The sequence below is a fragment of the Emydura macquarii genome, unplaced genomic scaffold (genome assembly GCF_026122565.2).
Source record: "Emydura macquarii macquarii isolate MOO-44397 ecotype Brisbane River unplaced genomic scaffold, CSIRO-AGI_Emac_v2 contig_3506, whole genome shotgun sequence".
NCBI classification, from domain to species: Eukaryota; Metazoa; Chordata; order Testudines; family Chelidae; genus Emydura; species Emydura macquarii.
In genome coordinates, this window is record NW_027133643.1 from 33,730 (window position 1) to 322,087 (window position 288,358).

Genomic DNA, 288,358 nt, shown 5'->3' on the forward strand with positions numbered 1-288,358 from the left:
TGGCCCACACCTTCACCCAGAAACCTAACACCCTCCCCATCCCTTGACAGGCAATGCTTCTCCTCACAAGCACAGAGTGCGTTGCACAAAACAAAGACAAATTTAATAAGGGGGAAAAGGGGACACAGAATACATTTGGGAAACAAGTGACAATAAATCAACAGCAACTGTATATAACTATTAAATAAGACACCCTCCCTCACCCCCAAGTGTCTTGGCAATGGGTCTTAAATTCAATTATCTGACTGCATGCATGTCCAATAAATACATTTCTCCAGTAGCACCTTTCCCTCTTCCATTGCACCCTACTCACAGTTTGTTGTCCAGGGTTAGCAGAGGTCAGACAGGTCCATCTCCAGCCCCACAGGAAAGTACTGCCTGATCTGCTCCAGGGGCTCTACCGCTTCGTCCAGCTGAACTGATTACCACTCTGATTGCTAGATAGAAGGGACCAAGTTCCACAGCTGAGCTGCCTCAGCAACACCTCTGTGTCCACAAAGCCATCTCTTCTTTATGAAAGCCACATAACCACCAGCTCATCAGAGATGGCTCTATGACATCAGACCTAGACAGGGTCCTTACCGCCAGCCATAGCATTGCCACCATAAGGTCCTTCTCTCAGCACCACTACCCAACCTTCTCTCAGCACCACTACCCAACTTTGCCAGACTTCTGTCCTGGTTAGGGTGACCCCTAACTGCAGGCTTAGTTGGTGCCGTTCTCCTGCCCTCATGTTACTAACAGAGATAGTAGCATTTGATTACCCCGAAATTTAAAATGTAACTGAATTTCGCCCACAGGTCCCCAAACTGTCACAGATGGGAAACGCAAGTGAGGCCTGGCCCATCCAGTCATTTCCCTTGGCTCACCAAGAGATGCTGGGAGAGAGCTCCCGTGCCTACCGAGTGTCTTCTCAGCAGCTGCGGGGTGCTCCTCCCCCTGCTCACCAACAGCGGTCAATGGCGAGCAGCCTAGTCTCTGGGGCATCCGACCGCAGGGTCTACATGGAGATAACAGTAAAAGCTCCCTCCTCTCCCCAACGTCCCCCACAGCCTCGTCAGGGCAGCGGGGCTGGAGCTCGAGGTGCAGGGCTGGCATCTCTCTCTGGGGGCTCGGCCTCTCTTGTGGAGTGGGGGGGCTCTGGGTCAGCCTCAGGCCCTGTGACCAAGAGAGTCAAAATGGCTCCCTCTCCCCCTCAGGATCTCCATTTTCTCCCCTCCCACAGCAGGGCCATGCCTAGGGGGGTGTGGGGCCTGGGGCAAATCACACTGTGTGGGCCCCCCCTTAACCTGGTGGCTTTGCCCCCTCCGCTGAGATCCCCCCCTGCCATGAAGAGGTGCGAGGCATGGGCGGGAGAAGTTGGGGGGAGGCGGTGACTCCACCAGGAGGCAACGCCACTGCTGGGGGCAGTGGGGCAGCTGCAGCCCTGATGCTCCCCCATGTCACCGGGAGGCAAAGAAGCACCGGCCGGCGCTGAGCGTTTCCCCGGACCCTCAGCGCCTCTCCCCCTCCTGTGGCTGCTGCTCCCAGCAATAACTCAGCTGGTGGTGGCCTTGGCTCCCCCGGCCCCGCGCAGAGAGCAGAGGGGGGCAGCTATTTCCCCTCTCCCCAGATTGGTAGGCTGCGCTGCCCAGTGGTGATCCCCTCCTCGCCCCGCACAGCTCCATCGCCTCTCGCTGCCACGTTCAGGAGGGGAGGAGGAGAAGGAGGAGTTTCCTGGGACCCCCAAAATGCCTGGGGATTAAGCCCAGGCAAGCCCCAACTGCTGGGAGGATCGGAGCTGGGCTGCAGGACGGGCTGAAGCCTGGGACAGAGAGCAGTGGTGGAGCAGGTGGCGGGTGAGGGGCAGAGCCACCTCTGCACGGGGCCCCCCAAAGCACAGGGCCCAGGGTGGTCACCCCAATTCGCCGTACCCTAGGGACGGCACTGCCCCCCAGTAACTCAATCTCCCAAGCCTCCTCAGGGGCCTGCGTTGGTCATCCCAGCAATGCTGCCAGTCAGGGTTGTCCACCTGCCACAGGCTGGGTGTCTCCCTCCCTCCAGCACAGCCAAAGCAAGACAGTCTCTGAGGCAGTCCCAGTTTATGCCTCTCCTGCTGTGTGTGAGAGCGGCCCCTCTCAAGCTCCCAGCCTGGCAGGGGCTACCTAGAGGATGGCAGGCTAGATGAGCTGCTGACCTGAGAGTCTCCTAATCTGCCCTGCCTGGCACCTGATTTTTAAAGCTGAACTCACCGAGGCTGGTAATAATTCTGCCATTTAGTAAATCTGCTCCAGTTCATGACAAACTGCCTTTACCAGCTCATTTCATTTTACTGTTCCCAGGGGCCAAAACCCAGCCACGTGCCACAACTTCCTGCCTCCCCCAGCCTGGGGGCAAAATAAAATAAATCTCTTATAATGTGAACATAAGACAGGGGAGAATGGTTTTTACTGGATCATTCAATGCTGGCTCAATCACTTTGATATTCAGGTAATTAAGAACTTCCATTTTTTAATTTAATTGAAGCTGCCACCGAATTTCCTGGTTGAATTTCTCCGGACTGTTTCTGAATCCAGATCTACCTTGCTGCATGGGGTCTTGCTTCTAACAAAGTAAGAGCACCGGTCCAAATTGTCTGCTGGTCTAAATCAGCATAGCTCCAATGGTGGATCTTGGTTATTGGATTTACTACAGAGAAACAGTGGGTGAGGTCATCTCTTTTATTGGACCAACTTCTGTTTGTTTGAGAGGCAGGCTTTGGAGCTTACACAGAGCTCTTCTTCAGGTGTGGGAAATGTACACACGGCTAAATACAAGGTGGAACAGATTGTTTAGCATAAGGAGACAACACTATCTCAAGGGACCATCCAAAGTGAACTGGCCCTTTAATGCCTCTCCATTTATAGGGGGTAAAAACTCTGGGGATTTAGTGGGTTACAGATTATTGTTATAAACTGTAAATCCAGTGTCTTTATTCACTCCATACTCTCTAAGTTTGCTAAACACTAAAAATCCTCAGACCAATACAGCTGCAACAACTTTGCATACGGGATTTACTATGCCTTGCAGAACTGTCTGAGGACAAGGGGAATTTTCTTTCACTTGTAGGTTATCTATTTATGCCCCTCAGGCAGAGAGAAATGATTACTCTTACCCCACCTTCTTACATAAGCAGAGCTTTATTGGTTATACAATTATCCAGCCTCTTCTGTATGAATTAGAGCAGTGGTTCTCAAGAAGGGGTAAGCGTACCATTGGGGGTATGCAGAGGTCTTTCAGGGAATACATCAACTCATCTAGATATTTGCCTAGTTTTACAACAGGCTACATAAAAAGCACTAGCGAAGTCAGTACAAACTAAAATTTCATACAGACAATGACTTATTTATACTGTTCTGTATCCTATCCACTGAAATGTATGTACAATATTTATATTCCAATGGATTTATTTTATAATTATATGGTAAAATTGAGAAAGTAAGCGCTTTTTCAGTGATAGTTTTGTATTTCAGTGTGACCGTTTTGTATTTTTATGTGCAGTTTTGTAAGCAAGTTTTTAAGTGAGGTGAAACTTATGATACATGGGATAAATCAGGCTCCTGAAAGGGGTCAAGTAGCCTGGAAAGGTTGAGAACCACTGAATTAGTGTCAGAGACAGCCTGGCTTCCCAAGACGTGGTCAATGCCTTCTAGAACTTCCTTCAGCAAAATTCACCCCGGTTGTTCCTATTTGGAACGGTGCTTGGAATCCATTTGAAAAGCAGCTGAGAGTCCAATCTTTGCAGTCAGGTATAATAAGAATGTGTTTGACCCTGTGTATAAAGTAAATACAAGTGCAGCAGGAAGTGAAGGGATTGAAGCTTTTTCATACAGTGCCTGTCACTCAGCGAGGGCAGCAGCATGAAATCTGTGCGGGAGACAGTCATGAACCTTTCCTGGACCTGGCGGAACGGAGATGTCTCCCAGGTTTTTCCCCTGGCTGCGGTGGTGGGTCTCACCTGTGTGGTTCTGAAAGCAATCGAGCTGTTCTGGAGGAAGCAGAAGCTGCTCAAAGTCTTTAAACATTTTCCAGGACCTCCCGCCCACTGGCTGTATGGCCACATTAAAATGGTAAAGTAACAATTAGGACTGTATTCTGTGTGGGTGGGTGAGGGGACGGTGTATGTATGGGGCGGGGATGTAAAGGTGGGAATTGGGACCGTACTCCCTCAACCATTAGACCAGTGGCGCTTGGTTTCCTTGTTCACATAAGTAAGACATCGCTTTACTTTCCTCTACCCTCCCACTAGCATGAGTTAGTTGTCACTATGCTCGCAGGCTCTCAATGGTTAAGGCTGTCACTTGTTTTCTCCTATTTAAAGGCCATTTCAGATTCGGCATGCATGCCCTGCCGGCTGCAGAGAGATTTTCACTCTCTTTTGAGATACCAGCACAGGGCTCAGAACCAAAGAGAGGGGTCAGGCAATGTTTCGAAAATTCTCCCAGCTCTTGCTGCCACAAGAACAGCAACAGCTTGTGCTGGGTTGCTTCAGATGAGGTTTATCTGAAAAATCTCCAGGAGTTCTAGAAAAGGCAGGAAAAGGCACATCTGAGAAGTTTCTCACTGGTGCATTGGGAACATCAGAATATCCGATCAAGCTGTTTTGAGAAACAAACAGGAAGGCAAAACAATGACTGTGGATAAGACACCTTCCCGTAAATACTTCTGGGGCAGCTGATAGACAATGCCTGAGCTGGGGATGTCTGTGGAAGTTAAAGCTTCCATCACAGGATGGTGAGCCGTAAGATAGGATAGACATGCACCTAGACAGTTTGTTGTTTTAAAATCCTCGCTATGTTATGTTATTCCTGCTGTTAAAATTAAACTATATGTAAGCAGGATCTGAATGAACCCCCTTCCCAGCCCTGCCACGGTGCCCGGGAGAGGGAAACAGGTAACAGGGCCAGGCTGTATTTGCATGAGCACACCCATCCTGCTTAGGTGCTCAGCATGGTGGTACAGCTTTGCCCATAGGATCCCTTTGGCTGGTGCTGGGTTACAGATCACTCTAGTGTTAAATGCAGGGGTAATGAAATGTTCTCGTTATTGTGTGAATAAAGGGCAGTAGAACTGGGCTTAGAGGGTGGGGACAGGTATTCTTGCTTAGCAGTGCGGGCTGTGCCTAAAAGCCCCCCAGGCATGGTTTAACCTCCCCTGCCCACTGTTCATAAATAGAGCTAATTAAGGCTCCCTTAGGAGTCTTTTTTTTGGTTAAGTGATCACTAGAGCCGAAATCACTTGCCGTGGGACAGAGCTCCTGCCCAGCTTCAGCAGAAGAGTGGCATGTACTTTGGTTTAAGAAGGCTGTCTGGGCACTAGCTCTCGAAGGGAAGAATTGTAGTTGCCAAAACCACGGGGGCCTGCTGGGTTAAGGGTGGTTGATCCACAGGGTGTGGTAACATACAGCCCAGTTTAAGAGTGGGAGAACCATCGGGACAAAGAGTTCTCGGTTTGGAAGGGGGACAGGTAGAAGGAAGGATTCCTTACCAACACGGAACTGTGTGGGGTAGTTCTTATGGTTCCCCCTGGCCTTTTTGTCCATATTCATCCATCTCTACTGGCCTTTCTGATGAATGGGGGGAGTGGGGGAATCTCTGCACTTCGAGTGACTTGATAAGTCTGTGCCATGACAGCTTTACAAAAATGCAGCCATGCACTCCTGCCTAGGATTGTCTCATCTGACTAATCACATCCCCTGCTGTTCCCCATTCTGAGCATGCTGCTAAATATCTGTCTCAGACTATAGCTACCTTTAACTAACAATGGGGCTGCAACAAGAGGAAAACCTAGACCACCCTCACGTGAGTGGTCAGTCACAACTAGGTTTGAGCTTAAATCCCAGGTGCTGGTGTCAATGGACATGGTTCCATTGCCTTCAATAAAGCCAAGTCAATTTCTATCAGCTGAGTATCTGGCCCTGAATGCTCATTTGAACTAGGTTCTAGATATGCTACATGAAGAACTCAGATGGGAAGATCAAAGGCCCAGGGCCGACTCGACCAGGTGTTCTGTGGGGCTGGGGTGAGGAAATGTAATGAGAGGCAGAGTTAAGGGTCCTCAGCTTGGTATCTGACTAATCAACTCCCCTGACTGTTCCCCATTCAGTTAGTGCTGCTGCTAAATATCTGTTGTGAACTACATGTACCTTTCATTTACAACGCAGCTTCGACAAGAGGATGAACTAGACAACACAGTGTCCTGGGCAGAACAATACCCACGCTGTCACCCCTGGTGGTTTGGTGGTTTCTTGGGACTCTTATGCATCAACCACCCTGAATATGCTAAGGCTGTGTTCAGCAGAGGAGGTAAAGACACTGCATCTTGTGATGCCAAGTCCCTCTAAACGTCTGAGCACTCCTGCCTGCCCAGTGCCATGCCTCACTTCCCTGTTAGTTTCAGGTTTTCAGCTAGAAGAATAAAGCAAGCACAGCACACAGCAGTGATTCTAGCAGCTCCCTCTGTGTCTATCTCCTCTGTTGAGTCTAAAAATACAACACATCTTATATCTGGGTGATCACAATATCATTCCATATTACACTGAATGCTATTGTTAGTAAAGCAGACGTCTCAGAAATAGGTATATACTTAGGGGTGAAGTGGAAAACTTGTATTCAAAGAAAATTCCATTGTTTACAGAATGAAATCAGAGTATTTTGTGATGTAGAAGAAAAAGTTCTTTGCTCAACTGGTTTCAGCGCACACACAGAAAATGATTACTCTCCATCTGAAGCACAGTTAATCTGTGATGAAATCTAAGCAGTTAATGTGATTTACCCCAGCTAAGTAGGTTCTGGCTCCTGATATACAAGGCTTGCAATTATTTATGCCTGCAACTTTGTGGGTGGAAAAAAGCAGACCTTCTAAAAAAGTTAGACCAATCTGAATGTCCATTTCAATCTGTATTGCTCACACTCCAGAAACGTTGCCTCACTGCATATCCCTGGAAAACGACAGGTTGTACTCGAGCTGCCGTCACTCCCCCGATGGGCCAACCTCCTCAGCTAAAAGCACACCCACACTCGATTTACGTTTTTTTCAATGCAGGTGGAACTTGAGTTAGTGGCAACACACAAGTTAAAACTCGAGTTAGCTCTACATCGAAGACAAGCCCTGAATTAACAAGTGTATATTACATCTTCCAAAGCTTTCTACACATAATGAGAATCAATGGTTAATGAGTCAATAACCCTAAGAAAAGAACGAGTCTGATCAGGCACAAGCTGGAAAACCCAGCCTAGGAGGTGATGTATTTATTGGAAGTGTCTTTAAACAAAACAAAACCGATTTGGTCATTTCCCAGTGCTCTGATACCATGGTGGTAAGAATGAATCTGGACAGACGGATGAACAAATGAGAAAAGCATGCTCTAAACATAGAGAACTGCAGTCACATTTTTTACTTAGGTTGCATTTATAAATAGTTTATAAACGGTCAATTATTAGAAAGAATTGCTGTTTTAGTAAATGGCCTGTCAATTGTTACAGAGAAGTCCAAGAGGTCAATAGGTTGCTTACAGCCATCTATTGTGTCCTTTTCGGATGTGTCTGTAACCCCCTATAACAACACATATTACTCATCTCCGTTACATGCTTACAATGTCTGTCAATTATTTACTAACATTTTAGAAACTATGAATGGAAGCTTAATATAAAGTGTACCATTTTTTCCTGTATGGAGATTGTCCTTCCCAATACAGATTTTGCTATTAATGAGAGCATGACTAAGGTCCAAAAGTAATTCTAATAATTGTTTGATTAACATAGGACCAGATTTTGATAGCTTTCCTCACCCTGAGTAGCACCTTATTCATTTACTGTATCATTTCGCCCTAATTATATATTTCTCTTTTCCACTGAATTCCACAGATCCTAAGCCTCTTGTGACTCACAGTTTCCTGATTCCCTGGATTGGTTTGTACTATCATATTTCATTCTCATTCACCTCATGTATCAATCTGGCTAGCGATATTCATGAGGGAAGCAGCACCCTTTGCTGTGCTGCATAAATACAGAGCAATAATATTTAATAGTTAACTCACAACGAAGACTGACAGTAACTGGAAAGGTGTGAATGAAATGCAGGAAAGTGGGGAAATCAGAGTTTGCCTTGAGATATGCTGCTTAAGGGATGGAGCTTAATTCATGTCTGCACTGCTACAGACGGGGGATCGACTGGCTAGGCAGCAGGTCGGCAGAAAAGGACCTGGGGAGTTACAGTGGATAAGAAGCTGGATATGAGTCAGCAGTGTGCCCTTATTTCCAAGAAGGCTAACAGCACGTTGGGCTGCATTAATAAGAGCATTGCCAGTAGATTGAGGGAAATGATTATTCCCCTCTATTCGGCACTGGTGAGGCCACATTTGGAGTACTGTGTCCAGTTTTGGAACCCCCACTACAGAAAGGATGTGGACAAATTGGAAAGAGTCCAGCGGAGGACAACAAAAATGATTAGGGGGCTGGGACACATGACTTATGAGGAAAGGCTGAGAGAACTGGGCTTGTTTAGCCTGCAGAAGCGAAGAATGAAGGGGGATTTGATAGCAACCTTTAACTACCTGAAAGGGGGTTCCAGGGAGGATGGAGCTAGGCTGTTCTCAGTGGTGGCAGATGACAGAACTAGGAGCAATGGTCTCAAGTTGCATTGGGGGAGGTTTAGGTTGGATATTAGGAAAAACGTTTTCCCTAGTAGGGGGGTGAAGCACTGGAATGGGTTACCTAGGAAGGTGGTGGAATCGCCATTCTTAGAGGTTTTTAAGGTGCAGCTTGACAAAGCCCTGGCTGGGATGATTTAGTTGGGGTTGGTCCTGCTTTGAGCAGGGGGTTGGACTAGATACCTCCTGAGGTCCCTTCTAACCCTCATCTTCTATGATTCAGTGTCATCATTGTAACTAGATATTTCAGAGGTTTCAGAGCACATTAGATACAATATTTTATACATGAAGCAATGTGGTAAAACATGAGAAATGTAAACAAGTATCAGATCAACTTTCAGCCTTAATTTTGAATTTCCTGACTTGGATTGAAATGAGATCTGGTTACACTTTTTTGTAAAGATTTTCACCTTAAAAAATGGTTTTCTTGAAACTGAAATATGCACGGAAAAATATCAATTCTGACAAAAATTTTCTGTTTTGAGCAGGAAATTTCTCAATGAAAAATGTGTTGTTTTGACTTAAAATGTGATTTTGTTTCAGTTGTTTTAGCTTAAACAGAATAACATTTTAAGTCTAAACAAACTGAAAGTTTCAATTAATTTAAAAAAGGTTTATTCAAAATGAATTTTTTGTTCTGTTTCCAAACTTCCCTCAGAAAAACTGAAAATTGTTGACTAGAAAAATTCAAAACAAATACTTTTCATTTGAAATTTCTCACCAGGGGAAGGGGAGTAGGAGAAATGTTTTTCCTTAAAGCTCTAAGTGTAATCAAGAACTTTTAAAGGTGTCACTCAGCAAAAGAAGTATTTTTTCAGACAACACACAGTCAACCTGTGGAACTCGTTGCCAGGGGATGTTGTGAAGGCCAAAAGTCTAACTGGATTCATAAAAGACTTAGATAAGTTCATGGATCATAGGTCCATCAATGACTATTAGCCAAGATGGTCACGGATGCAACCCCTTGTTCTGGGTGTCCCTTGCCTCTGACTGCCAGAAGGTGGGAGTAGATGATGGGATGGATCACTGAATAATTGCCCTGTTCTGTTCATAGCCTCTGAAGCACTTGGCATTGGCCACTGTTGGAAGACAGGATACTGGGCTACGTGGAGCATTTGTCTGACCCAGTATGAATGTTCTTATGTTCTAAAGAAAAACTCTCATCCTCCTAATGAGTACACTGGAAAGAACTGAGCAGTATTTGTTCATATTACAGCTGGATTGTAATCCTGCTACCTGAAACGAACCGTTGCTTAATAGGAAGTGATCTAACAAGCTCTTTTTCACTGTGCTCCCTCCCTAGGGCAAGGATTGTTGATCTTAAATGGGCCAAAGTGGTTCCAGCATCGAAAGCTGCTGACACCAGGGTTTCACTATGATATTTTGAAATCTTACGTGACCGTGATGGCGGGTACTGTCCGAGTGTTGCTGGTAGGAACTGCCGTTGGTACTCTCATGGGTTCGAGCCTCCTAGTAACTCCTTCCTCGTTTAAGAGCATTTAGCTAGTCATTTAGAATGATTTAAAACCATTCAGAATGTTCTTCCTGGTGCGTGCTGGGTCACAGCTCCCAGAGCCGCAGCAGCATAGGACGGTGAGCAGAAGAGAGCCGTGGCTAACCCACTGCCCAGCTCCACGCAGTGACCTGTGGTGACCTGCCACTCAGTGAGCCCTGCTAAATGTTGTCTCTCAGCCTCCCACGTCGCTGAGGGCTTCACCTCAAACTGTCCGTGAAACTGGCTCGACCGTTAACGATCCCAGGCACCTGCTCACGAGCTCAACATCCCCGAACGTGAAAAGCCATCGATTAGAACTTCAAAATTGCCAAGATGAGGGTCTCGGGGGGGGGGGGGGCCATGAAAAGGTGCCCATCTACACAGAGATAGCGTGCCTGGGGCAGGCTGAAGGGGGTGCAAATGGGCTGTACACAGCCCCAGACCCTCCTGGTGCCCCCCTGGGTAGCATATTCCTGTGGGGCAGCTTCTCCGTCTTGAACAGAGTGCAGCTTACTCCCCTGTCTGCACCATGGCTACATCATCAGCTCTCTTCTCCTCACACCCTTTAAGGCAGCCAGGGGGCCTGAGTCTAGGCCCGCTGAAGTCAAGGGGAGGTTTGCCATTCGTTTTTATGGGCACGGGATCAAAGCGTAGGAGCAAGCCGACCCTGCATTCACCAGTCACATCGTGGCTGATGCCCGTGCAGGCGGACAAGAAGGGGAGAGGGCTCCGGGCCCCTCCCCAGTTTATTTGCCCATGCAGGGCTTGGTCACAGTCTGCCCCACAGTAACTTGCAACACTTTCCCTGAGTGAAAATGGAGTAAGATTTAGTTGGCTCCTCGCAGAGTGGGGGAACCCCAGAAGGGGACTGGCCCATCCCGCAGCTGCTCCCTTATTCAATCTTTGATACAAGCTTAGTGGCTTGAGACAGAAGGTCCATTTATGTACTGCTAGTATTATTATTGCTTAACTCTTGTATTTTGATGACACTTGGAAGACAAGCAGGTTGTGGCCCCATTGTGCCGAGTGCTGAACAAAGATACAGAAAATGATGATTCCGGATGTTACTCTGACTGAGAGCTCGTTTAAATGTGACCTGCCCCATCTACTCCTTTAGCCATGACAAGTAACTCATAGTTTTACCTCCAGAACCTCTTCTAATTTCCTGGGAGAAACCCGACAGCTTCCTTCAATCCCACTGAGGTCAACGGGACATTTTCCATTGTCTGCAGTGGGAGGTGGACCAGGCCCAGCCAAATGGCAGTAACCAGGATTCTGTACTCCTGTGAAGATGTCTCCCTTCTCATCTCTGTCTCCTCCAATAGGATAAATGGGAACAACTGATCACACAGGATAAGTCAGTGGAACTCTTTCAACACATCAGCTTGATGACGCTCGACAGCATCATGAAATGTGCCTTTGGTTATGAGAGCAACTGCCAGATGGACAGGTCAGTACCGAGCGATGTCAAATCCTGATTAAATGTTCCTGTTGGCCTTATATGACTTTAAATTCAGTGCAGTGCAGTTGCGTCTGAATTGGGACCTGGGCAGATGTGATAGAAGTAGCGGGTGCGTTAGCTGATTGATCTTCATGTCCCGAAAGCAGGGGAATATTGAGATCGGGGGGTGTTGGTTAGGGAACCACTTCACCAGCTCTTACAGCCTGCCTCAGGACCTAAAAGTGTGGGTGCCTTTTAAATGCAGACGCTATTAAAGTATTGATGCCATCAACTGATCTTTATGAGCGTTAGGTGTTGTTTGATGGGGGTGATAAAGAAAGTGAGATTTGTTGTTGTTCTTTAGCTGAGACAAAGGGCATCATTTCAAGGCAAACCAAGAAAGCTGTTTTATATATAGTCAACGGCTTTATACAGCTATTTAGATCTAAGAATAGGTACAATCATAATGAGTCTGATATCTTGGTCTGTTGAAGTCAGTGGGAAGGGCGCTATGGAGTTCAATGGAAACAAAACCAGGCCTAATTTTTCATGTGGCTAGTAACTTTTGGTTCCTCAATATCACAGCCCAAAAGCCTGAACCGGGAAGGCACTGGGTGTCTCTCACTCCTCATTCAAATAAATGCAAGCTGAGGGCACTTGACACCTCATTGAACTGGGCACATGGCTTATCAGTTGCTTAGGTTGGGGCTGCATGCTCAAGACATTCAACTACAAACATTCAAGAGATTCCCTGGGAACACTGCTTTGCCTTGTGCAGGCAGGCCGGAAGGTTTTGGAAGGAAAAGTCCATTCTCTCAGCCAGTTTACTGCGTTACCGCCTGTTCACGTTGCTGTAATGCTGGTTGAGCTTGCTCTGGCGCTAACCACGCACTCACCGCTAAAATCAGCATTTCTGAAATCTTTGCAATTTCTCTCCCCATCCACTCCAACTCGCTGCCCGGTCTTTATCCATCTCTCCCTTGACTCTGTCTCTGTAGTGACAGTTCATACATCCAAGCGGTCATGGACCTCAGCTTGATGGTACATCTCAGATTACAGACACCTCTGCATCACAATAATCTCATTTACTGGCTGAGCTCTCGAGGGCGTCGATTCCGCAAGGCCTGCAGATTAGCACATTACGTTACAGGTATTTCCCAGTATCCTCTTCTCACCTCTCTTTAAGGATTTGTGTTAAGGCTCCAGGCTAAGCCCTGGTCTACACTACAAACATATGTTGGTATAACTACATCACTCAAGGGTGTGGAAAATCCTCAGACCCCTGAGTGAGGTAGTTATACTGACCTAACCACCAGTGTAGACAGCACTTTGTCGATGGGAGGGGTTTCTTCTGTTGACATAGCTACCACTTCTTGGGGGGATAGACTACCTACTCCGATGGGAGAAGCTCTTCCATTGGCATATGTAGCATCTTCACTAAGCAATACAACAGCACAGCTGCATCGGTGAAATGCTGTAACTACAGACAAGTCTTAGATCTTATAGATCTTACTCAGTCTTTAAGAAACCCAAAAGTTCACTGAAGTCAACAGGAATTTTGCCTGAGGAGTGCTGGAAATTTCCCTTAATTAACCAAGAAATAAACTTTGAATGCAGGATCTGGAGAACCATCTGTTGTGTTCACTTAGGAGCTCTTACCCAGTGCGGATGGCTGAATAGCTTAGCACACACACAAAAAAACCCTTCTAATTTATGAATATTTTTTTTGTTAAGAACACCATGTTTTCTTCACTATTTAATGACTTCCTATTATTCAAAGTATATGGACAACTATTTGGCACTCATGAAAATATTTGTGAATCTAGAAATGTCCCAAATTTCCAAACATCCAGTAATCTGAGAATTCCTTGGCAAAACTGTCTGTGCTTATGACTAATTAAGATATTCACAGGAATTGTCATCGACAATTCGCTTGCCAGAGAAAGGGCTAAAATTTTAATGAATGTTATGAGAAATAAATAGTTCAGGCAGTTCTGCTTTGGCCCAGATTCTTTAAGTCTCCCAGAAGTCATGCAGAGTGATCCGTCTCATTTCCGAAATTATGGGAAGCAAAGAATTCTTGTTCCAGTGTATTTTGGGATCCCCGGGGTTCTAGGAAATCACAGCACACACATTGCTCCCAATAGGATATAATTATTTTAACGTTTTCCTGCTGCAGATAATGTGATCAGAGAAAGAAAGGAATCTCTCAAAGATGAGCGAGAGCTTGAAAAGGTCCAGAAGAGGCGCCACCTCGACTTTCTGGATATTCTTCTGTATGCTAAAGTGAGAGTTGCCAGAACTGATCAAAGCCAAGGATGCGAATATTTCAAGTAGAAGTAATGAAAGAGACCTGGGCATTGCTGACAGCAGCTTCTGTTCAATATATTTCCTTCAGGGATAAGGTTAAAATTGATTAGCCAGATTCATCAATGTGCAGAAGCATAGTTTTGACATGAGGGATGGATTCTGCCCCAACTCTGTGGCTGCAGAGATTTGCAATATACAAAGTCCTGAATGCGTAGCTAAAGCCACCCAAACGCAGTAGCCTTGTTCATGTGATGTCACAGCTTGGGTATAAACGACACCTGATCCCATTTTCATAAAGTACAGTCAGCTGCAAGCCATAAACCGATTCCTGTAGATGGAAAGCATTTTATAGAAATGATCGTTTTAACTGAGCAATAACTGGGGGCAATGTGATTGTGCAGGTCCGTAGCATGCCATTTAAGCACAGCTTTGTGTTAGGTTGGCGTAGTGTTGTTCCATGCTGGGGAAGCTCCAGCAGGAGATAGAAGTTTCCTTCTGCTGCTGCACTGTGTGTGGGGATAGTGAGTCACATTGCATCCCTTAGAAGGGATGTCACAGTGGTTTCCCTTGGTCCATCACACCATTCCCATGGATTAGGACGGGGGAGGGGAAAAAGTATGTCCCAACTTCCTTTTTACTACTCTCTACCCTTCCCAGAGGCTTTTTGTTCTCCAGTTGTGCAAACAGGAAGCAGTACCTATATTCTAGAAAGAGCAGGGACTGTAGTTATGCCTTGCTGTGTCACAGAGTTCATTGCATGTGCGGGGTTCCTTACGTTGCACAACGATTAATGCTTCAGGGTTTCTTTTCTAACACGTGTCCTACTTAAGTTCTGAGCAGCAGGAAACCTCATGTGTTTCCTGGGAAGACCCATGAAACCCTGATAGAAGCCTTGTGTTGGCAGGATGAGAACGGAGCTGGATTATCTGATAAAGACCTACGTGCTGAGGTGGACACGTTTATGTTTGAGGGTCACGATACTACGGCCAGTGGAATCTCCTGGCTCTTGTACTGCATGGCCCTGCACCCAGAGCACCAGCAAAGATGCAGGGAAGAGATCAAGGAGATTCTGGGAAGCCAGGAAACTATTCAATGGTGAGAACTTATTTTCCTTTCAAGTGACCTCAGAAATAACTTCAAAACCCCTATCAGGTGATCAGTTGCTTAACTCCAGTTGTCTCTCTCCCCGTCCCCACATCACCCAGTTCCCAACTGGGAAAGCTTGTTCTGGCCAGCAGGCAGCCTTTTGTTCTGGGCTGGACCCAGTTGAACGGAGAACCATCAAGGCTGATGGTTCTTGAAGGTTTCCCATTTTGAGCCTCTGTGCTAGGTGTAAGGATTTCTCCCAACATCTCCCAGATGGCCCAGCTGAAGGTGGAGGCCCCAGCGCATGCCAGAGGGCATGTGGAAGTTTACAATCAAAATGTCGCTCCCAAAACAGAATGGAGTTTGCAGCTTGACATGACACACCTGTCCCATCTCTGCATAGAGCATTGGCGAGACAGATGCTGGAATGCTGCATCCAGTTCTGGGGTCCACATTTTTAAAAGGCTGTTGAAAAGAGACACAGATACACTTCAGGGGCGGGAGAAAATGACTTACAATGAGAGACTTAAATAGCTCAATCTGTTTAACTTCTCAAAAAGGAGATTGAAAGATGACTTGATTACAGTGTCTTGAAAACACCAGGTACTAGAGAGGTCGTTAATCTAGAGGGGAAAGACGTAACAAGAGCCAATAGCTGGGAGCACATTTTTAAAAGCGAGGGTGATTGACCATTGAAACAAAGAATGAGAGGAAGTAGTGGAGTCTCCATCTCTTGATGTCTTCACATCAAGGTTGGTCTTTTTCTGCAGAAAAGGACTGGGGGTTACAGTGGACAAGAAGCTGGATATGAGTCAGCAGTGTGCCTTTATTGCCAAGAAGGCTAATGGCAAATTGGGCTGCATATGTAGGAGCATTGCCAGCAGATCGAGGGAAGTGATTATTCCCCTCTATCCGGCACTGGTGAGGCCACATTTGGGATATTGTGTACAGTTTTGGGCCCCCCACTACAGAAAGGATGTGGATAAATTGGAGAAAGTCCAGCAGAAGGCAACAAAAATGATGAGGAGGCTGGAGCACATGACTTATGAGGAGAGGCTGAGGGAACTAGGCTTGTTTAGTCTGCAAAAGAGAAGAATGAAGGGGGATTTGATAGCAGCCTTTAACTACCTGAAAGGAGGTTCCAGGGAGGATGGAGCTAGGCCTGTTCTCAGTGGTAGTAGATGATAGAACTAGGAGCAATGGTCTCCAGTTGCCTGGGGGAGGTGTAGATTGGATATTACAAAAAACTTTTTCCCTAGGAGGTGGTGAAGCACTGGAATGGGTTACCTAGGGAGGTGGCGATATCTCCATCCTTAGAGGTTTTTAATGTGTACCTTGACAAAGCCCTGGCTGGGATGATTTAGTTGGGGCTGGTCCTGCTTTGAGCAGGGGGTTGGACGAGATGACCTCCTGAAGTCCCTTCCAACCCTCATCTTCTATGATTCTATGTGTTTTTGGAAGATATACTCTTGTCAGATCTGAGTTATTGGGCACAACTAGGGTATCTGGGTGAAATTTAATGGTCTGTGATATACAGGAGGTCAGAATATATGATCTAATGTTAACTTCTTGCCTGAAGCCTTATGAACTCTATGTATTATAGATGGAGAGGTAGAGAGGGTTGCCCAAGTGTCCATTCTATTCACCCTTCCCTTTTCAGCTCCTTTTAAATAAAGGAAATTGGAAGGAAGCACAGCTCCCAGAGGGAAACTCTTCCTCCTCGCCTTGGCTCGGGGAAGCAGTGCCTCCCCACAGCTCCCCTTCCTCCTTGGCTATCCCAGTGCACTCCCATCTGCTTTCAGTCTGCTCGACTTACTGGTTATAATGTTCACCTTTAGTTTTCAATTTTCCAGGTCATGGCTCTGCCGGAGGGTGAATCTTGTTAGAAAATATGAGCAATATCTTTTTAAGCCATTGTCAGTTGTCCTCAATCTCCACCTCTGGTTCCTTTCAGGGATGACTTCGGGAAGATGACTTACACCACCATGTGCATCAAAGAGACCCTTCGTCTTTACCCTTCAGTACCTCACGTCTTACGAGAACTCGGTGCACCTGTAAAATTTGTTGATGGACGTACCTTACCAAAAGGTCTGCTTAGTCTATCTCCTCTTTAAAAGCTAATTAGGCTGTTGGGTGCCTGTACATCAATGACAGAGATGCTTATGTCTTTCACTTGTATATTGCCTCTCATTCAAAAAGCATTTTACATACAGAAACTGAAAGAAGGAAGGGGAATTGTTTAGAGAGATACAGGGGTTATTACTAGGAGTAACGGAGTGATATATGATTTAGGTTGAATATCAAGAACATCCACACAAAAAAATTCAACTACCCTCTCCATGTGGACGACCCAGAGATCTACCTCTCTACTCCAGTCGGTCTCTGACATTTCCTTGTGGTTGTCTAGCCATTTTAGCTCAAGCTCAGCTTGGACAAAACAGAGCTCTTCCTCTTTCTCCCCCAAACCATCTTTGCTATCTCCTTTCTTGACCACCTTGTTATCCATCACTGAGGCCCGGAATCTGGGCATCATCTCTGACTCAGCCTGGATGCGAGGACCTAGAGAGAGGTGCATGTCTAAGACCTGTAGATCGTTTCTGCATAAGGGCTCTGAAATATGGCCTAGCTTACCCATCCACACAACTAATATTGTATTCTGTGAACTTCCCTGTCAGTCTGTCTGACTTCACCTGTTGGGGCAGGGACTGCCTTTTTGTTCTGTGTTTGTACAACACCTAGCCCAATGGGGTCCTGGTCCATGGTTGGGGCTCCTTGGCGCTACAGCAATACAATTAAATAGCAAATATTCCTAACAATATGGTCTATAAATTGTTCCACATTCTTCAAAGGTAAAGGGTGGGGGCCCAATCCCGAACTGATGTAAAAGAATATAAAATGAAGAAAACATACCACGAGGAAAAATCCTGAACTGATATGGACACAGAGGACGTCCACCAGGACTCTTGTGCCTCTTCCCCCCCCCACACACACATTTCTCCTTCTCCTGACACTTACCTGCAGTGATTTTTTTTCACCTTCTGTAGAAATTCTTTAGTGAACTGATTTTTTGGGTCAATTTTTGTTTTATTAGCCAATAAAGAATGAGATGGTCCCCTGATGGAAGTCTGTTATTCAGGAAACACATGGGTGGCAGATGAAAATGGGACTTAAAAAGGAGATTTGTAACTAATTCCATGATTGTAGATGGACAGACCTAGAACACCAAAGTCTAGGACACATTTTTTTTTCTCTTATGGTGATTTATTTCTCTCATTCCTAACAGGCTTCCTAGTTTCACTAAATATTTATGGTCTTCACAGAAACCCCACAGTCTGGCACGATCCAGAGGTATTTCTGTTTTGATGCTACTTGAGACTCATAAGGTATTTTAGGATCTGGGATATCTATTCCTTGTGCATACTCATTTGTTGGATCAACAGGAAGTTCCTATGTGCATCACGAAGCAGCAAGCAGGCACTTTCTGCTTGGGTAGATGAGCATTTTTACTAGAAGTATGCAGATGACACAATTTTCATTCTGGCAGGAGAACTCCAGTTAAGTGTAGCTTCTAGGGGAAATCTGAGGACTTTTGGCTAATGAGAGATCCAGACAAAACCAAACTTCGTATAAATGTGAATTTTTAATTAAGGGTGGAGCGAGAGCCAGGTTAACCCAGCCATTGGGCCAAATCCTAAAGCTGACATAATACTTTTCATTTCCCTGACTCTTTCCATATTATCTCAGGCCACACCCACCCATCTTCATTTTGAGAAGTTTGTCGATCTCTCATGGATCTGCATGAGGCCATTTCTCTGCTGTAAGCTGAGAGCCATATACCAATACAAGATGTTAGCTATGGAGGCAGATTTTGATATAAATTGTGTCCATTTTCCCTTCCCAAAGCACTGGTACACATTCACCGATGTCACTAAGATAAAGCCATTTAGCTGACTTTGGTGGGCTTATGCAAGGGTCTGGGCCTTACTAGCTATGTTTGGTGGACAATGTAAGCAACAGTTCCATTACTGAGTGTCTTTACTATTTTTTACAGGTCTTTGACCCTTTGAGATTCTCACCAGAGAACTCTGTGGGACGCCATACTTACGCTTTTCTGCCTTTTTCAGCTGGGCCAAGGTGGAGTATATTTAATACTATAAGTCGCATTAGTTAAATAAAGTCATCTTCCCTGGACACTGATAAATCACTCTCACCTTGGGGTGAAATCCTGGTTCTCTTGCAGTCACTTTGAGTTTTGCCATTGACTTCAAGAGGAATAGAATTTCACCTTTTGCTTTGCCATGTGCTATATCAGAAGTGCCCTCGTTTTATACGTGTTATCAAGATATTCAGCTGTGTGTTCTTAAATAGAAAATTGAGGCTGAACCAAAACTTCAGATCCAAGCATTCCCAGACTTTGGAAACTCTTGGACCTGGATCTAAACATTACAGCTTAGGCTTATGTCTATTTAAATACACAGCATGTCAGAACAATACCTCCATAAACCTTCAACATGGTCCCTGCTGCATGGTTTGACCTTGAACTTATCTGCACTCTCTCCACCATTACATTCCTCTTAAAATCCCACTTTCATAATGCCACCTAGAGACAACTTTGTTTATTGGCATAAAAAATTCTTTTCTTAGTGTCCTGCCCTGGCCTTTGTCTGCTTGTTTGTTTGTCCCTAGATTGTCAACTCTTTGGGGACAGGGACTGTCCTGTGTCGTTTATCTTGCCAAGTGCCTAGCACATTGTGGGCTCTATTAAAAAACAATATTAGTTTATTGAGAGATGGTGTGGTCTGGTGGACTGGGGCACTAGACTGTCAGTCAGGAGACTTGGGATCAATGCCTGGTTTGGTCACTGATGTGCTGTGGGACCTTGGGAAAGTCACTCTACTTTGTTCCCAGTCTGTAAAATGAACCTATTGTGAGGATAAATTCCATTAATGATTGTAAATTGCTCAGCTAATACTACTGGGGACCAAACAGGTAAGAATATATTGCTATATATTAATGTTACTACTTGAGTCGTATTGCCCTAGATTGCTTACTAAACAGATGCAAGCCAACAATACAGTTTTAATATGGCTAAATGTAAATGTGTACATCTGGGAACCAAGACTGTAGGCCATATTTATAGAGTGGTGGACTCTATCTGGGAAGCAGTGACTCTGAAAAATATATGGGGGTTGTGGTTGATAATCAGCCGAATATGAGCTCCCAGTGTGATATTGTGGCCAAAAGAGCTAATGTGATCTAGGGATGGACAAAGAGCAGAATCTTGAGTAGACCTAAAGAGCTTATTTAGGTCAACAAAAATGATGAGGGGGCTGGAGCACATGACTTATGAGGAGAGGCTGAGGGAACTAGGCTTGTTTAGTCTGCAGAAGAGAAGAATGAGGGGGGATTTGATAGCAGCCTTTAACTACCTGAAAGGGGGTTCCAGGGAGGATGGAGCTAGGCTGTTCTCAATGGTGGCAGATGACAGAACAAGGAGCAATGGTCTCAAGTTGCAGTGGGGGAGGTCTAGGTTGGATATTAGGGAAAAAAATTTCACTAGGTGGGTGGTGAAGCACTGGAATGGGTTACCTAGGGAGGTGGTGGAATCTCCATCTTTAGAGGTTTTTAATGTGTACCTTGACAAAGCCCTGGCTGGGATGATTTAGCTGAGATTAATCCTGCTTTGAGCAGGGGGTTGGACTAGATACCTCCTGAATTCCCTTCCAGCTCTAATATTCTATGATTATTTGACCTCGGTATGTGGCACTGATGCAACCGCTGCTCGAAACCTGTGTCCAGTTCTGGTGCCCACAATTCAAGAAGGATGTTGATAAATTGAAGAGAGTTCAGAGAAGAGCTACAAAGAAAACATGCCTTACAGTGAGACCCAAGGACCTCAGTTGCACACATACAAAAATGGGAAATGATTCCCTGGGAAAGAATACTGCAGAAAGGGATCTGGGGGTCATAGTGGATCACAGGCTAAATATGAATCAACAGTGTAACACTGCTGCAAAAAAAGCAAACATCATTCTGGGATGTATTAGCAGGAGTGTTGTAAGCAAGACACAGGAAGTAATTCTTCTGCTCCACTTTGCACTGACTAGGCCTCAGCTGGAGTATTGTGTCCAGTTCTGGGCACCATATTTCAGGAAAGATGTGGACAAACTGAAGAAAGTCCAGAGAAGAGAAACAAAAATGATTAAAAGTCTAGAAAACGTGACCTATGAGGAGAAGATTGAAAAAATTGGATTTGTGTAGTCTGGAAAAGAGAAGACTGAGCAGGGTCATGATATCAATTTTCAAGTACATCAAAGGCCATTACATGAAGGAGGGAGAAAAATTGTTCTCATTAATCTCTGAGGATAGGGCAAAAAGCAATGGGCTTAAATCACAACAAAGGTGGTTTAGGTTGGACATTAGGAAAAACTTCCTAACTGTCAGGGTAGTTAAGCTTTGGAATACATTTCCTAGGGAGGTTGTGGAATCTCCATCACTGGAGATTTTAAAGAGCAGGTTAGACAAACACCTCTCAGGGATGGCCTAGATAATACTTAATCCTGCCTAAAGTGCTGGGGACTGGACTAGATGACCACTCGAGGTCCCTTCCAGTCCTACAATTCTATGACCTCAGTCTACTTACCTTAATAAAGAGAAGGTGAAAGGGTGAATTGACCACCATTTTTAAGTATCTAAATGGGGAAAAATATTTAATCATGGACTTTTCAGTCTAGCAGAGATCGGTATAAAACAGCTGGAAGCTGAAGTTAAACAAATTCAGACTGGAAATAAGATGTAAATTTTGACCCGTGAGAGTAATTATCCATTGGAACAATTTGCCAAAAGTCCTGGTGGATTCTCCATCACTGGCAATTTTTCAATAAAGATTGGATGTTTTTCTGAAAGATCTGCCTTGCAATTATTTTGGGGCAGTTCTATGGCCTACAATTTATGACTCTATGAAACCAAAGGCTTTGTGCTATCCTGCCATCCCATCCAAATGGAGAAAATCCAGCAAGCGAAAACACATCATCCTGCTTGCTCTCAAACCACCACCCAGTTTGTAAGGACAGTGTTCCTGCATTTCAGTGGTGCCTAGCATGGTATCAGCTCATATGCTGTTCTAGAAACGCATCAGCATAACGGATATTGTTAGAAATTCCAGCAGTGTTTCCAAACCCAAAGATTCAAAAAAATCATAAATCAACCATGAGCTTGGCTCAAAAATCATGAGAGCTCCCCCCCAAAATTATATTCAATTTTTGGTCTGTCTTGATGTGTGAACGCTCCCTGCCCACCCTAGTGTGCATGTGACTATTAGCGTTGCCACTGTTCCCAGGTTGATTAAGATAATTTGGGTTTCTGCTGTGGTAGCTTCTACCCTGACATCAGCCCATCCCCTGACAAGCAATCAATTCTGCCCCCTACCTATCCTGCCTCCAAACCAATCCAGCCTCCCTTCTGCTCAACCTGCAGCTTCTGGGGTTCCTTCGCCTCCTCTCCCAGGCTTGGAAGGATTCAACAAGGTCCCCTCTCCCCTTTCGGGGATGGGTGTGGCAGGGAGGGGGAGAGGACAGGAAAAGCCACCCCCATTATTCACAGGAGGGAGAGGGGAGAGCAGCCCTGAGCTGCTGGGTTTTTTATGCTTCTCTTGTGAAAATGACGTTGGCTACTAACGGGAGAGCTTTGCCGGCTTCCTGCAGCAGTTCTGATTGGCTGCTCTTCCTCAAAAAGTGGGGCAGTGGGGAAAGCAGCCAATCAGAGTTATGTTTCTTGGCTGCAGGCATTAGCTGGGGAAGATGTTTAACGCCAGGTGACAGCTGTGTTTACAGCTCCGCTGTAGAAGCAGCGGAAGAGCTGCCATCTCTTTTCTACTTGGTGAAGAATGGGCAGCTGCTAGCCGGCTTCTCGGCTCCACAGTCTACCCAGGGAATCGGGGGCTGGAGGCTGGTCGGCTCCCCAGGCTGTCACATCTCCAGGCTTATTTGGGATGAAAAAAATGACAAAAATGCAAAATTTGCTGTGGGATGGAATTACCATTTTCCAGCCCTCGCTGCTAATTGGTCAAGTGGGCTCAGTCAATAGCAGTGAATCCCATTAACCGTTTCAGTGGCCGTCTCTTGTGCTCTGCTTAGTATATTAAGTGGCTTCAGTAAGTGTAGAGATGAAATAATTGTCTCTTCTCTCTGCTCAGGAACTGCATCGGGCAGCAGTTCGCCATGACTGAGATGAAGGTGGCTCTGGCCCTGACTCTGCTCCGCTTCGAACTTTCACCTGATCCAGACAAACCTCCCATCAAAATACCGCAGCTCGTCCTACGCTCCAAGAATGGGATTCACCTGTATCTGAAGAAACTTCAGTGACATGTAATTACTAGGACAGGAGTGTGCTACATGACAGATCTTAACCTAAATTTGACTGAACTAGAGCTGGCTGGGAACTGGAATTTCCCTTTCACAGGAAATTCCATGATTTCAAAATGTTTTTCTTCCTAAGGGGAATGGAAACAAACAATTTTCAAAATTTCCCCCCAAATGAAATTTTCAAAAAACCCCAAAACATTTAAATAAAATTGTTCTGAGATCATCAAAACTTTTTGTTCCGGGTTTGGCTTTTAAATAAAATAAAAAGAGGTTAAATAAAATAAAATAAAATAAAAATAAGAGGTTTTTAAGCTGAGGCTTGACAAAGCCCTGGCTGGGATGATATAGCTGAGGTTAGTCCTGCTTTGAGCAGGGGGTTGGACTAGACGACGGTCCCTTCCAACTCTAATATTCTATGATTCTATGAAACAAAACGCTATTCTGAAATAAAAAAATCTAAACCTGTAGCGATGTTGAAAAACTTTAATAGATTTTTTTTCCCCCCAAAACAAAATTCTGTCAAAAGCAACGATTCCTGTTGAAGTTTCCTCAGTCAGTTCTAGTCAAAACAAAGGCTGTGTGAAGTAGCTTTGCTAACTCTTCTTTGTGATTTAACTCCAAAAATATTGAGAAGTGGGGAGGGAAAGACCATGGAGACACAGCTGTATATTTCTACTGATCATCACACTATTTTAGCAAGGGTTCAGTGTTGTACAGAAGAGGAGAAGAAGAGGAGAGGCTCTCAGCTCCAGGGCATGCACAGGAGTTTAAATCTGACTCCTTTTGGAAAGCCAAATTTTGTGCCCCTTCCTCCCCTCCAGCCCCCGGGGATCTTGCTCTCCCCCCAGGCTGGAGGAGTTCTGTATCCCCGACGATTATTGGGGGTGGCTTGCGCCCCCCCACCTATGCACTCCACTGCCCAGCTCTTAGAGACTTGCCAACAGGTTAGTTTCTCACACTAGGGGTGAAGGAGGGAGGAGAGAATAAAAAGAGTTTCTCTCCCTCTCCCCTTGTACACTCCGCACACAGGCCTGCCAGATTTCCAGCCCCTGGGCAGGGACCGCTTCCCTCTGAGAGAGCGAGACTGGTGGACAGGGCATAGTACGGGTGTGCTTCAGAAGAGGTGCAGCAGTACATGCACTTCCCCCTGTCCGCCAAGCGACAGGCATGCTCTACAATTCCCACGGGGGTACCGTGCCTCCACTCTGCCCCCCAGGGCGATGCTATGCTTAATAGGAACTGGCCCTACACCGCAGGAATGATAATCATTGCTCATTTACATGAGTGTCAGGGATCGGGACCCAGGCATGCTGTCTGGGCACTGGGCACATCAAAGGCTTCTTGACAGGACATAAATACAATGGCGGGTTCCTTACACAGAAGTTGCCTCTCTCTTTAATCCTCCCCTATCTTCCAGTCAAAGGGCAATGCAAGCAGACTCTGAAAGGCTTATCTGTTGTCATGGTACTGCCTGATTCAGCCCTTCAGATAACTAAATTAAGGAGAGTCCAAGCCCTGGTCTACACTCAAAAGGTTATACAAAAGCCCTAATGTGGATGCATTAACACCATATTAAGGAGCCTTATGCCTGTATAGTTATTCCCTTCCCATACAGGAACAGCTATACTGGTACAGAGCACATTTACACCCCTATAACTGCATTCACACAAGGGAGGGGAGTTGTCCCACTTTATCTGTGCTAACATAGTCCAAGTGGTACAACTTTTTTACAGTACACAAGCCCCAAGCAAATTTGTGTGTGGCAGAACAAGGATCTTAGCTAGCCAGCGAGTAATTTAATCAATGTTTGTAAGGATTACATTCAAGTGTGAAACCTGTTATCAATTTATCTGTATCTAAATTATCTTGTGATTTCACAGCTGTGTCAGGGATGCATATATTAAATAGCGAGCATTAAAAAAAATATCTTAATGTCGTTTTATTAGCACATTCGGCTTCCAAATATAAATGTATCAGGATTCACGCTCTCAGATCCCCCTCCCTTCATCCCATGGCGGCTTGTGGCTTTTGCTGTGCCTTATGCAATGTCCTCATCCCTTTAGTGCTGAGAAGGCTGAAATATTATTTCTTTACAGCAGTGCCTGGAGAACGAAACAGAGATTGAGGCCCCACTGGGCCAGGCACTGTAGAAACACATGGTGAGAGACAATCCCTCTCCTGATGAGTTTGTAATCTAGCTAGACAAGACAGACAAAGATGGGAGAGGGGAGAAACTGAGGGGAAGTGACTTGCCCAAGGTCATGCAGTCTGTCAGTAGCAGAAGTGGAAGGAGAACCCATGTCTCCTGGTTCAGTGCCCTAGCCACTAGACCACAAGGAACTCTGCTGATTGTCAGGTTATGACTCTTTGGGACGTGTGTAAAACTTACGAATTCCGTGTGAGATTCTGAACTCTCTGTGTGTATCTTCAGCAAGCTCCATTTTCAATACGGGGGCTCTACATGCTGCCTTCTCTGTTCCCTCTTTATCTCCAGGTTGGACTGAAATTCCGACAGGGTTGACTACAGAGGGTCATTAACTCGGGATGGTCCTCTAGTCAGATACAAACATACTCAACAATAGCCCAGATAGGAGAGGATGCCAGGCAATGAAGTGGCCTAGGAGAGATTTGTGATCATCTGTTGAGTCTGTTCCAGGAGTCACTTGACCAAGGGTCTGGAAGATTATGAAGGGACTCACAGGGAGATGACTGAGAGTCACAGAGTAGTTTTGGGCAGGAGCAGGGAGGCGGGGGGATGGACCGGCCAAGAGCAGAGGAGGTGAGCAGGGTGGAGAAGGCTCCAGGTTTCAGAACACAAGCCAGGAACTGAGACCAGAAGGACCCCCAAGATAAGGAGAGTGCCTGGACTCTGTTCCTACTGCGGAGGCTAACACGCCATGGGGACGCTGTGGCTGGATCTGCTCAGAGCGGTCTGGTGAGTAGCCAAGAGATGCTGCTTGACTGGAGTTGTTTCAAAGGATGCCCCTTGCAATTTTGCAAGGCAAAAGAACACTAAAAGGAAGCAGAGCGGCCCTATCATCCCAGGAATACACACTTTGCATATAGCCATAAGGTTACACCTGCCTTCCACATACACTTACTATAAATCATTACTGTTTCACAACACAATTCTCTCTCAAAACCAACGTGCCAACCAACTGGACGACCAACTGGAACAGATTTATTCTTTGGGACACTGCAAAGAGCCTTAATTCATCCAAGAAATGTGACTACAGAGGAACAAGTCACATGCCCGTGAGTCTGTGGTTATGTTACAGGGCCGTGATTCTTTAATTATTTAAATTCAGGTTTATGGCATAATCATTTAAGAACACATGGTATAAACTACGAGCTGGTTGGTAAATACAAAATGAGTAACATATCAAATATAAATACCTAGCAAATATTAAGCTCCCAATAAAACTTTCTAGTGCAGATTGGCTGCAGTCTGCGTTATTTCTTTTGTTACTTGAAACAATCATTTAAATCACCCTTGGACTTTAACACAAACCATCTCGATTTGGCTTGGGTTCCACATAAACTATCATTAGTTATACAACAAATGAAGAAGCCAACTGGGTGGAAAGCTGCTATGTTTGGTAAGGGATGGATCAGTTTTCCTGGTCACTCCAAGGCCCTGGGTTTAGTGTGGATTTTTCTATATTCTTTTAAAAATATGAAATCTTCCATTTAGAAGTACCTTTCTGACCCTTCTGGGGGTAAAGAGCTGTAAATGCAGAAAAGTTTTTGTCAGATCTTCAGCTGGTGTGGATTGGCACAGCTCCACTGATTTCACTGGGGCTGCGCCATTTTAAACCAGCCAAATTTTTGGCCCTTCATGTCTGTGAGGCTCTAGAAATACTCATGCTAATAACCTCACAATTTATACTGAAACAAAACAGGGCACAGAGAACCCCTAAATAATTCATTGCTCTTTGCATTATGGGCCCAGGTCAGCCCTGGTGCGAACAGGGTGCTTACAAACTGAATTTGGCTTTGTATGTTTGCAGAATCTCAGTATACCTCCCTGAGGCTTTTATACACAAGGTTAAGGGAAGCAGCAGAATCTGGTAAAATACACTCACTGAGGAACGTGACTGATTTGTGTCAATAAGCCATCAGAGCACTGGGGGTACTACAGGGCAATGTCAGAGATTTTTTTTACTGCATAAACAATCTTATGAAGGTCACCCCTGTCTACCCACAAGACTATCAGACTCAATAGTTCTATGTACATAGCAGGGAAGAATGATTCCCTCCACTGCCGGAATCCCCCGGTAAAATGCTATGGCCTGTGTTGATCAGAGCAAATCATCAGATCCCCTTCTGGCCTTAATATAGATGAATCAAGTGTCTGAGTGCCTCAGTTTACCTATCAGTAAAACAGACAAGCCTCCAATCTGAAACTTGATCAGGGTCCACATTGCACTAATGGATCTTATTTTTATAGTGGGCCAAAACCAAAACCCCTGTTCCAAACACCCCCCAAACCCAGGAGGTGTGAGGGTTCATTAATTTGTGTTAGTGTATGTCTCCACTGCAATGTAAACCCAGGGTTTAAACTCAGACTCATGCTAACTCAGGGCTCAGACTGAGTATGAGGATCCCATGGGGGTGGACACTGGGAGTCCCCCAGAAGTAACTCAGGATCCAACTTTCTTTGTTCTCTGGACAGTCAAGTTTGGTGGCGAGTCAAATTGCACCATGAACAAAGGGCTGGCGCAGCCACATTTTACGCAGTTGCCAGGAAGTCTGGGATGTGGGGGGGTTGGACTCAGGCTCGAATAGTTCAGGGTAGACGCTGCAGCCCCAGTTCAGGACCAAGAGTTCTGCACTTCCTAACCCGAGGTTACAAATGAGTGTAGACGCTCAAACTCTAGGTTAAGAAAGCCAGGGTCTGCTGACTTGAGTTCTACAAAGCCAGGACTTACATGGCAGTATAGACATAACCTTTAAGGGCTGATCACAATGGCACACATAGAAGAGACTCTTAACAGTGGACAAAGGCTAAATACTTTCATAGTCCTCTAGAAGAAACACCTGCTGATTCCCCCCCACCACACTCTTCCAGCCAAGGGGAGCCCGGTGTGTGGGGTGTGGGCAGATGCGATGCTGTGACAAGAAATGGCTGCTCCTCTCCTGTGTAGAGGCAACTGCCGGCCTCGTGCCGGGACAGAGGTGAAGAGCCCACTACACACACAGGAAGAGTAGACACCCGGGAAGTGAGCAGTGAGTGTGTGGAAACGATGGGAGGATGAGAAGGAGGAGGGACCGAGCAGAAGTGACCTCAGCAGGGAGGGTTATTATATGACAGGCTAAAAGTTCTGGCCCCTGGTGCTCCCGGATACTGAGCTGGAGTCAGCTGCATCTTGTTGCCCTTCCTGACTGAAGATGGTGGTTTTACGTCTGGTGAGCATGATTGTGACTCAAAAGACGGTTCCGTGCGTGGCAGTCCTTGTGCACCGGTAGCTGGGGGCTGAGGAAGGGTTTCCAGCCTATGCCTGCTGAGTCCGCTGCTGCTTACGACTCAGCCTTTGTGCCTCAAAATCCATACAGCGGTTCATCCCAAGCTGGGGTCATCCCGTTGTTGACTTCTTCTCGCCAGCAGAGCCTAGCCGTTGCTGACAACTCCCAGCTGCCAGCTTCAAGGTTGCACTGTTTCAAGTTATGCCTCAGTGTGCCCTCGAAATGTTTCTTCTGGCTGCCCCGTATGCGGTTTCCCACTTTCGCTTCACCATATATCAACTGCTTTGGCATTCGGGTGTCATCCCTCCTCAACATATGACCAACCCAGAATACCTGTGATGCAATAAGCCTGGCTCCAATCCCCGTGCAATGACTACTTCCAGAACCTCAGTACTGGTAACTTTATCCTCCCCTTTGATGCAGAATATGGCATGCAGATGTCATAAATGGAACTTATCTAGAAGCTTAATGTGATGCTTATAGCAGGTCTAGGTCTCACACCCATACGACCAGTTGGACAGCACAAGTGCTTTATGGACTTTTAATTTGATTTGAAGCTTAACACCACGTTGCCGCCAGACTCTGTCTGATAGTCTGCCCAGTGATGATCTGGTTTTGTTGATACAACTTAGCTCCTTATCTATAGTAACACCATTGAACAATGTTCTATCAAGATAGCAGAAGTCTGTAACAGCATTCAGTTCTTTGTTGCTGATGGTGACTTTTGGTTTGACACAGAACTTCTGTCCTTTTTCAGATTGATTGTCAGCACGTACCTTTCTGCAGGCTGAGAATCTGTCTGTAATCTATTGTATGTCTTCTAGAGTATGTGCTTCTGAAGCACAGTCATCGGCATACAGCAGCTCATGAACAATCACCTCGAAGACCTTTGTGGAAGATCGCAGCCTGTCCAGAGGATCAGAAATGTATCCTGATGCCAGCATTCTGGTCTCTTGAAGCATCACTGACCATTGCTGCACAGAAGAGATTGACACAGCCCTGCTTGATACCATTAGCAATAGGAAATGGTTTCAGGCAGAACACTATCTACGCAGACTCATCCAAGCATGGATGAGCTAGTTTGGCAAGTGACTGATCTTTAACTACTGGTGGTAGATATGCCAATGACCTGTGAAGGGATGTTAGATAGGGTGATTCTGAGTTATTCCAGAGAATTCTTTTTTGAGTGTCTGGCTGGTGAGTCTTGCCCACATGCTCAGGGTTTAACTGATCACCATATTTGGGGTTGAGAAGAAATTTTCCCCCAGGGTAGATTGGCAAAGGCTCTGGGGGGTTTTCGCCTTCTTCTGTAGCATGGGGCACGGCTCACTTGCTGGTGGATTCTCTGTACCTTAAATTCTTTAAACCATGATTTGAGGACTTTGATAACTCAGTCATAGGTCAGGGGTCTATTACAGGAGTGGATGGGTGAGGTTTCTGTGGCCTGCGTTGTGCAGGAGGTCAGACTAGATGATCATATTGGTCCCTTCTGACCTTAGAGTCTATGAGTCTATCATGAAGCAACCTCAGAATGTCAGTGAATATTTCTGGACAACAAACTTACGTAATAATTGCCACAGCCGAGGTCTACTAAGAGTCTCAAGTACTTTAGCCAGGTCAGTAAAGACAGTGAAAAAGTCCCATTGCTGTTCTCTGCATTGCTCCTGCATCTGACAGGCTACAAATATCATGTCTGCCATTCCTTGTGTTGCCTAAAACCACATTGTGACTCTGGTAGGACACGATTAGTGATGTTACATAGCAGAAGATCAAAGAGTACACTAGTCACAAGCTTTCCAGCCATGGAGAGTAACGAAATACGATGATAGTTACCACAGTCAGACTCAGAGGGGTAGCTGTGTTAGTCTGTATACAGCAAAAACAACGAGAGTCCTGTAGCACCCTAAAGACTAACGAATTTACATCTGACGAAGTGGGTTGCAGCCCACGAAAGCTTGTGCCCACAGAAATTTGTTAGTCTTTCAGATGCTACAGGACTCTTGTTGTTTTCACAGTCAGACTTTTCACCTTTCCTCTTGTATGTGACAATGGTGGTGTCTTTAAAGTCATGTGGTATGTCTTCAGTACTCCATATATGGAGTAAGAACTCATGCAGTCACTTCAGCCGGATCCCACCTCCATACTTCAATATTTCTGCAGGAATGCCATCAGATCACTGATTGAAGTGCTGACTTCATCAAGGGACAGGGCTGTGTCCATGTTGTCATCACATATGGGCTGATCCACTACTCTTATTAGAGCCTTGTCTGTAACTTTGGATGGTGTGTTCCAAAGATCACTGAAATGCTGTCGCCACCTCTGAAAGATTTCTCCTTTGCCCGTGTGGACGTGTCCCTGGAATCGGGGAGCAGCGTCCGGGTCTGGCTCCCTCTCTGGGTCCTCCTCAGAGGGGGACCAGCCCTCCCGGCTACCTCCCACTGGGAGCCGTCTTGCGCCTTTCTCAAGGCAGGCAGTCTATAGCCAGGCCCTCAGGCAGGGCTGGCGAGGCAAACAGTCTATAGCCAGGCCCTCAGGCAGGGCTGGCGAGGCAAACAGTCTATAGCCAGGCCCTCAGGCAGGGCTGGCGAGGCAAACAGTCTATAGCCAGGCCCTCAGGCAGGGCTGGCGAGGCAAACAGTCTATAGCCAGGCCCTCAAGCAGGGCTGGCGAGGCAGCAGTTTATAGCCAGGCCCTCAAGCAGGGCTGGCTGGTGCAAACCGCTCTCTGGAGCGGCACGGCGGGGAAGGCTTCCTCACGGAGGGTAGGGAAGGGGGGAGGGGGACGCAGGCCCGCCCGTCTCCACTGCGTCCCAGCCCAGGGCCCTGATAGCGGCAACAGCGTTTGCCGCTGGGTCGGTGGGGCTCCAGCCGCAACACACCGCCCAGGTTGCCCCTGACTCAGCCACTATCGTGCGGCTATCCCTGGGCTTCTTCCTCCCCGAAACCCCCGGTACCTGTCTCCTCTGGGTCGCTGAGGTAGGGTAGACCGGCTAGGCCCTCATTGTCCACAGGCGGCAGATCAGGTAGCTCCATGGGCTCATCTTCAGGGGGTAGCTCCTCCAGGTCCTGTGGCCCCCAGGCCTCGGGCAGAGCCGGTAGATCCTCGGGGTCCCAGGCTCGGCACTGCTCTGGCAGGTCTGGTTCTGTCTCCCAAGCCCCGGGTGTCTCCGGGGGGTTCTCCTCCGGCTCGTAGTCCGCTGGGAGCCCCGACAGGCCTTCTTCCGGCTCCCAGGCCGAGGGGGTCTCTGGCGGTCCCTCCAACTCCCAGGCCGTAGGGTACCTGGGAGAGGCCTCAGTCGATCCCCAGGCTGGGTTTAAGGCCAGCCACTCCCTCTCAGCCCGGCTCCCCGGCCCAGCCTTGGCTAGGAGCTCCGGAGGAGATGCGTCCTTCCCCTTCGGCCGCCTCCTCTCAACTGAGCTCGCCGGCCGGGCTCTTAAAGGCCTAGCTCCTCCCCCCTGCTTCCGGTCAGGTGGGGCCACTGGGGCCTTTAAAGGCCTAGACCCGCCCCCTTGCTTCCGGTCAGGTGTTTCCCTGGGGCAGGCTTCTGTCAGCCAGGGTGGGTCTGTGTCCCTCTCTGGGTCCTCCTCAGAGGGGGACCAGCCCTCCCGGCTACAGCCAGTGATCAGTGTTAGGCCATCCACGCTCTTCAAAGGTAGTGGTATGTGGTAGTGGTATGTGTAGGATCATACATATCTTTCAAAGCAGAAGAGAAGTCTTCGGTCTCATGATGGTCGGCATAACCCTGGATTTCATCTGCCATAGCATTCCACCACTGATTCTGCATGTGTCTAATTTCAGATTAGATGTTGTTGGAGGCTCAGTATGATTTGAGTTGCTTGACCACTGTCCTACAGACCTAGCATAGCTTCAGTTGCTTGCTTGGCTATTCTGACCCCTCTAGCATGACATCTTCCGGTTGGCAGAGACGAATAGGACTACTGAGTAACTTTGCGGATGTCTCAGTTTCTGCATACCATGGCACATAACAGGACGAAATATACAACTTGTATGCTTGCAGCGGCACGTAGATAACAGTGATGGGAACAACAAGTTATCCTTGAACATCTGGGGGTACACTGTTTCATTGCCAAGGGGCATATTTTTACACCGCCCCTCCTATCACCAGATGTTATTTTGACAACCCCAGTTATCATGGTGAGAATGGAACGTAGTTAAGGGTGAAAACCCAATGCAGGTAATTAGTACATATGATAATGAGTAGAGAGGTAAATAGGTGAAAGCTGTTTATGGAAGGGTATAAGAAGTCACTACTTAGACAAAGGGGCACACTCCATCAACATCTGACTCCACGGGAGGTGCTGTCGGTTGGACCAGAGGCCACTGACTCCCTGGCAGGGCCCCTGAAGAAAGCAGTTCCAGTATAAAGCCTTCTGAGTGACTGCTTAGCTCTCCAGGATTAGTGCGTAAGATATATTGTAGTTAATTTTAGGCTTTGCATTCAACTAGTATATCTCTAGAAAACCTTGCACATTAAACCTTATTTATCTGCAAAGCTGGTGTATTGTGTCTCACTGGTATCCACACTGATCACTAGGTGTCCAACATCAACAGATGTCATGACACAGATTTCTACAGGTATGTGGGACAGGTATATGGTATATTCTATACCTACAGGTATATGGGACAGAAGAATTTGACGCTGCAGCTCATGTTTTTTAGTGAGCAGCTGTTGAATTTCTAGATCATGCTCGTCAAACCAATCTTGATCATATTGTTTTCCTATACTCAATAAGGCAAGAGTAACTTGATATACCATGTTGTGAAACGTTGCTCACTTGCTTAACACTAGTAGTCAAGCCAGCAGGTTCAGACAAAGCTGCTGTAATGTTATTACAGAGTTCTGCTTCATCTTGTAATCACTTTATGTTGAGTCATCTGATTGGCTTAGATGATGACTTGTGATACTCTGGTTGAATTACTAATAACAATTTGGAGCAATCATGTGATGGTCTTTCTAAAAGTTCACCCACGCATGACTGCACTGACTTGTACATCCTGTAGAACTTGCTGCTGGCAATGATGTGGTTGATAAGCTGCCATTATTTGGATCTTGGGTGTATCCAGGAGGTTTTCTTTTTGTTTCACAGGTGGAAAAAGGTATTCATGACTGCTAATTGGCACTTGATGCACTCACACAGTAGCAGAGTTCCATTGCAAGTGTCTTTCCTACTCCCATGCTGTCCAATGGCAGGCTGCCAGTTGCCAACACTTGCGTTAAAATCCCTCAGGATAATCAGTTTATCTGACACCGATGTCGACACGATGAGTTTGTCTAAGTCACCATAGAACTTTTCTTTTTCATCGTCAGCATCTGTCATGGTAGGAGCATAAAAACTGATGATGGTAACATACCGCTTATATTTCAATGGCAACCACATGCCACTTATGCCTTTAAGTAGACTTTTAAGCTTGGAAGCAGTGGAGTTGTTAACGGCAAAGCCAACATCCAGTTGGCCTGGCTCTGGGGAGGGTCAACCTCCCGAGAAGAATGTGTACGCTGCACCCATCTCTGCCAGTTGCTCTTCATCAGCAAATCTGGTTTCACTGATGTGTAGCAATGTCAACTCAATACCTGGCCAGTTCTCTTGCAACAAGAGCTGTGCCTTTCTTAGGTTGGCTGGCGGTAGGGTTGTTGCATAAAGTTCTAACATTCCATGAAGCTATTGTAATAGGTGTTGAGAGACGTCTACATGCAGATCTGCGACTACAATTACCAGCATCATCACGCCTGCCACTTTGTCACTTACCCATCACTGTAAAGCTTTCCTCCATCATCAGAACTCACATATCGAATAGTTTTCGGTGGGAATGACTTTGCCTCACACCATCTGAACGTCTACACGGCAGTTAAATAGCCCTATAGCCTATGCCCCACAAACATGAGTCAGCAGACCCAGGCCAGCTGCATGTGTTTAATTGCACTGGTGACATACCTTAATTGACTAAGTGATAAGGGATAGCTTTATAGTTATAGCACTGGGCTGGACCTCAGCAGACGGGGGTTCAGTTCCCAGTTCCACCACAGACTTCTGTGTGACCTAGGACAAATCACTTCTTCTTGCTGTAACTCAGCTTCCTGGCTGTAAACTGGATATGATAATGCTACTGTTCTCCCACCCTTTGTCTGTCTTGCCTATTTACATCGTAAGCTCTTTAGGGCAGGGGCGGTCTCTTATTACGTACAGTGCCTGGCACAGTGGGGCCTCACTGTCTCTTGGGTGTTTATGTGCCACTGAATTTGAATGATTCTGTAAGGCTTGAGATTGTTTTCAGCTAACAAGTTATAAATCGAAACTCATGTAAATGGCTAACGATCATACCTGATCCTCAAGGACAATGGCTAGTGTCAACATCTGATGGCTCAGGAAGCCAGATGTCCTCTTAGTGATTCTAATTCCAATGAGAACGGCACATTTGCTTTTAGAATTTCTGACTGTCTGCCACCTATCTGTAAGGATCCCCCCCTTCTTCCTCCAACCTACCCCCCACCGAGTGTAACCCTAGCATCCTTGATGTAAGTAAAGTGATTAAAAGTGTCTCTGCATGTATGTAACGACCATTATCACTGTTGTTCTCTCCGGATGGGACACTGTCTGTATTTGTAAGTTAATAGATAAAGAATTTAAAACATACTATGTAATCAATAAAAAAGGGTATATAATTGACCACTGTAACACCATGAAGTTGAAGCTGATTTATCAGACTTCCCGGTATCGTGAATAAACCTCTTCAGTATTATTTGTGCTGCTTGATTCTTGGAGAAAGAATCCTTCGTGCTTTACAATTCCTATTGTTATCACTATTTATTAAAAATAAAATGGCCTGGAAGTGTATATGAGGATTCGAGCCAATTTATTGGTCACTTAAAATGGCAGATCATAGAATATTAGAGTTGGAAGGAACCTCAGGAGGTCATCTAGTCCAACCCCCTTCTCAAAGCAGGATTAACCTCAGCTAAATAATCCCAGCAAGGGTTTTGTCAAGCCGCATCTTAAAAACCTCTAAAGATGGAGATTCCACCACCTCCCTAGGTAACCCATTCCAGTGCTTCACCACCCTCCTATTGAAAAACGTTCTCCTAATGTCCAACCTAGAACTCCCCCACTGCAACTTGAAACCATTGCTCCTTGTTCTGTCATCGGCTACCACTGAGAAGATACTAGCTCCATCCTCCCTAGAACCGCCTTTCAGGTAGTTGGCAACCAGGGCACACTGCTGACTCATATCCAGCTTCCTATCCACTGTAACCCCCAGGTCCTTTTCTGCAGAACTGCTGCCTAGCTTGTCGGTCCCCAGTCTGTAGCTGTGCATCGAATTCTTCCGTCCTAAGTGCAGGACTCTGCACTTGTCCTTGTTGAACCTCATCAGATTTCTTTTGGCCCAATCCTCCAGTTTGTTTAGGTCCTTCTGTATCCTATCCCTACCTTCCAGGGTATCTACCACTCCCGCTAGCTTAGTGTCATCTGCAAACTTGCTGAGGGTGCAATTTACCTCATCCTCCAGATCATTAATGAAGATGTTGAACAAAACCGGCCCCAGGACCAACCCCTGAGGCACTCTGCTTGTGACTGGCTGCCAGCTAGACATGGAGCCATTGATCACTACTCATTGAGCCATATGCTCTAGCCAGTTCTCTATCCATTTTACAGTCCATTCAGCCAACCCATGCTTTTTTAACTTGCTGATAAGAATACTGTGAGAGACCATATCAAAAGCTTTGCTAAAGTCAAGGTATATCACGTCCACCGCTTTCCCCACATCCACAGAGCCAGTCACCTCTTCATAGAAAGCAATCAGGTTGGTCAGGCATGACTTGCCCATGTCCATGTTGACTGTTCCTGATCGCCTTCCTCTCCTCCAAGTACCTTAAAATGGATTCCTTGAGGACCTGTTCCATGATTTTTCCAGGGATTGAGGTGAGGCTGACCGGTCTGTAATTCCCTGGATCCTCTATCTTCCCTTTCTTGAAGATGGGCACTAGATTTGCTTTTTCCCAGTCATCAGGGACTTCTCCCAATTGCCACGAGCTTTCAAAGATAATAGCCAATGGCTCTGAAATCACATCAGCCAACTCCCTCAGAACCCTCGGATGCATTGCACCTGGCCCCATGGACTTGTGTATGTCCAATCCTTCTAAATAGTCTTGGACCTGTTCCTTCAGCACTGCAGGATGTTCACCTCCTTCCATTCAGATGAATGGATTAAAAATATAAATGGTTGTGATGGGGTATACCAGCCCCACCCTGGAGAGCCATGCGTTAAGGAACAACTCTGGGCCCAGGCAGCCCCGCCCAGCCACACTGGAAGCAGAGCTTAAAAAGAGAAGCAAGGCAAAGCAAAGCAGAGCAGGTCATAGAGGGCAGGCAGTGGAAGGGGGCAGACAGCGGCTTTGAGGGGAAAGCATTGCCCAGGAGGTCCTTGCCTGAGGCCTGACTGCACTAGCCAGTGGAAACCTACAGAGGGGCGATAAGTGACTGAGCGTGCAGGCCGAAGACTTGGTTGAAGTGACTCACTCTGTAGAGCTAAAGGGGTAGGAAGTGGTCCCAAGGGGGGCAGTGGCTTTTGACAACCCAAGGTGTCGAGTGCAGCTGCCCGCCATCAGGCCCCGGTCCGGAACTTGGTGGAGAGCGCAGTCCTGGGTTCCCCGGTCCACCCCCAGAGGACATTACACCGTCAGGGCCTTCACCACTGGAATAAGACCTTGACAGGCCAAGAATCAATGTGCTGAAGGGGAGGACGGGTAATCCTGGGAGCAGGGCGCTGAAGGGCCGGGCCATGTTTTCAATGGGGAGGTGACCTGCCGACACCTGCCTAACCCCTAGGCGGTCCTGTGGCCAGTTGTGCACTTTCTACCGTGCACCACAGGCCTGGATGGAATATGGACTGGATCAGGCCAGAGGTCCATTTAGGTCAGCATCCTCGTCCCCGACAATCCTGGCCAGCACCAGCTACTTCAGAGGGAAGGTGAAAGAAATCCTGGAGTGACAGGCTCACCTGCCCGCCTGGGAAGTTTCTTCTTAATCCTCTTTAATTAGAGGTTTCCTGAGAACACAGCTAAGCCCTGACACAGTGGGAAAGGGGCAGATGAGCTCACATGGATGCTGGGTCCTCTGCCAAGTGAAGTCTGGCTAATTGCTGGTGAGAAATTGGGAACTCTCTCCCTGCTAAACGCTGCCAATAAGTTACAATTCCGCACAAGCCTGGACACATGACGGAAAGGGGAGGGGATTATATTACTTAACCTACAGGCTAAAACCAGAGCAAAAGGAAGGTGAGCGCACTGAGGGGGGGATTCAGAGCCTGTCACTGCCACGGAAACTGAAGGACCATGGCATCTGTGCTGGAGAAAATAGCAAACCCTTCGCCTCTGCTTTTGTACCTGGCTGCTGGGTTTTGCCTCATCTACGTGCTGCTGAAAGCGATCCAGCTGTATCGCAAGAGACAACAGCTCCTCAAAGCTTTTGAGAATTTCCCAGGTCCCCCCAGCCACTGGCTGTATGGCCACAACTATCAGGTAAGGAAAGATGTGGGGTTATGCAGCTAAATACACCCCCCAGATTAGTTTCAGCAGAGAATAGGCAGTGGGAATGTAAACAGAGTGAGTGGGGTATGTGAAATCTGTTTGTTAGGAAAGGCTCCTGACGGCTTTCCTGTCTTACCCTTTAACAGACACTGCAATTATGTTAGTGTCATATTTGTGTGGGACAAATTAAAATGCAGCCACAATAAGAGTTGTTCCCGTTTCCAGCCCCAGTCCTTTAAGGACGCAGATAGTCCCATTGATTTGACACAGGTTACTCACCTGCTTATAGTTTAACATGTTTTCCAACTTTCCAAGATCAGGACTTTGGTTATCAAATTTAAATAGGATCCCCATAAAAAGTTTCCTGCCACCACTTAAAAGGCATTGTCTCTGTAGGAAGTAGATTTGAGTTTGTTTACACAGTTACTAAGCTCTGCTGTACGTGAGAATGTGGGGAATTTTTATTTCAAACAGTTTGTTTGTTTCATGATGCAGACTTTTGAGGTTTTATGCATTTTTGCACCTGGAAACAGCTGTCAAACACCGCCAACATTTGCAGGTTTGGGTTTCAGTGTTTCATTAAAAAAATTCAGAGGAAAATTTTGACAAAAAAAATTAATTTTTGAAATTTCACTGAAAAAGAAACACGTTGTAACATTTCTCCAGTGCAAGGGGAGTATTGAGCGTTACCGTTGTGATTTGCACAGGACACAAGGTTGCAACGCAGCTCCCTCTGCAGCTGCGTAGCCCCTATGTGTGGATTTTGGTCCTCTCTACTCCAGCCAGTTTAGGGCCAGCATGGAGTGTCCCCCTTCATCTGGAGGTGCAGAGCTCCTCTTTGCAAGTCCACGCCATCTGTTCCCCATCTCCCACGGAGAGGGCTCAAGTGGCCCAGAGAGCCCGGTGCACACTTTCCATGCTGAAATGAATTTCACCCCTTTCTCATTGCAGACCTCTCAAGATGACGAATTAAACAGGATGCTGTCTTGGGCAAAAAAGTACCCCTATGCCCACCCCAGATGGTTTGGGAGTTTCTTTGCTTCCTTAGTAATCAATCACCCTGATTATGTCAGAGCTGTGTTTGGACATGGAGGTAAGGTCATTGGATCTTATTTCAGAAAGATCTGTGCTTGATCCCTCCCCCGCCCCAAACTACAAAAGCCAAGTGTTATTTCAACAGAGAACCATTCAGATTCTTCTTCCTGCTTGTCTCTTCTGTTACCTATTGCAGCTCCCTCCTCTATACCCTTCCCAAATGCCTAGCTCTGCACAGTTAAATTGGGGCACTTTATAGCCTCACCCACAAATGGGAACTAAACACCTGCACCCTCAGAAATGTCAGTTTTAGGGTTTCCTAGAGCACCCACCACCATGGTCTCTAAATTATTCCCAGGAAATGCAGCACAGAAAGTCTCCCAGTTGACATCCCAGAGTCTTCAGTTGCTCTCCCTTTCGGTTGTAGGAAGCGCTAATTATTATTATGAGGAAGCTCTAAGGACTAGACGCTATACAAACAGCAAATGACAGAGTCTTGTCCTGAAGATTATTGTCTAGAGGTATATTTCGATATTGTTCCAGTTACGATGGGAAAGCTTTTTCAAAGAGGAGGTTTTTGCTGCATATCCTAAATGTGGTCAGAGGTTGGATGAGCCTATTCTCTCAGATTTGATTCAACAGCTGTAGGCCCTCAGAAGAGCACAGAAGTCCTGGTGGATCATTGATGTCGATGTGATCACTGATGTAGCTGGGACCTGGCACCAATGCTTTTGAAAATCAGGCCCAAGGCCTTGGTCTGGCTATAGTATCTCCACTGACTTTCTTGTTCCTTCAGCACAAAATGTCCTTCCTCACTTTTAAAAGCTTCCATGGCCTTCCCTTCTCTTTCCTCACCCACATCTTTTATCTCATTTTCCTGTCATCCCTCCCAGGCGCTGGTGCATCTAATCCGTGAGAGATGTGTAGAGGACTCTCTTTAAAAAACACTAATAGTGTGAAAAGAAACATTCTTTACATATTTAATATACTAACTGACACTAAGAGATTTAGCTATCTAATTTCTATGCTATTTATCTCCTAGTTAATTGAACTCCTTTACCATGACTAGAAGAGTGAATTCATACCAGAAATTTTCATTTCCACGGTGTGTCAACCTCTAAAACTGTATTTATCTTCTCTGTTGAATTTTACAGATCCCAAGTCTATGACAACCTACAGATTTTTTATTCCCTGGATAGGTATGTACAATCATGCTTCATTCATCCTCTGGAAAGCTACTAGGGATGACATGACACACACAGGAGATACTGTGTTAGGCTAGACCATTTCTCTTTTTAATCCACAATCCTGCTCCACAATGGCTAGTATCTGACATTTCAGATGCTGGTGATTACCTTCCATCATAACTAATGCACAATAATGATTGTGCAGGTCAAATGATGCCCTCAGTTACACATGTTCAGCTTCATGGGGCCTGATGGGGCCTAATCAATGGATCAGAGTGGGCTGCAACCCCACTGAAGTCTAATGGGGTAGACAGGTGTCACTGAGACCATTATTTGGATGCTCGAGAAGAAAAAAACCCAAGCTTGGCTCTCAGAACCGAGGTTACGTGTAAAGAGCTGGCATCTTTTTCTTTGTAAACTGAGCAAAATATATGTGGACTCAGCAAGGCACATAAGCACTGAATTCCGTAACGCTGCTTTTACTGAGTAGAACCACATTTCATGCATCAGGATAATTCTGGACACCACTGCTATTCTTCCCCACTGCTGATGCCCATTGCACCATGTCATTCCATGGCACAGGGTATTAACGTGGCTAATACCGATGTCCTTTGTAGAGCTGGTCACAAGGTTATTCTCTCCCCCTGCAAAACATTTCTGCTGCTTTTAGTGACAAAAACTGAGAGGGGGGGAAACAGAAAACTAAAATTTTGGTTATCACCCCAAAGAAAAATGGTTGCCATCAAACAAAACCCGTAAAGTGTTCATTGTAAAACCAAAGTTCTCCGTTTTGAAAACCAAAATATTTTCGGTTTTCAGTTTTTTGACCCTTTTCATTCAAAATTGTTGTTGACCAGCTCTAGTTGGTGTGACAGAGATTTCAGTCTTGCTGTGGCATAACTAATTTCAGCTGCAGTAATGGCCCCGCGTAGCTGTTTATCAAAATACTGATAAGGTGCTACATCAAATATCAATCCCCTTCCACATTTCCCCCTGCCTTTCTTCAGGCCACCTCTCAAATGGTATCTTCTTTCTAAACCCTCATCAAGTCCTTGACACTCTCTCTCCTTCCTCATGGGACCATCTCTCATAACACAATCCACTTAGGACTTACCTAGCTCAGGAATTGAGTATTCATGTTTTAAATATTGCCTCTCTTCAAAACGCTAAGAATACTGTGGATGCTATAAAAATAGTAATAGTAATTCCTAGTACTGTGAAGTGATCTGACTGGCTCTTTGCTTTTATATTCCCCCAGGCAAGGGATTACTGATCTTACATGGGCCAAAGTGGTTCCAGCATCGAAAGTTGCTGACCCCAGGATTTCATTATGATGTGTTGAAACCTTATGTCTCATTGATGGCAGATTCTGTCAAAGTGATGCTGGTAGGAATCACCACCTTGTGTTAATCTCAGCTGCAGAGCTGAGAAAAGAACTAGATCTGATGTTAAGCAATTAGAAGAGATGGGAGTGAGATGTTCTATAGAGCTTGCTTCCCACAATCGCTCTACAATGGTTTTTGTAAAGGGGCTGGATACTCAGCTGGGGTAATTCAGTGTACATCAGCTCAGAATCCGGCCCAAGATATTTTCCTGTCCCCTGGTTTCCAATAAAGTGAACAGTAATACAGTAACTTTTCTCAGCCTGGTGATGGTGAACATAGAAGATAAGTAAGGAGAATAGACTGACTGCCAAATAAGAAACTAGACTTGGGCTAGTCTAGTATAAGGTACAGGGACCGAACCAAAAGCAAACACAGAGACTGTGAGAGAAGAGGAGATGAAGGGGAGGGCAGGGAGGAATCTAATGAAGTGCATCCACAAGGTACCCTCTTCTATTAAACCAGCTTTTTGGAAGGATCCTTTTATCTCTTAATACTCTCTTTAGCTCGAAACTGAATTCACAAGGATTGTATGACCCTAATAATAATTAAAATCTCTGAGCCAAATTTCTCTCTTGGGTAACTCCACTGACTATAGTGGAGTTACACCAAGAGATGAACTTAGCCCAAAATATCTTCAGCTTTTCAAACACCACCTGAGGTGTGCTCTAACCACCTAGAAATTACCATTATGTCTCGCCTTTTAATAAGTTCCTAAACGTACGTTAATTTGTTTCCAATGCTGGCAAATAACAGGGTTGGCTAGAGACAGTCACTCAGTTGCAGAGATCAAAGCAATTTTAGATACATCCTTTAACTCAGATGGATTGGAATCAGAACTGTCATGCCAGCAGGATTTGCTTAGATGGCAATTTATGTGGAGAGGCTGGCTGCTGAGTCATAAAGATTATGAAATCGGTAAAAACAAAGACAAGTCCTAACATACCTTGATTTCCGGTTATATCTGCTGTGCATTAGGTATGCCAGTGTTGACTGATGCTACAGAAAATAGATTAGATCAACAATACACCAGAGTATTTCAATTCTCCCTAACCCCTTCAGATTTGGATCTGGTTAATGCCAAAAAATTACGGGCCAAAATCCTACTACACAGATCAGTTTCTTTTCATTTTGCTGAAAATAATCTCTTGATATCACAAAACAACTCATAAGGAGAGATGGCTCTGAGCCACTCCTGGTCTGGCTCCAAACTTGTTTTAGGGGAGTTTGGAGTTTGGTTTCTGGCTCTCGCCCAAAACGATGAAGTCCAGAGACAGATCCAGATCTCACCTGCTCCAAGGTTTGGGAAAGAAGAATTTCAGACCTAGTTTTTCAATTCAGCCTCATCTCCATCCATCAATAAGGAACCCTGCAATCTGATTCCAAAAGGTAACGCCTTTCCCAGCTAACACTGAACCTTTTAGATCAGTCTTTGCTTACAGACCAGAGTCTAAAAAGCAGCATGGGTTTGGCAGGATGCAGAAATGGAAGGCAACAAAAATAACTAAAGGGCACTGAATGGGATCTCTGTACTCAGCAAAAACCTTTTCTGGAACCCTGTCCCTCCTTATCTCTGTCTCCTCCATTAGGATAAATGGGAACAGTTGATCACACTGGATAAGTCAGTGGAGCTCTTTGAACACGTCAGCTTGATGACCCTAGACAGCATCATGAAATGTGCCTTCAGTTATGAGAGCAACTGCCAGACAGACAGGTCAGTACCAGGTGCTTTCCAATCCTAACAAGATGTTCTCATCAGGCAGACCCACCGTAGATCTACTTCATTTAACTATCCTTTTCCTCCAGTGACTCAGACTACTACATCAAAGCAGTTTATGACCTGACCTACCTGCTGTACCATAGAGTCCGCTTTTTCCCATTTCATAATGATTTCATCTATCGATTCAGTGCTCAAGGACGTCGCTTTCGGGAGGCCTGCAGACTAGCACATCTCCATACAGGTATTTCCTGGTGCCCTCCTTTTCTTCTCCTTATTGACTGTAGGGTGTTGCCTAGTGTTGTAGGATTCACCTACTGTTCGCTGGTCTGTCACAAGAGAGAATCTATGAACAGAAACACTGGAGATTCTCTGGGGAAGAAGGAGGGATTTAAAATTGAGGCACGAGGCTGGTAGTCAGTAGATGTAGGGCCAAATCCAATTCTGATGGGATTCATTAACTGTGGGCAACTTACTTCATCTCTCCACGGGCCAGTCTGATCACCTGCCAGACAGAGATCATCATTTCACTGTTTGTCACATTCTGCGAGATCTTTCAATGGAAATGACAATACTTTAAAAGTACAAAATCTTCTTAACATCTGGTTCTAAGAGACTTGATCTCCTGCTTTAGCCTACTATATGTCCTCCGGGTGAAACACACCATTTCAGCATTCGTGTTAACCAACTCTCATCCTTTGATTATTCAATAGCATGACCTTTCCAGAAGGACAGGTCACCGTGATGTCAATGTGTAGCTAATATATTTACCACTCTCGTATACAGATAACGTAATACAAGAGAGAAAGAAGTCTCTCCAAGATCAGCAAGAACTTGAAAAGATCCAGAAGAAGAAGTACTTGGATTTTCTGGACATTCTTCTGAGTGCCAAGGTGAGTGTGTGAAATAATCATGCCCACAATTTTTGTCATGTTTTTCATGTCAATCATTGCTGACGATAGCTTTCCCATAGAATACATCCTCATATCTAATTCTGTCAGTCTATAATGGGGTGGAAGTGAAGGGACGAAAGGTCAAGGGACAGTGTGCAAAGGTCAGTGTTTGGTGAATGAATAACTACAAGTAGTAACAGTGCTATTAAGGTAAAATTAACTCTTTCTTCTCTGTGAGTTGATTTTCACTCAGCACGTTAATATGTACGGGAACAGAAGCACTGCAGCATGTAAGTGTGAATGAGACCTTTGGCATATCTGAGGGAGGAGGTGTTGTCTATAGGGTGTATAACTAGGGTTTTGGTTTCTTATGTACTTCATCTTTAAATTTCTAAGTGCTTGCTGGTCTGTTAGAGGCAGCTGCCATTTGGAGTTCAGTTCAATGCAGACTCTTACAGGAGAGAGACATCTAGGCTGTGCTCTCGCTCTCCCCCCCTTTCTCCCCCCCCCCCCCGACTTTACTTTTGTTCTTTCTTGTTTTGTTTGTTGTTTGCCTTGTAATCTTTAAAAAAACACAATTCCTGGCTGAAAGTACAGAACTGCTCTTTGTGTATAGAAAAAATAAAACACGACAGGAATTCTTGTGGTGAGAATGGGCAGCACGTGAAAGTTAGCACAGAAGCCTAGAAATGCAGGGCTGGAGGGAACCTCAGAGGTGCCAACCTTTCCAGAGACGCAGGTGGCATTGTGTGGCATCTGGGCAGGCCACGTACCTAAAGAAAATGGTGCCCGACACGTGGCATGACCTCACGCACCATACCTGATGAGCCATGCTGAAGGGCGGGGGGTCAGGAGAGGGCTCCGTCTGGCAGCGGAAATGGAGGGGGCTCTGTGCAGATGGTCTGGGCTGCCGAGATCAAGCTCTATGCCCAGCTCGTTCCCCCTCAGCTGCAATTGTAGCAGTTACCCTCATGTGCTGGGGAAGCTGATGGGGAGCAGGAGACGGAAAGATGCGCCCCAGGAGTACAGACCCTCCCCCCGCCAGACAGAGTCCCCTCCTGACCTCAGCCATTCAGCACAGCCCCAGGGGACACAGCCCCATCCACTTCCCCAGACGGAGAGAACCTGCATCCGGCAGGAGGGCCAGCACTCACGGGGCATAGACGTCTGCTCCTCTCCTGACTCCGGCCCTTCCGCACGGCCCGGTTTCTGTCCCTGACAGACTGCCTGACCGCGGCAGGGCACTGAAGGCTTCCTCAACTGTTAGGTGGTGCAGACCCTGGCTGGCCCCCCCCCCGTGAGTACCAGGCACCCCACCCCCCACAGAAACACACCTTCTTAGAAAGCGGGGGTGCTCATATGAGACATGAATCTCCGAAGGGGGGGGGCGCTCAGCAAATAAAAGTCGGGAACCTCTGACCTAGCCCATCCCTAAGACGTTTGTCCAACCCCACTCTGAAAAACCGCCCACGATGGGGACTCCACAGCCTTCCTTGGAAGCCTTTTCCAGAGTTTACCTGCCCTTCGGGTTAGAATGGATTTCCTCATATCCTCGTTACAACAGCCCTGAACATGCCGGAAGATTGTTACCAGGTCCCCTCTCAGTCTTTTTCTCAAGACGAAACATGCCCTGGTTTTTTGAACCTTTCCACATAGGTCAGGTTATCTAATCCTTTTTGTTGCTCTCCTGTGGCATCCCTCCAATTTGTCCCTATCTTTCCTGAAGCATGTGGCCAAGAATTGGACACAGGACTCTAGCTGAGGCTTGACCAATGCTAGGCAGAGTGGAACAATGACCTCCCATGTCTTACATACCACACTCCTGTTAACGCGCCTCAGAATGGTTTTAGCCTTTTTTGCAACTGCTTCGCATTGTTGATTCACGTTCAATTTGTCAGCACGTTCCTCTGAAGGCAGGTACCTGACACTCTTTTGATGTATAACAGGATCATAGCCTATCTCTGCAGCCTTGCTTATCCTAGAAGGGGAACGCTTCCTTGCTTATCCTTGCTTATCCTATCTATCTATTATCCTATCCTTATGCTATCCTTGCTTATCCTAGAAGGGGAACGCCTGCCTTGGTACCCCATAGATCTGACTCTGATCTCACTTAACACCAGGTATATACTCGTGTAATTCCATTGCTTTCAGTGAAGTGACACCTGATTTCCAATGGTGAGCCTGGGATCTTCACCAGTAATCAAGATTTATTTTTTTTCACTCTAAAAGAGTGTGTATGAAATTAACACTTGTTTGGGGGTTATTTATGCTTCCCTTCCTCCGTTTTGCTAGGATGAAAACGGAGCTGGATTATCCGATGAAGACCTACGTGCTGAGGTGGACACATTTATGTTTGAGGGTCACGATACCATGGCCAGCGGGATCTCCTGGCTTTTGTACTGCATGGCGCTCCACCCAGAGCACCAGCAGAGATGCAGGGAAGAGATCAAGGAGATTCTGGGAAACCGGGACACTATTGAATGGTGAGATGTTACTTCACTGGTTTAATATTATTTGGCTTTACATTATTTTCTTAGGTATTTAATTTGAGAGATTAAAAATGGATCTATTTCACAAACTCTGCCCTGAAAGATCAACATTTAATATAGCAATGCTACAAGGGACAAATTCCAAGCCAAACTTTGCTTGTGTTAAGGGCTGTTCACTTCCCGGTCTTTGGTTTAGATCACTTGCCAAATTAATAAAATGCAGCAATTTGATCAGGATAGGAACTTTACACTATTGAACTTGAGGGAGCTACCCGCAGTTATGCTAGGACTGCATTGGTCCTTGCAGTTTGAAACTGATTTACAGAATAAAACCAATCTGATGTGTTTTCTTGCTAAATTTAATCCCAAATATTAAGAGTTTGCACTTCTATAAACTATTGCATCCAAGGATCTCAAAGTACCACGTAATTACTATATTACACCTTACAACAATCCTGTGAAGCAGATAGTTATTTCATGGCCCAGGGCCCCATTGCGCTAGGCGCTGTACAAACATGGAACAAAAAGACAGCCCCTGCCCCAAAGAATTTACAGATGGGGAAACTGAAGCTTCGACAGAGTAAGTGACTTGCTCGATGTCTTGCAGGAGATTTGTGGTAGAGGTGGGAATAGAACCTAGGTCACCTCTATGCTGTATCCACAAGATCAATTTCCTGTCTTTAAACAGAAGTCAGTGTGTGGTGTGTTTCTTTCATGTGCAGATGTGGATGCTGCTGGCTGGCACTTGCCAGTGGTAGGCGTTGTTACTCATTCATAGTCTCCACCTTCCATTCCTTTCAGGACTGACCTCGGCAAAATGACTTACAGCACCATGTGCATTAAGGAGAGCCTGCGCCTATACCCACCAGCCCCAGTGGTGTCCCGACAGCTCATCAAACCCATCACGTTTTTTGACGGACGTACCTTACCAGAAGGTCTGTGCAGTCTTTTCTTTCTTAAGGGCCCTATTGCAAACATATCTAAGGCAGACAGATGCATATAATAGGAGACAGTCACTGCCCAGAAGAGTTGACAATCCAATGGAAACCTTTACTTACTAATAATCAATCAATGGAGAGAAGGTGGAGAAAGAGAGAGAGCATCTAAAATGTGCAACGAATATTATTTGCATTGAACTATTCTGTGAGCTCTGTTAGCTTGTGGGATTGGACAAGATCACACCACACAACTGCTTGGCTGTAGACTGTAGGGCTGAGCCAGAGTCGCTCAGCTCATGGTCTCGTTGACTCAATCAAGGCAGAAAACTTTATGGGAACAACAGTTACAGAGCTGGATTCAAAGCCCTTCAAAGCCAAGGGAAAGACTCCCACTGACTCAGCACCAATGGATAAGCCAATGAGACTGACAAACTGAGTACCCCGGTCCTCACAGTCTTCTGTTATGTTGGGAATGATGGAGGGCTATAGGTGCTGTATTTCCTAATAAAGTGGGCCATTTAGGACATCGTGATAAATTTCACCCTGTACTTCCTGGCATTGTGTTCTGCCCGGCTTGTTTATATCTTACCACATTTTCCAACTACCTTTCCTCTCTTCGCTCAGCTGTTTGGTCACTTTAATTCTGTGCCACTTGCATCTATTGATTTGCAGGGTTTAAAATGGTTTCAGAGAAGGTGCCGTGTCTGCCAGTGTCCGATGATGCAATTTCATTAGATTATAGCTAAACTTGGGTTGGTTTAAAGGCTGTTGCTTCCTCTGCCTGTGAGGCTGGGAGATGTTTGTTACATACCATAGCTGGCAGGACCAATGTGACTGCCAAGGTGAGCTGGGTCTGATTCTGCCAATTGAATAATGCTATGTTAATGGAAACCAAAGAATTCAACCATCAGAAAGCAAACAAACAAAAGCGTGGCATTTAATGCCCACGGCCAGTGTGCGCTGTCTTGTCCCATGGGTGTGCATTCCAGCACCAGTTCTAGTGGCACCTACAAAAGAGCAGGGAATCTGCAGAAAAATACGTTGCAGGCGCGGATGGTTGGCTTTAGGCTCCCCACTTGCCAGTTGGGTAGCATTACTTCAGGGACTGCTGCACTAGTGGGGAGCGGGAGAAACGGGGCCCAACCCTGCATCCCCCAGACCCAGACCTGTGCAAGGGAACTCCACCCTTCCTGCCCGCTCCATGGGCACTAGAATCCAGGCAGTATCTCCTTTTCCCCCATCACGACCTTGGGGGAGAACGGCAGAGCAGCCAGCCAGAGACTCAAGGCAGCAGGAGAATGGACCTTTGGACATTCCACTCAAAACTCTCTGCATTGGGGTGATCAACTGTTTGCTCCAGTCCGCCCACCCCTTCCTCCTCCTGGCCTCCTCACACCACATCTGCCCCTCCTACCTATTTCTCTTCTGCTTTGCCCTCTCACCTTCTTCCTTCTATTTAACTGAGCCCCTCCTAACCAACCCCTCCCTGCAAATCAATCCATGAGATCATGGAACTAATGTGTTTGTTTGCTGCCATCACACTGTTTCCTCTCCTTGTGTGTTCTCTCTCTTCCCCCACCTTGGCTCTGTCTCGTCTCTTTCTTTGGTTGGTGGGTATGGGGTGATGTAAACATAATACTGTGGCGTTCCAAGTTTTCTCTCAATGAATGCTGTCTTCCTTCTTATCACAGTCATTAAATGATTAGGTTAACTTTTTCAGCTGGCTTTGAAGATGAATATATTAAACGCTGCTTATGATTGCCATTCCGTCATTGCTAATAATAAAGGTTCTTCACTCAGAACTCACCCGACAGTCACATATTCCAAGGCCAGAAGGGACCATTGTGATCATCTAGTCTAACCTCCTGTATAACACAGGCCAGAGAACTTCCTCAAAATAACTCCTAGAGCTTATCTTTTAGAAGAACACCTAATCTTGATTTCAAAATTATAAGTGATGGAAAATCCACCATGACTCTTGGTAAATTGCTATTGTTAAAAAGTGACACCTTATCTCCAGTCTGAATTTGACTAGCTTCAGCTTCTAGCTACTGGATTGTGTTTTACCTTTCTCTGCTAAACCGAAAAGCCCATTACTAAGGGCTTGTCTTCACTTACCTCCGAGATTTGGTGGCAGTCGACCAGAGTTACGCAAGCCACACAAGAAACTTGCGTAACTCCCGTCGACTTCTCTGCTTCTCTTCTGCGCGCCGTCTTCACAGAGTTCCCGTCGACGCAGCACTACTCTACTTGTGGAGGTGGTCTTAATATGTCGATTTTTGGATTGACTGAGCAGGTCTTCACTGACTGCTTAGTCGATCCAGAGAAGTCGATATGACGGTGGCGAATTTGCTGCTGTCAGTGAAGACAGAGCCTAAATATTTGTTTCTCGTGCCACCGCTTAACCTGTTCACGGTTAAGCTAAATAGACTGAGATCTTTGAGTTTATCACTGTAAGGCAGGTTTTCCAATCCTTTAATCATTCTTCCCTGAACCTTCTCCAATGTATCAAACTCCTTCTTGAATTGTGGACACCAGAAATGGAAACAGTATTCCACCAGTGCCAAATACAGAGGTAAAATAACCTCTCCGCTCCTACTCAAGATTCCCCCTGTTTATGCATCCAAGAACTGCATTAGCTCTTTTGGCCACAGGGTCACACTGGGCTGTTCAGCTGATTATCTACAACAGCCCGCAAAATCTTTCTCCGAGTCCCTGCTTCCCAGAATACAGTACCCCATCCTGTGAGTACAGCCCACAGTCTTTGTACTCTCATGTATGCTTTTACATTTAGCTGTATTAGAAAGCAGATTGTTTGCTTGTGTCCAGATTACCGAGCGATCCAGATGGATCTGAATCAGTGACCTGTCCTCTTCGTTATTTGCCGCTCCCCCCATCTTTGTGGCATCTGCAAACTTTATCAGTGATGATTTTATCTTTTTTTCCAGATCTCTGATACTAGTTCAGAGCCAGGACCCAGTCCCTGCGGGACCCCACTAGAAACCCACAGGTTGATGATGATTTCCCCATTTACAATTACATTTTGAGACCTATCACTTTTGCTGAAGATGCATGAACCAGAACAGAACCCAGCTCATTCTTTCACAGCTCAACGTTGCCTCTGCAGGGCTAAAGGGAGTAAAAACCTGTATGTAGAAATGACTCAAGACCTTTCTCAGACAGCAGGTGTGCTGGTTAAGAAGATTAAGAGCCATTAACAGGATATCATGTTGCACTAAATAGATGTTTGCCCTGTGAGGTCACCAGTGTTTTTTCTTTTTTTCTTACAGGTTCTGTGGTTGCAGTGAATATTTATGCTCTTCATAGGAACCCAAGCTTTTGGCAAGATCCAGAGGTACTTTTAACTTTGTAGAAAGAAGAGGTGGTCACGTAGTTAAGACAAAGGACTGGGTAGAAAGAAAGAAGGGTGTTGCCCCTGGCTTTGCCACATACTTCCTTGAGCAAGGCATTTCTTACTTCTCTGTTCCTCCATTTCCCCATCTGCAAACCAGCCACAATATTGATCTCACCAGGACGTTTTGCATCTTACTCAAATAGTGTCAGCCCAGGCGAAAGGTGCAGTAGAGCGGCAAAACGGGAGATTGCCCTAAAGATTCTGAGTATTGTAAGCGACAGAAAGAGGTGCAAAGTGGTCTGTTTTTGCACATAGTCACGTACGTCCAGTGGAATAATGACTCATAGCGTGTTGGGGCAAATGGGCCAGATGAAGTTCTCGGTTGTACCAGCAGCTGCTCCCAATTAAATGGCAGCTGTGGGTGAGGTTTTCAAGAACCCTTACAGCTGAATGGGAGGGGGAAGTAGTACTCTCGAACCAGCACAAGGGCACATTCTTTCCATAGGGGGCTGCACAGGGGATGTGTTAAGACCGCACCTCCCCAGCTTACAGGGTGACTGCATTTCCCTGGTCAGCACAGCTCACATTTTGGGCAGTGCTGGCCCCTTACGGGGGGGAAGACCACAGTCCCCTTGCCCTGCTGCTATCCTAGAAGATTTTCCACTTCAGCACCTCCTCCTGGGTGTTGGGTCTACAGCAAGAGAAGCCCACTGAACTCTGGGCTGAAACTGACCTCGCCTCCGACTCTGAAATTGCATCCTGTGCTTGAGGTGGGTGGGGTGATGTGAAATGCACCTTGTCTAAAGCTGCTAGGTTTCTTGCTGGAGTCAAGCCAAGCAACGCTGTGGTTTCAGAACTAAAAACTTTTGCAACTGACCTTTGAATTCTCTTTCTGCAGGTGTTTGATCCCATGAGATTTTCGCCAGAGAACTCATCCAAGAGGCATTCCCATGCCTTCCTGCCTTTTGCAGCTGGAGCACGGTGGGGATATTTCATTCACGCTGTTGGTGGCATCAGCTGAAAACAAAGCAATGCTTTCTGTCGGGATGTTGCTATTACATATTTAGCACTAACATGCTGGCCGCATACTATTGGGCCTTCAGCCAGGAATGCACCAAACCGGTTTAAGCAGAGTTTCCTTCTTAGTGATTGAACTCTCTCGCCCCTTATATGTCACAGTGCCCAAGTAATATGTCTCCAAAGAACCGTGATTGACATGCCACGATCATTTGGTAGCGGCACAGTGTCATGGCAGGCTAGCTGTACCTCTGTTCCCTTTGTGGTCTCTGAGTGCGAACCCTGAAGTACGAGGCTACAGGACACTCCCAGGGTGGAGTTCCGTGATTCTCCCACTCTCAGGCCAGGCCCTGGGCTACAGAGCCCTGTGGGTCAACTGCTTTTACCCAACAGGTCTGACCGAGTTCAGATACCTGTGGTCCTTCCCTTTGGGAGTCTGTGACCAGTGGTAGACAGCCAGACTTCTTACAGCCAAAGTATTAGTCATTTAACAATAGGAAGGAAGCAGTGAGAGAGATAAGATTTCAAACCAACAAATGGTCTACACGCACGTCTACCTTCCCACCCCTGATGGTGACCTCAGGTATGTCTACACTGACGGTGGCAACGTCGCCGCCGTTAGATCGACCCTTCTGGATCGACTGAGAGGTCAGTAAAGACCCGCTCGATCGATCCAGAAGTCGACGCTGTAAAACCACCCCCTCAAGTGGCGCAGTGCAGTGAAGACGCCACGCAGAAGGGAAGCACAGCAGTCGACGGGAGTTATGCAAGTTACTCTGCGTAGCTCGTGTAATTCCCATCGGCTGCCGTTGAATCGCCAGGTCAGTGTAGACCAGGGCTAACCTAGGCAGGCCTCACTTTTTCTCTGCCTCGTGCGTGCCTGTGTCTCAGCCTGGCTCCCCTGAACAATTACCCCCCACTCTCAAAAGCATGTGCCTTTTTAAACATACTACAGTTCTTTTGATCTCCTCTGGTCACAGGCCTTTTCTTCTCCTGGCATTGTCTCTCAGCAACACTAAAGCATTGGTGGAGAAGTGACTTATCTTGAGCCATCCTTTTTCCTTTCTGCTTCATCTTCCCAACAACCCCTATTAAACTTAACCCAAGATATCTGCACAGTAAACAACCCAATAATCAGATCAGCCTGCAGTAGCCATACATTATTACAGAGCAGCTCCAGATCCATCACTGGTGGGACGGAATTCTTGATCACTTGTAGGGGGAGATATTCCATGAATGTGTGGCAGGTAAACACTTTGAAAGCCTATGAGAGTTAGGTGCCAAACTGCCATTTGCGTCAGGGAAAAATCTCCCCTGTAGTCAGCAAAGATCTCCTGGAACTTTTCACTACAGTGGGTGAGTAACTATAAATTTCCTTGCAGTTTCCATCAGAAAGAGCATTTTCACATCCTCTTCCAAAACTGGCTTGTGGTGCACACAATGTTAAACAGCTGCCATCTTTTCACCCAGTAGTGTCAGCACTACAGCGTTAAGTGAAAGGATTTGTCTATGCTATGTGACCGTAGCATCCGAAATCCCCAATTGAGATGAGGATCCCATTGTGCCAGGTGCTGTACGTACACATAAGGGATGGTCTCTGACCCAAAGAGCTGAGTTGGTCCATTCAGTGAGCACAGTACTTTGGGATATATTTGTGAATGAAAGCAAGAGCATGTATCCTTATGGGCTTTTCCTCCCTCTTCCAGGAACTGCATCGGGCAGCAGTTTGCCATGAACGAGTTGAAAGTGGCTCTTGCCCTGACTCTGCTCCGCTTTGAACTTTCTCCTGATCCAGCCAAACCTTCCAAGCCACTCCCTCAACTTACCCTCAAGTCCAGCAATGGGATCCACCTGCTCTTAAATAAACTTCACTGACGCCATGGAAACCATGGAGCTCCACGCCGGGAGTTAGTAGGATCGGCTCGTTTCCAAGGGGACGCAATCAATGTGTAGCACCGGATATCCCTACATCAGCCGGCCCATTCCGCAGCCTTTCTGGAATTCTCGGCACCAGCTGGTTTCTCTGTGGCCTTCTCCACCCCCAGAGCTGGGGTGAGCAGTCTTGGGAGGAGACCACACAGATCCTGGTTGGGGAAGTAAAGCATCACAAGCGCCTCACCCCTGGCTAAGATGTGCTCTTGCCTGTCAGTGCCATGTTCTGGGACCCTAGCGAGCAAGTCCTTAGGTTCCAGCCCATGCAGGGATGAGTGCAGTACTTTCCCTCTTTCCACAGTGCCTCATACGGTGTATTGAGGGCACTAGCAGAGCTCTGAGTGCAGTTTCACAGCTGTTCCCTAATGCAAACTGAAATGGAGCTAGCTCTCCTTCCTCCACAGGAGTCCTAAGCGTCCCCTCAGTTCCCATCACATGAGAGCCAGTGATCTAACGTGGGTTTAAGGCCTCCTCACACTGGGATTTTAGCCAACAGTGCAGCTGCACCAGTGCAAACCCCTAGTGTAGACTCAGTTTACACTAGTGCACTGCAATTAACACTAGGACCTAACCAAGTGTAGACTAGGCCCAACACTTAGCCCCACATGGTAACACACTGGTCTACATTGCACCGATCACTCCTCCACCCAGCCTTGCAGACAGCTGGCTTCAGCCAACATCAACGACAAAGGCATGAATTCCACCTCCCAGGCCACTCTCATCCCCAATGAGCGATTAACATCAACGCTTGGCGGGGAAGATTTAAACATGAGCTGGGCCCAAGACTCCCAGCTAAGGGGCAGGTGAACACTGCTACACGCTGAGAAGCTCTGGCCTTTTGGTTTGGCCCATTACATAAAGAGGCCAGTGAGAATTTTTGCTCCAAATCTCGGCTCAGCACCATCTGCAATTTAAATGCTGACACGGTGCAACGAGGACCATCAAAGACCCATGTGTGCAGCCTTCATCTGCACACACAGCTCTCATTGGCCCTAAAAACTCACATAGCTGCAGCCAAAAACTCACCTGCCCTCTCTAAACCTAATGTAGGATGAACCCTACATGGTCCCCAGATTAGAGCTTCCTTATCACATTGTTCATGCTAGACAGATACTGGGGCTTCTCCCAGCCCATTCATCCTTGGAATTTGCCTCACCAATGTAGCAATTGCATCCCGATACCCCCCTTCCTTCCCAGAGATAAGGGCAACAATTCCCTCCTCACTTGGAAGCTGATCCCAAGTCTTCCAATGATGTCAACAGGCTTTGGGTCCTGCACTTGGAGAATGTGACAACAAACTCAGCCTGTGATTGGCGATGTTTTCTACGTCCTTCTGCACATACGCTTTCTTATGCTGTGCCTTTGAATGTAAAAATCTGTAGTGACCCAGAGCCGGAAAGACCAGCCAGGTTGCGACTCAGACACGCCCCGACCCGACGAGACACCAATTTGCATTCAGAAAGAAGGGACCGGGGATGTCTACCCAGACCTCAGCAGGAAGAGGAGGAGTTAGCTGGTCAGATGACCCTGAATGCAGCCAGGCCATGGAGAATGCAGCGGAAAGATTGGATTGGTAGAAAGGTCTTTAAATGTTTTTGTTGGGCTGTGAGCTGTACACCGAGAAAACCCTAATATGCAATATCCACAGCGACCCATCTGCGACCTTGGTTACTCCCCTTTCTGAGATTGTACTGGCATGAGATTTTCACAGTCTGGTCCTAGAGGAAAGCCAGCTCAAAGACCTGCTTTTGTTTTTAAGTGTTTCTTCTCTCTAGTGCTAGAACAGGCAGGATGCTCAACTCCACTCTGGTTTGGATGTGGCTATTAATGCAGGGACATAGGTGTTGCCTGAATGTCCCAGGATATGAAAGAATCTCATAGACTCCTAGATTTAAGATCAGAAGAGGTGCTTTGAGGGCAAACAACTGAGGCTTTTGCAAGAAGTCAGAGAGAAAATTGCTAGAAGACGACAGCAATAGAACAGGGAGTTCACTGTAACAGAGCTAAACCCAGCCACTAGGACTAGGCTGTATGGAGCTGACAAAGCAGACTCGGGGTGATGGCCCAGGCTGAAAGTTTAATGTTCCTATCAGACCTTGTTCAGCGGAAACCAAGGACTGACAACTCAATAGTAAAAGGCAGAATCACCCCCTACATCAAAGAAAGGCATCTCCATGCCTTCGGAAGTGTATGCAGGCCATTAGCTACAGCTGAGATCAGGGACCAAAACCAGCTGGGGGAAGCTGCATGTTTCGTGCCTGGGACCGATCTGCAGGAAAAGCATTGTGTCAAGCCAGACTTAAGAAGTGGAGAATTAATTCCCGCTCTGTGGCTCCAGCCAAGTATCTCACTTGGGACCTCACCTGGACAGAGACCACGTATTGTTCCATACTCCTTAAGTATTAGAAGCCTAGTTTAAGGGATAGCTAAGAAGTCCGCCCATGCTACCCAGCTAAGAACCCTGTAATTTACCCAGATTCTAAAGCTGTAATCTGAAAGTGCCCTGAAAGGGAATGAGCGACATTTCATGATTTAATCCTGATATTGACAATAATGATTTCTAGAACAACTGGCCTTTTAGCATCCTGCTTAAGCAATGCACTAAGCATCCTGCTTAAGCAATGCACTAGCCACATCCAAACCAGAGTGGAGTTGAACATCCTGCCTGTTCTAGCACTAGACAGAAGAAACACCTAGTGCATTGGCCTGTGATTTCCATAACTGACTGTGGATGCTGCTATGGGAATAAAGTGGGAAATGCTCCAAAATCTGCATTTTGCTTGAGTTTGCAGGTCAATGTGTAAACTACAGGAGTGCATTGCGCTGTGTCAGGACCTGCTTTGTTTCTAATTGGTGCCAATAAAAGATGAATTTAATTTATTTCAGGGGCTGGATCTGAGCCCTCTGTCTTGGACTAATTCATTTACGGGGAAGATTTTCATAGGCATAAGAGACACTTAAGCATAAAGTGCTTATCGCTCTTTGAAAATCAATGGGAAATCTATCCCCATGGCTTCTTCTGTCCCAAAATCAGATCCTTGGCATAACTTCCCAATGTTATTGCTGTTTAAGTTGGGTCCTAAATAACTAACTGAGCCCCGACAAGGAACATTTGATGTGTCTTTAGCCTTCATGAAGCTGAACTGAGAGAAGTAGGTACATCACGAGTCCAGTAGTTTACAGACACTAAGTACAAAAGTCACTCAACTCCTGTGCAATATTTTACTGCTACACTAACTGGGGTTCCCACACGTATTTTATATAGCACCATGAAAGGCATTTTATAAACATATGCTTGTGCCCCAGGAAACTTACGGCCTCATTTGGAGAAGGGGTAGCCAAAAAAATAACGGGCAGGCATAAAAGAAGGAGTCCAAAGGCTCCAAGAGGAGAGTGGAGTGGGACAGCTAAGTGAATGACAAAGCCCTGGCTGGGATGATTTAGTTGGGGTTGGTCCTGCTTTGAGCAGGAGTTGGACTAGACGAGCTCCCTTCCAACCCTCATCTTCTATGATTCTATGAATGCAGCAGGGCTCTTAAGCAGAGTTCTACGTCAGATGTGAATTTTGGATGCAGGCTAGCTTCCAAATCTGAGCTTCTCCAGAAGAGGGGTGGAGGGGTATTCCTGATTATTCACTTTGGCCCATGATACCGACATAGAGAGAGAGAAGCCACAGCCATGAAAGCCAGCCCCAGGCCTGGATCCAGATCAGAAGCTCTCCAGAGCTCAAGGCTGGGGCCTCAATCTGCTGTCCTGGTTCAAGCTGAGGGGGTCTAGAGCAGAAGAGTTGCTTGGTACAGAAGAATAGAGAGGAAGGATAGTCTAGTGGATAAGGCACCAAGGCTCAATTCCTGGCACTGCCACTCATATCGTGTGTGACTTTGGGCAAATAACTTCAGCTGCCCCGTGCCTCAGTTTCCCCTCTGTAAAATGGGAATGATACTTCCCTACTTCACAGGGGTGCTACAGATTGTGAGGTGCTCATATGTGCAGTGATGAGAGCTATATACCCACCCAGATAGGGAGGCCAATAACGCACAAGGTACAGCATGAATATACACAAAGCCCAGTCTAGTCAATACGATACAACTTGTGTGCAGACAAGCCCCTGGAGCTGAATTCTGCCTTGACCCACATTTCACTCACGCTTCATTGAAACGAAGGGCGTACACCAGCATGGAGTGTGACACCTTTATAACAGCCTAACAGAAAAGCAACCAAACACTCTGTGATGTCATGGGTATCCATGGAAATATTAGTGATTTTTCTAAAACCAAAAGGCAAAATTCTGAAATCTGAAACCTTGCTGAAATATGCCCCTGGACATTTTTCATTATCTTCAATAATTCTGCAGATGCTTTCAACTAGTCACAAGCCAGCACCCAGCGTCCAGATGAAGAAAAAGCTAACAGCCAGATTTGAATTTCATGGTTACAGGCTGTTGGCGGGCCGCCCCAATCCGGCCCTGTCGCTGTGGCCCTTCCTTGGGTCCTGTCTCCCGGGGAGGCCACAGCGCCGTAAAACAAAGGGGAATAGTTCGCTCTCAAGCAGTCTATCGCCCCAGCCTCAGCTAGGCGGGCGAGCGAGCTGTCTATCGCCCCGGCTTCGGCAGGGCGAGCGAGTAAAGAGTTAAGGGCTCCGGCCCTTCGGCAGGGCGAGCAAGTAAAGAGTCTATCGCCCGGCCCTCAGCAGGACAGGCGAAAAGTGGTTCCGCTCTTCGGAGCGGTGTGGAGGGTGAGGCTCTCCCAGGGGCTAGGGAAAAGGGGGAGGGGGACGCAGGCCCACCCGTCTCCACTGCATCCCAGCCCAGGGCCCTAGTAGTGGCAAATGCGTTTCCCACTAGGTCGGCGGGGCTCCTGCCGAAACACGCCGACAGGGGGTTGCCCCGTATGCAGCCACTGCCTATGGCCGTCCCTGGGCTACTTCCTCCCTGTACCTCCAGGTACCTGAGTCTCCGTGGTCGCCAGGGTGCTCTGTCCGGGTTAGGCCCGCCAGTCCCCCCTCGTCCACCGGTGGTAAGGCGGGTAGCTCCTCGGCGAGGGGCAGCTCCTCCAAGTTACGGGGTTCCGGAAAGGGTGCAGCCTCCAGCAGCTTGTCCAGGTCTGGTCCTGATTCCGGGGGCTCGGCGGCCGGTAGTTCCTCCAGATCCCGTCCGGCCTCAGGGGGCGTTACCCACCCGGGTTGGGTTGGGGCCTCGGTCCAGTCCCGGGGTTCAGGGGTGCTGGTCCAGTCCCGTGGTTCAGGTCCCGGGGTCCAGTCCCTCTGGTCGGGTTGTATGGTCCAGCTACGGGATGGCCCTACCCAATCTCTAGGGCCGACTTGGCCCGGTGTTGGCTGGAGTCTCGGCCGGCGGGGCAGCACGTCTGCCTCCGGCGGCTGTCTGCCCGTTACTGAGCTCCTGGGCCTGTCTCTTATACTGTGGGTTGCTTGGGAGGCTCCGCCGTGCCTTGGCTGATTGGGCCGCTCCGGCAGCCCTTTCATGGCCCGGCTCCTGGGTTGCCGGGTAGATTGGCCTTCTGCAGGGTCCTCTCCTGTCCAACCCTGTCGCTGCGGCCCTTCCTCGGGTCCTGTCTCCGGGGGAGGCCACAGCGCCTTCCTAGACAGGCCCATCCTGGGATGCATAAACAGAGGAATCTCAAGTAGGCATAAAGAGATTATTTGACCTCTGTGTGGTACTGGTGTGACCGCTGCTGGAATACTGCGTCCTGTTCTGGTGCACACAATTTAAGAAGGATGGTGATAAATTGAAGAGGGTTCAGAGAAGAGCGTGAGAATGATTAAAGGATTAGAAAACTTGCTTTATAGTGATGAAGTTAAAGAGTTCAATCTATTTAGCTTAACAAAGAGAAGATTCTGGGGTGACGATTACAGTCTACAGATAGCTATATGTGGAATAAATATTTAATAATAAACTCTTCAATCTAGCAGAGAAAGGTATAACATGACCAACGGCTGGACGTTGAAGCCAGACAAATTCAGACTGGAAATAAGATGTATATTTTTAACAGTGAGAGTAATTAACCATTGGAACAACTTACCAAGGGTTGGGCTGGATTTTCCATCACAGACAATTTTTAAATCAATATTGGATGTTTTTCTAAAAGATCTGCTCTGGGAATTAATTGGGGGAAGTCCTATGACCTGGGTAATGCAGGAGGTCGAACTGTGTGATGAGGAAAAGCTCTTAAGGAAGAAGTTTCTGAGTCCGAGCTAAGGAAGCTTTACCCTTCCCCACTCCCTGTGCTGCCCCTGTCCTGTGGCTGATCTGAGAGCATCAGTTTCCAGGACTCATTGTTCCAAAATAGCTGAATTCACCTAGAAAATTGGCTTTTGAAAATAATCCAACAGGATCCAGAGATTTTTGTGGCAATTGAACATTTGATCAATCAGGTCAGGTCTTGAGAGGAAGCAAGTCAATAGATGAGACGAGCAAATGATTTGTAATGAATAATTTATCCCATGAATTTCACCTTTTGTTCTCTTCCCAGAGGGTGAAATTTACCTCTGTGCAGCAGGCTTATGTGGGGTGTAAGTGTCTACTGAAATCATCGCTTATCAAGCTAATAAATATGGTCTCATTTTTTCCTTGTGCTCCCCCATTTGTCTGTCTCCATCTGTTCTCTCTTGTCTGATACTTAGATTGTAAGATGTCTGGGGCAGGGGCTGTCTTATAAATCTGTGTTTGTACAGCCCCTAGCACGATGGGGTCCTGATCCAGGCCTGGGGCTCTTAGGTTCCACTAAAATGCAAATAGTAAAGGAGTTAAATAAGGCTTTGGCTCCTCATCACACAGGAATGAATGTTGCTCTTAATCTCCACACACAGATCACAAATATTTATCAGATTGATTCACAATTCAAAATGATGCCACTTTTCCCACAATACTTTTATTACATGTATTTGAGCTGTCTTCTACCGTAGTCCCGGATCGGTGCATAAACTGCATGTTTCTCTCCCCTGACTGGACACGGGTTAGCTCCTTAATGGGGTTTTTTTATATATGACTGTTGAGAAGGAAAGGGTGAGTTTTAAATTCATCTTCCCTGAGCGTTGGAAGAGATGAAAGTTGAAAATTTGATTTGCATGAGGATTTACGCTGTTGAAATGCAATCACACCAATGCGCCGACAACATAAGCAAGCACAAGAAGGGCATGAAGATGGCCACAATGAATTAAGTTAAAAATTCAAGTGAATAAGTATAGAACTGTGCTTGCAGTATTAGCCCCGTCAATTTGCGATATGAACTCTGACGAGTAAATAGGCCTCTTCCTCAGGCTATCTGAATCTCTCTGCTGCCACCTAGTGTTATGTTTTAGTTAGCAATACAAAACACTGGAATATTTTCAGAGAAGGCAAATGTATTTAAATCTCAGGTTGGTGGTAGATTGGGTATTTTTCCTCCTTCTCTCTGAGGCAGTGATGAACTACTACCCCAGAAATGTCAGAGACTCTGTACTCAATAATTTGCTGAGACAAAAAGATCCTGACCAATTTGTCCATTAACCCCTTTTATGGCATTTTTCTTGTGATTTTGGGGATTAATCTGAGTGTCTTTGATAAATTCCAGTGTGGCAGATCACATCTGCTTATTTAAAATTTCCTCTGCATGTTATGGTGAGACACATATTAATTCACATCTTTATGCATTGTTGCTGTGTGCAGTTAAACCACCGATGTGCTCAACCCCAGATACGTCAGGTCATTGCTGGGTGAAGTGATTCTACCGTGGCTCTTTTTATAATGACTATCCTGACTCGTATTGTAATTTTATTAGCAGATCAAACAATATAACAACCTAAATCAATAAGAACCAAATATAAGTCAGACATCTAGGAATACAAAATGTAGGCCTTACAGGGGCTTTATCCTGAAAAAGACTTGGGAGTCATGGTGAACCATCAGCTGAACATGAGTTGCCAATGCGATGCTGTGGCCGAAAGGCTAATGTGATCCTGGAGTGCATAAACAGATGTTTAGGAGGTGTTGAGAGGTTCTGCTACCTCTGTATTTGGCTCTGGTGTGACCACTTCTGCAAGACTGTGTTGAATTCTGGATCCACGCTTCAGGAAGGAGGTTTGAAAGAGTGGAGAGTGTTCAGAGAAAAGCCACAAGAATGATTAGGGAATTGGAAAAGAGACCTTTTGATGAAAGACTCAAGTAGCTCAATCTATTTAGCAAAGAGAAGGTTAAGGGGTGACTTGATTAGTCTGCAAGTATCTACGTGGAGAACAGAAATGTAACCCAGCAGATAAAGGTACAACAACAATCAATGGCTGGATGTTGAAACTAGACAAATTCAGACTAGAAATAAGATGTACATTTCTGAAAGTGAAGGTGATCATCATTTTCCTAGCCCATTACTTTGAGCGTGTCATTCCTCCATTAACTCCCCTTTCTCTATCACATCAGAAACATGAGCTATTTGCCTTCACATTCAAGGCCCTTCTGGGTTTACCTCCACCCAACATTTCATTCCTGAGTCAAAATCCAGAGGACATCTCCCACCTCCAATCAGTACAGGATGCCAGCCTCCATTGCCCACTTGTTACATTTTCAAACATGTACTTTTCTGTTTTCTCACACGCTGCCCCTTGTCCACACACAAAACCTTCCTCACTTAGTGCAAGGGGGCCAACACGAGTTAGCCGGGACAGCCAATGGCACAGGATACCCCTCAGTTGGCCTCACCTCATCAGCTTCCAACATAACTTCTCTGTAGCGTGGACACAGGCTAGTGCCGTGACCCAGCAATCGAAGGCTGCCAGTCCTCCCACAATTCCTCTGGGGCCTCTGGCCCCAGTTTCGTCTCCCTATCTACACCTCTCCCCTGCTTCCAGACCAGAAATCACCTCCCACCGCATATAGACTTGTTTCACCTGCAAACCCTACGTTCATATGCAACCTTCGTTACCCGCCTTTTCAGTCTTCTGCCACCGGGGCAGAGCTCTGTCATTGGAGGATACGGGGGGAATTCGGTCTCTAGGCTGTTCTTGTTCTCTCTGCCGAGACTGGTAAGAGGAGGGCCAGACGAGGGATAGGTTTTGATGGCATGGGGAGCTGTCCATTAGGAAATCAAAGGAGACCATTAACTTATTGGTTATATGCCATCAGGCAGCCATGAGGTTTGTTACTCCCAATGTGTGGCAGCTAATTCAATCTGGAGATCAGAGGTCCTGTATCTCTCTCGCCAGTTCCCTGATCCAGCCATCTCCCTGCCATCTCGATAACTAAATGCATCTAACAAACATGGCCTATTTTACAAACTCCCCAGTCCCCATCTTGCCAGGGCCTACAGAAAGTGTCTACTCCTGCATGCTAATACGGGGCATACAAGACAGCCAACTATCACGATGGCTGATGGTTTTCCTAGAAGCCCCAGCTCCTGGAGTCAGATGATTAACTGAGAACCTCAGCTAAACTTCTAGCAGCCTTCATGGTTGTAGAGAAAGGCTTGAAAACATAACTCCAAAAAACTCGGAAAACAGAAGGGAACAAAAGGGAACCTGTGAAGGAGTATTTTTGAAAAAAACTCATGAATTTTAAGGCACTCATAATTTTTGAATGTGTAGGGTTGGAATACTAGGATACTGAGCTGATTGAGTTCAATAGTAAAATTCCCATCTACTGTCCACTCTAGCAAGAATCTCAGTGTGCTTGGCAATGACTGATTCATTAAGCCTCAGGGTATCGCAAGGAGAGAGAGGTACTGGAAGTGTAAGACATCCAGGGAAACTGAGGCACAGAGAGGTTATGACTTGACGTGGGCGCACAGCTAGTGCTGAAGAAGGAGAGCTGGGAAGGAAACCCAAAAGGCCATATTTCCAATCCTTTGTTCTGACAATACTACTTCTTAGCACTTACACAGCACTAGACATGTTCAAATCACTGCCAGGCCTTTGTCACCTTCACTACACTCTGGTGAGATAGGTAAAATATTATTTGTTATCTTTGTCGTAAAGACGGGGGGAAACTGAGGCACAGAGCTGGGCAATGACTTGCTCATAGCCACACCTTGCAAAACTGGGATTACCACTCAGGAGTACCTGACTCTCAGCCCACTACTCCTTCCACTCGGTCACGAGGCCTTTCCTCTGACTAATAAATCATTCTTATTCCAAGAATAAAGTTCTAACAGCAAAAGAATGACACTCCCTTTCAGTCTATTTAGCATTTCTATCTATTTAGAGTAATTTGGCCATTTCTGAGTTACCTATTTCTTAGAATCTAAGTGGCACGTGCAATCTTTTTTTTTTTTTTTTTTTGCAAAGGGATGCAGGACAGAATTAACTTTTATAAGTACAGTTTCTGATCTCTGACTCCAGTGTAAATCTGGAATAGCCCCCTTCAAGTCCATGAGGGCATGCTGGACTCCCAGATTGGGCTCCCTCTGCATCTCTAACAGTCAAGCCTACAAACCAAAGGAAGGTATTTTCATGAGACTTGTCACAGTTTACTACCTATTTGTCTCCTTTGGTTTGAGATATTTTTCTGTCTCCTCCGCCCCTTTGCACCACCCAAGAGTCCGCCTCAAAGTGAGTCAGCTGTGCTGATAACGGGCAAACGGTTTTCCTGATGGGCTGCAAGACTCCATCTCAGTGGTTACCAGTGGACCCTCGCTCTCCTCCTGGTTTCTTTTAATTTTACCCAACTCTCACAGCAGGGTGGATGGAATTAGATAAGGAGGGGTAGATTTTCAAAGGACTAAAGGATGAGAGGCAGGAGCAGTCGAACCAATTACTGGAAGCCTTTGAAAATGCATTGCTGGGTAGCTGCTTTGAGAATATTCTACCCTAAGGCGTCTGGTCTGCTGTCCCTTATGGGACATGCAGCTCGGGCTGTTGGGTAATTGGCATGAAGCACATTTTCTTCATGCAATAAATGGCAGAGCCGCTTGGATCCTGCAGAAACAACATTGCGTCAAGATTCGGCTATTTCATTTAACCATTTCTACGCTTGTGCTGCTTTGCTCTTTGTGAACGGTCACACACATGGGTTTTGATCGCATGACTTCTTGCGGTCTTCACCTAAACATCTACATTCGCCCCAAAACAAGGGGAAAGGGAATTCACAAAGGGAATTCACCCTTCCGCATTCCTTGTTCTCATGGATAAGGAGTTCCGGTCACCCAATCAGGGAGCAGAAATAATACCATATGACTCAGATGACCCGTCACATGTCTCGAACAGCAAACGGTCAAAGTTATCAGCTTAAGTGCAGCTTACTGGATGGAAAAGATTGGTCCAAATTGTTCAGTGAAAGGTCAGGAAGAAGAAACATTTACCCAGGTCAGGCTCGGTTTGTGACTGATTCGCGAAGGGCATGAATGACACCTTTCACATCCAGAGCTAGGAATCCAGGCGTGCAATTGTCTGGCCTGGTTTCTGCAGAAGGTCAGAGTCAATGATCTAAGGGTTCCCTCTGGCCTTAAACTCTCTGAATCTGGATCTGAGTTCCTCAATGATAACTCAATCCAACTCCGATGCCTACAAAACACACCTCTAAGAGGACTCGCTGTAACAGCTTTCTACCTAATAGTGAGGGTCTACCTTTCCACACCACTGTGGTCCCCTGGGATGCTTTTAATGGCAAGAATCAGGAAAAGCCTCCATCTTGTATCCTCACCTAGAGGCAACAGGTTAGGAATACAGTGTCCCCTAAATTTGGGCTCAGTACAAGAGGCAAGAGCACTGCCTGCACTGCGTCACCAGCATCACCCTGGGATTCTCCTAGAGGCTGCCCAGTCAAATACTGACCCAGCCTCAGCCTGCTTGTGTGTTTATATCTCACAGCGACTCAGTGGCATATCATCATTTGCTGTGTGTTTCATCAGAAAGGGCCCAGGCTGAGGGATCTCTGGAGACAGGACGGACACCTGGACTAACAGGAAAGGGCTCGGGCGCACGGCAGGCTAAAGAAATTGTCAGTGATCCTTGTCTGGAAAAGAAGTGAAATACAAATACACAGCTCGGCTTAGGGTGCGCAGGGTGGGGGGGCTAGACTCCAGTCAGTGGTTAGCAGAGAGGGGGCTACCGTAATAACTAATAAAGATGCCTGCCCTCACTTACAGAGATTGCCAGGCATGTTCATCTGGGATGAATGACATGCAAGATCCTTAGCTGAAAATCTGGCTCCATAAAAGAACTCTGTGGTTTGGGCTGATCTGGGTCCCAGCCTTACCCACAGATATGGGGAAATGCTTGCCGTGAAAGGCCCTTCTACCATCATTTATTTAGGGTTGCTTTCCCTTCTCTCAGCCATCAGCTTCCAACCCAGCCAGCTCCTTTAAAATTCAGGCGCATAAGTTGGTCTAAAGTTTGCAAACTAAGATTAAAGGAGCGAACTAAGAACTTCCTCGCGGTTCTTTCAATGTGGGTAAAGATGTGCAGGAAGGGCACTGCTGTTTGGGGCTTTGAGTCAGGATTCCTGTGTGAACGTGGGTTCTTCTTGGTGGGTCAGTATTATCTGGAAACCAGCCAGCACTTTGCTACCTCACAAGCAATGGTATGGGGCTGCGTTGATGTCTGGTTGTAAAGCACTTGGAGATCCTCGGTTGAAATGTACTGTGCACCAGGATCGCCATGTTCATTTTTGTGGGTGATTGTTATTTTTAATGCTGCTGTTGCGGCTTTCTGTCATTCTCACCCAGAGCTTGGGGCAAAGGCATGATATATAGAAATAACAGGTAATAAGCACAGTTGGTCAGAAAACATTTTGTTGCAGAACAATTTCCATTTTTTATCAACATCCCGAAACATCCAGCCAACTCATGTAATCAGTGCCTGGCTTTGTCATCACTGCTGAAGAAGCAAGAGTTGAATACAGTTTTAAAAGCTGATTTACAGCCTTTTCCTGCAGCCAGCATGGACAAAAAGCTTTCCTTGACTTGCAGGAGATTTGCCTGCATCAAGACCAATGATTCTGGCACGACATCGAAAAATGATAATGTATGGTACAGAAATGGGTTCAATGGAGGGGCAACGGGATGAAATTCTATGGCCTGTGCCATACAGAAGGTCCGATTAGATGGCCCAGTGGTCCCTTCTAGCCTTAAACGGTGAGTGTCTGGATGCCTGCAAGTTAACATGTCATTAAACAGCTCACCATCTCTTTCTGAAACCAACGTTAGGCAACTTCTAAAGGAAAAGAAAACCGGCATGAGAAGCGGTCAACGTGGAGCGATAAAGATCTAATCGCTCAAGTGTTCACCCCAAATGACTCCCTCTAATACGATGACATTTCTGTACTTTCCCAGCACTCTCTCTGCATTGCCATGGCTACGATGACTGCACAATCAAACGGCAATTTATTAAGGGGGGGGGAAATCACATGATGCCATAAATCCAGTTAAACACCCTGATAGAGCCGGCTCCGTTGGCATTAATGAGGTTGTAGCGCAGCATTTAGGGAAACCGGGCCGTGTGTTTAGCACCAAATATTTCCCTCTTTTTTTTTTCCTTTCTTTTTTTTTGTTTTGTTTTGTTTTTGAACCTCAAACAATAGAGCTAAAAGGTTAGGTATCAGCCCAATAATCGTGAATGACGTGTCATTATTACATGCCACACATTTACTATCTCCTGCTCCAGCCGTGTCACAGGCGGCTGGAGCAGGGCAGATAACTGGTTCCTCCATGCAGATGGTTTATTATCAGCATGCTCCAGGAGGAGGTTTAAGACAGTTAGTGATGCTGTTTGCCAGTTAAAGATTAGAGACCCCAGAGAATAATTAACAATCCCAAAACCCAGTTTTCTGCAGGATTCTTATAGTTTCTCTCCCCTCCCCCCACCCCCTTTAATCTATTCATTCTAGCAGGTGTAATAAAGTGATAAGGAAAGGCTCAGGGGATGTTTGTTTGACGGCTCTGGGTATACAAACCCACAATAGATGGGGTTTTACTGCTGGTGTTTCATTGTCCTGAGCTGAGCCCAAAAACTTTTCGAGCCACTTTGCCCCACACACTCCTCCGTTGGCCTGTGCTTGCCCCAGATACCATCGGGCCCCGGAGGACATGCCCACGCCCAGGGCGTGGGGAACATATACCTCTTCCAAACAAGCGGCAGAGCTCACATCAGATTGCTCCAGCCATTTGCCGGAATTGCAGCTGCACATGGAACCCAGGGCCAGTTCGTGGGTTAAAAAACATTTGGACCCATTTCCGCTCCCTCCCACTCTTGGTTCGAATCTTGTGAGCTTTTTTTCGCCCGGGGGAGGGGGGGAATTTTTGCATGCAGATTGCTATTACAAAACGAAGCGTTCCCCCCCTGTTTGTGTACATTTGACTCCCAAATAGCCTCTTGAGATACAAACCTCATTTCCACCACAGCCTGTGTCTACTGCAACCCCCCGCATTGCAGGGGAAAGAGACATGCTGAATTTCACCCCAGAGGTGGCTGCATTTCTGTGGTGCGTAGCAGTGGTTCCAGTACATCTTCCGGGAAGCAGTTTTCGCATCCTTCTGATGACAGGAGCCAAACACATGTAGAACATCACGATCGTTCAGCTATTTTGAATAAAAACGGTGACGGCGGTTATCCCAGAGGAGGAGATGTCACGGCCACATCGGTTGTGTTGAAGGATCTGTCATTGCCAAGTTGCTCCTAATCTCTCTTCAGATCAGTTTGCCCATCCGGAAGGTGGCAATAACAGCTCACATCCACGTCCTGGGGGTGTGTGGAGAGTTTCTAGTTGTTTAACGGATAGAAAGTGCTTTGGGATCCTCCTACAAGCATCACTATAAACTATAAACTATCAGTTCTGTGCAGAGTCATTCATTACAGCCACTGCTGCTCCAGGTAAACGTCTAACCTGTAGGGGGCAGCACTGACACCGCTTAAGGGAGTAGGCACAATATATATATAGCACAGTAGTTCATTGTTTGCAATGTAGATTTAGCTATGCTGGTCCCAGGATATTAGACAGCCAAGGGGGGTGAAGTAATCTCTCTTATTGGATCAGCTTCTCTTGGTGAGAGAGACGAGCTTTCGGGCTTACACAGAGCTCTTCTGGTTAGTGACTATCTCCTTCCCCGTCCAGCCTGTCGTCTTTAAATAAGTATGTGTGAGTTTTTAAATGATTGCTTGGGAAACGGTCTCTGAAACCCGTCTCTCATCATTACTGCCCTGGGTAAGTCACCTCTCTCCCCTAGCACCCACAGTTCTCCGTGCTCTTCCCAGGGGGAACATTTCACTGAACCGATGGATCAAATCGTAGCCTGGGTGAAACAGTTCTGACTCCTTCACCCCTTATGCGTTGGTTCCCTGCTGCTTCTAAAGCGCAGCCCTGGCGAAGACATTAAGAGTCTGATACCCCACCGTGTTATGCCAGTGTCACCCCGTTGAGTTCAATGGGGCTATACTGGTATAGAACTGGAGTGACGCAATGCTGAATCAGGTCCCACCTCAGCTCTTCTCCAGCATAATGGAACCAGGCTTTTGATTTTCCTCTTAGGAGGGAATTAGCTGACCAGATGATGGTTGAAGATGTGCTCTGATACTGCGGTGACAGGCACCTTACAATTGTGTGCAGTGATAACAACAGCCAACAACGTTGCTCCCTGACATCGTTACCCTAAGGACAATCAGGAATGACAAGATTTCGACTAGTTCTGTTAATCTCCCCTTCTTGCGGGTCCTGATCCTGTCGTGTGTTGGACCCAGACTGGCAGCAAGCAGAAGGGCAGATGTCATGTAGTACGATAGACAAAGGCCGGGTTGGTCAGGCCAATGTAGCTGGGGTGGTGGTTGCCCAGAGGCCGCACCTCCATGTTAAAAGGAAGATGAGAGCCGGTTACTTTGTAGAACCTCTGTGGGCCATGTTATCCCACCCCTTGGCTCACACACAAGGATCCCCAGGCCTGTCTGGAGCAGAGATATCAACCCATCCACTCCCGGTCCGTCGCCAGACGTGCCTCTCAACTTACCCGGCGCTGATTTCCATCGGGCCCTGTTTCAGCGAGCACGGGACGTGGCTCATGGTTCATTTCCGGGGATATTGACGTGGCCTTCGCTAACTCGGCTCTAGAACCAGAAGGCTAGAGAGAGTGTTACAGGCCCAGCTCAGCATTGTATGTGCGGGGGGGGCGGGGAGTGGGGCATGTTTTTTTGGACCACCTGGCAGCAGAAGCCCTAGCAGGGAGTGGGCGAGAATTCCTCCTGCCTGGGTCTGGCTGAGCCTGCAGAGAGCACTTCTATGGTCACCTTCCATGGGCAATCTCCCCTCAGCCTGTACGGTCATTCCAACATGGCCAGCCTTGGCCTACGCTACAAGGAGAAGCCAGCTCCCCACTTTGCGTGGCCAGATTGTATCGATGCTGCCAATTCATTGCCTCAGAATGGACCTGGGGACCTTCACAGAGCCTGCTTATCACCCACTGTCAGAGCCAGGGGTCCCCTCAGCGTTATCAGGAGCCTGCGGTGTGCTCCCACTCGATGGGTGCTCGGCTTTGGGTGGCGTTGGTGCCTGGGTGCAGTGAGAAGTTGCCTTCCCAATCACGCTCGTCCTGTCAGGATGATGCAGTGATGCAGCGTTATCAGCGGGGCGTTTAAACGGCTTGCCGGCCCTATCAGCCAGAGATGAGATATCCTAATTACAGCAAAACAGCTGAGAACCCATTTCCTATCAGCCGGCACAGCAAGGTAAACAAGAAATAAAACAATGAGCCCTTAACACTCATTAGCTGTGTCAGATAATACCTCACTTTTCTCCCTTTGGGGCTTAAAATCTAATTAAGATTTTTCCAGCAATAAATTTCCTTTGTTCTCTGTCGGATTGCGCTAAGAAATGTTCCCGGGACAGCTGATCAGTTGCTAATGTGGATGGCTAACTTTCTGCCTCTCTCTGAATTACCGCAGCACCTCGGTGGAGATCAGCGCCCACCGCCCCCAACTGTGCTGGGTGCTGTACAGACGTATGGAAGACTTTACAGTCTGAATAGACAAAGGGAAAAACAGACACAGAGAGGTGAAGTGACTTGCCCAGGGTCATACAGCAATTCAGTGGCAGAGCCAGGATTAAAACCTAGGCCTCCTGCTACCCCCCCTCTGGTGCCCTATCCATTGGGCCACATTGCATCCAAAGCAAGCAGCTAGAAAGCTCCTTCACTAGCATTTATTCAGGCCATTGACACTGCACCACAGCAACACGTGACTGGGGAAGGTAAAGTTTCATGAAGGAGAGAAGCCCTGAGTAAGATTATCTGTGTTCTCCAAGGGAAATGTGTTCCAGGATTAATATCCTACATAACCGATCTGAAAGAAATTTCACACTCTTCTGCTGTGCCAGGGTCACTCCCCTTTTGTGTGCTGTGGGCTCTCATAATTCATTCCAAATTACACCTGTTTCTGCTTCATTCTGCATCAAACCCATATAACGACGAATGGAACAATTACTATTCCACGTGCCCATAAAAGCCCAGCATTTGAAGAGCTCTGTGTAAACTCAAAAGAAGCTTTCACACCAACAGAAGTGGGTCCAATAACAGCTATGACCTCACCCATCTTGCCCTCCCACTATCCTAGGACCAACACAGCTACAACACGGTAAACAGCGTGTGATAGGTGATCAGCCCATGTGTGCGAAGATGAACACGTGTTACGGTTACTCATTACAGGTACAGTGTTTATAAGTTATTTGCAACCAAGGGGTAAAATGAAAAGGACCCCTCATTCACCGCAACCTGCTCCCTGCAGCCCTTTCATGTGCGCTAAAATGCTTATGTTGCGTAAACGCTGCATGACTAATCTGAGTTACATTATGTTGCGCAAATAATTGCCAATAAACTCCAGGGATCGTTTCTGAAGTCTGTGTAGTGGGTCAGTGCTTAACCTGCACTTTGAGGAAGGCTGAGAATGCTTGGGACGGCAGCGAGGCCTAGAGGTTAGAGCAGTCCTACCGCAAACTCATTTTGTGACTTTAGGCACGTCGCTTAATTTCTGTGCATCATTTGAGTCACCTGTAAAGTGGGAAGAATATTTATCTGCCTCACTGCCATGCTGGGAGCCCTGATTAGTGTTTGTAAAATGAAACGGAGGAATTGCCAGCGAGACTAGAGTAAGGTGGGGGCAAGCTGCGCCTCTCTGTTTTAGGGAGCAGCCTGTATTCTCTCTCTCTGTTTTTGGGTTCTTGTGTGTTATGGTTCTGATTGCTAAGAAATGAAGTGCAACTTTTCAGCAATCGGATTTTTATATTGTTAACTTCTATCTGTATGCCATGAACATAACATTCAGATAAAGGGCACTTTATAGAGTGAAGTATTATCAGAAGTAGTACTGTTGTCTTGACAGTAGCTATGCCATGTGTTTATACTTTGTTTGGGGCCCTAGATTTCCTGGCCAATTCTTACTGAAGACATCAGTAGCATCAGATTGATGAAAACATTTCCTAATTCCAACAACATTTGGTTCTGGCTGGTTATGATGTAGGGAGACGATATACAGGGAGAGAAAGCAGAAATAGATGTCAAAGTTTCCTACTATCATAGGCCACAGAGATAATACACATTAAAGATTTCCCTAATGTATTCTGTACTCCTCATGCTCCTTCACCCATCGTGGCATCAGAGATGCTGTTAACATGGGGAAAAACCTGGTCCCGTTCCACTGCTGGACTATGCATATCCTCTAGAATCAGCTAAGATCATTACAAAGATCCTTGGTATCTCTAGAGCTCTATTTACCCCTACATTTCAAGGCACTTTACAAACATTCAGTGGAGTCACCCTGGATTTATAACAGTGTAAATGGGAAGAGTGCCTGTCCCTTAGCAATTCATTCGAACACCCCCATAAGCCAGGCATCATCCCTGTTTTAGAGATGGACAAACCAAACCACAGAGATGTAAAGTGACAAGGCCAAGACAGCATCAGAACCTGGACCAGAAACCATTTATACAGCCAGCCTTGTCCATTGCGCTAGCCAAAAAGACTAAGCGGTCTAGAAAAGGGAGGTGTAATCTAGAAATAACAAGCTTTGTTCCTTTTCTGACTGAGGCTGCAGGTGGATTGAATCTGCTGCTCACAGACCAAAAATTTCAATTCACGCTTGAAATATTGCCTGGGCTCACATAGCTGCTTTTGTGCTTCCGAGAGCGGCTCTAACTCAGTTGGCCAAAATGTCAGAATCAAAGAGCCCTAGATTGCAGAGCAATTTGGATCAGGCTCCCAATGCCATAGACCTAGCTCCTCTCCACTTACATAGACATAGCCAAAAGAAAACAGGATTTTGTACATCCCTCTAGCTTCCTTCCACCCCCTTCTTGTAGCTACATCTGCATTAGGCCTTATACATTGGATATTTGATCCGCTACAAAACGTTTCAAAGCTCGCTTTGCAAATCAGTGCCGGCAGCCCAGCACCCACGTTAGGCAAAGTTCTTCAAGGGAAGCCCTGCCTTTTCACATGGGCAGGTGCAGCTCCAAAGGCCACGATCCTGCCTGAAGCCTTCAGGAACATCTGACTGGTTCAACAAGAGAGGGAGCCAGCCATTTGGTGAGGAAGTCAGCTTGATTTGCAAGCACAGTCCGGTGGTTTCTCCTCTTAAACAGGAGCAAGGAATATAAGGAATGGTCTGAGATGCCAAAGAAATATTTTGGTGGTGACAGGAGAGACCACAGAAGCAGAGTTCAAAAAGCTTCTCCTAACCTAAGTTCAGTGCATTAGGGGAAAGGATTTCAGGAAGCTTGAGCTGAACGAGTAGAAACTAAAGGAGGTGAGGCTAATCTGTCTGTAGCCAGCTGTCATCTCTTGTTTTGTAGCTAGATTATAAGAAGCTTGGGATAGAGACTTTTCTTCTGTTTGTGCAGCACCATGAGTTCTGGCTAGGTACTAGTATTGCTAAATAGAAATAGGCTGCTCCAAACCAAACACCCTTTTCCTCCCCCTCCCAGAGCTATTCAAACCTATCTTGCCTCCAAAACCCCTCTCTTATACTCCATCCTTGATGGCGTAATTCCCTTCAGCTGAGTCCAGCCCCATTCCCCACCTGAATTGAAAGCAAGCACCCGTGTGAGCCATTCTGCTCCAGCAGAGAGCAATAACCTTCTCTGTACCAGGCAGTGGATGGAAGCAATGAAGACTTGGTCACTAAAGGACTAAAGTGCTAAGAGCCCAGTCCTGCAAGCACTTTGATTCCACAGAGCGGGATTCCTGGGCTCGGTGTCATGTGCGGAGGCAGATTACTTGTGAAATGAAACGCCAAGCATGGGCAGAAGCAGAGCAGCTGGCACGTGTATTACCCAAGAATGTGAGGTGAGGGAGTAGCTGATGAGTAACTGAAGAGTATCCTAGTTTCAGCAAAAGAACACACTGTCTCTCACGTAGGAATGAGAGGCGTTCTGGTTAATTAACAGCCCAGGAGGAAGGAGCTCTTCTAACCTGGCAACTAGCAAAGAAAATGCCAGCACCTATCATCGTCAGGGACCTGAACCAACTCCTCGTGAAGTGAAGTCTGTGGGAATCTTTCCAGTCACCTAGAGGGGGGGCTGGATCCAGCCTTAGGAATATTCACATTTAGCAACAAGAGAAACTACTTTAGTGTGAATCAGGGGTGGAGCATTGGATTGGGGTTCAGGAGCCCCCATGGCTCTGCCACTGGCTGGCTGGGTGGCCTGGACCAAGCCATTTGAGCTCCATGCCTCAGTTTCCCCATTTGTAAAATTAGGGTAATGATGCTTAAGTCTTTTTGTAAAGCACTTTCAGATCTATGGATGAAAAAGCTAAGTACCATCATTCAATAAAAACCCATCTCCCTTCCCCTTCCCCACCGCAGAACCTTCTCTCAGCCAGGTTTCCAACCAAACAGGTCCCGATGTCTGTTGAGTTTTAAAAAGTTTAGTTACCTTACCTGATTATTATCTCTGCGCAAGCTATTTGTGGCCTGTTCTAGAGTGCAGAGAGAATCAGAACAGAAATGACAGTGAGGTCCATTGGCCTTAAATGCTGGAAAAATCACCGAACTGATATGCATCAATATATTATTTAATATTTTCCCTGGGGAGGGTGGGTCAGGCTGATGGAACATTGAACACCTCCCAGTTTGGTTCTTGCTTTAAACCGCAATCCAGGAGACCTCATCGGGCAGCTGAAATCCTTCGGAAAAGGCTGTGACATGGGATTCCCTTTGCAACCCACTATTATCAATAGTATACCGATGGCTCTTAGACCTCTGCTCCAACAGAGATCAGGGCCACGTTATGCTAGGCACTGTACACACACATAGTAAGAAACAGTCCCTGCCCCACAGGGCTTATAGCCAGAATAGACAAGACAGACAAAGAATAGATAGTTATCCCCATTTTACAGATGGGGAACAGAGGCCCAGATCCACACAGGTATTTTGGCTCCTAACTCCCACTGGAAGTTAGGCACCTCAATACCTTTGAGGATCTGGGCCTAGTGACTTGACCAAGGTCACATGAGGATTCTGGGGCAGAGCCAGGGATTGCACCTAGATTTCCTGAGTTTCCATCCAGTGCCTTAGCCACAAAACACATCCTTCTCTCTCTCTTTCATCAACGCTCTGCCCAGCCCAGCATTCCTCGCTTGCTCAAAACTCCTGCCGAGGCTGGGTTGGGCCTGGAGCCTAGCCAGGAGTGTGGGGGAGCTGATCGTAGCCCTTCTTGTGGCAAGCCCAGGCTGTGCCCGCCTTCTGCATGTTGCTGGGAATGTCATTTTTTTCACCTGGCCTGAGGTTCTTTCCTGTTTGCAAAATTCTTTTGGGTCTCTCTGAAGACAGTCCATGCCTTGTAACTCATCGGAGGCTACCACGATTTTTAAGAATAATTCTCTTTATTGCTACAAGGAGACTATGTTCACAGTAGGAGATTTCTGAGCCTGCAAATGCATCCAGTTGGCTTCTTTGTTCATAAATAGACATGAAAAGGGGAAAGGTGATACCATTACCCACAAAAGGATGCCCCGCTTTGGCAATCAATAAATAACTAGGTCTTGGGGGAACGTGCGTGTAGGGAAAGAATACTTGAGCTCCTTCGGCTATAAAGAAAGATTATTACACTGTACGGCTTATTAATACAAATGCTGTTACACATGGCAAGGACTAAGAAGAAGAGATGTCAGAGGTGACATTATTTTAGGCGAAGAGAAGGTGGGGGCTTCTGTATACACAGGGCTGCATTGCAATCTTTCAGTCCAGCCCAGAACAGACTGTGATTCTACAGGCAGAGGCTGGTCTCTGCTTCCCTCTTCCTTCTGTTGGAGGGCAGGCAGAAATAAATCTGGGCCAGACCTTTATTTCCCCTTCTGCATCGGTTCTGGTGCAGTCATTGGGTCAAAGGGCCTCTCCCACTCCCTCCCCACCTACAGGGAACGGGGAGGAGGAGGCAGCAGTGATTTTTATCCCTCCTACCCCGGCCCAGGCTTGGGTGATGCTGGAAACGCATGACAGTGGGGCCAATTAGCAGGGACTGCAAGAACAGCCCGGCCACTTTTCAGTCGTGCTCCGGTAATCAATCGGTACGGCTGCCGCCAGAGTGGTTTGAAGCGTCGCTCCGGCTGCATGGTCACAAAACCACTCCAATTTGACCCGACCCCCCCTCCCCTGTACAGATGGAGGGGCAGCCTGGCCCAGTTTCAGCGAGGGGCCTTGTCACCTGGTGCCCGGGGGTCACCACGCCACTTGAATCTGATGGAGGGGCGGCCAGGCCAGATGGTGCCGTGCCGTGACGCGCGGGGAGTCTGTCCCTGTACGGCGGAATGCAGGGGAGTCCACCAAAAACTTGATGTCTGATGGCACCGGCTCATGCACTGTATGTGTAAGAGACAGCAGGTGGGTTCCTGGGGGTCGGGGGGGGATGAGCAGGGACTGAACCAGGGTCCCTGCCGTGGGGTGAGCAGAGACAGAATTCCTGCCCCCCCCCCTAAAAATATCTGAACTGGTGCCATTGGACTACGCAGGGGCTTATTTCCCTGCGCTGGCACGCAGCAGGGCTCACGGCTGAGCCCACAAGAGGTTGTTTCAGTCAGCAAAAATTACGCTCCAGGCAAATGCAAATTCAAATTCGTTCCCAGAAGCAATCTTTGTCTGTGGGGGCGTGCATGCATCCAGGTACGATGGCTTCCCTCTAAAGAGCTGACCATAGTCCGGGAATACAAAGTTAGAATTGGAGAGGGGTGAAAAAGGATGACAAGACACGGGTGATCCTTGAAAGTGGCTCCTACATTGGAGTAGTGATGACTTTCCCCTCGTCCTCAATGATGTTTTCATAGGCGTGCTCAGTTCCTTTGGACCTGAAATGATACAGGTAAGCCATCGGTTGCTGTTAAGTTCACAGTATACGCACAGAGAAGTAAATAAAAACATAAATGCTCTTGCTGGAAGGTTGCAGTGTAACTGACTTCACTGCTTAGAATTCAGAACTAAAACACACAAGAACCCAAAACTGACCAGGGCAAATTCATAGCAGAATTTATTGATCTAGTGGAATAAATTTATTGACCTAGTATGCAGCGAGAATTCTGCTGGCGGGCAATTCAAATGTGGCCGGCTGGTGTAATTCAGTTTTACACCCCTTATAAAGATCCTGAGTGCACACCCTAATGGAAATTCCCTGGGTGCACACCCAAATTAAATGTGCTGTGCACGCCTATGCTAATATCTATGCTGCTCTGCCCTCAGTTACACCTTATCACTGGTGGGAATTGCCAAATGGCGTGTGTACTGAAGGCCCCGATCCAGCAAAGACTTATGCACCTGCTTAACTTTATGCTTCCTTGGGACTCCTCATAATGCATAAAGTTATGCAGGTTCATAAGTGCTGCGGGATTGGGGATCATTGGCATTATCTTTGCTCACGTAAGCCAGTCCCAGAAAGCCTGGACTGGCCAGAAACAAAAGTGAAACTGGCCAGTTTCATTGTCCAAGTGGTCTGAAGAACAAATAAAGGAGCCAGGCAGCACAATGGGTGCACAAACCAGTTTGATTTCAAAAATCCTTTGTGTTTTCATAATCTAAACTGTCATTAAGGACGAAGGTCCAGAGTATTCACTCTGCCCTTTTAACGTTTGTCACCTGATGGGCTCCCTGGCTTTACAGGGCAAATTTGGGCCCCTACACACACAGAGAGAGGATGAAAATGACCAAAGGAAAAATTCTTCCAGTGCAGGTATACAGGAGAGCCAGGGCTGACAAGAGTGGAGGAGAAAAGGGGGGACAATTGTACTGGGGTCCTGGGCTCAGGGGGCCCCCAAATCATTTGTAACAGGGCTGAAATAGGGGTGGGGCCCCAGAAAACATGATGTACCAGGACCTAAATTTATCTCAACAGGCCTGAGTAGAGCCACCATAAGTAGCTCAACGGTTCTTTCCCCTTCCCCCCCCCCATCCAATGCTCAGCACAGGGGGTGTCTTGGGGGCACAGGGCAGGACTAGGGGCAGGTCCAGCGGTGAGAGGCGGGGCTGCTTGAATTTACACTGGAGATTATTTTGATCATCAGAGCTCAGAAGCTGAATGGCTTAACAGTGACATAAAACCTTTCCGCCCTTCTCCCTGCATAGCACAGAATGATGAATCCCTTGGGATAAACTCAAAAGCTCTTGAATGCCTGGCTCACCTAAAATCAGCAGCCGTGGTTGAATACCTCCCCTCTGTCCCGTTGGATACGACAGCCTCTTCCTTCTTGTTTCCTATGGTCAGCACCGACTCTACATTTTCCCTAACAAAAGAAGTACATTGGAAAGAATTTAGACAGCACCATGGAAGGACCGTTGGCTGGATTGTATCTGTGCTTCTTTGGCTAACATGCAAGTGAGTAGCAGTTTCAGGTCAAATGATTTCACACACCGGCTGGGCATCATTTGAACAATAATCCCAAATTTATACATTACTTATCAAGCCATTGAGAGAGCGAGAGAGAGACAAGGTGGGTCCATTAATAGCTTTTATTGGCCCCGTTTCTGTTGATGGAAAGGACAACCTTGCTAGATTCCCAGAGCTCTTCCTCAGGTCTGGAGAAGGTAACCAGAGCATCCAGGCTAAATACAAGGTGGATCAGATTGTTAAGCATAAGGGGATCACAGGTTGTAGGAGACCATGCATGGCGAACGGTCACAATATCATAGAATCACAGAAGATGAGGGATGGACCGGACCTCAGGAGGTCATCTAGTTCAACCCCCTGCTCAAAGCAGGACCAGATACGTGCCCTTCTGGGCTTACACTCTGTGAATGAAATCTACTAATAAGGTGAGCAGTGGAGTTCTTGGTCTCATAGAGCATCCCTTGAGTTTTGTCTCAGTGTGTCCTCCTGTAATGGAGTTCCACCCAGTTGGTTTTTGATTTTCACTAGTGAACCTGATTAATTCTTTCTTGCTCCCCTAACAAGCGAACCTCGGAAGGACCCGAGATCTGGTTCACTTAACACACACACCAAACTATAAATGCTCATCCAAGCTCCTAATAATAGTTATCACAGCATTTGTAGAGGTCTTTTCACCCACACATCTCAAAGCACTTGATGAAGGAGGTCAGCATCATTATCTCTGTTCTACACAGGGGGCCAGCTGAGACAGACAGAGGGAAAGTGCCAGGACAAGAACCTGTATCTCCTGAGTCCCAAGCCAGTGCTGTAACCACTGCACCACACTGCCTCCTTGCGGTAGCATGGCCCGAGGGACAGGGATCTGGACTGGGAGTCAGACACATCAGCTGGTGTAAACTGTCATAGCCTCATTGAAGTGCTTCCCCTTGGTCTCTTTTCCCAACCCTCAAAGCACTTTACAAACAGTTAATCAAATTGAACTTCCGAGCACCCCCGGACCACCCTTCTTTTCCAGATGGGGAAACTGAGGCACGGAGCATAATTAAGGTCCAGAGCCTCAAAAGTATTTGAACGTCTAACTCACTGATCTCAGCCTGAGTAATTCACCCAAGAGCACAGAGAGAGTCTGTGGTGCTGGTACAGCCAGGAACCAGTCAGCTAAACTGGACCGAAGATTTCAGGAAAAGAGGCTCTCTCACAAGTTTTTTTAGTACTTTTTCTTTCTCATCAGGCAGGGAAAACACCACCAGGATAGCCGCCCAGGGTATTTCAGTTCTTCCTCTGCCAGCTGCAACCCAGCATTGCAAAGACGCAGGAGAATAAATTGGTTTGATTTGGGAGAGGTGATTCCAGATGGGTGCTGGGGGATCTCAAAAGGGGTAAGCAGACAATTCTTTCTCCAGGCTTCAAAACTACTCCACAACAGCTACTCTAGCTACCCTGTATGACCCTCTAATCCTTCCTAGGACTAGGTGGTCCTCCACCAGACCCTCCTCATGCCCCAGTCCCATCGGCAACAACCCATGCTGTGTCCAGCTCAGCTCCTTGGATCTTACTCAGCTCTCCATTGCAGATCAAAGTACTCACCACTGGCTGGCTGGCATAGTTCCTCCCGGAAATGCTGCAGCCACTGCAATCACGGAGCATTATGGGACAAGTGACCTTATACTTCAGGGCACCAGGTTGCTTGCTGCAGAGAGGGAGGTGGGAAAGTTGGAGCAAAATGCTCCTCCTAGCGAAGGAGAAGAGGGGGTTCAGGAGGTGGTTTCATGGCCTATCTTTACAATGGGAACAAGGAGGACCCAGGGAATTACAGACCAGTCAGCCTAACTTCAATATCTGGTTAATAAGCACCTGGAGTAGAACAGGGTTATAAGGAATAATCAACATGGATTTGTCAAGAACAAATCATGCCAAACCAACTTAATTTCCTTCTTTGACAGGGTTACTGATTTAGTGGATGGGGGAAAGCAGTAGATGTGATGTACCTTGATATTAGTGAGACTTTTGACACAGTTCCGCATGTCATTCTCATAAGCAAACTAGGGAAAAGTGGCCTAGACTAAATTACTATAAGGTGCGTGCACAACTGGTTGAAAGACCATACCCGGAGAGTAGTCATCAGTGGTTTGCCACCAGATTGGGAGAGCAGGCCTCTGTACTGGGTCCAGTACTGTTCAATATTTTCATTAATGACTTGGATAATAGAGTGAAGGTTGTGCTTATAAAATTTGTAGCTGACACCAAGCTGGAAGGGGTAGCAAGCACTTTGGAGGACAGGTTTAAAATTAAAAATGGCCATGACAAATCGGAGAATTGGTCTGACTTCACCATGATGAAATTCAATAAAGACAAGTGCAAAGTACTTCACTTAGGAAGGAAAAAATCGAATGCCCGAGTACGAAATGGGGAATAGGTGGTAGTGCTGTGGGTCTGGGGGAGGGGGTTATAGTGGATCCTAACTTGAATTTGAGCCAACAATGTGATGCAACTTCAAAAAAGGCGAATATGATTCTGGGATGTATTAACAAGTGTCATATGTAAGACACAGAAGGTCATTGTCCTGCTCTACTTGGGATCGGTGAGGCCTCAGATGGAGTACTAGATCCGGTACTGGGCTCCACATTCTAGGAAAGATGTGGACAAACTGGAGAGAGTCCAGAGAGGGGCAACAAAAAGGATCAAAACCTGACCTCTGAGGAAAGGTTAAAAAAACTGGGCATGTTTTGGCTTGAGAAAAGATGCAGGGCGAGGGAGGAGAATCCGATAACAGTCTTCCGATATGTTAAGGGCTGTTATAAAGGGGATGGTGATCGATTGCTCTCTGTGTCCATTGAAGGCAGGACAAGAAGTAATGGGCCTCATCTGCAGCAAGGGACATTTAGGTTAGAGATTAGGAAAAACTTTCGAACTCTCAGGGTAGTTAAGATCTGGAACAGGCTTCCCAGGGGGGTCGTGGAATCTCCATTACTGGAAGTTTTTAAAAAACAAGCTGGACAAACGCCCGTCAGGGATGGTCTAGGTTTACTTGGTCCTGCCACACCGCAGGGGGCTGGACTTGAGGACTTCTCGAGGACCCTTGTAGCCCTGCATTTCTGTGATTCCATGGCTGATATAGCAGCAATTGAACCAAGACTCCAGAGCTTAATCCACGTACTCCTACGGCTTGACCTAAACCTCCCTTACCAGAGCGGTAACAGACCCATAGCCTCTGCCAGCTGGGCATAGAGGAGGGTGTGTAACATACACTTACCAGCAGGTTACACACTGACTGAACTGGTCACCTGCTTTGTCTATTTCTGCAGCCAGAATGTTAATAGCTACGGCCCAAAAAGTCCCTACTCAGGGATTTTGCCTGAATATATTCACTAAAGATTTTGCTCTGTGGGATTTCTGGTGAGTTGGTCATTCTTTAACTGCTCCTTCTGCCTAGGTAGCAAAGCCAATATCCCCCGCAGCTGCACAGTGACTTTAGTGCCAGGTTTTCACCGTACGTTGCGACTAATTTGTCAGACCTTTGAATTGTTTTCTGCTGCTAACTGGTTTTTCCAGTCTGTCCCGGAATGGACTCTTGCAAAATACTTTGAAATGGTTTTTTTTTTTTTTTATTTCAACAGCAGAAGAGACGCTGCCTCAGATGGTGTCTTGGAGTCTGCGTCTGAGAAGGGGCGGGCAGGTGGGTATGTCTGTGTCTCTCAGTCTGTCTTTCTCTCTCTCTCTCTCCCAGGCCAAGTGGTTTGCATTTGGATTCAAATCTGAAGCTCACAACGTCTGACGGCGGCAATTGGACGGGCTGTTCGGAGTCAACCTATCGCACGGCTTGACGTGAGCCGAGAAGTTCAGACCTGGAGCCAAATCCAGCACTGCGCCTCCCGCGAAGCTCAGGGAGGCTTGGATCTAACTGTGCTGGTTCCAGTATGTGCATGTCTCCGATTCCTTCGGCGTTTGCTGGAGGATGATGTCGGGGACTTGCACAAGAAACGCAAAGGCATAAACAGGCAGGGATTAAGCTGATAACTGCTGTCAAAGTGACAGAACCAGGCATGGAATGCTGCCAGTTTGCTAAGCCTCCACCACGTCTTTTCTGATGAGAGGCCAAACTCAATTAAAATGGGTTTCTAGCCTTCCCCACCGTCCTCCCGGCCCTAGCACCCGGCTTCTAACACCATGAGGAGCAATGTTTCAGCCAGAGATACCACGGCGCTCCTAGGATGAGGTGGTCAAATGTGACATGAACAGTGCCGGCGAATCCTCGCCCCACCCTCAAACAGCCGCTCAGTCAGGCCACGTTCCTACCTCTTGCTGGACATTGGGAGAGAGCACCGGGATGCAACGTAACAATCAAAGCCTGTGTTTTAGCTCAAAGGCAGCCCCTGCACTAGGCGTCTGCTATGTGTAGGTCTGCCCTACCCCAGGGTATGGGGTGAATCAGGGATGTGGCCAGCTGTGCTACAGCTACTTTCTGCTTCTCCGGGCCCATGGGGGAACAGGAAAGCAGAGTCGAAGTTAGAGCAGCCCGGAGGCAGCTCTAGCTTACACTGGAGCTAGACTGACCCCTGAAGGATCCCAAAGGAGGTTTAAAGACAGACACCTTAATCCCCCTCTCTCATAAACTCAGATTTTAAGGCCAGAAGTGACCATCGTGATCACCTAGTCTGAGCTCCTGCACATCGCAGGCCACAGAACCTCGCCCACCCACGCCTGCAATAGCCCCATAACCTCTGGCTGAGTTCCTGATGTCCTCAAATCATGATGTAAAGATCACAAGTGACAGAGAATCCACCATTTATTCTAGTTCAAATCAACAAGTGACCCTGCCCCACCCTGCAGAGGGCAGCGAAACCTGCACAGGGACTCTTTCAACTCTGCCCCGAATGCAGAAACAGAGCAACTGAGGACCAGGCCCTTATTATCTACTGTATTTATTGCTTATTAGACTTTTTCTCCTTCTTTCTCTCTGCCCCTTTTCTACCCCTCTCCGTTGAGTTTTCACTCAGCCGGCTCCCCATTTCACTCCAGGTTTTCATCAGAATTTTTCTCTCTGCTTCATTCCCCTTCCCGCCTCATGAGTTCAGGATGGTCCTGGCTTGAGTCAAACTTTCAACCCGAGGATGTGTGGGTTTGACATGAGGCCAAGCAAGTTAACCCATCTCGAGGGTGGTGACCTTAGCTGCATTGCACAACCCGTCTATCCGGGGTCTGTGTTTAACAAGTTACATGTTAATATATTAAACCATCCATCAGAAGTACTTACATGGCCTCCATCTGAGCCGCTACCAGTCTTTAATGCCTTCATCCTCACAACGCCCCTGGGAGGTGGAGAAGAGCAAGTCTCCCTATTGCACTGATGGGTTCATGCCCAGCTGGGATGCGAATCTAACCTGGGCTAGCCTGCCACGCTCTAACTGTCTTTGTGGACTCTGCTGACACCATTAACAGTCCATTAATGTGCTTCGAGCTTGTCCTCTTTGAAACCAGACTAGATCAAAGTGCACTAAGGACCTATTAGTGGGCGTTAGCAATGTCCATGCAGACACAGCTGGCTAGTGTAGGGTAAATTCACACCCCAGCTTGCTGCAACGTTAACATTCAGTAGACAAGCCCTTACACCCAGATCTCAGAGGTAGCTGGGTATTTAACTCCCACTGAAATCAATGGGAGTTAGGCATGTAAATACTTTGAGGATCTGGGTCTAAATGATTTGCCCAAGGCCACACAGGAAGTCTGCAGCAGAGCAGGGACTTCAACCCAGATCTCCCACGTCTTAGGCTACTCCTGACCGTCCTTCCTCTCTGGGTGTTGCACATTTTAAAAGGGAAACGTGAGTGGGAAATACAGCATGCACATAACGGATGATGTTACTAGGCCCACATCCCCAGCTAATGCCAGGGGAGATAGTACCAGTGACATCCATAGACCAGATTTTCAGCGGCTATCAATTTTGGTACCACCGTTTGAGTCAGTGAAACATGACCTGCTGAGACGTCTTGTTAGCCAGTCGTCCTTTAACTGCCCTGTATCCTTTGGTGGCACTATGTAAGTGGCAAAACATGCGTCATTTTGGCTGGCCCTCCCGGAGACCGAGTCACAGCTGTGCCAAGTCTGCAGCGTCTGTTCTAAACGTCACCCTACTGAAGGGACTGAAGCGCGGAACATTTAAATTGGTTCAGGAGCTGGCACATCTGTCCTTTCACGTCCTGAGTCTGGAGCTTTTCCCTTGGCCACTTTAGCAGCTCAGTAACAGGAGTTTAAGTGGCATTTCCAGATTCTGGCCAGGAGAGGAAGTGAAAGCGCCCCACAAGGCTATGGAGTCACATGTTCCTGCCATCCTCTTGTGCTGTGTGGCCCACTCTTCCTGTAAACCAGTAACACGAAGGGGATAAGAAACGGGTTCCCCTTTTTTTACCCGCTTTGTACAGTGATCACACTGAGCCTGCCGCAGATACGACTGGAAATGACAAAACGATGAACGACCTGCAATTGGCGTCGCTGTGACGATAAAGAAGCCGAAATCAAGTGGAACGAGGAAAACCGGCACTTACTCTTTTTCCTGACACCAATACTTATTGACTGCAAAAGCAATCGCCACCAGGACTAAGAAAACAGCCACTGCAATGAGTCCTTGCATCCACGGCTGGAGTTTTCCCAGGGCTGCAGAGAAAGGGGAGGGGGACACACGTTAGAGATATTTTTTAGCTTCCCCTGTTCTGTTTAGGTTCCTAAACTGACTCCATTAATATAGGACTTATGGGCTCAGTCCTGCCAGGTGAAGCTGGCCAGGTGCAAGCCAGATGCTTGATTTTAAGCGCCTAAGAAATCCCACTGGAGTCCATATATAAAGCTAAGCACAGGTTTAAGGACCTGGCAGGACTGAGTCCTAAATCCTTATGAGGCTGAGTCAGCAAAGCTTCACAGTATCCCTCAGACTATCACCCCTCTTTGTGACTGACAGCATGCGTAGAGCTGGGCAATGGAACCCAAAGCTCTTGAGACATAAGCTGGCCCTTGACTTCAAGGCCATCCTGCTTTGGAAAGGACACTGGTTGATCCGTGCTCCCACCTCGCAATGAGCCGTGCAGACGCAAACAGGGAAAGAAGCCAGACTGGCATTAAAAATCCCCTCCCCCCCAAACAGGCCATCCATCCCCCATCACCATTTCAATACCATCCCACACCTAATGCAGACTACCGGGGACAGGATGGTCTTTAGCCTTGCGCAGTGGGATGGACTTTGGCACAGACCTCAGGGCAAAGCGTTTCAAAGTCACAGACTCTGACTTTGTCCTTGACAGTTGGACCAGGGACCCATCGGCTGAGCCACCCCTTTCCTCTCCCCCTTTCACTCCTTTCTATTACAGAGGGGCCTGAACCAAAGCCTTGACTCCAAATGCCCCCCCTCCCACCTCCCCAGTGTTGGCTGGTTAAAAAATCTGGGTCTAAATTTTGCATCTCAGACCCATCCCTAATGTAATATCTCCACACGTACAAATAAAATAAGCCCCATGCATTTGGGAAAAGGGCAGTCTTTACATTATACATTTGTACAGCACCAAACGCAGAGGTCCCGTGCCCAGGTTGGGCATGCATTTAGGCATAACCACAGTACAAATAAGTAATAGGAGCCACTACAGTTCTCATTCTAAATACCATTTGTTTCAGAGAGAGGAAAACAAGAAAAAACAAATATAAAGTCTCCCTGAGAGACAGAGAGAGAGCACAGTGTGGCTAACTCGGTAACATTCTGCATCTGATGGGAAAAACAAATTGGTAGCTGCCTCACAGCTACTCCCTGCCTCAATGGTTGAAGATGCAGCACCCAGAAAACATAACAGCTCCTTTCAGTTACACAGCAATATACACCACATCTTGTTTCCTTCACATTGTCCCATTACTGCAGATGCAATATCCACTGTAGGTCACATTGTCTATTCTGTTTCTACTTCCCGTACTTCTGTGCCCCCCCCCACCACTACCACATACCAGAGTACTTGAGCACCATCCTCACCCTCTTGAGAGGAAGGCAGACCTAGTGGCTAGGTGCTAATCTATGACTTGTAAGACGTTCAAGTCCTTGTTCTGCTGTTGACTTCCTATGTAACCTTGGGGAACTCCCTTAGAACTGGGTTTTTAAAGATGCCTAAATACCTTTAAAAATCTGTCCCTTATTGTCTCAGTGCCTGAATTCCCCATCTGTAAAATGGGGATAACATCACTTCCCTGCCTCAGAGGGGTGCAGTGTGAATAAATACATGAAAGAGTGCGAGGTGCTCAGATCTGTAGTAATGGGAGCCATCTAAGTACCTTCGATAGATGGCTTACCTGACAGAGGCTACAGTGATCTCCATTTTACAGATGGAGACCACAGTCATAGAAAGTCTAAGTGACTTGAACCAAGACCACAGAAGAAGTCGGTACTAGATGTATACACAGAACCTATGTCTCCAGAGTAGCACCTTAACTACTGAACCAGTCCTGCTCTCTGCTATTACGATCAGAGCAGTCACACAGAAAAATTGAACAAAAACATAACTACTCTTGCTGAAAGGCTGCAACATAACACAACCTTATTTCTTCGCATTCAAGCTAACACACAAGAACCCAAAACCAGAGAGAGAAAAAACAGGCTGCTCCTTAGGCAGCAAGGCACAGCTTGCCCTATCTTACTTTACGATGGCTTTTTCCAGACTGATTCTGAGCACACACTTCCCTGTTGAGCCCTTTAGCCTGCAAGCATGAGCAGAACTCCCCACACACACACCTTAAAGTGATCGCTTGCAAATTCAACACAGCCTCAATACACCACATCTACGGGGAGTTTTCAGAATCTCTGTGTAGTCAGCAGTATGGTGTCTCTGGCTTTTGTGTGGATGTGCAGGGAAGAGAGTGCAGAGAACACCCTATGGAGGGACTAGGGACAAGCCACGTCCCTGGATTTGGGGGAACGCAGGGACTGCTCCCTCCGTTTGCTCCTGAGGATGCCTATCACCCCAATAGGACGGTGCAGTCCGTGCACCATTCCTATGCTCTGGGGTGTTCCTGGATGGCCAATCCCTCGCTGAGCTGCCCTTGGGGGAAATGTGTCTCCACATTGCCCCCAAGACAGGACTGTGGCTACACACCCCACCCCAGATCTGTACCTACACCGTTATCTTCGCAAGCACACGGTGCTTCACCCAACCCCGCTTTCCCGAAAGCCTCCAAGCACCGGCTCACACCGAAGAGTTGCCATGTTTGTCTGACTCTGTAATCCGTCACTAATGATTATGATGTTGCAAAGCGGATTACGGTGGGCCCATTAGCATAACAAACCTGGAAAAGGAGGTGCCAGCATGTTCAGCATGATACTCTGCCGGTTGGAGGCGGCTCGTTTGGAGTGTGATCACCTTCCAAGTTTTGGGGGAGGGACGGGGCTGGAGGGGAGCCAGCCGGCAGCAGAGGGAACCAGCTGCAAGCCGGGCGGTGCATTTAGGAGGAGGCAGGGAAGCAACGGCCACAACAACAACTCGACGAGTCAAACCAAAAGCGGATGTGGGACTAATTGGCCCTGGCTCCTTTGCCAAGCCACACAGAGTTTTTCCGCCTGTGCTAAATGGCAGAGTGACCCACAAGCTGGCTCAATGGTGGGGAGCAGGGGTCACTAAAGGCGGCCATGTTAATAGCAAGGATGGATTGGGGGGTAAATCTTGGGACTCAGGAGATCTGGCGTTAGTTCCTAGCTCTGCAACGGACTCCCTGTGTGACCCTAGGAAAGTCACTGACGTCCACATGCTCGAAGTATTCAGGTGCCTAATTCCATAGAAATCAATGGGAGTTCGGTAGCTAAAACCCCTTTGCAGATCTGGGCTTCGGCTCCCCAGCTGCACAAGGGGGACGATAAATCCTTCCTTTGTCTGGATGGCCTATTTAGATTGCAAACGCTTTAGGGCAGGGACGGAGCCTTGCGATACAGACGTAAAGTGCCCTCAAATCCACAGACACCCGCTTTATGTCCCGGGATGCGGATATCCGCGGACCATTTGTTGAGGATCGTGGATCAGATGATCGTGGAGGTTGGGACCGCCGTGATTTCTGGGGCAGGGCTGGAGCAGCTGCCACCGAGGGGCGCAGCCAGAACAGCTGATCAACTGTTAGGCGGGCAGACGGGGCTCCTCAACTGTTTGGGGTGGCAGAGGCAGAGTTTTTCTGGAACTGGGCTGGCTGGTAAAATGTTTCCTCTAGATTAGCAGCACAGCCTACGACTCAACACCGGCCCCGCTCCCCATTCCGTAATGGTCTCTCTTGGACAATGGTCTCTCTGTTTGTTTTCGGAGTACTTGTCCAGCTCAATAAGCAGCACCTTGGTCGTGACACGGTAAAGCTGAGTCAGCACTCCCGTGAATAACTCCTGTTGACAAGTATTTGATCGAGGAGGCTGGAAACATCTCCTCAGGGGTGAGTTCTGCTGCTAACCAAGATCCCAGAGGATCAGGACTTTGTCTTTCAACAGGAAATTGAAAGGCAAGCTGGTTAGAACAACACCCACCTGGCCTATAGGCAACGGGCCAAATTCAGGAGCGAGGTGAATGGTGGTGGTGAGTTACACATCAGGGTGCTTGTATCAAGCTGGCCTCCAGTAGTGCATATAACAAACGTAACCGATACCAAATAGATATTCTACAGGGGTTGGCAGGGCTGTTGTAGCTGTGTCGGTCCCAGGAGAGGAGAGAGAAAAGGTGGGTGAGGTCCCGGCTTTTATTGGTATAATCAGGTTGCAACCCACAGGAACGTCAGGGTGAGCTGTGCCAATTAATGCCAGGTGCTGGGATTTCTGCAGATGATGTGCAGAATACGGGCCCAGTTCCGCCTTCAGTTACATGAGTGCAACGCCCATTGACATCTGAGACTGAGCTGTGAGGAGCTACGTTATCTTACGCCCCCCTATTGCTTATATTTCCCACCGCATCCTCCTTCCCAAGAAGCCTGTGGAAGTCACTGCCTGATGAGATCACTGAGCCCAACCCTCTCGCTAGGTTTTACTGAAGGGTTGGAGAATTTCATGACCACCTATAACACTTGTAGCTATGGCAGCTACGGCCCTGATGAGGGAAGCCAAGTTTCACACACAAGGGAATTATTATTCCTCCCCTGCACGGTATTCACAGTTGTCTAGGGGTTGCCTCAGAGGGGAGTGGTCTGCCCCCGACGCACAAGGGAACTGGCCACTGTCAGCGTTGGGGTTCGGAGGAGGTGCCAGAGGTCTGACGTGGCAGGCAATGGGTTGCTGGAGGTTAGCTGGGCCGGAGGAGGGAGCAGCAGAGCAAACCTAGCCCAGCCGATTGGACAGTTACACAAGGGCTACTAAAAATACACGGCCGTTTCTGAGCTCCAGCAGGGGAGACGGGACCAAAAGGTGGAACCCGGGGTAGCTAAAGGGACAGTTGTGGAGTGGTAGTGCTCAGCTCATGCCCTAGGTCAGCAATGGTCCCCGCTGCAAAGCTCCAAATCCTACACTGGCTGGGGTTTGGACTCAGGGGGTTGGTTAGGTATCTCTTAGCTATTTACCTCCTCCCCCCCCCATTACCACAGTATCTGGGCATGTCAGAGTCTGCAGGGTCCACATCCTCACTGTGCCCCCTGGGTGGTAGGGCACTGCTGTTATCCCCATTGAACAGAGGGAAACTGAGGCACAGCGACACTCAGTGACACAGGGATTCTGTGGCAGAGCAGGGACCGGAACCCAGGTGTCCCCAATCCCCATCCATCCTCCCTCCCCAGCTCTGGGCCCGGATCTCTTTGCAGTTTGATCCTGGCTCGTGTACCTCCTCCCAGAAATGATCCTGTTTGCGGGACCCAGCTCGGCGTTTTCTGTGTCTGGTTTTGTCATTTTGGCGCCCGTCTTTACAGGCTTTGGTCACGTGAGAGGGTTGCTGCTCAGAGGGACACGCTGGCTGCTTGATGGCGCACTTCTGCACGTCAGGCTCCTCCGTCCCGGGCCGACTGCCTGTTCCCTCCCTGCTCAGTCTCTCCCATCCCATGAGCCTGGCCTGCGAGCCCACTGCCCCTCCCCAAACTAAAAGTCTCCTTCACACACCCCCTGATGTCCCACCAAAGTCGCCCCTCTGACCTCAGACCCTGCTCCCGCCGTCTTGTTTTTTCCACTTTGAAAACCTAGTGGAAATGCTTCCAGGGGCTTCATCTCCAGTTCCCAGCAACTGACTTGGCTGGAAGCACAGCCCGTCTCTGTCCAACAGACAGCTTTCCCTCCTGAAGTCTGTGACAGGCACAGCTCTGCCGAGAAACAAGGCGGCGCAACCTGGGGGCGTCCAGATCAAGATGGGATGCACTCCAGCGTGACTGGAGGGAACGTGCCGACATGAGCACGCTGTACAGTGGTGCGATAAGGGCAAAACCGCAAAGATATCGCCAGCAGAAATCCACCGACACCACGCATGTATCACTCCTGAGCATTCGGTTGCTGCTGTTTCATGCAGCGTCTGATGCGAGTGCTTTAGGGGGCCTGCTTTCTAATGCAGCTTCTAAATTTGCCCCGTGAGCCTCCAGCTTGAGTCCTTAGTGGGGTTGGAACCCAGCACCTTTAACTCAGACCACGACTGCGTGGAGTAACACTGTTAGCTTGCAGCATTAATAGAGGCGTTGGGCCAAATCATTGACTACTGTAAATCACATAGCTCCAGGACCTGGCTTGTTATCCTTATGCAGCTCAGCCTCTGTGGGATGAGACGCACACTGTGGGAGCATGTTCTGTTTGCACCCAGAATTTGGGAACGTGTCAGAGTCACCCGCTGTTGCTTGTTGAAGCCCTGCAATTACACATCTAATCAGCGCGCACACACACAGCTGCAATGTGCACATGCAAAAGCAAGGGTTTGCCGGGGCAAAACTGCAGGCACAAATGTAGAGGCTGGCTTGAAAATTTTTGGCTCCTTGAATCTACATTTGAACTTAGCCTTAACTACCAGCACGGCAGAGTTACAAACTCCTTGTGAGCTATTTACTTCAAGGCTGATCTCCATGACAGAAAAAATAAATAAAGGCATGTCTCAAGCAGAGCCCAACAGCCGTTCCGGTTGTTTGAAAGGGCTTTTCCATGAAGAAATAAGATCAGGACGGAACTCCAGCCCTGAAACTCTGGGGAAGTTTGGAAATCTGGATCCGCCTTTCACAACTCAGCCTGTAAATGGGGCAAATGAGCAATGCCTGCCCGTCAGCTGCTGTGATTCATGGTTTGCCATCTGCCTGTTGTTCTTCAGAGGCAATGTGCTCAGGTGTGAATTTCCCTCCTTAGCAGATGGGACACAGGGTCATTAGTGATACTGCCTAAGCACAAATGGATTTCTCAGGTTACAAGAGCCTTGATCCTTAAGGCTTTTAATAGCGCACATGAGTGGCTGGGTTGGGACACTGCATGCCTCCTAATCCGAAACACCCGTGTCCCTGTGGATTTACCGTAAAACAGGGAGATGAAGGTTTCGGCAGTTCCCCCGGCTGGCAGCGGTTCTGGTGAGCCTGCTCAAAGAAAGAGCTGCAAACAAAACACAGAGACCCAGATCCTCACCTGGTGTAACTCATCTGAAGTCGATGGAGCCACACATACATACACGAGCTCAGGATCTGGTCCAGGAAGCGTGGGCAAAGATGTCACGATCCAGATCTTCAGCTGGTGTAAATATATGTAACTCCCTGGACTTCAGTAGGACTCTGCCCATTTACACCAGTCAAGCCTCTGGCCCACATAATGACAGAACAAATGGCTCTTTATTAGCAGCTGTAAATGTGTATTGCATACGCTCAGATTTATAAAGCAGAGTCATAGACAATCGGCTGCCAACTAGACTTGGTGTTGTCAACTCTCTTGATCGTACTGGGAGTCTTGCCATATTTGGTGTTTTCTTTAAGCCCCAGCTCCTGGAATCCTGTGATTATATGAGACTTTCCATTCTTATGTAAAAAAATAAATAGTAACTTTCTAGTCCTTGTGCTTGTGGAGAAAATATGAAGCGAGTACAATCCTAAATGCTCAGTAAACAGAAGGCAAATATAAAGACCGCAAAATGTATAATTCTTTTTCAAAATCTCACGGTTTTTTTAGCCAAGCTCGTGATTATGGGTGGATCGGATTTAGGATTTTTGAATGCACAGGTTTGGCCGTACTGTAAACTTCACAACCAAACAGAACAATCCCGGCAGTACGCGAGGCAATCACTTCCAGCCCTGATTTAGCACAAGACATAGGTTGAGGACAGTCTGTTCTGCATGCTTAAAGATCGATGGCCAAAATCATCTCTGAGAAACGTTAACACTTGCCTAACTTTCAACAGGAGACTAGTCCCAGTGACGCAGTGGGATTACTCATGTGTTTAAAGATTTGCTGAAGCAGGGATCCAGGAACACAAGTGCAGCCTTCACAGGGGCGGCGTCTGTGTAAAGGCATCTGTTGGCATTTCCTTATACGTCATAAACAAGAGGGCTTCTCTCCTTGCACTCAGTCCCACCCATGGGGCTGTGCAGGTAGAGCTGTGGGGAGGGATTAACCCTAGGACTGTGCCATCATCCCAATTAATCCCGAATCCAGGACTGGGGGGAGGTGGGGCGGTAAAATCTGAACCAAACATTCATAACGGCTTGGGTTCAGGGAGCCAGTTTGGACCTATTTCCAAGTGCTTCATTTTTTAAAAGAGCAAACCAAACAAAACAGAAAGAGCCAAAAGAACCTACTCTAACCCATGTGTGAGCCCTTGACATACACCAGATACTCCTGCAAGATGCACACATTGACAGGTATAGGAGCCATATCCTGGATAGACACAAGTCAGCAAAACTATACGCAAACCCAGCTCGCTACAAAAGCGGGGTTAGCCCGACCCGCCTTGATTCCTCCCCGCCCCAGGCGGAGGTTGGATGAGACGTGCCCCTTATCCTATCCAAATTCACACACTATTCCTCTCTCCCTACAAGCGCAGCATGTCCCCTTTCTTGTCAATGATTGTCAGAAGGATTTCCATATTTCTGCTTTGGCTTCTGTCATGGGCACTTTTCGTTTCCCTGAATGTCTCCAGCGTCCTGTGCATCAAAGGAGATTGTCCAAGGTCAGCACAGGGCAAGGAAAGTCCCGGCAGCACTTGGACAGGGCAGGGACCAGAGAGCAAGTGGAGACAGGAAGGAAGGGGAAGATCAGCTGGATACTAGCTGGTTGGTGAGCGAGCACCCTAATGCCACGCCTTAGCTCCATCACCCTGGATTATACCTGTTGCAAGATGGGTGCAAAAGAGAACATGCATAATTACCCTCAAAGTTGGAATTGAATAAGTAGCAATTACACTTGGGAAGCCGAGGTTCCTGAAGTTTCAAAACACCCTCCTTGCTCTGGCTCAACTCCACTGACGCTGATTTTCTTTTGTGACCGTCTGATCTTTAATTATTAGTCTTCGGACATTCATGGCAGCCTTCTGATTACAGGCCCAAACACTCTGAGCTGGAGGCAACCACTGTGCCCACAAAAATGCGCACACACAGAGTTGCATGTGCAAATCGGGAGAGGGAGGGGGAATGCCAAAACAAAGAGCCCGTGCATATGCTATTACCTGACTGGCGCATATCAATGCCCATATCATAGAATCATAGAAGATGAGGGTTGGAAGGGACCTCAGGAGATCATCTAGTCCAACCCCTTGCTCAAAGCAGGCCCTACCCAGGGCCCAAGCACAATTTTTTCAGGCCTAGTACAAACTTGTAACACGGACCCCCTCCCACACACATACCACAATCCCTCATCCCAGACATACAATCTCACGAGCCATGAAAAAAGTGTGATTCTGAGATTACTGTTACATGTTCTACATTTCTGAAAAATGCCCCCTCCCCCTTTGCTATTTTTGTTTCTATAAATATCCTCAGGCATGATCTACAATTTAGCCTCAATTTTTTCCTCATTGCAATGGGGGTTGCAGCCTGGGCCGGGCCCCCCAGGGTCTCCAGGCCCTGGTAAAGTGTACCCTTTTCCCCGCCATGTGGGGGCCCTGGACCTACCCCAACTATGACAGAACTAGGAGCAATGGTCTCAAGTTGCAGTGGGGGAGATCTAGATCAGATATTAAGAACAACTTTTTCCCTAGGATGGTGGTGAAGCACTGGAATGGGTTACCTAGGGAGGTGGTGGAATCTCCATCCTTAGAGGTTTTTAAGATGCAGCTTGACAAAGCCCTGGCTGGGATGATGTAGTTGGGGTTGGTCCTGCTTTGAGCAGGGGGTTGGACCAGGCCAGTGTTTCTCAGCACTCTGGGGCACCGTCAGACCTGAGCAGGTGTGCCAGGGAATTTTTTGAAAAACTACTTGAAGAGTTCTGGATTGACTCATGAATATTCATGAGTTCATTTGGCGACTATAAGGTGGCGTGCCTCAAAATCATTAAAGGTATCAAGGCGTGGCCACGGCAGAGAAAAGGTTGGGAACCATTGGACTAGATGACCTCCTGAGGTCCCTTCCAACCCTAACCTTCCATGATTCTCTGAGCACATACACACTGGATGCTGAGGAAAGGGTGCATCTTTCTGAGGGGTTTTGAAAATGTGGCTGTTTGTGAGCTTTTGCCGTATCTGAAAAGTCATGTAGGTCCCTAAATGCAGAAGAACGTTAAAAAGATCTAGTCCTGCTTCTCTTTAAGTCAATGGCAAAACTCTCTTGGATTTAGTGGTGCAGGATTGGACCCTAATTCAGTAGGATACTTGGGAGATCCATTGCCGTTAAATTCTGAGATTAAGCAAGTAAGCAAACAAATGAGTTCGAAACAGTAAAGGATGGAGTGGAGGTGTACGTGTGTGTTTGTGTGTGTGCAGGGCAGGGGGGATGGTGTTTCAAGGACATTGAAGAGATAAGATTAACTTTAATTATTCATTAGAACACTTGACAATATTTAGTCATATGAAATGTCCTGTCATATTTAATAAAAACAAATGACGTCACAGTAGCAGGAGGCCTCCCAGCCATTAAGTCTTTGCTGAAAAGTGGGTGAACCCCTGGATTTTGGGGAGGTCTTTCTGGCAAGCGTGATAATTGCAGATTCACAACGTGAGAATTAGGGAGATCTCACTGCATAGATCCTAGAGTAACCAGAAAGACAAAGGTCTAAAGAATGTCTTCATTGCAAAAGAGAGTGTGTCTTTGATATCAAATTAGCTATCTCTATGTAAAATCCTAGTGGAGTTATAATAGCGTCAGTGAGCTACCTCGAGGTAAAAACTACCTGTCTTTCGTCTCTCTCCACTAGATTTCACAGCAAGACAGCTAACATACCTTTTTTTGCAGCAAAAGCGATGTTTAAAATTAAATGAACCCCAGGCTGTTTTGTTTTCAAACTCTCAGCAATTCATTTGGGACACAGACAGAATATCTGGTAAAGCGCATTGAAGTCTATCTCGTTTACCTGGTTAAAAACAAAGTTCCTGCAGTTGCTTGTCAAACAAAGACTCATTCTTTCATAGATCAGCTATTTCACTCATTATCAGAAACTTAGAAGACTCACCCACCCGAGTTCAGCCCCACAAAGTAGCAAATCACACTTACATTGCTGGCAATTCACTGGCTCCAAAGCAATTAAAATGCATAGGGCAGCAACGTGGAGAGTACGCATGGCTGCAGAGAAGTTGTTTTCTTGTTCAGTGCTGAGGGTTCTTTGCTCTGTGTGAGGAACAATGAGCCCTGTTCCTTCTCAGAAGCTTTGGAGAAAGCCGAATGTGAAATCTGATGACCCAGAGTACACTTAAGCACGCCTGCCTCCCATGGAAATGAGCCTGGGTAAATTATCAGTGACAATAATAAGTGGCTATTTAAATCAAGTTGCTCGGATTTATCAGAACAAGGAGGTGTAGATGGAATTTGCATACCTGCTTCCTCTTTGGCCGAGGTGAATAAGTAACAGCCAAGATTGTTTGGGAGTTTGCAGAAATGTGGTTTAAGTAATTGGCAGTTACTGTAGGGCTTGAAGAGATTCCAGAGGAGACAATGAATCATGTTTATTTGCTTGGGGTGGGGATTGTGGGGAACTGATACCATACTCAACAAATTCTTTCTGGAAAAGAGCACCCTGCCATGTAGACTATTTGCCTGACACCAGAAAATGCAACAGCACCAAAACAGAAAACCAAATCAAATGAAATGTAGCATTTGTAAAACTAAGCCTTCAAGCTCTCACCAGAAATAGCTCCATGGAAAATAGACTCTGCTGGCTAGTGGGTATGTCATTGCCCTAGGGAGGATGAAACCAGCATGGCATAATGAGCCCTAAGGGTGACTCTTTTTTAGCTCAAATGGTAGGATCTTGTGTTAATGTAGGATGTGATTTCTGTCTCAATTCCAAGTGACCATGATGTGCAACATAGTGATAATCATGGCATCCCAGAAAGCCTTAGAACTTCAGAAATATATACACACACTGAAGTTCCAATGAATCCAACAAATAAATTTTCTCCTAAGGTACCTGTGATCCAGACATTTCAGCACTGTTCTGCTGGATAAATTGCAAGCTCTTCAGGGCAGGGACTATCTTATAGGCCTGTAGCACATTCTGGGTGCTACTGGAATACAAATAATATGTAATGACAAGGTGAAACTGATGATAAACAAAATTGAAATTGACCTGTCTGGTGTCATTGTCTAGGCTGAGAAAAAAGGAAAATACCAAACCCAAAGTAAACAAGCAGCATAAAGCAAATGAGATTGTTTCATTTTCAGTTATATAAGGTGCTATTAATAACATAGAAAAGGAAATTTGTGGTTTTAAAATGCTTGTCTATTAGCCAGATGCATTACTGACAATCCGAATCATTCAAAATTCACAAGTCAGCGCCTCCCCCCCAAAATGTGTCAGGTTTGCAGATCATTTCTAACTCAGTAGTTTCTCTTGAAGATGTGCAGGGCAGGGCAGGAGAGAAACTGCTGAGTTAGAAATGATCTGCAAACTTGACACATTCAAACTGGGTTTAAACAGAGACTTGGAGTGGCTGTCTCACTACCGAAGGTAAATTACTTTGCCCATCCATTCTCACCTCCTACTCAATGGTCGTCATTAGGTCACAAGTACTGGACTCCACCTCCCCCTTTGTTCTCAATGCACTTGGATTCCTATATGATACCAACTCTGTGTTACCTATTTTTGTATTACTGCATCTGAAGAAGAGAGCTAGCCTCTTGAAAGCTTATGTCTGCAAATATTAAATCTGTTAGTCTTTAAAGTGCCACAGAACTCTCGTTGTTTTCACTATTTATTCACTAGTCTGCCTGTAACAAGGCTAATTCCAAAGTCTAACTCACTGGATTTTAACTCCAAGATCTTAAGCAGCATTTTTCTTACCTTGTTTCTCTGTAAATTTTGATTATTGTCGGTGGAAATATTTTGACATCGGTTTGCCTGTATTTGGTGAAATCGACGTTTACCAGCATTTACCAATAAAATGTAATCCTTCCACGCCTAGTTATTTTCCACTTTTACACACCAGTTCACTCCTAAATGGAGTAATAAATGTGCAAAGTGGAGGCATTTATCATAAGATTAAAGGCACTGAAGGAACCAGCAGTCAGATACCCCATTCTACTGGCTACATTTAGAGGCTTGTATCTCTGAGGTGGCTAGCGGCCGCTTAAGCCACAAACTACCAAAATATGGATTTGTGAATGTTTAATCTCAGTGCTCATGAAAAAGATCCGACTATTCCCAAGCGATTTTATGCACTTGCATTGGAAAATGGAAAGTGCCAGGCTGGATCAGACCCAAAATCCTTCTAGTTCAGAATTCTGTTTCCACAAGTTGCTAGTACCAGATCCTTCAGAAGATGCCAGAGATCCTGCAGCAAGCAGCTGTGGGATCGTCTCCTCCCGTGACCATCTCATCCTAACCCCTCATATTTAGAGATTGGCTTCAACCTGGGTGCACGAGGTGCTATGTTCCTACAAAATGTTTGTGAGCTTTAGCTATTATAACTGCAATGTTATAATAATTGCACAACATCAGCTACTGTTGCTGTGACGATGATTTACAAATATTCCTCTCCACATTCCTCTCCAGTCATTCAGGCTTGTAACTTTCGCTTCATCTTTGACTCCTCTCCTCATTTACCTCCCCACCCTTCTGAGCTGCTGCATCTTCCTGCCCTGCACATGGAAAATCTGACCCTTCTTTGCTGTCCCAAAATGTCTGTTCACACATCCTATGACCTTCTCCTCTGCCACCTCTCCGATTCCCACCTAAATGATCTCCAGTCCATTTAATCTGGCAGACGAAGGTAGACCACAATCCAGCGGCTGGAAATTGAAGTTAGAAAAATGCAAAGAGGAAACAGAATACAAATGTTTAGCAGTGAGGGTAAATAACCATCGAAGCCACTTAGGGATGTGGTCAATTTCCATCTTTTTGAGTCTTTAAATCAAGACTGGATTGCTTTGTAAAGGTGATGATCTAGTAATAGCGTTCAACGCCAAGACACTGGGTGAAATTCTATGGTCTATGTTATAGAGGAGGTCAGACTACGTCCGTGGTTCTCTACATTTTCCATACTAGGTCCCCCTTTCCCACAGTAGGGTCCCATTAGGGCCAGCACCCCTGACCCGCCCATTTAGCAATGTGGGAAAGACAGATGGTCACAATCCCATGATTCCACCTGTGCACGACCGTCAGAATGAGAACCTATTGGCTGATGGTAATGGCCTCAAATTCTATGGGCCTATGAAGCTGGCACGGCTTATCTCTTACAGCCCTAAAGAAAAAACGACTTGCGATGGGATGAAAACACAGAGAGGTGTTAATGATTTAAATGCACCCACCGAACTATGACCTGCCTTCCAAAATTACACTTGGTTTCTTAGTAATCAGGGGGCTTTTTGTTTTGCAGGATCTGTGTGTGTGGAGGGTGTTAGCTCTGGGGGGACCATGTGGTAAAACAATTCTATTTGCTTCTTAAGATCAAACAGCACTTTATCACCACTGGGTCCTCCATTTACAAGTGGTTTAGGTAAACATGTGTATGCTTTCTTTGCTTCAGAGTCTACAGAACAATTTATCTGCTTATCTCAAAGGCCCCTCTATGTTTTAATGCAGCTGCTTTATTCTCTGATAGCCATTGGAAACGTTTTAGCTATTGCTGCGCTTTGGATACGTCAGATTTCTCATTTTTACCGTGCTCTTTGTTTCTTTAGCATTGCCTTTCCAATGATTTGCAATTGCACTTTTGTCTGACAACAGATGCATTTTATAGTTCTAGCTTCCTCTAGTCTGTAAAAGAACTTCATATACCACTGGATTTTTTATCCCTGTGTTTTGTGGCATTTTGAATATTTTGCTGGAAAAGAAGCGTACACAACTCAGGGGACAGGTGATCAAATATGCATCATTTTGCCGTAAGGTTACTGGCGCTGATCCAGCCCAGGGCTCAAACCCCTACGGGCAGACGCCTGTATCACACGGAGCTGCACTCAGGATTCCTGAACTTCAGGCTCTGCCCATGAGGATCAGAGGGCAGGCCAGAGGCCCAGATTGGTACTAGCGACCCAGAGCTGTTCCCACATCCCAGGCCTCTTTGGTGGCATGCGTGAAATGGATTGAGGGGCTCGGTCGGTCTCCTGTGAACAAGGATCCATGTTACAGAGATATCCACTGATGCGGATATTAACTGGCCTCCTTGCTGATCATTCCACCAAGGAGGCTAAGGGATGAATAGCGATATAGACTGAACTCCCCTCAAGAGGGTGTCTCTCCAGGTCAGGACTGAGACTCATTGGCAGGACATGCCCCGCTGCCCCAACCAGTAGCAGTTCAGCAGATAAAGGGCTTGTTCCAAAGCCCTGGACTTCAGTGAGCTTTGGACCAGACCCAGAGAGAGGATTTTCAGTCTCCGTGGCCATCAGTCTGGCCTCTTTCCCAAACACCAAGTGTACTTTGAAAATAATTATAGAGCACTGTACACATGTCCCTGTAGATGATTTCCTAGCAACAGAGTGTCAGCATGCTGCGATCGGGAGGGGGGTGGGAACAAGCTGACAACCATTTAAGTCAGTAGAAAGATTCCCATTGAGTTCAGCAGGAGCTGGATCAAGCCCATCTTCTCAGCAATCCTCTGCCTGTCTTAGATATTTACTTGGCTGTCAGTGTAGTATCTAAGCACGTGCCAATTGTTAATGTATTCATCCTCGCAACACCCCGGTAAGGAAGGGCATTGCAGTTACCCCTGTTGTCGAGATGAGAAATTGAGGTTCAGCGAAACAAAGTGACTTGCCCAAGGTCACACGGGAAGTCGGTAGCAGAGCAGGGAATTGAATCCAGTTTCCCAAGTCCTTTACTATGCCCTCCCCACTGGGCCAGCCTTTCTCCTCAGCTTTTAGCGGGAGACTTAAGGAAAAGCTGGGTAGTCTCTGTACAGTTAATGTTATATTGGACATTTTTAAAACCATTTTGTTTTGTAGCTGTACAAAGGCAACTTGTGATTGTGCGGCATCTGAGCAGTGTCGCAGATAAGGCTGAGCTCCCTGTCAAGTCAACCATTGCAACAGCTTCCCACGGGATGTTGTAAATCCTCCATTGCTCAGAGTCTGTAAATTAAGACAGGCCTTGCGTTCTAAAAGACACACGGTAGTTCAACCACAAGCTAATGGACTCGGTGCAAGAATTGCTGGGTGAAATTCTATGGCCTGCCCCTGCATTTGCATGGGTAATGAAAACAACCAGTTACAATAGTTCTGGAAGGGGTATAAAGCCTCCTGCTTCAGGGCATAAGCTTGTGCTATGAGGAAGCTCCATCACTGCCCACTGCACCTACCTCTGAAGCAGCCAATGCTGGCCATTGTCAGAGACAGGATCCTGGACGAGGTGGACCCCCTGGTTTAATCCAGTCTGGCAGCACTTAGGTTCTGGTGTAGCACCTCACACCAGCTGCTCATGAAAGTTCCTTCAGGCTTTACAACCTGTACGGATGCGAGAGGCATAACTGAAGTACAGCATGCGTTTGTTCAATCAGATCATCCGCGGACAGGAAGTGGCAAATGGCTAAAATAGCACAGCAAACGTATCAGAGAAGAGGTAATAAATGTCAATAGATTAAATTTTGCTTTGCAGTTTGCTTTGTGATTTCATAATTCCACGGCCGCACGTGGTTTCTGATCCAGCAGATAAGCGAAATTGCAAGCTTTCACTGGATAGAGTTCAGAGGTTTGGGGAAATCTTATTTTCTCTGTCATCGTTACAGTCATAAATATATGAAACGTCATAACTTCTGAGAGTGAAGTTTTGGTATGTCCACTGGGAAACTGAGGCACCGATAGGGGAGGCGACTTACCCAAAGGCACACAGTGAGTCAGTGGTCGTTTGGGACCAGAACCCAGATTGTTCAGGTCAGAAACCAGAGCATCCCAATCCATTTTGCTACCGCCCAGTGAATTTAGATTATTCATTCTCCGTCTGTCAAGTGTGGTGCACAATCGGCTGCTGGAATTTCAGAATTTCCACTGATCTGCCTGGACATTTTTCACCCAACGTTCTTCGATGAAAAAACGGCTTTTTGACCAAAATGTAAAATGTTCACAAAAAACTTTCATTTTGATTAAAAAAAATAAAATCCACGCCCCATTTGCAATTAAAACATTCAAAAGGAAAACGTTGGCTTCTTTTTTTTGAAAAAATCTTTTCATTTTGGGGGGTGTTTTTAAGGTTTTCATTCTAGGGGTTCCCCCACCCCTTGCTCTCCCATTTTTACTTTTTCCTCCCTGGAAGAGAGGGAGGAGAGGGTTGAAACTAAAAGGGATGGAAGGGGGGGAGACACACAAAATCTTTAAACTGTGAGGGTTTTCCTAAAAGAAATGTACATTTTATTTCGTTCCAAATTTTGTTGTTGATAAAAGTTACTGAAAATTTGCAAACAAAACAAAACTGGTTCATTTATTTTGCAGCTTTTCATTAAATTAACGATTCCGGCCCCAGCTCTACCACCTAGAATTTCTTGACCTCATTCTCTACAGCAACTGACTCTCAAGTGTTTCAAAAACTCATGGTTCCTCTTCAGAGACAGCCTAGAACTGTATCCTTGATTAGACAAAGACTGTCTGTTTAATGCAGCGCGTCCATGTGGGTAGAGCACTAGTGAGACTTGGGGTTTATTCCCAGCTCTGCCACTGGCCCAGGATAACCCAGTAGTTACGTCCTCTTTTTGTGACTCAGTTTCCCCCTCTGTAAAATGGGGATAATGATACTGACATCCTTTGTAAAAGGCTTTGAGAGCCACTGAGGAAAACTGCTATGTAAGCGCAAGATATTATTATTGTAGTACTGCCTGCATCGGACAGGGTCTCCGATTTTCAGGGTATTCAGTTTGCATAGGAAATAAACAAAGAAAAGAAAATTCTGTTTCTGCCCAGCTGAAATTCTGCCTCCTGGTGCAGTTAGACCAGCAGGATCTAGCTGGGAGATTCGCTCTAGCTGAGATCACTTCCCTGCAGCACAAACAAAGACAGCAAAGAAAGAGACTAGTCTGGTATTTTGCTCTGCACTTCGTGAGTCCCTTGAGAGCTGGTGCTAATTAGACACATTGCTATACAAGAGGCCTTTCTTTTGGAGCAAGCCTTGAGTAATCCAAACAGAGGAAAGCTTTGAAAAGAAGGGAGGGCTACAGATTGCCTGGATAAACAGTGGCTGGTGGGGGGTGAAGACTATTTGGCAACACAGGCTCCCGCACAATAGATGTCAGGTCAGGGCAAGTGTTTATGTTTCCTCTGAGTGTTTGTTCATCCCCCCCGTGCAGTTGGATTCCTGCAAATACCTCCTCTGGGCTACTCAGAAATTGACCCGGCCAGTTCTACATGTGACCAATGGCCTGTGGGGGTCCAGGCCCTGCAGATCACTGTCTCCAGCATAGCGCTTTCCAGGAAACCTACTGGACAGACAATGCCCAGAGGATAATAATATCCAGGCGTGCCAGGCCTCTGAAGGGCAGGAAGCAGAGCAAGTGTTGAGATTTATAAAGCGCCTGGCTGAAGGGGTGCCCCACCGACAACACAGCAGGCATGTACAGCGGGACTGGGCGGTCCCTGGGCAGAGCTGCCGGGCTGAAATTCCCTGTGCTTCTCCTTGGGAAAAGGGCCAGCTAATTCGGCCTTCTTCGTCCTTCTAACCACGACACAGTGCTTTCGTCTCTGCCCCACCTGCGCTCCTCCCGTCCCAGCCACAGTGGGACTGGCTGAGAAAAGCAGGATGGCAGGAGAAGGGGAAGTATCAGTGGGAGAAGAACCTGATGCATTCCACATCCACCCCCCTTCTTGTGCCACCACAGACCCTTAGGAACTGGCCTGCCCTAAACGATTAAAGTCTGCGTAAGGGGAGGGCGGAGAGCAGCAGCTCCTGTTGCTCGCCTCACAGCACAGCCCAGGTGGGGAAGGTGACCTGGTTACAGGGAGCCCTGGCGTTGCTTCTCGCTCCCCCCGTCACAGCCCCCTGGGGGGCACGGAGGACCATTGGGGTATCCGTGTGTCACTGCTAACCCCCCTCCCCTGTGGAAGCAGGGAGAAATCTGGGTGTCGTCCCCCCCACGAGTCACCTGTGCGAGTTTGCCGCACTCCCCTGACCATGGCGCCCTGGGCAGTTGCCTGGGCGGCCCACTCCTAGGGCCGGCCCTGTTCCCATACAGAGTGAAATTCGAAATATTAGGCCAGATCCCCAGCTGGTGTGAAACAGCACCGCTCCACTGATTGATTTACACGAGCTGGTGGATCTGGACTATTCATTGCTGTGCCTGTCGCCCTAATATCTCATTCATCCGCCTGGGATAACCAGCGCCTCGCGCGTTGGCTAATTTGTAGCTAAAACACTGATGATATTATTGCAGTCCCTTTCCTTCCAAGGGAACCCAGCGCACTTTGCAAAGTCAGAACCAAAGCCTACAGTTCTTACTCCGTTTTCACTCAGTCCTTAGCAGGCAAAACTCCGACCTCTTTCAGTGTGCTGGGCCTGAGTGAAGACTGAGTTAAAAGGATTCAACACAAGAGCCACAGACACAGACTTAGCGATGGATTATACAGTCCTGGAAGAGCACTTGCAAGAATTCTCCCATCAGCGTCAATGAGACGACGCACAAGACGAGTAATTGCTATACAGACAATCAGGGTGGGTGGGGGAATATCTTTGATTGGACTAATTTGTGTCAAGAGACAAGCTTTCGAGCTAAGACGGAAGCCCTCCACAGACCAGAACGCACCTTCTCAAGAGCCAGACCAGGCCCTGCCAGCACAACAGATGCAAAACCTGGGGCCATATCTCCACAGCTACAGTCAACAGCAGTGGTCAACTCCACACATATAGTCAACAAACCTCACACACACACACACACACACCCCACAACTTTCAAGATCCCTGGATCTGACACAGGCCTGTGACGATATGGGGTCTACCTCACCCAGGGCATGACCCGCCCCAATACCAAGTGTGTGGGTGAAACAAGACCATCGCGACGCTTTGGAATGAACTCACACAGGCCACTGATCCAAGCCAAAAACACTCTGATCACCTGTGGGGGAACGCTCATCACAAGGCAATCGCTCTGTCGCTGACCTATCAGGCCTCGTCCGCCTAGGGAACCTGCACAAGGCTTTCAAAAATAAGTTAAATTCGTAACTCCGCTAGGCACTCAAAATCATGGACCAAACAGAGACCCTGGATTTATGGCTTATTACAACAATCCGTAACTCACGACCCCCCTTCCCCTTTCTGCCCTATGACTGCAGAGGGGCTAACAGGCCTGAATGGTCCCTTAGAATATGTGCTAAACCAGGGGTTCCCAACCTTCTCGGCTCGATATCATTTTTACAACCCTGACGGGCCACCTGTCTCCCCCAGCAGCCCCCCCCCCCCCCCCCATCCCCCGCGTCCACTGCAGCCAGATGGAAGGAGTTCAACGAGGAGGCAGCAAGGATCCTGCACTCGTCTTTTAGCCCTGCGGAAACACACCCCGCTTAGGTCCTTAGACAGCAGCTCTCTTCTGCAGCCAGCGGGAGGGAAGCCGCGGGCCACTTTGAAAGCCCCCCCCCCGGGCCACTTTTGGCCCCTGGGCCAGAGGTTGGGAACCACTGTGCTAAACAATCTGGTCGACCTTGTCTTTAGCTGTGGCACTGGTAGTACCTTTTCCCAGACCTGAAGAGGAGCTCTGTATAGCCTGAAATCTTGTCTCTCTCAGCAACGCAAGCTGGGCCGCTAAAAGATATTACCTCGCCCACGTTGTCTCTCTGATGATCTGGGACCAACCCAGCTACAGCAATGCTGCAAACAGACAGACAAACTCATCCATCAGAAATGCACCTAGTTCTTGAGTGGGGGAACCTGCAATCACTTCTTGAATAAAGCTGAGGAAGTCACCCCCCTGCTGGCTGATTGTTCCCAAGCAGTAAGAGAGTGCCGCATTTAATTGATTACGTTACGCAAGGCAAATGATGTGTTCTGCTCCACTCCTGAGATGAATGCGGTAGTGGCCTGGAAGCACACAGCAACTCTGCCCAGCAGTTTGGGAGTGAAAGAAAAGAACCCAGAGTCCAACAGAAGCTGCAGAGGGCGTTTCAGCCAGGCAAAATCTGATATGGCAACTTGGCCCTTCATCTCTCACAAAAAAAGCAACCTGTCCTGTTCTGTCCCATCCTGGGTGAAATTCTCTAGCCGGTGTTATGCAGGTGCTCAGACTACTTTATGCCAATGGTCCCTTCTGGCCTTAATCTATGAAACTGAATCGTTCCAGGCATGCTGGCCAGGCAACTCCAATCCTGACCTTTCGCTCATTATTTTTCTTCTGCTATCTGTTCAGTGCACAGAAGTTTGTTACATGACTAATAATTCAAGGACAAGTGTTACTGTAATACTGTGGTGGAAGATAGTGAGTATTCCAGTATGTGATGCTTAGAAAGAGGGGAAAGATTAATTTCATCTAGATATTCCCGATTGACCAGCAGTGTCACATGGAATGAATAATTTACTATCCGATCATCTCTAATCTTCACCCCATAAAATCAGCAGCAAGCTGGGCGGATGTTTGAAGCCTCCGGCTGCATTCACTGATAAGATAGGAAGCTAGAAGGACTGGCAACCCCATAAAAATGATAATCTCAGCTGACAGCATCGGTGGTGGAAGAGTTTTCTCCCTTCTTTTCATTAGGCACGGCCCTAAATGGATTGCATGATCATCCCGAAATAATAACTGGTCCTCGTCATGGGGAATCTCCAGTCGTGAAAACTGACGGCATAGTCGCCAAGAAGCAGCCGACCCAATTGAGCAGAGAAAGCGGGTGGATTACAGGTTGGTCCAAGGACCGAGCCTCGTTGGAAGTATGATAATCAGCTTTGGCCTTCGTTGTGTGGTTTGAAGTTGGCAGATTTGAGGGTAAGTGCGATCCAAATTGCCTGATCTGCAATTAAGCACTAGTCTTCTGTGAGGCCTGGTGTTGAATGTGACCCTGTTTCGCTGCTCTCGCCATCTTTCCCCCTGTTGTTTTTCTCCATTCATCCCCCTGTAAATAAATATTTCCCTTTCCTATAGTCACTGCACTATCCCGGTGTGTGTGAGTTCACGCCGGGGGATTTGGAACAGGCGCCTCTGGGGTAGAAGGGACTTTCCCTGCTGCGTTCCTGCAGGCGCCTTTTCCTGGCCAGAGCTGCTTGCAGAGCAGACTCCATCTTGGCCGCAAGGGCGCTAAGGTTACACTATTATTACGAATCACTTTTAATTATTACTATTTGAGTGTTACAGTAGCACCTAATGGCCTGAGATCAGTGCGCTAAGTGTTGTATCGCCATATAATAAGAGCCAGTGCCTGCCGCAATGATCTTATCATCTGCAAGGAAGGAAGTATTGTCGTCAGCCCCATATTGCAGATGAGGAACAGAGAAATGAAGTGACTTCCATGAGGTCACCCAGGGAGTCTCTGGAAGATCCAGGAATTGAACCTAGGCCCATGTCCAGTGCCTTAAGCATAAAAGCAGCTTCCCGTAGAACAAATAAATAAGAATAAAGCAACTACTTCATAGATCAGTGCCCCGTTATTAACAACAGCATCACAGTCAGTATCACCTGCACAAGCTACGGATCAGGCCCAGAGAAGATACAGTTGGAGAGGAACATCTATACTTTCCTTCCTAAATTTTGCAGTTATTATTATCACCTGGGAGAAAAATGGGACGAATGAAAACACCCCATCTCATCAATCAATATAATGTGGACTTTAATAGATCTGGGAGGTAGTGGCGGTGAAGAGAAACGGCCTATGAAAATAATTATCCAAGATGCCTGAATAGAAGAAAATTAAAAGCATAAACTATAATCAGATGTTAAGTTGCTTTTCTTCTACTAATTAAAATAATGTTCCCCACCCCATGCACACATTCTATCCCTTTCAGATGCTAATCCCTATCAAACATGGACTTACAATTACAAATTCATAGACATCTTTCCCAGGAGCAGAAATGATTTTGCCCCGTAACCTCTAAGATGAGGTCTTAATAGAAATTCACTAGCAGTAGCTGGTAAAGCTTCATTAACCAGGGAGAATAGACAAGGGCAAGCTGCAATGGTCCCCAACCACTCTAGGGAAAAATTAATTTAAATTACTTTGTTAAGTGACAAGGCCAGATAATGTGTTTCCTTCTTGGATGATTGTTTTCCCACATCCTAATGCGCTTGTAGATTAGGTTGCTTTGCCTATCTCGGTTGTGGTCCATATTGACATGGCTGTGATTTATTAACAACAGCATCCTCCTGGAAAAATCCCTATCCCACGAATTGGGAGGAGGTGAGCTGGATGTGTTTGCTTGCATATTTATTATTATTGTTGGTTTTGGAGCATCTGCACTGCTCTGCTCTAGACACTGCTAGACACTGCTCTGCACACCTCTGGTGTTATGAAGGGAAGCATTCAGACTGAGACAGTAGCAAACCTCTTGGGGGAAACGCCATCTTCAACAGAGCCCAGCAGAAGGGACATTCTCAGCTACGGCCTCCAGTCCAGAAAAGCATTTAAATGTTTTCCTGAACCAGAATGTATAGGCCTGACCCAACGCTGACTGAAGTCCATAGATAGAATCCCTTTGACTTCAGTCAGCCAGAGATCAGGTTTCTTGAGGGCCAAATCCTGAGCCATCCCAACCCATGTTGACTTTGCTGAAGTGCCTGGCTTGGACTTGCTCCCAGGGACACCATTGGGAACTCTTCACGTTCCTGTGCGTTGTCTGTGGATAAACCACCTTCTTCTTAAAAAAATGGAAAATGCAGCGACTAAGATCTACAAACGAAACCACTGAGGGAAGATGGAGCCATAGGAGGTTTGGCAAAGGGGAATTGACAGTTACAATTATTTACAGCGCTTTGCTCTTTCAGGGTTTTTTTTTTTTGTTTGGTTGGGTTTTTTTTAAAAAAAGCTCTCAGCTGTAGCCAGCATCGCACATTATTAACCTGAGAACTGTTGTGCAGACGAGGCTGGCTGGTTAAATCATCAACGGCAACGCGCGGATAATTCAATAAAGAGACAAAGGTTTCAAAGGGTCTTTCTACAACTTGGGAGCAACGAGCGGGACTGATCGGATGGGCTGATTAAATAAGTTTGCTACTGACTCTGGAGTCCTAGGAGACCATGCTGAAGCCTGGAAGATATATGAGGTGTTACCTGAATTGGAGAAGGAATACATTTATTTATCTGATCCTTTTATTGGCAGAATTGCTTAAATTGCTGACGTGATTGTTCTGCTTTTGAGTTACAAAGAGGATCATGATTGTTGGATGGATGGATGGATAGATAGATAGGTGGGTGAGTGGGTGAGAGAGAGAGAGAGATAGATACTGTCTGACAGTTACCAGGACTAGATGCCTCAGAGGAAGATCTAATAACCCCACAGCAGCCAATGGTGTCTCACACACATCTGGGGTGACTTAGATCTGGCGTTCAGGCTCAGATTGGGGTGAGTGCCTTTCACTGCTCGGTAGCAACACTGTGCAGACGAGTGACGGGAAAAGCATGGATGAAAATAACACCCCCACCTGGCATAAGTGAACGCAACTCCACTGCGGCTGAGTGATGAACGTTGACCATGCCTCATTGTTCTTCTTCTGGGCATTTTACAAAACATATCAGTTAATCCTTTCCACCCCCCAAGACTCCCAGAGACGTGGGCAGGCAATTAAGTATTCTGCTCCGCACTGCACAGCTGGGGGAATGAGACACACAAGGGTTAAGTGACTTGCTGAAGTCCACAGAAGGTGTGGGTGTCACTGCCAGGGTTAGATCTCAGACGCCCCTTGCTCCCACTCAGGGCCCGAGCATAATTTTTTTCGGGCCCAGTACAAACTTGTAACACGGGCCCCCTCCCACACACGTACCCATGGGGGTCGCAGCCTGGGCCAAGCCCCCCCAGGGCCTCTGGGCCCTAGTAAAGTGTACCTTCCCCCCCCCCCCATGTGGGAATCCTGCTCCCGCTAGGCCAGAGCTTCGTCTTCTGGGCTGAGAGAGGAGTCCCAGCCTGTACCCTTCATTCAGAAGGTGACCAAACAAAACGGTTTGCCTGAATCCCCTTGCTCTGAGTCTCTGGTATTCTTATTTGCCCCATAGCCTGGGGCTGTTCAGGGCCTGCTTGGCCACGGGCATCAGTTAGAGCAGCTTCTTTGTGTGGTCCCCACTGAGCCCTGGGAAGCAGAGAATAGCTATAGTGCAACGGGATCTGCCCACGCTGCCTCCCCAACCCTGGCCTGCCCGCTATGTCCCACTCTCTGCCCCCCAACATGGCTGCATAGGGAGGACCGGGAGCTCCAGTTGGATGCTGGCTGGGGATGGCTGCCTTCTATTCCAGGGATATCTGCGGGGGCTAGTTCTGCTCACTTTAAGGCCCTGTGATGCTGCGAGAGCCTGAGAATCAGGCCCTTGAATTGGAAGCACTCATTCACTTCGGCGGGGCTTTGAAATCCATCCCCACCCCATCACAATGTCACAACCCCCCTCCCTATTTGTAACAGCTTGGACCAAACTCCAGATCCAAACAGCTCTGGATTTCCAGGGCTCTGTGAACTGGGATTCAGATTTGGGAGCCCGGCTCCCTGGCAGGGAACCCACCCCTACTTCCGACCTGCGTCCTCAGTAATATTAAAAACTGCCTTGCTTTCCTCAACCACCCGAGGCCTTTCCTGAAATGCAAACTCCCCACCGTTAGCCAGGAGCGTTATCCCCGCCGCTCGCTACGTGCCAGGCACTTCCAAAAGCAGCGGGGAAAACAAAACCAAAAGCCGCCCCCCCCTCCCGCAAACCAGACCTCTCAGAAACAAGTGAAACGCATCTAATAACCGGCACTTCCATCCAACGAGCTCCAGTTGTTTCTTTACAAGTGTACTGCAACCCTGGCAAGTGCCGCACAAAAGCGTTACTCTCCTCCTCTGTGTCTGTTAAATGGTCTGATCATTTACCAGCCTTCATCTGCTTAGTGGCAACAGCAACCGTGATTATCATAACAGAGGCACAGGATTTGGCCTAGCTGCTTAGTTATAACTTTGCAACAGGAGGACGGGGTTGCTTGGTTTAAAAAAAAAAAAAATCTAACAAAAACACAAGATCTTATTAAGTCACTTTTTTGGCCATAGACCAAACAAGCAGATGCAGGTACTAAAGAGGGAGAAAAATCTAAGCACATACATCTCTGCTTTACATAATCACTAGGGACCTCCCATTGTAATAAGGAAGAAGCCAGAAATGCTGAATGGATTTCATATTAACCCAGGGGGGGTGTGATTTTTAAAGGTATGATCATATAAGGGAGCCATTATAAGGAAGCCGCGTGCATCTGAAATGTCAAAGGTTCCTCATCGCTGAGTGGGATTGTCACCCATACTGAGCCGTGAGAGTGTTGTAGGGCAGTGGGGGCTAACAGCCGGTCGCCCCATGGGAGGGCAGAAGAGAAAGAGCTGAATAAAGCAGAGAAATGTCATTGTGTTGCGTGGTCTCTGGGAACAGCCATGCCCTTTAAACTGGCAGTGTGAATAGATTTCAAGGACAGAAGTCTGAGACCCCTGAGAGATGCTTTTGCCTGGGATTGAAGAGAAGAGTAAGTCTCCAGGATGGAGAGATCTATTAATTAAAAAATACAAAACAAAAACACTACCAAAGCACTGCCCTATTCTTCCCAGCTGGAAAATAGCAAGTTCTCATACTGGGATTCCCAAATTATGCAGTACAGTTGAAATCTCTCTGACAATTGACAAACGAGTCTCCAAGGCCATGTGGAAGAGTCAACAATTTCAGGCTCTCACAGAGAAATGGTACAGAATAAAACGAAATATCGGTGACACAATGTGCTCTGCTTCTTACCGGCACAATGTCCATCAGGAAGAACCCCATTGCTACCTATAGCTCCTAATTATAAAGAAATATCAGGGTTCACATGATTTCTTTTGCTTGATTTTTATATTAAGATCAACATGTGATTGATAATAAAGGGCTGAAATCCAGATGTTCCTAAGACATGCATTTCTGGGCAAGTCCGGCATAAACCATAAGTTATAAGTAGAGCTGATGGAAAAATTATCATCAAAACATTTTTTCCAGTGGAAAATAGTTTTTCGACCCACACAATTTTTGCAGAAAGCAGTCATAAAAATTTTTCAAACAAAGCTAAAACTGAAAAATTGTCTGTGATAACCAAAAAAAAATGGGTTTTGCTTTGTGTTTTGTGGGTTATTTTTCACCCTTTTTTTCTCTGTTAATTTTTTCCTCTTGGGGAAAAACGGAAAAAGAGGGGGAGAAAGGGAAGTAAGGGGGAAAAAAACAAAAAATTCATTTCATTTTATTGAAAAAAACAAAAATGAAAATGAAAAATGTCAAACAAAATGAAAATGTTTTCTTTCTTTTCAATTTTTTTGCAAAAAATACTTGCTGTTTTTTGACCAACCCCAGCTATGAGGCATGAGAACAAACAACATATGGCTTGAAAATGCAATTATCTCCTAAAGAAGAAATACATGGAGTGGCGGCTAAATAGCTGCTGATTACAGAAATAATGCCCACCACCAAATCTGTGCACTGGGCTAATTATTGTAAAGCACTGTCTAGTGTTTGTGCACCACTGCCCTCTACTGGAAAGGCACAGAACTGCGTAGCTGTTTGTCATAAGCCCTATTAACGCTAACAGCAATTCTCCTTTAATTGACGTGGTCGGGCTTATGCTTTCAAGCAATGAGGCCTCAATAATTTCTCCCTGGGAGACTATTCCACAGCCTAGTGCATTTCACAGACAGGACATTTTTCTGGATCTTCGACCTTAATTTTCCCTTTCTTAATTTCATCCCTATACTGGACATAGGTGTTACACAGTCACTGGTTGATTGATCTAACAGTTCAATGTAAAAGAAGTGTTCTCTAAAACCTAAAAAAAAGGGCCTGTTTTTCAGAATTTAATGTTAAGTCAGTGTTGAAAGACTGCTGTGCTGTAAAATCAAAAGCTGTAGCATTCTGTATGAGACAGACTTGGATCATTTCATTGGCAAAGGGGAGTGACATGCAAAAAGTAAACAAACAAACAAACGCACAGCTAGACTGAAGGGCCAATTATTAAATAATTGTTCCGGCTGGCTAGGTACATAAAGACGGTGACTTGATTGCAGTCTGTAAATACCTACATGGGAAACAAATATTTGATAGCGGGCTCTTCAATCTAGCAGAGAAAGGTCTAACATGATCCAACGGCTGGAGGTTGCGATGCCTTTACTCACACTGAACGGCCCTTCATTCCACACTAATCCCATGGCCATCAGTGGGATTAGATGCAATTCAAAGTCACGGATTCTAAAACCAGACGGGACTATTGGGATCATCTAATCTGGCTTTCTGTGTGACACAATCTAAGGGTATTACCATCCAGCCCATTACAAGTTAGGGTTGCAGGCTTGGGCCCTGAACCTGGGGGTAAATGTATCAAAGAAAAGTTTTCAAAGCACTGTGCCTGTGTGGCACCTGAATGGCTTTGATGGTCGACTTTCCACAGTGAATCGCAGGATCAGGGCTTAGATTGTAAACTTTTTGGGGCAGGGAAGGTGTTCTCCTCTGTCTATTACATACAAACTGTGTTAAAAGAACATTCAGATTGCAAAAAGTATTCAAAAGTTTGGAACACATGCATTATGACACGCTTTAATCACCTGTTCTTTGTTCCACAGGCGCCCTACCTCATTCAGTGCACGGGATGGACCTGCTCTGTGACTGAATCCAGGCTGTACAATGAATGAGGCTGTTCTTGGCAGGAAACAGGGCCTCATTTATCGCAGAAGCTGGAAGGGGTGTAGAGAATGAGGCAGAGGGGCTGCAGGAACACCAAGGACAGCCTCATAGTTAAGGCGGTTGAATGCTGCCCTGGAGAACTGGATTCTAGCCCTGCCTCTGCCAAAGAGTTCCTGTGTGATTCTTGGACAGTCCCAAAGTTTTCGAAGGTTGCCACTAATTGTGTGTTTCTCATTTCCTGGGAGCCCAGCTTGAGACCGCTAGGGCCAAATCTGCAGAAGAGCCGAGTATTCACAGCTGCAGAGTCAAGTGGACATGTGCATGGAACATTTAAAGTGCTACACAAATGCTGAATGCCCCCTCTCTCTGCACACCAGCAAGGAGAACACGGAGCGCACAGGTGAGACAAGCTCCCCGCCCTCAGTTCCTGGGCCCAGCGCCACCCCATCCCCTGGCCTGCAGAGGATCAATTGCAAGGAAAGATCTGCTCAGTCTTTGAAGCTTTGGGATGGAGCATGCTCAGTGGCTCTGTGGGGATGGCGTGGGTGCAGTGGATCAGCCCGTGGGGTGGGGTGGGGGGGGCTGTGCGAGGATGGAGCATGCTCAGTGCAGACAGAATCTTCAGAGAATTTAGCTGCTGAACTCGAACAAACCTTTCCTGAGCATGTGCAAATTGAGATTTTCCCCAGCAGCTGATAAACTGGCCACGTTTGGGTCGTCTGCCTGTGCTTGGAGCTCCGATGGCATCTCTGCTGCGCGGTCAGCAGACCTCGATGTTCTCCACCAGGGAGACCACCGGCTCGGTGCGGTGGCGAAGGCGCTCGGCCAGGTTTGTTGTCGACAAAGCCCGGTGCTTGCGCCACCTAGGAGCTACTAGCGCACTAACACAAGTGAGCCTGCGACAATGGTACCAGCTCAGTCAACGCACCAGGACATTGCCTCTTAGGCCGGCCAAAGATGCCCTGCCTATGACTTCTTCTTTTATACGCTGAGTCACACCAGCTCCATGCGACACTCCTGACGTGATTCATTACCAGCCCTACACCTTGTACCTGCGAATTCTAACACAACAGCCTCATCCATTATCCTGCCATCCCATCTTTATCTTACTGGGGTCAGTGTGTTCCGATACCATCTCTTAGGACTGTGTTTGCACAGTTATTTGGGAACACTGGGTGTTTTTTGTACCATCCTCTCCACTCAGGCATGTGCTTACGTGGTTAGCCACGACCTAGTGTGTTGTTGTTTTGCCAAGGCCAGGCCTATTGTGGTTCACACTGTGCGTTATGCCTAGGGTTGCAGCAAGACCTACACCTCTTCCTCCCCCTCACACCTGCCCCAAGTTATGTTCCTGCTCTCAAGCATGAAGGTGCTAGAGTTTCTCAATAAAATGGTTGTAAGAATTTTTGAAGATGGGCACAACGACCTATATTTTGCCCTAATCTCATTCTCAGTAATGGCAGAACCATTCTAGTGGGAACAAACAAACAAACAAGTCAGCCTGCGGCAGACACCACGCATTGAACTTGCGCCCGACCAGGTAACGCTTGGTGAAGTTACAAGCTACTGGAAACTACGTCTCCCAATGGGAAGTGTCAGGCAGCCCTAGGCCGTGCTGTTATATTTCGGGTGCTGCTATAACATAGTCAGACACTGAAAACAATAGTAGCTCATGTGCAAATTGCCACTTCCCAGGGCTGTTCCTATTACAGCAGTCAGAATCCGACTGAAAACAGCACAGCAATAATTCTCGGTTCATATCCCCAATAGTTTGACACAGCCTGACCTATAAAGACAATAACAGCTCAGACGTCTTAGGGCATGAAGATCAAGAGCAGAGAATGAGCATTTTCCTATATATATACACACACAAAACCAAGAGTGAAACTGCCGGCTGGGATCATTTATATTTGGTAAAACAATAGACCAGGCTCCGTGCCAGTATCCCAGAACTGCTATTTCTGTGCATGTTCATTTTGTTTTACTAAAACCTCAGTAGTTGTTCCAAGTTCCCTTGAGTTTATTTAGTGTGAGAGACATGTGATGTTGGCAGTTTGTTTTTTAAGGGTTGGAAAGCTTTAACGTTGTGACTCTCAATGCTTACTGTCATTAAATAATTATTGTCTGACACCCCCCCCCCCCCATCATTTCACACAACTGTGCAAATTTAAATCAATTAAAAAAAATCTAAAAATAAACATCGATATTATCCACTGGAATTATCTTTTTAAAAAATCAAAATCTGCCAGCCTCCTCCCGTTGTATTATGCACCTCACATAATATTTGCAGCACAGATCTAGCTAATCTTCTCTCTCTCTCAGAAAGGCTGTGTTGTCTAGTGGCTAGGACAGTACATCGTGTTTCTGCTCCTGGCTGTGTGGTAATGAACTGAACTGGGGTAATCATTTTCCTTCCCTGTGTATTTCTCCTTTGTCTGGCTTTTCTATTATACGCTTTTCAGGGCAGGGGCTGTTTCTAACCCTGTGTTTGTACAGTGCCTAGCACAAGAGAGCCCTGATCTCTGTTGGAGTCTCTAAGTGCTAGCAAAATAATGTCGTTAACAATAGGTACTTATGTGGGTCCCCTCCCTATAATACCTCAGTGTTAGTGAAAGCATGATGCCCTGTAACACAAGAGCAATGGAGTTAATGGAGGGAAGCTGTATTTCTCTCTGCTCAAGCCTGTGTTTTCGGTTTGGAGAGCAGAGATGAAATCGGAAATGCAGACAGCTGATTTGCAAACCAGATGTTCACCAAATGTGACTAATTTCAGGTCTCCCTGTGCGTTTCGTGATCCCAGACAGGACTCTCCCATCCCTGCCAGAACATCTGCAATAGCAAGTCACTAACAAGATACAACATGACCCTAGAGAAAACTTCATACAATTTTTTTCCATATTTCCAGATCCCCTTTCACTCTTCCCAGAAGCAAATGCAGATTTGGCGCTCTGAAGAGAATTGACACTACGTCATGTGCTGGTTGCTGTAACTGCCGTTGGGGGGTGGTAATATTTTTCATTTCTGCTCCAGGGCAGTGCATTTGCATGTGTTTCTAGAAGCATGAAATACCTATGCTCCAAGATTGTCAGACTGACTCTCAAAGACTCCCCCTGAGGGAGCAGCAGCCCCAAGTTTACTCCGGCAGGAGTGGAGGAGCAGCCCCCTCCAGCCCCACACTGGCTTGGCACCTGGCTGGGCCTACCTCCGTTACCCTCCGTCCATGAGGGACGGAAAGAGGTGGGGCCACACGGGGCGTGCAGTGGCGGCTGCGCCAGGGAAGGCTTCGCTTCTTACTCAGGTAAGTCATTTATTAATTATTATTATTATTAATAATGTTATTTAGTGGTGTTATTATTATATGTGTTTATAGGGGTTGTATGTGCTTATGGCTGGTGAGAGGGGAGAGGGGGCCCGCATGTTTTACCTAGTGTTAACTAGTGGGGCTTTCACTCCAAAAGGTTGGGAATGGCTGATACGAGGAGGCAGGACAGCATGTGAAAAGTGGCTTCTTCCGACGCCCACTTGAAGCCAATGGAAATCTTTCCACTGATTTCAATACGCTTCGGAGGAGTCCCAAAGTCCGCCCCGTGTTATAGCAGATAAACGCAGGCCTGGGTTAGATTGTGGGTCATGACTGAGGCTGAAAGGTGCACAGGAGCTGCAGAGATCAGGCCTGGATCTGCTCTCGTTTGCACGACTGATTTAATCCCAATGACTTTACTTGAGTTGTACCCGATTGACGCCTCACGCGTTTCACAGAGGGTGCGCAGGCTGTCTAGTGTTTGAAGAGCCGGCTTACGGGAGGTGAGAGCAGGAGAGGGGGTATAAGATTGACTGGCAAGATCTGAATTCTAACTAACTAATGGCAGTGGAGGTGCTTACCTGCAACCTTCCAGCGGCAGGATATTAGAAGGGGTAGGGTATCTAACCAGTCAGCTGGTGCACTGGTTGAAAGCAGGAAGAACCATTCTGGGCCCAGGATTAGAATATCAGGAGCAAGGTGCCTGGGCAGAGCTGGGGGGCTGAGCCAAGAACTGAAGTGCAGAGGCAGAGCATCATGCATCGCTAGAGCTGTAGAAGATGTAGCAGATTTGTAGCGCCGGCATAGTAAAGTTGTAAGTCAGGTCTGAGGTGGATTGGCAGAGATATAGGACAGGGAGGGGCTAACTATGCAGAAAACCTTCTTGCTTCATGCCAGCTGTACCTAGGGACTTTAGTGTTTATACACTGCAGAGCTCTAAGCTCAGAAACTAAAATAAGACATGATGTTAGAAAGGCAAAGGCAGCCGCTGTACAATGTAACTTCCGTGGGCACATGTTGTTCCTTTGCATGTCAGTGAGGAAGGACGCCTGGGTTCTATTCCCAGAGCGGCCACGGTGTGGCTTTGGGCGTGTAACTTCGCTGTGACCCCCGCGTACGATCACTCACAACACTAAAAGGTGGCCGCACGGTACGACGTGTGGCCACGCTGAAGTACAGCAGTATCAGCCTTCCAGGCCGCGCCGAGAGGCGTCTTGAGAAGGGGAGTTCAGGAGCAACTAACTAAAAGCTGGTTAGAGAAGCTGTTTTAAAGAGAAAAATTAGCCCTGTGGATAAAGTACTGGACTGAGACTAAAGGCATGTGGGTCTAATTCCTGGCTGTACCACAGATATCCTTTATCACCTTGGGCAAGTCACTTAATCTATCAATGCCTCATTTTCTCCATCTGTCAGTGGCGTACCGAGGTGGCGGGGAAGGAAGGGGCCAGGCCCCCAGGCGCTGGGCTGCAGGGGGCACTAGACCGGCACACCCCCCAAGACCAGGGGTGGGAGGGCTGAGGCCACCCCAGCCAGGCTGGAGCAGCAGGTAAGTGCAAGGAGGGGCGCACTGCGCCGGGCTGGCCCTTCATGATGGGTGGGAGGCAGGGGACGCAGGAGGTGCTGGGGGATGCCCCACAGCGCTCTCCCTGTGCATTGTGAAAGGCCGACCCCCCCCCCCCCAGGCTGGGAGGAGAGGCTGCCCCATCTGAACCAGCGCCAGGCTGGAGGGCTGCAGTGAGAGGGGTGGGCAACGTGTTCTGGGTACGTTTGCAGGAGCGGGAGCGGAGCCAAGCCTACATTTGCATCCCCACCCAAGCCTCTGGCCCCCCCGCTGAAGGTACAAACCACCCTCCCCGGGGCAGCTGGGGGGCAGCACCAGGACCCCTCCTGCCCTGCACAGGGGACGTGAGGCCTGGGGAAGGAGGGGCGCAAATGTAGGCTAGGCCCCCCAGGCACCGGAGACCCTCGGTACGCCACTGCCATCTGTAAAATGGGGATAATAATACCGCCTTTGTCTTGTCGCTAGATTGTAAGCTCTTTAAGGCAGACACCATGTCGGACTATGTGCCTGGCCCCTCGGTGTAGCTGTAAAACACAAATAATAACAAAGCATCGTCAGTAGATGGGGCCTGTGACAACTTTAATGACGTGAGGAGTGTCATTGTTTTCCATGGGACGAGGCGTGCGCACGCCCTACCCGTGGGAGTGAGGGTTTGCAGGACACGCCCGTCGTGTGCTGGTAGTGACAATGCCTTGCAGGAGGAATCAGCAGATCTCGTGACAGCATCCTCCTAACAGCCCAGCATTCACACAGGCCCCCCTCCCCAAACAGATCAAAGTGCCCAGAGTCTTCTAGCAGAACTGCGGCCCCGTCCCTCCTGTTAACTGCTAGAATCCCGAGGGATTCCCTTTCCCCGTGTCAGCAAAACAGGGTGTAAAAATAGAGGCCGGTCTGCACGAAAACAATGGGAAATTGTTCCCCAGAAAGGTCACTGCGGCTTCTCAGAACAACTCTCCGTAACTAACTTTGCAAGACGAAGGCGGGGGAGGGAGAAACAGCGACAGACTTGACAATGACTATACCAAGGCATCCAGATCTAGATTTCCCTCCCCTAACTCAAAGGGAGTATTGTGAACCTTTGGTTACGTTTTATAATAAAGCTTCATGTCTAAACGGTTTACAGGAGTGCGTAGCATGTCTGGTCCTCTGTGCCTAGCACGCTGGGGCCACGACCTGGGCTGGTCGCTAGGCTCCACCGTAATAAACATGATGCAATGGATTCAATGTCATAAATGGATATACGCGGATCCGTACGAGGCGCTAAGGCTTTATAATCTGCAGCTATAAGCAACCCACTGACCTGTCGGACTATCTGTTGTAACTGTGGACCCATTTATTGTTATGTATCCCAGGGGGAAAGGAAGGAAATGAGGAGAAAGAAGAAGCAAAGCAGTGAGGACCAATGAAGACCTAGGAAGATGGCACAATCCTGCGTTCCAAACACAATTGGGGGCGGGGGTTGAGGAAAGTAAAACATTGGGACCTAAATCAAGACAACAGCCCAGTCCTGCACCCCTAATTCACCCACTGAGGTCAGTGGGACACTTGTGGCAGCCGGAACAAATCAGGTGAGAAAGAGGTGTAGGATTGCACCCGTGTGTTGCACAGCCTCTGTTAGCATTTTGCAGTAATGTCTGCATTAGATCACGGGCGTGGTTCTCAGTTAGGGGACGTCTACACTGCAAAGGAAAGGAGCTACTGTAGCACCGGTAGGTATACCAGTGCCAGCTTTAATCTAGCTAGCACCCATAACAATAGTGGTGAAGACATGGCAACAGGGGCTAGCAACTCCAGCATATACCCAGGCTCCCCAGGAAAGCCATTCTGCCACATCTTTGCTGCTATTGTCACCCATGGTCGCTAGATTCAAGCTGGCACATTTGGATCTGCCCGTACCACAATCACACCTTCACTTGCAGGGCAGACAAGCCCTCAAATACACTCGCTTTAGGGCCCCTTTACATAGGCATTTTATACCCACGTTAAGGCCTTAGTTTAACTGAGACTCAATGAGAAAAGGATCAGAACATCTTTTTTTTTTTAAACTCACATTTCCCCACTGCCACCACCTTTAGCAGACATGTTACAGTTCTTGAATGAGAGCTGTTAGGATACTGATCTCCACTTACTCCGGGCTCATCTAGTAAATACATCTGATATCACCTCCTTTGCTCCCCTGGGTCCAGTTAGTTTGTTGCAGCTTTTGTCCTGCAGTGGGAACATTGAGGCAAAGCAGATAACTAACCGAACTCTGTCAAGCATGTGGGAAAAGGGACATATTGAGTAGTTTCAGAGAGCAATAAATTACTCGTTCCCATTGCTGATTCTGCATAATAATGAGGTAAAGCTTTCCCATCACTCTCTAGTCTGGGAACGTTTGAATCCTGTATTTCAGCATATTTTAATTTATGAATGCGGGAATCCCATTAACAATACAGGTACATGAAAAAAAAGCACTGAATATCAGTTTAGACTGTATTGCAACATGGTCATTCCAGAAAGACTGTCTTTTTTTCCTAATTATATGCAGATAATCAAGCTTAATGATGAAATCTTCAAAAATCAGGGTGACCTTTTTGTGCTTCTGGTTTTCGTTTGTCTGAAATAAGTATATTTACCAGCTTCTCCTTTGTATTTAATTTTCTTTTTATCTAACTCCCACCCTAGTTTCTATTATGGTTACAAGCACTAAAGAAGACTATGGTGTTGGGGATTGAACTGACAAAAACAACAGATTGTGAGGAAGAATAGGACTGTATCTTGTTTGTTACACTGTGTATTCTGGTTCAATCTTTCTAAAAACACCCAGCTTGAGTTGTTTCGCTGAGCTTTTAGGGCACTGCATGTTAGAAATTTGACTGAACAAACAAAATCAGAATGCATTTTGCTTCCCTTTGACTTTTTGGGCTTAGAGTTTAAGAAACAAAAAGAGAACCACTGTTCACCAAGATATTTCCCACAGTGAAAGCCTGCCAGAATGCTGTTCACCTTTGGAAAAGATGCACATGGCTAATAAAATTATCCTGACACTGATATTTGTGGAGGATCATTCTGCAGTCTCTTCAGAGAGGTCCTTCCCTCCCCATTGGAAACATTTGAAGTAAACTCTGCTACAAGTTGAAACTCAATATGTTTCCACTCTGCTATGTGGCTTATTCTCCTGCAGGAGAGAATGATGCCCTAAAAGAGTCTATCTACAGGTCTCTAACCTGTTTTACATAAGAAAGCATCTAAAAGAACAGTGATGCTTATTGCCCCTGTGAATATGTTTCAATTCTCCGAGCTTTATAGTTCAAAAACCAAACTAATACAGCTGGTCAAAAGCTGAATTATTTTCCATGGGAAATTTTGTAGTATTTGGAGGGGTTTTTCTTCCATAATTCCCTGTGAAAATATTTTGTCAAATAAACAAAAAACCAAACAACACAACAAGCCTGAATACTTTTTAGTTTTCTGAAAACTAAAAAAAAAATGTGGTTAAAAAAAATTACTGAAAAAACTGGGGTTTTGTTTTTCACCAAAATGCAGAAACTTTTGGCCACTATGAATGTTTTCCATTAAAGTTTTCAGTTAGTTGTTTTGAGTGAAGAAAGTCATAGCTCTACAACACTGGACAAAGATTTGTCAATACCCAATGGCTGGAAGTTGAAGGTAAATAAATTCAGGCGGGAAATAAGGCATGAATTTTTAGCAGTGAGGATAATTAAACCAAGCAGTTTACCAAGGGTTGTGGTGGACTCCCTATCACTGGCAATTTTTAAATCAAGATTAGATGTTTTTTTCTAAAAGATCTGCTACATTTCAAACAGGCATTATGGCAGGGAAGTTTGACAGCCTGTGTTATACAGGAAGTTAGACTATATGATTTCAGTGGTCCTTTTTGGCCTTTGAATCTATGAAAGGTAGTCTTTGTCGTGGGCAGGTGCTGTCTACACTAAGACACTCTAAGGCAATCAGGTGCATTGAAAAAGCAAGGCTGGCCAAAATGGATTTCATGGGCCAAACACACATCCTAGGGGCCACACCGCTCAAGACTGCAAGGACCTGCAGTCATCACAAGCGCCACCTCTATATTAAAGATGTGGACCACTGCAATCTGGTCTGCTTTGTGCAAATAATGGGACTGAGTCCACATTCTCTGTGCACCCAAATGTCATATGGATTCCCACTGGGAGATCTGGGTGGGTAAGGAATGTAAAAAGGGAGTCTTTAGAGCTGTTCGTAAGAGGACAATAAAGCCTTCCAAAAGGGCCTGATCCAAAGTTAATAGAAAGCCCCTACAGAAATCAAGGGGAGTCTTTCTCATTTTCCACTTGGGTTATTTCCAGCAGACGGGGCTCTTAAAGCATTAGAGAATGTGACACAATCAGCAAAGGCCCAGTAAAGTACGCCTGCCCCAGAGCAGACCTTGCCATCCACACTGGCGCTACACATGGGTTCTATAAGGCAGAACTCTCCCACTGCTGAGTAAATAGCCACCACGTCTGCTGGTAGATGTTTTGTGCTACCTCTGTGTTGCAGATGATTGGACTAAAGAAAAATCTGAGTGATTTCCCAGTGTCCTCTGTGTAAACATTCAGCAATTCCACTCCGGGCAACAGCTAGGAACCCGTCACAAATGAGAACATATTTGATTGTTTTTATACCATGTCGCTTGTTTACAGGGAAGATGGATCAAACAGAGATGAGCTTGAACCAGAACGCAGGGTTGAAAAATACCTTTGGGGAAATTCAGATACAAGCATGGAGCTGAATTTTGCTTCTCTGCCTTTCTCTAGATTTGGGGGTAGGAGTGGGGTTGGACTGACCCATTAAAAACATCACCAAACTTCTGGATCTGAATTTTGCAACTGGCAGCAGTAGATCTAGAGCCAGATCATGTTATATCCTGACTTGGATCCTGTTATTCTAGATTCATAGATTTTAAGACCAGAAGGAAGCACTAGACTCCTGTAGTGTCTATACCTAGTGTCCTTCATAGCACATGCTACAGAATTTCCCTCAATTCTAAAGTGCAGGAAATTATTTTCTCCTAGTAGCTCTTCATTTCTATTCACATTCCAATTATGGGTTGTCAGTGGGTCAAAGTCTTCTCCTGGATGCATTCAGGATTAAATTCTGCAGAGGGCCATCACAGAGTCTATGCAAATACTGCCTAAGCAGACAGGCTCTCATTTAAAGTTCATGAGAGCCTCATATGCATATAAGGCCAGGTTTTCATCCCATATGTTTATATGACTTCTATATACACTCATTGTATGCAGCTATCCTGTCACTCTTATTTTCACGTGTTCATCTGAGGCGGATACTCCTTACCTTTAATGCAGTTGTGAGCTGGATGTACATGAATTAAGATCTACTAAACTGGCATTTTGTAGACTTAATGTCAATCCTTTTTAAGGTCCCAATCCAGCAAAGCCGTTAGGCACACACTTCACTTGGAGCAGGTGAGCAGCAGTTTTGAAAGATACGAAACGACACAGGTGCTTAAAGTTAAACATATGTTTAGGGGCTTTTCTGGTCTGGCCTGGTCTCACTATCCCAGAGCACCCTCTCATGGCATGACACAGCATTTCACATGGCCAATCATACCCAGGGATCAACACATCTATGTCCGTTGGCCTTCTAATGACATTCACTGTTAGTCAATCACACACCACAGGAGCACCATGTGAATGTGGTGTTGTCCCCAGGTCTGAAATCTCACAAGCCTTTTGGGCGCTGGACTACAACTCTGAAAGCGTTCTCATGAAATTCTGACTTCCCCCGGGAAGAATTCTGGGATGACACTAATGCCCCAAACAAACCCCTGATTGCCGACCCCACAGAAGAACTTACAGGCTCCACCCTTCCCTGGAAACAACAGGACACACGGAGCCATTTTCAAACCTTGCACGGCAGATGCTGTCACCTCTCTTACACCTCTGGGAGATGAGAGACAACACACAGTGTGACCGTGGACGCCAGTCACAAATTATGCACCACATTGTCACTCAGCGCCGGCTTCAGTCATTTGCCATCAGAGTTCCATCAAGCCGTCCCCAGAAACCACCCGCCGACTCCCTGACCTGGACGTGGTCATTTGAACATTGCAAAGCACCTCTCTTGCCCTACCAAAGAACAGTGCTTCAGAGCCTCTGCCTTCTTCTCCTCCTCAGGACTTCAGGGGGCTGGAGTGGTGGTGACTCGGCCCTCCAGCCAGGTCACCCTTTAGTTCCATCCCCTCCAGGGTATTGATGTCCCAAACCAATTATGGTCCACAAAATAACAGCAAAAAAAACCACACCTTCATCCCCTCCTGGGCTCTTTCCAGCCTCACTCTCCTTTCAGAGCAGCAGCTCACCGGGCTGGAGTCCCTCAGAAAATCTCAAAAAACAGCCACAAATATAAGCTACGCAACTTCCGCTTACCTTGGGCTTGAACTTTGAGACCATCATAGGTTCTCCCCCCACCCGGCTTCTGTCAAGGCCTGCCCATAGAGCAAGAACTCCAGACCATCTCACCCCTAGATCTCTTTCCTTTTCACTCCTTCCTCACCCTGCAGGTGTAGCCAGGTGGGGCTAATTAGGGCCCTAATTTATCCCTTCTTGGTTGGTGTGGGATTTATACACCTCCCCATGGCCTGTTAGGCTCAGATCCTCAAAGGTATCCAAGGGAGTTGGGCCCCTAAATATCTCTGAGGATGTGGACCTCGGTCTGTTCATGGACTAATTTGTTTGTTTTGAACTTACACTACTTTGCTATGGGCCTGATCCCGAGCCCCAGAAGTCAGTGGGCTTTGGGTCAGGCCCTTTGTCCCAATGTTACGACGATGTTTTGCTGGTGACTTAATTCCTCATTCTGAGTATTTGCAAAACCCACAGACCGGTCTCGAGCCCACACAGGACAGAAGGATTGAACAAAGGAGACGGGCGCAGGAAGGCAGTTCAGTTTAAAAGAAATAATCGGGGCGGGGGAAGTTTTCCTGGGGATGAAGAGGGAGGGGTGAGGCGTCAGGGCGAGATAAGGTCCATGCAAACTATCAGCTCTTTCCCCAGGCTGGTGTCAGATGACAGCAGTATGAAAGGGCAGGGTGAAAAGCAGCTGTGAGGCAGCGATCAACCATGCTACAGATAAACACCCAACGGGTGTTTGCGCTCCAGCTGTAGCCGATTGCTGCGCACAGGCCAATGTCTCTCCCCAAAAAACCAGCTTGGACAACTGTTTAAAGCGAAGCGCAGCCCATGAACAAGGAATGCACGGCCTAGCTCGTCAGCGTGCTGCCAGCCAATCTTAAAACGTGAAGTTCAGCATACACAGCGCGCCGTGCTCTGCTTCAGCCCCATTGATGCCCTGTTTTGGAGGCTTAACTGGGGCATAGACCTCTTGCTGCTAAGCGGTGAATTTCACCTAGAGAAACTAAAATCAGGTTTTGGTTTTTTAAATGAGCTGTGTAGGGAAGCCCTTTACAAATTAAGGAAGCGTTTTTAAATAATTTGCTGCAAATGGTTAAGAGAAAAGTGCTGTTTTTAATCTGAACACATTATTATAGGATCATAGAAATTAGAGGCAGAAAAGACTTAGTATGTTAATTAGGCCAGTATGTAATGCTAGCCATTATAAAATGAGCTGTGCTGTAAATGCAACAAAAATGATTAGGGGGTATGGCGTGGCTTCACTCTGAGGTCAGACTGTTCATCTTAGCAAAGAGACAATAAGGGGAATATGATATAGGGCTACAAAATCACGACTGGTGTGGACAAAGTGCGTAGGGAAGTGTTATGGACCCTTTCATTCAACACAAGAACTAAAGGATCATCCCATGAAATAAATAGGCAGCTGGCTTAAAGCAATCAAAAGGAAGTACTTCTTCACACAACACGCAGTCATCCTGTGGAACTTGTTGCCATGGGATGGTGTGAAGGCCAGAAGAATTAGATAAGTTCATGGCGGATGGGTCCACCAATGGCTATGCCAATATGGTCAAGGACATAACCCCATGCTCCAGGTGTTCTTAAACCTCCAATTGCCGAAAGCAGACTGGATGACAGGGGTGGATCTATTCTAAATTGCCCTGTTTTGTTCATTCCTTCTGCGGCATCTGGCATTGGCCACTGTTAAAAGACAGGATATTGGCCTAGATGAACCATTGGTCTGACCCAGTATGGTTGTTTTTATACACACAGACCCACACACTTCCCATAATTGTAGGTATCTTAGTTTGCAAGTTTATATCAAAGGCTGTCGACTCACCCATTCGAGAAGTATTTCTTTCTTCACATCTCGTGATAATGCTATATTTTAAAAAGCAATTTCCCGCCTCATTTATGAAAGCATTTCTAAAGGTTGACTTTGTTTACATGGACGCTTAGCTCTCGCCTCTAAGCACCCATCTCAGAGACAAGATGGCAACCCCATTTTCCATTGTTACAATAATGCCAGTTTGTTTCATAAATAAGAGGTGAGGACAGATGTGAAGGGGGAAGTCTTTTCCCCCCATGTTTAGCCGTCAAGCAATGCAGATCATTTGCTGTAGATAACAATGGACATGTTTGAAATGAGCACGTTAAACGGGGGGTTGGGGTGCATTAACACCTCCCCCTTTTTTGGTATCCTTATTTCTTTCCTTTTTCATGTAATTCTTATCTATTTGCAGGATTTCTCCCCATCTCTGTTCATGCTAAGAAACACTAAACATTTATCATCGGAGTTGGATTAATCAAATAACAATAACAACCTCTTACAGAGAACTTTTCATCTTGAGATCTCAAAGCACTGTACAACAAAAGGCAGCATTGTTATTCCCAGATGGGGAAACTGAGGCAGCACTGGGATTTGAACCCAGGTCTCCTCAATCCCAGGCCAGTGTCCTAGCCACCAGTGCCTCTCTGACCTTAGTAACATAGGAATTGCCACACTGCATAAGGCCAAGGGACCAACTACTCCAGTGTCTTGTTGCACACAGCGGCCAGTAGCAGCTGCGTCAAAGGAAGGGGCAAGAAACCCAACGCAGGCCCACAGTTATGAAGTAACCCGCCCACAGGTGAAGGAAGAGCTCGGTTTAGGCCCTCCAGCATTTAGGTGACTGGGAGGATGAAGGGCCTGTAAAAGATGGCAATCCTTATTGGAAAGGAGGGGGGGTGTCCTGCCAGCCAGATGCATTTTCTGGAAGGTAGAGGGTAGGAACAGAGAGGTAGGAAAAGATACAGCCTTCCTACACAACACCAAGGTTAGAATGCAAATTATCCCCAGGCCTGGGTTAGCCAGACAGCACGGGCCATGTTACAGCTCATGGAGTAGCAGTGTGATCTGGTGGATAAGGCGTTCACCGAGGAATCAAGCTACCGTCATTCTACTCTTGCCTGGCCACTCCTGGGCAGCTCTCTGGCCCTTAGGGAGGAGGAATAACTGTTTTTTTCTAAACCACCTGTCACCATACTGTCTAAGTACTGCCCTTCCCCTTGTTTCATTCCTCTGATCATTCCACACACACGCGCGACTCCAGTTAAACATGGCTGGGAGTTCTGAGTGTGGCAGGATTCCAGGACTGGGCCTTGTGTGCTCGTGATCAACAGGAGTTCAAATCCCAGCACAAGTCACCGTTCCCACCAGAGTATTGCACAGAAGTGTAGATCTATGACCACCAGAGCTAAAAAGCAGGAGTTTCCATGTTACCAACTCTGGTGTATCTCACAATGGTTGGCGTGTTTCTTAAATCCCCAGTTCTTGGAATCAAGTGGCAGCAAGAGAATCTTAGCTTTTCTTTTTGAAAAAAAGTGAAATTTCTAGCCCTTGTGGTTGCAGAGAAAAGCTTGAAAAGGCAAAGAAAAGGAACATGATTTTATTGCTAAAAAAAAAATATCATGATTTTAAGTCAATCTTGCAATTTTTTTATTTTATTTTATTTTTTTTAAAGCCACACTCATGCTTGAGGTTGGCAGTACTGGAATCTCAACAGCTTGAGCTAAAGAGACTTCAGTCTACTCCAATCATCTGGTATAACACTCCCTGAGAGCAGGTTGCAGTAACTACTCATGAAAATGAAGTAAAAACATATTGAATTACAAGCATATTTAAAAGAAAAAAGAGCAGAGGCTGAGTTGTAAAACTTTATTTAGAAATATTCTCGATATATTCATTTTATATATATATATATTTATATATACACACACATTACAACAAATGTGTTTTCTAAATAGCACATCCACAGTGGGTTGCCTAATCGGCTTTACAAAGATAATAAGGGTACCAGGTCTGGTTACTTAACTTCTGCAGAAAAATGCAGAAACCAAAAGAAAAGAAAAGGAAAGAAAATAGAAGAAAAGAAAAGAATTAACCACAGAGTATGACATTGACTGAAAGTGCGGATTCAAAACATAAATGGGATGATGTTATATACACCAAAACATAGAGCAGGCAGAAGAAGAAATGGAGAAATAGGAGCTGTACCATTCAAATCACAATTAAAGTACAACTATACATACCCCAGATATACCTAAGTTGTATTCTGCCAAGAGGCTACAAATATATGTGTTTTGTAAAAGGGTTAAAGTTTGTACCATTTTGTCTTCCTTTCAGATTAAAAAAAAAAAAAAAGTGTGTGTGTGTGTGTGTGGAGGGGAGGGATTTCTAACATTTTAAATGACTTGTTTTGGTATAACTGTCCAGAAAGGGGTAAAAATACCATTATTATTTAAATCCCTTAAAAATGAATAACACTTTATCTTTGTAACAAAGATACACCCCGGAAACTATGGGTCCTCTCATCTTGCAAAGGGATGAGCACCCCCTAGGAGTTAGGAATGCTCAGAACCTCTGAGGTACCCCACTATAGATTACCCATCACAGAAAGCATCCCGCGCCAGTGTCTCCGTTTTGGGGCCTAACCCTTACTTCCAATGCAGTCAGTGACAACTCCCTTTGGAGCAAGATGTGGCCTTTAGATAACACCAAAGGGTGAAACTGACCCAGATGAATGCCCTACGTAACATAATTCTCACTTGAGCCCCGTTTGCAGACTTAACTGGTGTATGTGCCATGTACTGGTCCTCTGCACAGGGGTGAATTCTGAGACCATTTACTGGATTGTGATCCACCCTTAAATATCAACAGGGAATTCATTGCAAGGTGATACATCCTCTTAAATATACCCACACACAACACTGAGAAAAACCAGCCTCGCCCACATCGGTTCCAAGATGGTATCAATCCACTTTCATAAAACATCATTAAAAAAAGAAGTGACTGTACCCTAAAATAAAAATAGGGTCAACCTGGCTTTCACATAGGTTAAACTAATGGCTCTAAATACTCATACACGGAAGTATCTGCATTGCCTTGTACCTCAACACCTATAATAAATAAGAGAAAGGAGTGTATAAAGTGTACTTAATTATTTTGCCTTACATAGAATGGAGCTTTCTATCATAGTGTGGATTTTTCTAATTTCTGTCGAGCAAATGAATGGATGGGATAGTTTGACCTGGCATGATTGCTCCATCAATCATTAGCAAGTGGAAACAGAAAGAGTCCTATTTAGGTTCTGCTGCCCATGGGATGTACTTCTCAGCCAGTGTAAACTGGCATAGTATGGGAGTCAATGGAATGACCCTGATTTACACTAGTTGAAAATCTGGCCCACATTTTTAAATTATTCTGCTTTTTTTTAAAAGTGTCCTTCCATGGACATCTGCAATTGAGAGATTATTTCTGTTTTAAAGTGAACTGGTTGTATGTGGCCACCAACTTAAAATACATTTGCACACCTGGGAATTGTTGTATGTGTCGCTAATAGTGCTGAATCTCAGAGTAAATCTACACAGCAAAAACAAACCCGTGGCAGCGAGTCTCAGAGCCCGGGTCAACTGCTTTGCTACTGAAAACTCTAGAGACCACCACATCCTTATGGAGACAAAACTCCGGTTGAAGACTTATGTAGACAAAGAGGCAAGATCAAACCGTGGGGCTAATGAACAGAGTTGGTGATAAGTGAAATAACCATCATTTCCTGATGGGTAAAACCAAACAATTCAAAGCACATAATAAATCTCTTTTATAACCCTTATACACACACACAATTTGTTATTCCACCACTGTATTTGTTCTTAACTAAAAAAATCAGTATGACAATTACAAGGAAAATTCCCGCTCACCCACACTGAAATGCGTAATCCTTGGATAACATCATGTCCCCACTGAAGCCAACGGCAAGATTTTCATAGGCTTCAGCAGGACCAGGATTTCAGCCATTGCACAGTAGTGGGGGTGGGGAAGAAGTGGGGAAGAGAGAAGAAAACATCTATGTACCTTTTCATTCAGTGGATACTGCATGACGGTATTAAACAGAAGTAATTCCACATCATAAATACAACACTTCAAACAATCCAAAGTTAGGCTAAGTTTTGTTTTGTTTTTTAAATTCCTTGTAATAGTTCTTTAGCAGGAGGCATTTTTCTCCTCTTTAAACAGTCAAAAGCTCTTGGACAACAAAAACGTATTGCCTTAGCTTCCACACAGACAAGTTGCATATACTTTTTCATAATGGTTTGGAGAGATGCTGCAAAACTTAGAGATTTTGATAGTTTCCGGTGCCACATGCAAACGGAAGGGAAGTGTAGCTTCCATTGGCAGTGAAAGAGGAAGTTGTTTCACTATTCCGAAGTGTAACTAGTCTGTTTAAAGAGAGATGATCATCAAATCATTTGAACATGGAAGAGGTGTCGGCCATCTTTCTTCCTCCCCCTTCCCCAGCATTACATCATGAACAAATATGTACAACAAGATGACTTCCAATGCTTTTCGTCTCTGTCCGATCAAGTACCTAAATGTTGAATGTCCAGTTGTGTTGGTCTTGTTATCCATCAACTCACTATCCCTTTAATTCAGGGATTGTGACCTTTAGAAATAGTGGAGTGAGAACTTAAGCGGCTCAAGTTCCTGTTTTCTTTTGGGAGATGCAGAGTTGGGAAAATAGGGTGTTATTCCAAGACCCTGGGTTTTAGGAAGGATTTGTAAGGTCATCATCGTTGTGCATTGCCTTCTACAGGAAGAATGGAGTGATGGAGACTCCTTGTATGCTTTGAATCTAATGTTTCATGCTCTTCCGTGAAGCTGTCTGGGCTCCCTGCTCCATCTAAAGAACTTCCACAGCTAGAGTTTGGAGACAACATGTCCTGCAGGAGATCCTCTTGGACTATCCCAGTGTCTTTGTTCAGTTTGCCCCTTTGGTTTCCTTCTTCTTCCTGGTCATTGAGCAGTTTGGCTAGGAAGTTGATGTATTTCATAGCAAGACGTAAAATTTCATTCTTGCTCAGTTTTTTGTCAGGGGGGTGGGTAGGAATGAGTTTACGAAGCTCTGCAAAAGCACCGTTGACATTCTGCTGTCTCCACCTTTCCCGGCTATTGGTAAAAATGCGGCGGACCACTTTTGTATGGGGACCTAAAATTACAATAGCGCATGATTAGGAGCAGCATTAAATAGATTATTTATCATTTTACTTAAAGGTCAAAATTTCCCAAGGTGACTGACTAACTTTAGGTACCTGCTTCTCTAGCTAGGCATCTCAACAGAAGAGGTCTGATTTTTAGAGTTGCCACAACTACCATTTAAAGCCAATGGGAGTGGAAAATCAGGCCATTTCTATTTAGGTGCCTAATTAGGGATTTAGGTGTCTAACTTTAGTCAGCTAAATTTGAAGGCTTAGGCCATATATGTCATTAGCAGTGCTAAAGGACTTGTAAATGGTTAGCTCATGCACCTGCCTTATATTTTTCACTTTACTAACTTCTCTTAACAGTGGCAAAAATAGATAGGACAAGAGAAAACATGAGAGACCAGAAGTTCTGTTAGTTCTACAGTCAGGATGCAGATATGTGTCTAAATCGTTTAGGCGATAGGAACCCAAACCTGGTAGGGAGCTTAAAGTCATTACATATCCATTTGATGGCCTATGTGAAATGAGTTGCTAGGACTCAACCCAATTCCTTGGGAACAGGTAGCCACATTACAAAACCAGCCCCTCAAAAAACACCAAAAGCAAAGCCAACCAAACAAAAACGAGTGCCGTTGTTGGAATTCTGAGCAGAGACCAGGAATCAAATGGTCATGGAACTTCCCTATCAGTTTTAGAAGTTGTCTCTTCGGGTCAGCATTGTGGAACATTGGCAGAGCAGTTGGAGAATCTTACAGTGACCCTGACCATGCTTTTCCTGTCCTGTAGATACCATCAACCTGATTCTATTTTGATTTACTTTTGTGGGAGGGGAAACTATAACAAAATACTGATGTGAATTTAGCGTGGCAAGCCATGAACTCCATTTAAAATGGCTAGAGTTTTACACCATGGCAATTTTAGAATGAACGTGTTCATGCCAAACAGATAACATTCAGGAAGACCAGACAGATAGCAACATGGACTGTGTAATCTCCTTTCCATGTGTGATCGTAACTCCTACTGCCGTTGGCGGTGGATTGTATGCAGGGAGGGGAAAAAATTTATCCCCAGCTGCTGCCATGCGTAAGATCCAGGATTGAGAGCAATCTCAGCATCCCATTTCCCTGGACCAGTGGGAACTCATTTCAACTATTGGACAATACAATATCTATCCAAATAGTCTTCCAATAGTATATTATTATTACTACACATTTTGCTTCTGGCAATCAGGGCTAACGGTCCCATAAATTGTTATTGAAGGGGCCTAGCAAGAGACCCCATGGCCTCATGAGTCTATGGAAGGGTTGCCATGGCAAAAACAATTATAAAGATGTGAGACATTGTGCATGATCAAATGCCTGGAAAAGCACAACACCAAGGACAAATATAAGATTAATATCTATGGGCATGACATTGAATGACAGATCACATGACCCTGTACAGCACATGACCACACACTGTGGATTTTGAAACCTTGTCTGATTACTGCATCATGCCGGGAATAAGTCACTAACCACTAAGCACCTGCCTGTGGTCATTTGTTTAGACAGCCCAGTGTTCCACCACCCAATGCTTGGGCCTACTAGTGGGATGCTTTGGCTCTAGCTGTGTGCCCACTGCACCGTAAGTTTTCATGTTTTGGTTGTTAAAATACACTTGGATTCCTTGGGTGGGGACTTCAGCTATCATAAATGGATAATAGACCACATGCTCTGAAACTCATTTAGAATCTTAGATTCATAGAAGATTAGTGTTGGAAGGGACCTCAGGAGGTCATCTAGTCCAACCCCTGCTCAAAGCAGGACCAACCCCAACTAAATCATCCCAGCCAGGGCTTTGTCAAGCTGGGCCTCAAAAATCTCTAAGGATGGAGATTCCACCACCTCCCTAGGTAACCCATTCCAGTGCTTCACCACCTGCCTAGGGAAAAAGCTTTTTCTAATATCCAACCTAGACCTCCCCCACTGCAACTTGAGACCGTTGCTCCTAGTTTTGTCATCTGCCACCACCGAGAACAGCCTAGCTCCATCCTCCCTGGAACCCCCTTTTCAGGTAGTTAAAGGCTGCTATCAAATCCCCCCTCATTCTTCTCTTCTGCAGGCTGAACAAGCCTAGTTCCTTCAGCCTCTCCTCATAAGTCTTGTGCTCCAGCCCCCTCATCATTTTTGTTGCCCTCCGCTGGACTCTTTCCAATCTGTCTACATCCTTTCTGTAGTGGGGGGGCCCAAAACTGGACACAATACTCCAAATGTGGCCTCACCAGTGCCAAATAGAGGGGAATAATCACTTTCCTCGACCTGCTGGCAATGCTCCTATTTATGCAGGCCAATATGCAGTTAGCCTTCTTGGCAACAAGGGCACACTGCTGACTCATATCCAGCTTCTTGTCCACTGTAACCCCCCAGGTCCTTTTCTGCCGAACTGCTGCCTAACCCGTCGGTCCCCAGTCTGTAGCAGTGCCTGCGATTCTTCAATCCTACGTGCAGGACTCTGCACTTGTCCTTGTTGAACCTCATCAGTTTTGTTTTTGGCCCAATCCTCCAATTTGTCTAGGTCACTCTGCAATTACAATATTGTTGCAACATACTAGTAAGTGGGACTGCCTCCTGATCAATCCACCCTAAAGATCAGAGAAGATAGATATACTAAATGCTAGGAAATGAAATGCTGGCTTGGGAAAAGAAAACACTGACACATGATGTGTTGTGGGAAAAACCCATTCCATTGTCTTTGCAACTGGAAACACAACCATACTAATTGCTGCAATAGGTTCCAGCTGCTGGCCCCGCCAAACCAAATCAGCCATGTATAAACAAACATGGTGTTCAGACACACCTCAGTCACATTGCCAGGAGCTGTGTAATTCAAATGCACAGTAAAGCGCTTTCCCCTCCGCATCATTAAAAATAAATCCACCCAAAACAACAAGAAGAACAACAGAAAGAAACAGAAAAATGGGAAGGACTGAGGTCCACCACTGCTCACCCCAGATTCCCCCCTCCCCTGAAATCGCAGGAAATTGATCGTGTGGGATATGCCCACCTGATCCTAACAGATGATCCCTGCTCAAGGCTCCAGAGGAAGGCGAAAAAGCCAAGGTGTCTGTCAATGTGCCATGGGGGGAAAATGTTCTTCCCGACCCCCAGCTCTGGTGATCAGTTCAACCCTGCGCATGAGAGCAAGAATCACCATGACTAAGTAAAAATTTTAATTCTGCAACTTTCCATTTCCTTCCCTTGGGGGATCTAGCTGCTCAGGCCCTTATCTGGCTCCTGTCCCAGGAGCATTTAGCGCTTCACAAGCATGAATGAATTTACCCTCATGACAGCCCTGGGAGGTAAGAAGCACTCTCACCCCCATTTCACAGGTGGGAACAACAGGCTCAGAGAGATCAAAGTGATGTTCCCAAGGTCACAACAGGAATTGGTGGCAGAGCCATAAATTGAACCCCCGTCTTCACAATCCCAGTCTAGTGCCTTAACCTTGAGGTCATCATCCTTCCACTCCCAAAGAGCGCCAGAACTGAGCATCTACACGCATTTGTAAGATCTTAAGGCCAGGGACTGTTTCTCACTCTGGATTTGTACAGCACCCTGAAAAAAGGGCCCCCAGTGCTAGGTGGGGCACCCAGGCAATTCCACGACCCAAACAACAATAGCAGAGCTATTTGCACTGCTGTAGTATAGTTAAAGGTCTCTCTGGGTATGTCTACACTGCACGTTAAGTCTGGGCTCTGACTCAGTTTTGAGCCCAAGCCTCCCTTCTCCCCACACACAAATCAGTCTGACTCGGGTCAGCAAGCACTCAGGAGCCAGGTCCTAGGACCCTGCTAGGGGGGTGGGTCAGAGCCTAATTTCCTACTGTGACTCAGGTCCAATCCCCGTCATTTTGCAGCGCAGACATAGTTCAAGCTGCAGACTCTGCAGAAGATATGCACTAGCACAGCTGTCAGACCCAGGATTAGCGACTGTAAACCCAGGTTTACAATGCTGTGTGTGGATGCTCAAGTGTGGGCTTGGAAACACCAAGTCCGTAACCACAAGTCCCACAGACCTGGGTTTGCAATGCAATGTAAACATCCCCTCAGTGCTCCTGTTATAAAGGATAATTCTAAGACTCAAACATGCTCTTCTGAGCTTAAAAAAAAAAAAAAAAAAAAAAAAATCAAGAAACATGGAAATCAGATTCTAATGCAGAGAGGGATTTTTTTTAATTTTACAAAATCTTTTCTGAGGCTTTTGAATTTGAGTGGGAAAATATTAGAGATCACTAGCCTAAAAAAAATTTAAATACTAAGGTTTCAATCTTGCATGCACAAAATACCCATTGATTTCACTGGGGGTGGGGGGAGAAGCTGGTGCTCCTAAATAATTCATTCAAAGATTTTTAGAAGAACTGTGATCATCTAAGATAACATCAGGTGCAATGCAGGCTGAAGAATTTCATCCCCTGATTCCTGCATCGAACCCAGTAACTATGGTAGAACTGAAGCGTATCTTTTCAAAAGACATCCTCTCTTGATTTAAAGATTTGAAGTGATGGATAACACAGGATGCTTTGTGGATAAATTGTGAGAAACAAATGTATTCTTCTAAATGAAAGTTGACAGGTAGGGTTTTCTACATAATTTGTTAAATATAATAAAAATCAAAAGGAGAACTGGTAGAAAAATTTCAAAATCCCAAGAAAATTTTTTGCAAACATTTTTCAAAAGTTCATGTGAACTTTATTTATTTCTGTATTATGCCGTGTCTATCTGACATAGCAAATGGTCAAAAATTTCCAACCCTTCGACAAAACATTTTCATGAAAAAGGGTTTTGACTGGAGTTACTTTTGGGGCTTCACGATTTTTCCTCTGTGAAGCAGTTCAGTTTGTGCATTTAGGGGCTGAGCCCCTGCATCTCTAGGCTTGACAGTTCATAGCCCCAGCACTTCTGGGCTTATCATAGAATCATAGAATATTAGAGTTGGAAGGGACCTCAGGAGGTCATCTAGTCCAACCCCCTGCTCAAAGCAGGTCTAACCTCAGCTAAATCATCCCAGCCAGGGCTTTGTCAAGCCTCAGCTTAAAAACCTCTAAAGATGGAGATTCCACCACCTCCCTAGGTAACCCATTCCAGTGCTTCACCACCCTCCTAGTGAAAAACTTTTTCCTAATGTTCAACCTAGACCTCCCCAACTGCAACTTGAGACCATTGCTCCTTGTTCTGTCATCTGCCACCACCGAGAACAGCCTAGCCCCATCCTCCCTAGAGCCCCCTTTCAGGTAGTTAAAGGCTGCTATTAAATCCCCCCCTCCCCCCCCCATTCTTCTCTTTTGCTGCATCAATTATGAATGTAAAAAGATTGTTTGAACCCTGGCACCATTTTCAGTACAAATTAAACACTGACCAAGTTGTGCAGAAGTGGACATGAGGGTTGGGAGAAAGCCACCAAACCAGGTAGTTTGTTACTCATGATCCAATAAGCTGAGAGGAGCAGGCACTGCCGGCTGGGGTGCCAGTGAAGAGTTTGCTGGATGACATCAGGAGCTACTGGGACGCTGATTGCAATATATATTGTTTTCTCAGAGCCCTCAGACACATTTCTGAGTCAGTGGCTGGCTCTTCCGCTGTCAGTGAAGGTTTTAAACATGCTAGATTAAGCCACTACTCCTGGTTGGCAGAGAGAGAAACAGAAAGGCCTTAAAATGGCCACTGTACTCATCCTTTCTGTATCTCACTTATGCACTGTCCAGTCCCCTGCCCCTGTGAATGCCAATTCTCCACCTGTTCACAGATGCTCATTCTCTCAGATCAAGAAAAGAAATCTGTCACATTTGCATACCTAGACTGCCCCTATTTAGAAGGAACAGTCCAGGCCTATTCTGCCATTCTATCTCCCAAAGAGCTCTCCTAGTCCATATTAGTAAAACCCCAATAACGATCCAAATATATTGCACACAGAAACTATTAACGTCCGCAGCAGTTGCCTGTCCGTGTCTAGGGGCACAATTTTACCGTCTATTTACTTAACTTGCTAAATATGAGTTTGATCCAAAACCCCTTGGAATCTTTCCACTGGTTGCAGTAGTATTTGGATCAGGCCCTCTGGGCCTGCAAATACTCACCCATGTAACTTTAAAGTTATTCACATGCATAAGTGTTTGCAGGCTCAGGGTCCCAGGCTGCTCCCTGAGATACATCCCCCAAAACAATCCTAGTTCAAAGGCCTGATCCCGCAAATGCTTAGTCAAACCATTTGGGGTCTGCAGAATCAGGCCCAATGAATATACCTGATATGTTACCTGGTAAAGACATAGTCAGATTTCTTTCAAATACATTTTATATCTGTACTGCTTACCTAAACAGTTATTGTGTATATAAAGTATATATTATAGATGTAAAACTTAACATCCAAGTTAAAAACAAGTAAACTCAGAAGTAAGGTTAAAACTCTTGCTCAGGCTCTATGACATTGATACGTACTTGTGTTTTTTATTTTTCAGCTTTACCTATTATTTATATTATGGTAGCACCAAGAGGTCCCAACCAAGATAAGGACCTCCCTGCGCTAGGAGCGATACGTACACATGGTGAGAGACAGTCTTTGCCCCAAACAGCTTACAATATAAATGGACAGACAGAGGATGGAGGGAAAGGGGATAACATAAATGAAGTGAGACCAGAGCAGTGTTTTGCAAACATTATGTTAGTGTCACAATTTTCTTTTTAAATGCTGAGGATTGGGATTTTATTCTGGTAGATTAGATAGAGAGGTGAGGATTAGCTAAAAAGAAAGACAAATAAAGGTAACTGAATTTTCTGCTTTTTGTGGATTTATGGGTGTGTTTACATTCACAGCAGCACTGTGGGTGCTGCTGGATTGATGTTGCAGGATCGACTGAGCGGCAGTGGAGACCCGCTCAATCGATCCGGAAGTCAGTAGATCTGATTGGGAAGATCCGATCCAGAATTCAGTAAATCCACTCCTGCAAAAACGATGAATGCTGTCTCAATGGGAGGGCATTTCCCGTCAGCGCAGCGTAGTGGGGAAGCCGCGTTAATTAGACTTTAGGAAGTTGACGGTAAGTAAGTAAGTAAGTAAGACTCTATGTAGCTTGCGCATCTCCTGTCAACTGCTGCTGAATTTCGCCAACAGCATAGACCAGGCCTAAATGTTTCTCGTTTAAAATGTATTCTCTTTTTATCATTTAATTGCATTTACACCTGTCACTATATATACGTGGACAGCTTTAGGCTTTGATTTAAAAACTAAGGACCTTTGACTGAAAAAAAAAGCCACTCACATGTCATGTTCACTCACTTGGGCGTTCCCACAGAAACCAACGGGACTGCTCCGGGATAGGTAGTGAGAGAATGTCCTGGGCTTTTTAATTCCTTCCTTACTTTGAAACATTTAAAAATATATATTCAAATATATATATTCAAAGGGAAATTCTGCTTGAGAGTTTATGGCACAAGGCAACCCTCTGTGTGATGACTTGCTGACGTGTCTTTGCAGTTACTGCTTATCAAAAGAATGGTCCCAATTCAGCAAAGCACTTAAGCATATATATAAGTTTCTCTCACTACAGTGGGAGTTAGGCCTGGCCTACACTTAAAACTTATACCGGCATAGCTATGTCAGTTAGGAGGGTGAAACAAACCATGCTTCTTAGCCAATATAGCTACCTCGACAAAACACCCAGTGCAGATGCAACTAGGCAGAGAAACTCCTTCTGTCGTGTACGCTGTCCCTACACTAGGGAGCTATGCCAGCACGGGATCTATGGTGTAGACATAGCCTTAAACGAGTGCTAAGTGGCTTGCAGAATAGGGACTGAATTAAACACTTGTTAAAGTGCATTGCTGAACTGGGGCAATATTATTACATCATTCATCATTGGACTGGTAGATGGAGCGGGAGATAGTGGCGCCATTATCCAGGAGTCAAGATCAAGGCAGGAGCAAGCTATCAGACAGTAGGAGTGATGTCATCCTTTTATTGCTGTGCATTTTACCCCAACACATGTTGGTCTAAACAACCTTCCCATGGAGCGGAACGCCTCTCCCCCCCCCAAAAAAAAAACAAAACAAAACCCCCTTTGTACTTTATATACACCATCGGGGAAGATAAAAAGATTCTCACCATCACTGATCTCCACTTCATAAGGAGACGATCTTCTTTTCACTCTGTTGTTGTTGTTGTTGTACATTGAGAAGGAGTCTGGCTCTCCAAAAAACCCACTGCAAACAGGTGCAAAGGGAAGGTCAGAAAAAACAAGGAGGAAAAGACACATACACGCTTCACGAAGGGTACTTGCGTGTTGCCGGAGTTCTTCAAGATGGACTCAGCACATTCCCACGCGTGCGCTGCACCATGGACCCACGTGCAATGACCACTTAAAGAAGTATTAGATATTATAGGCCAGATCTTCAGCTGCTGTAAATCCGCATAGTTCCACTGATATCAAAGGGATTTTGAAATCAATTGAGCTATGCTCAGTTTTCACCATTTTAGGGTATATGTATGCATGTGTGTGAGTGTGTATATATATAACACACACACACACATTATACATACATTTACATATTTATCATAACAGACATCTTTCTTAAGGGACCAGATAAAAATTTGCAATGGTCTTCCAATCAATGTGACAGAATTCTAATACATTTACTGGGGTTTTTTCCAGCAAGTCTTTTAAGACAGGAGGCTACCTAATAAAGAGAATCTCTGGTACAGGTTTCTCTAAATGATATATAACACACATACACTGAACTAGGATTAATTTGTATTGAATCCTACTTATGAGAGAAAACTGAATTGAATTGCAGGATATGATTGCTTTGTAGGGTGTGTGCACACTTATTTACACACACTACATACAAGTATATTCGGAAACAATTTCTTCCCACTGTCGTGATTATTTGTACGGTCACATCTCACCCAGGGCATAGAACTAAGAGATTTCTTCCAAAATTGCCCGCGACATAAATATTCCATTTGCAACATTTACACTTTTGCATGTAAAAACTGGCATTTTCATATGATTTTAATGTATGCAATATTTTATATATATATATATATAGTCCTTGTGTCAAGCGCCACAACAGACGTTTCGCTTTGCAAAATGACATGCATACATACAAACTCTCCCACGATATAATTATCCACCTACAAGTATTCCCATCCCCGGACAGAGAAAGGTTCCTTTTCCAGACCACCTCCTGTCCTTATGAAACGGCGGCAGCCGGGGACTCTTTTTTTTTATTATTATAATAGAAGCCCTTCGACATATAAAGATATAGATATAACAAGGGCAGGACGGGCAGGCAGAGAAGGGGAGGGGGGCGGTCTGGGAGAGAGACAAGCTGAGAAACACGCCTGCAGTTTTCTGCAGACACGGTCCGAAGGAATTGGTCTCGGGATAGGACACCGCGGGGGGGGGATGCTACTGTAGGAACACGGGGAGAGGGAGAAGGAAAGGAACTGACAGACAGACAGAGTGAGTGGAGAGACGGACGGACGGACGGAGGGCGGGCAGGGCAGGGCACGGACCTGTTGATGGTGGCCAGCGGCTGGCCCAGGTTGTAGAGCATGGCTCTGCCGGCCGCCGGCAGGGGAAGCGCCGGGGAGCTCAGCTGCACCATGCGGGCGTCGCAGGCGGCGTCGGCGGGGGCTCTGCACGGCTCGGCGCCCGGCGCTCTCTGCATCGCCTCGCCGGGCGCCTCGCGGCCTTTTATGTCCCGGCGCACCAGCTCGATGACCGGCACGGCGGCGGCGGCGGGGGGCCCGGGGGAGGGCCGGCCGGTCTCCTTGGAAACCCCATTGAGCAGCAGCTGGGGCTCTCCCGGGACCTCCATCCCCCCGCGGCTGCTGTCCGGCTGGCTCGTGCCGTCCGCTCCCGAGTCGTGCAGCTGGGGGGGCCGGGCATCCCGCGGGTCACTGGGGGGCAGCTCGGCCGGCAGCCTCTCCATCGTCCTGGGGGAGAGAGGAGAGGCGGTGAGGGGGTGCGGGGCAGACCGGGGCACCCCTGCCCGAGGGGGCTGGCTGCCCGGCTGGGGGTGGGGGGACGGGAGGGGGGGGAGAGAAAAGAGAAAGAAAGGGAGTGTGTGTGGGGTGGGGAGAAACGGAGAGAAAGGAAGAAAGAAGAAACAGCAGCAACGTGGGAGGGAGGGAAAGAAAGAAAGAAAGAAAGAAAGAAAGAAAGAAAGAAAGAAAGAAAGAAAGAAAGAAAGAAAGAAAGGATGGATGGATGGATGGATGGATAAAGAAGGAAGAGAGAGAGAAGGAGAGAAATGCAAAAGAAAAGAGAAGTGAAGTGAAGTAAGTGAAGTGAAGTGAAGTGAAGTGACACCGACAGAAGTGTTGCAGTTTGACCGCAGCGTGCAGGCACACACCCGCTGCACCGCAGGAGCGCAGCCCATTGCCCCGGCCCGGGGTGCAGAAGCCCGCTGCCAGGCTGGGTTTAGTGGCAGGAGAATTAGCCCAGCCACGCTCCGTGCCAGGCGAGGGACACGTTTAGCCAGCGGCAGGGAGAGGCGAGGGCACAACCCCGCCCTGGCGGCTCGCCCGCGGCAGGAAGACAGGTGAAATCGTGGCCCCATTGAAACGGCAAAACTCCCCTGGACTTCGGTGGGGCCAGGATTTCACCCAGGCGGTACAAAGACGAGGGCTCGCCGGAGACGGAGGTGGCCAAGAGCTGGGCTTGGTGCAAGCCTCCAACGCCCAGGGCTCACTCACTAGTGCTTGCACCAGCACCGCTCGCCTTAGGTTCATCTCCCCGTTGCCTAGGTAAGCCTCACGTTTCATCTTTCCCTTGCGCCGACACGGCTTGTTCCACTGGCCCGTTATTTATGTAGCCCCCGCTGGGATCGGTTTCTGCCCCAGCCGGGGTTTCGTTTGATTTTTGTTTTGCAGTCCAGACAGAGAAAGAGAATGAACGTCCGCCTTGTGAGACGGGGCCGGAATTGTGTTCACAAAACAGACGTTTTCACTGCGGGGTGAATCCAGAGCTTCGGCTTTCCCGTTCATTCCAGCTGATGTGGGCGAAAGGAAAGGACGAAAAACGGCGATCCCCGCTTCGCTGCTGGCGAGGGTTACATTTCTGAACTCAGCCTTCACCTCCCTGGAAACCCTGGATTTCCAGAGGAGTGTATAACGTGTAGCAGCTCCAAATACGGGGCCTATCTGTTAACATGCTAACTGGAGACCTGCTTACACTGCTATTAGATTTCTATGTGGACACGGACACACCCTGTACACACACATATACACACGCACGCACTAGAAAACACAAGGCCACGGTGGTGATTCTATCGAATTAAAAGAATTGTACATAGTGCTTTGCTGTAAATATGGTATTACATTGTCTTACTTTAATAATGGACCGTTACATTATAGTAGAGATGCACGGGATGTGTGTATTTCTGAGCAAAGCCATTGTGCCAATTATGTCGTTATATGGAGACATACAGCTGAAGTATTCCATTCTACTCAGACAACATCGGCATCACAATGGCTTTGCTCAGAAATATATATATGGGGTGTATGTATTTTTATAAACACGCACACACATTTTATAAACAGTATATGTATTTTACACACACACACATTTTACATATATACACACACGAGGTATGTGTATTTTTACACACACACACACACACACACTATCTAATCTACCTATCTATCTATCTATCTATGGCCAAAGCCATTGTGCTGATTATGTTGCGTGAGCAGAATGGAATACTTCATCTACCTCTCTATATAAAACAATTATCACAATGATTTTTATGAGAAATGAAGGGAAAAGAAATAAAGAGGCTGTAATATTTCAGTATTAACCCAGTAGAATATAATACTTTAAATGGAATATATATTAAATGATGATGAAAATAGGTGGGTGGGTGGGAAGGTAGGTAGGTAGATAGACAGACAGATAGACAGACAGATAGATCTTCCTACTCATTTCAGACAACTAGCTTTGTCTGTTATCAAGGTGCAGAGTCTGATCAAATGTGAATATCAACGGGAAATAGTTACATTGCTCCAAAACAAAAGTCTAGTCCGGGGCCTATTCTTGAATCCGGAGGGCAGCACCGGGTTAATTTGATGTTTCCTATGTAGGGGACAGATTCTACTGTGGAGTTTCGTTTGAAGCAGAATAGCCCGGGTTTCCGGCCGAAAGACCCAACTTCTGCAGCAGTACGGTGCTGGCAGTTAGAGGAAGACCTAAGCGCATCCGAAATGTATTAGGTACATTTGACGCCACTTGTTTAAACCCCCCCCCCAATCTATATCTGCCTTCTCTATCCATTAGCCAAGGCAGGCAGGATAAAGGAGCCATCAGCTGGGAAAGGAGTTGATTAGTGTCTCATCTGCCAGCAGACATAAACCCATGGACTTAGCTTTACAGAAAAGGCATTTAACGCTGAAAAATAATGATTTCCATTTTGCTTCCTCCTGAAATTCGGGTTGCTCCCTTCACGCCTGGTGTAAACACAGGAGGCCCCAGTGCTCTGCGAAAAGCCAAAGTCTGATCGGATCCCAGACTCAGCCTTCCTAACCTTAATTTCCTTTGCTTCTGCGGGGCTCAGTGCACCGGACCGGTCAAAGGGTGGTTTGTAGAGAAGACCTGGAAAATCCCAGAGCGCAGGCCCTGTCCCAGCCACCTCTCCAGAAAGGAACCGAATTGTCTAGTCGGATATTGCATGGTGAGCGGTTATTCCCATCCGGCATATTTAAGTGGGAACACCTCGAGTGTCCCTGTTCCAACAAAAGATCTCTCCGGCTCTGGGCTGCCTTCTCTCCTCCCACCTCAAGGATACTTACGAATCTACAAGGAGAAAGGAGACCCACATCGGAATAATGCAGCTAATTCCTGGAGGAGGGTGGGGGGGGAAGGGGAGATCTCTTGTCCCGGTTCCTTTAGATCAACGGCACATTAAAACCCTGGAGCCGGAGCGATGGAAATCAAGATAGCAAAGGTTGATAGAGAGGTGTGTGGCTAGGGATGCCCGCCATATACCCCGCCTAGCCAATCAGAGGGACCTGACTGGGTGACTCGCCCCAAATATAATCTACCCTGATGCATAAATTAGCCTGGGAATTTGGATATCACATTGAAAAAAGCTGTATTATTAGGTTGCAATTTATACAGGGATATTTCTATTATGAATAGGGTGTAGACACACACAAAGACAGACAGACACCCTGTCTATCGACCTACACACCCTTTAATTAACAGAGCCTCAATACACTATTCAACTATCCACAATAAACTATTAAAACAAGTTTATAATATATGGAAACCTCTTCTTCGTAGTCATATATTTCTATTAATAAAGGGGTTTAACGTGTGGGTAAACCTCTTCCTAATATAAATATATAAGATGTAAACATTTCTCTCTCTATATATATATCTCCCATCACACATATATATCGAAATAAACCAAATCATTGATTCGTATGATCGGACTACGGCTGAACACCGGATTTTTGTTTTCAGCTGGCATGTCTCAGATCTATGCCTGCAGATTTGCAGAGCTACTATTAAAAGCGCAGGGCCTAAAATGTAAACCTACAAGCCAGCTGGAGACGAATAGGCAGGCGGACGCTTTTATACGGCACATTCTTTGCCAGAATTTCTGATAGAAAGTTGAAACTGGAATCCAAACCTGGATATCCGTTACTTTCCTTCCCACCCAGCCGGCAGAAACATGTCCCTCGCACACAATTCTTCAGCATAAAATTCATTATTAATCCGTAGGATTTTTAAAAAAAGGAAACCCAGCATCCGTTGATTGTTTAAGTGATGGAATCCTAAAGATCCACAGTATAAACTACCTGTGTTGGTATCTATCTAGTCCACATCTCTCTCTATACAATTTGGGAGCGGAAACCTTTCACTGTGGATCTCCTTCGGTGAGTTAATCCCTAAGCAAATAAAACAAGAAGGAATCGGCATTTTAAAGGCGTCGGTTCTTTTCCCCGCACAAATAGACAAGGCGAAACAACAGCTAAAACGCGGAGCAGTAAACCGAAGCACTTTCTTTTTCTGAGCATTTCAGAGCGCATTCCCCCTCCTTTCCCGAGCCTGTTGAACTGTAACAGCAGAAAAGAATAATCGTTTCATCTTCCCGAGGAAGATAAATATACCAACCGATTTCCCTCTTGCCTTCATAATAGTTCACACTTTTTAAAACCGCAGCAGAGAATCCGGATTTTATTTGCTTCTTTCGACTGGCATTTTCTTATACGAATGACATGGGGCGGGGGCCAAGGAAAAGAATTGTGACTCCTTGAATTGTAAGGTCTGAATTTCCCCCTTCTCCGCAGTTTGTGCTGGTCGCATGCCCTGTCCTCGTTTCTTTTGTTTAAGAGCTGTGGACTTGACGGGAAATTTGCACCCATTAATCCAAGCATTGGTTCATTTCCCTTCCAGGAAGAACAGCGACAACAACCACAAAAATAGCATGAAATCGGACATTATTTTGGCGCGGCTTCTCGGCAGCTAGATTCAACCAGGGCCTTTCCGATGCACCGGCTTCCCAGCAAAAGCAGATCCGAATTAAAAGGATTAAAACCCACACCTACCCCGACGGACACACCCGTCTTGATACTTCGCTTCTGCATCGGCCCCGGAGAAAGGCTTGCTAAGCCTGCCTCTGTCGCACCGAAAACACCCGCCTGCCCTGGGATCTATTTGCTCAACGAAATTTCCAAGAAGGAAAAAGATCCTTCCCCCCCTTCCAATTTTTTTTGTTTTTGCGCAATTTTTGCAGATTGCGCGACCAAGGCGACAATGCGCGCTCGCCCTCTCCAAAAGGGACGCCCTGAAAAACAAGGCGCAAAATACAGCGCGTCCCCCCTGGATATACACAATAGATCTCTGTACTCACCATTTTCTCTTCATTGGGAAAAGTGAGCGAAGCCATTTTGTGGCCTAGTCATTACTGCTCTATATTTTTTCCCCCTCTCTCTCTCTTACGGTAGCGCTGCTGGGTGGCTTCATTGGAGCAGGATCTAATCCCACATCACGTCCAGTTTCCTATTTAGTATGGAGAGCGGAACACTAGAGCAATGTGGCCAACAGAGATAAAGCCCCAGCAATGGCCCGCCTGCCCTGATAAGCTTCTAAACCCATTATTTATGAAATGATTCATTATTATTTGGCAATTTTATCGAAGGAAAGCGGAAAATTATTGCAGGGATATGCATAGGAATAACTTTGGAATGCATGCCTTATAGCTTTTTATGTGTGTGCGCTTAGATGCTGTTAAAAGGGCCCCGTAGAAAAGAGTAATAAAAAATGCACCATGACTGCCCACATTTGAATAGCAATTCTTTATTTTAGTCCTCTTGGAGGTTATTATGCCCCTGCATTTTTTTGATTAAATATGGAACACCTACTCAGTTCTTAATTAAATTTAATGAGCCAAAATAAATTGCTGGAGATATTGAGAGAGGAAGGGGGGGGGGTGTCTGGGACAATAGGGTAAATAAAGCAAATTGACGGGGAACATTTAAGCAAGATTTCCCCTCCCCCTCCAATATTTCTTCACTGCAGGCGTAAATTGGGTAGAACTCCCGTTTCAATGTAAAATGATCAGATTTCGGAGGGGGTGGCTGTTGTGTGGGGTAAATATCTCTGCAGCCCACGGGGGGGCTCGGGGATTTTAAGTAGAAAGCTTCTGGGGAGGAGGGTGTGACTGAGAAATAAAAGCAAAATCTTGGGAAATAATCAGCTTTACATTGGGAAAACACGAAAGCATCTCGGGTCGTGCTCAGTAACTGCAGCTGGGCTGGGGAAAGTGTGGTGGAGGGGACTGGGGGAGGAAGACAATCTTCTTTAAAACAACAAAACACGACTGAAATAGAATGATCTGCCAAGATAGCAAGCGAGTGTAATTTACAAAACAGAAGATCAGGTGAAAAATGGATTTCTGTCCTTTAAAGCTGTGGTGAAGCATGGAGTTGGGTGGCGATTTCCCCCTCTCCTTGGGAAATACGTTTGCTTTTTAAACCAGGCATGATGCACTGTTTTAACACAGGGTAAAGAATAAATCTGGATCAGTCGTGTGGGGAACTGTCCACACTCGCTTCTACAAACGTGCCAGCTAGCTCGATTGAACTATGAACTTGAAGTATTAAAGTCTAGCGAAGACAAGCCCACAGGCACAGGTCCCACATAAATGCTAAAATAACCCATACCAATAAAATAACAACCATTCCGATACTGAGCGAGACACGCAAACACACCGAACTCCTCCGAAATCAAACAACATAGCGAATGGAACCAGCTTTGCTCATGATTATATCCTGGTCGGGGGCACATGGAGCAATCTTAGGACATTACAAATGTCATCAGGAAAATGATTTGCGAAACAAACTGTGTATTGTCGGGGGACTAAGATCCCAAGGCTGATTTATTCCCCCCCCCCCCCCTTAAAACAATGTGATGGCCGCGTGTTTCTCAGTGATTTTCTGTTTGATCCGCAAAGACACAGCTACGGCTGAGTGGCTGACTGTGGTGCTCAGGTCTCTGTGGTGGATTACCACGCCTGGGTTTTAGATCTCTCTCCCCCTGCCTACCTGCCTTCGGCTTCCCAATCCCGGGCGGCCCAGGAGTGGGAAGCTGATTCTTTGCAAGGGATCCCATGATCCCGGGCAACCTGGGCGGCAAGACATTCCTCTCTCCTGAAACAGAGCCGGAGGGACACAAGGTTTCCTAAAAGGCAGCCAGCCTGGTCAATTCGGGGTGTCCGAGGAGGCCCGTGGGCTGCCAACGCCGGGATGGTAACGCGACCAGTGTAGAATGAACAAAAGCGTCGAAGGCCGTGGGAGCGTTTACACCCACCCCAGCCAGGCCCATTAAACACCCGCAGTCACGCCAGGACCGCGGACGAGCCAAGATCAGGTGTGGGGAGGTGTGGGGGGGGGGGGGTTTCCACAGGCACCTTTCTGTCCCATTCTCCTCCCCCCAGAGGCCGATGGCTCAAACCAGGCCGAGTTTTTGTACCCTTCGGGTCATTTCTGGCTCCGGCAGCAGGCAAGGCAAGCCGGGCAGAGGGGGAACCACAGGCCGCGCCGCCGAGCAGAAGCTGGCCCCCCGCAGGAGTGACCAGCAGTCCTTAATTCATGCACCTGATTAGAGCAGGAAGGGCGGGGGCGGGGGGAGAACCTGGCCATGTGGAACCGAGCAGGACAACCTTTTAGGCAGCAGGTTCCCCTGGCATCTTGTGTGCTTTTAACGGCATTGAATTGCTTTTCTGATTTCGGAGACGGGCGGGCCCAGGCTCCCCAGAGGGAGTTTTTGGCTTCGGTTCTACACGCACAGATCCGACCCGCTCCGTCTAGACGGGCCGCTGCCCTTCGGCTGCAGCAGGCTTTGTGCTCCCGGCTTGCAAGACAAAAGCACCCCGCGGCCAGGCAGCCCCGCAGCTGGAGGGGGGGGGGGCAGCGGGTATTAAACACCCCTGGAGCTAAAGGAAGGGGCTGGGTATTGTCTGCTCGGCCGCCTGGCTCTGCGCACAGCCCGCTCGCTCGCTATGCCTTGGAAGGATGCTCAGAAATGATGCATCCACCGCCTCCCCCTTCCTTGCATGGCCAAGTTTTCTTTGCAGGGGTCTCCGCCCCGCTCAGCCCGTCTCGTCTTCAGTCCCCTGCAGCTGGGGGCTGCTAGGAACGCGCCCGCCTGGCCAAACTGCCGGGAGGGGGAAGAAAAGTGCCCCTGCTCTGCTGCCGTCTAAACCCGCCCCACACCGGCTTCGGAGGCTCCCCGGAGAGAGAGCGGGCGGAGCCGTGTGCGCGGGATGGATTTCCTGCCCCTCGTTTGATGTGGCGCTGAGGAATGCGGGCGCTGTCACGACCCGCTCCCTATGCGCCGTGCCGTGGGTCGAGCCCCCTCCAGGAAACACGCTCAGTTTCTGCTCGGCTCCTCTCAGCAACAGGAAGCGTTAAAGATAGACCAGAGCTGGCTGGAGGGGGGAGATTAGGAAGTCGAGCCTCTTCTGGACCCCGAGATACATGGAGCCACACACAGGGACAGGGCCACGCACCGGCAGTAGTTTCTGTGTCAGGCACTGTCTAAATCCAGAGGGGTAAAGCATCGCCTCCCTCCCCCTTCACCAGCCCCCTGCAGTGCGAAGGCGGTTTGAGGAGGAGAGTTTCATACTAACGCCCGCTTTAGTTATAGTTAATGGAGTTTCTAGGGATGGACACAGACGGGGAAAGCAATGCGCGGTCTAATACGTAAGGTAACAGACCGGGCCAGAACAGAGCTGGGCTGTATTTTCTACTGTGGCCCTGATCCAAAGCCTACGGCCGTCAAGGGCTGTTTTTCCACTGACTTATAATTGTTCATGTCCTGCAACCCATGTTGTATCTGTAAGTACCTTCTCCCCCTTTTAATCCATGGTGCCTATTTAAAAAGTAAGTGAAGTAGGCTGGGACTGTCTCTCATTGTGTTTGTATAGCTAACTTAACAACACAAGAGGCTACTTCATCACAAATAAAATATTAACACCTCCCCCCTCCACACTCCTACACCGTGTGGAGCTAGAGCATGGATGGATCTTATATGACTCAGATAAAGTAACTGAGGACTCAATCTCTTCTTTACACTTTCACCATCACAGGTACAGCTCACCCTACATCTATACAATCTCATTGAATGATGAGCGATAGGTAACAGCTATACAGAGGCACCTACACACTGCTCTAACCGTCAGCAAATCATTTGAACTGCCCCCACCAGCTGGAAAAAAAAATAAAAGCCAAGGTTGCAAACATTTCCCCTTTACTATGACTAAAAAGTGAAAGTTAGAAGCAACAGGAAACTTTATGCAACTTTAGCTATAGCTACCACTCTAAGTGCAGCAAAAGTCCTTCCAAAACCTCACAACTTATCTGCTCAGTTGAGTTTGGTGCCATTGACTTGAGTGCAGGCCCTTGACACAACCTTCTGTTCAAATTCAATCCTAAAACTAATCTAATCTAATTCCAACCCTCCTTCCCCCATCCTGGAGCTATTTTTATTAAGTCTACACCAACATTGTCACTGTCACTGAAAATTCTAGCAAAATAAGAAACACAAGAATTGCCCAATAGCCACACAAGATTGGGATAGAGAAATGGCCTGTTTCCAAACTTCCAACTGGAAACAAAACTTCCTCAAATTACACACTGTTGTACTCTGGAAGTATGAATGGTTTTAATGGGCTTATTTCCTCTATACTTATTGTTCCATTTATTCAGGGTCCTGTCTACCCCATGATTCTATGGCTTGTGGAATTTTCCATACAGTCCAACCCCTGCTCCAAGACTGTGCTCTAGCAGTTGATCTTTTGTCTTAAAATATTACCTTTCCAGGTATGGAAAAAGTCTTCAGAATGTTGAAACCAAGTCCAGACCAATGCAGTTGGTGTCTTCCTGAGTTTCCAATGGGAAATACTGAACAAAAAACAAACAGTGAAAAAATAGCTCAGAGATATGAATTGCCTCATCACTGTTATTGGGTTGTTAACTCTGAAACCTAGCAATGACAGTTTAAGAAAATTTATCAGTTCATTATTTGAGCAGAAACATCCAGATAGCTAGTGGGCTTAGACCTGAATACTAAAGGTTTGGAGCTTCAAAAAGGTTCTGAAAGAGCTTCAGAATATGTAGGCAATGGGGGAAAAGGGTCCTAAGAGAAAATAAAAAATATTCTTGTTGATCATTAAACAACCCACTTTGACATGATCCAACTGGTCATACCATGGACGGAAATATGTACACCAAGACCACTGGAGTCTAGCTGATGCCATTGAATTTTTTGCTTTAAATAGCTCGTATGTAATGGATATACTCTTAATCTTCCAGTTAGCCCCACTGGGTGGAGTATGATGAAAGACAAGGCTGTAGCTTTATTATAACACATTCACAACAAAATAATATTGGTTGCTCTAAAAAATAATATGCAACTACATCCAGCAGGGCCAAAGGTCATGAGATAGATGCTTACCTCTAGAGGATGGTGAGGCAGAAGGCTACAGCACAAACTGTCCCTTCAGATGGAAAGTGTGGATAATCTCATTTGCACAGAAGCAGAAATTGAGACAGGAGACCCATGAGACCATCTATTCATTGCCCTAGGGCATAATGAAGGACTTCTTACAGCACAGTCTCCATACTTTCTCCTGTTCTAATCATCACAGGTAATGAGCTTCCACCACTGCCCTTTTGAGACTAATCTAGGTGAGATTATTGGGAAAATATGCTTGTTGTTTGATTTTACTGTACAGTGAAAGTAAAAAAGGTCTTCCAGTTTTAAACCCAAGTTTGTTTGGAGTTCAGCTGAGAAAATAAGCCACTCAAATCTTCAGAATGTCCTATTTGGAAGCCAGTACAATGTGAAGGCTGAAAACGTCCAGGAACAATTGTCAGTTTTTAACATCTCACTAACTGGTCACTTCAACCCAAACTCCAATCCAGCAGATTCATGAAACAGGAAGGTGGGGGTGCTTAGCTCCTGAAGCAAGGTGAAATTGGGTTAAACAGTTTATACACAGCCTGTCATTGATCCATCTTGCACTGAAACAAGTTGTAACCAAAGTGTTGATTTAGCATAATCAGCATATTTATCAGAGACACTAGATGGCTCTAGTTCCATTAGGACCGTGGCTCTCAACCTTTCCAGACTACTGTACCCTTTTTAGGAGTCTGATTTGTTTTGCGTACCCCCCAAGGTACACCTCACGCAAAAACTACTTGCTTACAAAATCAGACATAAAAATACAGAAAACCATCATAGCGCACACTGAAAAATAGCTTTTCTCATTTTTACCATACAATTATACAATAAATAAAATGGAATATAAATATTGTACTTATATTTTAGTGCATACTACATACAGCAGTATAAAGAAGTCATTGTATGAAATTTTCGTTTGTATTGACTTCACAGGTGCTTTTTATGTAGCCTGTTGTGAAATTAGGCTACTATCTAGTTGAGCTGCTTTACCCCCTGGAAGACTTCTGTGTACTCTCAGGGATACACATACCCCTGGTTGAGAACCACTGCATTAGGACATTCACTTTACTAGGGAGGAGTTTGTTTTCCCATTTATGACTCACTCCAACTTTCCCTGAATTAAGTGGAAAAACTTGGCACTGGACTTCAGAAGGAGCTGGATCAGGTTCTTGGTCCCGACTGAAAACAATTGGTAGCTTCTCTTCAGGACTCCAAGAACAGCAATGCTGCAGGTCAGAATTAAGGTGCACCAAGAGAGCTCGGGAAGCATTGTTTTTATGTAGTTGGACAGCATTTGTCAAAAGTAGATCGAGTGGTTACCATTAAAGTCAGTACCATGAAATGCCATTTTTTGTTATACTTAAGATTGTAAATATCTCAGCAAATGACGCTAATGACAACTACTACACCCCAAAATCTTGACCAAAAAAATCTAAACCCTCATTACAGATATGGAACATTTAAAGTAAGAATGAATAATTTATTACAGATTCATGAACTCAGCGAATGTATAAATCTTATAGGATTATAAAGAAAGACTATTTCACTAATGCACTCCAGAGCTTTGATGACAGGTTAATTTACATATTAACACAGAAGAACAAAGCGAACCAATTAGTTTGCCAGTCTTTATTGAACTCTGAGTTGTTAAAAAGTTTGAAACCATGTGAAACAGCACACTTGCAAATTTTACTTACTGTTAGTCACTCATTTTACAGTTAACTGTGATTGCGATATTGTAAGTGTTTTAACAAGCATTAAACACCACATCAAACAAATATGCAACAGATATCAATACTTGAGTTTTATATTTTACGGATTACTTGGCCATTTATGATTAACATGTCCTTTTCAAATAAATAGAAGACAGTAGAAAAAAACCACAAAGGTATAAACATTAAGTGCTAATTTTACTGACTTCCTTGTTAGGTTTTCATGATACATTTAATGTCTATTGCATGTGCAATCTTGGCTGAATTTTAAATAATTTTATACCAATTAAAATCAGGGTTATGCTTTTCCACATACAGTAACCCATATGCTTGGGTGGACTTTAAAGTCAGTGCTTTCATTCTATTTGAGTTGAAACCCTCCACCCACACACTATAACCCTATAGCTCAAAATTGGCACAACTATATAAAAATGTCAACGATGCTTAAAAAAATGCAACTGAAAGGTTAAGAAACAGGCATCATTAAAAATATATTGGAGCACAGCTTATGTCAGGATTATTCTGAACTGATTGACCTTTTGGATATTAAAGATATATCCAAACTGTAAACAAAAGTACATATATACTTTAAAATCTGACAGCCTTCTCATCTGAGCATCTGGTGGCCCAGCACTATATCACATGCTCAGTTTTGTTAGCCATTTGTTACCAAGAAAGCTAAATTACTTATAAAAGCAACATAACCATTGGCTTCCTCTAATCTTGTTCAACCTTGAGAAGACTTCAAATGCAAGAAATGCTGGTTGCCAGTGTTTTGTTTTGTTTTAAAAAAGGTTCAAAACAACTTTGGTAACTGTCTGAGGTGTTTTACATCGAGAAAGGTACCAACTGAACTCATGCTGTCTGCCTGATTTAATGTCTCTGGGGCGGGAGTTTGTAGATTATCAGGGAAGATACGAACATTTTCTAGGTTCTCCGTTTCAGGTTGTTGAGTGAACTGAATTTTCCCAGCTACAAGTCTGGTTTTTGGCTTTAAATCCTTCAGAATCTGATGCGAATTTTCATTTGGTTGATGTATTATTTTTGGAAGAAAGATCTCATTTGTAATATTTCTCAATACAGGACCAGCAGTTTGTTGCAAAGAATAACTTCCAGTTGACTCCTTGTAAGGTTTCAGGTTAATGGATAATCTTTCACCAACTCCTTCAGAAGATTCTTTCCAGAAGTTAAAGCCCTCCAACACAGGCTTACGGTTAGTCTCTAACACATCTTCACTCCTGCTAACACAAGAGCTGCTGCTGTTCTCTGTTTGCAGCTCTTCTTCATCTTCACTGTTGTCACTGGTTTGTATGAGCCCATATCTTTTCATGTACTTCTTGGTTGCAAAAGACATATTGTTTGGTGAAACCAAGCTAAGACCCACGACACTCTTGTCCACACTGGTATGTAAAAGATTTTGGAAAGATGACTCTTCAGGATTTTTTTCACTTGTGTGACTGAGAGAAAGCTGCGACAGCTGACTTTCACTTAGATACTTGAGTGCTATTGCATTTGCCTCCATACTCAGATCAACTCCAGTAGGAGCTAAACCACTCATGCCGACATTAACAAATGACATGTAGTTCAGTCCAGGGATTACAGCTTCAGGATTTATGCAGGCCAAAATGCTAAAATCACAAAGCAACAAAAATTAAGTTAATTTAACTTTATACTCTGTGCATGTTCCAATGTGATTTCAGAATACCAACACAGTGAAGTGTGTTTCCCTTCCTCCTTCATCCCCAAAATATCTGGCTTTTTAAGCCAGCTATTTGTTCACATAATTAATACACACCTCATATAGTAAGGGTCTGTGCCCTACCTAATGGGATCTATATTATACATAAAGATCCACTGGAGGATTGAGAATAGTCATCCCTCATCCAATGCTGATCACAGCTCTGACAGCGCCACATCGTGCTTGATGCTTCTTGTCACCCTTTAGGGCTTTGTAAGTTAAAACCAACATCTCAACAATGCCACTCAAACTAGTAATCACTAGTTATTTGATCCCTACCCAGAGTGGTTCTTTTCCCAGTTTGATCACTGACTTGCTGGGTGACATTGGACAAGTCATATAACTTCTGTGTTTCAGTTTCCCTACCTGTAAAGTGGGATTATATTGCAGCCTATTTATGTCCTCTCCATGGATTCAGGTCTGTACCTCTTCTCATTGCCTTCAGCTCCCCACTGCTCTAATCTCTCCATGTCACTTAGTTGACTGGTTCTGTCCTCATCTCATGCGTTTGCTGTCCCTCCAATTTTGGTTTCATGCACAAGTTTGATGACAACTAACTTTACACTAGTGAATTGTCAGACAAAGAAGCAGCCACACAGCATACAGAGGTGCTTGATTTTACTTTAAAGTTTAGTTGGTTAAGAAAGCCTCTAGCAATTCTCAGTTTTGTACTGGGATATATCTAGCAGCAAACATTGCTCCTTAAAGAACAATGTGTTTTTTTTCCTGTGACAGCAGAAACACTGTGGGCCAGGTAGACGCAATCCCCAACACCTGTTTGAGAACTGCTAATTTAAGAAAAATTAAAGGGGCTATCCTGTATCTGGTGCCTGTTTTAGTAACTGGGAGTCCAGCCTTTCCCACTGTTCTAACTTTAGTAGTACTATCTCAGTAGTGCCTGGCATGAACTAGATTGAAAAGTCGGTCTAAGCTTGTGTTCCCTGTGCAAAATAGAGTCCTGGAAGTAATGCATTTCACCCTCTCTGTATCACTTCTTGCTCACTGGGGCCTCTTGGTTCCCATGTGTCTTTCTATCTAAAGAGAACAAGCAGTGAAGGCTAACACTTTACCTGGCATTCTCTACTTTGTGTGCATTTTTCTTCATTTTGTCAGGAGATTCAATTTTCACTCCAAGGTTCCTTAATTGCTTAAGGGTTGCACTGATCACACTATCTTGATCTGTCAGGCCTGGGTCAGATACTGAATTCCTTTCCTTTGGGTCATTACTATTCCGACATGTGGTATTATCATTGCTGACCATTCCTTGTTTTGTAGATGGATGATCACTTTCTTCAGAGGAGGACTTTAAGAAGTGGTTTACTTGACCCTACACGGGAAAAAAAAGCAAAAGTACCATGTGGATCAACTAGCTAAAGGCACAGGAAAATTAAAAGAAGTTAATGCAAAACAGGATTTTGTAGTAATCTTATGGCATACTTACTCTACATCAAACTACAATACAGTTAGATCCACAAATAACTTGTTCTGACAAACAAGCCAAATTAAATTACTTGTATATAGACATGAACAGAATCTTAAGTACCTTAATACAAACTTAAGGCACTCATTAGCTCAACAATGGTACTGTGTGCAAAAGTGTACATTTAACATCTTGGATAAACTCCTTTTTAATTTGAAGTCTTGTGTAATTATAGTCAACTGTTATTTTTAAAACAAAACATCAAGTCTATTTTGACCTTAGAAGGAAGTCTAGGTTTTTTTGGGTAACAGCAGTCAGAGGCCATTTTTTAATTAGCAGGTACAATTTTTGATAACATTGCCCAATACAACTGAGAAAGTCAGCAGGGTGACATTTCCCAAGTTTATCTCAACAGCAAAACTACTGCTATCACTAAACATTGCTCATTACATGGTATGCAAAATAAAATATACCAGTTATGTATAGAAGGGAGTGAAGGGCAGAATGAGTATCTAAACCTTCAAGAAAAGCAAGTCACAAGCTTGCCTCTCTTTTGCACTGCAGAACACATGGATAGCAGAGATGGATGTGACAACTGTACACCGTTTCAGCCATGTGAAAGCCAAATCAGTTTATTGCATAGGGCCTATTCTAGTTATGAGAACACATTATGAAAGACAAGTGGCAAATAATTATAAGATACGAAAGACTGCCAGATATTAAAGGGTTTGTGTTAAAATACTTTTACCAATATATCCCGGTAAAACTTTTGATCATCGGATGGGTGGCTAGGCAGTGTTTGAGCATGCTGTACCGTTTTTGCTTCATTTGGTGTCACCACAGGGTTGTTAGCTCCCTCTGTAGGTCCTGTCTGTAAACACATGCTAACGCTTTCTTCCAACAGTGAATTTGGAGCACAGGCTGAGGAAAGTGGCTCATTTCTGAAGTAGACAGAACAATGAGTTAATACATCATTGATTTTTTTACCTTTTGTTTGAAAGTAATTTATGAATCTCTTATCTTTTCATAGACAGTAAGAGAGGATGCTTTTTTTTTTTTTTTTTAAATCTTGGAAAATTCTCTCTCAATTTCTCTTAATATTCTCCAACTTGTTGAAAGACTGGAGAGGGTGCAGCAAGGAGCTACAAAAATGATTCAAGGGCTGGAAAAAGTGCCTAACAGAGACGCTCTGTTTAGTTCATCAAAAAGAAGATCAAGAGGTGACTTGATTATAGTATATAAATACCTTCATGGGGAGGATATACTGAGTACTAATCCACCAAAATGAAGGGCACAACAAGAATCAACAGTTAGAAAGTAAAGCAGGACAACTACAAATTGGAAATAAAACAATTTCTTTAAACAGTGAAGATGATTAGCCATTGGAACAAGACACCCAGGGAAGGGGTGGGCTCGTTGTTTCTTGAAGTCTTCATAGCAAGACTGGATGCCTGTCTGATAGATATGCATTCATCACGATGATATTGTGTTGCCTGTGTTACACAGGAAATCAGACTAGATGATCTAATGGTCTCCCTTCTGGCCTTACTCTGTTTCATCTGCTGCATCAGTTTTCAAATGTTAGCATTTTATTGCTGCTTCCAAGCCTTTAGGACTGTTTTTTGTTTGTTTTGCTTTTTAGACAAAAGCAAATCATCTTAACACAAATATTAGTAACAAGTATTGTTACTATGTTTCACTGTAAACACATACTGGTATTTTCACATAATTTTAAAGAAATATTCACCTGGCTACAAGGAATGTATGGACACAGTGCTATGCACTCAACTGGTTTCTACAATAAGCTAAGTGAAGTCTAGACTGAAAAATTTCACTGTTAGTGACATGAATGGGAGTTTCAGGGAAGAATCTGATTCCAAGTCTCCACACATCAGAAAGACAGATATGCCACGGTGAACTATCACAGGGCATGGTGAAACCACTGTATCTGGGTGTTATCTACAAATGTGTAACAGTTGAGGCCAGAAGGAATGATAATGCTGGGGTCCTAGATAGATCTCTGGGTGACCCCCAGAAACAAACATGAGCGATAGCGGAAATATTGGAACTCAAACCAATCAAGAGTGCATGTTGAAAGAGATAAGATTTAAATCATGTGTTGTGCCAGATAGTCAATGCAGGTTATCAATTACTGCTAGGAGAAGCAATTCATTATCCCCAGCAAAAACAAAACAGGTAAAACCCAATGCTACTGTGCATTTCTTCTCTGAAGAATTCATCAAAACATTTCACATGTATAAAAAGCCAAGTTAGAAAACCGTGCTCGAGAGTGTTCTCCCTGAAACCAGCCATGTTAGAGAAGGACTGATTGAATCAATGCTCACATTAACTAAAACTACATGTGGATACTGCTTCTCTAATTCTAATTCAGAGCCGCAAGTTAGTTTTAAACTATGGATTTCTTTATGTTTACCAGGTTAATGACTAACCTTTTTCCAGTATAACTATTTTTAGAGATCTAATTTAATCAGACCTTTGCTTGGCTTTCTACACCTGTGAAATAAACTGGATCAGAATTTTATATTCATGTAAATATCTGAAAATGAAAAAACTTGATTATTTATCAAGGGAACGGCTTGAGAATATCTATTCATGGAAAACTAATCTCATTCTAATACAGGAAGTGCTTTGAGTTATATTTTCTTAACATCATTGTAAAATTGTGAATGGAGGTTTAAAAATAATCAACATGGCTTATTTTGGAGCCAGATGAATAGATTATATATTTTGATTTAGTACAGTGAGAACACAAGGGAAAAGACAGTGATTGTGTGTGAAATATAGTAGAATCCAGTGAGATAACTAAGTCACATGACCTTCAAGCCTTTAGTCCTGGGGATAAATTCAGCCCCTGAGAGCCTGAGAATTGTAAGGAATTTTAACGCTGGCAGTGGAGATCTCATGTAGGAAAATGAGCAGCAAGTATAGTAGTGTTTCCCCTGATGATTTAAGAGGTGGGTGAAAATATTGCTTGGAAGATCCCTGCACTTTTTTTTTTTTTTTTTTTTTTTAAATAAAGTTACCTAGAGGACTTTTTCTGCCACCAGCTATTGCTGACGGCTGCTGGTTGGTTACCAAAGGTGCCCGACTGCTAAAGGCAACTATATCTGGTACATCTGCACAAGTAATTTTGGAGACAGGGGATAAAGGCATAGGGGAAGGTGTTATTCAGAGCATTTAGTTAAGTCAGATGCCAACTCACATAATTCTGTAAGAAAGTCAGTTGCTTCTACATGACATTACATAAACAGCGAGTGAACTAACAGTGAACAAGTACTATCAATGCAAAACCAAGATTTTTCAAATTAAATATTTACCTGAGTCCAGCCTTAGTTCCTTCTTCTGGAACATGGCTACTTTCTACAAAGCTTGGTATGTCAACAGCCTTTAATGAGGAGGCAATACTTGTATTACTTGTATCTTGCTCAGTGTTAATAGAAATGCTTATATCTTCCTTAGACATTTCATTGTCATCTTGTTTAACTGGACACACACAGTCTTCTTGCTTTTCACATGGTGTGTTCCAAAATAAGCTAGCACCTAGGAGAGGAAAATTAATGCAGTTCATGATTTTAACAGCTTTAGAAAGGTCATTTTGGCTTCCAAATACATTAATTCTCTAAAGATATGCAAAAATTAAAGCCATTGCTGGGTTTGGTTTTATTTTCACTGGGTTTTTTTTTTTTAATGACAAGTTCTAAAACACAATTTGGAAAAAAAATCTGAGAAAGTTGCCTTTAGTTAGTGAAAACTGCCAAAATTATTGTTTAACTTAAGTGTTTAACTTATGTGCAACAACAAACAAATGCTGTATTTAATCTAACAAAAAATGAGTAGACAGGAATACAATTAGTCTTGTATAACTCTAAATTCGCTTTTGAACTTGAAGAAAGGGATATGGCCCATCTGTAAGACTGTGGAGTTATCTCCGTTTCCAAACCAACCACAACTTTGCAATAAAGTGTGAATCAAACCAGATAGTTCATGGCCTACTGGCTGCAGTTGGGTGACTCACTGACATTAAAGGGAGTCAGTTTCCCCCTGAAAACAGGCATGACATCAATATCTAGCATCTAGTACTGGGTGGGAAAATGGAGAATCTTGATAGAACATCATGCAGGATTGGAACTATTCTAAACAAGAGCGTGCACATCTATGTGCATATAGAGAAAGTCCAAAATTATCGTGACTGGGTCATGGGTTGAATACAAGACTTCACTGAAGATGTTAGGAATGTTTCATTTCCAGTGACATCAGGCATAGCCTTCATCTCCTTGTCAAAAGGTCTCCTGTCTGACCTTGCATGACAATTCCCCAAAAGACAAGCCTGATTTTCTGAGGTGCTTCGCCCCTAACAACTGACTGACTATGATTAGAGGGGTGGGCGCTCAGCACAATTCTGAAAATCAGGCACAAAGAGAAGAAAAGAGAAAAGTCGAAGCAACGTTTAGAACAGGTTTATATCACTGTCATTCTGAAAAGGAATTTAAAAAAGTGTTACCTGTGCTTACGGCAATGCTCACACTTTTTCTCATGTGTAAGCCTTGGGAGGACTGTGTTTCCATGGCAACAAATTCCAACTGCTTCTCAGACTGCAGGGCATTGTTACCTGTGGTCGTTTTAGTGGAACAAGGTGGAAGAGTTTGTGCTTCCAACAAACGCTGGATCTGTAACAGTGATCAGAAGAGTATCACTTGCACTGCAAGTATAATAAACTCAGGACACTAGGTGACAGAGAGGTACCATACTAGACTTATTTCTAAAGTTTTGGATTCAAATTCTGATTATGTTACAATTCAAGACAAGTTTGATGGTAATTTCAGTTACCATCAGAGAGTTTGGCATATTTACAGGGTCTATTTTAAGCTTGGAATAACAGACAAATGAAGGTCATGCTGGAAGAACTACATCAAAAAACTTTCATGTACCTATTTGCATTATGCCTACACAAAGCTACTATAATTAGCCTCTTTTATATAGTTGAAGTCCCCCATATCAATTGATCCCCCCACCCCCGAATCCAACACATTAAAAAAATCATTTAGGTTGCAAAACTAAGTACATGAATGTTTGGAAAGGCCAGATTTTACCCCCTTGTGCATCCATCCTGTTTAGTGAAGAAGGCAGGATCCTGTGGAAAAAATAGTACATTTTCATGTAATTAATTACTGTGTCATAACACATGCATGAGGGGGCAGACTTAAGGTGTCACGGGCAACCAAAAATCTAGGCATCAACCTTGGAGTGCTTGACTTTGCCACCTAAATAATATTCTTTCAAGGTCATTTCCTAGTTTTTTCCCCCTTTTTCTTTCTTAAAAAAAGGTAAAAAAAATTCTGTTATGTATAACAATCCTTCCATTCCCCTCTTATATCATCCACAAGCTTTGAACCTTGAACCTTCAGCACTGACTTGACACTTGAACTACATTAGCTGGCAGAAGGGGAAGGCTGTTATCCTGGCGGCCGGACTGAGGGAGAGAATAGGCCACTAGTACCACAAGCTGAGTCCATGGGGGGAAGGAGTATAATCAAGAGGTGGGGGAAGAAGGGAACCCTGACTTGACTCCACCCATTGCTGCCCCGGCTGCTCTGGAAGCAGCTTGTTCAGCTACTATTTTGGCAGGCTGATAATTTTCCAGAGGAATGCAAGTGACAGAAGAGAAATGGCAACTTAAATTTAAGATGAATGGAATTCCATTGGACAAGTGAAAGAAAGGCAAACCTCCAATCCCAGTGCTTTGTCAGTGCTATAATTTCTACAGCATGTTGCAAACAATGGAGGTATTTGTGTTCCTCCAAAAAAAAGTCAAAAGTCTTTTATAACATATTAAGTTGCAAATTTAGTTATGGGGAAAGAAAACACATTAGAATGCATCATGCTTTCACAGTACATTTATATTAATTTCAGACTAGTTCATGGCTCAGTAAACTATGCAGTGAGCTGTCTCTACCCATTCAAAAAGCACATCTACTAGCAATACAAAACAGTCTGCTGAAAGCAGAGCAAATATTTACCTGTGTTACTTGATTGTAAATCCAATATAATCTAATTACAAAAATCAAATCACTTTCAATTTGCTTTAACAGACACCAATTATCAGTGGCGCTGCCTACAAAGAGATTTGGGTCCCAATTTGACAGGATCCCTTCTCCCAACCAAAAAAGAAAGCTATAGCGAAGTTTTTTTCATTAGCGTTATTTTTAGAAAATATTTCCCAGAGTGTATTTATGGGTACGAGGGCAGAGGAGAAAACCTTCCAAACAAACCTGAGCATGAAGCAATTTCAGTTGCCTGTCTTGTTCTGTGAGAATCCTGTAAGCCTCTGGAGATAATCCCATCATTCCATTATCTGATCCCATTTTGGGGGTAGGTGCAGGTGTGCATGCTGAATGTGCTGCACAAGATTGTGGATCGCAAGGGCTTGCATGTGAAGAAAGTCTCGGTCCAGGCAATAAGCTGCTGCTAAGGGGAGAACAATTCCCCATTTTCCCATTGTACCCAGGAGTTACAGGGCTACTTGGGGTATGTAGTGGACTACCGCAAATATTTGGACAAGTGACATTTTGATGGAAAACTGAGTATGTGCTCTCTTGAGGAACATCAGATTGGTTTTCTGCGTGACTGGGGCCCATCTTAACCAGTTCTTGCCAAGCATTTGTTGGACTGTATTGGATATGTCCATGAAGCTGACAACAACTACATACACTGGCTGGATAACAAGATGGCACTTGAGGAACTGGCATCTGCAGTTCTGTAGGTTTTCTTGAGTTCTGTGGTGAAAAAGCAAAGTTGTACTGGGGAGGCTGAGCGGCACCAGCAGGCTGCTTAAAATTAGATGTTGTGGGTCTCCTTAATAGAGGTTCCCCTTTTCTGTGTGTGGTTCCATCAGAATTTGATACAAGTCTTTCAGATAGCATCCTGGGTTGATGCACAGATGTATCAGGAGAGGGCCCACTGCGAGGTGTTGAAGGAGAAGGGGATGATGAAGAGGAAGAAGATTCAGAATTTTTTCTTGTTTGAAGGCCAACTCTCCTACAGTTAAGCTGTTGCTGTAGTGGTGGCTGCTTTCCTCTGCAAGGTTTCAAAGTTGGAATTATCTGGTTTAACTGGCTTGGTAGCCTTCTCAATGAAGAATGTCTAGCCTGGGTGTTGAAGCTTTTTTTATCACTATCAAAGCATTGATTTTGGTGGTATAACGGTCCTGTTGAACAGGTCTTTTTATTAGGCTGATGTACCAGCAGCGGTTGATTTTTGTTATTCATGGTCTCCACTGGCTGAGACATTGGTTTCGGTTCTATGAAACTGCCATCAAAGATGAGGGAGAGCTCAGGAACTGAAGGATGGATCCTAGTAACCTAGATAGGAGACAGTTACAAGAGTGAATTCAAGCTTGCTTAGGAACCATCATGTCACCCTATCTAAGTTACATGTTTCTTAAAGCACAGCTTCTCTGCCACTTCTAGTTGAAATAAATATGGGGTAGATAAAATGTTGCTTCTGGTCAATAGGACTTCTTCCCCACCTGCTCAAAGGGTTAACATAGGCAGGAGCCTTCCTAACACTCTGGGAACCAAGTGTGGGAAGACAGGAATCATGTAAAAACCATTCTGAGGCAAAATTCCTCCCACAAAGGAGGCCTGGATGTTGTGCCCTACAGAGTCAATGTGTTATGCTGGTGGTGGTGGGGGAGTGTTTGGGGAGAAACTGCTGGAAGACTGCTGGGGAGTAGTGTGGGACTTTCCTTTCAGGATGGAATGTGCCCTTCACTCCCAGCCCAGGCAGCTAAAAAATCCCTAGACCGGTTTTAAGATAGAGTACTCAAGTCTAGAATGACTAGGTAGTTACTAATTTCAGGGTATATCTTTACGTTTATAAAATGTACCTATTCAAAAGCTTTAGGAACACAGAATACAACTTAGAGGGGAAAAAACCAGGTGTTCCTGTTAAACAGGGGATGGACCAAGGGGACGTTTATATGTTCCCACCCAGAACTGTACTGTTCCATCAGTTTGCCATCTGTTGCCTCTTCCCTTGCCAAAGGGAGAAAGTACTGCTGCTCCCTAACAACACTAGAGCAAGTATGGTTCAGCTGGCTTTTCCCTGAAGGTTATAAGATTGCAGGCTCAAGTCCAGCAACAGAGTTCCTAGCTTCTATTCACAAGCGGTAATGCATTTTAGAGCTGTTCATCAGAAGAACCTATATTACTGGCAATAAAAGATTAAACTGAAGGAGAAGTCAAGAGTCTTGGGTCCTCCATCCAGGTCTGCTACCAAGTAAATAACAGCTTGGGAAAGTCATGTCTACCTCCCAAAGGTGCAGTGAAGGTTGGTGTTTGGCAAAGCACTTTGAGATCACAGATTCCAAGGCCAGAACATACCACTGTGATCATCTAGTCTGGCCTTCTGTATAACAGAGGCTATAGAACTACCTCCAAAGTAATTCCTAGAGCACATCTGTTTACCCTTTTTAAAGATTGGTACATTAGCTTTCCTCCACAACTTCTCCAGTGCTGTAAGACTTATTGAAAATCAACATTAATGGTTCAGGGAGCTCCACAACTTGCCCCTACGAGTTTTAAAAGAGCTGGTTATCTCGACTTGCTGATTTAAAAATGTCTAACTTTAGTAGTTCCCTTTTAGCATCCTCCAGAGATACTAGTAGAATGGAAAAAGTGCCATTTCCACATGATGACACTATACCATGTTTTTTCCCTCAAATAGAGAACAGAAACATTTACTGAACTATGCCTTTTTTGCATTATTATTGATAATTCTACCATTTCCATTTAGTAACAGACCAATACCATTGTCAAGATTCTTTTTGTTCCTGATATATTTTTAAAAACCTCCTTCCTAATGTCCTTAACTCAGCTGGCCATAGATTTCTTCTTGTGTCTCTTTGCTTCCCTTATTTTCTACTATTCGTAACTATCAACTTCCCCTTTCTTCCATTTTTTAAAATTATTTTTTACAGCTACCTTTATTTTCCCTCAGGCTGGTTTTTTAACCCGCATGGTCTTCTTCCTCATTTGTGGGATTGTGGCTTTGTGGGCATTTTTTAAGGTGTTCTTGACTTAGATGATTCCCAATTATTATTCACATTTTTCTGAGTAAGTTCTTCCTTCCAATTGATTTGGCTCATAATTGTTTTCAGCTTTGTGAAACTGTCCCTATTAAAGTACCAAGTTTTTATAACTGGTGTGGACTTTATTCTGCTTGCACGTTAGAAATATGATCAAGTCATGATCACCTGAACTCAAGATACCATTAATTTTTAGTTCTGTGATAATTTCTTCTTTATTTGTTAGCAGTACAATATAATACCTGTCTAGAATAGAATTCCCATGTTGCCTGCCACAATTTTGGAGCTAGAAAATACTAGTCTATAATGTTTAGAAATTCCCAGGATCCCTGGATATGAGGCAGTATAGAAAAATTAAGTTACCTGTTGACTCACTGGATGAGGACTTGGAATTGGTCTTGGAGATAAATCTTCATCTTCCACACCTGAATCATGATCACTCACTGACAATTTGCTGGGGGAGGAGCCTTGAGGACTAAAAGATAAGATACCTTTGCATATCATTTTAAACTATAAAAGTTATGTTTGACAGCCAGAGTGCATGAATCCTGACATTATCTATTTCTCACTTGTGGTCCATACCAGAAGATCTACAGGGAAGGACTGTTACCAGTTTGGAAAAACTACTTCATAAACATCTCTCTCCTGGCTGACTAGGAAGTGTCAGATGGCAAAAAGAGTTCCAAGGATCACAACAACAACAAAAATGTGGAAAAAATATATACCCCTTTCTGGATTATCATCCAGTTTTTAGTCAAATAATCTTTGACAGATACAAGTCTTTCAGATGACATTCTAAGCTGAGGCACTGGTTAATCAGGCCCACTGTAAGACACCAATAGGGAAGGAAGAGTTGGAAAAAATGCATAATATGGCTTTAGCAGAATAAAGGCCTTTGTTAATAAAGGCTATTGTTAGATACAAGCTTTAATGGCAAGATAGATTTATAAAATCTAAGCTTCCTGCTATGCATGTCTTACAGTTCTGACAAATAAGAAAGAAAGAGGCATTTTACTAATACAAGCAGTGTTCTGTTAAGAGATTTCCTCCATGGACAACTAGAACTCACCAACAGCGTCATATAGCACACTAGACCAGATACATATTTTAGGAAACCTCCATTTAAGAGTATAAAAGCCTTTAATGCCAATAACATATCTAGTATAGGTACATGAAGGAGTTTCTCTAGAAACATATGGTCAACTTGTAGACCTTACTACCTTAAAAAAAATTAAGTTAGGGAAGGTGCAACTGATCCATAATTAATAGACTTTAGAGGCAGATAGGATCATTTTATTGGAAACAGAAGGTGTGTGTGTAAATATGACATTTGAGAGAGAGATTCTTCACCTTCTAATGGAAAGATTCTTGGAAACTTTGCGGAAGAATTCTGTTTCCTCATTTTGTTTTTCTGCACTCAGCTCAAATTGAATTGGGTGCTTGTCTGAAGGTTCAACATTCTGAAATTAAATAATGAGTTGCATTAACAAAATTTGAAGCAAGCCAGTGGCATCTAGCCTGCTGCCCTGATGTTCTATATTATGGCTATCAGAAACATAAAAATGTTTGTATTTGGTTACCAATTGAAAGGTACGTTCCCTGTACAATGCCCTGCAAATCTGCAACACAAGTGTATTAGCTCATCACTACAGGGAGTAAAAGTAGGGGTGCTCCCCCCGTCTCCCATTGCTTCCCCTGCAGCCCTAGAAGCAGATCTAATGTGAACCATGAATACTGAGCAGCTGCTGTCCCTTCTTTGTTATAGCTGCTCAGCAATTCCCCTCCTGGCAACCTTCAGCATCGCAGGAGATAGTAACTCCGGCTTTCCTCTACCTGCTTCCCTGCCAGGATGTAGGACCCCTACTATGAGCAGGCCAGGTGCTCGACTAGCTCTGCCTGAGCCAAGGGAAGAGTTAAGGTATTGATTGTGAGCCCTTAACCTTTCTTGACCTCATGCTGAAAAGGTTGGATACTACTGATGTAAAACTTTCAAAGAAATATAAATTGCAATGAAGATGTACTTATATTGGCGTATGCAGTGTTGTTGTAGCCATGTCAATCCCAGGAGATTAGGTGGGTGAGGTAGTATTTTATTGGACTAGCTTCTGAACCAAGCTCAAAAGCTTGTCTCTCTCACCAACAGAAGTTGATCCAATAAAAGATATTACCTCACTTACCTTATCTCCCTAATATACTTATATAGCAGTTGTAATCTTAAAACCGTAAGAGATCCACAAACCAGCCATTATTGCTGACATTTTCCCCTTTGTGCTCAGTTCCTTGAAAATGGAAAGGGATGGGACAACACTATTTACTACTCCTCCCAGAACTAGCATAACACCACCCAGGATTGTTCTTCCACCTACCCAACGTGCATGGAACACAAAACAATCTAGTGCCATAACATTGCTCATATTTCTTCTAAACCTGTTATGTCCCAGAGTTTTGTTGACCATAAATAATGAGGAGCAGTGCCATGACAAAAGTTTAGCTTCTTGGTGTTTGTTCATAGCAGCTGCTAAAAAGCATTCTGCATGTGATAAGAGAGTTACAAACAATTGCTGACTTTGGAAGACATCTTGGGTTTTAGATCTCTCAGAATTTAGGAAATTAGAGTAATTACTGTAATAAACCTATATTTAGAACTACATTATTCCCTAACCCTATATTTGTGCAAGTCACATTAATACACTCTATCTTTATGTTACAATGCAGCTGTCAATTATCAATCTACTATGACATAACCTGGAACATGTATTAGTCAACCAAAGCACTTACTTTGAAGAGATGCAATGTTTCTTTACTTGTTAGTAGCTGAAACCCTAGTTCAGTCTGCCCACTGCAAGGAAGGCACTCATAAAATTCTGGTTCCTTGTGGGTCAGTGAATAGAGAACAATAAGGAAACTTCCAGACTCTGAAAGAGCCCTAGATAAAAGAAATAAACATTCATTTTTAAAAATTTAAGTATTTTAGAAAAGAGGAAAAATCCACTCGTCCAACTAACCTGCCTGTATGGTACACTGGCAAATGAGGAACACCCAGCTAATCAAGAGCATACATGTCAATACTCATTTTTAGCTGAGTAAGCTTTCTGTAGGGAACTGCCTAAAAAAAACTTAGCCCTTTCACTGACACTGTATATGGAGGGGAGAACAATAAGGAGACTCTGGGCTTTTTAAAAATACCAACTATTTTAGATCACTTAGCATCCTAAATGGAGGAACTCATTCACAGAACAGATGTCAAGACAGAACTGCTCTGCTCTGAGGTTCAAAATCATAGCATCTTAATTCACTAAATCACTTCTATAATTCAAGCAGCGAACCTCAATTTTAAAGACTTAAAGTATTTCAATTGTTTCTACATACTCCATAGTGCACTTATATTAAAAAAAGGCAAGTGACTGTTTGGGGAGGAGGATAATTTAAACCTATATTGTACTAACATTTTCTACAGCTGAAGAACACTGGATGTGCAAGGCCAATTCATTTGAAACAAATAAACCCATGGTCAAGAACAATGAAAAATGTAGATTTTGGGGGTAAAGATCAATTTACTCAAGTTATTTTTCAGATATCACGAAAATAATTTCATATGCAAGTTGGCTATTTCTTTATCTCTGTGAGATGTGAACACAAGACAATCGAAAGAAAGTCAAAAAGCGGCTAATATAAGAATTCCATTAAGTGATAGAGCACCCTTTAATCAGTAATCATGATTTTTTTTTTTAAATCACAAAAGAATTAAGACATTCATTATTTATTTAGACATTCAATGGGGGAGCAAAAACTCTTGTTTGGTTAGCCAGTTTACCTCCTGGCTAACTTGACTATACAGAGAAAGAGTGTACTATATGAAGTGCAGTCAAATACAGAAAGTAAGCAAAATGGATAACAAAATGTTCCTCTAAATTTTCAGTGTAAAGTAATTATAGATGTTACTGTTACAAGTAACATTTGTCACAAATCTGAACTGTCTGAAATTTTGTACCTATTTGAAAGTTGACTGTGTCCCTTTAGGAGCAGAGAATGGGAAACTGTTTTTCAAGTTTAACTTCAGGGCCAATAACAAATTCTACATGCTCACAGAACTACATTCTTGGCATTCAGTTCTGAAGTGCCCCACATTATTTAACCCACTGGAACACAGTGGCACTCTGACTCATAAGGATTGTGAAATCACACTACCAGTGACAAACAACTAACAGGTATGTATTTCTAGTGTTAAGACTCAAATGCAAGCATTGACTTCTAGAGCTCAAAGTGCTTGGAAAAATATGGGAACAGGAAAGGATAACATGATTAAACAACGACAGATACAACAGGGGAAGATAAACCAAAAATTGGTGGACAAGAAAAATGTATTCCAACAGAAACAGCATCTTGTCACGCAAACAAATACTGCCTCCCAGAAAGTCAGTTTGAGCACTAGGAACTGTTAAAATTGTGTTTGTTTTGGGGTGGAGGAAGGGAGTGAAAAGGAGAAGAGATCAGCTGCTGGAAAAGTGAGAAAAAATTGGGAGGCTTAGTCCTTTGTTTTAAAAACTAACACCTACTCTTCTCCCTCCCAAAAGTCAATAGAGGGATACTGACCCAATTTGCCAATTTCCTGAAATTAATATTCAGGAACATTAGTCGTTTACTTTTTATATTAATAGATTTTAAGGCCAAAAGGGACCATTACCTCATCTAGTCTGATTTCCTAACTAACACAGGCCACAGAACTTCACCCAGTTAGCCTTATAGAGAGCCAACATTGCATCAAGGGGGGGGACACATGATCAAACCAAAAGCAAGTTCTCCATAGCATCTCATGTTCTGTATCTCACAGAAGACTTTTATCAAATAAAATTTAAGTCATTTACCTCTCTTGAATTGAAGAACTGAATAAATAGCGCAGGCAGCAGGCCCAGACCTGTGGACTGTACACGTGAGTGATGCCACTCAACCAACTAAAGGGAAGGGGAAAAAAACCTGCCATTAGAAATGGATTAGTTATACTCTTCACCAAACACTGACCCAAATACACGACAAAACAATACTAGTATTAGGAAGAGACATCATATAAAACTAGCCAGATACTTACATGCCAACCAATGGCAAAGCATAAGCCTTGGGATCAGATTCCAGCACCAGAAGTAGTTTTCGGGTTTGGTCCATTGTAAGGTATCTGGAACACAACAGGCTAAGTGTTTGTTCTAGGACTGAGGAAGTCCCACAACATTTAAGGTAAGAATAAAATCCTGTGCTGGAAGTTTGTTTTCAGAAGATGCCGTGTGAAGGCTGTGGTGGCAGAAGTACCCATGTCTTGGAAAGAATGAATATTCTTAAGCTTATTCCCTAGCTAACAGCAACCTACCAAGCTGCTACTGAAGCCATTTCAGTTATCTTAATATACTGGGGGCTCTAACGAAGCCAGAAAAGTAGTAAGATGTGTCAAATTTTAAGTTATAAAGAAGGAGGTTAGGGGTGGCAGGGGGAAAGTCTATATTTTGACCAGTCAAGGATCCAAGACAAAAATTCTGTCAGCATTGAAGCTCATACTACTTTATTTTCTGATGTAGGTCACAAATGAATTTCCCAGTGCATCCTATTAACAATATAGCAATCAGATAGAATGAAGATTCCCTAATGTTATCTTATTAGGAATTCTTACAAATGCTTTTTAAATAAGGCCATTTCCATACAACCTCACCTGATTTTTCACTTCCAGGTCTAGCACTGATGTAATTTATATGATAATCTAAAAGACTGCAGACTGTTTTTTTTAATGATAAAAAAAAAACTATCTATAATTATGTTTTTCTTTTTCCTCCTGTAGACTGATCTTTCCCTAAAAGCAAGAGCTCCAGTTGAATATAATGGTACACAATGTCCCCTGATTCCTGTTCCAGGAGGACTAGCTTCCTGTGCTCATTGTGTAAAGTCTTTCTAATTGAAGATACTGAAAACTAAATCAGAAATAATATTCTTTATATTTCAGCTGCCTTTATTAGGAAGCAGGAAAACTGAGTCACAAATACTAATGGGAGAGAATTTCCCTTCACCATCTAACTGATCATATGGACTAGCACTTCAACGTCAAAAATTTTAACGTTGAACTTACCCACATTTATAAGTCCCCTGAATTTGTGCGATATTCATATGGCTGCTCAAGTTTCTTGCCAGGGCTGTAGGAATAATTGGAACAGACTTCACAGGTGTGTATTCTAGAGTATTTGTTATAGTAACAGCTGCCCAGTGAAAATCAAAGTTTATACTGTCCATGTTATCTGTTGAAGTGATGTGAACTCTTATGGTGAGCAGTTTGGAAAGATCCAAAGAGTCTCTACTGCACAAACTGTGTTGAAGTCCCTGGAGAGGCCAAAAAAAATAAATTAAAAAAAGATGTTGAGACTAGTCTTTATATACATACTTTATATATGATAAAGTGTATATTACAGTAGCGCCTAGGGGCCTCAGTCATAAATCAGGGCCAACATTGTGCCAGGCATTGTAAAAACACAAATATCAGCTCCTGCTTCAAACAGCTTATGACTATGCTGAACATATTGAATAGTGATCAGAAGAGCCACCCCACAAGTACATTCACAGGGCACAAGTAGCAGGAAAATAATGTTTAGACACCCCAGGTTCTCTGCTTCCTTGAACAGCAGTTAAACTTGCTGAAGCATCCCTTTGGGGGGAAATCCTCTCTCCCCCAGAAGACTTTGGCAAGGAAGAGTTTTAAAATAGATACTTAAAGATATAGAACTCCCATTTATACAGTCTGTGGAAAAGGAAATTAGCCCAGCTGTAAAGCCCACTAGATTAACTTTTGTTTACATGAGTGATGTCCTCTTCACACACACACACACACTTGATAGTTCACCACAGTACTTCACAAGTTATCCATGTAACTTAATTTTTTTGTTTACGTACCATACCTGTAGTTACTGGTACATTGAGTCTACACACTAACATTTAATGTTTTGTAACAGCCTAGATAACTCTCTCAATATTTTGTGTATTAAGGGCTGCACAAACAATACAAGGTGCAACTTGTCCTACCAAAGCATTCCCAACATCATTTTTGTTTTAAATTAACTGGGTCCTAAACCAATCATACAAACTTGTCTTGGGGCCTAATTTACAAAGACTTAGACTAATCCTGTGTTTGAAGTTGAACATGTGTTTAATTGAGTCTCTCTTTAAAGATGAACTGTGGAGAAACTTTTATTGCTTGTGCCTATTATTCTGCCTTTTGATGCAAAAAAGAATGAGGAATTTTTCTGTTTTATTTCTTAACTGAAAAACATTTATCAACAACACCAGGGCTTGCCTTACCCATTTTGCCTGGAGGACCAACTGGGGAACTAGAGAGGGATAAAATAATCCTAACAGACTGATACCCAAGATTAGCTCTCAGACTTCAGTTGAAATCAGAGTTTGAAACAGAACTTTCGAACAGCAAAACAATCAGTGTAACTAGATGTACCCTCTCCTCTTAACTGAAAGTTTGGAAAGCTGCAGCTTATTTTGCAGTCTCTTGTATAGTAATTATTTCACAGCTTCAACAACAAAGGATATGTTTACACTGCAATGAAAAACCCACAGCTGGTCTGTACCAGCAGACTCAGCCTCCTGGGGCTTGTACTGTGGGGCTGTTTCACTACAGTGTAGACTTCTGGGCTTGGGCTGGAGCCCAGGCTATAGGACCCTGCAAAGGTAGGAGGGTCCAAGAGCCCAGGTTCCAGCCCAAGCCCAGAAGTCTACACTGCAGTGAAACAGCCGCACAGCCCAAGTTAGCTGGCATGGGTCAACCACAGATATCTAGTTGCTGTGTAGACATATTCAGAGATGGTTCTTTAATCCTGCCCCCAAAAAGCCAAAGGGAAGCAAAGAACTGATATTCCTTATATACAACAAAAAATACACCCAAATCATGCATTACTTTCTTAATACACTATAAATCAACCAATAAAGGGGGTGCAGGATTTGCGGGGGGGGGGGAAGAGAGGAAGGGTAAAGTGGTTGGGGTTTTTTTTGCACTTTGTAGATATTTTGAAGAGAATTTAGTGTTGAATATTGCCTTGCAAACTGAAATAGTTATCCACAAGAATGATTCGGCACCAACAGCAAAGCAAGCTTTCCCTGCATTATCCCACCATTTTGGGAGAGAGGTTCACCTAGTAGTGAAAAGGAGTTTTGTCTTCATGCTGATCTGGTCTTTGGAATTTCTGCTGAGACTGCCAATAAAGGAGCTTATTAGAGAAAATCATGATGTGGACTGAATATCCACTTCCACTAAATGGTGACCTTCTGGCCTTTGCTCTTCTGGTTTGGATTTAGATGATGGCTTTCAGTATCTTTCATCTCCCGACCATTCTAGTTTCCTCTCTGTGTCCACTGTTTTAAGAGATAAGAAAGTTGCTAGGAGTGGCTTACCTTAAAAGCTAAGCTGAAGTCTTCAGAATTGTGCACTATAACATCTCCTGAGGAAGATCCCGAAGCGTTAATTGAACATGGAATCACAAAGTCTCCAGGAAGAGGTGCTGTGGGGACTTTCCCTAGACCATCAGTTACTTCTCGACCAGGATCAAATCTGTCTATCATCAGTGATACACCTTCACAATCTGGGGGGGAGGGGAAAAACATGGCAAAAAAGATTGGCTGTGGAGAAGCATACTGTATCTCACATACCAAAATCATCAAGTTCAGCTCACTGACTGAGGCTTGCTCAGTCACCAGAAATGCAGAAAGAAGCAAGTCAGAGAAAAACTATTTAATAAAACATTCATGTAGATTTTAAAAGTCACCTTCATCCATTGCAAGAGTCCCAAGCAAAAAACAGGAAAAGAACTTTCTTTCACTCTGCTTAGCATGGCGATAGGCAAGACGAAGAGCCTTCTCCATCATTAGTATTTTAGGGTTTCTGGGGGAAAAAAAAGAATGAACGGCTTTAACACCTACATTATTAACAATTTCTATGTATATTACATGAATAAGAATATTTTAGGTTTAGTTAGAGAATTATATATCTTTTGTCCTAAATAAACTACTTCAAAGACTAAACCAATCTACAACGAAACTAAAAGATTGTAAAACAACGCTCCCATACCCAAAACAGGAAGAGATTTGTATATTATAGAAACAGGAAGAATAGTGAAATGTAGGTGCAATAAGCCACTTTAGCTTGCAGTTGCAAATTTAATTTTGACTTTGTGACCTGTCTGTGAATAATAGAAGAGTGAGAGATGATTGTAGACAGATGCTGTCTGGGTGAATGCTATAATGCATGTTCCAAATCCTTCCTGGACATGGTTAGGAAAGAGTTGCATTTTAAGTCTTTAACATACATTTTTAACCAATGAGTGAACTACCCTGCAAAAGAGTTTAGGAATACTGTGAGAAAAATCCATAAAGGGTAGAGGTGTAACAGAAGTACAGACTGGTCAACTGAAAAGCATATCTATGAACACTGTATGCCCTCTGTACACTATGCCTCATTTTTGTACAAAATCTTCTGTAAAGTTGATTAAACACTGAACAATCTGATTAATGCTCCATTAAAAGCATGTTCTTTTAACTGTCATTGACAGACAGTTATCTAGATTTAGACTTTTTGGTGAAGCTCACATAGCATCTCTAAGCTGCCAAAAGGCTGACATGTTGTCTTCAACTTGTACTGACTCTTGGGTGGTAAAAGGGGATTCTATCTGCTGTTGCCCTGTTGAAGTTGCAAGATTTTTCCTCCCCTAATGTTAATGGGCTTTGAATAATCAAACTTTTGACACCTTCTTATATCATGAAGGTTGCCGCTTCTATTCTCAAGGACACGTCAGTGCAAACAGGCACAGCCTCTGTCCCACCCGCCGCTAATCACAGGTCTGACACATGCTGCCCTAGGAACTGAGGATTTGCCTTCTGATTTATTTTAGAGGGAATATTGTTAACATGTTAACATTGTTAACCTGACATGTTAACAGGACTGTAAACATTTTACTTCTAATTAGGATTTCCAGGTTGAGTTTTAACTTAGTTCAGTTGTTCTGCATTGTCTTCATCAGGATCACTCTTTCCTCCAGACATGTAGCAGCAGAGGACAACTAGATCAGGGAAACAAAAGGTTTGCCATCATCTTTGTACCTTGGTTTACTTCTACCTTCTCCCTTGAGTGGCAGATATTTTTGACAGGGGCCTCTCAATCCTGTTGATTGTGACGATCCACAGGGAAGAGACTCCCCAGTCCAACAGAGGGAAGAAACCCTCTAGCTAGATATTTATACTATGCTCACTGGGATTTCCTTCCCATTGTTTCTCTGCCTCCCTGGGAGGACAGTTCCTACTAAAAACATGGAAGTGATGCAGCTATTGGAAAGTTATTGCAGAGCTAAGCAAACCCCTTGTCTTCCCAGGAGCACAGTCAGAGAAGACAAGTGCTTACTGCTTCTGACAAAACTAACAAACATGGATATTTGCCACTGAAGGAAGAGATGCTGTGGACAGCCCCTCCTCACAGTCCCACCCCCAGATGCTGTAGAGATCCAGCACAAAGCTGCTTTTGCAGGGGTGGGGAGGGAGAAATCAGGATCTCCTCTGTTTGTGGAAGTGTAAAGGAGACCAGATCCCTACACAGGTTAATTTTCATCAGCACAATACAATTCAATAAAGGTTTACAGACCACAAGTGATGAGCTGATACTGGAATATCTTTAACAGGGTTGGGAGAGTAATACACCATACCCAGGACATAACTTGTAGAATAATGTTCTGTACATACTCATAGGAGTTCCTTCTTATTTAATTTTCTGTATCTTGAAGAGGAGCAAGTCTTTCTTATACCTGTAATAACTGATGTGTGCGCCAATAACATCTCCCACAGGTGTTGGATCCCAAAGTGCACACTTTGATAGAGGAAAACTGAACGGTACCATCCTGCCTGAAGCAATTCTGCAAAAGAAAAAATAATCAGAAATATACTAAGCCTAATTTTTTTTAGCTGCACTTTATTCGGTTAAGGTTGGGGCCATAAGATGAACTACCTCCCTTTCCCCCCCTCAAAAAAAATCTCTTAAGAAGGTCAAAATGGCTGAAGCAGAAACTTGCGCTATGCAATGGATAAGGAAGATAATGAGATTTTCATTTACTTTGCCATTTTTAAGGGCTAACTGCTACAGTTCTTTCATATGTTCTTAGGTGTGAATGCCAAGACACTAAATTTTTTTAGATAAAGCTTGGGAAATGAAGCTGTTCTAGATAAAACGTTGGAAAGAATAAGACATACTAGGAAATAAGTGATTAGAAGCCCTTTCTGCTCACTATCAATTTCAGATTAAGAAAAACCTTGTCAAAAGATCATTCTCCAGTTTCCTTGATAGTCTGAATCTCTATGTAAAACTATCTAAAGTTAGGATTTGCTCCATTAAAAAGAAGCATGTTTTGAAGAATATTTAAACAAACATAATTGTATCTGAAGTCAAACAGCATATTAAACAACACACAGAAACTCAGGACTTCTTCCTTAAAATATTTTACATTAATCAAAAATATACATGTAAATTGCCCTCACACTTCACCACCTAAACTCTGTCAAGTTTTCCATTTATACTAAACACTTTTTATTCTGAACTTTTAGCTGTCATGGGAAAGAGCCCTCTCTATTCTGCTGTCCTACCCCAATTAATTCCCTTGTCTCTCTCATGTTGGCTATGATGGAGGATTGGTTCTTGTCAGGTCAATTTAAGTCCATATTTTAGATTCTTTTAAAAAAAATGTACAAAGCCCAACATATATTATATATATAAGCTAACAGAAATTTTTGTTAAACAAAAAAAGAAGTCATGATGAAAGTAAGGATTAATATTTCCATGTATTGTTTACAACCGCACACACAGCACTTCAGAAAGTAAATCAGACACAAAAGCACCCAGTAATTACAGCATTGCAGGCCACAAAAATACTGAGTTAGGTAAAACTGAAATTGATCAGTCCATTGTTTACATTTTGCATTTTACTTGACAGGACAAAGAGCATAAATGGTAAAGAGCAGATTAATATTTTTTCAGTGTTAAAAATAAGCTATTAGTAAGTCAGATAAGGGAATGTTAGTTTAAAAAAATTAACCTGTTAATATTCCTTTAAAAACTAAGGTCCCAGTACTACAAATACCTATAAAAATGCTTAATTTCAAACATGTGAGCAGTTAGTTGGGCTCAGTGGAACTACTCATGACAGGATGAACTGATTTAAATCAAAGAAGATTTTAAACATTTAAATTAGCAAGCAGAAAACCCTGATTTAAATCATCAATTGTAATAGTGTTTTACATTTGTACTCTTTAGTTATTTTCCCTAAAGAAAAACTGAGTCTTATTGGTTGGTAATCATTAAAACATGTTGATTTGCAACAAAATATAATCTTTACACTAAATTTAGTGCTTCTTTTTGCTAATCAGAATACATTATATCTACACACATTTATTTAAATAATTATACAGCTCAACTTATATTTATTAAGATTCTTAATTTGTTTATTTTTTATTACGTTGGAAAATTGTGAGGGATGCATTTCTTATTTGCTATGTGATAAACTTGTGATTATGTGATAAATTTGTGATGTCATCTAATTGGATGGAAATTCAAAATAAAAAAATGCATAAAAACAATATTTTAAATGTTTTGATTAAATAAAACTACCTTAAGTGTGCTGTACAAATGAAAAAAGTTTGTCAACATGCTTTGCATTGAAAACTGGTTTATTAAACAAAGAAATAATTACCTGTGGTTAGTGAATTGAACTGATCTGGTCCCCATGTCCTTCAAGTTTTTAAGAGTTAGTGGATCTCACCCTCTCACACCTAGTTTTTATTCCTAGACTGGAAGAGGAAAACAAGCTTCCCTGCTTTTTCCAACTTCCAAATGGTTTTTTACTTTTGAATGAACCAGTCATTGAACAGAGCAAACTAAAATGAAGAAACATTCTCTTCGCACCTGCAGAAGGGCCTACTGCTGTCAGAAGCTGGTGATGCACATCAGCAAACTTCAGTTCCAGGAGCTTAGCTAGTAACTTCCAACTGTTAAGAGGTTTGACTGTCTTTACAACTCGGCAGCAAACATGTACTGCTTAATATTTTGTGTATTAAATGTAAATTATTTCAATAGGTAAGTTTAAGCTTTAACATAAGTTGTCAATTTCAAGATTAATTTTAATAGGTATTTTAAAAAACTACAACCTGTATTTAAATAAAAAGACCCATTTTAAAAGGTCATCAATTTTTATCCACCCCGAATCACGAGCTTAAAGTAAAGCCCACACATATCTTTGCAGAAGTGGGGCTCAACTCTGGAATTCAGACAGCGTTTTTGATTTAGGGTTTTGTGATTTTTGGCGACTAGTGAGCCAGACAGAAGTTGCCGCCACAATTACATTTACTTTAAACATAAAATATATTTAGCATTGTACAAAACACAAAATTCCGACATTTCCTATCCCAAAGAGTTATATAAATGTAGGACGCACTGGGAAGCCCAAAAGAATGAATAACAGATTTTTAATTATCATACATTTTTGTTAGTTTATAGGCACTGTAGACATTAATTTCTTCCCTAAATCTGGAACAACATGATGGTGGTTTGTTCAACCAATACAGGGAGAACATTCCATACATAGCAAGAAGTGAAAAAAAAAAGACACAGGAATAGGACAGTGGTCATGCTGGTGAAAGGCAATGACTTCAGAACCCTGGAGACTGAGGTTTTATGTTCACCAAAAAGGAAGAACACTTTTCATAGATTTACTCAGCCCTAGAAAGCTGAGACACAAATTAAGCCCTGGATTGGGAGGTGGGTAGGGAGGTGGCTGGGGCCACGGGCAATGGGGAGGTGGGTGAGGGGCCAATGGAGGCAGCAGGGACTAGCAGCAATGGAGGGAGGTTGTGGGCCCAGGGCCAGAGCCCAAAACCCCACAGCCAAAGCCCAGGGACGATGCCTGCTGCTGTGCGGGCCACAGGCAAGAGGGGAATGGTGAGCCCAGGGCTGGGCGAAAGAGACAGAAACCTGACACCCACCACCTCAGGGCTGAGGCCAGAAGCCTGAGCCCCATGACTCCTAAGAACTCCATGACTCATACTGGCTGCCTGTTCCTCTGGCATTTCTGGCTCCAGAGGGGGACAAAGCCCAACCTGCTGGCAGTCCTGGGGAAGGTTCTGCAGCTTCCTCTCCTTGCCCCGCCAATCACCACCTAGCAGGCTGTGGCTGGAAGGAAAGCCCCTGGTGATCAGATTTGAGAAACACTGAATTAAGACCTGATCATGAAAGCTGACCTGTAAGGATTAGGCTCTGTGGAGGCACAGGATCCACCTGCATGGATCAGACTGCAGAACAGGACTTTAAACTGTAACGTCTTCAGAAAAGAGCTGCTATTTAAAGTCTATTTCTGCAGCACCCTCTGATTAGGGTCTCTGGGCATTACTGTAATACAAATAAATAAATAATGCATGATGGCATATCCTTCATTGCAGTGATAATAAAATTGTTTTATTTGTAGACCCAAGGATCAAGAGAGATGTGCTTTCTTTGAACTCCTTGTAAGGAAAAATATTACAATCAAAAGCTTTTCATAGAAGTAATTTCTCTACAGAGGAGCAAATACCTAGGATCTGTTTGGCGATCTGAAACCGCGTAAATAGCCTCCATGACTGCGGCGTTCAATCCCCTGCAAGGAAAACAGAAGAAAGAAAATTAAAGAATGGGGCTCTGGCCCATGACAAGGACTCCTAGGCGCGCCAGTAACACAAATAATAAACCGAACACAGGAAACAACAGTAACATATCACATCTTCTCAAGTAACTGATTTACATCAGAGCGGATACCCAGCCAAAGCATGTTGCCAGGGAATTGATACGGTTACAAGGGCTGACATAGCCGCAGGAGCCTGGGCATGATGATCCCCACGCCCCAATAAAACCAGATCAACTTGTACACCCCACACCCTGCGCGTGGGCCCGCATGCAAGGCCAGCCAGGATCGTGGCCAACTCCCAACACCCGTGACGAGGACAGCGCCTCCTCGCAGCTCAAGCCAGACCCCGTGTGCCTGGACCCCTGCTCCTCGCACCCACCAGCTAAGGGAGCGGGGGGGAAGGCACCTGGGACCGGAGAGCCCCAGGGCAAGGGGGCCTCACGACGCCCCAACTCCTGGCACCCACATCGCAGCCGCTGATGATCGGCCCCGGGCACCCCTTGTCCTAGGGGCTGGGGGGTACCTCACCCTCCGCTCCAGCCCGCTCCCCCTGGGACGAGGAGCCAGGTCGAGGGAAGGGATCCCGGGTGGGAGGGGGAGGTTTGGCCCCCCCTCATCCTAGCCCAACGGGGGTCCAGCGGCCCCGCAGGCCGAGACCCAGGCGGGGTGAATCCCCAGCGCCTATGGGGCGGAGCCCGCACGGTCCCCGGTGCCCCAGCCTCACCCCCGAGCGGGGCCCTCTCGCCGCCGCCGCGTCCTCACCCAGCGGGGGAGCCGCCGGCCCGCCGCAAGCAGCAGAAGTGTCGCGGCTCAAGGTGGGGGAGGGGGGGAGGCTCGGTAACGACTCACCTAGGCCAGCCCCTGCCCCTCCCGAGTTCCAACCCTGCACTTCCGGCGGCGCCAACCAAAGGCGGCACACTCGCAGAGCCTCCCGCCTCCCCCACGCCCTCCAGCCAATGAGCGCTCCGCCCCCCGCCAGACCCTCTAGGCCAATCAGGCGACAAAGCATTCACTCCGCCCACTTCTTTTTCCCTCTGCCCAATCCGCACGTCGTTTTGACTCTCCCTCTCAACCAATCCGGTGGCACCCCGGGCAACCAACCGCCCGGCGCGCGCAAGCGAAGGGGGATTTAAAAACACAACAGCATTAAACGGTCACCCAGAGAGCGCTACAGCGCAGGCGCACTGGTTGGCGAAGGGAAGGGAGGCGTGGTTTGGCTGCCATAGCAACAGGCATGTTGTCAGATATTTAAAGAGGCACCCCCTCCTAATTATTTGCTAAGAAACCCAAACTCTCCTTTAGGATTTAGACCTGAATGTGGGGACATTGAGTAGGGTTAGGGCCCTGCATAATGGATTGGAGGAGGTAGGTGGCACCATGTTGGAACCATACTGGACAGAGGGGTTGGTTTGCTTATTGGGGGGGAAAGCCACATTTTGGTCATGGGGGTTTCATTTGCACAATTTTCCCCAGCGTGTTTTTGGCTGGATGTTGTTAAATCAATATTGTGGCACAACTGGAAACATAATTTCTTGCTGCAACAACCTAGGGGCTAACTCAGGGCTGAATATTTTCACACACTGTTGTGATGTTTGAAACACTGATTATTGACAGGTCAGCTGGTAAACCAGAGAAAACCAGAGAAAAGAGTAGGTTGTTTGTTTGTTTTTCTTCTTTACAAAACTGATAATCTCATCCTACTCTAAAAGAAATGCCAGAAGATAATATTGCAATTATTTATTGTTATCCTCCTACTGGTCTCTTTGGCCTGTTAAGAGAAAGGGAGAGAGAAGACCTTTTTTTTCCCAGCACAAATGGAAGGCAGAGGAAAAGCACATAGTTTGGTCTTTTTCCTCTCTACTTGATATTACCAATTTGCAGTGAAGGCCACAGGCAACTCAGCTATGAGGCCACAAATTAGGGTGACCAGATAGCAAATGTGAAAAATTAGGGCTGGGGGGTAGAGGTTAATGGATGATTATGTAAGAAAAAGCCATGAATAGCGGGACTGTACCTACAAAATCAGGACTATGTTCACCCTACCCCAAATCCTGCACCATGTTCTGTGTGGAGTTCAGCATAGGCATGCACTCACCTGAAACACACTGCAAGACTGGGGCCTCAGATTGCACTAATCTGCCTCAGAAAAGGAAAGTACGAGATATATACCGTGTGCAGTGTTTTGCCACTTTACTGTATTAAATGGTCATATAAAAAGGAGTTGACAATTAATAGCCTCTCTATACCAAAACCTAAGAAGTTGAATCTACTACACTTCCAGCACTTATTTAAACAATTTCTACAAAATTGGATTATTTACACAGTTAAAATTATTTCTCCCTCTCCCCACCCCTGAAAAAGTAGATTTGTTATATTCAAAGAAAGTTAGGTATAGTATGCAAGTCATATCTATAGAGTGTAACAGTAAAATAAAATAGTTCTTCCAACATCCAAAACAATATCCACACCCTAACATTTTGCAAACTATAAAGAGCCGTCTGCCACCAATGCTAAAACCTAAAAAAGGGACACTTAATTATGAATTATTTTAAAAATAGAACATTTAACTTACAGGTGGAACCTTATAGGATTCAAGCTAAAAAAAATAAGATTATTTTTCCATTACTTATACTCTATTTTTTGCATTTCTCTCAGGGGCAATGAAAACAAACAAGTCAGTTTCAATTTTCTTTGTAATCAGCATTAATCAATTTCATGTTCTCATGCAGGACCACAATGCTTGGATTAGAAGCATTGTAGGGAGATAGATATCTTAATTATTTACACTGGACTTCTTTAAAAAAGTTAGGGAAATATTTATATTGGCATTAAGGAGTTATAAGAAAACAACAACAAAAACCCAGAAGCTCTTACCAAATCTAAGGTATAAGTCAAAGTTTAACACTAGATAATTGCTCTACTGCTACTGGGCCTGATCCTGCCAACACTAATGTGTGTTTAACTTTGATGACATGAACTGTCCCATCAAAGCTTCCAGCTAAACTGACATTAGCCACTCTTAAACCAATTTAAGAGAGTCTCCACACAAGGGAACCAATTTAGTTCAACAAATGGAACGTGTGTGCAAGAGCTGGTCTATACACACATGCTTTACTATACACATGCATTGTGTAGAATGGACCAAAGCGCCAGACAGGGCTTTTTATAACAGTTTCCAAACATTAACTAGTCCTTAAAATACCTTTATGAAATAGGTGTTACTACTTTTACTTTACATTGAGGAAAATTTATTGAGGAAAATAGAAAGGAGCATAAACTCTGGCAAGTGAAGTGTAAAAATATAATCAGGAAAGCCAAAAAAGAATTTGAAGAACAACTAGCCAAAGACTCAAAACATAAGAGCAAGATTTTTTTTAAGTACATCAGAAGTAGGAAAATAAGCAGTGGGGCTACTGGATGATAGAAATGCTAACGGAGCACTCAGGGAAGATAAGAGCATTGTGGAGAAACTAAATTAATTCTTTGCATTGGTCTTTATGGCTGAGGATGTGAGGGCAATTCCCAAGCCTGAGTCATTCTTTTTAGATGACAAATCTGAGGAACAGTCCCAGACTGAGGTGTCATTAGAGGAGGTTTTGGAACAAATTGATAATTTAAACAGTAATAAGTCACCAGGACCAAATGGTATCCACCCAAGAGTTCTGAAAGAACTCAAATGTGAAATTGCAGAACTACTAACTATGGTATGTAACCTATCATTTAAATCAGCTTACATACCAGATGACTGGAGGATAGCTAATGTGATGCCAATTTTTTAAAAGAGTTCCAGAGGTGATCCGGAAATTACAGGCTGGTAGCCTAACTTCAGTACCAGGCATCTTGGTTGAAACTGTAGCAAACAACAGAATTATCAGACACATAGATGAACATGATTTGTTGGGGAACAGTCAACATGGTTTCTGTAAAGGGAAATCATGCCTCATCAATCTACTAGAATTATCTGAGGGGGTCAACAAGCATGTGGACAAGGGTGATACAGAGGATATAGTGTACTTAGGTTTTTAGAAAGCCTTTGATAAGGTCTCTCACAAAAGGCTCTTAAGCAAAGTAAGCAGTCATGGGAGAAGAGGGAAGGTCCTCTCCTGGATCAGTAACTGGTTAAAAGATAGGAAACAAAGAATAGGAATAAATGGTCAGTTTTCAGCATGAAGAGAGATGAACAGTAGTGTCCCCCAGGGGTCTGTACTGGGACCTGTACTGTTCAACATATTCATAAATGATCTGGAAAAAGGGGTAAACAGTGAGGTGGCAAAATTTGCAGGTGACAAAACTACTCAAGATAATTAAGTCCAAAGCAGACTGCAAAGAGTAACAAAGGGATCTCACAAGACGGAGTTATTGGGCAACAAAATGGCAGATGAAATTCAATGTTGATAAATGCAAAGCAATGCACATTGGAAAACATAATCCCAACTGTACATATAAAATAATGCAGTCTAAATTAGCTGTTACCACTCAAGAAACAGATCTTGGAGACATGGTGGATAGTTCTCTGAAAACATCCACTCATTGTGCAGTGGCAGTCAAAAAAGCTAACAATGTTAGAAACCATTAGGAAAGGGATAGATAATAAGATAGAAAATATCATATCGCTATCTAAATCCACGATACACCCCACATCTTGAATACTATGTGTGGTTCTGGTTGCCCCATCTCATAAAAGATATATTTGAATTGGAAAAGGTACAGAGAAAGGCAGCAAAAATGATTAAGGGTATGGAACAGCATCTGTATGAGGAGAGATTAAAAAGACTGGGACTGTTCAGCTTGGTAAAGAGGTGACTAAGGGGGAATATGCTAGAGGCTATAACATCATGAATTGTGTGGAGAAAGTGAATAAGGAAGTGTTATTTACTCCTTCACATCACACAAGAAGCAAAGGTCAATCAATGAAGTTTATTGCAGGTTAAAACAAACATAAGGAAGTATTTCTTCACACAGTGCACAATCAACCTGTGGAACATGTTGGCAGGGGATGTTGTGAAGACCAAAAGTATAACTGGGTTAAAAAAAGAATCAGCTAAGTTCCTGGAGGATAGTTCCATCAATGGCTATTAACCAAGATGGTCAGGGATGCAATTCCATGCTCTAGGTATCCTTAAACCTCCAACTGCCAGAAGCTAGGACTGGACAAGATCTTTCTTATGTTCTTACATATGGAAAAACTGAAACAGAGAGATTAAGGTCCAGATCCTACAGATATTTAACATATGTGCTTAACTTCACAAATGTAAACATCCCTATCAATTTCAGTGGAACTATTCATGTTCAGGAAGTTAAGTGACCTACTCAACCCATGTAGCAAGGTACGGACAAAGCCAGGTTTAAAACTGAGTATCTCTTAGCTCCCAACTCTGGGCTTCAACCATCAGACCATATTTGTTCTCTGTGGGATATCAAATGCCATCTAAATTGAGTATGTAAACCTGATTACAAATAATTCTTATCACAAAAACTAAATGCTAGAAATCAACTAATACATAGTCACCTCACATGTAGAAAATACTGATGATTTTGTTATGCTGGTGATTAAGAATCAAACCGAATCAATATTCACAACCAATCCAGTGAGAGTAGGCTAATACATAGATCATAATGAAAACTTCAAAAGTTAAAATATAACATTTTAATAAAAAAAAACTCAACAGCATAATCATGTAGTCTATCTTACATTTTAGGTGTATCTTTGAACCTAACTACAAATATATTCAACTACACAGCTGTTGTCCCAAAAGACCATATGATTCACCTGAATATTGATAGAAAATGGTTACCTTTTACATAGAACCAGTAGCTTTCTGGATTATTTGCTATATAATACGATGAATATTGCTCTACTCTGACTTTTGCCCTCTCCAGACAGCCGCCTATTACCGCATATATGTTCAAATCAGTGAATTATTTCCAAATAACTGCAGACTTGTTTCTTTGCCAGGGGATTTTGTTTTAATTAGGGAGAACCATACCTTTATTGGCTACAGGTTCTGGAGATGGGGAGTTAGCACAGGTGGACCTTGGGTGCAAATGATAGAAAGATCTGCATTAAGACAAGCCTGAAATTGGACGCATAGAACAGAAACTTGGGTGTTTCCGAAGCAAAACTTGCATGCCTACTGCATAAGCATCTTCTGCCCGAGTACCCAGTTTTACGTCCTTTAACCAGAAAAATGACACGACAGACAGCCAAAGGCCGCAAAGTCAAGCCCTGAACCTGCCGTTATCATATCACCCCTCCTGAAGGTTCCCTTGACTCTCCCCTTGCAGACTCAACGCAGATCGCTGGTCTCCACTGCAACGCGTCGCGTTCGTGCAAGGCCGCGCCGGCTGGGAATTGCTGTCGGCTGGGCGCGGTGCTCACGAGCAGGTGCTCGCTGGTTGGGCGTTGCCACCCCTGGTGCAAAAAAAAGCAAGGACCTCCGGAGCGGCTCCCGAGGCTGGGGACGGTTGGTCCCGGCGGATGGCCCGGGGGGGGGGGGGGTCTCAGCCCCTGAAACTGACCCGCTGGCCGTGCCCACTGCGCCCCCCCACAGGTTTCCTGCCCAGCATCTGCCCCGCCCCGCGATCCTGCACGAACACCCCCGTGGAGTGGCCTTGCGCCCCATAGCTACGCTGGGCAGGGCCCTACCCCGGGGTGCCGCCAGGTGTCACGTGACCACCACCCCCGCCCCGCCTGGGCTCGAGCCCGGTCCCGGAAGCACTTTCCCTCCCACGTCAGCAGCCGGTGTGTGACGGCGACGGCCGGTGGCGGTTCGGCGGCCTGCCTGGGCCTCTCTCTCTCCCCCCCGCCCCCAGCCACTCCTTCCCCCGCCCCCGCCGTGCATGGTCTGTCGTTGCCTGTTGGCCGCAGCGGCTCTCCTCAGCGCTCGCGCTCGCTGCCTCTGCCTCGCCGCCGCCGCCGCTCCTCCTCGCTGCCGCCCTTTCCTCCTCCTCATGAAGCCGCTGGTTGTGTTCGTCCTGGGCGGGCCCGGGGCTGGCAAGGGGACCCAGTGCGCCCGCATCGTGGAGGTGAGACGTCCAGCGGGGAAGGTCTACCATCTCCCCGGGGCTCCCCCACACCCCCGTCCCCGCCGCCTCAGAGAGCGGACGGACTACAACTCCCAACATGCAACGCGCACAGGAGGTCTCGGCATCTTCCCTGCGAGGCGGCGCGGGGCACGCCGGGACTTGTAGTCTGGTGGCTCAGCCTGCGTGGGGGTCCTGCCCTGCCAGGTTTGAGCGGGTGCTTCACATGGGGGCCCCTCAGGGAGAGGGGGTGGGCGGCCCCGGCCCGGGCCCGTTAGAGTTGGGCTCTCTGGGGGATCGCTTTCAATTCAGTGAGGGCAGGTCTAGCTCTCAGTCCTGGTTAGAGGGGTAAAAAAGTGGCGATTTCTGGTGTACTTTAAAGGGAACCCAGGTGCATCGCCAAGTGCCCATTGAAAACCCCTTCTGGGCACCCTGACTGAGCTGCCAGCCTCTAGGGCCCCTTCAGTGCGAAGCTGGGGAGATGGGCATCTCTGCAGTGTGTGGGGTAGATGCGCAGACACGCATACACTAGCGTGTCACACTCTGTGCTGCGTGTGTAGGCCGAGTTCTCTTTGTGTGTTATCCACACTACCATGGGCAGAGTTAAGGTTGCGGGGTGGGCGTGTACTAGGAGATGTTCACGTTCATGGCTGCCGTCAATCACAGATCTTGTAAGAGCTGAGGGGCGTGCTTGCTAGATACCAGGGGCTCTGTGTGTCCCATTTCCCCTTTCCTTTTTTTCCAGGGCCTCTCTGCGTACGTCTACATTGCAATAAAAAACCTGTGGTACTGAGTTTCAGAGCCCGGGTCAATTGAGGCCTGGTCTACACTAGGAAATTAGGCTGGTATAAATATGTGGCTCAAGGGTGCGAACAATCCACACCCCTGATGATGCCATTAAACCAACCTAACCCCTGGCATAGACAGTGCTAGGTCGATGAGAGAATTGTCCTCTTGACCTAGCTACTGCCTCTTGGGGAACCCCTCCCATTGGCATAGATAGTGTCTTTACTGAAGCACTACAGCAGTGAAGCTGCACTGGAGGTGCAGCTTTTACAGTGTGGAGAAGCACTGACTTGAGCTGCAGGGCTAAAAATTGCAGTGTAGACATTTGGGCCCAGGCTCTGAGACCACCCCTCTCATGGGGTTTCAGAGTTTGGGCGCTAGCCCAACCCTGAATGTCTATGCTGCAATTTCTAGTCCCACAAGCCTGAGTCAGCTAACCCGGGCTGGCCATGGCCATGCTGCAAGTTTTTTATTGCAATGTAGGTGTACTTTCTTTGTCCCCTATTTCTTCTCCCAAGATATCATTTGTATTTTGTACAGCACCTAACACAACTCCATGGTCTACTCAGTGACTTGCCTTAATTATCCCTCACTGTTTGTAGTTTCTGGAAGAGCTGTTGGCAACCCTCCCTCGTGGAATGGAACACAATCATACATAACACATTAATAAATTTAAGAGAATGGCCCCCCAGTATACTGAAGGGGGTTGCAGTGTCAGTAATAGGGGGTTTATTGGTCCAGAGGGGTATAGTGCTTTATAGTAGTTTAGATATACAATTTGACAACCAAAGATCCAGACCCATGTTCTGAACATACAAAACCAGCACAGGACACGTTACAGCCAGGGAGCTGATGATTCCAAGGGCAGATAATTTCCTCTGTTCCTCTATAAAAGTAAAATTATACTAAAAACAAAAGTAAAGGTGAAATTTTGCTCAGCAGCTGAATGTGATGAAGGTCACAAGTTGTGCAGGGTAAGTCTCTGGCTATGTCCCTGTGTTAAATTAAACCTTGTCTTTTCTGCCATCAAATTTTTAAAACTGGCAATAAGAGATTACATGATTTAATTTTAGAATTTCACACAACTTAATATTGTAAATATTTAGAATTCTTTTTAGTTTAACAGTACTTTTTGATGGAAGAGACATTTAGAAGAGAAGGGGAGAATAGCTGATAATTAATAGTTGACAATTCTTTACATAAAGAAGCGCACACCTCATTAAAAATCAAGATGACAAAATTCTGTTCTGTTGGATAGTTATGGATAAATAGTCAAGGCTAAATGCCTCCAAATAGAACCTTTTAAAATGGAGTAGATGTGGATGTTTTATACATGAGAGCCATGAATTATGAGGGTTTGTCCACACCCGCCCTGAAAGCAATGACTAAGAACCATAACAACGCCCATATTTCTTAAACTACAGAAGGAAAAACCTCAAATCCTGGCACTAGCAATTTTTTTTTCTGTTTTCTAGTGATGCCGGGTAGAGTGCTGTTACCGTTTCTCCACAGTGCCATTATACTCTGTCTAGTTCTTCATCCTCTATAACTTGGTTATAAAAATTTGGTCCAGACTGAAAACACATTTAAGATTTTATGTGGTGGTATTGTAGCCTTGTTGGTCCCAGGATATATATATGAGAGAGAGAATGAGAAGGATATTGTCTCTCTAATTTAAGATTTTAGCCACAAAAGTGTTTTCACCATAAATTAGGAACTCTTAACTCAAATAGGCTTTTTTAAAAAAAAAAATGAGTTGTGGGATATAAGGCTTGTAACTTTCAAAAAGCCTTTTTTTTTTTTTTTTTTGTTACTTTGAGTCAAATCCTGTCTTTGATACACAACAAATGAATAAGCTTCAACCATAAGGAAATTTAGTAGAACTGGAAAGGACATAATTACAAGCCATTAATGCAGCCTCAAAGCTGTAGTAGCTTCTGTGGCTGCTGCCCCATACTTAGAAATGTAAATCATTTTGGTTTGGTGGAGTCAAGTGGTTACATGTGAACTTTGCTAGTACTAAACCTAGAAAGGGAAAATCCTTAGGAGTAAGAGACATAATTAATATAATTAACTTTTATTTACCTTCTTTCCTAATCATTGTATCTTAAAAAGCTATACTGTGTTATGTGTTAAATGCAGACAGCACAGTGAATCTTTAGGCAAATTAAGCAGCCATTGTGCGGTCAGCATTTGCTCTCTCACTGCTTTGGAACTTATTTCAAGATAATATTGCTCGGACACTGGAGTTTTCTCTTACATTTTTTGTTTTGGAAACATGCCATAACAATGAAAGAAGAAAAGAATGAGGGTGGGCACAAATAAAGTCTTCTCTATTGTACATCCAGTGATTTATATGAATCTATACCGGGGATGAATTTGGCCCAATATCCCTTTGTAAATTTTACCCAGTCTATAAACTGGGTATCAGAAGAAGTCAATGTGAGCTATAAATAACCTCAATGGCTACTTTTATTGGGATTTTGAGATGGGTCATGTCAAATTTGAAAAATCTCTCCATACTCATCCAATAAAGGAACTGCTGTGACTTAAAACAGATATTACTGTAAACAATGTGTGGAATAATGGCAATATTGTTTACATCTGGTAACAATGGCAACAAACTTATTTGGAGAGGTAATTTAAAATATTTTCACCAAATAAATGGTAAGCCTCAAGTAACTAGAGCTGGTTACAAACACAACATCTTAGGGAAAATATTTGATTAGTAAATATGAAACTAAATCAGCATCAACTTGAGAACTTCTGCATATAGTTGTAACTTGTTTTAGCATATTTACTGTGCAAAAGGATGTGATCACATCAAACTTGGCTCAAAATTGAGATGTGATTTGAGGGAAGAGTATATAAATATCAAGAGGAAATTTATAATGACAGCATATACATACAGCTGAAAATATAGCCCTGATCAACTTAAAGTCAGAGATAAAGTTGGAAAAGACGCTTTTTCTAGCCTGATTCCAGAGTTAAGCAGGAAAGACTTTGCAGTGTGCAGTCCATAAATTCATGAAATCATCACTGAAATCTGAATTTGTCATAAGTGCTTTTCTGTACTAACTGTTCCTTCCTGTTTAGAAAGGTGTCAAATTACTAGATTCTTTACCTTTCCCAGTCCAGCTCTCACTTGTAAACAACAAAGGTAGAGCCTGGCATAGTCATTTGGGTTGGGTGTGTTATGTGGAATTTGACGTGTCTTATCACAAATGTATCCTATAGGCATGTAAGGTCATTGCTAATTTTAAATGCATGCAGGGCAAAATCTACAATTATTTTACTCGTAGTGTCCAATGCAGCTATTTTTTATCTTTCTCGATGTGTCTTAAATATTTTTCTAGAGAAATTATTTTCTCCCCATCACTGTACAAAATGTGGTTTCACTAGGTTAAATTTTGATTGCCTTAAACTTTTTTCTTCAATGATTATGAAGTTTCTTTATCATTTTGTTCTTTTGAGTATGATGATCTTAATTTTTAAATGTAATTATCATCACTTAGCCCAGTATTATAGCTGGTATTTTGCCAATGCATTGTAAAGTGACATTGTAAAGTTTTGGTCATATGAGACATCCCTCTCTCTATATATCCCTGAACAGAATTGACTTTTTTCATCATAGCATCATACTATAAATTTGAATTCAGTTCTAAATTTATTAATTGAGTAGGATTCCATACATGTTCCTCCAGATAAGAACATGTAGGTCAACAGTGTAATGAAAAGGACATTAACTGTAACTTCCCAGAGTAAAGAAATTATGCAAAGAAATATTTTCATTGAATTAAAAGCAGTGGACTTTAACTTAAAGGTAGCAGTGGAATTATTGTTACTACCACTTGTTTTCTATCTTCTTGATGCAAACTGGGGGAGACTGGTTTAATTTTTCTTAAAATAAAAACATGGCTTTTTAACTCTGTCATTTATTAAATCTCAAACTATTAAGAATGGCAAGTATTAACAGTATAGATTGCCTCTTTTATAGTCTAATGGTAGTTCATAAGAATATAGTATGGGGACATATTTCAGAACCTTGAAGCAATTTTGAAATGTACTAAGGGTACATTTGCAAAAGCACCTAATAGATTTAGGAGTCTAAGTCCCACTGACTTTCAATGAGACAGTATGGCTACACTGGAATAAAAGACCCTCGACACGGCTATGACTGGCCTGTAGGGCTAAAAATTGCAGAGTAGATGTTTTGGCTTGGGCTGGAGCCTGGGCTCTGGGATCCTCACCCATCGGGTACCAGAGCTTGGGCTCCAGCCTGAGCCTGAATGCAGCTATGTAGCAATTTTACAACCCCGCAGCTGAGCCCCACAAACCCGAGTTAGCTGATCCGGGCCAGCCCGCAGGAGTTTAATTGCTGTGTAGGCATATCCTTAGACCCCTGAGTAATTTAGGTGCTTCTGGAAATGTTACCCTGTGTAATGCAAATTCCCTCAGCTTAAATTTGGAAGTGTGGTGCATGGAGACCAGTCTTAATTTGTGCCAGAGCTGAGCCTCGGCACCTCTAGGCTTGTCAGATAGCCCCAGCACCTCTGGGGTTGCCTAATCAGTTATGAATGTTAAAAAATTGCTTGAGTCCCAGCACTTCTTTGATTACAAATAAAGCACTGATGGAGACTATAAATCCCGATCGGCAGTGCTTTATCTTGATCGTAGCAGAGGCTTTGCCCTGTAACTTCATCAGACACCACGCCTTTGCATTAAAGAATAAGCATGCTACAATCTGTTCTATTTTATGGAGTATTATGAGTAGTATTAAATAACAATCCCCACCTCACAGGAGTGTTGGAAACTTCATTGTTTTCAAAATACCTTGAGGGCCTCAGAAGATACTATAAAAGCACAAAGTATTTCACAAATTGTGTAATCCTCTTGTCTTGCTCTTGGCCATTTGTTGTCTCTTGGGGTTCTTGGATCAAATTTTTTTCCATTTATAATACTCAGATCAGATAATTAAATCATGAGAATCAAATCAATCCTAATTTATCCAGAAAGAATTTAAGAAATCTCAGTATGGTACTAGCCTTCATTAAAGATATGTTTATAGGATTATTTTTGACTCCTGACTTTTTCTGAAAGGATTTAAAATAACTATTTGGAAATGAGAACTAAAAAGCAAAATAGGCTAATCTTTAAAACTCAAGTATTTTTATTTCTACATAAGTTTCCATCTCCCACTCCTAGCCTGAAAACTGTATAGTGATGCTGATGGGCTGTGAGAGACACCTAAACTCTCCTTCCAAGATTCACAGAAGAGTGGAAGGAAGAGAAGAATGAAGTTTGTGGTCAGACTGAAGGGAATGGCTCCTTTTATGTTTTCATAAATAATCAATTTCTTTACCTAATGGAGTAAAGGTATACAGCCAGGCAGAGTGCTTAAAAATAAGAGGAGCAATTCAATTACAACTTGAAAGAAATCTGGTCTTTTAAAAACAAAAGCAAAAAAAATAAAAGATCATTCTGGTTTCCAGTAATCTAGGTTTAGTGTAAATAATTCCATGACTAATAAAGACTTAAAATGTAAAGAAAACAAAAAAAAATTCCTCTATTCTTTGTGTTTAAATTCAGGCATCTTGGGCTAGTTTTTTAAAGGTATTTAGGTGCCTATCTGGAGTTAAAAAGCATTTAGGAGCCTAAGTCCCATTGATTTAAATGGAAATTAGATGCCAAGTGAGCTATCTGCATATTTAGGTGCCTAAATACCTTTAAAACTCTGGTCCATACTGTTTTGATATTCTTCCTTTCAGCAGCCAGTTAGCATTCTGCATTTAAAGAGGGTTGTGCTCACCGTTCAAGAGCTGGATAGCCGCTCTTACATCAAATGGAGGGCCCAATCCTGTTCCCATTCTGTTATTGACTTAAAAGGATAGGACCTTAATTTTGGTCAGTTCCATTACAGTGGCCACATTAGGATGCACTCAGCATCTTCATGGACTGTGTCCACATTGTGATACAACTACCAATGAAATGTCAAACTGTATTGTAATTACAGTCTCTTTCCTCTTCTTCCCTACATCCCCTTTCCTGACTATTGAGAGAGAAAAGGGATCTCATCAGCTCCAGTTCATTTTCTAAATACTTGCCTTGCATGAGACAAGAGGGAGCACTCCTCTGAGAGCCATAAGCAGGGTCCAAAGAGATGGCTTCATGAAGACAGGCAGTAGCAGATTGAATATGACTTCTCAGCAGTCTTCTATTTAAAGATTTGTAATCAAGACTCTTTGCCACATTTATATGTAAGGTTTAAAACTAAGTGTTTCCTTTGGATCTTTTTCTCATCAAAGTCAACAAATGGACGTTTTGCCATGGAGTTACTATGGTCATTTATTATTTGCATTACCGTAGCACCTCGGTGCCTCAATCATGGATCAATACCCTATGGATGTGCTAGGTGCTGCACAAACAGAACAAAAAGATGGTCCCTACCCCAAAGAGATTACAATCTAAGTCTATGTCTACACTACCACTTATGTCGGTATAATTTATGTCACTCACGGGTGTGAAAAACACCCCCGAGGCAACATAAATTACACCGACATAAGTGCCGGTGTGGACAGTGCTATATTGGCAGGAGGCTTCTCCCCCCCAGTGTAACTACTGCTGCCCATTGGGAGTGATTTAATTATGTCGATGGGAGAGTTCTCTCCCATCAGCACAGAGTGGCGACACAAGAGATCTTACAGTGGTGCAGCTGCATTGGTACAGCTGTGCCACTGTAAGTCCTCTACTGTAGACATGGCTTAAGTATAAGACAAGAGACAACAGATGGAAACACACAGATAGGGAAGTACAGGGAAATAACGAGACAATATTGGCCAGCATGATAGGCAGTGGTGTCTGCAGACTAACAAGTTTTCCATAGACATTACAGTGAAGGAGAGTTTGAAGGAGGATAATAAGGTAGTTTTGTGGATGTTTATGGGGAGCGCCTTCAAAGAGTGAGAGGCAGCATGGGAGAAAGCTGGAAGAGATTTGTTTGAAATCTTAAATTCTGGAGGAGCAGGCTGTCTGTTATGTAGCCCAACTAATCTATTCTGAAAAGCATTCCAAAGTTGAATTTAATGTAATTATAAACATCCCTATTTAACAAGCGTACTTCAAAATACTTCTGTCTTGCTGTTTCCTGTTCAGCTGTTTAAAACTATTTTAGTTTGCTGTTGTAAAGTAAAGAGAATTCCAAAGGTTGTCTAAGTCAATATTTCTTCTTCTTGCATGAAAAGAAAAATGCTGAGGAAAATTAAATGGTGCTGTAATCCCCTGAAACCAAGGGGATTATTTTTTCTTCCTCTTTTCTCCTTTGTAGAAACTTAATGTTAAAAATATCATCATTCTTTAATTATAACAAGAAGAACTACATGTTAATTTTGGTTCTGGAGAGTAAAGCTTCCTGCTTCTAAAAAGCTTTACTCTGGTTTATGGCTTCCGCAGTTCATAGTTAATATGTAGATTTACAATTAAATAGGCATATCTAAATGCAATGCCTATTTGAACAAAAATATTGTAAGGTAATGGAGAATGTAGATAGTTTCTCTTCATGGTTATTTAAGGCAGAATCATGCATGCTTTCTTTTTTCTCCAGCTGTCTGCAGTTTTTGGGGGATTAGGTAATTATATCGTTTCTTAAATTGTGATTATAGCAAAACCATCTTTCCAGGCTTCTGTGGGTAGAGTTGGAAAGCAACTAGATGTTTTTAAGCTCGCTTGGTGAGTTGTGTAATATGTCCACTGCATTTATTTAGTGGCCAAATTTTTAAATCCCAAGATCACAGCCATACAAGAGAATTATGCACATTATTATTCTGCCCAGGCTCCTTTTTTTGAAATTTGCTGTGGCTATCACTGCAGCCAAATGGATAATCCTAAAGTCTATTTTTTTGTTCTGTACAAAACTTAGAGTAAAGATATACTATTTTATATTCTTAGATTTGTAATTTTCTTTTGGTAAGGTCCTAGGTTATGTCTCTAATATCCATTTTATAGAACTATATATTTGCTGTGTGTAATCTTGTTAAAAATTTTTTTAATGTTAAAAACTTACTTTTAAAAAAGACCTTATGAACTTGATACATGGACAGTAGTACAACTATCAAAATTCTCCTTTTCTAATTTTTTCCTGCTGGGATTTATCATTCAGAAGTCTGAAATCCATTCTTTGTACAGTGTGATCACATATGTATTTTACATTGTGTGTCTGTTTTATTTATGGTGCCTAGATGCTGTGGTAATGGGTGCCTCCGAAAAGCATAGGTCTATTAAATGCTTTTTATTGAGATTTTGTATTGGAACATTTTAACGTTTTTAAAATGTCTTAATTGACCACAAATACAAAGGTGATAGATGTTTACACAAAACATTGCTAGCTATAGGATACATTTGCACATGGACTCCCTGCTGTATTTCTTTCTATACAGCATATTGAGAGATTTCTAATAGCATCAGTCTAGCTGCTTAGCCTGGACTGCCACATCAGCACTAGGGGAAGACAGTAGCGTCTCTCATGGATTACTCTAGTCACATCCTGACATTCTCCCTCTCCCTGGAGACTGCCATCTAGCTCAATATATGTGCTAAGTTTCCTGGTTTCAATGTATATGTATAACAGAAATGCATACAAAATAGGAATTTTAAAAAAAGCATAAAGAAACTAGGACAGCTTCATCAAAACTACCCAAGATACAAATAGTTCCTACCACTTACTTTACATCCCCAAAGCATTGGCAAAAATTAACTCATTCTCACAGTGCTGTTCTGCATTTGGTTAATAATGTTATCCCCATTTGGCAAATAGGGAAATGTAGAGTACAGCTGGGTGAAATATGCAGATTCGATCACACTAAAACATTTTGTGAATTCATGTCGATTTTGCCAAATTGTTTTTGTCAAAAAAACAAAACCGCAAAAAAAAAAAAAGAAAATCAGAAAAAATCATAGCATTTTGTTTTGACATTTTCTAAATGAAATGTTTCCAATTTTTTATTTGACGTCTTTTCATTTTGAAATTTTCTTTAATTTTATTTTAAAAAGAACTAAAATGTTTCATTCCATTTGAGCATTTTAAACATTTTGTTTGGCTCACAACTATTTTTTCAGTTTCTTGGAATTGCCAGTAAACCAGAGAATCCATTATTCACGCAACTTTTACAGAGGAGTCTAAGTGACTTGTCCAAGGCCACAGAAGGAGTCAGTGTTAGAGTCAGAAGTAGGAAAGCAGGTGTTTTTCAGCATGATCTTGGAGCATGCTGCCTATTTAATTAAAGAACTTTAATCAAAATGTACAGTAGTCCCATAACTGCAGTAAAGGTAGGTAGTTATTTTAAAATGCCTTTAACCTTACCAAGTAAAGCAACTGTCTGACTCTTTTTCACTTGCTAAATTAAAATTTGACCCCCTGGCTAAAATTACTAGTGAATTTCTAAATAGCCATGTATTTTGGATGGGACTGCAACATGTATCTTTTAGTCAGTGTGTAAGACTACTTAAATGTCTAACTCATTACAAGGAGTAAAATTTTCAAAGGTATCTAAGTGATGAAGGGCTTGTCTACACTTAAAATACTACAGCAGCATAGCTGTGCTGTTGTAGCACTACAGTGTAGACAGTACCTACACCGTGAGGAGGGGTTTTCCCATTGGCAAAGGTAATCCACCTCCCTATGAAGTAGTAGCTTCAAGCTAGCGTAGTCTACAAAGGGACTTAGGTCCTTTTAACTGTGCCACTTGGGGGTATGGATTTTTCATACCCCTGCCTAATGTTAAACTGGTCTAAGTCTTTAGTGTAGACCAGGCCTAAGGAGCCTGTGTCTGATATTCAAAAGTCATTTAGCCATTTTTGAAAATTTGTATCTAAGGTGCCAGAGTCTGCCAGGCTTCCTGCACATATTGGGTATACTGTGAAATCATGACAAAGGCTGATAATACAATGCTTTTTATCCAAACTGATGGTTATTGCCTCTAAGTTTGTCCTTTTATTAATAGGATAATCATAGAATCATAGAAGATAAGGGTTGGAAGGGACCTCAGGAGGTCATCTAGTCCAACCCGCTGCTTAAAACAGGACCAACCCCAGCTAAATCATCCCAGCCAGGGTTTTGTCAAGCCGGGCCTTAAAAACCTCTAAGGATGGAGATTTCACCGCCTCCCTAGGTAACCCATTCCAGTGCTTCACCACCCTCCTAGTGAAAATGTTTTTCCTGATATCCAACCTAGACCTCCCCCACTGCAACTTGAGACCATTGCTCCTTGTTCTGTCATCTGCCACCACTGAGAACAGCCTAGGTCCACCCTATTTGTAAACCCTCTTCAGATAGTGGAAGGCTGCTATCAAATCCCCCCTCGCTCTTCACTTCTGCAGACTAAATAAGCCTAGTTCCCTCAGCCTCTCCTCATAAGTCATGTGCCCCAGACCCCTAATCATTTTTGTTGCTTTCTGCTGGACTCTCTCCAGGTTGTCCACATCCTTTCCGAAGTGGGGGCCCCAAAACTGGACACAATACTCCAAATGTGGCCTCACAAGTGCTGAATAGAGGGGAATAATCACGTCCCTCAATCTGCTGGCAGTGCTCCTACTAATGCAGTCCAATATGCCGTTAGCCTTTTTGGAAACAAGGGCACACTGTTGACTCATATCCAGCTTCTTGTACACTGTAACCCGCAGGTCCTTTTTTGCAGAACTGCTGCTTAGCCAGTCAGTCCCTAGTCTGTAGCAGTGCATGGGATTCTTCCGTCCCAAGTGCAGAACTCTGCACTTGTACTTGTTGAACATCCTCAGATTTCTTTTGGCTCAGTCCTCCAATTTGTGTAAGTCACTCTGTATCCTGTCCCTACCATCCAGCGTATCTACCACTGCCCCCATCTTAGTGTCATCCGCTAACTTGCTGAGTGTGCAATCCACTCTGTCATCCAGATCATTAATGAATATGTTGAACAAAACCGACCCCAGGGGCACTCCACTTGATACCGGCTGCCAGCTAGACATCAAGCTGTTGATCACTACTCGTTGAGCCTGATGATCTAGCCAGCTTTCTATCCACCTTATAGTCCATTCATCCAACCCATGTTATTCAAATAACAAATGTCACAGGATCTTTCTCAGGGGATAAGGCAACAAGCCACGTTTATTATGAATACAGAAATTTGGTAAATAGTATCAATAGAAAGAAAAGTATCAACACTGTACTAACATTAATATTGTTCTTTACTTTAGTGAAATAGTATCAATAATGTAAACACTAGGAAAACAGTATTAACATTGTACCAATACTACAATTACAGATTCCTGTTAATAAAATATACTTTGTTGACACATGTTTCAATTGGTACTTTCATTCACACTCATACAAACAGACAGGCATACACAGACAGGGAGACAGACAAACACACATGGGGTCTCACAGATATTATAGTTATCAGCCTCTTGGTGCTCATGGTAGTCACTGGCCAGGTAACTGTAGCACGAGGATGAGGAGCAAGGTTCTGCCGATGCGCACCGGTACTCCTGGCTGGTGTGATGATGTAGACCCGAACCTCCAGCCTTCATTTTTCTGTCCCATTTTATAGGGAAAAGACCCCGTGTAGGTCTATGGGCTTTTGCTTTGTCATGCTGCAGCTGCATTTGGTGTGATCCTTAATCACCCACATTGTTGCAAGTCTGATCAGATTTTGTTCTTTGAAGTGGACTGGCTCCAAAGTTATCAGGGTGGACTTCTCTTTGGCAATTTGAATGGTAAAAGTTATCTTCGCTCCTTTCTTCTTCCCTCAAACATTTTAGGTGAGGCTTGTGTTTTCTTGTCTGTTTTGACATTCCTTACTCAGACCAATTGTTCGATCACTCTCCCTGTCTACACCCATCTCAATTGCTCAGCCATTCACATGTCAATCACTCAGTGCCAACTCCTAGCTGAAGAATTCACATATTATTTTTAAAGCAAACATTATTTCATTTTTGCCAGTGTCTTTCACAATTAGATAGGTATATTATATTTTACAGTGTGGCTTTTTATACTTAAAGTAGGGTTTTTACAAATATATTGAAAGTGGGTAAAATTAACAGATAAAATGGTCAGCGGAGTGGTTTTACAAACAATCTTAAAACAAAGAATTATAGAAAATAAAGACAGACTTGAATGTTATGCAGTAAATGCATATTTTAAAAAGGCTGAAGTGAACATTTAAAAGGGTAGAACAATAAGAGTCAGTTGAGGTTTTAGCTTTTGATTAAAGGTACAGTGTATCAGACTGAAGTGCCTCTCAGTAAGAAGGGGGGGGCGGGTTGTGGTTCAGTTTTCTCATGTATTTCATGAAAACAGGATTGGGCTAACACCCAAACTTCTTTAACTTGCTGGCAAGAATACTGTGGGAGACCGTATCAAACTCTTTGTAAAGTCAAAGTATATCACGTCCACCACTTTCCCCACATCCACAGAGCCAATCATCTCATCATAGAAGAATTAATATAATTAATTTTACCAGCTAAGTTAATTTAGTATATGTACTTACTCAAAGGAGTATTCATCTTCTTAACACTATTGTTATATATATTTCAGAAATATGGGTACACCCACCTTTCTGCAGGTGACCTCCTTCGAGATGAACGAAAAAGACCAGGCTCTCAATATGGAGAACTAATTGAAAAATATATTAAAGACGGAGCAATCGTGCCAGTTGAGATTACTATCAGCTTGTTGAAGAGGGTAAGAAAAATTAATATTGTTTTGGATATGTCTATATTACCACTTTTGTTGGTATAACCTAAGTTGCTCAGGGTGTGGAAAAAAAACACCTCCCTGAGCAACATAAGTTATACTGGCGGAAGTGCTAGTGTGGACAGCTTTGTGTCAGCAGGCGAGCTTCTCCCGCTGATGTAGCTATCACTGCTCATCGGAGTTGATTTAATTATGTCGAAGGGAGAGCTCTCCTCCATCGGCATAAAGCAGCTACATGAGAGATCTTGCAGTGCAACTGCATCCGTGCAGCTGTGCCCCTGTAAGCTCTCTAGTGTAAAGTTCCAGAGGGGTAGCCGTGTTAGTCTGTATACAGCAAAAACAACAAGAATCCTGTAGCACCTTAAAGACTAACAGATTTCTGCGGGCATAAGCTTTCATGGGCAGCAACCCACTTGGTCAGATGCATGAAATGGAAATCACAGATAGGAGGTATATATATACATCGAAGGGTAAGAAACGACAATGGGGAGGGCAAGTGCTAACAAAGTTCATTCAGTTAGAGTAGATGAGGCCTATTCACAACCTCTTAGACGTTAAGAATGTGTGAACAGTGACAATTACTTCTTGTAATGAGATAACCTTATGCAAACTTGATACAAGCAGACTGGGTCTGAATAGGGACTTGGAATGGTTCTCTCATTACAAGAAGTAATTGTCACTGTTCACACATTCTCACCTTCTAATCAGCAATTGTGAATAGGCCTCATCTACCCTAACTGAACTGACTTTGTGAGCACTTGCCCCACCATTGTTATGTTTCTTACCCTTGGATGTATATATACCTTCTATCTGTGGTTTCCATTTCATGCATCTGACGAAGTGGGTTGCAGCCCACTAAAGCTTATGCCTGCAGAAATTTGTTAGTCTTTTAAGGTGCTACAGGATTCTCGTTGTTTTTTCTCTCTAGTATAGATAGACATGATGGTTCACCTTTCCAAGCAAACAAAGTAGAGCGTGTAATCTGAGAACACATTTCCTTCTCTTTGAAGTGAACAAGAGAAAAATGCTAGGAAAATGGGAGCATATTGTATACCTTGTCTCATTAAAATCACATATGGCTATGTTATGGTCCTTACAGGCAAGAAGTAATGTCTTTCATTACATAAAGCACAAAGAGGGCACTTAATACATTTTATTACTTTTATAATGTTTTTTCTGAAGTTTTTAATTGAAACTAGCTCAAAACCAAGAACATTCAGTGCACATTTTATTTTGTAAAAGTACATTCCAGCATCTTGTAAAATATAAAAATAACTTCCCAAACCAGATTTGTGCATAGCATGAGATTGCTGAGATCTTGCTTGACAAGTTGGAACCCAAAATAAACTCTTACGAGCTTTGTAAAACAATGAATAATGAAGTTTATAAGAATAATATTACTGCAACAGCTGTGCAGCTGTAAAATAATGAGAATGGCTTTAAGACAGTGGAGGAGTACGTTCTGTAGATCCATGAATGACCAATTGGTCCAATAAAAGATTGTTTCTCAAGTTAAAAATTTGTAAGTAATGTCAACATCTGACCATAATTTAGTAGGCAGATATATTATTTTATGTGTAAGAAGTTCTTGAACTGAACTCTGCTATCCATTTAGGCTATGGATCAGACAATGGCAGCCAATTTCCAAAAGTACAAATTCTTGATTGATGGATTCCCCAGAAATGAAGACAATCTTCAAGGCTGGAATAAGACCATGGATGGAAAAGCAGACGTGTCTTTTGTTCTGTTTTTCGACTGTGACAATGAGGTATTGAAATATAATTGCTGCATACCATTATCACGTGTTGTATGATGAGAGGCAGACAGTGAGAACAGTAAAACAGTGTTAAAGTACTGAATTTTCCAATATGCACATGCATTAGCAACATGAGAAAGAAGTCCTGGACTATGACCTCCAAGGATTTTTGACAGTTCACCTGGCAGCTATAAAACTGCTTATGTAAAATGGGGTTAATAATCTGACCTCCTTTCTAAAGTGTTTAGATATAGGTATTGCTTTTATTGTGTTCTCCAAAATATCAAAAGTTTTGTTGTGCAAAGAAATTATATTGAACAACAAATCTGAACAAATTTAGTTTTTCCTTTAGAACCCTCTGTAATCAAAAGAATTTTGTCACATAAGAATACACAAGATGTTTCTGTGAAGTTAGGAAAACTTTCCACCCACTGTGTATATAGCCTGATGCCATTGTTCAGACTAGAATCAATTTGTTAGCATCTTCCTTTGATCACTTCGAAGGTGCTGGCAGAGTGATTTGAAATTTTTCATAGTTGGTGCACTTTCTTAGGATGCTGAGTAATCAGTGGCTTTTCTAAATGAGTAACTAGATTACAACAGTATTCTGACAATGTTACATTAAATTACAATAACAAATGTCATGATGTACTCTGTTTCAAAACATTAGACAGATTGACATTCTGTGGAACTTTTTTATTAGATTTTTTTTTTCATTTTAAAAATTTACTTTTCAAAAACATTTTTTTTCAATTTCAAAATAGCATATTTTAAATTTTGAAAAAAAATCCCACAGTTAAACTGATCAGTCAATCTTGGGAATTCGAAAGATGATAAACTGAAAAAACATGTCAAAGAACAAGCAACAGGTTAAATTTTTCCATCAGAAATTTCCATCAATTAGATAAATTAAAAAAAAACCTGAATGAAAACTTTATTTTTTTTAAAAAAAAGATCTTATCTTGGCTCTCCTGTCGCCCCAAAAATTCTTGTTCAAAATTTTTGACCAGCTCTAGTGATCTACAATAATATTTGAATGGCCTTGTGCTTTATTTAAGTTAAATCAGGGATGTATTCCATGTGAAAAAATGTTTTAAAACTTCCTTCTCTTCCATCTTGACATAGATAGATAGTCAGGATTATTCATTTAACGTTTGAGTGTGAGCATAACTTTATATGTATTCAGTAACTATTAACCATAGTTATACTTTATTCACAATATATATTACATATCAGAATAATTTAATAAATACAGTGTTATTGACTAAACAAAAATTAAGACACTTGTCATTCATACCTAGTAAGTTAATATGTAGGATGTGTATCTTAAATATTAGACTTGCATTTTCAAAAGAGACTAGTGATTTTTTTGATGTATCCATTTTTAGGCCTTGTCAAAAAATAAGTCGACATAATATACATTTACTGCAGTGGCTGTCACCCACACTACCCTCCTTGGGTCAGTGGAGTGTGTCCTCACCAGGAGCACTTCCACCAACCTAAGGCAGTGTGGGGAACTGAGAGATGGGTCACAGGCTGATTCCTGGCAGGCTGCCCCCCCTCCTTCCCCACCAGGAGCCAGTCCCAGGCTTCTCCCATCCCCCATTCCCCACTGGGAGCTGGGGGAAGCTGCCAGGGGCTTCCCTCCTCCCCGTTCCCAGGGGGAAGCAGTCTGGCACTTCTCACCCCTGAGGAGTGGGGTCCAGCTGTCCTGGCTTCTTGCCCCCTCTCTTCCCGCCTTCTCCCCCCAGGAGCCGGCAGCCTTCTCAATTGACAAGGCTGGCTGGGTCCAGGCGGGGAGTGGGCATAGAAGCCGCCCATGGCTTCTCCTCTCCCTGCTTGCAGCTGGGAGTTGGGATCCAGCTGCCTGGGCTTGCAGCAGTCTGGGCTTGGGCTTTCTTGTCAGTGAAGCCGTGAAATTGATGAGATGACAGCCCACCACTGATGTAAGGGGATGCAGTGTCTACAACGACACTGCGTTGCCCTAACTAAGCTGACAAAAGCCATACAACTCTCTTCTAAGTGGTTTTATTTTTTCGAAAAAACAGCAGTTGTATTGGTGGGGAGGTGATTGCAGTGTGTACACCAGCACTGTTTTGACGACAAAAGTCAGCTTTTGTCGACAAAATTCTCTAGTGTAGCGCAGCCCTTAGAGGCCAAACTTGATACTGAAAGGGGCAGATTTTCAAGAAAATTAGATATTCTTAGTGTCTCAAATTGGGCACCCAAAATCATTCGTCACTCTTGAAACTGTAAGCCATCACCTTTTTTCCCTTCATTTCCCACATGGCAATTAAAAAGGCAGGTGAATCAAAAACTAATTCATATTACAATCTGAATCAAGCTAATCTTTTGCCAAGTATATACACTGAAACGTGTGCTCACGCTCGCTCACTCTCAAATTTGTTTTGCACGTTAATGAGCTAGGCCTACTGAACAAAGGACAAAAGTTTGTTTATTGAGTCTGTCTTCAGATATGGAAAGATAACCGCCACATGCTTTTAATAGTCATTCCATGTCTGTTGATAGATATGCATTGGCCGCTGTCTTGAAAGAGGAAAAAGCAGTGGTAGGAGTGATGACAACCGAGAGAGTCTAGAAAAGAGGTACGTACCCAGAACTTTTCATAGTTATGTTCTTGTTTTCTTTGTATGATGTGATGTGATTTTTTTTTTTCTGTCTTCTAGACTTCACACATACCTGCAGTCAACTAAGCCAATAATAGACCAATATGAGAAAATGGGAAAAGTCAGGAAAGTGGATGCCTCTAAATCTGTTGATGAAGTAAGTTTCAAGGACAGATACATTTTTGGGCTTACAATAACATGGTATATATTTTTGGCTGCCTCTTCTGAGATGTAGTGTTAACAGTATCCCGTCTCTCCATCCCTTACACACAGTCTTCCTCTTTTTTGGTCTTTCTATGAAATGTCAAATACAATAACTTTTTTTTTTTTTTTTACTGGTGGGGTTCTTACAACAGCTTCCCATTTTGTCACCTTTAATCACCTCCTTTATCTGCTCCTCAAAAGCGGCCTTCTTTCTTCCTATGAAGAGGGTTAGGGAGGGCTCCATGCAGAGTAAGTCAACTGGGGTTAAGACATACTTCCTGTTCGCTCTGGGGCTGAATGCATCACATCACAGTGCTGTTAGCCTTTGTGTGTTCAGGACCAAGGCACCAAGCTCTAGTTCTTAACACTGAGACCCAGTGAAACAAGGTATTGTGCTATCCCAGACCAGTCACCTGATCATAATATAGATTTTTCCATAGTCCAAATGTTTAGAGAGAATCCTGAAGAGCAAGGATGGATCTGGATTAACTTACCTAAAGCTCAAGGATGGGTTGAAAGCTGGGTGTTTGGATACATCTCTAATTGAAATGGACTCTGTCTGGTCAAGTTTGGCCCAGAATTTAGAATTTGTAAAAATACATTTTTATGAAACCTAAAATCAAATGAAATGTCTTAAGAACTCATATAAAGAGCAGCTAGAGGAAGACATTTGCAGTGCACAGACAAAAAGTTTTATAGCTTCATGTTCATGAGCTCTATCTACTGCCACCTTAACTACTAACTAATTATTTACATATATACAGATGTTTCCATAAACTGAATTTTTTTTCCTCCTCAACTGGGAACCAGTTTTGTTTCAAACAAATATTCCTCTACAATCCAAACACTACACCTTTTATACCAGTGCATGGAAACATGAAAACGAAGTAAACTAGAAACTACAATGAAATCTATTGGCCTATTTTCATGATTGAAACTGAATGAAATGCAAAAACTAAACATAAGTAGAAAAAACTTTGGTTTTACTATATCATAGTTGTTACCATCATTTCATAAAGGTTGGGAAATTGGGCATCCATCCTGCAATTAGTTCAATACATACAGACCCCTTTTAGTCAGGCCACAAGGGTTCACTCTCCTGGATCTGCTTGTGAGAGGGGCCTATTTTTTTTAACTGTTTTTCTTGATTAGATTTATAATATTTTCTTAGTTACTATTCCATTTGAAGAGTTTTCTGCTGTAGATAACCTGTGTTGATAACCTAAAAAAAAAATAGATGGAGATGAGGAGAGACTAAATAGGATTTGGTGCCAGATCTCCTCCCTTGTATTCTGATACGTGCATATCTTTAAAAAATATCAGCTACTTATTGTACATTTTTTAATATTGATTTACCATACATAACTGTGTGGGGTGATCTAACTTAAAATCACTGAATATTTAACACTCCATAATGTTAATTTAATTTTCTCTCTTTCAGGTTTTTGATAAAGTTGTGAAAATTTTTGACACAGAAGGCTAGTTCCCTACTTGAAAGTTCCCTTGAAATTATGCTTTAATAGCTGCTACTAAATTCAACATTTTTGTAATAGTTTTAAAGCTTTTTTTTAAAATGTTTCTTGTATTCACAGATAGTTGGAAAAGCAATTAATTGAAAATTGAATTGTTTTTAAATAGGAATGGATTCATTTATTGTGGCTATAGTAGACAAATTTCAGGATTCTTTTTTAACTTAGTTCCGTTACTCACAAATAAAGATAATAGTCAAAATTGATCTGGAGAGACTATCAATCCTTTTACAGTTTTGTGCCGTTCATGGGCAACCCTTATTCCTTAATGCCATAAAGAGTCCAATAAATATTAATGTTAAGCGGTGGGGTCTACATCTTTTTTTTTTTTTTTTTTTTTTTTTAATTTCAACCTATTTTTGGACCAAACTTAGGAAATTTTTTCCAAGTAAAATTTTATGCGGTTGATAGTCCTTGTATCTCATAGCTGAATTATGTAAACAAAACTGTAAAATTAGCATGTGCATCTGTTGTAGATCTTCTTGCCTAACTAATTTAATATGGTGTTAAACTGTTAAGCAATAGCTATACAAAGTACTTTGGTAAAGTGGTGCTCTCTTATAACTGTGGGTGCATACCATCTGTTGGAAGTTATTGAGTACTTAGAGAAAATGTAGCCTTGGTTTTGCATAATCCTTATGTGCAAGGGGTTAAGAATAGAATAGCAGAGTCAGTTTAGTGTCTATGCACTTATTTGTGATGGTAAAATTATGCTTGTACAGTGAAGTCATTAGACAGTGACACACCTCCAAGCAGATGTGTAGTAAAACTATTCTTTTAACAGCTCTGTTTTTGTAACAAATGAAAGGGCATTTCTGTATTATTGAATATTGTATTGTTGAAGGTTTGTTATAGAGGGAAAGATATTTTTATGGTTAAACTTGTAGTTTCCCTAAAATTGTATAATTTTAACAGTTATTTGTTTTTAAAAGTTTTTTTAATTATTGCACTTTGTTTGACCAGTTTGAAATTTTTAAAAATATATTTCATTCCCTTAAACACGTTAGTTCGTACTTTATTGCATTATCTTGAATTAGTGCAGTGCAGTTGGCAGCAATAATAGTTGAAATAAACAAGTGGCTGATTGAAACAAACCATCATGTATTTAAGTGTTGCACAGTTGTTATATAGTTATGCCTTTCTTCTGTTAAATACAATTTCTTTCGATAACAAGTTTGAATGTTCATAGACATATATGGGTCCAATCCTGCATTCCTTACACACCCAAAACTTTCATTAAAGGACATGCAGAAACCTGAGGATGAGTATTTTAACTTTTAATTTTAGTGTTATCCATTATGGTTATTTTTGCTACATCAACTGCCACTGTAATTGGATGTGATATGCTTACAGATGTTATGATGCATAAGGAAAAACAGTTTTGAATTGTTGGGCTTCAGCTCATCTTTAAAATCCTACTTGGGGAAAGTCACAAGTGAGTTAATGTTAGTTTTGATTTTAATTACAAATACTTTGGTCCTGATCCTGCACTTGGATCTGCTCAGGCCAACTCTTGCACTTGCATGAAGCTCCATTTACTTTACTGAGGCTCATAAGATTGCGAGTTCAGAGTTTTTAATATGTAATGGAACATAAAAGAGATTTTTTCCCAAACATTGGATGTTTAAATTCAGATTCTTGAGCACAAATAGTATAAAGCTTAATAACACGGAAAATATGGACCACGTCTTGTTCCTGACAATTTGGAAGTTTTTCACAGAATCTTTTAAATGCTTTCACCTGATTAATCCCCCTCTCCCCCCTTTTCAAAATAACTGAACTCTGTTTTCAGTGTCTAAATGTACTGACCCAAGACAGAGTGAAACAGAACTATAGTTCTGATATAAAAGCTAAAATCAAGACTCAAAAACAGTTTTGTAGGCAGATTGAAGAAATCTCCCTGGAGATGTAAATATTTATTTTGCTGTTATTTTAATAATAATCGCTTTTAAGAGTTCTGCTAAGAATAGATACTCTATTTCCTCTCATCATATACATTATTATGTATTTAAGAGCTGAAGCCAAAAAAGTAGCTGTTACTTAGAAATAAGTTTTAAAAAAAAAACTGTTTTAGAAACAAAAAATGTTGGCAATATTGAATTTGGAGTAAATTGTGTTGTGTCCGTGCAATTTGAGTAATTTTGTCCTTCTGTTTACTGAAGATGCCATTAATGTGGCACTTGTTTTATTCAAGATGAGACATAGTTGAAATTAAATTAAATTAAAAAATAGAAGTAATATACCAGTGTGTCGTTTCCCTATAGCAGTGAACTGTATAAAGAATTTGAGGAATTTCACCAATAAATTTTGCTCTGTGGCTTCATCCAATTGCCTGGCTTACATTTATGATCTGTCTTATGGATATATTCCTATACTTAAACAAACAGATTCGAAGGTCAGAAAATGTGGCCCCGGGTTAAGATCGGAGAGCATATTTGAAAATATGGCTTTGCCTCCTTTCTCACAAGTATATAATCTTATCTAATCATTCGGTGATAAATCATGTGGCCCATTTGTAAAAGAAAAAGGACCCATCGGTGTTGGGACATGGATCAGGAAAGCTATTCCTGATCTACAACTGCTATCAAAGGGACCATACTTCTTTTTTCCTCCTATGAGCTTTATTCAACCTTCAGTTGCTCACTTGGGTGCTATTCTGCCAAGGCATTGCAAGCTCCTGTGCTCTGGTGCCATGGAGCAAGCTCTCAAGGGAACTTTTCACCTTTGAGCAGGTATGGATGTCCTTTTGTTGTCCGAGTCCTCCCTAACTCTTTTCAATGGCACTTGGTCTTCTTGGAGTGCATTGATCCTGTGCGCAGCCAGTTGAGTCTTAGATGCCCCATAAATCTGGTTTTAAAGTACCAGATATAAGACCTCAATAGGACCCCATTATTGGCTGTAGAGGAGACATTTTTGATTGATTTATTCACTTGTTCTTAAGAGTTGTATTTTTCTCCTTGTATCTTTAAAGGCACTATTCCAGGTGCATCAAGGCTGAACTTGCTTTTAGATTTAGGCCCTCATCCTGCTTCAGTGGACATTAGTGGAAAAAGCTCATTGATGTCAGTAGGAGCAGGATTGGTTTCTTGGGCCCCCAATTTTTTTCCCCCTCAAATGGGATCTGTTTAGAGTCTTAATTCTTGATGTCAGGAGCTGCCATAGCTCTGCTTTAGGTACTCGATTGTTGAAACCTCTTCTTGAGTTGAGAGTCAATGCTAAAAGTTGCCAACTTAAAGTGAAAAAATATTATATTCGAGGATAATGTAAAGGGATAGTTAGTTAGTTAGTGGTTACTTTAACATATATTCCCAACAATGGCATTTGTCATGAACTTAAAAAGAGAGTTCAGGAGTGTAACACTGAGTTACTGTGCAAAGTGCTCTGACTTATGCTACTGTGTAGACTTGTTCACAGCTACCCGAGAAGAACTGAGCTGAGTGAGGAGAGTTAATTATTTGCATGGAAACCCTTAGTTCAAACTGCAGCAGTCAGCCATTGATTATTTTATTCAGCTGGAAAACTGACATTTTAGGAGACTAGATTTCTAATTCTAACTTGGCTTGAAGTCCTTGCTGAAATGAATGTATCCGTTCTGTCTCTATAGCAATACCAGTTGGTTCAAAAGCACTGCCTGTAATTCTACAGAGTTGGCAGTCTGTGCTCAGAGGAAGTCAGTACCTGGTCCCTCACCTAGAGCAGGTCATTTCTCCAGAACACAGCTTTATAGTTCTGTAGCACTTAGGGTCCAACCAGGTGAAGCCATTTTGTGCTAGGTACTGTACAAACACACAATAAGTGCCCCTAAGAGTTTATAACATAAACCGCAAGACGTAACAAGTGGATATTATAAACAAGCAAGAGTGAAAGGTACAGGAGACAGAGCAACAAAAATAGAATGCATGCAATTTCTTAGCCAATAAGACCTGGTCTGTACTTACCAGGAAATTCGGCAGCAGTCGATGGGGGTTACGCAAGCTATTCTATCCAGCTATTCGACGTCGCTTGCGTAACTTAAGTCAACTTCCTGAAGTCCGTTCTGTGCACCGTCTCCACTACGCTGCGCCGAGGGGAAATGCGTACCCGTCGATGCAGTGCTGTGGCTTTTGTGGAGGTGGTTTTACTAAATCGACTTCCGGATCAATTGAGCCGGTCTTCACTTCCGCTCAACTGATAAGGATAAATCGATCGGATGGTGGCGAATTTGCCGCCATCAGTGAAGACATACCCTCAGTGACTGTAGAGAGCACTAGCCAAGCAGCTCTGGGGATTCACTGAGTTTCCCTGCAGAATTTTGTCTATCAATTTTAGCAGGGCTCAGGACTTCACTTGCCTGATGTCCTCCCTCAGCCTTCACAATGTACAACTCTTTGGTGGTGGGAAGGAAATAAATGGAGGAGGACAGGACTACTTGAATACATTCTAGTACTGTTGATCAGTCTCTTCAGAGCACACTCCCTTTCACTGACACAAGTGAGAGAGCTCCACTGTCCCATATCAAGCTGTTGTAAAGGTTGTTATATTAGTATTTAGTTGCTACTTTCAATTATATAATATAAAGTCTCCATTTATAAATGAGTTACTCTGTGTTTCTGCCAATGCAAATGAGATCAGAAATGCTGCTGTGAACCTATTGCAGCTTCAAATTGGCACACTGCAGAAGTTGCGTAGGTGTACGTCCATGTTCCGTTTGTTTAACGACCAGCAATCTATTGTGCTTGAACTGAAGTGAAGGAGAGTGAGAGAATTAAAAAGTAGTTTAAGATCTGAGCATTACAATTGAAAGTCTCATAGAGCCCATAAATCCTATATCATAAATAGGATTTAAGCTTTCCTGGAAGTTTAGCTTTCAGATGTTTACCTGTTAGACACAGTCTATTTGCATTTAACCTATCACATCTTTTCCACATATGCACTGTGCCATAGAACTTCTATGTGTAAGAATAAAGTACCAGAAGGCATACCACTCACCAGGTGTCTTCACTCATCATCCCAATAATTAAGAATTCCAACAAGCTGCCATGGCAGGAATTTGACTTTGGGCTGAGGCTGTAGTAGCCGGACTGAATGAGATGAAGACAAACGGATGCACTCTTGAAGGAATAGCCAACGTGGATTTACTAATCGAGTAGGAATTCCAGACTATTTTGTAATCGAGGCTTCTTATTGTAGTCACTGGCAATAGCAGAATTTTTCTCTTCCCCCTTTGGCACATGGCAGAAAGAGGAATGTTCTGAAAAGTTTGCTTTTGTCTGAAATGTTCCTTAAATACTGTTAACCATTTTAACCCTACAGTAGCTGATTTGGGCTGCTTCTAATTTACAAACAGCAGTGTGGCGGGGAGGGGCGGAGTTTGTTTTTGTCTTTTGTAATAACTGAAGGAAGGCAGCTCTTGGAAAATGTGGTGGAGCCAGCGCAAATGATATGTGCCTTTATCTTGATTTGCTATTTTGAAGAATGAAAGTGTTTGCTCTTTTCAGAAAATGGCAAAGACAGGTGGGTTGCTCTGCAAAAAGCAAAGGAAATACGACACATTCATACTCAGGGAGTAAGCTGACTCCATTGAATCATTCAGTGGGAGATTGTTTTGACACACCATTTGAAAGTATACAGTTGAGTCACTTGTGCTCAAAGCAGACAACCTTTGTTAGACTCCATAAGTGGTGGCTTCCGCCGTCTCCTTGTGCTAGAACCATGTCAGATCTCAGATATGATGCTGTATCTGTCTAAGGCCTTGACTATACTAAAAGGATTTTCCATTATAGTTACACTGACAAAGCCTTCCTTCAGTAGATGCAGTTTATATTGACAAAAAATCTTTTTGCTGGTATAGCTTAGGTCTGTTCCCCAAGCAAAATAAGCTGTATTGGCAAAAGGACTTTTTGCCAGTATAAATGAAGTCTACACATTAGCCATGTTGGCAAATAATTACATCCATAACAGCCATAAAGATGCTGGCAAACCTGAGTGTACAAGTAGACCTCTAAGCGGTCCTCTGGGAACACTTGGGTGCTGCAGAAAAGGGATGGCGGTGGTCTTTTAGGTGGTGATTTTCTTGTCTGATTCAATGCAGAATCAATACCTCAGATTGGTAGTAGGGATGCTGCAGTTGCTGTCTTCTGGAGGTACAGGTGCCAACGCTGAGGCCCATACTAAATTCCAACATAGGTAACTACATTCTTCCTACCCAAACTTCCTCTGCAATTTCATTTAGATATGATTGTATTCTTCAATGTATTGACACCATACATAGCTGAAAAGATGTAGTCTTCCTCACTCTATATAACGAGACTCCTTATTATGGGGTTAATAATTATTTTCATCACAAAATGTAAGTAGTAAGTGCCTGGAAAGTGATTTGGAAGTTAAAGAAATACATGGCACATTCTACTAGCCTTTCACTTAGATTGTAGGCTGCTTGGGGTAAGATTGTCTGTCTGCGGCGTGCAACTCTGAGCACAGCTATTGCTGCTTAAATAATGGTAACAAAAAGTCTCAAGGTCCAAACTTTGTGTGCTCCTCTGCTCTAAATCTGGAATAACTGTTGAATTCAGTCGTCAGTGTTCAGTTGAAGGTGAAATTCACCTCTGTGCAGAGGACCAAGTAAAGCCCCATCTATTAGGTAGGACTCCAAAATAGGGTTTAATCAGTGTCTAGGTTAAGTCAAAGCTGCCTGTGAAGAGTTACAAAGGGATCTCACAAAACTGGATGACAAAATGGCAGATGAAATACATTGTTGACAAGTGCAAAGCAAAGAACATTGGAAAACATAATCCCAGCTCTACATACAAAATATTGAGGGTCTAAAAGAGCTTTTATCACTCAAGAAAGAGATCTTGGAGTCACTGGAGATAGTTCTCTGAAAACATCTGCTCATTATGCGGTGGCAGTCAAAAAAGCTAACTCCCTGAGGAACCATTAGGAAATGGATAGATAATAAGATAAAAAATATCATACCACTATCTAAATGCATGATACGCCCAAACTTTGAATACTGGGTGAAGTTCTGGTTGCCCCATCTCAAAAAAGGTATATTAGATTTGGAAAAGATATGGAAAAGGGCAACAAAAATGCTTCTTGTTCTCTACACTATGCTCAGATGGCACCTTTCAATGACAGGTGCTCATAAAGCATCGCTCAGTTAAGAATGCATTAGTCTGAAGGTTTAAAGGGCTCCAGCTCAATCCTGGGCTTTGGTAGCACCTACATCTCCTTTTAGGTCACATTAGATTATCTTGTGTCTCTTCTGGCGTTAAATTCTATGACAAAGATGGAATAAATGGAAGCCTCAAGTGTGTTATACTGGTCTAAGAGCAGAACTTGTATTTTGTTGTATTCTTCATACAGCACTTTTCCTGCGTTGTTTGTTTTTTCCTCATCTCTGATTCCTCCACTCCATGTTTTCCACTGGTGGGTAAGTCCCCTTTGTTTAAGCAAAACGAGCAACTTTTGAAGAAGCTAGGCCAAAATTTACAACCTGGGATTCTTGAAGTTAGGCACCCAAAGCAAGGAGCCTGGTTTTCAGAAGTGTTGAGCATCTACAAGTCCCTGGATGTCCACTGGATCTGTGAATGCTGGGGAATCCCTGAGAATCGGACCATTCAATTTGTAGGTGCTTAAATTTACTTTGTAAACTGCTGCCCTCATGCTTTACATTCAGCCACTTTTCTACAGGACATCTTTCCCACTCCACGTACTGCTGTAGCACGTCCTTATTTTTTTATTAGGAGGACAGATTGTGGCCCTTCTTTAGCCATAGTGGTTGGCACTCAATGGATCACATGGTTAGGTTTACCAGGTTACCACTTGGCCAATGTCCTTCTCAAAGACTTCTTTAGGATGTCTACACTTTTCTAATAAGGGCATTAGAATCCCATGAACTCCTACCTGTTCTCTAACCATGTTTCTAGTTTGCTTTCCTTATACTAGATTGAAATTTTCCATTGAAATGGTGCCTTTGCAACCGAAAACTGGGTTTTCAGTTCAATGGAAAATTTGGATTTTTAAAAAAAATTGAAATCAGCTGAATGCCCCACATTGAACAATTTGTTTGGAAATGCTGCCACGGTGCATCATGAGAGATGTAATGCCAGTGCCTCATGCTCCCCAGGCTCCTCAGAGAACAGGCTCCATGGCTGGACTACACCTTCTGTGGTACACCATGTACCGCCACCTGTCCAAAGGGGACAAAGTGTCCAAACCAAGGAGGCCAGACCATAGGGGGAGATGAGACCATGAAGCATTGTGCATTTTCAAATAAAAACTTCTTGGATTTTGGCTGAAATGTTTTGATATTGGAATTTCTGTTGAAGAACCCATCAGTTTCCGCACAAGATGTAGACAAACTCTCTTTCCTCCTCCCCTCTTCCACCCCACCCCCCATTTTCATTGAAATTTTCCGTGGAAAGAGAGGTTTTGACCAGCTCCCTATAATGCCGATGATTGGGCTTCAAGTGTTATTCAGAACACGTCTTGCTTATAGCATATGATTTCTTGTAAAGGGTCCACGAATCTGGAATGCTGCTTTTGCCCAGGATAGGAGGCAGCTCCCAGCAATAAACATCCCACAAAATTACGTATGTTCTTTAAGAAAAGTACCGGGAATTTCTGCTAATTGCAAAAATACATAATGGATGCCTGCAACATCTGTTATATATTCTGGAACAAGATTTAATCCATAAGTAAACTCTGAATGAACAATAAGATTATGTGGTTTGAAGTATTCCAATGTGTCTGTCAGTCATGCACCCTACAGTTTAATTTTGTTTAAAAAAACCACTATATTTGTCTTGCAGTGAGGGAGAGCGTTGCTTATAGCTCTACCTTGTGCAGATCCACAACTCGGAAAAGTCTTGACCTGAAAACTCTGCTAGATTTTTAGCGTTTGCTCTTCTGGGAGCAAGCCCATATGGTCTCTGAAAATTGACTTTTCTTATTGCAATTGTTTGAATTTACCAGCAGGGGGGGGTGCTGGTTTCATAAAGAAGGAACACGAGGTAATAATGGTGTAGTTCATACAGTGTACACTGTTATAGAGCAAAAACGTTTCCTATGTGCTGGTATATAAGAAGTGAATCGTTCAGACATACATGAAAATATTTGTACTCAATAAATAGAAACGTTTACTGGTGTGTTTTCAATGCGGAGAGAAATCTGCTGTATTTACAAAATGCCAATAGTTACTATTTGAAAGTATTGTATGCACTTTTGTCAGTGTGTTACTTTTAATAGCAGCAATTACCCAATGCCAGTTTCATTCTGGTGCCACTACCATCACGATGGACGTGTAGCTTGCGTTGTGACTCTGCTAGGCACCTTACCTAGATTAATAAGTGAGGTGAAAACTGTCCCGTGGTGAAGGACACTCCACCTGCATTGTACAAGTGCCATGAGGAGGCAGCATGGTCCAAAGGGATCAATGAATCCTGTCCGGTCTGGGAGGTGAGCTGTGTCGGATGTGAAGAGGTTGCAAAAGAGGAGAGTACTAGGACTAGGAGACTATCTGGCACAGCTGATCGGAAAATGGTGGGGTTCTTCCCCATGAAAAATGTTGAGAAAAATGAAATTGAAAAATAAAAAACTGGGTGGTTTGGGGTTTTCTGGGGGCCTTTCCACTATTGAAAATTGATTTTTTTTTCACAATCCCATTTCCCCTTATCTCCAAAATGGGCAGTTTCCATTTTGATGGAAAATTTACAAATATTTCTGCTTTAGAATCGTGCCTACCTAGATCCAGTGACTGGGGATCTCCACGAGTGGCCCCCTCATGCCAGCTGGAGTAGTGGCTCTGCTGCAACCCTCCTGTCTCATTCGGAGTCTGCAGCCTTGTATAGGGCACTGCTATGAAGCCTCGTTTATTTCCCCAAATGCCTCCCCTAGCTACAAGCCCATCCCATTCTAGAAATGAACAGAACCTCTTTATTTTTTTTAAAGGCCAAAATGCCTTTACTGATTGTAGCACCAACCTGTCTGCCAGGTAGTTAGTATACCCCCATTTTAGAGATTGGGAAATGGAGACAGAGAAGTGAAGTGACTTGCCCACAGTCGTGTTTACTGCTGTTTCACCCATTGCAGAGTCTCTGCAGATGTACAGTGAGACACTGCACAGAGATAGCCCCTTGTATGGCCTCTTTACAGCTGGGCCAAGACAACTGCCCTGGCTGTCTCCCTCTCTAAGCGGTGCTCCTGCTCAGCCAGGTGCCAGTATTCACTGGGTGAAACAATTCAGTTATTCCTTTACTCAGACACCTGCTGCAAATCCAGAACTCCGCCTTCCACAATGGAAAATGACCTTTGATCTCTGCAGCTTTTCTCCACAACCAGGAAGAAGCTTACTTTTTAAAAAGGAAAGCTGAGAGTCTCTGGTAATCACCTGACTCCAGTAGCTGAGGATTTCAGCAACACACCAAATATCACAAGTCTCACAGTAAAATTGCGGAAGTTGGAAAGACTGCAACAAGCTTCACTGGTTGGACAAAACCCAGGAATTATGCTATATCTTGAATGCCAGCTTCTGGCACCTTGTCTATTAGCTAACTATGTACATCTACATAGCTAGAGCTCTCTTGCAGTGCATCCCACCTCCTTAAAGAACGACAGCTGTTCCATGCAATATCTATCCTCAAATCTCCAAGTTCAAACTTTCCACATGTATCCTCACCATTTGCCAGAAACTGAGCCACCTGAAGCTGAAATCAGAGATATGAATTTGAAAATAACCAAATCTAAAAATAGACACGGTCATAGCTTAGGGCTTTATCACAAGTATTTTACTGAATACAGGAATTAGCAGCTGCCTCAATCCACCTTCTCAAAACCCCTATGCCTTTTAATTTGCTCAGCATTGTTCAGCATTTCAATGCAACTCCTGCAGAGCTGTGTATGTTGATATTTATCCCCTCTGTGGAAGAATATTAAACATAAGGTAAAAGGCTGGGGCTACCATCTGATTTGAGGATACTGCCTAGTTCATAGTGGGTGAGGGGAATTTGAAGCATAAAATCCAGACAGAAATGCAGGGTAAGAATTGGAGCTGGCTGGAAAATGGAAATCCCATCCTTCAAAAGCTTTTGCATTTTTGGGAAAAAAAACCAAAACAAAATATCCTCACTCGGGAGGAAAAGTAAAAAACATGCCAGAAAAAAAAATCCATTTTGGAAAACCTGAAATTGAATTTTTCAACTTCCCAGATACCAGCTTGGAAGGCTCTTGTCAATTTCTCTTTCTCCCTGTAGGCAGAAAGTATAATTGACAAGGGCCTTCCCCACTTCTCCCCTGCTGGCTAAAATTGACAAAAGTTTTTCCAGGCAGGGAGCCTTCATTACATTTTTCCTGAGGGAAAATCTTTTTTTTTTTTTTTGCATAATTAAAATTTTCCCACAGAAAACTTTGATTTTCATTAAAGGGCATTTTTCACTGAAAAATCATCCTGATGGAAAATTCCCAACCAGCTCTAATACGAATAATATTCTGCACTTACATAGCCCCTTTCATTCAATTATTTATTATTGTGGCAACACCCAGCCAGGAATCCCCATTTTACTGTGCAGTGTACAAACAAATAACACAAAAATAGTTAGTCCCTGGCCCAGAGAGCTCCCAACCTAGGATTTAGACAACATGCAACAGGTGAATAAACTCACAACTGTGATGGTGGGGGAGGAAAGTAACAGTAGCGACAAATGTGTTAGCCTAAATCCAAGCAATGTAGAGTGCTTAATCAAGGTATGTGGTATTATCCCCCATTACAGGTGCGGAAACTGAGGCACAGAGTAATTCAGAAACTTGCCCTGGGTCACAGCCTGAGTCAGTGGCGAAGAAAGAAATAGGTCTAGTCTACACACACAAACTGCATTGATTTCACTGACCCAGTTTCCAAATTGATGTAGGTAAACATGTGAAGCTCTCTTAAACATACTTAAATCATCCTAAGAGAGCCTTATCTTGTTGTAGCTTAATTCATTCCAAATGGGTTAAGAGTTACGGCAGTTTAACAACAGCGATGCCAGAAACAGATATTGGTAAATTGGTGCAATTTCTGTGTAAACAAAACTATGGATTAGATTAGATTAGCAAAATGTGATTTGCTAATCAAAGGTTTGTGCTGAATAAACATCCAGAAGCTCTGAATTTTGTCCAAAGTGCCTGGTGGAGAAATTTAGTTGGGAATCTTACCAAAGCAGATTCTCTGGTGAGATTGCCTCTATCAGGAAAGACATACCCTGAGAACAGATTGATGGGCATTACATTCATAGACTGAGAACTGAAATGAGAACCCCAAACTCTTCACATCTTCTCCTCGCCTTGCCCCGACAAAACGTTCATCCCGCCTGAGGAATGAAAGACTAGATAATTACACGTCAGATGACATATATTTCAGAAGTTAGTAAGGACGTCATTTAATTAAAGTGATAAAGCCCAAATGACCTTAATAAAAACTAGGGAGATAACCTCAGTCTTCAAAATTAGGTAAAAAGTGACTTAGTTAGGGCTGCAGCTGACCTTCTGATAGCTATTATTACAGACGATAGTGAATGCATGCAGTTTGGGACAGTAGGTTGATTGCTGCCACAGAAATTATGTGTAGGGGGTCGCCATTGCTGTTAACAGTAGTAGACAGAAGGCATATTAAGACACACAGTTAACTTGGTTGTCATTCTTCCATCAAGAGCAATTAATTAACTAGTGTCTTATCTTTCCTGCAGTTCTCTTCTAGACTGGCCAGCTCCGCAATAAGGTGGGATATGGAAAAAAAAATGCCTAGGTGGGGTGGGGATGGCATTCTGTCAAGGAACTTGATCCTGACATCCTTATGTAACCCACCAGTGCCTGTATTACATGTCCCTCTCTGTGCTGGATCCATAGAGGATGTGAGTTGGTACAGGAGCTGCTGAGCAAACTTTGGTCTTGAGCTCAAGTTGTAGCAATTTATGCTTTCAGCTTTGAAGGGCCCTGGAGCAGTCCCTGATGTGTTAGCCAAGATGATGACCATGCAAGCAAGCCTATTTGTTAATGAACTAAACATAGGGGGCTAGATTCACAAAAGGACTTAGGTGCCTAACTGCCACTGTAAATCCCAGAATCAGGCCCCAATGGAATTCACAAAACCTCCACTCAGCTGCCTCAAACCCTTACTCAGGGCCTAAATTTTTGCAGTAAAGATTCCCTTGGTACCTGTGTGTCTGCCTCTGAATATGTGCACTGTATCCCCAGCCCAGGCGTCCGGATGCTTAAGCCCTCGTGCAATGCACGGACTGGGTGGAAGATAGGTTTTCCTCCACCTAACTCGCCTGTGGGACCTGTTCTGGTAAGTGTGCTCAGACCTGGCCTACTGGATCAAGTCCCTAGTGGGGGTTGTGGGGAGAAGGACCTACTGTATTAATGCAGATGGAATATATGGGCACAATATGACTCTGAAACTGTCCAGCATTAAACAAGGTTCAGAGTACGGTGTTCAGAGACCTCAGCCTGCAAACTAGGGTAAAGACACTGTTAAAAATTGAAAGAAGAAAACACAGCTGATCCATTTGAAATGTAAAGTACTAAGAAAGGCTTTACATCCCTTGTTTCCTCTCCCTTTCTCTGAAGAGTGTTTTTAGAAGGATCGCCTCTCACTGGTGTTTGCCAGTCTGCTAGAGGGCATAAAGATGGTAATAACTGTCCTTTTGGGGGAAAAGAGAAATTAGCTGAGTTGGGCTGGAGCTGTCGTCATTAAAGTCCGATCCCATTTCCTGAAAGACAAAGTCAGACAAACAGGGAGAGAAAAGAACTGCTAAGAGAAAATGCAGCTGCTGTCTCTGGTGTTGAGTTTTACTTGCAACCTCAGTGCTGGGAAAACACAGGCCCAGCACACAGTCTTTCTTACCCACTCTAAAACCTGGCAACCAGATTCTTATTAGCCAGAAGGTACAAGGAGAGAGATAGAAATAAGGACAAGGACACTTTTGGAGGGAGAGGGGTGACAAAGTCTGATATCTCAGGATATGTTCAGGATTTAGCTGGAGCTGGTGGAGGTGGAGATGTCATCTGTGTCCTTCTCGCCACTTCCCCATCTCTCGTTTTTCAGTCAGTTGGTGTCAGGGTAGCCAGCCTTTCCCCTCTGCTAATTACCACCCGCCAAAATCTGTTGTCCTTTAAAGACCCACAAGAGAGTTTTGGACAGAATAGCCTTTCCCTTCATTATTTTATTCACCTAGTAGGTCTAATTTCCAACACACCAATTTTGGTTAATTGATTTCCAGTCCTCTACTCCTCCTTATCACTCATAATTTTAACACAGTCCTTGAATGGGTTCAGTAAATCCCTTTCTGTTTTAATTAGTTCATTCTTTCTGTCTCCTTCTGACACCTTTATATAGCAGGTCATTGTGACACGCTATGAACTTTCACTCACTTCTTACTGTTGAATTTACTTAAGGCAAATTTGTAGGCCCAATTACTACAGCAGACCTCCCTCACCACCTTTAGCCCAGTGATTAGGATACTCAGCTGGAATGTGAGGAACCCCAAGTTCAAATCTGCCCTCTGCCTGCAGGAAGAAGGGATTTGAACTGAGATCTACTACATCTCTGATGAATACCCATGTCTCAACTATGGGACAGTCTGATGGGGGACTCCCCCAGTCTTTCCTGTTGAAGCTGTTCTACTATGCATCATTAAATTTAAAAAACTATGGCAGCAGAGGGACTAAATTCTGGATCTCTCACTTCCTAGGGGAGTGCCCTAACCACGAGACTACAGAGTCATTCACAAGTGGGTTCTCTCTCTCGTGGGCCTATTGATTCTTTCATGATTTATTCCCAGTGGAACAGCTTCAGCAGGAGAGATGGAGGGAGCCCAACATCAGAATATGACTAAACAGCAGAGTAATGGAGGCCGTTGGAGGCAAAAAGGCATCCTTTAAAATTTGGAAGTCAAATCCTAGAGAGGGTAATTGGAAGGTGCACAAACTCTGGCCAGTTAAGTGTAAAAGTATAATAAGGCCTGCCAAGAAAGAATTTGAGAAGCAACTTGCTAAAGATGCAAAAACTAATTGTAAGAATTTTTTTAAGTACCTTAAAAGCAGGAAGTCTACCAAACATTAGCCAACCCAGGTCTAAAAGGAGTGTTCAAGGAAGATGAAGCTCCTGCAGAGAAGCTAAATGAATTCTTTGCATCAGTCTTCACAGCAGAGGACGTGAGGGAGATCCCCACATCAGAGCTATCCCTTTAGGGCAACAAAGGTATTGAAGTATTGTCCCACATTGATGAGTCAGTAGAATAGTTTTTAGAACAAATTGATAAACTAAACAGTACTGAGTCACCAGGAACAGGTGGGATTCATCCAAGAGTTCTGAAGGAACTGTGGAACTCTTAACTATGGTATATAACCTATCACTTAAATCACCCTCTGTAGCAGATGACTGAAAGATATCTAATGTAACACCAATTTTTAAAAAGGGCTAAAGAGGTGATCATGGCAAGTGTAGGCCAGTGAGCCTAACTTCAGTACTGGGCAAATTGGTGGAAACTATCATAAAGAACAGAATTATCCGACAAATAGATAAACATGATTTGTTGGTGAAAAATCAACACAGCTTTTGTAAAGGGAAATCATGCCTCACCAATCTTTTAGAATTATTTGAGAGTGTCATTAAGTAGGTGGAAAAGGATGATCCAGTTGGTATAGTGTACTTAGATATTCAGAAAAACTCTGATAACATCACTCAGCAAAGCCTATTGGAGAAACAAAGCAGTCATGGGATAAGAGAGAAGGTCCTCTCCTGGATCAGTAACTGGTTAAAAGATAGGGAACAAAGGGTAGGAATAAATGGTGAGTTTGCATAGTGGAAAGAGGTAAATAGCAGGATCCCACAAAAATCTGTACCCGGAACTATGCTGTTCAACATGTGCATTAATGATCTGGAAAAAGGAGTGAACAGTGAAGTGGCAAAATTATTCAGGATAGTTAAGTCCAAAGCTGACTGTAAAGAGTTACAAAGGGATTTCAAAAAACTGAGAGACAGACACAACAAAATGGCAGATGAAATTTGACACTGATAAAAACACATTGGAAAATATAATCCCAACTACACATATAGAATGATGGGTTCTAAATTAGCTATTACCACACAAGAAACAGATCTTGGAGTCACTGTGGATAGTTCTCTGCAAACTTCTGCTCAGTGTACAGCAGCTGTCAAAAAGGCAAACAGAATGTTAGGAATTATTAAGAATAGGATAGAAAATAAGACAAAAAATATTATAATGCCACTTTATAAATCCCTGGTGCCCCAACACCTTGAATACTGTGTCCAGTACTGTCACCCCATCTCAAAAAGGATATAGTGGAACTGGAAAAGATTCAGAGAAGGGCAACAAAGACAATCAAGAACCTGGAACAGATACCTTTTGAGGAGAGAATAGAAAGATTAGGGCTGTTCATCTTAGAAAAGGGATGACCTGGGGGAGGGGGAGAAATATGATAAAGATCTATAAAATCATGAATGGTGTGGAAAAAGTGAATAGAGAAGAGTTATGTACTCATTCCCACAATACAAAAACCAGGGGTCACCCATGAAATTAACAGATAGCAGGTTTAATACAAACAAGAGGAAATTCATTTTCACACAACATACAATTAACATGTAACTCATTGCCATGGGATGTTGTGATGACCAAAAGTACCTCATAACTTCACGGAGGAGATATCTATCAGTGGCTATTAGCCAAGATGTCAGGGATGCAATCCCATGCTCGGGGCAAGCCTAACCCTCTGACTACCAGAAGCTGGGAGGGAAAGACAGAGATGGATCACTCCATAATAGCCCTGTTGTGTATAACCCCTGAAGCTCTGGTACAGGCCACTGTCGGAGACAGTATTCTGGGCTAGATGAACTATGGTCTGACCTAGTATGGCAGCTCTTATGTTCAAACATATGAACAGTCCTAATGAAGTCAGCATGACTACCTACCTGCTTAAAATTCAGAATATGTGAACGAGTTTGCAGGATTGGGACCTAAACAGTCAAGACAAAGAAAATATTATCCCTGCTCTACAGGCGTGGGAGGGATAGCAATATAGACGTTCTGTGTAAACATGGTATATTCCCTGAAATGAGACCCAAGTGACATCTCTGGGAGTGGAAGATGCCACCAGTAAACAGTGGAAATAACTTTTTTTTTGAAGACTAATAAAGTCAAAAGCTTTTTATTATTTTAAGGGAGCCTCTCCAGGCCTCTGACATTTAAGTACATATTGAAGACTAGTTGCCATGAAGATTTAGTCTGGATCCAAATCCCATCACCTCTTGCCTTTCTTCCGTAGAATGGGAGCTGTCATCACACTGCCGAATCTTTTAAGTCAGCCTGAATGCTGGTTGTCTCTCTTGCTTAATAAAAAAAAGACCAGAGACGGTGCATGAGGTCATCGTTTTATTTTAAGGTGACTTTTCATATTTACCTTATCTCCACCTCCTTGCTATTCAGGTGAACAAAAGTTCCTGATGAAAGGCTCATTTGACTGAAAGGAAAAAGCAAGGCTTATATCTCCCTCAATAGAGCTGTTGTTGCTCATACCAAGGCCTCCCGAAGCGAATGTTGCTTGGGTGAGAAAGGCGGAGAATGGCTTGTTGTAAATTCTTTGGCTTGTCTGTGATGAGCCCACTTAGTCCGTGTCTGGCTTTAGAAGGAACCACTGACCAATGCCTGCCTCGCAAAGGAATAGATTTCAGAGCAGCAGCGAGTAGCAAATGCTTTCCCTCTCCTCTGCAATTGAGACGGGCCCTGCAGTCGACGGTGCACCAGCCAGAAATCCTTCATTCGCAGCTCCGTGATGAAAAACATTCCTATGGGACTGTTAGAAAATATTATTTAACACATCCTCGATAATAAAAAGCAGTCACCAGTGAATAAGAAACTCTCGATGACAAAGCAGCTGATGATTTGGTCTTGATCTCTTCATCACCAGACACTACCAGGAGAGCAACTGGTCTGGCTTGAGCTATAACAGGATGTGAAACATGTAGCCCCTGGCTAAGGCAACAGCTATCTCAGCATGCACATCTGGTAATAATTCCACTGCTCCAGCCACCTTTCTCTTTCGACAGCCAGTATCTGAAGCTATCCATTGAATGGACATGCAGGAATTAAGGCACTGGGCTGGCACTTGGGTTAACTGGCTTCAAATCCTAGCTCTGCCATGAGCCCTGTATGACCTTGGGCAAGTCACTTATTCGCGCTGAGCTTCATTTGCCCTACTGCAAAAAAAAAAAAAAAAAAAAAAAGGTGATAATATCTGCCTTGTCTGTTTACACTGCAAGCTCTCTGGGGCAGGGACTTTCGCTTACTAAGCATATGTGCAGTGCCCAGTGCAATGGGGTCCTGACCTCGCCTGGGGCCTGTAGGCCCTCCTCAGATACAATTAACGAGCAACAATATTATTCCTGAATTCAAGAAAAACCCATTCAATAAATGACCACTCTGCACTTCTGAGCCTCAAAGCACTTTGTATACATGTTAATTAATTTATCATGGGAGGAGGGAAAGTTCCCTTCTTTACAAATGGGAAACTGAGGCACAGAACAGAATTATTTTTATCCATTATCACCTGTGGTAGAGTCAGGCATAGAACTCAGACCTCTTGATTCCTATTCCTGATTCTTAGTCACAAGACCGTTTACTTAGACTGTAAGCCTCTTGGGGCAGGGAACTATCTTTTTGTTCTATGTTTGTACAGCACCTAGCACAATGGCAACCTGGTAAAGGCTCCTAGGTGCTATGGTAATACAAATAATGAATCATAATAATCCTTCTCTTTCAGGTACCTCTGACTGTTGCATATCTACGTGAACATTTTAGGTATGGCAATGCCAGGTATATAATCCTTTATGAAATTAGTGATGCCTGATCAGCCAATGCTATTGGTGAGGGTGGATTTCTGATCAACTGGCATCAGATTGAAATTACTAATCCATTTCATATAGGCCATTAAACCCAGGATTACAGATTCATTCTGTAACCTTGGGCAAACCACTTCCCCTCCCTGTGACTCTAATCTCCCTATTAGCCTTCTCTCTTTAGTCCTTTCCCCACAAAACTCATGATCTCTCAATGTGTTTGTACATTGCCTAGCGTGTTGGGGGCTCTGTAATATCAATAAATACATGGAGCTCTATAACAGGAAGACCTAAGCCATAGGATCTAAGCACCCGTGAAATTTGCGGGGAGAAACAGGTCTACATTTGGGGGAAAGGGGTTTCCATCTGGATCAGGACTGAGTTTTGGCAAGATCTCTATCATAAACCCAACTTTAGACTTCTGTTTCTTCAAAATCTTTTAACAAATCTACAGGATGACAATACAAATAATGAAACAGCAATGACAAACAGGAAACATTAACAGTAGGCTAAGTTTGCAAGTGTTCTTACGCTGAGAGAGTAAGAAATAGGTGGCCAGAGAGTCCATTAAATGAATGGACTGAGCAGTGAAATAAGGATTGCTTAACTGAAAATGAAAATAAAAGGTCATCTGAGCTCTGAACAGCACCTGGCAGTTTGGACAAAAGGACAGATCTTGCTGCATTTGGTGTGTCAGGCTAATGGGAGGTGATCTCGCCAGGTCATTCAGAAAATCTGGTCTGCTGTACAGGAAGAACATAATGACATTGAACTGATGTTATCGTGGTGTCTGTGTGTGCAGTGGAGGAGGTAACTTATCAAGAGAGAAATCAGATGCTAGATTCTAGGGATTTGGGGCCTGTCCTGAAATGCCATGAAACTGCATCCTTCAGTCACTCTTTCAGGAGTCGGGAAGTGCTGTTGTGCAATTTGGGTTGAACCCCATTTGGAGCTAATTGGGCGTTAACTGACAATGGAGGGAGTCCAGAGAAAAGCCACAGAGTGGAGCAGAAGGCAGGAGGGATTGGCAAATGAGGAAAGATGAAAAGGGGGGTAGAGAGGAAGGGCTGAGGAGACAAAACGCCAGATCTGTGCCTTGCATAAGTGTCTTGCTGGACTCATGCCAGCATGCTCAGTGCCATGTAGGATTGAACCCCATGAGAAAGGAAGAGCAGTGATGATCCCCAACACTGCAGAAAATATTTAGATAGATACACATCTTGTTTTCATGTACCTATGAATAATAGAGCATCTATTACTGTTAGGTTTTGTAACCCATCAGCCCCACTTTTAAAAGAAGAGCTAATATTTTGGCGTGAAGTATTGTATAATGAGCTTGATCCATAGGCCAGAGAAGTCAGTGGGAGTTTTCTATTGCCTTCTGTGGACTTAGATCAAGCCCAGCGTCCCTTTAAAGTTTTAAACCATAGGGGCCTGATTCTACAGAAACATGCTGAGATTTAACCAGGTCTGAGGGAATCAGGAGTAACTACCCTGAACTATTTTAGGTAGTTACTTGGCTTGCATTACTGTAATACCTGAGCACCTCACACTCTTCAGTGTATTTACTAGAGCTGTGCAGAGACAGGAAATTCCATTTTAAGGAAGATTTCAAGATTTTTGACAGTTGTTTTCATTCTAATCAGGAATGAAACCCCAACATTTTGAAATCTCATTGAAATAAAATTCTGGAAAAGGGTCATTTCATTTTGGGTCAATCCAAATGTTTTGTTTAAACAAAACTGAAACGGTTCACTTCAGTGTTTACTTTTGGTAATGTGTCATATAAAACCCCAAAGGGAAAAAGTTTGCAAACAAAAAGTGATTTTGAAAGGACCAATTGAAACTTTTCATTATTGTAAGACCTCTTTTTTCCCCCTCCAAAACAAAATTTCAGCAACGCTGATATGAGATTTCAACAAAACTGACTGTGAAAGATTTTTTCAGCCAGCATTTACCTTCATAACACTTTTGTGAGGAAGGGAAGTGCTGTTCATGTCATTTTACAGGTGGGGAACTGAGAGACAGAGCCAAAATGATTTGCCCAAGTTTTCATAGGTACCCTGTTCTAGAGCAAGGAATTGTATGTAGGTCTACCCAAATTCCAGCTAGTACCATAACCATTGGCTCATCCTCACACTTGTGTAGATCAGAAGACAAGAAAACATGACCCACTAAGTATGAATGAAGGAAAAATTGATAATCAATATGTGTCTGTGCTGGATTTAATACTTCAAATGACATGTTTCCATACCAGGAACTATAACTTATCGGTTTATTATTAAATGATATACTCATATTTTTTTTAAAAGGAAGCAGTTACATGAGTAGAATGAACATTCTGAACATGCTTGCCTTTTGTTAAGAGGTTGTTTTGTTATGTTTGCAGAAATGTTACTGGTGTACAGCGAAGTGCATCGTACGAAGTGAAAAAAAATCCCTGAACAATAAAAAGCAGCATGATTAATATGCTGCCTTCTTATAAAGTAATCTGGAAATAAAATATGCTTTGCTTTCTGTTTAGTTTAATTATTTTACATTAATTTGCTCTCTGTTTCTGTGCATCCCCATAAGTTTCACATGTTTTCACTTCACTTCTTGCCAATAAAACTGTTTGAGTCATCAACTAGATAAATAATTGGCATCCTAAAAGAGTAGACCTCCTAAATCTTTATAAGATACAGTTGCTGGTAGTCCTGGCACAGCTTGGCTGTGGATGGCTGTTTATAAATTGTAATTCTTAAATGCTAGTAGTTTTCACTCACCTCGTGGGACAAAAAAAGGTTAGACTGTGTCTCATTCTGGGTTGTCTTGACTCATCTCATAGAAGAATTAAACACACTGCTCTGGAATACAACATTAGTATTTATCTACCAGGCTTTATAGTATCTTAGCATTTCACATATATTTAGCTTCACAGCATGCCATTGCAGTTGGGAAGTACAACCATTCCCATTGTACAGATGGGAAACAGAGGCACAGAAATGCTAAGTGACTTGCCCAGGTCACACAGGAAGTTTGTAGTGGAATAGGCTGATTAAACCCAGGCTAATGTTCTAATCACTGGAGCATCTTTCTTCCCTTAAATTTACATTATTATATTGCCTAGCAGCCTACGCTAAGGCTATGTCTACACTACAAGAGCGACAGCAGCACAGCTGTAGTGCTGTAGTGTAGACGCTACCTATGCCACTGGTGCAGGTAATTCACCTCCCTGAGAGGCGGTAGTTAGGTTGTTGGAAGAATTCTTCCATCAGTCTGGTGCTGTCTACACTGGGGGTTAGATTGGCATAGCAACAGCTCTCAGGGGTGTGGATTTCCCCCGAGAGACATAGCTATGCTGATGTACATCCCCAGTGTAGACCAGCCTAAATCTACCACCTCAAGAAGCGGTAGCTAGGTCGACAGAAGAATTCTTTCATTGACCTTGCAGCGTCCATGCCATGGCTTGGGTTGCGTTAACTATGCCTTTCAGGTGTATTAGGTTGACCTAAGTTTTAGGTGTAGATTAGGCCTTAGTAAGAGACAGTCCCTGCCCCACAATGCTCACAGTATAAATAGAAGAGACAGACAAAGGAAGACTCCTTATCTCTCTGAGTCACTGAGAGGTTAAGCATCTTGCCACACAAAAAGTCTACAGCAGATCAAGGCTTTGACCCTAGATTTCATGAGGCCCAGTCCACATTTCTTGACCCACAAGACATGCTGTCCCCCCATGGAAATGGCTTGTAAACATGGATCATAGACACTATGGAAAATCTTGAGTCAGACAGGTAAATTAAATTAAAGTGGGAAATAAATTCAACCATATTTTGCAAACCTCCAAAAGTGGTGGTTCAAGCAACAGCTGTGGGGTGGGAGACTTTATTTTATCCAGCTAGCTTACCCCTCACTTCTCACCTTCCCGAATCTTCAGTCACATTGTGTCCTCTTCACCACCATGTTCCAGTACTGCTTATTCTATTAAGGTTCTTCTACCTCCGTCATCACCACAGTATCTGAGTGCCTTCCAGTTGTGCACTAAGCAATGTGACTAACAGCTGTCCTGTGTGATTTGTGTTTTCTCTCATCGTCCCCCCAAGGGGACAATTTTGTGTGCAGGGGAGTGTTCTGGTTTAGTAGGGTGTTTATATATATATTTCACGTTATATCTTTCTCCAAAGTCTAGATGGCCATTTTCATCCCCTATAAACATGTGCTCTCTTGCCAGCCTCCTGACTCCTGCTTGTGATCAGCCTGTGAAAAGATGAATGGAATTCATGGAAATGGAATTACTAGATGCAAGTGGTGGTAGGAAGAGTGAGGCGTTAAAGCTCCGTTTTGTGTATTCAGGTATTAGGGGGATTCGGTGGAATTGAAGGCATTCCCAAGAGCTTTTCAGTCTGTCTTTGCAAGGGGAATCCAAGCGGCAAGCCTCCCCGGCTGACTGATGGGGTGGAGGGGACCACCCACATTGGTGGGGGTAGAAAGTCAGTCCTATGTTTAACTCCAGCAGGGCTCCATAGGCTTTAGAGTGTAGAAACGCTGAGCCTGGCACATAATCTGGCCCTTTAATATTGCTTGACTGAGGACTCAGGACAGTTGCAGAGTCTTTCTCTGCCAATGTCTTTGCATCAAAGGATGATGTTAGGAATGCATCAGTAAAGAGTAAGTCAAGCGCTTCAGCAAGTGGCCCAAAACATATATCCAGATCTTGAACTCTCTCCACCCCTGGCTCTGGGTCAGCCTATTTATAGAGACAAGCCCTCATCACACAGGGCATTGAACTATAGCCCTCACTGACCCAGGGGGAGTTCTAGCACACTGAGGCAGAACACCTCCTGAAGCACCCTGGGATACAGCAGCTTCCTGCACAGCTGGCCAACTACACGGGCCAGTGCACTAAGGGAGACAGAGCAGAGCCCTGGCTGGTCCTGCTGCCCACCCTTCCCCTTTTGGGTGAGAGGCTCCTTTACTTCCTCTTGCTGTGATGTGTGGCGCAACAGAGCCTGACATGTTGATCTGGCTTTGGGTCTGGATTTTGAAAGCTGCCATGAAATTTGCAGATGCCTGGATCAGGAGTTCCAGTTTGGTACCAACTCTGCCTAACTCTCTTGTATTCCTAAATTTCAAGGCCAGAAGGGGCCACTGTGGTCCCCTTATCTGTTCTCCTGCATAACACAGAGCATACAACTCCATTCAGATACTGTTACTATTAAAAAGAGTTTTTTGGAGAAGACTGAGGGCATGTTCCCAGAGATGATGGCTAGAAAGGTGCTTTTTGGTAACTGATTCAGCTGGCTGGTTGAGTTAATTTGTTCCTATTTGACTGTTTGTTTATAATGTTTCTGGGTGTATTGTGCTGTTTTAAGATTGTCTCAGGGTTTCGAAGAGCTTTGTATAACAGTCTCTCTGTTTACTATTACTTAAGTCTAAGTAAATACAATATAAAGATCATTTATTCATGCTTTCCTTTTAATTTAAAGTGAAACAAGCATTTGAAACCATCCTTATTCTTCTGGAAGCAACATCTGTAAAACCTTAAAATTTGGGAGCACAGTGGAGAGATCTATAAACCTCGCTGATATGTTGAAACAGTTTTATTTCTCAGCAACGTAGCTTTGCTTGAAACATTTTTGTTCCCTATTTAAATCACTCCACTAACATTTTCACTGACATGTTTAAAAGTTTTTGGCCATCTCTGAATGCAGGAGAGAAAGATGTTTTCTTAAGAATAAACACACTTTGTGTTGCATGCCTTCTTTTTGGCAAATCTAGACTAAACCATTTGTGGCTGGTAGTAAACAAATCCATGGGCTGAGCCTAGGAGAGTCCTTCAAAGCAGTGCAGGCTGCGCACACGGAAATATCATGTACAAGAGATAGATCTTGCAGACCTCGGGCAAGGCTGCTGTTTGACACCCATGTAAATCAGGAGTAACTTCATTGCCTTCAGTGAAGAATAGATCTTTATGCCGGGGAGACATCTAAACAAAGATTTAAGAGCTAAATATACATAGCTTAGCTAAGGAATGCCTAAGGGAGGGTGTTGTGTGGAGGACACATATAGCAGCTTTCACATAATTGAAGGATAGAAACCCCCAGGAGAGAATGGAATTACTTAGGGTAGTAAAAATGTGGTATGACTAGAAGTAATGGGATGACATTATGAAACAGGTGTAGGCTGAATATTAGGAGCTACTCCCTAACCTGTGGAATAATCTCCCAGGGGATGTGGTGAAAGTCCCATTCCTGGGCCCACTTGAAATTAGGCTGGAAATGGCACTAGTACATGGACTGCAGGGAACAGGCCTGCACTGGCAGCTGGAAGAAGTGTCAGGGACCCACAGCTGAACCCAGTCCCAGCTTATTGCCCTCAGCTTACTCAGATAGCAAAACCAGCCTCCTGATTGGCCGAAGACTCCAGAAGGCCTCAAGGGGCTGGTCAATTGTGCTCCATGTCCACAGCTCTGATTCTAGTCCTGATTCCTGTTCCTGCTGTCTGCTCCTTTCTTGAGCCTGGTTTCACTCCTGGTTCCTGCTCTCTGCTGGCTCCTGCCCCTGCTTCCACTGGTCCTCTGCCTTCTGATTCCCGGCTTGCGCTGGCTCCCTACACTTGGTATTTGTCTTCTGACCACCGCTCTGACCCTTGGCTCCTGATCTCTGGCTCTCAGCTCCATCTCAATCCCCACTTGATAATTCAGCTCCTGACTTGGCCACTAGCCCTGGCTACCTCTGTTCCAACCATTAAGCCAGCCTCCCCCATGTTGCCCACGGCCCAGTCATTACAAGAAGCCCCTTCCACTTCTCGATTCCATGACTGGGGAACACTCCCAATACCCCAACGATAACGAGGGTTTTCTGACCCCTCAGAATGACAATCTGATGGATACAGATGTTTTGGTCGAACCATCCGGTACAAGGTAAAAGGTGGTATCTTACCACGTCAGAGTGTGGCAACGGCGCGTGTCAGAGGGGCAATACGCAATTTGTTTGTATCAGTGTATAAAAGAGGGTCCCAGAGGGAGTGTCTTAGTCCAGCCAAGAGGCAATCGGAAACTCTTGCTGTTTATTGAGCTGATCCACTGTAACAAGCATACATGTGATAGTAGTCCTGTAGAGTCTGCAGGATGCTAGGACCGTGCTTTGTCTACAATAAACCTGGCCTAATACCTTGGTTACTTAACTGGATTTCTGGTTTTACTGGATAATCCAATTGTGGTTTGGTGTCTCGGTTATCTGCGTAGAGCTGGGACTGCACACACACTGGGAGAACACACGTGCAGCCAACAACTGACAACAGATGGCATTTCAGGAACATTTCTGAGAAGAAGAAGGCAGAGGGATTCTGAGAGTCTTCGTAGCTTATTTTCCATGTTTGGAGTGGAGTGCTATCCCTTGTGCAAGATAACTGGCACAGCATGGTGGGGCCACAACATCCTGCAGAACTGGGATGATCAGCAGTGGCTCCAGAACTTCCACACAAGGAAACAGACCTTCCTGGAACTGTATAAGGAGCTTGCCCTGACTCTCCAGTGCCACAACACTTAATTGAGGGAGGCCAGACCAGCACATAAACTGGTTTCAATTGCCCCCTGGAAGCTGGCTACCCCAGACCGCTCCGGGTCCATGGCTAACCACTTTGGTGTGGGCAAGTCAACTGTGATGGTTGTGGTGGTGGAAGTTTGGCAGGCGACTGTCACTGTGACATACCCACACGTTACTGGCTTTTAGAAATGTGCTAGAAAAAATAGCTGGGTTTCAAAGAAGGGGCTCCCCAACTGCGCTGGAGCTGCTGATGGCCCATAATTTTCCTGCTACAAGGAGGAAGCGAATGTGTTACCCACAAAGGGTATTGCTCTATCATTCTCCAGGCCTTGGTGGACCATGGAGGCAAGTTCAGAAACACCAGCATGGGTAACACTAGGAAGATGCATGATGTGAGAGTTTTCAAGAGATCTGGACTGTACCTGTCTGGAGAACACAGGGCCTTATTTCCTCCTAATAATATTGTCATCAAGAGCGGGGGTTTGGTTCCAACTATTATTTTGGGGGACCCCATATGCCTGCTCCTACCGTGGCTGATGAGACCATGCCGACAGCAGAGCACCTTGGTTCGAGCTGCACCTTGGTGGAGCTGGTTCGGTTACGCGCTCAGCAGTTACAGGATGGCTGCAGAGTGTGCCTTGGGCAGACTGAAGGTGAGCTGAGGCCGCTTCCCAGAACCATTTGGATGCCACTGTGACCAACGCTGTCCAGCCCATTGTGGCCTGCTCCACGCTCCACAACAACTGTGATGCTAAATGTGATGTTTTCCATGTGAAGTGCACAGAAGATCCTCCCAGTCTGCAGGCCAGATACGCTCAACCAGAAAAGGCACTTGTCTCTGGCTCTGCTTCCTCACATGGAAGTGAAGTGATGGATGTCCTCGGAGCCCATGTTTTTTGCACACCAGGGAGAAGTTAATGAAATCTGATGATGTCCTGTTGCCTCAACACTGTGTGGATGGCTAACAAATGTTACTTCCATTGACAGTTTTCAAATGCCAGTTACCACTCTGTGCATTGCTTGGTGGGTGGGTGGGTGCGGGGAGGGGAGAGGACACCATAAAGCTAGGGACCATTATTGCCTCAGACCCCAGCATGCACCATGGCCTACGTGTGTTTGGGGCCCTGGACGGTAAATTGCTGTAATCTGTGCTCCCATTGTTCCCCCCGTCAGTTATTAACCTCTGCATGGGTGCTGGTGGGGATGACAACACCATGGTACTGGAGTCCGTTCCCCCCACCCGCACAGACCATGGGTTCCCCTTGCAGGGTGACTGAATCCCAATGTGCAACCTCTTGGTTGGGAGTGGACGGATGGGTCCTCCACCTAGAAAGTAAGCGGCAATGGATGGAGGCATCGCAAAAAGGTTGTATAGGTGTCAGGAACTGGGGCCTTGCAGGGGCAGGGAGTATTCTACACACTCCTCGATGTGTGTGAGAGGGCTTCCAGTACAGAGGGGAGGGGCAAAAATCCACAGCTTGATACCTGTAAAGCCAGAAGTGTAGACATACCCGTTCTGTGGATATAACCTTAGGGTAGCAGCAAGGCTTCCTCCACGCTGCCCTGGAGAATCCAAGTTGGGAGCAGTATTGCAGTCTTTATTCTGTCTTTGGTATCTCTGCTGAGACTACTTACAATTTGTGCAACTGGATACTTATTCTCTAGGCACTGGATTGATTTTGCCAAATTCATTCCCATAGGCCACCAACTCGTGCTCACTTTTGCTCATTAGTGATTGGGCTGCATTTCAACCAATCAACCAGAGTGAACAGTCTCTGCTAAATCCCTGAACTATCCCGTCTCTCAGAAGTAACCAGAGGTGAGTTACAGAGATTCTTTTCAATCCCCTCTTAGACTTCCAGGTGTACTTTAACAAGAACAACTTTGTGACACTGCTAGTTCAATAGATCCACTCTTAGGATGGAAATCCCAAATGGTGACCGTGTTCTGCACCTTGTATTGACAAAGTATCCAAGACCACACCACTGAGGATGAAGATGCTTCAGTGCTTAGAGCCGTATTCCTCTCTTTGGAAATGGTTCACTGCAGCTTGCTAGGAGCTCTGTTGCAGAAGGGGAAAAATCACCATGTTATATAAAGCAGGCAAAGTGAGAGGGTGAAATATGCTGCTGTTACTCAGCATCCTCATTTCACCAGAGCCATTCCTGGTACAAGTCTCTTCAGATCATCTGCTTTTTGTATGGGAGTTTGATGATTCCTTCTTCGGGAGGCCAGTTTAGCTTTGTCTTTTTCACTTGGCTGGGGTACCTCTCTGATTGTCCAAGGCTTATAAAGACCTCATACTAGATTCAGATTCTCTTAGGATCTTAAGTGCATTCCTTGTAGTTTTCCTTCTCTGATCACTTTGGGTGATATTTGCTCAGAAAGATTCCTGCTTCAGAGGAGAGAGGGGAAATAGACAAATGCAGGCGGAAGTGATGAATTTTTTATATGGATTAAACAAGCCAAATATCATCCAGTGTAAAATGAAATGTCTGCCACTCATGTTGCTGGGTTTTTGCAATATGGACACTTGTCTATTAAGAGTTGAATTTGAGACCATTCATTTCACACAGGCATCTGATGGGACCAACTTTTGGTCACTACAGACCCGGGATGACTTTGAAGTGGTGATTTAGCGCCAATGGGATTATTTTAAAAGATGTTTTATCTGGATAAAAAGTTAAGCAGATTTATTATTCCTCATGATTTGTTCAGCTCTGAAAGTGGGCCAGGTGCTCTCCAAACAAACATGGAGACATAGGGTCTGATTCCAATGTCTCTTCCAGAGGTTTTAAACCACTGTAACACCATTGACTGCAATGGTTTTGTTTCTGATTTACTGGAGTCCTTATCCCAAAGACCGTAACATCCGAAAAGAAGACTGGTCTTGTGCTAAAGGCATTGGATTCAGGAGATCTGTAACACAATGATACACCAGTGCATCAGCAAAACTCGTGTATCCCTCAGAATCAACACCTGCTAATGGATGCAATGTTTCAGGGAAATGTTGCCAGCAGTAATACAGAGGTATAGATTTAAATGGGGTGCAGTAGCCAGAGAACTGGAATGGTTGTGTCATTAGTGACTGATTCTGTTCTGTTCTAACTAGTTTACTATGCTGCACCTCTCCCCATGATACCCAAACACCTACGTGATATCATAGGTCCTCTCCCTGGTCTTTCTGTAAGGTCAGTCTATGTACGTTTCCTTTTATGCACAGAACAGTTCCCATCATGCACCACTCCATTATTTATCATTTATCACTTACATTACAATAGCACTTAGCGGCCCCAGCCAAGACTTGGGGCCTTACTCTGTTCTGTATAGGGTCTTAAACCACTTTTGTCACTGTTATATCTAATTGTCTTCCGGTCATGCATTAAGTGACGTCGCTAATATCTGTCACACATAGGTTGTTCTTTCTCTCATTCTCATTCCAGTGGCATAATTGCATGTGCAGTGTAGTACTTTTTTTAAATACGTACATGCAATTTGATTATTCTAGATTCTGTACAAACACATAGGAAGAGACAGTCCCTGCCCCAAAGAAGTTACAATCTAAATAAACAAAACAAAGGGTGGGAGGGGAAACAGCGGTATGGAAAGGGGAAATGACTTGCCTGCAGTCACACAGTGGGTTGGTGGCCAAACCAAAAGTAGGACCAAGTCTTCTGCATCCCAGTCTATTGCCTTATCCCAAAGGTCGTGCTGCTTTTTAATGCAACTTAATCAATGTGACTTAGTCTTGACCTGGAGAAATCACCTCCAAGTCTCCATTGGCCAGTCAACCTTTGCTGTCTCTTCTGAAGTTGCCCACATGGCTGCCATTCAGTGCCAGCTGAACCAATGGTGCTTGGTGATGTGCACAGTGAGGGTGACTACCATCCTTTTTTTTTTACCCCCCTCCTCATACGCCACCAGAGAGTCATCCACTGCTAACAACTTTTGGTCACTGTTAACCCAGGACAGTTTCAAACCAGCAATCTAGGGGCAAAGGACAACCTGTTCCCCCGGTATTAGACATTCTCCTGGGTGTCTTCCCTCACTATCTGCTCGCAATCCAGAAGTAAACGTTTTGACTAAAAGATGTTGCTAAATGCCTCCAGGTTCTTTTGTGCTGGGAAATGCGACACAGGGTGTGGGAAGGTCAGGTTTGAAAATGCTGTTTTGTTTGCAACTGTCAGCTGCACTAGGCGCTTGGTATTAGACGAGGCATTACATAATCCTATGCACTGGGAGGATTTTTGTGTGTTTATTATTATTATTATTATTATTTTAAGAATAATATTATGGTAGCTGACAGCTAATCCAAAATTGTGGATACCTGACATTGAAAGGCGAAAACAAACCTTACAGCACTTAGAATGAATGACATGCTAAGCTCAGCATCGAAAGCCTTCAGAACTCATTTGACCTTGTAACCAGACCTCCTAGACTGACTGACAGCCTTTTATGGCCAAATTAGAGCTTAACTGACCTTGTTTATCCTGGGATCCACTCAAGAGACGGCAGACCTGCCCAAGTATATTAAGTCTCAAGCTGAAAATGTTTGCTCAGGTATTACAGACAAAGTTAATTTAGATCTCATATCCCCTGTGTGGCACCAGTTACTGTTCTAAGGAACAATGCTTGGATGGGCTAATGTCAGTTGTTTTGGACACTCTTTAGAAATTGGTGTCATTTAAAAGGCGAGTTGGACAAAGTTTGGATTCAGATCTGAACTCGTTCAGAGTTCAGTGGTTGTGTGGGTCCATGGCTTTTGTTAGCGATGGCTCAGCACTAGAGTGAACAACAACTAGAGTGAACTGAACAAGCTGGCCCCTGCACTCCTTCTGTCATTAAAGCAAAGGGAGTGGGTATTCAAGAGTTACGAGTCTTTTATTCTTGCTCACACACAAGCTAGATCCTGCCTGTCACTGCATCTCGCAGCAATCTGTTCTGCTCAGCAGCCACTGAGACCCTTCCTGCCAACAGGGAGGATGATCTTTTACCTTGTCAGCTACTTCCCACATCCTTACACAACAATGCCACTACTCCCTGTTTGTGTGGGGGTGCAAAACTGTGGGGGACAGTGCAACCCCTTGTGCCCTGGCACAGGTGCTAACTCATTAGTAGGTATGGTCCCTGCTCCCTTCGACTGCCCTACAGCACTAGGTGACTGGAAAGAGATAGGGGCGGGGCAGGGTGAATGCAAGGGCCAGACACAGTGTGCCGGATGATGTAAGTATGGCACAAAAAGTGTGCTACCTGGGATCCCCTGCAGGAATTCTGGCTGAATCAGCCAGGATTTCTATGTGGATTCTGGCTGCTGTGAAGCACCCGCTGTCCCATCGAGAGGGTGCTATGTGTTAATGTAACCCTAAAAGCCTAACTCCACCCACTGCAGAGCACCTGTTTATAGAAAATTCATATCCCCCCTGCCCACAGAACAAGCTTCCTAAAGACCATCTGATCCCCTCATTTCCTTGCCGTGCCTCTGGAGTCTGATATTCACTGCCTATGGGAGTCCTCCATCGACAGGGAGAAGCAGGGAGTCAAGATCTGCCATGTGGATCCACGAGCAGCATTTTATCCTGTCAGTAAGCTGCCAAAGTTTGCCCCAGAACTGCAGGCTGTGCCCAGCAATTGGGAATGATTGGCTTTCCCCTTAACTCACTGTAAGTGGGACTGACGTCTATCCCAGTGTGCTACAAACAGCTGCCTCTCTCTATGTAGAAATCATGTGTGTTTTCTACTCCAGAAGCCTCAGCTGTCTTGCAGAATTTCTGAATATTTTTATTTTTGGGGGAAGCAGGAAGAGAAGAGAAGAGAAGAGAAGAGAAGAGAAGAGAAGGAATTTTACTGAAGCTCCTGGACACAGACAGATCCTGTGGTTCACTCTGCCTCCCTAGCTTGCTGCCACCTCACAGGGCCCCTCGAAATCCTGCCCTGGATTTAGCACTCCTGGAAGAGGCTGTGTTGTTGGTTAGCCTCTTTGGGAAGAGAGTTGGCCGACTTTGTGGCCCTAACCATTCTCACAGGGTCTTATTCTGGCATTTGCAGTTACCACTGAATACCACTAGGTGTCTATCAGCAACTGACTCTCCACTTCTACAATGCCACCTCTCCTACTTCGATGGACTTGACTGCCTTTTAATTCAAAACAATTTTGGCAGCATCCAGTGATCTCTTGTAAATGGCTTTGTTCTAAACCCACAAGGAAATGATTATTACACTTCTGGCTCAGAGAAGAGAACAATCAAATGATACAGAACAATAAGAGGGGTGGAATATGTAATCACATCGGTTATGGTCAAAACACTGTAAACCACACACATGACTTCCCCCTAGGTTCCTTTAGCGGTTATGGCTTAAAGCTCTGACTATGGATAATCCCCTTCTTAATTTGTTTTTTAACTCTTTTGCAGGCATTTTACTATCGGTCCCTCCCCTTTCTTTCAAAAAGCCAGTTTGCATCTCTGAAACCCTAACAATGATTCCTGATCACCCAGCATGAAGGTTTCTGTAAAGTGACGGAAGGGCTGCAGTAAGTATTTTTGACAGCAGAGTCTCGGGGACCTTGACCCAGCATTGGGAAGGATCTGACACAAGAGCCCTTTTTGCTGCATTGCTTTGAATTGGGCTCATGGGAGCTGGAACAACAGTGAGAGAGAAGGAGGATGTTGCTAGCTAGGTGGTTAAAAATACAGGGCTAGAGCTCTGGGTGCACTAAATATTTGATTTTTGGGGGAAGCTGTTTTGAAGTGGAAGAGAAGGAACCTTTATTGAGATTCTTGGACACAGACAGATCCTATGATTCTCTCTGGCTCCCTAGCTTGCTGCCACCTCACAGGGCCTCTCAAAGTCCTGGCCTGGATTTACCACTCATGGAAGAGGCTGGGTTGTTGGTTAGCCTCTTCAGGAAGAGAGTTGGCTAACCTCACGGCCTTAACTATTTCCACAGGGTCTTATTCTGGCACGTGCAGTTACCAAGGAACACCACTAGGTATCTATCAGCAACTGACTCCTCTTCCACAATGCCACCTGATCTCTCTTACTTAAATAGACCCCATTGCCTTTTAATTCAAAATAATGTTGGCATCCCAGAGATCCTGGTTTCAGCACAGGCTGCAGTAACGTGGCAGCCCTCGCAGAGAAAACGTGTTTCCTGATATTGAACCTAAACTTTCCTTTAGTTAATTTAATCCAACTTCTCCTCCTACTTCTATCACATCAAACATGTCCTCTTCTAGATTCCACCTTACAGAGACTTGCAGATGGTTTGAAAGCACTCAGATAACTGTGTTCTCCCTTTATCTTTCATTTGTACACTGCCTCTGAACTGAGCCAAGACAGGAGGCATAAAAATGCAAAGATGCTGTAAAAGAGTTATGGGACTTCTTATGGGATCCGTGAAGTGCCAGGAATCTCCTGAAGAAGCATCTCTGTGGAGTTCTATCAGTCTGGAAAAACATCTCCAGCTGTAGCTTTGCTAGTTCACCTGCAAAATGTGAGATCCCCACTTGGTTTCTTCACCTTGCCAGGCGAGTCCTCAGCCCACTCATAAGAACAATGCTTTGTCTTCCATGAGTCTTCTAGCTTTTGGGAGCCCAAAACATCTCTTGGAAGAGCTCCGTACCCATTTCTGAATGTGTGCTATTGTAGCAAGGGGGCATGGCCTCCCTTCAAGACTGACAAGGAACGACTGCCACTCAACCCCTGGAGGGCTGAACCAGGGAAACCACCCCTGCCATGCCGGAAGCAGAGGGGCGGAGCCAGAATAGGAAGAGGAAGTATAAAGGGCAGGCCCTACAGCTCAGAGAGGGCCCAGCTGCTGGAGGAGAAGGACGTCTCCTGCTCGCTGCTGGAGGGAGAAGCTGGTGAGGACTTTGGCTACTTTGAGGACTCACCTGACCCGCCTGAGCAGTGGGAACAACCCCAGCAGCAAAGGTTTGCTTGGTCTGCTGCTGGCAATATATCCCAAGGAGATGGATGATGACCCTTGGCCACAGGCACATGGACACAGGGATGGAGGAAGTAGCCCAGGGGCAGCCAGTTTAGGTCTGGCTGGGCTCGCACTCGAGCATCTGTCAGTGAGTTGCGGCTGGAGCCCCACTGACCCAATGGCAGACCATCTGCCACTGATAGGGCCCTGGGCTGGGATGTGGTGGAGTTGGGAGGGCCTGCATCCCCCTGCCCCCTTGCCACCCCACCACTGGTGTGGTAGCCTCACCCCAGCTGTGAAGCCTTATTGGGTGACAAACTGCTTGCCTGCTCTGCCCGGCCAGAGGGCCCGGGGCTGTAGACTGTGGAGAGCTAATCCCCTGCCTAGCACATCCCCACACAGGTGCGACAGCAACGGGGCATGGCCTCCCTCCAAGACTGACAGGGAAGGACAGGCCATCTCCTTTACAGCTATGCTCTGGTAAATAAAAATACTTCAACAGGATGCAGTTTGTCCTGGCTCCTAAAATTCAAGTGCATCCCAGTGTTAGGAGCTTTATGGTATGACAAATAAGGACTGGAGAACCGGACTGTTGATGAACATTAAAAACATAAGAACAGCCATACTGGGTCAATGGCCCATCTAGCCCAGGGTCCTATCTGCCAGCAGTAGCTAGTTTCAGATGCTTCAGGGGAAAATGAACAGAACAGAGCACCTGGTCCAACCACTGGGGATTGAACTGTGGACCTCAGAGCATGAGCTGAGGGCCTCTTGCTAAGGTTGTAACAGACACCGCTCCTCTGTGGACTGGATATGGGGAGGCCATAACTTGCATTCACCAATGAGTTTTAGACTTCCTCTGACCAAAGGAAGATTAAACAAGTAAAGAATGGGAGAGAGGAAATTAACTGAAGGCCCAGCATTATAGTTATTTACTGCAGTGGACAAAGTATAGGGGACTAGACTATAGGGAACAATTTTTCTTTAGTTTGGAGGCAGAGAAGACCAACCCACAGAAGTTTTTCATCTCTAATGTCTATGAACATCCAGTGCCTGAAATGAGACAATGCAATGGGAAAACTGGCAGCTGGTAACAAGCGGAGTGCCCCAGGAGTCAGTCCTGGGGCCGGTTTTGTTCAACATCTTCATTAACGATCTGGAGGATGGGGTAGATTGCACCCTCAGCAAGTTTGCAGATGACACTAAACTAGGGGGAGTGGTAGATACCCTGGAAGATAGGGATAGGATACAGAGTGACCTAGACAAATTGGAGGATTGGGCCAAAAGAAATCTGATGAAGTTCAACGAGGACAAGTGCAGAATCCTACACTTAGGACGGAAGAATCCCATGCACAGCTACAAACTGGAGACCAATGGGCTAGGCAGCAGTTCTGCAGAAAAGGACCTGGGGGGTTACAGTGGATAAGAAGCTGGATATGAGTCAGCAGTGTGCCCTGGTTGCCAAGAAGGCTAATAGCATATTGGGCTGCATTAGTAGGAGCATTGCCAGTAGATCGAGGGAAGTGATTATTCCCCTGTATTCGGCATTGGTAAGGCCGCATTTGGGGTATTGTGTCCAGTTTTGGGCCCCCCACTACAAAAAGGATGTGGACAAGTTGGAGAGAGTCCAGTGGAGGGTAACAAAAATTATTAGGGGGCTGGAGTATAAGACTTATGAGGAGAGGCTGAGGGAACTAGGCTTGTTTAGTCTGCAAAAGAGAAGAATGAGGGGAGATTTGATAGCAGCCTTTAAGTACCTGAAAGGGGGTTCCAGGGAGGATGGAGCTAGGCTGTTCTCAATGGTAGTAGATGACAGAACAAGGAGCAATGGTCTCAAGTTGCAGTGGGGGAGGTCTAGGTTGGATATTAGGAAAAAGTTTTTCACTAGGAGGGTGGTGAAGCACTGGAATGGGTTACCTAGGGAGGTGATAGAATCTCCATCTTGAGAGGTTTTTAAGCTGCGGCTTGACAAAGTGCTGTCTGGGATGATTTAGCTGAGGTTAGACCTGCTTTGAGCAGGGGGTTGGGCTAGATACCTCCTGAGGTCCCTTCCAACTCTAATCTTCTGTGATTCTAAAACTGCCCCTAAAAAAAAAAAAGACATGGGTTTGGGTTTTCAGATGGACTATGCAGGTGAGGTGCTCAGCTCCCACTGACTTTTTCATCCAAAATACCCAGCCTAGAGCTGTTAAAGGACTAAATTCATTCTCTCTCTTTGCATCGAATCAGATATTTCAGGAAGTGACAGAGCCCTCTTAAGGGCCACCCTGTGACACTTTCACTAGCCTTGAGCAGCATAACCAATGGGATTACTTGCAGAGTAAGGTAAATCTGCTAAAGAATACTGTGTATCTGGTCTTAATTTAGGCCCCAGTTCCTGCACAGGGGCCATGTGTGCAAAACCCCACTGACTTCTACCAAATGGAGTGAGAAGTTCTATTGGTTGGAAAAAGAGCTCAGGGAATAGGCCCATCCTTCCATTCATAACTAGATCATCAGTGTTCTCTACCTTTTTCTGAGTGGGATTTTAAGTGAGGCAGATAGGGTCTGCTCCATTGACTAGAGCTAGCCAGACAACCGTGTGGGGGAAGAGGGAGGGTTGGAAAATTGAGTTTTCAATGAAAAACTGAAATCTGAAATATTTTGATTTTTGTAATGCTGCTTCATGGAAGTTGTCATTCGGATGCCTTGTGCTCCCATTCTCCTATTTAGGCCAGCTCCTTGGTTAGACTTCTCCCACAATACACCACACGTCTTACCTCTTGGTGAGGGGAGGCAGCAGGGCATCATGGAAGATGAAGTCCAGCTCATGGAGGAGAAAGGGAGCATGAGGCATCTGAACTACAAATCCCATGAGGCACCATGGCAGCATTTCAGAATCAAAGCAGTTCTGCTTCCGGGTGTTGAGTGGGTTTTTTAATTAAAAAAATTGAAATTTCCCATGAAAAACAGATGGTTTTTGTGAAAAACCTTTATTTGAAAACCCTGTTTTCTGTTGAACAGGTTTAATGGAAAAGCTTCAGCCAGCCCTACTACTGACTTCAGAATCAGGCCTGAAAACACTTTGTCCCTCCATTTTCCTGCCAATACAATTGTTATAACAGCCCAGGGGTGGTGTTGGATTTAATTAATTTATGTTTGCAAAACACTATGAGATCTTGGCTCATAGGTGCTATATATGTGTAAATTATTATTATTAATTATTGCTAGTTGTGCACAGGTCACTGGCAGGGTATGAGCCAGGTTCTGATGCCAGGTGTGGTGATCAGCAGCAGCAAAGGAAAGGCATGGATCTTGTACTACAGCTAGCTCGAACTGGAAGAAATTTATGATGAAGAATAGTGCTGACAGGCAGTGTGGCCTAGTGAGTAGGGAAGTGCATGGTGAGCCAAGGCTTCTATTCCTGGCTCTACTGCATGACTTGGGAAAGTCACTTCACCTTTCTCTGTTTGTTTCCTCTGCCACATTTCATTTGCCATGGCTATGCTTTTGGGGCAGGAGCTGTCTCTCATTATGTGACTGCATAACACCTAACACAACAGGCTCCCGCTCTTGCCTGGGGTCACTACGCATTACCCATGTATTGCCCATGATAAGTAGTAAGAAAACAGAGTTAGGGGCATGAAGCGATTGGTATAAACTTTTTTCTCTTTTAGGGCTGGAAATTGGTTGTCACAGCCTGAAACCCATTTTTGCCTCTGGAAGTGCCAATGTAGAGGTTAGCGGCTTGCCGTTGTACTATTGATTTAAGAAAATAAATATTATCATTTCAGGCGTTGGCGGCATTGGGAGAATACTACATTGTGGCAGAAATGTGTTTTCAACACACCGCTCTCCACTTAAATGTTGTTTTCCCTCACTGTCAGGCAATTAACTTTAAGAAAACTTTGGTCCCCAGGGTTTGTCATCAGTCGGGTGAGCACATTGCAGAGACAGGCAGAGTGCATTGCTCAGCTCTGCATGCTCTGCTGTCTTATCTTTTTCGGAAGCAAAGGAAGCTGAGGTTCCTTTCAGCCGTGTGTGTGTGGAAGAGGGAGTCAGAAGGATGTTATTGTAGACAAGCTAAAGATTTACGACACCTATTGCTTCTGACATGCTCTATTAGCAGATCTCCCAGTTAGTTACAGGTTCTGTTAATCTGTTAAGGCTTGAGATGCTAACCCGAATCACTGACATAATCCAATGGGTCCCACACTTGCTTCTATAGGAGTCAATGGAAAAATCTCAAATCTTAAATCTCAAAGTCCTAATTCTACCCTCACTTTTACTCAGTTTCCCCTTCCCCCCACCACCACTGAAGACTGTGGGGACACGTGCATTAGCAGAAACTGGATCTGGCCCTTGATAACTAGTTACTTCAGTCAGCCACGCTGATACTGATAACATAAAAACATGCAAACCAGCAAAGCACTGGTCAGTTTGTCCTGACTTCAAGAAGCAGCTGAGTGTAACTCAGTGGCTCCCAGAGCTGGGTTTAACCCACCGCCATCTGGGAGTGAGGAAACTCAGATGTGATTTGTGCATTGGGTGTATGAGCGCCCCCTAGAGCTGTCAAGTAGCCATGCAGCCAGCATTGGGTCTGATACGGAGCCTATTGAAGCTAGAGGAAAGACTCTCATTGACTTCAGTGGGCTTTGGGTCAGGTGTATTGTCCCTTTAAGAAAATAAGGTGGGGTTTGCTAGCATCTAGATTTGTACCCAGAGCCATGCACGTTTCATCTGACGCTGTCATGGGGGTTGGCACATTGTGGCTCAATTCTGAAGTTTTTAGCAGAAATGGGAGCAAAGGTTTCTCAAGTCTTCAGTATGCCGAAACTGATAGGAAGGGTCTGAGAGCCTCAGCTACTAAACACTAGATAGTAAAAATATCAAATCAGCAGCTTCCTTTGCCCCAGGGCTGTTCAGAAAATTACAGTAAAGGCAGGAGACAAAGCAGTGATCTACCTGTTTCAAACTAGTACTTTATCACCTGAGCATTCCATTCTGTGCCAACAGCACCGGGATTATGACACACAGTTGAGCAGTTCTGATTCCATCCAGCAGAGGGCAGTGATGCACCTGGACAGTAGCTTGTTGGTTACATTGTATTCGAAAACAGTTAACATAATTGTAGCAGGTAGCATCACTTTAATATTTGCATAGTGTTATGTCCTGCATGGCGGTATGTCTTGCAAATCATAGAATATTAGAGTTGGAAGGGACCTCAGGAGGTCATCTAGTCCAACCACCTGCTCAAAGTAGGACTAACCTCATCTTAGGCCCCAATCTGTGAGGACTGGAGCATGGGCAGTTGGGCCTTGTGGTTGAAGTCAGGAGCCAGAAACCAGAGCTGGGGGTCAGAGCTGGAGCTGTAGCCAGAGTCAGAACTCAGAGCAAGGGTCAAAGCTGGAGTTGGACTCAGGGGATAAGCCAGAGTCACAGTTAGGGGTAGGGTAGAGGATCAGGAATCTGGAGCAAGGCAGGAAAGTGGGAACTGGGAGCAGAGGAGGATCTGGGATAAGAAGAGCAAGAACAGGCACAAAGACAGGATTCAGGAGTCAGGTGAGTAAGCAGGGTCTGAAGTGATGGCAGCCAGCCAGGGATTCACCTCATTACTCAAGACAACTTTCTGTGCCTCCTTCTGGCTCAAGTAGTGTGTCCCAGCCAATTGGTACAGCTGGACAGCTCTGCCAATCAGGAAATTTGTGGGCAGAGCCCTTGGTGAGCTAGAGCTGTGTTAGCCTCCTTCTCTAGTGATTGCAGTGAGGTAGCAGCTGTGGGCTAAGTAGTGCCTGGCACTCCACAGGTCTGGGTTCAAGACTTATGTACCCTCATGCAATCCTGCATACACTTAAGCATGTACTTAACTTTGAGCAGGTGAGTGGTCCCACTGAAGTTAAGCAGACAGAATATTCTCATCATATGGTGATAACACTCTTTCCATTCAGCTAGTATCTCTAGAGGATGTTAAAAAGAAGCTACTGGAGTTTTTAAATCAGCAGGTCTAGATAACTTGCATCCAAGAGTTTTAAAAGAGCTGGCTGAGCTGTTAAAATTGATATTCAATAAGTCTTGGCGTACTGGGGAAGTTCCAGAAGACTTGAAGAAAGCTAATGTTGTGCCAATTTTTAAAAAGGATTAATAGGATGACCCAGGTAATTATAGGCCTGTCCGTCTGATATTGATCACAGGCAAGATAATGGAGTGGCTGATATAGGCGTCAATTAATAAAGAATTAAGGGAAGATAAAGCAATGTAATTAATGCAAGTCAACATGGGTTTAGGTAATATAGATCATGTTAAACTAACTTGATTTTTTTTAATGAGATTACAGGTTTGGATGATAATGGCAATAGTGTTGACATAAGACTTCTGTAAGACATTTTACTTGGTACCACACAACATTTTGATTAGAATGATATAAACTTAACGTGGTACATATTAAATGGATTAAAAAACTGGCTAACTGACAGGTCTCAAAATGTAATTGTAAATGGGGAATCATTATCAAACAAGTGCGTTTCCAATGGGGTCCTGCAGGGCTTAGTTCCAGGCCTTACATCATTTAACATTTTCATCAATGGCCTGGAAGAAAACAAAATCATCACTGATAAACTTTGCAGATGACCCAAAAATTGTGCGGGGGGGGGGGGGGAAGGGGGAGTGTTAAATAATGCAGAGGACAGCTCTTTGATTCAGAGCCATCTGGATCACTTGGTAAACTGGGTGCGAACAAAGAATATGCATTTCAATATGGCTACATGTAAATGTGTACATCCAGGAACAAAGAATATAGGCCATACGTACATGATGGGGGACTCTATCCTGGGAAATAGTGACTCTGAACAAGGTTTGGAGGTCATGTTGGATAGTCAGCCGGACATGAGCTCTTAGTGCAACGCTGTGGCCCAAAAAGCTAATGCAATCCTGGGACACACAAACAGGAATCTCGAGTAGGAGTAGAGAGGTTATTTGACTTCTATATTTGGCACTGGTATGACTGCTGCTGGAATACTGTGTCCATTTCTTGTGTCCACAATTCAAGAAAGATATTGATAAATTGGAGGGTGTTCAGAGAAGAGCCAAGAGAATGATTGAAGTATTAGAGAACATGCCTTATAGTGATAGACTGGGATCTTTGAATCTATTTAGCTTAACAAAGAGAAGGATAAGGGTGACATAAAAACCTATATGGGGAATAAATATTTAATAATGGGCTTATCAATGTAGCAGAGAAAGGTCTAAAATGATCCAATGGCTAGAAGTTGAAGCTAGACAAATTCAGACTGGAAATAAGGTGTAAGTTTGTAACGGTGAAAGAAAATTAACCATTAGAACAATTTACAAAGCTCTTTGGCAAAAGAGCTGGTGTTTTAGAAGTAGATACTGTGGAAAAATAAAAGCAGCTTCTAGCAGCTAAAAGCTGACCCAGTATGGCCATTCTTATGTTCTTAGTCGTTAATGGTTTCTAATTTTCAATTAAATATACCCAAGAGAAAGTATTTCCAGTTTAGTATAGAAATGTAGGGCTGGAAGGGACTTCACCTTGGAAATAACACATTTCCACAGAAAAGCACTGCTATTCTTTCACTAAAGAGTCAGGTTTAAATGGAAAGTTTCTTTCAGATGAGACAAAAAACCCAAGTCCTTACCACTTCCGGTTATGAAAGTTCCCATGGCACTTTTTATTGCAGGAATGTTTAATCCCAATGTCATAGCACAAGGCAGGCAATAGAAAAAGGATGGAGCAGTAGTTAGGGTGCTAGTTTGGGCTTTGAAGGACCTGGGTTTAATTCCCTTATCTACAACAGGCTTCCTGTGTGACCTTGGGTAAGTCATTTAATCACTTTGTGCCTCAGTTTCCCATCTGTAAAATGAGGCAATACTCTGCTTCACAGGGGTGTTGTGAGGATTAACATATTAAAGATCATGAGGTGCTCAGATACTATGGCAATGGGGGCCATATAAGTGCCTAACATATGTAGATAATTACCTTCTTCCTACCTAAAATGTCCCCTGCTATTACAGATGGACACAGTATTCACTACTTTGTCCTACACTGTTGTGCAGTGTTGCTGTGTACTCTTAAACAACTTCTGCCTCTCATCCCCAAAATGGCTGGACTGCAGGAATGGATGAGGAGATGTATATTGTAATAAAGTGATTATATATATATATATATATATATATATATGGCACACAGCTGAGGAATTCTGATTTCAGCCATATAAACTGTAATAAACTGACTACTATATACTATATAAGTATGTCAGTTTATTACTGTTTATTACAGTATTTATATATATATATATATATGGCTGGAATCAGAATTGCTCAGCTGTGTGCAATAAGCCCTATATTGCTAACAACCAGTGGAGATTCTCTTATAGCTCTAGTGGTACTGGTGGGGAGTGGGCTGTGCCTTTGGGACAGGAGGATCAGAGTTCTACATCAATTGCCACTATAAACCACTGAGTGTCCAGGGAAGGCCACTGATTTGTTACAACATAATGCCTAGAATACTTCACATTTCTGTACTTCCTTGGAGCCAAAATGACCCATCAGCACTTTACAAACAATATAAAGTGTGTTGGAATTTTTCTGGCTGTGGCACGGACTCCATAACTCTAAAGTCATTGGGTTAAATTTTCATATGTGCCAGAGTGCACTGGAAGGTCAATGAGACTTAGGCTCCTAAGGTACTCAGGTCTTTTGAAAATGTTGCCCATTATCAGGAGCACTGGTCTTCTGCAAATGTCCTGTCAGCAAGTAAACACTTGCTGCAAAATTCCAAATGAGCTTTGATACAACAAGATGCAACAACAAAAGAAACCCCCACATTTGTTAAACAAATATGCAAGTTTCTGATAATACTTTTTCTCTTGGCAAATAAAAGCAAATGTGGCTTCTACCATGCTAACATCTGTCTTCATAGGCAGAGAAGATGCTAGTTTCTTGCACCAGATGACCTCAGTGGAGTTACTTCTGATTTGCATCATTGTGGGTAAGTAGAGAATCGGCCCTTTATATACTAGTTGCAAACAGGACAAGAGACATAAGAGAAAGTTGCTGGGGGGGGGGGGCCTGACTTTTAGAGGTGATCAGCAATATCCCATTGACTTCAGGGGCTCAGCACCTTTTCAAATGAGGCCCTTTGGTTACCACTATTATGTATATGTTAAACAATCTTATCATTGCATGGCTTTTACTTATGAGAAAGCTCTTTATAACGATCAAGGAGGGCCGCATGCCAGGAAAAAATATTTTCCCACTAGGGAAAGGTCATCTGTGAAATTTCATGAACAATTGCCATGTTCTCTAAATGTCCCTTTTTTTTGTAATTGCGTGTCAGACCAAGTGCACTCAAAATGTTAGCAGTGTTTGATACAAGGAGAGTGAAATGAGATAATCCATGTTTTCATCATTCATAGGCCGCTCTTTTCACAGGCCGTGGGCCGTACTTTATTAGGTTGAGCAGCTCTGGGCGGGCAAGAAAGACCCGGGCCTTTCTCATCAGTATGAGAATAGCCCACTGAATGGTTTCCAAGTGTTTACTCAGCATTTGTCTCATGGTTCATCAGAGGAATGGGGAGAGGGGGTGCCGACAGATCTTTTGTCCGACTGAACTGCCTGATGTGTTATGACAATGTTCCATGAATATGCAGAATGGCAGAAGGGATTAGACCCAGCACAGTTCCCCTCAGGCATTTTTTTTTTTTTTTTTTGCCTGGGATGTTCAGAGCTTTAAGGGTGACCTGTTCACAGTCAGGGCACTAAACATCAGATTTTCCTGTAGATAGGGGTGTAAAAATCTCACACTTGTCCAAAGCTGTTATGTCTGACTTGAAGGTTGGCCAGTCTTCTTTCACTGCCATCTCTTTATAATGTTTCAACTGGCAGTAATGGCCTAGTCAAAGGCATTGTTTTCTAGGAGACATGTAAATATTGGTGCACAATTAACGCCTGAGCCAATCAATCACACATGAAGTCTAGGCCAGTGATAGCGCTATTGGCTTCTGCTGAACGGATAGTTTCTTTCTGATCTTCTATTGTCATTGTGCAGGATGTTCATTGCTATGTCTGGTAAATCTTTTCTTCTTGCTTACCATAATCCTGAAGAAGTTAAAGCAGATGTTAAGACACAGACTGACCATGTCTACACTATGGGGGACTATACGGGCATAGCTATGGTGCCGTAGCTATGCCGACATGATTCAGTAGTACAGATGCAACCTACAGTGATGGAAGGGGTTCTTCCAATGGATATAGGAACACGCCACCCCAAGCAACTGTAGGTAGGTCGATGGGGGTAGGTTGGCATAGCTACAACGCTCAGTGGGGTGGAAAGCCGGAATTGTGTTAATTTTACAAATAGGGAAACTGAGGAACAGAAAGATTAAATGACTTTACTCAAAGGTCTGTAGCACAGCCTTGGAAGAGAGGGTCATCCTAATGATACCACCGGCCATTCTCTCTCATACACTTATTATATGAAAACCCACTGATAATTTTCCTGAAATCCTCTTTGGTTCTGGCTTTTAGATTTCTTCCTTTTTACCTGCAAGTTTCCAGCCACTTGCCAAGATGTCATCCAGCCACTAGTACCATCAATGGTTGTTGTAGAAGGGCAAGTCATTAAAAAAACCTCTTTGCAGTTGAATTAATTCTGTTGTTGAAGCTACTTAACTCCTCAATAGCTGACATGGGTCTGCTGCCTGTTTGTCATCTTTTCTCTTAGCCCCACATTCCCACTGTTATGTAAAGGCCTTAATATTGGTTTGCTGTAGGTCTGGGGTTCTGAATGTATAGTCATTGCTGTTTCAGTGATGCCCACTCATCTCCATTGTATAACATGTGTATTTAGCGCATACTCTTTGTATTTAAAGCTAGATGTAACGTAGGACCAGGCAGGAAGAATGGCCATGTGATTAAGCCATTATATGTGAACTTGGAAGATGTGGATTCTTTGTCACCCTGGGCAAGTCACTTCATTGCTCTGTGCCCTTTATAAAGTGAGGGACAAGTTGCCTATTTATGATGATAGTTTTATGAATAATTTGTTTTAAGGCCTTTCCAGGTCTATAAAAGAAAAAGGAGTGCAGCAAAAAACACAGCACGGAGAAATAAAATCCACTACAATTTGAAAGTTCCTTTTAAAGTTTAAAAAGAATAGCTTTAATCTCATAACATACTAACATATTGCATGCATTAGACATGCAACAGAATTAAAACACATTTAATTCAGACACCCTGTAATCTCACAAAGAAATCAAGTAGAAATTGGAAAGGAAAGCGAAAAGATTGAAGAGACAGTAAAAGGAGCATAGAGAATCACTGGGCTTAAGGCAACAACTAACTAACGAGAGTTAGGAAGAAAGTATTGGGCAAATTATTCCATTATTGTCCACTACAGGGTTTCTTGCAACTTCCTCTGAAGAATCTGGTACTGATCACTTTTGGAGACAGGATACTTGACTCAATGGGCCATTGATCTGATCCATTCTGGCAATTTTTCTGTTCCAGTGACCGAGATCCTTCTCTCATTCAACCACAGCCACCAATTTAATTTGCATCCTCATTTGTTGTACAGAAATGGAAAAGAGCCATCAGCTTCCATAGCCCAGCTCTTGGCCAGACCAGGAGCCATTAGTACTTGTCAAAGTGCCAGGTAATGGAGCTTCCACATCTTATGAACAAACAGATCTCACTGTCTTGGGTGTCAGAGGTTTTCCCTTTCTCAACCTAATCTCACTCTTCCAAGGTACATCCCTGTCTTCATCTTTTCCTTCAGTGTTTGCAAACTCCAAATACAGTATTCAGAGTTTATTGCGTCCATATTGCTGAATAGCTTCTTCAATCTTTCTTCCTAATTCAGCTCCCCAGTCTCCACAAGCCACTTTGTCATATTTGTTGTTTCTCTAATTTCCCAGGGTCTTTTTGGTGTTGAGTTGCACATAGTGTTCTGGCAATGATTTTACTAGCAGTATACAGAGACATACTATTATTATATCCTTTGTGTGCACAGTTCAACCTTGCAATGGCCATTTTTGCTGCCACACAGCTCTGTTTAATTTGCTGTCCACTGTCACCTCTAGCTCTCTCCCTGTATTATCTATCTGTCTAGGAATTCACACAGATCCATCACCATAGCATCCTTACTGATTTTCTGGTGTCTCCCTTCCATCTGCTGTTGCCTACAATGACCTGTTAGAGTCCCTAACAGCAGCATATTAGCGGAAGAAGAGAATTCACAATACATCAAAGCACGTTTAAAATAGCCCCTGTAGTTAAACTATCAACTAAAACAGACAGAACAATATTTTAATTTTATTTTATGCAAAGGAAACCAATTGTGTTACATACACACCCTAACATCATAATGTATACTGGGGGAAACCTTTCAAATAGAGCTATTGACTAGGTACCTTTGGAAGGACACTGTTCTGTCTAATGGTTAAATCACAGGACATCTGTAGTCTGCACCTGGCTATGCTACTGATTTGCTGTTCTTCCTTACACAAGGTGCTTCTCTATGCTTTGCTGTCTTTCCCATTTATAAATGGAGAAAAAATAATCTGAGAGCACAAGGAGGTTTAATTTGTCCAGCACCTAGCACAAAGGGGCCCTGATCCATTGCTAGGACACCTGGGTGCTAGGGTAATACAAATCATGTGTGATGCAGAAGGTCAGACTAGGTGATCCTAACTGCTCTGTCTGGCCTTGAAATCCATGTAAGTGTGTGATCCCTAGTACGTAGAATCCTGGTTCTCAGTGTCTCTCTGGACCTAACATAGCACATATAATAACTTAGGTCAGAGTTCATGTCCCCAATCTTTACGACTACACAACACAAATGTGTACAGGTTGTACATTCTTTGTAAATAAAGAGGATATACATGACTGAATCATCGATTATCTCCTAATGGAAACAACTTGTCAAGCTGCCAAATATAGGTTAACCACTCAGGACTAAGGGACTACAGTACTAACATCCATGTTCCTTGTATATACTCATTGCTCAATTATTGTTGCTGAGGTCCTGCAGGAGTAGGTACTTTGCTATGCACCCTGCAGGGCATGAATGGCTAGTCATCTAGAGTGACTAGTGATGGGTGAGCTATGAAAGCTCTCCAGGGTTTGGTTCAGCTCGGATAAAGACACCCAAGGATTTGGAGACACCTCCAAACTGCTTGAGCCCGCCCAATTACGCTGGACAACAGTGTTTGGTGAGCCCTGGAAGCTAGAACAGTAACTCTCAACCTTTCAGAAGTCTGATTTGTCTTGCATACCCTCAATTTTCACCACACTTAAAAACTACTTGCTTACAAAATCAGACATAAAAATACAAAAGTGTCACAGCACACCATTTCTGAAAAATTGCTTACTTTCTCATTTTTACCATATAATTATAAAATAAATCAATTGAAATAAAAATACTGTACTTTCATTTCAATGTATAGTATACAGAGCAATATAAACAAGTCATTGTCTGTATGAAATTTTAGTTTGTACTGACTTCGCTAGTGCTTTTTATGTAGCCTCTTGTAAAACTAGGCAAATATCTAGATGAGTTGATATATTCCCTGGAAGACCTCTGCATACCCCCAGGGGGGCACATACCCCTGGTTGAGAACAACTGAGCTAGAAGACACCAGGAAAGAGATCACAACCTTTAAAAATGGAGTGTGTACGTGCATGGGGAGAGAGCTAACTAAATTTCCAGGAGCCTCAGAAAATGCCCGAGTTGGTTCTCACATCTCTAAATAAGCATAACCTTGGAGCAGAGAGATCGTTTCAGATCGGATGTGAGTCAAATATTGTGAGTCATGTTTGTCCAGTCTGTGGCGGCCACGCTTACCCCTGAATCATCTGTCTTGCTTTATCGTGGTGTGGAGGGGTGTAATTAACACAGGCCTGTCTTAGGCATATGTTCTTTGCCAGCTACTTTGCCTACAGTGCAGGTAGCTGAAATAGGAATGTTTTATAAGTTCATTGTTGAGCCCATCACCATGAAATCAAAGCACTATACACAGGGACCTTGGCTCTCCATAATGCTATTCAAAATATTAACAGATTGGAGGGAGCATCTGAACAGGAACAATCAGGGTCATCAGCTGGGAAGCTCTCAAGTCCTAATTCAGAGGAAAATCAGCAAACTCCCTTAAAGGTCAGCTGTCCCAGTGAGCATGCTAAATACTACCCGTAGCCAATAGAATTGCTTTAGAATCACTGGGTGTTTTAATGCAGAGATCAAAGGCAGAGTATACCCCATAATAGTTAGGGGGGAAATTCATCTCAATGCAAAGGACCAACATATCCTCTGGACTAGAGTAGCACATAAGTCTCATCCTGGTCCCTGCATGGGGATGATGACTGTTGGGCATATTCTGCCTTTTATCTCTGCATCAGAACACTCGCTGACTAGGACTTAATTGGTGCACAGGGCTCGTGCTGCCCCTATTGTACAGGGGACAATCTTACCTGATGTGAGTATTGCAGTTCTCATTGTGAATGCCCTGAAGCGTCACACTAAAAGCAAAGCAAACTCCAGAGCTTTACTGTGACTCTTAATTCCAGTGGAAGGTGCACGAGTGGCTTGTGCTCATAGGCAGAGAGAGAGTTCATTAGAGATGCCTAGGTAGAGAGGTGGATTAGAGGACTTTTGTTTCAGGACCATGCAGCAGTTTGGCAAAAGCCTAGAAGTATGACTGCAGGCAGATTAGATCTGGGATGTGAGACGGGGAAGGAAATTCTCCATGACAGAGGTGTGCTCAAAGCCTAGAGGGCAAGAACGGGCCCTGCTGTTACAAATAAGCTATATTGCTGCTGGCAGGAGCATTACACAAAGAGAAAAGAGAAGAGGAAGCAAGATTACAATGGGAGAGGGATCTTAACTGCCAGCCCTGAAAGTATTAGCGCTAGTCAGAGAGCAGCAATTAGCCACGTAGAAAGGGAAGGATGCCCAGGGCGAGCCAGATTTCCCAGAGCTCAGAACCCACAACTAGAGTCACATTTTCAAAAGACCTCTGCTCCCACTGAGGGGTTGATTTCCCACTGTATTCAGCTCCCATTGTGACACTTAATGGACAGACTTTCAAAAGCTTTTCAGCACCCAGCATGTATCTAATGTACTGAGCGCTTCTGGAAACCTGGCTGCCTATTGAGATGTCTAACTAGGAACCGAATTACATCTAAATTGCCAGTGTCTAAGGAATTTCCAAGTAATTCACATTAATGGCCCTAACAGATATTCATTAGTGACTCTCAGTGCTTAGATACGATTCTGATAGGTACCTTAGACTTATAATAAATAGGTTTGAATACATCCTGGCTCCCTTTTATGACAAATGTTTAGACAAGTAGAGCAGGAAAACTATATGGTGTGTGTCTCCCATGTAAACTGTACCAAAAGGATGCTCATTGACCAGCAGTAGTCTGGATGCAATGGGAGACCGGTCTTGAAAAATGAGACAGACTAGATCCAAAGGACCAGCTCGATAGCACTAGAGCAGAAGTCCCCACACTGTGGGGCATGCAGGAACATTTGGGGGGGCACAGCGGGGCCTGGGCCAGCTCCCATGGGGATGGGAAGGAAGCACCACCCAGCCCCACTCTACCCTCATCTTCACTCCAGCCCCAACCCCTGGCTGCAGCCCCAGCCTCATCTCCCAGCTACAGCCCACACCTGAGCCCCATGACTCAATCCTGGGCCCCTCAATCCTGAGCCCCTACCCAAGCCCCAGCCCGTCCCCAGCTCCCGGCTGTGACTTTGGCCCCGCTCCTGACCCCAGCTCCAGATCGTGGCTCAGATTGAGGGGAGCAGACAAGGTAATGGGGGGGCATGACCCCAAAAGTTTGGGAACCACTACACTAGAGCGTGAGGTATTAAACTGCAGGAGAGGTACAGCTCATAAAACCCAGTCAGTAGTCATCATTACCCTGTTCTGGAGGGACCCTTTTCGAGAGTCAGAGGTAGAACTAGTCAGAAAATGAGAAAGTGAAGTTCCCATGAAAAATGTTGATTGAAAAGGAAGTTTGTTTCTATGGGAAATTTCTAGGGGTTTTTTTTTTGGTGAACATTCAAAAACTGAAACGTGTCAGCTGACAATTGAAATATTTCAATTCTGCCGTGCCACAGCAGTGTCTCTTGAGAGTTGTCATTTAGGTGTCTTATGCTCCATATAATAAGCAGCCATGAAGATGACTAAGTAAATATGACACTTTATCTGGGATGTTTTGTCTCACAGGCCTGCATTCACTCACTTGTCCATATGCACTCCACTGCCCTTCACTGCGCAAGGGCAACTGTATTGACTGATGTAGGGATTATTTGCAGCCAGTTGCCACAGCTCACATTGCAATAGGAAGACAGGTGCATCTGCCCCCCCCCAGGGATCACAGGCCCCTTGCATCTGTGCCAAGGTACGTGGGTTGTTCAAGTAGAGTTGCTGGCTGAAACCCCAAAAATGTAAACTGAAAACCAAAATTGTGGGAGGTTTTCGTAGAAATAAACAGAGTTGTTGGTTTTTTGGCCACAAACCAGACCAATAGAATTAAATGGATATTTCCTGCAGAAATATTGGTTCTAATTTTTTTTTCAAAGCCATTTTTCAATAAAAAAATGGTTCAAACCAGCTCTAGTGATGGCCCTCTTACAAAGATCCAGGATAGTTTTGCAAATTGCATTCTGTATGAATCTTTCCCCTCCATATAGTATGTCAGCTTACCCATATTTGCATTGAGAGCCAATGATGGCCTGGGAAAATGAATTGCTCATGTCATTATTTTAAAAAAAATGTAATTAATTAATGTACAGGCAACAAACCTGCAACCCAGCCCCTCACTACTCGTCAACCTTGCAGTGCTGGAAGTTTGTGGTGGCTCCTGAATATTGGTTAGCCATGACCCCCTCGGCTTGCACTGTTGCTGCTCCTCAACTCCCCAAGCCACCAGCTGCTGCTCCTGCTTGTTAACGTCTTCACCAACCAACTTGTGCAGGCACATCAGTCTAGGCAACAAAGTCTCTGCCAGCGCTTCACGTCTGAGTCACTGCTATGGCTGCCTTCCCACAAGCTCCATTGCTCTCTCACAGGCTCCTTAAGGAAAATGGAAGCTCTGGGAGGGAAACAGGTGGTTGCACTTCTCTGAGTTGCACTTATCAGTGCACTGAGGAGAAGGTTGCTATAGGGAGGTGTAACTCCTTCCTCCTGCCACCAATGATCCTGTCTGAGCCCCTAAGCTCCTCCTCCCCCCATCAGAAGCCATGTCTTAATGGGGTCTCCTGTTCTGATGCATGTATTAGATGCACTGGAACTTCACTAGGAGTGGAATCTTCACTCCTACGTTGGGTGCAAGTGCTCATAGAGGTTTTCAGACAGCTCCTCTTGAGGTGGAATTGGGGCAAAGGAAAAGAGAGGACTTGTGACTTCCATCAGCAGCAGGATGATTTTTACTTCCCTATCCATTGCACAGGGCAAGGGTGGTTGGGGATAGACAGTGCAGAGCCCTATAAATGCCTGAAGCGGCAGGGGAGTTTGGATGGGAGGAGGGCAGAAGGTATTGCAGTAGCAGCACATCACTGTGCCTGAGAGAGGCAGCTAGGTCCTCATTCCATTAAAGGGAGGGTGAGTGGGGGTGAGCACTGGATTTCTTGGGACATTTTCAGGGTTGGATGAAGGGCTGGGTGCTAAAGGCCCATGCCTCCAGCCCCAGCTCCTGCTGTTACGAGCCTAATCAGAATCTCAGCTTTCATTTAGAAAAAAATAATAATAAAGCAGGAAATTTCTAACCTTGATGTTTGTGAAGAAAAACTTAAACACATGACCCTGAATGTAAATGGTGCAGCAGTGTCCTCCTGAGTCTGCAGAGAGCCTGAAACAACTGCTCTGAAGGGTGTAAGATGCCCCATCTATCTGAATGGGATGTTAATTCTGAAACCCACTGCTCAAAAATGGCCGTCAGTGCCCTCCCAGCAAGAAACTGGGTGTGTGGCAGGAGGGGGAAGAGCACACCGGGCCTGACCTCATCTACTCTAGATGCCGGGTTAAGTAGTGCGGGACCCACTTGCTGCCAATCCTGCTACTCCTAGGTGGTGGTGGGGAAGGGGATTCCATGGCACTACGCTTGGCTTTCTGAGATGGGAAGGGTCCTCGTCATCACCACACCAAGTGTGTGTATGGGGGGGGAAGGAGGGGGTAGGAGCAGAACTGCCAGGGCCTGAGATTGCTTTAATCTGGGCTGGATATTTGGGAGCCGAGTGGGGTGATGGAGTCAGAGAGGTTGGGCTACGTACACAGTTAGAGAGCCTGGCATTGTATATGGAGGCTGGAATGTGCAAGCAAACAGGGTAGCTAGCCCCTCTCCATCCCATCCTGCTGTGACTAGGCAGAGAGAAGGCACTTTCCTCCCTCTGCAGCCCATGTCACCCTTTCGGTGCCAGAGGGTATTTACATCTTGTTCATTTGGCTTGAGCAAGGATGGGGCCCTGTTACACACACACCAGTGAAAATGTGGTGGAAACACCTTCATGTAAGTCTTTCAAAGCTGAGCTAGAAAACACTGCAGAACATAATGTGAAGAACACACCTGTAGTGACAGAGGCTGGACTGGATGACATGAGAGATCTTGTTCATCTCAGATGTATATGATAAGTTGATCAGTACATACTCTTTCACCCTCTATATAGTTCTATATTATAGAACCAGGAGTCACCCAAGGAAATTAATGGGCAGCAGGTTTAAAAACAAACTAAAGGAAGTATTTCTTCACAGAAGGTAGTCCAACTGTGGAACTCATTGCCAGGGGATGTTGTGAAGACCAAAACTATAACAGGGTTCAAAAAAGAGCTAGATAAGTTTACAAAGGATAGGTTCATCAATGGCTATTAGCCAAGATGGTCAAGGATGCAACCCCATGCTCTGGGTGTCCCTAGCTTCTGTTTGCCAGAAGCTGGGGAAGACAACAGGGGATGGATCACTCGATAATTGCCATTTTGTTCATTTCCTCAGAAGCACCTAGGATCGGCCCCCGTCAGAAAACAGGATACTGGGCTAGGTGGACCATTGGTCTGACCCCCTATGGCTTTTCTTATACAATGCATTAGGACCTTTCATATGTTTTAGACTAGTATGCATATAGAACAGCAGAAAATGTTCAAAGGTTGGACAGACGATGGCGACATGCTCTTTAGTCTATATGTCCCCCTCTCACTTTAAAAACAAGTAGTGGTGATCTAATCTGGGTTTTCTTCATTCTTTTGCTTTTTCTTTCTTGTGGGAGGACTTTGACATCTTACAATACATTGATTGGGATAAGTGGCCACAGGAACTGGTTTCTGTTGTGCGTGGCATTCATAATGTAGGAACGTAAAGTTTTCCTATTAGGATGCATATAATGGGGAAAATGCCCATCAACCTTTGTAAAGCCATGATCTGAGTCTTCTAAATCCCTCCTTAAAATTTCACCACTGCCATGATTCCTGCAAATCTCTCCCATCTTGCTTTGGTCACATCAATATGCTGGAACTTCTATTTTTCCACTAAACTGTTTTGTTTTGTTACCATCCTTCTATCCTCCTTCAGCCTGTTGCTTTGTCTTGTCCCATCCATTGAGACTGGTCTGACATCTAGGCCTTGACCCTGCAAAGACTGACCCATTGAAACTTAACTTTATGCAAGGTGAGTGGTCCCACTGACTACAAAGGGCCTCCTTGTCGTTTCTTTGAAGCCAATGACAAAACTCTCACCAGCTTCAGTGGAGCTGGGATTTCACCCACTGCATATAAAGTTAAGTACGTTTTGCCTTAGATTGTAAGCTCTTCAGGGTAGGGTCTGCCGTTTATGTTATACAGGACTTAGCTCAAAATGACCCTGATCCTTGTTTGTGGTTCCAAGACACTACTGTAAACACATAATAAATAGGAATACCAATATCTCAAGCATTATAGTCAGCTAAACAATTAGACTTTCACTCTTGACTATCTGAGGTTTAGACAAGTAAAAGGACAAAGCAAATGATAAGGGGTGTTCGTGTGTGTAGGAGTGAGAGAATATGAATAAAGGACAACATACCTGCATAGAAAGTCAGTTTTCTTCCCTCCCTGTCCCCACCACAAACCTCTTGCCCCCAGACTCTAATTAATTGCTAATAATGCTCTAAATCAATAGACATGCAAGCACTTGTAGTATTAGCACAGCCACATTTTAGACATATGATCTGAGATGATCTTTTTAAGAAGTGTGTCTAGTTACAATCTATAGTTGGGTGAGGGAAGAGGTGGGTGGGCAGGACATGTGAGAAAATACGTTAGTTTAAAATAAATAGGAAGCACACACACACACACACACACACACACACACACACACACACCCCTCAATTAAAAACCCTATATTTGTATGTATCTTCTTCAAAGTAGGAGAAAGATTCCACCACACCTTGCAGGTAACTTAGGTACTTTGTCTGATGATCTCTAGTGTATTTCTACCTACCTTCTGGGACTTATTGTGGGATTTCTCCCTAGCTGACTGAAGGCAACAGTGTCAAATGCTCTGATTGAAACAAATTTGCCAAACTTTTTAATATTGGTTGATGTCAAATTAATGCTAGGGATAAGAAACAGTGATCACTAGCCCTCATTCACCCCTAAGGTGAACATTCTGCTTTCAGGGGAAGTGTTTCAGGTCAAATCCTAGTTTTTGATCCTTAAGACCCATTTTGTCTCTGTTTTATCTAAACAAAAATAACATACAAAAATACCCTTTAAACTAAGAAATTGTTATTCTGCCATTGTATAATGATACAAGTAGACTATCTACTTGTACAGCTCTCACAACCCTAGCATCTTTGCTGCTCACAATCTTTCATGGATTTTATGCTCACAACTTCCATGCCAGGTAGGGACATATCCCCATTTCCAGATGTGGAACTGAGGCACAGGGTAGATAAAGTCTGACTGAGCCAGGAATGGAACCCACCTCTCTCTAGGCACTAACTGGGACTGGTCTACTGGATGATCTTTCCTACCCTTGCTCAATCCTTAGGTTGATTGCTAGATGGTACATTGCAACCTAAACTCAAGATTATAGTCAAACTCATAGCATTTGAATAATTTGCTAAATTATTTGAGTTACATTTCTACCTCTCCTATGCAGATATAAAATCAGGAACTATAATGCATAAAGGTTCACCATCTTTTCTTAGTTTAAAGGCTCTCTTAGCTACTGTATTACATACATATCATGTGACATTACATATAATATTACATACAAGATTTGTAAATGTTTTCTTTAAATGCAATATAGTTTAAAAGTATATTCCTGTATAGTTAAACTAAGGAGAACAGTCAGTTATTTGTTGTTGCTCAGTATAAAGGTTAAGACATTGAAAACCAACATGGATACGTACGTCTCTGTTCTTCTAGTGTGTATCCATTCATGTATACAGAATCCCCATGATCAGCGTAATGTGACAGTCTACACTGCAGGACTCCCGCTCCTGCGCTCCTAATTCAGGCACTGGCGAAAATAGAGAGTCCAGGATCGACTCCTAGGTGTTAAAATAAGCAGAGGCTTTTAAAAATGTATAAATATTTTGGACTCAGCAAGGAGTTATTTACCTCTCCGTGCAATCACGATAGGTATGCTTTAGAAATGCCAGTTCTCCCGTCTTTGAGCAATCCCTTGTAATTAAAACACGCGACCGAGACTTCGAATAACTTGTTTACATGTAAACGCATAATTGTTAACACCTTCCTCACCGTTTTTTGTTTGTGTTTTTACAACTTTGATTTTTACATTTTCCCCCCTTGACTTGTGCCCTTTCTAATTCGTCTTATATTAATTTAAGCACCGAAAAACCTTTGATAATTAATGTAAAAAGACAGAATCAAAATCATTCCTATTTATATACAAACGGATTCTATTGTTCCGTTCAGCACCCCCAAGAAAAAACTCAGCCGTTTGCTGGTGCACAGATTTATCTGAAAGGTAGCAGCTCCAATCCGTTATTTAGTTGCGATATTCCTTTCAAATGAAGCGTTCCTGCAGATAGTTTCTAATTACTCCTGTGGGTTACATACAGCTGCGACTCTTCCTAAAACAACTGCACGCCGAGGAAATGTTTTCAAAATTAAAGCGATCGAATATCACAGCGGAACAGCTCCTGGAAGCTTTTCACAAACGAAAATCACAACCGAGTCAAACAACTACACCGCGATGCCCGTTTATTCGTGTGCGCAACAAAAGCGAATTTCACCCTGCCGATGTATTTTCGTTCCCCCCCGCCCGCTGAAACATTTTACAGAATAAACTGTAAATGGAAGGAAACGGTGCTAGGTTTACACTTGTACTTCTGGCATGGGAAAGCGGTACACATTTCTCCCGCGCGTCAAATGTTTGGGGGGAGGGAACAAAAAAAAAAAAAAAAAAAAGGGGTCCGGTTTTAAATATGGTTTAAAATAACCTGTCCCCAGGAGCCGGGCTGGCTGTAAACAGACCCGGGACGATGGTCGGAACCCTATTCTTGCCCCTTGTGTGTGTGTGTGTGTGTGTGTGTGAGAAGTGTCCCAGACACGCGGAGAGCGGCTGATTTATGTGATCCACGCTCCCTATGCGTCCGGCCCCGCCAAGCCCGGGTCCAGTGAGCCAGCGGCCCGACGAGTCGGACCCTCCCTGGAGCTCGCCGGCCGGGGGCAGGGCGCGGAGGGGAGGGGGCTCGGGGCAAGCAGGGTGGCGCCAGCCGACGGGTATATAAAGCCCGGGGGAGCTGCCTCGCTCTGCCCCCCGCGGAGGAGGAGGAGGTGGTGGGCTGGCGATGGACCCGACCAGCTGCATCTACGTCCCGGGCATGGGCACCCCGCCGGCGGGCTCCCCCGCCGCCCAGCCCGAGCCGCCACCGCCGCCGCCCATCGAGCCGGGCGTGGAGGACGAGCCGGAGCCGGCCTCCGGCGGGCGGCGTCGGAAGCGGCCGGCGCAGCGGGGCAAGCCGCCCTACAGCTACATCGCGCTGATCGCCATGGCCCTGGCCCAGGCGGCCGAGCGGCGCCTGACGCTGGGCGGCATCTACCGCTTCATCACCGAGCGCTTCCCCTTCTACCGGCACGGCAACGCCAAGAAGTGGCAGAACAGCATCCGCCACAACCTGACCCTCAACGACTGCTTCGTCAAGGTGCCGCGCGAGCCGGGCCGCCCGGGCAAGGGCAACTACTGGGCGCTGGACCCGGCGGCCGAGGACATGTTCGACAACGGCAGCTTCCTCCGCCGCCGCAAGCGCTTCAAGCGGGCCGACCTGGCCGCCTACCCCCCGCCGCTGCCGCCGCTGCCGCCGCCACCGCCGCCCGCCGCCTACTGCGGCCCGCCCGTCGCCGTCTACCCGCCGCCGCGGGCCTTCAGCATCGACAGCCTCATGGGCGGCGGCGGCGGCGAGCTGGGCGGGGAGGGGCTAGGCTGCGCGCTGCTGGGCGGGGGAGGCGGCGCCGAGCCCGCCTGTTTCCCGCCTCAGCCGGCGCCCGCCAGCCCGCTGGGCGGCGGCCGGGCGTATCCCTATGTCTCCGCCTCGCCGCCCCCTGCCGGCTACTCCTCTCCCCTCAGCGGCGGCGGCGGGAGCGCCGCCCACCAGGCGCTCTACAGCTGCGCCCGGCTGGCCCTGCCGCCCGGCTTGTCCTGCGCCGAGCACCCCGAGCCGCTGCTGGGCCCGCCGCAGTTCGGACCGCCTCACGCCTACCTGCGGCCGCCCAGCTTCGCTTCCGGACTCGAGCGATACCTGTGAGCGGGCCGTTGCGCGCTCGCGCGGAGCTTTTATACGTTGGCCGGGGTGACGCACTGTCCTCGAGCGCATCTCCTGTCCCGGATTGGGGGGGGGGTTCGTTCATCCGGCGATGGCACGCGCCTGGCGTCCCGCGCCTGCCTCGCGCGCGCGGCCCTGCTGGCCAGGCAGCGTGTCCCGTTGGGGTTGCCCTGGACAACAGGTGGCCTGCTGCTTGTGCATCGGACTCTCCCGCCTGTGCGCGTGGCAGCGCTGGCCCTGTGTCATTCCTGGCATGGGCATTGTGTAAGGCAGTGTGGGGCGCAAGGCGTGGCATGTGCATTGTGCCCTGCACTGTTAACCTGTAGATTTGTAAATATCCCAGGGCTTCTTCCCACGTCTCCTCCCCTTGTTGGGTTCCTAACCTGTAACCAGACAACGAGTTAGCAGAACTACTAGTTATGCGTTTTTTTTTAATTACTATTTAAGATTTTACCTTTTTCTTCCCCTGCGGGGAAAAAAAAAACTTTTTACTCATTTTTTTTAAAAAAAACACTTTTATTGTTAGAAAGGATTTAAAAAAAAATAAATCTTCCCTTTAAATCTGTCTAATGCTTCTCTTCTTTTTTTAGAAATGGTTTTGATGGGGATTTAAAAATGGAATCTATCCTATTTTTTTTCAACAAGGTGTTGAAGAGAACTCGGCTGATCCAAAGGTGATTCATAACATGGCTTTAATTAGGTCAAGTGCCTTGTGCTTTCCTTTTTTTAACTGACCCTTTTCAGATCTATGCTCTTACTGTTTCAAATATGACGCCTGTTTTAAACACGGGTGGTAATTTAGCCATTGAAGAACTTCCCAACTGATGCTGTACATTCTCCATCCCCTGAAATCTTGAAATGAAGATTGGATTCCTTTCTGCAAGGTATGCTCTATTCAGCCACAATTTACTGGGCTGGATAGTCTTCGCTTAGTAGTGGGGAAGAATAATTCTCTCCACTGCAGGAGTCTTTGAAGGTGAAATTGTATGGCCTGTGTCCTATAGGAGGATAAACGGATGAGGATGATCATAGTGGTCCCTTTTAGCCTTAAATATTGAATCTGCATATTGGCCCGTCCTTTTCCCTTTTATTTATAGGGCTGTATCCTGTCATGGATTTTTGAGGAGAATTCCTCACTGATATTCCCCATCTTTTTACCCTAAATTTCCTACAGGTGTAAATGGGTGAGAATGGGATTTTTCTTCTCCTTGTAAAAGACAGGATTTTTCTGCCACCCTGACTTATGGGATCATTTGCATCAAAGAGCTGATTCCATGAGTTGATGTGGGAGGGAGCTCTTGACTCATTTGAATTCTAGCCTAAGTGAGTTAGATGACCAAATTCCAGTTGACTTTCATGGAAATTTGAACACCTAATTCCCTTAGGCCCTTTTTGAAATCCCATCCCTTACCTTTAGTTTAACGCTGTACATGCCTGGGTATCCCAATGTTTTAATGAATGATCATTTCTGATGGGCTCTCTTCTGAGGTGTTGGATTAGCATTTAGAAATTGACATTCACACAACCCAGCCCACTTTCACGTGGGTGCACCTGGCAATTTAGGAATCTGATCACAAGGCTTAGGTGGCTTTGGCTGGACTGCTTAGGTCAGGCTCTCAGATTATCTGTTCTCTCTCATCACTTTTCCCTCTTCAGATTCAGCTCTTCAGACTCTTAGGGTTTTATGTTGCTGCCCATCATCAATCATAGTATCTATGTGTCTTCCTCATAAAATTAATTAGCAGTAGCCAAATCTGTAGTGGACTTGGTGGAACAGAACTACTTTCTAATTCTTAGATCATACTTACCTTTTATTTTTACACTGATTGGGAGGGAAAAACAAAACCTGGAAAGGGATTTAGACTCTTTATAAAATAAAGCCAGAAAGCTAACCCCAGAAAGATATTTTTATACCCTACAGAAATTTGTTTAAATGAGAGTGAAACTTTTCAATGTTATCTGCATATCTTCCAAAGTTTATTGTTTGGATTGTTTTTTAAAACATTTGAATGGGATAGAGAGAGGTAAAATGATCTTTCAGAAGAAAAATAATTATACGGGACTCTTGTAAACACGGGACTATGGGATGTGTAGGGCCTGATCCTGTAATCTTTTTACCGGCAAAATCGCTTTGAAGTGTGTGGAAGTTTTTTTGCCTGAGTAAGTAAGCACTGTGGGATCAAAACCATCAACTTTTCTGATTCTTTAGCCTACCTGCTTCCACTGAAATGAATGGGAGCAGGATCAAGACCTTCTGAAGTCATGGAAATGGAAGGTGGGTTTGCATGGCAAATGGGAGCATTTCTTGGAGGGTTAGATAAAAAGAACCTGGATCGAAAAAAGGTCCGGGTTGAGGGATGGGGTCCATTCACAAACATACAGGTCTGTGGGTACAATTTGATGAAACTCTGTTCCTCTGTTATGCTAGCCCAAGGAAGTGATGCAATCAGAATCCAGCGTTAATCTGTGAGACTCCTGCACAGGGATGCAAGTGGCAAATGCCGCCCTAGGTGGGAAGTGATGGGGGGAAAGGGATAAGTCGATTCATTTCCAGTCACCCAGAAGCAGGAAGGAAGCTGGCGGGAGTCGTTTGCTGGGATCCGTGGGGAAGCTTCTGAAAGGGCTATTCAAGTTCTTTGCAGCTTTGGATTTCAGCTCAAGTGCCTTTGGAGCCAGCTGGGCTCAGGGTGTCTGCTAGGCTGGGCTATCGCTCGCTTCTATCTTTCAGCTTTCTCCTTCCTCACACCACTGAAGTTGCATTGGGGGGCACTTAACTTTTAAAAAATCAAACTGGGCTATGTGCTGAAGTTTGCAAGAGGGCCATTCCAATAGTGCACATGTACAAGCCATGATATTTGATTCCCTTAACAGGATACGCTTGCAGACGGCTTAGCAGGAGTCTTTCGAGACACAGGAATCTAGCGACAGGCTTTCCATCAGATCAAGAAGCATCAGAGCTGATTGAATTCCAGAAAATATGGCTTGTGCAATAAACAACTGACTGGAAAAACAAACCAGTACAATTCGTTAGATAATGAATCCGACCTTATAGTATTCAACTCTCTCTGTCGATAATATTGTGTGCCGAGGATTCAGACCTCACCATGTGCCTGATATGAAGCCCATCGTAGTCAGTGGAAAGATTCTCCACTGACTTCAAACGGATCAGTCCTTATACTTAGGATCAGTCCTTATATTTACAAATAAAATGAAAATCCTAATGGGTAAGGCTTTTTTTTTTTTTTAATTGTTGTTGTTAACCGTAGGGTGTGTGAGACTGTAGCCACTTGTGTTATGATTGTTGTTAAACTAATGTGTTCAGAATGTCTTCTGATTAAGTTAATGTATCACAACTAGGCTTTTAAGCTTCCCTTTCAAAGGCTTGTTTACAGTTAGGGTGAATCTAGCAAATGAGTTGGATTAAAGTGTCATGCAGGGCATAAGCCTTGTAAGGCCATGGTGGATTTAAGCTTTGCAAAGTTTACTTGTGTCCCGCTAGCCCTCATTTGCTTTAGTGTCTTATTTTTAATGCTTCTCTCTTCAGTGAAACTGGAGTCATTAGCACTGGTTGTGAAACAAGTCTCCGATAAAATCCTCCCCTCTTTAGTTAGCAATATCCAGTAAGTAATGACACTTAAGGAATGACACTCCTAAAGCAGCTGCTGCAGCCGCCATAAGAACGGCCACACTGGGTCAGACCAACGGTCCATCTAGCCCAGTATCCTGTCTTCTAACAATGGCCAATGGCAGGTGCTTCAGAGGGAACGAATAGAACAGGACATCATCAAGCGATCCCTCCCGTCACCCATTCCCAGCCTCTGGCAAACAGCAATTCCTGCCTATCCTGGCTAATAGCCATTGATGGACCTATCCTCCAGGAATTTAGCTAGTTCTTTTATGAAACCCATTATCGTGTTGGCCTTTCACAACATCCTCTGGCAAGGAGTTCCACAGGTTGACTATGCGTTGTGTGAAGAAATACTTCCTTTTGTTTGTTTAAAACCTGCTGCCTATTTTTATTTTGGTGACCCCTAATTGTTGTGTTATAAAGAGTAAATAACATTTCCTTATTTACTTTCTCCACACCAGTTATATAGACCGCTATCATATCCCCCCTTAGTCCTCTCTTTTCCAAACTGAAAAATCCTAGTCTTATTAATCTCTTCTCATATGGAAGCTTTTCCATGCCCATAATCATTTTAGTTGCCTTTTTCTGTACCTTTTCCAATTCCAAGATATCTTTTTTGAGATGCGGTGACCAGATCTGCACACAGTATTCAAGATGTGGGCATGCCATGGATTTATAAAGAGGCAATACGATATTTTCTGTCTTATCTGTCCCTTTCCTAATGATTCCCAACATTGTTAGCTTCTTTGACTGCTGCTGCACATAGAATGGATGTTTTCAGAATACTGTCCACAATGACTCCAAGATCTCTTTCTTCAGAGGTAAAAGCTAATTTAGACCCCATCATTATATGTGTAGTTGGGTTTATGTTTTCCAATGTGCATTACTTTGTATTTATCAACATTGAATTTCATCTGCCCATTTTGTTGCCCAGTCACCCAGTTTTGTGAGATCCCTTTTTGTAACACTTTGCAGTCTACTTTGGATTTAACTATCCTGAGTAATTTTGTGTTATCTGCAAATTTTGCCATCTCACTGTTTACCCCTTTGAAGTCATTGGCAAAAACCCTCATTGATTTCAATGTGAGCCAAATGGGGCCCACTGAAGAATGAAAAATGCAGAGAGTTCATGCACCAGATGCATGACCTTTAGGATCATTGAAAGTATTTAAAGGCCAGATTTTAAAAGATATTTAGGTGCCTAACTCCCTTAATTTCAATGGGAGTTAGGTGCCTAAATGCCTTTGAGGATATACACACTAGTGGGATTGCCTAAGAGATGTTGACTGAGCCCTCCATTTGTGATTGTGTTCTGTACATCATTTAGATCTACTGAACTCTTTTAAGTTAGCGTTTACCTATGTGTCAAAACAAAACATATGAAATCCTGACTGGGTTATATTTCTAGTCTGTAAATGGGGGGAGTGTGATTGCTTTTATAACACCTTTTGCACCTGGAAATAGTTTAATCCTAACTAATAAAGGGGAAAGTTCTAAAAATTTCCTCATGGCACTATATGAAGTAGAAATAAAAATATGTTGCCCGAAGGATTTCTGTTGATCACCCTAGAAATGTTTGGCCTTATGCATATATGAAATTTACACCAATTTTAACTGAAATGGTAAACTCATTTAGTCAAATACTTGCAAATTAAATATGTAGATAAGGTCTTACACAAATATTTGTTCTTAGCTTTGCTCAGTAAACCTGAGGATTTGTCTTAAGAAAAAATGCATCATTTTTTTCATAAAGAAAGAAACTAAGATAAATATTCTAGATCTGCTAATAAAACTCAAATGAGAGAGGGGTTGGCATGGAACCAGCTGAAGTTGGGGTTATAAATTTATAACTAATCTGATACAGAGTCAGTAGTTGGGAAGGCTCAGTGGATAAGGCACTAGACTAGGAAAAATCAGGAGATATGGGTTTTCTTCTAGATTCTCGTACACGTAGGATCTCACTTAATCTCTGTGCCTTTATTTCCCCTCCTGCCCTTTTGTCTATCGTGTCTATTTAGATTGGAAGCTCTCCAGGCAAGGGTTGTCGCAAACAATGTGTTTGTGTAGTTCCTGGTGCAAGTTGGGACCTCTAGATGTTAATGTAATTACAGTGTGTGTGTTCACTCCCCAGACATCTACAGACATAGCCATTATGCGGCTGTTCTAGTATTTCAGATTCTGCATTTGGTAAACATTTCAGATTCTATATGGTTTTGTTTTCCCTGGAAATTTATATACTTTATCCCTTGGTGACTTTGAGTTTTATGTCTTGCCATTAAAACCTAGATTCAGAAAAACTGTCAGGTACAATATTAACCCATAAACACAGGCAAATTTTAACCCTGATCGCCCTACCTGCCAAAGGCTAGAGTATATTAAGGCTGATAATGACAATGCCAACTGATGAACCAAAGGTTATATGGGCCACCTTGTGTGGCCATTGAGACAGCTCAAGTCAACAGTGACCCCTAGTGGCAAGCATGGGAATGTCATGGTTGTCGTAGCTTCTGCTGTGAAGCATGCTGTAAAAATTGTATTCTAGCCAGAGCAATAGTATCCATGTCTCTGTTGTTCAGTTAACATTCAGATGCTTCTCTGTGTCATGTCGCTATGCAGAACCATCGAGACACTATAGATTGAATGCACATGTCCCAGTCAGGTTCATTTATGGATGCATCAAGATCTAAACCACAGCCTGAAGACCGAGAGCATGCCATGAATAACTGAGGACAAGGCTAATGTAAATGTAATGTCAGTTTTAATCATAGCTAAAACACGTATCTCTATAACTGTGGACCATAGGTTAATTAAGGGGCTGTTTTTTATCAGCTGATGATGCATGTTGTGGCATTTCACAGTATGAAGGTCTAATGCACCCTATTTAAACTGTGTGTAATCAAACTAGAAAACCACACAACATAATGAAGGCCTGAGGATGCCACACTCACAGGAGCATTCAGCAATGTTAGCAGAAGTTCCCTGGCTCCTAAAATTGATGGGCATAAGTATGAATCCAAAATTTTCAACTCTCGAGTTAATCGCTTCAATCCACAGAGGCACCTGAACAGTGGGTCTGATTTTTATACAACACCCAAGGTGTTTAGGTACCTAAAGATGCAGACAGATGCTTAGCAAGATTTTAAAGAGCAACTAGGTGCCTCTGGGACTTAGGCACCTGGTGCGACTGTCAAAAGTGCCTATCTGCATCTTTAGGCACCTAAATACCTTTAAAAATCAAGCTCTAAGTGCCTAAGTCACTTTTAAAATGGAACATAGGTTCTTAAATCACATAATTTCTTTGGAAAATTTTACCCTAGAGATGGATTTAGGGACCTAATTTAAGGTACCCAAGGGTGAAAATACTGTCCTATCTGTAAAGTACAATGTACCCTGCTTAATGAAGACACATTCAATCAGGATGCTGTTTATTGGAACATCCCCCAGGAAAACATTAAATTTAATGACCAAGAAGGCTAATGGCCGCCTAATCAGGATACTGAACAACAATAGGTAATCCCCCAAGCACCTAGATTTTTCCCCACTGTCTTTTGTAGGAGTTTTGGATGTAGCGTCCGGCAAACAGTTGCCTAATGGGAACACAGGGGCAAGGAGTTAAACCAGAGATTAACAATCTTTTTTATTGTAACACCCCCCTGGTCACAGTTGGAATTAATTTTATTGGCTGCTCCGCTCCCTCCCCCCCGCAGGAACACTGGTGTTGTGCCCAGGTTTCTGCAGCGGATAGTGCCAGACCCCCCCTCAAATCATGAGGCAGTGCCTCAAAACCATGAGATGATCTTAAAAATCATGGCATTTAAAAAGATGTTTTGGGTTCTTTTCATTTTTAATCTGGATTTTGAGCCTTTAGGGGGTCACATTTTCAGTCGTTAGGGGTTGGGAATGTACTTTTTTTTTTAAATGAAAGCTGAGATTCTCTCATAATCCTGTGACTCCAGAAGCTGGGGCTTTAAGAAAAAAATAGAAATCACTGAGAGTTTACAATTCTGTGCATCTCTCCTGCTTTTTGTCCATTCTTCTGTTTTGTATTTTTCCCTTTCTCAACTCCTTTGTCTTTCTCATGTATTTTGGTAGGTTGTGCATTTCGTTCTCCATTTTTATCTTTATTGTTTTCTTCGCCTTGCTCCCTTCCTCTCCCTCCGTCTCTTTTCCTTCTCTTTCTGAGTCATCCCTAGCCTTTGCCTTCCTCCTTTTAGGCCTTGGTCCCCCATGTTGATTGGTGCTCTGTTCATCTATCTAAATGTCCATCTGTCTATTAGATTAAAAAAAAAATCATCCCAAAATAATTTTTACAGTGTTTTGTGGAAGTGAAAAGTAAGTGTTGATGTTGAATAGAATACATGTCCCATGTAACCTTAATCAGAGGGTCAGTATCGCTGATCCTTACTATAATAGCATCTGCAGATACATTCCCTATCAGTTCATAAACAGATCACCAGCTGGGATCAGGGAGAAATTCCCCAGTTAGATGCAGTATGAGGGTTTAATTCCTTCCTCTGAAACATCTGGGAATAGCCATTGTCAGAGACAGGATATTGGGTCTGTCCTTAGTATGGCATTTCCTATGTGAATGGTGCAGTGGGAAATCATCACTGGAGCAAAATTAGAAGCTATGTAATACTTCAGGCCCTTGGGATATGGGGATTTCTGCATCCACCCCCCTTATTCCTAGTTCTGTCACTGACTTGCTTTGTGACCTTGGGAAAGTCATTTATCTTCTCTGTGCCTCAGTCTCCCCCCTCTGTACAATTAGGAACATAATAACATTGACCTCCTTCCTGGAAGTATTGTGCGACTGTATCAATGATTGTTATGTGTTTTGAGACCCTTGGTGGGAAGGTGTTTTAGAAATGCAAAATATTGCATTGAGCTGGCGTGTGTGCGTGTCACTGCCCTGTGCTGAAGAGAATCAGAACTGCTCGCCCGTCTGCCATAGACACTCCGCTGTTCACCGATACGGGAGATTTAACTGGATTTCAAGCAACTGGCAGTGGTGCTTATGATCATGGTGACAAAGTAGGTCCATGGAGTGCTTGGTGACCACTCTGTGCTCTTGAGGTACTAATATTTCTTTATAATGCACAGTTTATCTGTCTTTGGTCCATCACAGTCTTTCATGTATTTATCCTTACAACATCCCTGCAAGGTGGGGAGGTACATTTTTTATATAGAGGGGGAACTAAGGCATAGAAAGACTAAGTCGCAGATCCTCCAAGGTATTTAGGTCTCTACCTTCCATTGAAATCAGTGGATCAATGAACACCATTGAAAAGCTTGAGGGAGTTTGGGTGGTCTCAGAAAGAAGGTAACAGTAAGACTGGCCGTGTGGACTGGGAAAGTGCCTTGCATTTGCTTCTATAGGGAATTCCATGCAGTGCACCGCTGATAGCTAGCAGGATTGTTGTTGTCAGCTCTTGTGGTTTCATTATGAGTCTGGTGATATTTGGTGTTTTCTTGAAGCCCCAGCTCCTGGAGTCATGTGAGTCCATGAGGATCCCAGCTTTCATTTACGTTTCTAACCCTTATGGTTGCAGAGAAAATCTTGGAATCATGACTCCTAACAGGCACAAAAATCAGAAGGCAAATGGAAAGAACCCAACATTAATGATTGTAAAATAGCTGATTTTTAAGACAATCTCATGATATTTTTGGGCTCGACTCACAATTTTTGAGTGCCGGGGGTTGCTAACACTGTGGCAGTGATGTTATTAATTGGGTATCCTGTTCTCAGTAGCCCCTTTGAACCTCCAGAAAAATAAGTATATAAAAAGTATATATGAGGTAGCGTGACCTAGTAGCTAGAGCGCTGGAACTCAGGTGTCCTAGGTTCTATTCCTTGCCCTGCTACTGGCCTGCTGGGTGACCTTGGGTAAGTCACTTTCCCTTCCTGTGCCTCAGTTTATCCATCTGTAAAATGGGGAGAATGATGCTGGCCTCCTTTGTAAGGTGCTTCGAGCTCAATGGATGAAAAGTCCTACGTAAGAGGTAGGTTGTGTTGTTAAAACAACATTTACAATAAAGAAGTAACATACCTAACCAGACCTTTATCTGGAGCCAGAGCCAGGACATTAAACTGACCCACCAGCTATTCTAGTGTAGCAACTGCTTGGTAAAATGAGGGTGGGGGAAAAAAACATGTTAACTCATCCTCAAAGTGCTAAAAATATTGAATGAGCTTTTTTGTTCCGTTTTTGACACTCTGTAGATGGTGGTAACGGAGAACAGTAAAACTTGCAGTGGCAGTGGTCACAACTCCAAGAACATTGGAGCTGCACTCAGCCAAAGTTATGGTTGGTAGAACTCCAGAGGAATTACACCAGGAATGCACTGGGCTCTCTCTGCTCGTGAGTATCCTCTGTGGTGGGAATTGTCAGGAATGAAGGCCTGCAGCTGGGCTGGGAGCAGCTAGCTAAACGGCAGCTGAAACCCCGATGCAGCCAGGTCATCTGATTGGCTGCGCGACGGTGCCAGGACTGCTCTGACGCCCAGCAGTAGCACTTGGCCAGTGGCTGCTCAGGGCTTATGCCTGCAGCTGTGATCGTTCCTGTGCTTGCTTTGTTCTCAGCCTTGCTCCAGCCATCTTCCTGACTCTGACCATTAGGCTGGACCGCCCAGGCTCCGTGACAAGCATTCGAACTCCACAAGCAATAGCCAGACGGTCTGCTAGGCTTCGTGTTGGTGCAGCGAATCCCCAGCGTGTGACATCAGTGAGGACTGAATCCCTGACTTTCAGTCCGGGCTTCTGCCGCTTGCGTTGATGCTCCAATGTTATTAATTCTTAGCAGCCGCAGGTCCTTGCGCTCCTGCCTGGATCAGCTACCTCTGCTGAACCAGTGGCTTTGGTTGCACAGCTCCCAACTCCATCTACTACAGGGGTTCTCAAACTTTTTTTTGCCGGGACACTGTTTGAAAATATTTCAGGCTGTGACGACCCCCCATGCCATGCCATGCCATGCCATGCCACGCCACGCTTACTTCTGCGCTGCTGCTGGTGGCGGCGCTGCCTTCAGAGCCCCCGGACAGCAGCTGCTGCTCTCCGGTCACCCAGCTCTGAAGGGTCCTGGCTGTCAACCAAGCCCGGGGCTGACAGCCACTGCCATGGCATGTATGGGGGCTGACAGCTCGTGAACCCCCCCATAATAACCTTGTGACCCCTTGAGGGGTCCTGACCCCCAGTTTGAGAACCCCATATCTAGGAGATCAATACAAGCCATACTTTTATGTACATGGTTTTTTAAAATGTGGGTGACTATCATGGGCGAGGGTCGTACAGGCCAGGGCAGGCTTAGCCTTCCCAAAGAGCCAGGCGTGGCCCCACCCCCTCCTGCTGCGTCGTGGGCGCTGCAGCATCTTCCCGCGCTCAGACTCTCCTGAACGCCGTGGGGCTGGAGGGGGGCAACCCAGCCATTGGTCTGGGCCACCCACTTGAACCGCCCAGCTGGTGCTCCAGGGCGTCTGGGGCCCCCAGCAGGGACTCTGCCCAGCCGGTGCTCCGGGGCGGCCAGAGCCATGTGCAGCTCGGGCCGTCTGCCTGGGGCTGGGGCTGCTGGCCAGGATTTGGGGTAGCTGGGGCCACCTGGCACTGGGGGCGCCCTGTCAGGACTTGGGGTGGCCAGAGCCTGGTTCTGGTGCGGGGCGGAGCTCCTCCAGCTGCAGTAGGGGGCAGCTTCGGACGGGGGTGAGGGAGAGGGCAAGAGGGGCAGGGCCTTAGGTAGAAGGGGAGGAGCCATAGGCTAGCCTCCTTTAACAGGCAGGTCACCCTGCGCCCATGGTGACTATGCCAGTGCGTGTGAATGGCCCTCGAGCATGTGCCCCCCTACCAGGCATAAACACATATAACCCCTATAAACACATAGAATGATAATAATATTAAATTACATAATAATAATAATAATAATTGACTCTTACCTGAGTAAAAAGCGAAGCCTACCCTGGCGGAGCCGCCACTTCACGCCCCATGTAGCCCCGCCTTTTCCCGTCCCTCATGGACTCAGAGTAATGGAGGCAGGCTTTGGCGGGTTGGCTGGGCCTACTCCAGGCTGGCTGGAGCTGCTGCTCTGCTCTGGCTGGCCCAGAGCGTGAGGGCGCTGTGCCCGGCCGACGTGGAGCTGGGGGTGCTAAATGGCTTCAATATTACTGAAGCCTCATGGACCCCCTGGAATCTTGGGGGCCTCCCCAAGGGCACCCCCTCAGGTTGGGAACCGTTGCCCTAGAGTAATAACACGGTCCTCCAGCTGTCCATAGAACAGAGATAGCACAGTGACTACGCAAACTTCCCCGTGCTGCCTTTCTAGCATGCCTCAGCACTTGCCTGGATGACTCCATTCTACGGGGGGTAGGATAGTTCGCTCTTCAGGGCCCGTTTATTTCACTGCCTCCCGACTGGGTCTGCTATAGAGGTTGATCATTTTGCCGTGGGGATGGCGGTGTTATGTCCCCACTGGGAACTGGAGTGAAGCCACCAAACACAAAGCCAAGGGAGCAAGGCCTCTCCCGGCAACTAATTTTGGTGACTAGGGAGGCGGAACGGGCTTGCGCCCATGACATGGAGTTCTAGCTCCCGTTTCTAATATAAACACCTTCCTCGTGAGAACTGGAGCGGGGTCTTTATTTAGTGTCAATTGGCGTCACTTGACTGAGATATTCCACTTTACACCAGTTGAGGTTCTGGCCCTTGCACCAGAGCACAGGTCCTTCTGGAGGACTGGACTCACAGTGTGTGATCTTCTGGCCTGTGAGCGCTCTGCAAATGCCAGTGTGAACAAACCATGGCTTGCGACTGAGATAAATATGCGTGGGTTGGCCCCAGGCTAATGGACGCTTTAGAGAAATAAGCACCATGTACAAATTAAAGGCCACTTACAGGACACGATATCACTTACTTCATACTCACTGAAGCAAATGGCCCGATTTAGGTCTCAATGATCTCAAAGACATTTAATGATTCCTTCAAACACTCTAACAAGGCCTTTATCACCTCCAATTTTTACAGTCTGCACCTCTCTGGCCTTTCCAACACGCACCGCGCCCCCAAGCACCAAACCCATTCCAAACACGCTGGCTAAGATCCTCTTCTTTGCCCCTTTCTCTTGCCCTTTTTGGAGTCTTTCCACTGCTTTCCCTAGCCCTTCTCCAGCACATCAAGGTCAGGATTCTTGTCCTTCATAATGATGCCCTTTCCTACGTATTCAGGATTCCAGGGCACGTCTACACTAGTGAAATTTTCTAACAGGTTTTAAAACTGGTGCCGCTAACCTGATTTGAAAACCAGTTGGAGACATACTCTAGACACAGTTTTAGGCAATGCGTAGTGGCCTGGCCTATTTTTACTGAACCTGTTTAAAAATGGCAGAGTAATCCAAGTAGATTTACGATAGTCACTAGTGGCTTTTTATTTGGACGGAGTCACTCATTTCTAGGGAGGAACTGATTTACTAAAGCAGGCCAAGCCACCCCAGGCTGCCTAAAACTGGGGGTCTTACACTATGTAACTGGTTTTAACATTGATTTGGCTGAAGTTCTTTTAAGACTGGTTAAGTTTTCCCAGTGTAGACCCTTTAATGTTATAATTTCCATGTGCATCATTTTTTTTCTTGGGCTGAGTAACTCCACAGGGACTTTTGCACAGCGAGTGCAATTATAAAGCAAAGGCTCTGCCTTGGGTAATAGCTCAATGAGTAGAATATTGTTTTGTATTCCTCTCTATAGGATAAATACAATTTTTGGTGAGATTAACAGCATCTGCTACTCCCCAATCTTACAGCCTCCAAGAGAGACCACGTGGTTCAGGGGCTAGGGTGCGGGGCTGGGAATTGCGCTGTCATTGATTTGCTGTGTGACCTCGAACAAACCAATTCCTTTTCCTCTCTCTGTGCCTCAGTTTCCCCATCTGTAACATGAGGGGCAATGATACTGCTCCAGCTTTATCAACTGCTTTGAGATCTGTGCAGGGCAAGTGCTAGTTTTCTTTTACTGTTGGTCATACTTTAGGACAAGTGGGTAAGGACTTCTTGCATCAGAAAGACTCACAGATTCAACCTCTTTGTTGGCTTTTGCACTACTCAAGAGAGCAGAACAGACAAACCCTCGGGTCAGTCAGCCATCTTTACTCAGCTGCACCTTATCTCCCTCCCACTAGGTGGGAGCCTGGTAACACACATTATAGCTTCCAGGGCAAACCCTTCGTGACTAATTCTTTTGTTAGCAAAATGAAACGCACACAGCAGATACTTGGTAAATCTACTCTATACTTGACTGAGGCCAGCCGCAGTTGAAATCGAAACAATGTTTTACTCCGGATGAGTTACTTACTGTTTTATTTTCTTCAATGTTATCCTAAGAACATATCCATTTTCCCCTGGACTAAAAATCTTTCTTTGGCTCAGTGTCTCTTCCATCTGATGCTTGCACTGTAAGCATAATTGCATATGAGGTTGCAAAATAGCAAGCCGTGGTGGCTAATTATTTGGAACAATTATACATAACACAGACTGAGCCAAACAGCAGGAGGTCTTAATTGTCCAGCCAAGCATGGACTAACACAGCCTGCCACAGGATTACCACTAAACGTGGAAACTGGCAAGACAAAAGGTGAATTATCATATGGAACAGCCATTAATCTAGACTTTGTATTAAGGTAAACTTTGCAGAAGAACTTGAAAACTCCCCTGGAAGAATTTTCTGAATTGCCGCGTAACAGGGGAATGACACAGAAAATGGATTTGACACACATCCCCACACAGACAGTCCCCCGTCCTGCAAACACTTACTTAAGTGATCAAACTTAAGCATGTGCTTATTTCTGCTGACTGTTCCTGTGCTTCGTGAAGCCCAAGCATGAGCGGTGAAAGGATCAATACCTTAGATTTTGATTATAAGTAGGTCTCAACATCAGCGGCTGTATTATAACAAAGGCCCCAGTCCCGGAATGTGAACCTCCAGCACAGATCCCTGCAGCAGTCTGGAGTCCTACTGACTTCTATCGGTTCCATATAGGCACAGGAACATCCTACAACGTTCCCAGAAGGGTTGCTGCCCAAGATAGTGCATTTAGAATGGCTCTGTAGACAAGTACTTACAGCCCCCCCGACAGGAATTCCCAGCCCCAGGGCAGAACAGTCCTGCCCCCCCTCTTTCGCCCATGGCCCCGCCCACAGTCTGCCCCGGGCCCCGCCCCCACTCCCCTCCCCTGCTCGGCCCGCTCACTGCTGCATCCTTCCCCCCATTGCTTAGTCCCCCCTCTTCTCTTCCACACTCCTCCGTCCCCCAGGCAACAAGCAACAGCTGTGGGAGCTGAGCGGGGCTGGTGGGGCGGGATGCAGTGGCGAGCAGGGGAGAAGGCGGAGCAAGGGGTGGGCTGTGGGTGGGGCCAATGGGTGGAAGAGGTGGGAGTCCGGAGAGCTAGCCTCCCAACGGGACGTTTGCAACCCGCCACCCATGGCCTGGGCCCCTTTTAAAATCACCAGGCCGCCTTAAAATTGCTGGACCACTGGGCAATTGCTGCCTTTGCCCACCCTTGTTGGCAGGCCTGAGTAACTTTTCTGCAGGGTGTGAGTTCAGATTTGCAAACGTGCCTGCCCAGCCACAAATGATAAACGAGTCCCAGCTGCTTGCATGTTAACCAGTGTCATGGAGACGGGGTGTGTAGGGAAGCCCAGAAAAGGGAATAACAGTGGGTTTGGGGTTTTTTTTGGTGCGTTATTGATGACTCACTTCTCACAGGCACAACCAAAAGTGTCTTTAGAAGGAATTTGTAAGGATAACGGAGCAGAACAAGAAGCATATCCCTTGTGCAGGGAGCTACATAAAATATAGCATCGTAAAATAAAAATTAATAGGTGTAACAAAACGGTGATCAAGGACTATGATCAGAACAGCACAAAGCTCTTTCTTTTATTATTATCCCCTTCCTATTCACCCAGGGTTGTCCTTTTATAGGGACTTTTTCCCAGCAGGCCTTGGTGTGGGGGTGGTGGCCCTTTAAATTTGGCAGAGACCTACCATTCCAAGCTTAATGTAGCCATATTAGAGCTAAGGGCTGCTGCGTCTTCATGTCTTTTAGATGGTAGTTATTTTTGATGCCTGTTATGTATTTCTTTTCTGCTTGTGAAGAGGCCCGTCCTCACAGTTGGCTGGAACTCAAACCTGGCTAAGTACCCAACCTCCTGCTGAGGAGAGTTTCATGGTTTTGCGGCTTCTGTCCCTTTTTACTATAGCAGAACCACAGTGATTTTGTGGGGTTTGGGGAGTCCCTCTGTAGCTGAAAGGGTGTGACAGGCTGAAGGGGAGTGGCAGGCTCCCCTCAGGAGGTGTCCGGGGAGCTACAACCTCATGAGTTTGCGGCCAGCTCACAGAAGACATGAACATTTTGGGCCCGGGAGGTGGAGGAACTCTTAAAGCTAAAGCAACCCTTTCCCACTCTGCTAAACATTTAAATAAACCTGGTTATAGCGGAGGCTTGCAATACTGACTGCTCATATAGCCGGCTCCCTAACTGGGGCTGTGGGAAGGAATGAAGGGGTACTGAGGGGAAGAATACAATTTTATTTTCTTGGGGCGTGAAGGGGAGAATATGTGCACTCAGCACTGTTAGAAGATCACTCCCCTTTAAGGTATCTCAAGTTGAGCCTCCCAAATCATGTTACTTTTGAAAATCTAGGCCATTGTCTTTACTTTTGCAAACCTTTTTCTCACTGACATCATCTGTTCCGTTTATTTCACTCCTCTGCTTTCATTAGATCGCTTTTTCTCTCCCATAGCTTGCCTCTTGTCATGAGTCGCTGTCTAGTTTAGTGAGTGTCACTTTGCTGGAGTGTCTTGCTTGCAGATAACTGCTATGAAAATGTCCTTCTTTTATATGTTAACAAGGGCGCTACCTGCTGGGCAAGAACAATTCTTCCTTGTAGAAAATTAGCAGAGTTTTAGGCTATTCTTTAGGGTTCCAAGTGTTACATTTTTATTGATTGAACAAGCAGCAAAGCTGACTGCCGACATTTCAATAATAGCCTTCATGGTGGGAGAGGGAAAACCCACTCAGTCTAGTCCAGGGCATTTCCCAGAGTTTCAGGTCAAGAGAGAAAACTTGAAGCAACGGCTCTGAGATCTCATGCTCGGGAGTGGGGACTCTGAGCGTACGGTCCTGGTCCTGCCTCACTGGAGTCTATAGTGGCCATAGGAATGACTTCAGTAGTTGCACTTTTGAGCTGTAACAATGAAGGTCATGGAAGAGAACCCTGGGACATTCAGGCCTTACATTGTAAGGTTTACGGCCGTGCATATGTGCCGGCCAGCCCCCGGGCACTCCAGAGCTGAAAGCAATGAGTCTTGGTGGTGGGATGTCCACTTCTTTCAAGGCCTGAAGCAGTTAAAGTGGTTAGGTGGACCAATTAACAGTCTAGGCTGCCCTGGAGGAGGAGCCAGAGAGGCAGGAGGACTAATTAGAGATGCAGCTGAGCTGGAGAGGAAGAGGAGGGACTGTATAAAGCCCAGTAGCAGAGAGTAAAAAGGGGCTGCAGAGAGAGAGGGAGCTGCAGTTGCTTTCAGGGTGAGCAAAGGCAAGATAGTCCATGGAGACAGCAGTAAGGTGTGGGAGTGTGCAGGCCTTGACAGCTTTTGTGTAGGGTCCCTGGGCTGGGGCACTGGTGGGAGGGCAGGCCTGAGTTCCCTTCCCAGCCCCATGGGAAGTAGCACCTTGGCGTAGTGAATCGGAAGACTCGACCCTGAGAGACTTTTGCTACCTGCACCCCCAGCAGGGGAAGACGATGGTGACCTGGCTGGAGGGCTAAGCCATGAAGCGGGAGCAGCTGAATCCTGAAGGAGCAAGACAGAGAGAGAGACGGAGAGTGAGTGAGCGCAGGAAGGAATGTCAGGCCAGCAGAGCTGGTCCCCAGATGCGACCCGAAGGAGGCGCTCCAGTGATGAGCAGAGCACCCCATGACAGTCTCCTACAGCTTGAGCCAGACAACCAGGCTCCAGAGCAGATTCTCCTCCTCTGTGGGTCAGGCTCTGAGGGGGGTGCACTGACCCCACGATGACCAGTGAGTGACACGCGCTCTTTTCTTATGCAATGACTCTCATCAGCCATGGATCTGATTGGCACTTCGCAGCCTGCCCTGAGTGAGGGCCAGTCTGCGGAGCAGAGGAAATACCAAATTCTCACTCAGCCATAATTTGGCCCCTGCTTCGCTCCCCTTGCTCCATGGGGGGCAGTGAACTGCTCAGACCCTTTTTCCTGGCACGTATTCCTTCCACTCACAGGCCAGCTCAGCTGTGGTGGCTAGTGCATGGGGCGAGGGGGATGGGAGAGGGAGTCGTCTCTGTCCATTCGTGCAGCAGGGAAAGTGGCAGCCCAGCAGTGGCTGCTGTCCCCACCCCCTGTGACTCCCCTCCCAGCGCAGCAGCTGGCTCAGGGAAATGGGGTGTGCTTTATATCACAGCCCTCTCTTCCCTGTGTCGGCTGGCTCACGATTATGTCCGATGGGAGTGAGGGTTGTTCATGGATGTAAGGGTTTCAGGATGATATCTGATGATATTTGGAGCGAAGAGCTGAGGGTTTCTCTCCTCTAGATGGAAAACTACAGCAGGATTTAAACATTTGCAACAGGAAGTTGATGGATCCTTCGTATAGTGTGCATCTTCAGTGGGCCATGGATCTGACTATACCATGACATGTGAGCACCAGCTTGAAGTGGGGTTGTACTGAATTCACACACCCACACGTGTTTGGGGGCCCATTCTAGAGAATTCACTCGAGCAAAACTCCCACTTGGCTTCTTTGGGGTTTTCCTGGAGGGTTGAGTGCAGATTGGTCGCTTGCTTTGCAGACATGGCACTTTCTTTCAGGCTGAACAGCTTCATAAAAAACACTCTCTCTCTCTCTCTCTCTCTTTTTTTTTTAAGGAGTTACTTTACTGCTGAAAGGAAATACTTTTTCCAAGCAGTGCAGTGTGCCTGTGGAACTCACTACCACAATATATCACTTAGCTTAGAAGGATTCCAGAAAGACTTGTGATAACCCAGTTGTGAGTGTATTACCAGGTCCCCTCCTGTGCTGATCTACAGAGGATATGAGTTATTACAGCCCCCATCTAGGGAGCCTTGCTTCTTTAACTCAAGCTGTAGTGGTATGTGCTTTCGGTTCTGGAGGCCCCCAAGTAAATTTCCAGTGTGTCAGCCAAGATGATGGCCATAACATTCGGACATTGTTATGGATAACAAGAATATCCAGTGAATTTTTTAAAAAAGAGATTTTGGAAGCTTCAGGCATCAGGGCGTAAACCAGCCTCTATCTTTTGGGGATCAGGAAGAAATTTTCCAGGTGGACAGTTATCCCATAATTGCCTGCTGCAGGTTTTCTTGCTCCTTCTTCTGCGACAGCTGATGCTAGCCACTGTCAAGAGAGGACGTGGCTACAGATGGCCTCTGTCTTATCCAAACTGACAATTCCTCTGTTCCTATTTCTTTAAAGGTATCCATCTGGTGTGAGGAACATTCTTAAATTTACCTTCAAGTGGCAAGGTAGTTAATGCCTGAGAATAGGAGGAAGCTGCCCTCTCCCCAAAGAGCCTCTGAATGGCAAATTCACATGATCCCTGTCACAACCTGAGATGCGAGTAATTCGTTGGCTGAGCTGGTTCTCTTGTGGTGAACTACACTAGGGAGTGTAAGGCCGAGTTGCTGGTTCTATCTATTGCGGTTGATGTGGTGAGCGTGGGGGGAACACTTGTTAAGGCTCCGGGTGTGACTAACCACTAACAAAACCCGGGACAAACAGTAAATAACTAGCCCTGGTAAGGAATTTTGCCATTCGCTTGCTCCTAGCCCAAGGGTTAGACCTCCACCAAGGGAGGTGAATTGCTTCCATGTTCTGTTGTGCTAGCTAACCGTGCTACAAGTATGTTTAATAGGACCCACAAGACATGGCTGGTTGAATTAAGGAGGATCAAAATCTCATGGAAACTAGATGAACGTATATTTTAATAAGAGGTGATTACTCCATGGTCTGCCACCCAAAAAAGGGGTGTCACTAGACTGAGGTATTCGTAGCATCTTTGTTGCTTTCTGTCCATTGTGCAATCCTGTTCCAGCAGGTAATGCCGCAGTGTGGTGTATTTGCTCAAGGCAGACTTTCTCATGCTCTCATTGTGTGGACCAGACTTGATCGACTTCTTCATGCACCCACGTCAACATGCCACCGCTTTGGTTCTCGGGATGTTTCTGCCGGTTGCTAAAGAGAGCTCCACGGGGTCCTAATGATCCATGGACCAGCATTTGAGAGCCACTGGCTGAGGGGAAAGCTGTCTTAAAGAGGTGTAAGGCTCTTGGCGGAAGAACCTTTCCCCAGCCCTGCAGAGCATGAATGCAGCAACTGCAGCCATGGTATGTTTTGCTTCCCCTGTGGCAAATGACTTTGCCTCTGTGCCTCCGTTTCCCCCTCTGTAAAATGGGGATAACGATGCAGACCTCCTTTGCAATGTGCTGTGACGTGCATGGATGCGAAGCACTGAATAAGAGCTAGGCATCGTGGAACTGCTGGTAGCGATTCTTCCCCTTCTGCGACCCGCACCCGCTCATTTGCCATGCTGTCCCCCTCGAGTTGGGGGCCGGCCATAGGTAGAGATTGATCCTGCCTCATCTGACCAATCCAGCTCTTGGAGCGCAGGCAGTAGAGATGTAGGCATTTAGAACTAGAGAGCCCGGCTTTGACCACACAGCCTCCCGTCACAATGGTTGATGCACAGGTACAGTCCACTTGCATGGCATCCCCCCTCCACCCAGTGGCAACAGAACCACCACCATTCTGCTATGGCCAACCCTTGTGCACCCACCCTGTGGGAGGAAGACGTCCAGCTTTCTTATCCTTTACTGGGATCTTCAGCCTGAATGTTTAGCAGCTTCTTAAGCAGTGGATCAGCAATAAACCTTATGTCCTCTAGATGGCATGCTTATCTCTGCACTGCAAGAGTGCCAAGAAAATCCCACAGCTGAGACCCACATTCCATGCTCCTGGTGTGTGTGGTGGGTGCGTCAGGGGGAACTGTTTGACTTCAGCGGGAGTTTTTCTTGTGAATGAAACCGGGCCAGTGCAGTGGTGTAGTCAGGTGTTAGGAATGAGGGGGGCTGTCATGAACCCAACAGTCCGAATCTCTCTCTCTCGCCCTCTAATCAGAATGGGCAGGAGTATTGAATCAGCCAGCGGGGAGGGGCAAATAGCTTAGGGCCTTGAGTCTCCTGCCTGACGCCAGAGAAGTACCGTTCCTGGAGTCAGATGAACTCCACCGATGCAGCAGGCCTTTTACTAGTGTGGTTTTAAGGCACGGCAAACAAGTCAGGAAATGCAGACGTCAAGCTGAGCAAATGGCCAAGATTTTCAGAAGTGACCAGTGACTTTGGAGGCCAGAATTGAGACACATGAAAGATGCCTGATTTTTCAAAAAATGCTGAGCAACCTGCCCGCTGACAATCTGGCAGCTTTTAGAGGACAGGTACTTGGGCTGGCTTGTCTCTTGTATGTAAGAGTGCACTCCTTAAACTACACACGCACACATCAAGGAGTGTACACAGATGCTAGTGAATGGTTCACAACAGCCACACTGATGCCTCCATAAAGTTAGCCAGGAGCAGAATGAGGATCTGCTTCCCAATAGTGCAAGCCAGGAATAAGTTTCAGGGATCGCCATCCACGAAGAGAGGACAGATCCCAATCCTTGTAGAAGTTTGACAACCCATTTCCAAGTCATTCACTTGAATTTTGTGGGGCATGGAGGTCCTGGAACCTGGAATTTGGCATTGAATGGGTGATCTAATGGTGTCACACTGGAGAGGGACACTGGACACTGTTGGGGGATAATAAGGGCCCTATATGGCTGGTGGAAGTTATTTAACTTTCTCTTTTACAGGCTGAAATTCACCCCATGCAGAGCACCAGCAGGGTAATTATAGACCAGTCGGCCTGACTTTGACAGTTTAATAATTTGTTCCAGGGTCTTTCCAGGTATCAATCTATATCAATCTGTCAAGAACAAATCATGCCAAACTAATCTAAATTCCTCCTTTGACAGGGTTAATGGCCCAGTGGATGGAGGGAGAGGGGGGAGGTGAAGCGGCAGGCAGGGGAGTGGGCCAAGCAGGAGCCGGGCTCTGCACCAACCGGCAGGGAGGGCGGGCACCCTTTGCTTTCCAGGGGTGCAGCCTGAGCCCTGCCCAGGGCAGGCCCCATGCTGTGTTCCCTGAGGCTCTGGTGGGCGTTAGCTGCGGCACCAGGTCCGTGCCGGGCTGGGTCTGCTGACTCTGCAGTGTGCAAATTAGAAGTGGATGTCGGGGCGGACCGGGCCAACTCCTCCAGTGGCAGCGGGGGTGGAGTGTGGGCATGGGGAGAGGGCTGGTTCCTCCCCCCACCCACCCTCCCCAAAGGCAGATGTCACGCGCCGACCATGGATAAAAGGTTTCGAAAATCTGACTATGAGAAAACTTAAAATGGGTGTGTTTAGTCTTGAGAAAAGACTGAGTGGGGACCTGATAGCAGGCTTCGAATGCATTTAAGGGGTTTTCCAAGGAGGACTGCGATCAATTGTTCTCCACATCCACTCAAGGTGGGATGAGAAGTAATGGGCTTAATCTGCAGCGAGGGAGATTTTTAGTTTGGACAGCAGGAAAAGCTCTCTAACTCTCAGGGT

General features: G+C 44.7%; 7 protein-coding genes and 1 long non-coding RNA gene across 11 annotated transcripts; 5 read left to right on the forward strand and 3 right to left on the reverse strand.

Moving 5' to 3' along the window:
* The first annotated feature begins 3,878 nt into the window (after positions 1 to 3,878).
* Positions 3,879 to 23,363, forward strand: LOC137145051 (cytochrome P450 4B1-like). Its single transcript, XM_067535613.1, has 12 exons — positions 3,879 to 4,088; positions 6,182 to 6,323; positions 7,884 to 7,928; positions 9,972 to 10,099; positions 11,489 to 11,613; positions 12,603 to 12,754; positions 13,784 to 13,890; positions 14,819 to 15,009; positions 16,955 to 17,097; positions 18,293 to 18,348; positions 19,052 to 19,134; positions 23,195 to 23,363. The coding sequence occupies exons 1-12, from the start codon at positions 3,879 to 3,881 to the stop codon at positions 23,361 to 23,363; spliced, it is 1,551 nt and encodes a 516-aa protein (XP_067391714.1).
* A 14,815-nt stretch (positions 23,364 to 38,178) lies between these two features.
* Positions 38,179 to 54,261, forward strand: LOC137145064 (cytochrome P450 4B1-like). Its single transcript, XM_067535638.1, has 12 exons — positions 38,179 to 38,364; positions 39,325 to 39,466; positions 40,563 to 40,607; positions 41,854 to 41,981; positions 43,567 to 43,691; positions 43,784 to 43,938; positions 44,481 to 44,587; positions 46,880 to 47,070; positions 47,878 to 48,011; positions 51,305 to 51,369; positions 52,268 to 52,350; positions 54,093 to 54,261. Exons 1-12 carry the CDS (start codon positions 38,179 to 38,181, stop codon positions 54,259 to 54,261), a joined length of 1,530 nt encoding a protein of 509 aa, XP_067391739.1.
* A 22,053-nt stretch (positions 54,262 to 76,314) lies between these two features.
* On the reverse strand, positions 76,315 to 125,712 carry PDZK1IP1 (PDZK1 interacting protein 1). 2 transcript variants are annotated; one of them, XM_067535509.1, is made up of 5 exons: positions 125,607 to 125,712; positions 121,247 to 121,404; positions 85,627 to 85,735; positions 78,879 to 78,980; positions 76,315 to 77,555 (listed from the first exon to the last, which is right to left on the reverse strand). In XM_067535509.1, exons 2-5 carry the CDS (start codon positions 121,347 to 121,349, stop codon positions 77,483 to 77,485), a joined length of 387 nt encoding a protein of 128 aa, XP_067391610.1. In that variant the 5' UTR covers positions 121,350 to 121,404; positions 125,607 to 125,712; the 3' UTR covers positions 76,315 to 77,482. The 2 variants fall into 2 exon arrangements, with proteins under 2 accessions (XP_067391610.1, XP_067391611.1); XM_067535510.1 differs by lacking the exons at positions 121,247 to 121,404; positions 125,607 to 125,712 and adding exons at positions 96,644 to 96,870; positions 98,430 to 98,506.
* Positions 125,713 to 129,280: 3,568 nt separating this feature from the next.
* On the reverse strand, positions 129,281 to 147,580 carry TAL1 (TAL bHLH transcription factor 1, erythroid differentiation factor). Its single transcript, XM_067535508.1, has 4 exons — positions 147,499 to 147,580; positions 142,154 to 142,576; positions 140,741 to 140,838; positions 129,281 to 132,613 (listed from the first exon to the last, which is right to left on the reverse strand). Exons 1-4 carry the CDS (start codon positions 147,510 to 147,512, stop codon positions 132,195 to 132,197), a joined length of 954 nt encoding a protein of 317 aa, XP_067391609.1. The 5' UTR covers positions 147,513 to 147,580; the 3' UTR covers positions 129,281 to 132,194.
* Positions 147,581 to 154,226: 6,646 nt separating this feature from the next.
* On the reverse strand, positions 154,227 to 182,221 carry STIL (STIL centriolar assembly protein). 3 transcript variants are annotated; one of them, XM_067535502.1, is made up of 17 exons: positions 182,033 to 182,221; positions 181,219 to 181,281; positions 177,412 to 177,519; positions 175,387 to 175,502; positions 175,016 to 175,203; positions 172,695 to 172,942; positions 171,675 to 171,758; positions 171,454 to 171,540; positions 169,367 to 169,514; positions 167,939 to 168,048; positions 166,952 to 167,063; positions 163,773 to 164,861; positions 162,005 to 162,170; positions 160,821 to 161,043; positions 158,297 to 158,423; positions 157,133 to 157,389; positions 154,227 to 155,952 (listed from the first exon to the last, which is right to left on the reverse strand). In XM_067535502.1, the coding sequence occupies exons 2-17, from the start codon at positions 181,260 to 181,262 to the stop codon at positions 155,121 to 155,123; spliced, it is 3,939 nt and encodes a 1,312-aa protein (XP_067391603.1). In that variant the 5' UTR covers positions 181,263 to 181,281; positions 182,033 to 182,221; the 3' UTR covers positions 154,227 to 155,120. The 3 variants fall into 3 exon arrangements, with proteins under 3 accessions (XP_067391603.1, XP_067391601.1, XP_067391602.1); XM_067535500.1 differs by having other exon boundaries at positions 158,231 to 158,423; XM_067535501.1 differs by having other exon boundaries at positions 158,231 to 158,423; positions 182,158 to 182,189.
* A 5,909-nt stretch (positions 182,222 to 188,130) lies between these two features.
* On the forward strand, positions 188,131 to 210,277 carry CMPK1 (cytidine/uridine monophosphate kinase 1). Its single transcript, XM_067535541.1, has 6 exons — positions 188,131 to 188,334; positions 201,680 to 201,826; positions 203,454 to 203,606; positions 206,124 to 206,200; positions 206,282 to 206,378; positions 207,867 to 210,277. Exons 1-6 carry the CDS (start codon positions 188,149 to 188,151, stop codon positions 207,906 to 207,908), a joined length of 702 nt encoding a protein of 233 aa, XP_067391642.1. The 5' UTR covers positions 188,131 to 188,148; the 3' UTR covers positions 207,909 to 210,277.
* A 54,783-nt stretch (positions 210,278 to 265,060) lies between these two features.
* Positions 265,061 to 266,608, forward strand: FOXE3 (forkhead box E3). The gene has a single exon (XM_067535482.1). It carries the CDS (start codon positions 265,067 to 265,069, stop codon positions 266,018 to 266,020), a length of 954 nt encoding a protein of 317 aa, XP_067391583.1. The 5' UTR covers positions 265,061 to 265,066; the 3' UTR covers positions 266,021 to 266,608.
* A 74-nt stretch (positions 266,609 to 266,682) lies between these two features.
* Positions 266,683 to 269,242, forward strand: LOC137145040 (uncharacterized). Its single transcript, XR_010917547.1, has 3 exons — positions 266,683 to 266,922; positions 268,248 to 268,313; positions 268,910 to 269,242. It is a non-coding gene; the product is annotated as an uncharacterized lncRNA (long non-coding RNA).
* Positions 269,243 to 288,358: the final 19,116 nt, after the last annotated feature.

Coding starts and splice junctions, on each gene's coding strand:
- TAL1 (XM_067535508.1), bottom strand. Junction 140,839..142,153: donor CCGCTGGCCACCATCAACAG/GTCCGTGCCCTG, acceptor ACCTGTTTGCAG/TGGGTTTTTTGGAGAGCCAG. Junction 132,614..140,740: donor TGAAGTGGAGATCAGTGATG/GTGAGAATCTTT, acceptor TTGTAATTTTAG/GTCCCCATACAAAAGTGGTC.
- CMPK1 (XM_067535541.1), top strand. CDS start 188,149: ATGGTCTGTCGTTGCCTGTTGGCCGCAGCGGCTCTCCTCAGCGCTCGC. Junction 201,827..203,453: donor CTATCAGCTTGTTGAAGAGG/GTAAGAAAAATT, acceptor CTATCCATTTAG/GCTATGGATCAGACAATGGC. Junction 203,607..206,123: donor TTTTCGACTGTGACAATGAG/GTATTGAAATAT, acceptor GTCTGTTGATAG/ATATGCATTGGCCGCTGTCT.
- LOC137145064 (XM_067535638.1), top strand. CDS start 38,179: ATGGCATCTGTGCTGGAGAAAATAGCAAACCCTTCGCCTCTGCTTTTG. Junction 47,071..47,877: donor AACCGGGACACTATTGAATG/GTGAGATGTTAC, acceptor CATTCCTTTCAG/GACTGACCTCGGCAAAATGA. Junction 51,370..52,267: donor GCTTTTGGCAAGATCCAGAG/GTACTTTTAACT, acceptor CTCTTTCTGCAG/GTGTTTGATCCCATGAGATT.
- LOC137145051 (XM_067535613.1), top strand. CDS start 3,879: ATGAAATCTGTGCGGGAGACAGTCATGAACCTTTCCTGGACCTGGCGG. Junction 7,929..9,971: donor TTTCCTGATTCCCTGGATTG/GTTTGTACTATC, acceptor CTCCCTCCCTAG/GGCAAGGATTGTTGATCTTA. Junction 12,755..13,783: donor ATTAGCACATTACGTTACAG/GTATTTCCCAGT, acceptor TTCCTGCTGCAG/ATAATGTGATCAGAGAAAGA.
- FOXE3 (XM_067535482.1), top strand. CDS start 265,067: ATGGACCCGACCAGCTGCATCTACGTCCCGGGCATGGGCACCCCGCCG.
- STIL (XM_067535500.1), bottom strand. CDS start 181,262: ATGGAGGCTATTTACGCGGTTTCAGATCGCCAAACAGATCCTAG. Junction 162,171..163,772: donor TGAAATTGCTTCATGCTCAG/GTTTGTTTGGAA, acceptor TCACTGTTACAG/ATCCAGCGTTTGTTGGAAGC. Junction 155,953..157,132: donor CACAAAGTAGAGAATGCCAG/GTAAAGTGTTAG, acceptor TTGTGATTTTAG/CATTTTGGCCTGCATAAATC.
- PDZK1IP1 (XM_067535509.1), bottom strand. CDS start 121,349: ATGTATTTACTAGATGAGCCCGGAGTAAGTGGAGATCAGTATCCTAAC. Junction 85,736..121,246: donor GGTGGTGGCAGTGGGGAAAT/GTGAGTTTAAAA, acceptor CTTTCTCTGCAG/CCCTGGGAAAACTCCAGCCG. Junction 77,556..78,878: donor ACCACGGCTGCTGATTTTAG/GTGAGCCAGGCA, acceptor GTATCATTTCAG/GTCCAAAGGAACTGAGCACG.